The sequence below is a fragment of the Hemitrygon akajei genome, chromosome 23 (assembly GCF_048418815.1).
Source record: "Hemitrygon akajei chromosome 23, sHemAka1.3, whole genome shotgun sequence".
Lineage (NCBI taxonomy): Eukaryota > Metazoa > Chordata > Chondrichthyes > Myliobatiformes > Dasyatidae > Hemitrygon > Hemitrygon akajei.
The window spans coordinates 51,078,702-51,367,059 of record NC_133146.1 but is presented as its reverse complement, the minus strand read 5'-3'; the positions used below and the strand labels follow the sequence as shown (position 1 = coordinate 51,367,059).

Genomic DNA, 288,358 nt, shown 5'->3' with positions numbered 1-288,358 from the left:
GGAAGGCAACCGCCTGCAACTCTTTAGCGGTTTATTAGTGATCTACAATGTATACAGTCTATCAATCAAGCAGAAATACTGAAGTATGAAACGTATGCTCAGATTTTCTTTTTTGAAAATCCTTCCATGCGTAATATCTCGAGAGACTTAGTGTTTGTTTAAATCCATCTAAATAAAAATTCCTTGATGGCTTATTTGCTGCTTATTTGGTACTGTTCACAGGTAGCTCTAAAGCAGTTCATGTTACAGCGAGATCATGCGATTAGAAAGTTGATCTATCCTAGTGAACCTCCTTCATTCAATGTACAAGTAGCCTATGGAGTTCCAGGGCGACTTGCTTTTGCTCCAGAGTGGAAGCTGCAGACTTTGCCGTAGTTGGGGAAATGGGTGTTTGGGGAGGAGTAGTGGGGGTGGGGGGTTTAGTTTTCGTAGGTAGTGCATTTCTTCCACCATTTATGCTCTGTTTCTAACTGTTCCTGATACATAGATTTGCACTGGGCCACCAGTATGCATCATTGACCATACAATTTCCTAATGGAAACTAAAAAGTAAGTAAACAAACCTGTATACAATTCAGTAAACTCTTGAAATAAAACGCCACAAGAGTGTAGTTATGAGAAGTCATAATATCAGTGACTTCTCATTGAGTCATCATTGTAATGACTTCTCATAGCTAGTCATATGGCAACTATAGGTACTCAAGGGGTGATGACTGCAGTGGTGACTTGTGAACAATCAGGTTAAATATGGATTATTTCCCAAATATCTGGAGTAGGTCATGAGGCCACAATATCCTGAACCAGTCAGCTTTGCAGCTGGTGAGTCTTAGCTGACACACCTTCAAAAGTATTATTGTGGAGAAATTCAAATTGGGTTTTATTTCCTTCATTTTGTATTGAGAATTCACTTTGATTAATTAGAAAATAAAAATAAAGAGAAAGAGAACAAGTAATTTTAAATTCAAATCTATTAATAATGAATAGAAAACTAATAAACTATGGATATAAGTTGGTTATCCACTGAGCATCAGTCCAAATGGTAACTTCTGAAAATGCATCAGTGTATAGCCAGAAGTTTAATATGTCATGAAAAATTTGTTGAGTATTAGAACAGCTTCTTAATTCTATCCATCAGTATTGTTCATCTATTTTGAATGGTTTTGAACAAACTTCTGTTGTAACAAAAAAAAATGCTGCAAGAACTCAGGCAGGTGGCATCTTTGAAAAGAGAAACTAGTCAACTTCTGGGGCCAGTGACCCTTCATCAGAAGGGAGTGTAATTGTTTTCAATTCCAGCATCTTTTATTTGTTTTCAAACTTTTTGTTGTGTTTTACATTTATTGCCTTATTCCACAAGCACCCCCCCCCCCCCAAACAACACTCATGTTGCCTGTCTAGTCCCTCTGGTAAAATTGGTACATACAATGCCTATAAAAAGTATTCAACCCCTTTGGAAGTTAACATGTTTTATTCTTTTACAACAGTGGATTTAATTTGGCTTTTTTGACACTGATCAACAGAAAAAGACTCGTGTCAAAGTGAAAACAGATCTCCACAAAGTACTTTAAATTAAATGCAAATATAAAACACAAAATAATTGATTGAATTATTAATATTCACCCCCTTTAATATCTCACAGCAAATCATCACTGGTGCAACCAATTGGTTGTAGAAGTCACATAATTAGTTAAATAGAGATCACAGTGTGCAGTCAAGGTGTTTCAATTGATTGTTGTAAAATACACCTGTATCTGGAAGGTCCAACTGCTACTGAGTTAATATCCTAGCAAAACCTACACCATGAAGACAAACGAACACTAAGCAACTCTGCGAAAAGTTCTTGAAAAGGCCAAGTCAGAAGATGGATATAAGAAAATTTCCATGTCACTGAATAGCCGTTGGAGTACAGTTAAATCAATCATCAAGAAATGGAAAGAATATGGCACAGCTGTAAATCTACCTGGAGCAGGCTGTCCTCAAAAACTGAGTGACCGTGCAAGAAGGGGACTAGCGTAGGAGGCCACCAAGAGACTTCTGACAACTCTGGAGAAGTTACAAGCTTTAGTGGCTGAAATGGGAGAGACTATGCATACAACTGTTGCCTGGGTGATTCACCAGTCACAGCTTTGTGGGAGAATAGCAAAGAGAAAGCCACTGTTCAGAAAAAAACTCACATGAAATCTTGGCTAGAGTTTTCCGGAAGGCACATGGGAGACTCTGAAGCCAGCTGGAAGAAGGTTCCGTGATCTGATGAAACCAAAATAGAGCTTTTTGGCTATCAGACTAAAACATAATGCTTAGTGTAAGCCATATACCACACATCATCAAAAACACACCATCCCTACTGTGAAGCATAGTGGTGGCTGTGGGAATGCTTCACTGCAGCAGGCCCTGGAAGCCTTATGAAGGTAGAGGGTAAAATGAATGCAGCAAAGTACAGAGAAGTCCTGGAGGAAAACCTGATGCAGCCTGCAAGAGAACTGCAACTTGTGAGAAGATTTGTTTCCATCAGGATAATGACCCCAAGCATAAAGCCAAAGCTACACAGGAATGGCTTTAAAACAACAAAGATAATATCCTGGAGTGGCCAAGTCAGTGTTCAGACCTCAATCCAATTGAGAATTTGTGGCTGGACTTGGAAAGGGCTGTTCACTCACAATCCCCATTCAATCTGACAGAGCCTGAGCAGTTTTGTAAAGAAGAATGGGGAAAAAATTGCAGTGTGCAGATGTGTAAAGCTGATGGAGATCTATCCACACAGACTCAAGGCTGTAATTGCTGCCAAAGGTGCATCTACTAAATACTGACTTGAAGGGGGTGAATACTTAATGTAATCAATTACTTTGTGTTTTATATTTGTAGTTAATTTAGATCACATTGTGGAGATCTGTTTTCACTTTGACACAGAAAGTGTCTTTCTGTTGATCAGTGTCAAAAAAACACAAATTAAATCCACTGTGATTCAATGTTGTAAAATAATAAAACATGAAAACTTCTGGGGGGGTGAATACTTTTTATAGACACTGTATAAATAAATGAAAGATGTCATTTGTAAGGAAAAAGCTGAGTTAAGATCTGTTTGGAGTTAGATGTTACTTCAATTTTTCAATGTATGCTTTTTGATCTTTCAACTTTACAATTGTTTTAAATCTTATTTTTACTATTATTTTTGATGTGGACGAGGTGAGTATCACTTTGACAGCTATTGAATTTGTGGATGGGACAGTTGTCAAAGCAATTCTGTGAGTGCTGTGTTGCATTCTATCATGTTGGAGTTCACGAAGCTGGTTAGAGGACTGATGACACACGAGAAGAAACAGAGTGTTTATGATATTGGTCGGCAGTCTCAAGGCAAGGAAAAATATGCCCCTTTGCTTCAATGATTGTAAGGTACTTTGACAATTCCACTGAGCGTTAAAAAAAATCTAGAAGCACAGAATATTTCATGTTTCTAATGTCACTGGTATATATTGTGTTTTTTTTTGTTTTACAGCAGCAGTACACAGCAATACATAATAATAGAAACTATAAATCACAGTAAGAAATATATATACACACACAAAATAAGTAGTACAAAAAGAGGAAAAAGATAGTGTGGTAATGTACACAGGTTCATTGTCTATTCGGAAATCTGATGGCAGAGAGGAAGAAACTGTTCCTAAAACATTGAGTGTGTGTCTTCACCATCTCCTCCTCGATAGTAACAACGAGAAGAGGGCATATCCTGCATGTTGGGGTCCTTAATGATGGATGCCACCTTTTCGAGGCATCACCTTTTGAAGGTGTCCTTGATGCTGGGGAGGCTAGTGTCCATGATGGAGCTGGCTGAGTTTACAACTTTCTGCAGCTTTCTTTTTGATCTTATGCGGTGGCCCCTCCATACCAGATGGTGATGCTGTCAGATAGAATGCTCTTCATGGTAGATCTGTAGAAATTTGCGAGTGTCTTTTGGTAGCATACCAATTCTCTTCAAACTCCCAATGAAATATAGCTGCTGTCATGCATGTTTGTAATTGTATCAGTATGTTGGCCTAGGAGAGATGTTGACACCCAGGAACTTGAAACTGCTCGTCCTTTCCACTTCTGATCCCTTGATGAAGACAGTTGTGTATGCCCTCACTTTTCGCTTCCTGAAGTCCACAGTCAATTCTTTGGTCTTACTGATGTTGAGTGCAAGGTTGTTGTTGTGACATGATCCAACCAACGGTTCTGTCTCACTCCTGTACACTTCCTCATCACCATCTGAAATTCTGCCAACTTTCTTATTTCATAATAGTCATTTATGTCCAAAAATAATATACTTTTCAGTTGATGCAATGTCAAATACTTTATCTTTTAGTGAACACTCCCTCCATCTAGTTGTCACCATCCTGTGCCATGTCCTTAAGAGCAGCACACAGTCTGCTGGAGGAACTCAGCGGGTTGAGTAGTATTGGTGGGAGGAAAGAAATTGAAGACGTTTTGGGTTGATCCAAAGCACTAACAAGTTCTTTGCTCCCACTGGTGCTGGTTGACCCACTGAGTTCCTCCAGCAGATTGTGCCTTGCTCCAGATTCCAGCATGTGCAGTCTCTTGTGTCTCCAGTGTGCCTAAGCAGCCTTGATAAGCTTGTGTTGAGTTGTCTTCTAGAATGTCTGCCGTCTTAACTTGAAAGGATTCCCAGTTAACTAGTACTTTCCCTGATTCTTACCCCGTGACAATAAAGAAGTAGTGATGAATTTCCACATCAGAGCATCAAAGAAAGTGAAGGTGGTGGTGTTTCCATTGTGCCTGCTCAATGTGCCCTTGTATCTGATAGCATTAGGGAATTACTGCGGTGCATTATATTGATGAGCCTTGTTATCTCCAGGAGTGAGCCTTTATGATGGTTAATGAATGGACTGACAATGAGTAAGTTGGTTTTTTTTTCTTGAATAGTGTCAAGTGATTTGAGTTTAGTGCAATTCCAGTTATCTATGCAAGCAGAGACATGGCATAATCCATATAGTGAAAAGGGTGGGGAGTCAGGTAGTGACTCACTTGCCACAGAGTGTTAAGCTTTTGCCTGTACTATTTAAATGATACACAAGTGACTGCAGATGCTGGAAGCTGGAGCAGAAAGCCTGATACAGGGCTCTGACACAAAACGCTGTCTATCCCTTTCCTTCCATAGATGCTACCTGATCTGCTAAAATCCTCCAACAGTGTGGGTTGTTTTGTTTTTTGCTGATCAGTGATGGTGTTCCAAACACCTCCTACGCCACACTGGAGTGTGTAGGTGGAGTATTCTGTCAGATGCCAGGAAATGATGATTAGGTGGTTGTTTGCTGGACGTTGTCATTGTATTGTACCACCGCTTGCACAGTATGAATGTTAACGTGCTTCTTATCAGCTCAGCCTGATTGCTGCCCACGTTACGCTGTGTATAGGCATGGACTGCTTGCATTTCATCAGAATTGCAAATAGAACAGAACACTGCTTTATCAACAAATATTCTGACTTCTGACCTTTTTTGTTGGAAGAAAACTCATAGCTGAAGCTATCAAAAGGGATTGAACTTAGGGACACCAGTACCATTGTCCTGGGGCTGAGATAAGTGACCTCCAATAACCATTAAGGGACATATGACTACAAGTCACCCCAACCACAATCTATTTCAGCTGCTACCATCCAGGAAATGGTACCGCAGCATAAAAGCCAGGACCAGCAGGCTCCAGGACAGCTTTGTCCACCAAGACTGATTAACTCACACTGATTTGAGTGTATTTCTATGTTACGTTGACTTCTGTTTATTATAAATTACTATGATTACACATTGCACATTTAGACAGAGACATAACATAAATATTTTTACTCCTCATGTATGTGAAGGATGTAAGAAATAAAGTCAATTCAATTCAATTGACTTAAATTTCACAGTAACTTTAAAGGTTCTTAATGTCGTACCTGGTCAAGTACTTTTTGTTGTCAAGGGCAGCCACCTCATCTGCAGAATGCAGCTTTTTTGCCTGTGTTTAAATCATAGCCATAACAAGATCTCAAATCAAGACCTCCTAGAAGAATCCAAACAGGAGAGTGGTTAGTAGATTAAGTAGCTTCTTAATGATATTGTCATTGTAGTCATGATTGAGAAGAGGTTGATGGAGCATTGATTGAAAGGTATAATACTTTGTCAGGTTGTTGCATGAAATTTCCCCAGTTTCGACACTGATCTAGAGACATTGATGACCCTTATTATATAGGGTCAGCAGGGCGGTATGTGTCTGAATCTGATACCTTGGTCAATATTGTGAGGGCCATCTGGTATTATTCCTCAGTACATGTAGTTTTGATACAGCTGAGAGGGTTTCTTGTCATTTCCCTCTAAGTGTCCATTAAATCCAGATGATGGAGACATCACAGTTTTTAAGAATGATTGGTACAGCTTTGAGCTCTGATATATGTGTGGCGATTCATGTTTTTAGATACTCAACCTAACGCAGGAATTTTTGACTGTACTAATGAGGATTGAAGCCAGAAGTGTCTGGACCAGTTTTGCTGGCAGCATGATTCCATTCAAATAAAATTAACTTTTTTTTATTGTATAATGGTGAATGAAACAGATGTACACAATCCAGTTTCTAGACCAGACTTATTCCTTGTCTGTCGAGCTTTTGCTGTTTTGTTCTCTCAAAAATACTTCTCTTTGAGATATATTTCAACAAATAGAATGCTCTAAAGAAATATTGAGCATATTGTAGTTCTGCCATTTGTCGTGCCAAGATGAGGCCACCCTTAGGCTGGAGGAACAACACCTTATACTCTCTCTGGGTACCATCCAACCTGATGGCATGAGTATCAATTTCTCCTTCTGGTAAACAGATTCTCTCTCCCTTCCTCTATTCCTCACTCTTGACTTTCTCCTTCTTCTCACCTGTCTGTTACTTCCCCCAGGTCCGTTCTTCCTTCCTTTTCTCCCATGGTCCACTATCCTCTCCTATTAGGTTCTTGCTTCTCCAGCCCTTGACTTTTCCCACCCATCTGGCTTTACTAATCATCTTCCAGCTAGTCTCTTTCCCCTCTTCATACCTTTTTGTTCTGGCATCTTCCTCCTTTCTTCTCAGTCCTGAAGAAGGGTCTCTGCCTGAAACTTTGACTGTTTATTCTTTTCCATTAGATGTTGCATGACCTGCTTTGTTTTTTCCAGTGCTTTGTGTGTGTTGCTGTAGTTCTTAATGTTACTTCCAAGTTTCTCAACATGTATTAACTGACTCTTTTAAAGCGTAACCTATTACAGCACCAGCAGCGACCCAGGTTCAATTCTGCTGCTGTCTGTAAGGAGTTTGTACGTTCTCCCTGTAACTGTGTGGGTTTCCTCTGGGTAGTCTGATTTCCTCCCATATTTCAACGATTTAACTTAATTGATTACAGGGGTGTAATTGGGTGCCGTGGGCTCATTGGGCTGGGAGGGCCTGTTACCGTGTTGTAAAATATAAATGAAAAATAAGTAAATTTAAACAGTATTAGGTGGTTGGATTGATGTTTCCTTTTTGCCAGAGTAATCAAAAACTACTCCCATTTCCCACTTTCTTCTTCTACTTCAAATATTTACTTTATTTACCATTGAAATGTGGTGGTCTTTACCACAACCACTTAATATACATAATATAGTCTGCAGTTTAATGTTTGGAACAGAGCATTTAACAATAGTACAATTGTGGATTTAGTCATAGGAAGCATACATTTTACATTAACAGCAGGGTACTGTAGTGAGTTATGACGTTGTTGAAGGTGACATGTCTGAAATCTCTATTCATTCTTAGCTCTGTTTACCCGTACTTTACATTTGTATCCTCATCGCCTGCCCATTGAGAGCAGTTCCATATGAAAAGCAAAGAAATGTAGGAGTTTTACGACATCCTGTTGTTGATTTGGTATAGTGCATCTGTTAGCAGAACTTTAAACAAGGAACATGGGATATTAACAAAGGACCAGCAAGTCCTATCCACAAGAAGGCAGCAGGAGCAGCTGGCCAATATGTGGCCAGACAAAACCCCGTAGAGCCATAATAGTGCCAAGATCACAGGAAAACCAGCAAGGGGTTTGTTGGTTCTACAAATACACCCATAAAACAATCTACCACCAGGGAGCCCCACATTTGTTAATTATCTGCAAAGTCGAAAACATTCTTACTGGTAAGAAAAGATGACTGAATCTTCTTCAGCTCCTTTTTAACCTAAGCTGACCCTAAACCATAGGATTCAGCAGATGATATTTCTTTCCTGTAAGCCTCTCCAGAAATAGGTACAAACATACCTATGACAAATCATTTTTTTGTTTGATCAAAAGAACATAATTCTGATTAGCATAATTTCACTAGTTTATATGGAAAATTCACTAATTTAATGGTGAACTTTGGCATTAAAATCTCAAATGGCAGATGTTTCTACTGTGCTGTATGATAAGCAATACATCTTAAAGGATAAATGTAAAGTTTATCTTAATGGAATAATACTGTATGATTCAATAGATTTTGTCCTTTTTCTGTAGAATGAGAGTTTAATCAATGTAAATGAACTTTTTATAACATGCTTTAAAGTTATTTCCTGCAGAAAGCCTTTCTTTAGGATTAGATGCTCAAACTGCCATCTTCCTAATGTTTTTAAAATCCATCTTCAGCCAATATGTCCTTTCCTCAAATATATGTTCCCCTTTACTTTGATTATCAAGGTTCTCAACCATGTCTGTCCCATTCTCTGTACTAATGCTCTCTCTCTCCCTCATCACTCACCCACAGTGAAAGGAACACGTTCCTACCACCTCATCAACTTTCACATTCAGTAAATCCTTCTCTAGAATTTCTGTCAGTTCCAAAATAATACCAGCACCAGAAACATCTTTCCTCCCTTATAGCAATCCACAGAGACTATTCTCTCTGCAACTTCATGGTCTATTATTCATGTCCGCTAACACCAACTTCCTTTTTTTGTGTACCATTCCATGCAACTGTTGGAGAAATAAAATGTCCTTTTACTCCTTTTTCCATGATTATGGGCACAAACGCTACTTCCAGGTGAATCAGCAATTAATTCTATTTGGTATTCGCAATGTGACTCCATTGGAAAACCAAGTACTTATGGATGATTCACACAAAATGCTGGAGGAACTCAGCAGGTCAGGCAGCATCTATGGAAAAGAGTAAACAGTCGACATTTTGGGCCAAGACCCTTCTCAGTCCTGAAGAAGTGTCTTGGCCCAAATCATCATCTGTTTATTTTTTTCCATAGATGCTGCCTGGCCTGCTGAGTTCCTCTGGCATTTTGTGTGTGTTGCTTCAGATCATTAATATCTGCAGATTTTTTATCCTTATGGATGATTACTTAGCAGAATATTTCTGTTCATTTCTGGAAATGCAGGGTCACCTTTGAGGAGTGAAATGAGTTTGATGTTGTTTGTTGGTGTGGGCGAGATATCCAATCCTGGGATTAATTGAAGATTCGGAATGGGAATGCTACTGGCTGTTAACAACCAGCTGAGAGCCATAATAGGCAACAGTAGAAACCATTGGGTGGATGAGGGAAAAAATTCCTTGGAATGTCATCAGCTTCTCTGACTTCTCTATCCTCACACTCCCCCTAGTTGACTAGTTCTGTGCCATAGAATCTGTATGTGTTAATGGTTAGAAAGAATAACTGTGTACTTGTACTTCCTGAGTTTCTTGTACATCCACCTCTCTTCAAAAACAATGATGTCAGCAGATCTAAGAACTGATAAATGTGCCCCCTTGGGCATCTGCCTGTTTTGGCAATTGTCTGTTCAAGCTTGTTGAAGCTGTTAGCTAGTTTAAACTCTATGGCCAATTTTCCCTCAAGCTCTACACATTATTAATGCTAACTGTAGAGGCAAAGGAGCCTTTGGCAATATCAGGTCAGGGAAGAATGTTTCTGAAAGTATTCACGCAAGCTACTGGGAGCACCTACCCATTAGGGGTTTCCATAAGTCAGGTATGTTTTTTTAATTGGGATGCTGTTCCTGAGTTAAAATTACCTGACATAATGGACATCCTTTCATAGAATGAGCTTCCATAATATTATCTAATTCAGAAGTTTGACAATTTTTTTTCTTTCTTCCCCTTACTCCTTCTCCCTTCACTCCCCCCACTTCCCTTCACAACCACCCACTCTCCCCCTCCTCCCCCCTCTTCTTATCAGTCGTAAGTGTTTTTGATGTCATTAGTGGAGGTGTGGTTTCATATTGAGTGACTGAGTATTTTCTGATTTTATAGTCAAAATTGATGAACTTGTTACCCGGGAATGGTCTGCACAAATTATACAATAATTCCTTCCTTCTCATTCCACACCATCTGTTCTGTGTTAGAGTGTGGACTGTATCAGTTCTATGTAGTTCATACACTTCTGATAAATTTCAGTTGACCAGTTATTTTATTTCACCATGTCTCCGAATTCTATTGCATTTCCCTCCCTTAGAAACCACATTTGTATCTTAACTTGGTACTTATTTTTTAATCTAAAAATTATAATCCATCCCTTTGTCTCATTATAATTCAGGAGTCCATTCTTTTCACTAAAGATCTTCTATGTTTTATCACTTTAATTAGCTGAATATTTTTTTCCAAATGTGGGCATCCTGAATGCTTTTGGTACTTCCATATGGCTCAGATGCTCAGTTGCTGTTTGTCAGCTGATCTCTTTTTTTGTGCACTCTTTAGGTGGTCAAATTGCTGCTCCCTAGGTATGCATCACAGGGCCATGTACAACAAAGCAGTGAGAATTGTACAGACCAACTACGACTTGCCATTTTCTTTGAGTTGTATATCCAAAGATTTTGTTTGCCTTCTATGTTATTGCTGCATATTTTGATAATCTAATGTCTTTACAACTAAAATTTCCATTCCTCTACTTACTCTTTTGTGAAACTGCAGTTTTATGACTTTGCATTTCAGTAGAATTGTTTTCTCCTTTTAGTTCAAGCTCCTCACTTCTCAGAAAATGCTGCATTTGATCCAAGTACAGTTAATTGGGACACATCAGGACCAGTACATTAAGTGGCTGCCCAATTAACTGAAGTTTCATGGAAAAAATTAAAAAGGTATATTAAAAAAATGAACTACAGTTTAACTGAGTGACAAATTAAGTATTTAAATAAAATATAGAACAAATTAGAACACTACCACTACCGATGCCGAGTAAACTCTTCTCGGGCTTCTAGCTGAGTACAGCTATCAATTATAACCAACGTTTCAATAACAAACTCTGCCATCTTCATCAGGGATGATGCTTGGGTTTATCTAGTCCAGGGTTCTTCATCCGTGGTGAAGGTAGCAGAGTTTGTCATCGAAACGTTGGTTATAATCGATACCTTTACCTGCTGGAAGCCCAAGAAGAGTTTATTCGTCTTAGACGCCGGGAAAGCATTAGATCCTTTTCCTCTACCAAACCACTTGCTCACTGCCTGTTCCGCTGCTGGTGCTTAGAACAGCAATGAAGGTTTTCTATCTCTGTCCTTACCATCTTCTCTATTGTGGTTCAGGAGCCTCATCTTTGCCTCTATGGTATGGCTCCAAGTTATCTTTGGTCTCCCACAGTTCCTCTGCCCTTCAGGGATCCAGTGAAGAGCTGTTTTGATGATGGAGTTGGCCTCTCTTCTCAACATGTGTCAAATCTATCTCCAGTGGTTCCTCATGATGATTGTGGCCATGTCCTCTTGATGACTCTGAAGGAGCAGGGCATGGTTGGAGATCTTTCTTGGCCAGAAGATGCAGAGCATCTTCTGGAGGCTCGTGGCGTGAAATGGTGACAGCTTGGCAAGGTCACTCTCTATCATGCACCAGCATTCTGGCCTGTACAAGAGTGTGGACAGAACACAGCTCTGGTACTTGTCTGATCTCCATATGTTGCTTATTGATCTGAAGACATTTTTAGCTTTGCTGAATCTGCACTGTATGTCGTCCTTGGTCCCACCATTGTGCTGAGTGATGCTGACCAGGTAGGTGAATTTGCCGCTGCTGGGTAAGTTGATACCTATGTCTTGACAGGAGGAGAAGACTCTATAATATCACTATAGTACTATAAAACTCTGTATTAATTCCTAATAATTAGCAATGGAGCAATTCATCAGTGTACGCTGCCATGTTGTTTTGATTAACTGTAAATGAACAAAATCACCACAGACAGCTAGTGCAGAGTGTGGACTGCCTTCATACAATGCTTTTGATTATTGCATCCTCCAAGTTTTCATTTTCATTGTAACATTCAAAATGATTGTCTGTACCTTCAAATTCTTCATAGTTCCTAATTTGTTGAAGTTCTGAAATTATTTTAGTTTCACTCCGGGCTGTTTCTGGCATCTCCAGTCCAAAATGTTTAAAACTGCAGTGAGCACAACAGTTCTGAATAGTCCACTGCTTTTTGCTTGCCAACGACCAGAGACAAAAATCACTGCTTTTTGAACGGAAACACATGCAACTGATGCTTTTTAAATACTGTTCACTCTAAGCATGGTGTAGTGTCTTATGGCCACACAAGTGTACATGACTGATGCTAGTTAGAAACTGTTCAGCAACAATCTTCTGTCCTGCTTAAGTGGCATAGTGTCCCAAATAAATTAAGATGATCCTGGCTATTTTCTCAATTAGTTTTTGTTCTTTAAGAATTGTTCTAGATAAACAACTTCCCTGAATAACTGATGGCCCAATTAACCAGAATCCACTATATATTAAATTCTCATTATGTTAATTTTCAACATTTACACACAGTTTTCAACCTTGGAGACCTTTGTGACTACCCAGTTACCCTACTCACACGCCTTACCTTACCCAACTTACCTTGCACCTCAATTATGAAATTGGGTCAAAACACTAATGGCCCTAGACTGACAGGGAATGTACAGATTGAATGTCATGCTTCGCAAAGGTGTACAAGTATTTTTGTTTTATGTGTGTGGAATGCCAGCAATTAGAAAGTGGAAACATTTACACTTTGTGACATCAGCTACCATGAGTCAGACATACAATGCCCCATAAGCCACTAATGTTTCTGGGTACCATTTTGCAAAAAAAGTTACATTTTACTTTGGATAGAAAAATGTTTTCTCACATTAAAACTGCATAATTCAATGGCATATAGTTTATTTATCATGCTTTGTATTGTGAATGACATTTGTTGCCTTAGGGTGATATAGTGTTGCTATTACATCTAACATTTTATAGTACCTTGAAGAAGTATTCAGCCCCACAACTACTTTCACATTTTACTGTCTCATTTTCTAAATTTAAAATATATTGAAGTAGGTTTTTTTGAGCTAATCTACAAAATGTTGTACATCATGTCAAATAAAAAGAGGAATTCCAAACCCTGTGAATAATTTGCTAAAAATTAAAAACTAAAATTGTGAAGCTGAAAAAGAATTCATCCCCTTTGTAATTACTATGCTAACTTTCCTTGGGTGTAATACTGTATATTACCTTTCCAACTCTCCCAATATGTTGATGTAGAAAATTGGAGGATCATCTGTTTTCAATGAATTCATAAGAATAAATAACTCTTCTCTCTGTAAGGTCCAACAGTATGGTAGATTTTCAACAGACCAAACCAAAATGAAGACAAAAGAGCATTTAAAGCAAGTCAGGGAAATGGTTTTAGAGAAGTGTAAAACTGGGGAATGGTACAAGACCATCTCAAAAGCACTGAACATGCCTTTGAGCTCAGTGCTGTCCATCATGAAACATTGTGGAAAAAAAACAGGAAACCACAGCCACACTATTTAGGTCAAGCCACCCTCTGAACTTTGTTGCCAGAGAAGAATGGCACTTGTAAGAGAGGCTATTATGGCGCCAACAATCACTCTGCAGAAATCAGTGGCTGCAACTGAAGTTCATGGCTCCACAAGGCTTTGAACAAAAAGGGTATTTATGGAAGAGTGCGAGGAAGAAGCCCTGGCTTTAAAAATAAGCATATCCTTGCCTGTAAAGACTTTGCAAAGCATCACTTAGAAAATACTGTAAAAATGTGGAAGGTTTTGTGGCCAGATGAGGTTAAAGTGGAACTTCTTAGCCTCGACACTAAGTGATACTTGTGGCATAAATCTAATACTACTCATCAGCCAGATAACTCCATCCCTACTGTAAAGTATGGTGGAGGTAGTGTAATGCTATGGGGATCTTAGTCAGTAACAGGGACTGGAAATCTGGGCAAGATTGATGGAAAGATGAATGCTGCTTAAATTCAGAGAGATCCTGGATAAAAACCTGCTTGTCTCTGCCAGAAATCTTAAATGGGGGGGGAAGAGTTCATCTTTCACTAGAACAATGACCCAATGTATCTTGCCAAAGCAACCACAGAGTGCCTTCAAATGAAGAAAAGTGATGTTTCTTGAGTGCCCCAGAGTCCTACCTTTGACCCGATCAAACATATCTGAAAAGACCTCCAGATTGCTGTCCACCGCTGCTCCCCAACTAACCTGGCACAACTTCAGCAATTTTGCAAGGAGAAATGGGCAAATCTTCCTCCATCACATTGTGCAAAGCTAATAGGGACTTATCCAAAAAGACTATTGGCTGTAATAACGGCGAGAGATGGTTCATCTGAGCAAAGGGGAATGAATAATTTTGAACTGCTGACATTTATAGTTTTTGGATTTTTTTTGTTTTTCATGCATTAAAATTTTCCCTGTTGTTGGAAAAAAGGAGCATGTGATTCACAAATAAAAATTCTCAGTTAAATTGATTAAAATCTCTGGTTATAATACACGTTTATGTGAACAAAGGGTTAGGGACTGGATGCTTTTACAAGGCATTGTAGCAAAAATTGGTGACACCTGAATGTCCAGTGGTTCACTGGGCAACAAAATTACCTTGGACCAAAAGAATGAGGGATGTTCTTTGGCTGACTTCCAATGTTTTAAAATCAAAGTAATACCGTATTTGCCATCAAGCTAGAAATCTTCACTGGAATGACCCTAACATCCCTCTTCAGGATTCTAAAACAATGCTCTCACCGTTGACAAATTTCTTACATGTCTAGTGCCTCAGGAATAATAGGGCCTCAGCCATTCAGTGTTATTTTAATGGTATAGATGAAAACACAAAGTGTAACACATCCAAGTTTGCTAATGTTAGAGAAACAACTACAAAAGTGAACCATGAGGGAAGTAGAAAAAGCCTGCAATAGATATCATCAAATGGGTAACGAGAAGGAAACTGAAGGAGTATATCAGTACAAAAACTGATGGTGACGCAGTAGCGTAGTGGTTGGCACAACGCTTTGCAGTAGAGGTGACCCAGGTTCAATTCCCGCCACTGCCTGTAAGTCATTTGCATGTTCTCCCCATAACTACATGGGTTTCCTCTGAGTGCTTTGGTTTCTTCCCACAGTCCAAAGACGTACTGTTTGGTAGGTTAGTTGGTCATTGTAAATTGTCCCGTGATTAGGCTCGGATTAAGTTGGGGTTGCTGGTTGACACGACTCAAAGGGCGGAAGGACCTATGCTGTGCTGAGTCTCAATAGATAACTAACTATAAATAAATAAGTTTGGTTGGAAAAGGAGAATCTGTAATCTACATAACCTAAAGCTCGTTTGTGTTATGAGGTGTGGAGGAGATAGATTTGAAAATTAAGTGTAGAAATGTAATTCATCCACTTTTCACCCATTAAGCACAAACCTGATTTTTAATTGAAAATTGATTTCATTAGTTGATATCAAATTAAATTTCAAAATCCAGACTGTTGTGCTTTGGATCTGTGCCAGAGCAAAGGACATTTCACTGGGCATGGATGACAGTCCTCTTGCAGGTCAGCCTAGAGATTGGCTCTTCTGTTGTGCTTAGTCTTCAAGGTCAGAAAGAATTTACTATACAAATTATTGTGGAAGCCCCAGTTTCCTACAATAGTGCCAAGGAAAACTAGATTTAATATGCTGGCTTTTATAACAAGAGGAATTGAGTATAGGAGTAAAGAGGTCCTTCTGCAGCTGTACAGGGCCCTGGTGAGACCCCACCTGGAGTATTGTGTGCAGTTTTGGTCTCCAAATTTGAGGAAGGACATTCTTGCTATTGAGGGAGTGCAGCGTAGGTTCACAAGGTTAATTCCCGGAATGGCGGGACTGTCATATGTTGAAAGATTGGAGCGACTAGGCTTGTATACACTGGAATTTAGAAGGATGAGAGGGGATCTGATTGAAACATATAAGATTATTAAGGGATTGGACACACTGGAGGCAGGAAGCATGTTCCCGCTGATGGGTGAGTCCAGAACTAGAGGCCACAGTTTAAGAATAAGGGGTAGGCTATTTAGAACAGAGATGCAGAAAAACTTTTTCACCCAGAGAGTGGTGGATATGTGGAATGCTGTGCCCCAGAAGGCAGTGGAGGCCAAGTCACTGGATGCATTCAAGAGAGAGTTAGATAGAGCTCTTATAGATAGCGGGGTCAAGGGATATAGGGAGAGGGCAGGAATGGGGTACTGATTGTGTATGATCAGCCATGATGGCAGTGAATGGCGGTGCTGGCTAGAAGGGCCGAATGGCCTACTCCTGCACCTATTGTCCAATATGATGTATAACCTGATTGTAAATCATCTTGTGGTTCGAATTTGTGGCACTCTGGATCAGCATCCTACACAATTTCCTGTGCCACCACATAAGATTTTTACCTCTATCTTAGCCCATATCAACATGAAGTTTGTGTTCATTCATCTCACCCTGTGCTACCTTGTCTATACTGACTCTTACTTTAGCAACAGATTAATTAAAAAATACTTATGTCAAATTCCCTTCCCTATATCTGGAGTACCCTTAAGACTTTAAAAATTTCTACATCTATTCTTGTAGAATTTTGCTTTCTAAATTTATTCATTTCAACTTTTACAATTGTCCTTGCAGCTGGAATTCTGGAATCCTCCTATCCCCAGACCTTTGAGCCTCTTTATTGTTCTTGAGGAAACTTTTTAAACCCTGTTTAAGTTCTAAGTCATCTGCCCTGATGTGGCTCAGTCTTAAATTTGGATTGACGTTACTCCAGTGACGTGTCTGGGGATATTCTCAGATATAGATGCAAGCTTGCTTTGTTGTTGCTGCTGAAAGCATGTGGAGATGAAAATCAAAAATGCTCAATTTGAAAAGCAATCTTTGAGTTGGTTTTGTTTTACAAAATAGGAAATGTTAGCTGAGATCTTTAAAGGAATTTTATACATTTTCCTCTATCTGAACTGTGTTTTTGAATTAAATATTGCCAAAAGAGACATAACTGAAGGCACCTCCCTGTAGTCTACCTCTTTATTGAATCTGTCTTTGCTGTGACTTGTTCCCATTTCTACCCAATTACTCTGCAAAATTATTGAATTAGATTGGCAAATTGGGTATAAGTTTATCCTAAACCAATAATGAACTGATTTCAGCAAGATCCTTGTAGGCAAAGGAAAAATTTCAAGCCTGCAGTATGAACTTAACCCACCCTTTTCACTCTTCCCACTGTGAATGTTTTGTGCTTGTCTTTAATATAGTAAAAGTTTCTGACCTATCCACTAGCAGAAAGTAGTGTCCCAATTCGAGTTGGTCTTGATATTTTTAAGCAATTTTATTCTGAAATTTATGCTAAGCACAGTGCTGGTGAGATAAATATTTCAATTTTTGGTTGCTGTTTTTACATCAAGTAAAACTCTGAATATCTTTTCTTTTTTCAGCTTGCATTTGAAAGGTGAATGAATGAATTTCAAACCTCATTCACTGATGTAGATCACTTTCAACATCCACATATCCGTGGCTTAAAGGGGTCATTGGAATTTAGATTTATACAAGGTCACTTGGGATGTACATTAATTGTCATAATGCTTACCTGTTCTGGGGCAATAACAAATGCTTTTCATTATTTGCACATGACTGAGCCTGGCAGATGCTGACAGCCAGCAGATGTGTAGAATTCTGGGTGATTTGTAAGGAGTTGCACATCTGACACTCAGTAATTGCATTGTGGGACATCATCAGACCGTTGACCTGTTAGGCCGAGGTAAAGGTCAGTTCAAAGCAGCCCTGTAGTGGCTAAGCTCCTGATCCTCAACCAACTTTTAACTCCTCTGACAGTTCAGAATTTCATCTTGTAATGACGAGGATCTGTGTAAGCATGTTTTACAGCATTTCAGTAGATTAGCACGCTGCATCAAATATGATTTCAGAAAGACTAGGTCACTTTGTGCTTGCTTACTCTCTTAAATCTGAGTCAGCCTTGGGGAGATGAGGACAGCTAGTCAACACTGAATGCATATTTGCACATTGTCCATCGATTATTTCTAGAATTTTCTTATTTATAGAGTAACATGGTTGGGCCATGGCAGCAGGATTCTCAGTTATCCCTTCTGCCAGGATAAGAAATCATCATAAGTTATCCTATCAGCTAGGATAAGAAATCAATTCTGTATAGAAAACCCAAAGGAAAGGAAAATTATCCATTAAGGTAAATGTTCTTCATAACCAAATTAGTTCTCAAACCATTTGCACTTTGAAATTTTATGAAGGTTGCAATGCAAATGTAGTAGTGCAATCACTCAAGTCAAGTATGATATTCTTCTAAGGGGCTGTCTGTTGGTGGGTTACTTAATCTGGGATGTTGGGTGGATTCTCTTAATGTAGAACTCCTGTGTGTGACTTTGTTTAACAGGGGGAGGCTGATGCATAGCAGTCACCACACAGTCATTGACAGATCAGGCTAAGGACACAGTGGTATGGAAGGCAAGATAACTAGAGATCTTTCACTGTTGCAGCTGTCCTCAACCTTCACTGCTATTGTGATGTGTCATCATCACCTTCCACCAGCTCTACTGTTGAGGTCTTGGTTGGATTGCTCTTTGTCAGGAACCTTCCCTTGACCTTGCCATTATGGGTGATCCTACCAGGACCCAAGCTCCAGATGCCTTTGATTTTGGGATGTCAGGAACAAAGTGACGATCCTGGGAGAAAATTACAAATATGCACACTATCTAGGAACTATAGGTGACATCACGATGGCATTCTTTCACCTTACCTTCCCTCCAACCACCTCAACTCCCAAAATAAAATGCTGATCTAAATGTCAACTCTCCAAAGAACTACACAAGTCCATGGGGTTCCATTGTAAATCATAATGACTATATTTTTAAGTCATTGAAAAGCAATAAATTAATGCAAGCCAATGGGCCAGCTTTCATTTCAAGTACAATACATCATGATTAAGATCTGTGATCCCTAGGTCAGGTCTAACACAGCCAATCTTACAAAACTCCTACTATGTGCCAGTAGTGTGTCTTAGTTCCTATCAAAAATGCACACCTTTTGTACCAGTGAAAATGAATTATTCAACTTTCAACCCATTGTGACTCAGTGTGATTTCCACCAAGGCAACGTTTGAGCACTGGATATGAATTCTCTGAAGCAGGGATTTTCCAACCTTTCTTATGCCATGGACTTCTACCATTAGCTGAGGCATCCGTGGACCCCAGGTTGGGAAACCCTACTATAGAGAAATTCCTGTTTGTGCTCAGCACGTCGTAGAGTATGTTTCCATCCCAACAATATGGTTGAATGTCATTCTGGGACCTAGAGCTAAAATGTGAATAACTGAACTGCTGTTACATTACTCTCATACTTCAGTGTTAAAACACAATCCAACACTTCTTAGTGGCTTGAGATGCTTTGGAAAACATTAGAGACCAGAAGTCCCCTCATTCCCCACCTTCTAGTGCATATGATATGCTTATACCTGGAGTTGCTGAGAAATGGAGGACAAACTATGGCATACAATGCACATCAGGAAGTTGCTTTCTTTAATTGGTGCATGTATGCCCTGTGGATGATACAGAAGCAGGCCTTCTGGTCTCCCAGCCTGTTGAATTCAATACTAGGAACTTTGTTTAGGTTGGCTCACTTTAAATAAAGCAATTCCCACTCTCATTTGTTGTTCCTCAAGCTCCAGAACTGTTCCTTACCCTCACCCTCCAGCTTGTTACAATGACCAACATCCCACTGGTACCAATCGACTCTCTGCTACCGATTAAAACCTTGCTTCACATAAATACTTCAAACAGCCCCACAAGGTGATCTGCATCCTTTCCCTGGTTCACTCTGTCCCATGACCTGCAACCTGCCATTTTATTTCACCTGTTCTATTGTGTATACTAAAGATAGGAGGCATGAATATAATCCACTCCTTGCTCATGACAGTCATGGTTTATTGAAAAATATATTATTTTTCCCTACTACGTATTTCAAACTTAACCTGCCATTACAGCCTGAAGTAGCTCTAGGTCTGGGTTTTCCACTGTGGCCTGTAGAAACCAAAAGATGGGGAACGAATCTGAACCCACATTTAATAAAATTAATTGCAAAGAGAGCTTCCTCAAATTTCCAAAATTACCTTCTCCCACTAAATTTTAAAGTAATTTTATTATCAAAGTACTTATAAGTCACCATATACAATCCTGAGATTCATTTTCTTGTGGACAAACTCAATAAATCCATAATAGAATAATAGCCATAATAGAATCAATGAAAGTCTGCACTAACTTGGGCATTTATCCAATGTGCAAAAGACAGCAAACTATGCAAATACAAAAAGAAAGAATAATAAACGAGCAATAAATAATGAAAACATGAAACGAAGAGTCCTTAAATCTTTGATATCAATCTCATAGTTGATATTTTTTCTGTTAGTAAGATTTCTTTCTTAAATGGGTTAGGGGACAACTTTAAATTATAATTTGTAATTCTTGAGATTACAAATTCATGAGGCTTAAATGCCCATGACCTGGTGGATCATTCCAGGTTTCAAATTAACAACTTGGCAAGTAAATACAAATTAAACTTCAATCTGCTCGTTACTTTTTGCTGTATTATTCAAACAACAAAATCTATTATTTGCACTTTGTTCCATGGCTAATCTTTTAGCATTTTGCAAGTTGTAGCAAAATTTGCCTTGCATGACGAGAAAAGGTCATCTGCGTTCAAAGGCCAGTGATGACGTGGACAAAGGACATGGATGGATGCCAAGCTGGTAAGTATTGTGGATAAAGACTAGCAAGGATGATGATCCCCTGCTGGATCAGCAGGATCAGAGATCTGTGCAGGCAGGAGGCTTGAGAACCTGGTGACCCTTAGATATGCAAGCTGGTGAGTGTAGAGTTCAAGGCCTGTAGTCTGGCGCCCTGTCATCGTCAAGTCATGGCAATACCGAAGCTTAAAGCCTGAATGTCAGTCGGAAGTTTGGATGTTGAGGTCCAGTGGCTGAAGCTCTGGGAAAGTTGGAGGCTCAATGTCCGTGAGTCCAGTGGAGGCTGGAGGCACAGAGGAGGCCTGTCCTGACGTTGGAGGACTGTGTGTGTGTGTGTGGTGATGGATGGATGGGAGGGAGGAAAGGATTCTGCTGCTGTTCTGGTGAACATTGTGGCCATGCTATACTGGTGGCATTTGGAGCTGCCTCCAGCAGATCCTTGTGTTGATTGTTGATGTAAATGGCCCATTTCACTGTATGTGATAAATAAATCTGAATCCCAATCTTGAAAATTTTGTGTTCGCTTGGTTCTTGCCATACTGTTTGAACTTCCTTGAGCTGTGGTCTCTGTCCATAAACATGCCTCAGATTTTGCAGTTTTTTATTGTAATAATTAGGAGGAGGGGAAAAAACCCAAACCAGTCTTACAACAAAACTCTGAGTTACCAAAACATTGCATAATTTCGGCTATACATATTGCTTTAAAATGCAGCTTTTTAAAGGTGACTGACCAGTTGTTTATGGACACTTAGTAGAGTATTTCAATCATTGACATAACTGGGGAAGAAATGTCAGATTCATATATACTGTGATTTAGTTGTAGCTATTATTGAAACTAAAAATTAATTCAAATGCCTACTTGCTTTTTAATTTGTGAGATTGATAGAAGCAAACTGGTACAGTTCCAACTTGAATATGAACCATGCTAAAAGCTGGAAATAGCATTCATAATTTCTTAAACTACTCGAATGCTTAATATACAAGTATTTTGCAATTAATACAAGTAATGTAAATGATTACATTGCTTCATGATTAATGTAACATATATACAGCATTGTAAAATTAATTGTTTTCTAATTTAAAAGTAATTATTACCTTTTGTCCCGCATCAAGGTATCACACAACTCAAGCAATCCAGTTCAATTCTGAACTCTGGTGCTGTCTGCATGGATTTTGTAGACTCTGTTTATGACTACATGAATTTCTCCCAGATGCTCGGTTTTCTTCCACGTCCCAATGGTCTCTGTTATATGGAAATATTTTCTTTCAGAGCCTCATGACCTGCAGTGCAGAAGGTTGGCATGTTTGCACTGTAGGGTTTGTATTGATGGAAAATATTTTAAACTAGCCTGCAGCCCAGGGAGAAATTAGTTGAATGTTGGGTTTCACCTGATGGGCCAACCTGTCCTTTCAAATCTCTCAGCAGTAAAAATACAGATTATCTTTTTAATTTTATGCTGAATCAGATATTTTGTTCTTTTACCAATTTGATGAAAAGAGGGAAAATATCCTGCCATAAGTCCGGTAGAATGTTATACTATATATTTGAAATATTTAGCTGCCTTTAATTCCCTATTTGAACACAAACTTTACTGAAGTCAAAGTTGCAGCAGATGTCATCTCTAGTTATCTGAAGAGAGCATGTGTTGTGCATTACCTTTACAAGGTCAAATGATAATTCATTATCACTGATTAGCCCCATGGCAGTCTCTCTACTTATTCAGTCAATTGCATCAGTAAATTATGAGAGGCTCTCCTGTGAAAAATGAAATTACTTTACAATTTAGAACAATGGAGATATATTGGTAATGTAAATGTGACCGTTAATTGTAGCATTACATTAATGGCCCTGAATGAACTAAAAAAGCTTTCTGTATGAAGGGCAATTACCTCTAACTGTAATTGATAATTCACACTAACCACAATTAGTAAAGATAAATAGTGCTAAAGAAACTGCTCATCATTCTCATTAAGAAGACTTGTCAAGTCATACACTTTCGTTTGCTGCCCTGAATGGAGTCTGTTGTGTTTTCCAGCACGGACATCGATTAAGCTCAATGGCTTCATTATCTTTTGGAGGCGTGGTGTTATTTTTGCAACCAACAATTTGCTTGTAATGAAACAGTTTATTGCAACTGGTAATGTTTAACAAGAGTTCAGTCCATTAGAAATCTCTTGGTAAACAAAGCTATCTTTCTTTCACATTTGTGCTTAATAATGACATAGGAACCCTTGTGGTACACTTTACCATTCCCAAACAATCATACATATTGAGTTTTAGCTGTGAATTAGAATTATTATTTTTTATTTGTAGTGATCTTCTTGTCAAAAATTGCAGTCCAATTAGGGATATGAGTGGCACAAATCTCTTGTCAGCCTCTCTGTTGTGGTGGATGTGCTAGTAAGGATGCCCAACAAGTGCGCCGCTCTGTTTTGGAACATCTTTCAGACTTGATATAAGTGCTTGGAGGATCCATGCAGCAGCCGCATAATCAGAATAGTGATTGCAGCAAGTATAAGCTGAGCTGTTGGTCAACTTCAATACAATTGAACTATGTATTAGGACTCTATTTGACAGAAATAAAAACAATGGGAAAGAGAGATGAAAATGGTAATTAACTTATGAATGTTGAATATTATATTGGAAGAATTCTCAGTTCACATATTCACATGGTCCGTCTCTTCGTTCTGGATCTTTCGGTCACTCAGAGGAAAGACCAGCCACGAACATCCATACAAGCCTATAGGCTGCCATATCGTTCTTCAATATAGTTCTTCCCATGCTACATTTAGGAAGGAGTCAATTCTGCAAGTTTGTCCATCTCTGTTTTATTTGTTCTAATGGTGACATCTTTCATACATGCCTTCTTCCTGAAATGTACCTTCACCTCAACCATAAAGACAGAGCCCTTGACTGTATCTCATCTATTTCCAACACCTCCTCTCAACCTTGCTTCTTCCTAGACAGGACAAATTACAGCCTGACCTGCTGGGCATAATCTACAGCCTTGCTATTTGTTACACGTAACACAAAAAGGAAAATCACGCTCTTTCCCCCATCAAATCAATTGGTCTGATCTTATCATATCACAGGTATTTTCTTACTGCAATCTGCCTGTCCTTGCCAACTTCTCTGCAACAGAAAATTATATTCTTATTCTTTCCCTTTTGATTATTGATTATAAGTAATCAATAACCAGATAATAACCAAAGGGTTAATTATTAACTTCAGAAAGAAGAAACCGGAGGTCCATGAGCCAATCTTCGTTAGGCGATCAGAGGTGGAGAGGGTCAGTAACTATAGATTAGTCGGCATTATCGTTTCCTTGCCATTACAAGGAAGGCACCGCAGTAACTCTATTTTCTTAGAAGCTTGCAAAGATTCGACATGTTATCTAAAACTTTGACAAACTTCTATAGATGCACGGTTGTTGCATCATAGCCTGGTATGAAAACACCAATGCTCTTGAACAGAAAAACCTAGAAAAAGAAATGGACACAGTCCACTCCATCACAGGTAAGACTCTCCCCACTATTGTGTACATCTACAAGATGCTATGTTTTTGTAATAGTGCTCCCATCATCAAGGATCCCACCATCCAGCTATGCTTTCTTCTTGTTTTTGCCATTGGGAAGGAGGTTCAAGAGCTTAAGGTCCCACACCACCAAGTTTAGGAAGAGTTTTGCTCTGCAACCATCAGGTTCCTGAATCAGAGTGAATAACTTCATTCACTCCAACACTGAATTGATTCCACTACCTATAGGTCCAGTTTTAAAAACTCTACACTAATGTTTTTATTATTTACTTGTGTCACCCTCTCACCAAGCTTGTATATAGACTTGGCTCGTTAGCTAACCCTGCTAACAGCTTGTGACTCAGTGGTGAGATGACCACCTGTCATAAATGATGTACATGTAGGGTTGGTATGATTTGGGGTTCAACCAAACAGAAACATCATGATGTTCTGATTAAAGAAACTTTGATTTGACCGAATGATGTGTAAATAACTGTCTGCACATAGTTATCGGTCGCCTAGAAATGGCAGATTGTACAACAGCATAATATAAAGAAAATACATTTACCAAATTTTCAACTTTAGCAAACAGTTACAGGACAAGAAAAGAAAAGTAAAAGGGCCATTCCAGTTAAATCGGTATACTGGAGTATTCAGGGGTGTATTTCTTACTCACACCCTGGACCCACGGTCTGTGTGAAAGCACCTGACACATTCTGAACTCCCTTCAAAGACCATCTCAAACAATCTGGCTCTCCTCTCAGGGGTATTGACCCTTCCTCATTGGATCCATTCATCTGCACAAAGCACTTATTGCAATGAGGCCTCTCCTTCCAACGACATTCTGCAGCATCCTCCCTTGTGCCCCGCTCTCTCTCCCTCTCCCCCTCTCCCCCTCTCCCCCTCTCCCCCTCTCCCCCTCTCCCCCTCTCCCCCTCTCCCCCTCTCTCCCCCTCTCCCCCTCTCCCCCTCTCCCCCCTCTCTCCCTCTCTCTCCCTCTCTCTCCCTCTCTCTCCCTCTCTCTCCCCCTCTCTCCCTCTCACTCACTCATATTATGGACAACATGGCTCCTTATCTTTAGCTGAAGCCAAAACACTTTTCCAGCAAGACACATTGCTTCTACAGAAGATTGCTGAAATAGAATACTTCACACCTCATAACATAGCAGTACAAATCTTAACCAGAGCAATACATTTATGATGATGATTATTTTGTTTTTCTTTTGTATTTGCACAATTTGGAATCTTTTGTACATTAGTTGTTTGTCCGTCTTTGTGTGTACTTTTCATTGATTCTACTGTGTTTCTTTGTATTTACTGCATGCCCACAAGATATTGAATCCCAGGCTAGTACATAGTGACGTATATGTACTTTGATTATAAGTTTGAAATTTGAAGGAACTCTGACCTCTTTGACACCTGGTCAGTACTTCTAGCACTTCTTTTGGTTTTTAGGTTAGAGTTCCAAACATCTTCAAGGTTTATAATTAGCAGCTCTCTGAAGTTATGTCCTCATTTATTTTCACTAAAATTCAAGTCAGTTTTTCATGGCCACTCGGCACTATAAATTCTTTTGATCTTGTCAATAATATTTCAAGTAGTTATCATAGATTCCAAAAAGGAAGCTAAGCATATTTGCTTTTTAACTTACTAATATTTAATGAAAAAGGAAAATAAAGATTCAGACATATACAAGGGATGAGGTAAAATGACAAAATTAATTATTTTGTAGTATATTATTTCTACCACTTTGAAAGTGTTACTTGAGAGAATGAAAATTCACATGCATTATGGCAAATTTTCAGAGTCAGTGGGTTGTTCAAGAGTAGTTAATGCCATTTTTAATTTAATTTAGTATGCACATTGTTTGCAATAGCAGTTGCACTGAAAATAGTTCCTGATTCTTGATCCGCATCAAATCAGTGTATGTACAGATACACAAGTCGTGTAGTTTTTCAGAGTAATGATCGTGACTGGTAACAATTTGCTGTCATTACTTGTGGCAACTATAGTACATCGGATTGTTTTGGATATTTTATTACAACTTTAAAGAATGAGCATGCTTTCAATTTTCTACTGTTGGTAATATAAATTTAGTTTTGAATTACTGCTGTGGAGCTTCTGACGCTATTAAAGCCTTATGCTGCTTAATTTTTGGAAATAATGTAATGGCCAACATCTCAGTGTGTATAATGCTGATATATTATACTATGGTACGAAGAGTTCTCCCAAGTTGCTAATGGGAAGAAATTTATTAATTATTTTGATCTCTTTCATTCTTTTAAAGACTTAACTTTTAAGGTTTGCTTTCTATCTGGTGCAGACTCAAAGAAGCCAATTTAAAAGTACGTTTCTGTACTAATGAAACACAAGCTACCCGGGAAAAGTTTGTGAAAAAGTTGCAGAATCTGGGGTTTGATATCACTGTGGATGAAGTCTTTGCTCCTGCCCCTGCTGTTTGTCGAGTGTTGAAGGAACGAGGACTTAGACCTCATCTTCTTGTACACGATGGTTAGTATTCAAAATAGATCCTTTTTCAGTATTCAAACAGTTTGTTGCTGTTGAATTTACAAAAGCTTCATTGGATAAATAATACTTTTTCATGTACAGCACAATACTGCTTTGCAAAAAATTACATTTCTAGGTTTTTGTGGGGTGGGAATGATAAAGTATCCACTGCAACTTCTGCCATCTCCAAAAAGATCCTACCACTTAAACATATCTCTACCTCCACACCCCCCTGCTTTCCACAGGGATTTCTCCCTCTATGATACCCTTATCCATTCATCCCTCTCCACTAATCTCCCTCCCAGCACATTCCTACAAGCATCCCAAGTGCTACACCTGTCCATAAACCACCTACCTCACCTCCATTACGGGCCCTAGGCAGCCCTTCCAGGTGATTCAGCAGTGATTCTGCTGGGGTTGTTTACTGCAGCCGGTGCTAACTTGATGCAGCCTCCTCTACATCGGCGAGATCCGCTGTAAATTGGGGGGCTGCTTTGCCGAGCTCCTGGACGTGGGACCTTCTGGTGACCAAACATTTTAATTCCCATTCCCATTCAGATGTGTTGGTCCAAGGCCATCTCTTCTGCCAAGCTGAGGCCACCCTCAGGATGGAGGAACAACACTTTATTCTCCCTCTGGGTAGCCTCCAACCTGATGGTACATTACTGATATCTCCTTCTGGGTAAACAAATTCTACCCCACCCACATTCCCTGCTTTGATCTTTTACCTCTTCTCAGCTGCTTATCACTTGCCCCTGGGTCCCCTCTTTTTCCTATGATAAACTCTCCTCTTATATCAGATCCTTTCTTCTCCAGCCCTTGATCTGTCTTCTCCCACCAACCTAGCTTCATCTATCACCTAACATCTTGCCTCTTTCGCCAACCCCCCCCCCCCCACCACTCTTTTATTCTGTCACCTTCCCATTTATTTTTCAGTCCTGAAGAAGGGTCTCGGCCTGGAATGCCGACTGTTTACTCATTTCCATAGACGCAGCCTGACCTGCTGAGTTCCTCCAGCATGTGTGTACATTGCTTATGATCTAATTGAACCTGCTTGTGTAGTCTGGCCTGCTCCCATTCTTAAGTTTCTCAGAACGTGTCTCATAATTTTGCTGGGTCTTTATTGGAAAGACAAAATTATATGGTGCAAAAGTGAAGCAGTGTTTAGTTACCATTAACAGATTTTTCATTAGCTAAATTGTTATCATAAGCCAGATAATGTGACTTGATGAACTGGGAATATAGTTTATGTATGGTTAATGGGAGAAAGGTTGTGAAAGCCAGATCTTTATGCAATACTCTGTGACAAAATTGCAAAAGGCATATTTAAAGACATTCTGTGATGGTTAATTCCAGGAGTCCATCACCATTGAGAAGTAAAATGTGTAGATCATAGGATTGTGCAGGATCTGAAAAGAAAAACCCAGTAGGTAGTTCAGTGCCTCTCTAGCTCATTGCTGTTCATAGAACTTTTAAAATAGTTTAAGTTGCTTCAGTAATTTGATCAACGAGAGGGTATTTTCAGCTGTTAAGCTCAGGCAGTCTGAGTTACAGAAGCATTCCATTCCTGAGAGCTGTCTGTAGGCTGATTTCACCATTAGTCAGAAACGTCTATCTTCATTTATTGGATATTCATCCTAAATATTATTATTATTACTATTGTTTTTAACAAATGGAAAAATGCCAAATAAAGGAAGTCCCTAACATAGGAGGTACCTAATAAATTGGCCACTGACGGTACATTGCAAGGGAAACGAGCTGCTTTGTCCCAGCTGAAATTACTGAATGCTGCAGCTGCACCAGCCTGTTGTGAGCTCTGCACCGACCACAGGAAGATCAGCGAGCAGTATTGCAGCTCTGTGCATGCTGGTTTATTGACATTGCTGTGAGATACTAACATTGAGGAACTGGACTACTCTTCAAAGTCAGTAGGAGGTGTTGGACATTTTAACGTTGCGGAATAGATTATCTATTCTTTATCAACCAAAACATTCAACTTTAACCATTCTATTGCAAAATACATAGAAACATAGAAAACCTACAGCACAATACAGGCCCTTCGGCCCACAATGTTGTGCTGAACATGTACTTACTTTAGAAATTACCTAGGGTTACCCATAGCCCTCTATTTTACTAAGCTCCATGTACCTATCCAAGACTGCCTTAAAAGACCCTATCGTATCCGCCTCAACCACCATCGCCGGCAGCCCATTCTGCACACTCACCACTCTCTGCATAAAAAAAACTTACCCCTGACATCTCCTCTGTACCTACTTCCAAGCACCTTAAAACTGTGCCCTCTTGTGTTAGCCATTTCAGCCTTGGGAAAAAGCCTCTGACTATCCACACGATCAATGCCTCTCATCATCTTATACATCTCTATCAGGTCACCTCTCATCCTCCGCCGTTCCAAGGAGAAAAGGCTGAGTTCACTCAACCTATTCCTATAAGGCATGCTCCCCAATCCAGGCAACATCCTTGTAAATCTCCTCTGCACACTTTCTATAGTTTCCATATCCTTCCTGTAGTGAGGTGACCAGAACTGAGCATAGTACTCCAAGTGAGGTCTGACCAGGGTCCTATATAGCTGTAACATTACCTCTTGGCTCTTAAACTCAATCCCGCGATTGATGAAGGCCAATGCACCGTATGCCTTCTTAACCACAGAGTTAACCTGCACAGCAGCTTTGAGTGTCCTGTGGACTCGGACCCCAAGATCCCTCTGATCCTCTACACTGCCAAGAGTCTTACCATTAATATTATATTCTGCCATCATATTTGACCTACCAGAATGAACCACTTCACACTTATTTGGGTTGAACTCCATCTGCCACTTCTCAGCCCAGTTTTGCATCCTATCGATGTTCCCCTGTAACTTCTGACAGCCCTCCACACTATCCACAACACCCTCATCCTTTGTGTCATCAAAATTATACCATTTAAAATGAGCAAATTTTGCACTTTCTATTTTTTCTTCTGTGCGTGTTCAAGTTCAAGTTTATTGACATCTAACTGTATATATTTTCAACCAAATGAAACAACAATCCTCTGGATCACACCAGAAACAAAATATATATCACACATCATGCATAAAACAGAATATTACTACAAATAAATTAATAAAATATAATTCAAAATACACTTTGAAACACAGGTAAACGGTAAACAGCTGGTTGTCCTCGTGACAAGACCTCGGTGGTGGCTGGGTATTCATTAGTCTCACAACCTAAGGGAAGAAGCTGTTACCTAGTCTGACATTCATAGCCCTGTGGAGCCAGTTTAGATCGTCCATTATCTGCACACCAAGGAACTTTGTCTCTTAACACTCTTCATGGTCGAGCCATTGATGAGCAATGGAGATTGGTTAACCTGCATCTTCCCTGAAGTCCACAGTTATCTCTTTTGTCTTGTCCACTTTGAGACTCAGGTTGTTGTTCTCACACCATCTGAAAGCCTCTCTACCTCCTCTCTGTATGCCAGCTCATCACTGTTGCTGATGAGGCCAACCACCGTTGTATCATCAGTGAACGTGATGATGTGGTTTGAGCTGAATCCCACAGTGCAGTGTGAACAGCAGCAGGCTGAGCACTCAGCTCTGGGAGGTACCAGCGGTCAGTGTGATGGAGCTTGAGCTGTTGCTACCAACTCAGACCTACCTGAGTCTTTCTGTCAGAAAGGCCAAGATCCAATTACAAAGAGGGGTGTTGAGTCCCAATGAGGACAGTTTACCCAACAGCCTCTGAGGGATCTTAGTGTTAAACACTAAGCTGAAGTTGATGAACAACATCCTGCTGTATGAGGTATTATTTTGTAGAGGAGGGACAAGACAGAGCGGAGGACCAAGGCTATGGCATCATCAATGAACTGGTTTGAGCGTTAGACGACCTGGAAACAGTCCAATATAACAGGAAGGTGGGTTTTTATATGATCCATTACCAGATGCTCAAAGCATTTCATGATTGTTGAGGTCGGTGCTACTGGCTAGTAATCTTTTTGAAGACTGTCTTGGGTTTGGAATGATATTGGCTGCAGGGAGCCAAGCACAGAGCCCGTGGAGCACCTGTGCCAGTGGAAACTGTGGAGCAGGTGTTGTTGCCAATCTAAACTGACTGGGAGAAAATCAAGGATCCAGTTGCCCAAGGAGAAGTGTGCAGCAGTACCTCATCTCCCACTGGTTCAAATGTAGACACAAGCAGTCCAGTTTATTTTCTGGTGATGGAACGTTAGCGAGTAGAGTAGTTGAGAGCGAGTTCCTGCATGGAACCGTTTTAGGTCTCGCTCAAATACAGGTGAGCTTACCGCGCTTTTGCATCCTCTCACACCGCTTCCGACATCCGCTTCCCCTAGCAGTTGTAATAGGCCGCAGCATGGAGCAGGGGTCCACTTCACATGTTAGTCTATAACTGTACAGCACCCCTGTTATCCTGCTCACTAGCGAGGTAGATTCTGTGTGTATATGTTGCCATCCTCTATCTGTACCATATTCTTTGTAGCCAGAGTTATTTTTTTCCTATCACTATTGAAACCTTGCTAGAAAAGAGAAAGTGGCTTGCATGTTGCTAATTCATCTTTACAGCTGAACTATTGAGATATTTTGCAAGTTCTTCCTTTTTCCTTAGGGTGTTGTGGATTCTTCCCACATCACAAAGGCATATAAGATAGTAGACTAATTGGTTGCTGTAAATTTTGAATATTTTGTAGGTGAGTGGTAGAATTTGGGAGGAATTGATGGGATTAGTGTAAATATGTGGTTGATGGCTAGCACAGACTTGGGTGCTGAGGGGCCTGTTTCAATGCTGTATGATCCCAAAAATATTCACAAAGTTAATCAGATGAAATAATAGAACTGGCAACACAGTACGTAATGTGTCGCTATTGTTCAATTTAATTGTAGATCTTCGACCAGAGTTTAATCAGATTGACCAGTCCAACCCCACCTGCGTTGTGATTGGAGATGCTGCAGAGTATTTTACGTACCAAAACATGAATGAAGCTTTTCAAGTTCTGATGGGGCTAGAGAAGCCCATCTTGATTTCTCTTGGCAAAGGGTAAGAAGCTTTCTTTGTTGAAGATGAATGGCTTAAAGCTTAAAGCTTGCAAGTCTTTTTGCTATGTGCATGATTCCGTTTTAAATTATGTAGATGGAGGAAAAAACAGATTCCCTTCATGAAATCTCTGAGAAATTAATAAACAACAAGACTGTTAGTCCGGAAGAAGCATCTCTACCTGAAATGTCTGACTGTTTACTCATTTTCATAGATGCTGCCTGACCTGCTGAGTTCCTCCAGCATTTTGTGTGTGTTGCTTTGGATAATAATGTCAAAGTAACTTTAAAATGGAAATACCAAACAGATATAATTTTGTGTGCTGCACAAGGGTTTTACTGATAATCTCAAAGGCATAAAGCTTTAACAAAGTGTCAGAGAGTAATGGTGGATGCAGCTTGAAAGTATAATGTGCTCTGTTATTGATCAAGCAAGCGAGCCACTACTGGGTTAGGTCAGAACTCCCTTCATTGTTAAGAATGGGAAGAATAACATCCACGTGCAGCTTGGCACCTTCTAGTGGCAAGCTGCTATTAGAACAGCAGTAACAACCTGGAAATCTCCATCAATCATTAAGCTTTGAATTAAATCAAGGAAAGTAAGCCCTAGGATAGGACTGTATTCCTTAGAATGTAAAAGATTGAGAGTAGATTTGATCAAGGTATACAAAATTATGAGGGGTACTGACAGGGTAAATACAAGCAGGCTTTTTCCACTGAGGTTGGGTGGGACTACAGCCAGAGGTCATGGGATAAGGATGAAAAGTAAGAAGTTTAAGTGGAGCATGAGGGGAAACTTCTTCACTCAGAGGGTTGTGACAGTGTGGAATGAGCTGCCAGCACAAGTGGTGCATTGGGTAGGTACATGGATTGTAGGAATTTGGAGGACAATGGTCCCAGTGCAGCTTGATGGGAGTAGGCAGTTTAAATAGCTTCAGCATGGACTAGATGGCTCAGAGGGCCTGTATCTGTGTTGTACTTCTCTGTGATTCTAAACAAGCAAAAATCATGCAAAAGCAGATAGGCAGGACCAGATGGTTGCTCACAAACTACACAACTGAAACAATGTAGAATTTTATTATAAAGTAAGTAAGATTTATAATTCTATTCTCATATTCAGAAACGCAATTGCAATGTTTAAAACGCAGTGCATTGAGAAGGATTTGTGCAGCTATGAATATGAGATAGATCTAGATTGATAAGAATACAGTGAGACTCCAGAGCAAACTCAGAATTGTCAAGGTGGATCTGAATTTTCATCAGAACATGGGAAGTTAAAAAGTTATGCCAGAGTGACGAAATCACTCAGAGACTAGAATAAATATATTGATTTACATTCAGCATCTATTTTAGGTGAGAAAATGGAACTGGTAGTGTAATGTTTCCGGTCACGTCAGTGTAAGCTTGCACTAGGCGATGGAAGGTTAATGGCTGCTCAAGCAAAGGTCAAGTGGTCATTTGAAAGAGAGGCTTTGGTGTATAATTGAAAATGGCAGAAAGATAAGCTATAAAACCATGTCCAACCATGTTGCGCATTTCTCATCTGCTGTCGGGGACCTTAATGCAGTCCATCTGGCATGGAGCAAAAATAGTTCAGAAAAAATTATTTGCTCAATAATTCTGTCACTCAGCTGACATTATCTGCTTGAGTGAAAGTGAATTATATTTAAGAGAGAAGAGAAAATGAATTTCTTTACAACTTTATTGTAATTTCAACTGAGAGACATTTTAAATTTTATCCTTCAACTTTCTTGATTTTTTTTGCCTCTAATGCAGGCTTATTTTGAAAAAACTTTACTGAACAATATGCGATTTGTTCTTAATGGGCTTGATCACCTTTAGTTGATATTAGTGTTCTGGGGAAAGCCATTTGGCCTGTTCTCTTTTAGTTTTAGCTCTAATATGTAGCTTATTTGTGCCAGCAGAAGATATTAACTGCTATTCAAAAAAATTTAAAGAGAGGTCCTCAAGAATAAGCCGCATCCATGTCTATTTTTGTCGTACTATCTGATTATTGATTGATTGACTGATTGAGAGACAGTATGGAATAGGTCCTTCTAGCCCTTTGAGCCACAGTGCCCAGCAATTTCCCAATTTAATCCTAGCCTAATCACGGGACAATTTACAATGACCAATTATCCTGCCACGCAGTATGTCTTTGGACTGTGGAAGGAAATCGGAGCACCCGTAAGAAACCCATGTGACCACGGGGCGATTGCACAGACTCCTTACAGGCAATGGCGGGAATTGAACCCTATTCACCTGCACAGTAAAATGTTGTGCTAACCACTGTACTACTATTGTGGTTGTCATCAATTATTTGGTTCTTCATTAAAGGAGGAATTATAAAAAATGCTATGTTAAATATGCAAGATGCTGTGACCAAGCTTTCTATATGCCTTCTATTTTTATATATACTTATCTCTATACTTTACTTTAGGCGCTATTATAAAGAAACAGATGGTTTGAAACTTGATGTTGGAGCTTACATGAAGGCCTTGGAGGTATGAGTAATTTCTACACCAAATCTTCCTTTCTCTTCCTAGACTATTACTGTATTGCTAATATAATGTTACATGAGAAATATTACAACAATGTGGTGCAATTGATACTATGTTTCTATAAATAGATGTCAGTAATTGTGCACATTCCTGGAGATAAATTTAATTAGCTGACTTTTGTGCCAGGGTCAGGAAGTCTATGAGTGGGCACAGGACATTCTGAAAGAGGATGGGGAGCAGCCAGAGGTCGTGGTCCATATTGACATAAGCAGGAAAAGAGATGAGGTTCTACAGAGAGAATTTAGGGAGAAGGTTAGAAAATTTAGGAAAATGGAATTCTATTATTGTAATCTCAAGATTACTGACTGTGCCACATGCAAGTGTGGTAAGACATGGAAAGATGGTACAGTTGAATACAAGGCATAGGAGTTGGAGCAGAGGGGCAGGACTTCAGATACCTGGATTATTGGGATCTATATGAGAAAGGCAGAATGCATTTAAACCACAGGTCACCAATACTTTGGAGGACTTAAGTAACATGTTGGAAGGAGATGGCAACCAAAGCAGTAGATCAGCAATTGGACGGATTGAAGAGATAAGGTGGAGGTTAGGTCAAGTAACTCTGAGAGGAAGGACAGGTAGGACCAAGTTAATGAGCACCGATTATTATAGGTAAGGTAGATGTACTTAGGGCCTGGATTAATGCATAGAACTACAATGTTTACCCATGCTGGAGACATGGTTGAGATAAAGGAAGGACTTCCAGAATTTAGATGTTCCATGGTGATGGGAAGGGATGTAGAGGATGTAGGTAGAGGATACAGTACCTGAACAGGAAGAATGACACAGCTGCTCTTAAAGAGGATGTTCCAGAGGCTTCATCCAGCAAGGCCCCATGGTTAGAACTCTGGTTTATCCCTGAAGAAGTCGGCAAGACGCTAATTGAGTACTTAGCATTGCTGTTCACCATGGAGACAGACATGAAGGCTAGTGAGAGAAGGAGGAATCTGCCAATATTCTATTGCATGTTAATATCAAGAAGGAGGGGGTATTGGATCCATTGAAGAACAATTAATGTGGCTCTGTTCCCCAGGTCCCAATGGAATCTATCCCAGCTTATTGCTTCAGGAGATTGCTGGGGCCTTCATTGAGATTCTTGTACCCCCCCCCCCCCTTTTCCACAGGGCTGTGGGGAAGATCCCAGAGTACTGGAGAATAACCAATATCGTTCCTTTGTTTAAGAAGTGCATTAGTGACAAACAAGGAAATTATAGGCCAGTGAGCCTTGCGTCACTGGTAGAGAAATTATTGCTGAAGGTTCTCAAGGATAGGATTTACTGATAAAGCCTGGAGTCAGAAACTAAAGCAGAGTCAGGTTTATTATCACCGACATACGCAGTGAAATTGGTTATTTTTGTGGCAGCTGTACTGTGAAAAGACATAAAACAATACAATTGTTACAATAAAAAATAATACAGAAGAGGAATAGTTCAAAAATCTGATGGCAGAGGAGAAGAAGCTGTTCCTAAAATGCTGAGTGTGATTCTTCAGGCATCGCTAATGAGAAGAGGGCATGTCCCTGGTGCGATGGTCCTGAATGATGAATGCTGTGCCTTTTCATTATTAGGGATAGCTTTGTGGAGGGTGGTCATATCTTACAAACTTGGTTGAGTTTTTTGAGGAGTTAACAAACGTGATTGAGGATAGAGCAGTGGATGTTGTCTGCATGGAAAAGTTTCCCTAGTGGTAGGCTGATCCAGACAATTAAAGTACGTGTGGTCCATGGAGATTTGGTAGACTGGGTTCAAAATTGGCTTAGCCATAGAAGACAGAAGGTAGTAGAGGAGGGACGTTATTCTGACTGAATATCCGCAACATCGATGTTCTTCAGGGATCAGTGCTGTGATCTATTGGGACAAAATGTATATAGTAGGCTTGCAGATGTGGGGACTTTGGAGAGCTGTTACCTGGAATAAAGTGTATTAGTTGTAAGGAGGGTTGGAACAGATTTGGATTGTTTTCTGTGGATGTTGAAGGCTGAAGAGCAACCTGAGGGAAGTATATAAAATTATGGAAGCCATAGATAGGGTAGAAATAGCAAATGGGTGGAAATGGCAAATATTAGAGTAATTTAAGGTAAGGAGATGAGAAGCTCCTTCGCTCCTCTATGGTAAGGTAGACGATCAAAGTTTTTTTTTCCCTAGAATAGAAATGTCGAATATTCAAAGGCAGAGCCTGAATGTTAACAGAGATGTTTAAAAGAGAATTATGAGCCCAGTGTTTTTTTACACAGTGATGGCTGCCGGGAACCGGTCTGTCTGTTGGCGAAGGTAGTGTAAGCATATATAAGAGCAATATTTAAGAGGCACTTGAACAGGCACATGGGCAGACAGGGGATGGAGGGACCTAGACCACATGCAAACACATTGGGTTACTTTATATTGGCATCATGACCAACACAGACATATTCCTGTGGTGTACTGTCCTATGTTCTATGTTAATTCAGTAATGAGGTTATGATATATGTGAACTAGATTTGTTTTGAATATTGGAGAAGCCAATGCTTTTACAAGATTTGTATGTTTATTCATTTCAGCTGCACGTTATCCAACTAGTACAGAAAGTGGTGGAAGTACTCAATGGGCTAGTCAGTATCAGTGGACAGAAGGACAGGGTTAATGTTAAAGCTAGTGATCCTTCATTTGACCATCATTGCTGGCCACCTGCCCTCAGAGCCTACTTTTTCTATCATTGTGCCCAGTTTTCTACTGGGAAATTGGTTCCCCACTGATGGGAAACTGCCCGCTTAATGCAAATGCACATACACCATCAAAGCTGTATGAGCTGTGCAAAACTAGAAGCATGATTTAAATTACCTTCTAATACCAAATTAAAACTATATACAACACATGTAATTAAAAGCAAGTGAATGTATTTAAATCAAATGAATTGTATCAAATAAAAGGGAAATTAACTTCTACTTATCACTCTGTCCACAAGCATTTCTTCCCATAGGGTGCAAAGTGCTGCTGGACTTGCATGAAGGAGGATCTGATGCAAGCTCGTTGAGTTGATTCCCTGGGCTATGTGCAGGCAAATCTAGTGATGTCTGTACTGTTGGAATCGACTGAAAGCAGAGCTCTTGTGTGAGCAGCCCTCAGCTGAAGCAGGCGGCTGGGCATTACACACAGGGTTCTTGGTTAAGTGGATAAAAGATGGGAGATCCTTGCTTTTAAGTGTAGGAGCAGGCATATCGCCTTCCTTGCCATTCCAGTGCATCTTAGCCAAGCTTGTAAAATCTCCCTCCCTCTGCTGGGTGCACACTGTATTACACAGCACAGTGCTGAGCATTCCACTGAGCTTTTAAGCACAAGGAATTCTGCAGATGCTGGAAATCCAGAACAAAGCACACAAAATGCTGGAGGAACTCAGCAGGTCAGGTAGCATCTATTGAGAGAAATAAACGGTTGATATTTTGGGGTGAGACCCTTCATTAGGAGTGTGTGTGGGTGTTGAGCTTTTTAAGTGTACTTGACATACAACTTATAAGGTGATGGATATAGTATAATATAACACATTTGAATGTCAGTACGAAAGTGTAAACACTTGAAGGCTGCTTTTCTGTACTCTGTGATGCATGAGATGTGATGGCACAGATTTGGCAGGGAACTATTCCACACATTGAGTGCAGCATTTCCTCTCTTAACTAACAGCAACTTTAAGATCTCTGTGAAAAGACAGAAGTCTCAAAGTTACTGATAGTTATTTGTGGGAATTTCCATATATGCATCTCTGATCCCTATCAGATACAATGGGAGATCTAAGGATCCAGACTTGGCCCAGAATGTCAGTGAATAAAGGAGTGAGGTGACTATTAACATATTTGAATGCTTATTTTTATTTTATTATTTTCATTTTTCTACATTTTAGTGAGTTTTTGAATATTTTTAGAAGTCAGTTTTGACACCTAAATGAGCCAAGGGGCATGGCTTAGCCAGCTGTCAATTTTTGCACAGCGGGTTTGGTCTGATTCTGAAGCATCCAGACCACAGGCCAGCTTCTCATAATAAGTTCCTGCTACTTGAGGGAGGTAAGAACATTTCTCATGGATTAATGAAAAGTGCAGTCAGACTGCCATTGATTGCAAAATCAGGGCCAATGGCATTTGCTTTTGCCATGCACAATATCTAAAGTGGGTGCTTGTTATTTTAATAATTTTTGTCCAGAAATACTATTAGTGGGTCAGCATAGCTTCTTCCCAAAAAGGCAAACTCCTTATGAAAAATGCATCAAATTAGTCTGAAGAGTGAATAATTATTAATTTAGTTGTTGCACAAGCTACTTATTAGAATTGACACATCTTAACAAATAAATACATAAATAATGTGCAACCGTATAACTTCTCTTTGTTTTCCTTGTCTCTTATTTATTTTAATGCAATTCTAAACTTCAACTTTGCTTTTAAAGTTTTCTAACAATAAGCATGTAAATCTGATATTCTTTCTATTGCTTCCACCAGTACGCCTGTGATATTGAAGCTGAAGTTGTTGGCAAACCAGCAAAAATGTTCTTCTTGTCTGCTTTATCAGATATGGGATTGGAATCAGATCAGGTAGGGCTTAATCTTTAATACAAGGTATTGGTATCGTCAGTTGTATGAAAAAAAAAACCTTGTTTGGACTGTTTCCGGTGGTTTTCACTCATTCAGACTTACAAATGGTTACTGATTTTTCTTTGAGTAGTTTTACTATATTACAGTGACAGTTTTCTTGTATAATTTTGTATAATTCATGTTTTCCTTGCAAAAGTTGTGTATCTGATGCTATGTTACTATGTTGCTGCTGTTGGTAAGTTTTTAATTTCACCCTTCAATTCATTTACTCATGCATGTGACAATAGACTGGTTTTGAACTGAATTGTCTGGTAATTGGAGAAATATTAATGACAATTTAAATGTGTTGTACAGAAGAAGTTTAGAACAAATGGACATTATTTTTGATTTGCAAAGGAGAGGTTACAGAACCAGCCTATATAATTATAGAAGAGAATTTTAACAGCAGAAATCATGTTTTTTTTTAAAGAACAGTATTTTGCTGCTTTGAGGACTGCAGCCAAAAGAGTGGTAGGCAATTGCATATCCTGAGTGCTTTTAGATACTTGTATGACCTGGTACTCCAAAGGTGGATTGGTTGAGCGTTGACCGTGGTCTGAAATTTACAACTTTTTACCTTACTCTGCGTAAAGGTATATTTTTCTTATTTGAAAATATAGTGACTCAATAAATATTGGGACTTCCCTTTAGTTTACTTATGGAGTTTCCTAGATTAATTTCTCAGTTAACAGACGTAACCAGCTATAAAACAATAGACTAAAAACCACTCAGCAGGTCTGGCAGCACCTGTGGAAGGAGAACTGGGGTTTGAGACTGTTCACGCTCCACCCTCCATGGGGAAAAAAAGTTCGGTTTTTGGAGCTTTTCAGATTTCAGAATTTTGGATAAGGGATTGTGGACCTGCATTTTTTTGAAGTTTATGAGGATACAAGTCACTCCAATTTTATATTAGGGAGAGAGGTATCCATTATCAGTACCTAACAGAATAATAGGTGACCTTCCACGTGTCTCCATCCTTCAGAGCTGGGGTTCCCAACCTAGGGTCCACAGACCCCTCGGTTAATGGTAAGGGTCCATGGCATTAAAAAAAAAGGTTGGGAACCCCTGCCTTAGGGTATTTGGAATATTGGTTGTGAACAGTAATTCTTAGTTTAAGACAGTCTGCCCTTTAAGTATTTTGTTAGTGGCCACCTGGCTTTCTAGGTTGTAACAGTGTTTTGTCAAAGATTCCAGAGGAAGGAGATAAAGAAATTTTAAATAAATAACACTCTGAACTCGTGTATCAATCTATGTACTCTACACTGAGCTTCACTGGAGTTTAAGAATCCACTCAATGCACTTATTTTAAATGCACTGCAACTGAAATGCAGCTGATATTTCACTTCATGTGATAAAATGCCTCTCCACGTCCTAGATAACATGCCATGCAACTTACGTGTGCTGTAAAAGATGAGGTATGTAAATCATTTTAGGAATCATTTAATGTCAAGCTTTTGATATAGCATTATTACTGTGCTGAGCATGTTAAAATGTCCTCTTTCAACTTAGAGTTTCTGCCCACATATTCAGGAATGGAGAGCAGAATTTGGACTTCTGCATTTCTGGGACTGTGTTTTAGGAACTAAAAATCTAAAAACATATCATTATTTCCTGTGCTGACTGTTCCAAGTAAGGTTAATTACATAATACTTCCCTGCTCATTACCATCAAGTACAATTCTTTGCCCTTCTCGTTCTTTTGCTTCTGTTCGACAGAACTGTTCTGCTATAGATTATGCAATTTTGTTAAGCTGCTTAGAGTAACGGGTTTTGAGAAGAGAATGAAAAATCATGTTAACAGTGTACTTTACATTCTAAGGGCACAAAAATTAGAAGCTGTGTTAAAAATAAGGTGGCATGGTTTACAGCGCCAGTGACTCGGGTTCAATTCCTGCCACTGTCGGTAAAGAGTTTGTACATTTTCCCCATGACGCTGTGGGGTTCCTCCAGAATGAAAGAGTTAATGTTTTTATGCTCTAAGCATGCTATGTTGGTGCTGGAAACATGGCAATACTCAAGGGCTGCCCCCAACACATCCTTGGACTGTGTTGGTCATTGAAACAAATGAATGACTTATTTCACTGTATGTTTTCATGGATCTGTGACGTATAAAGCTAATCTTATCTTATAAAAGTCACTTTCTGATCTTGGTTGGAAGCATTGTCAACATTCTTATTTTAATTGTAGGGGATTTGTTCTTGGATGAATGATCTCTAATTTGTGTGTAACTCATTTGGAAATTGGAAATTGCATATTGCTTTCGAGCAAAAGGCCAAGTGGTGATCTCCCATGATCAAAACGAAACCCTGAGCCTCGTGCACCACTCACCCTCAGCACCCACTCAATTGTCAGCAGGGAAGTTTAGAGAAATGCTGACTTCTCTGCTTTGAAAGAAGATAAATAAGTACAGAATTTATTACAGGAATATCTAGAAGTATTTGCATGAAACTATTAATCCTGAGCACAATATGAGTCATATGAGTATGAATTGTATTTTTATTTTTAAAAAACTCAAGTTCAGGCCTAATGCAAAAGATAGGATACAAAAACTGATTATCTGGAGAACAACTCCTGCTATTAGTGGTAAGGTCTCTTGAATATTTATTAGAAAGATACACACATTGGGGATAAAAGAATGCAATAGGGTTGGAGAGGGCCTATTCATCTTCTCCTTTAGTGTAACATCCAAAGAGTGAAATAGAAATGGAAAAGTTTATGAAGAAATAGATTTCCTATTGTTTCATACTGAAATCCTACCACACTAGTTTCTTTTTGCCATTTATCTTTAATAATTGTTGAAGCTATACAGTAGTTTTTGTTGATGAGAATGACCACTTGAGATTTCAAAACCACAGGTTTCCAACAATAGCAGACGTTCTGCACATGAGATAATGAAAGCAGAGTTTTTGCTGGAAATTGGTTCCTATTTTTCTGTTTTGTCAAATGTTGTGAATCCCCTGACTGAGATTGTGATTGTGAGATTAATAGTCACTGGTACAATGACAACATGAGTGATATGGTGGTGTAGCACCATGCATTATACTTTATATCACCAGCAATGGGGGTTCAATTCACGCTGCTGTCTGTAAAAAGTTAGTACACCTTTCCTGTGACTGCTTGGGTTTTCTCTCACTGCTCTGATTTCCTTCCACGTTCCAAAGACATATGGGTTAGTAGGGTTAGTAATTTGTGAGCATGTAAATTCGGTGCCAGAGGCATGGCTACTTCTTGTGGGCTGCTCCCAGCACACCCTCAGAATGTGCTAGCCATTGACACAATCAACACCTTTCACTGTATGTTTCGATGTACATGTGACAAATAAAGCTAATCTTATCATAAAATCCACTGAAAACTATTGACCTTATTTGTTCCTCACAATTTAAACTAATGTAGAATTGCGATGTTTGGTTGATTTGTGGTGTATATATGTCAAAGTCTGATCCGTAACTCTACCCATATAAGCAAAAGCAGTGGAGGAGTCTAAATAGCAAGTTAGCTATCTTCAATGGAGTGGCATAATAAAAAAGATTTTTCCTGATTTTAATTAATTCTTGTGTCTGCATTTTTGATTGCTGGCTTATTTATCAACCGCGTACTTTTTGCCAGTGAAGGGAATAAACATCATTTTAGCAGAAAGTAATAACAAAAAGCTGAAAAATATCAACCATTATTTCTATGATTTGTGAATTGCCCTGCAGAAAATATTGTAATATTAGAAATCATGTTTTTTGTTTGATATGGTTTATTTCAGCACAAGCCGTCACTTTACTGGGAGATAATTCACACTTATCTCTACAACACAATAACAATCACACATAGGAATTATCATTTAATGGGCAACAGCGTTTGTGTTGGAACCTGAAATGTTTGAAAGTCTCTCAGGAGACATGCACATAGAATAACCCAAATACCTAATCAGAGACTGGGGATTCTTGGTGCTCCTTCCTGAGTGCATGAGATTGCTGCAGTTTAGACATGGCTGCATCAAGCTTGAACATGGATTTTTGTAGACTATTTAACTAGCTGCTGTAGCATTTTTCACAGGTAACATATACAAGAAAATGTGGAAATTTATCTTGGAATATTGGCTCTTGGAGAATATTTGTGACTGAAGTACTATTTACTTTTTAACTGTTATTTTATTCTGAAATGTGATTGATTTTTTTATGCACTTAGTTTGCTATGTATTTCTAGGTGACTAAATTTACGGAGGATGGCTGTCATATTTCTGACATCAACTACTTGTCACAGAGCACTAATTCTTAACTCCTGCAGTGGCTATTTCTGCTTCCTATTAATCAAAATAACTGCAGTTTACTTTTCTCATTTACTACTTTTATTATAGGCTGGTCACACTGCCTGTCACAGATGCTCATCCCCTTAGATATTCCCACCTACCCTGTCAGCCTGAAAAAAAAGTATTTTATACCTTGGGTTTGATGACCAGAGCTTTTTATTTCCCCTGACATGAGACCTTTTAACCTCTATCTTCTCACCAATGATTTTTTAAATCCTAAATGATTTGGGGATAATTGCAGTGCCTTTAGTGATTATTACCCTTCACTGATAGTAAATCACTAAATTCCCTAGAGGCCAGAGTCCATTTTTACACGCGTCTGCCACTGCCTGCTTCTGCAAGCACCACTGCTCACATGCAGTTGTATTTTAAGCAGCATCTGCATGTATTTGTCCTTCCTTTCTGAGGTTGGTGCAAGAAAATAATGCCTAATTTTCTCAGTTGAGCACCATTGCTCCTGTTCAGAAATTATTGGTGGTACTGGTAAAATGAGTTTGAAAATGTAGCTAAGCATCAATGATTTATACTTCATTTGAAAACTATTTCAAATCAGAAGAGTAGAATTTCTGAGAGATTTCTTGTGATTTTTCAACAGATGACAAAGACAAAGATTGAGGTATAAGTGATTATACCCATCTGCAATGTCTCTGGAGTTTCTTCTCAAAGCATTGCAGGGAATCGGGAAACTCCACGGAAATTCTTCCCCAGTAATTTCATTGAATAATCTTTATCTTCGGCTTTTGCAGTGCTTACTGTTGACTACATATCATATTTTTCTGGAGAGATTCGTCTTACAATAACTAACTGTCTTATTGATTTATGTGAGGAGAGTGTAGGTGCTTATTCAACTGCAGAAGGCATTATAGCTGCATCAGTTAGATTATAGAGTCATTGGAAAGTACAGCACAGAAACAGGGTCTTCAGCCCATCTAGACCATGCCGAATCAATCTAAACTGCCTATTCCCATCAGCAAGCACAAGGACCATAGCCCTTCTTACCCGACTATCAGTGTACCTATACAAACTTCATTGAAATCAAGCTTGCAAGCACACTTTTGCAAGCAGGTCATTCCATACTCTCATAACCCTCTGAGTGAAGAAGTTTCCCCACAGGTTCACCTTAAACTTTTCACTTTCCACCATTACCCCTGGTTGTTTGCATTTGCCCTATCTATACCTCTCAATCTTGTATACCTCAATCAAATCTCCTCATAATCTTATATATTCTACATTTCCTTATAACTCAGGGCTTCCAGACCCGGCAACATCCTTGTAAATTTTCTCTCTACTCATTCAATTTTATTTACGCAACACACACAAAATGCTGGTGGAGCGCAGCAGGCCAGGTAGCATCTATAGGAAGAAGTACAATCGACGTTTCGGGCCGAGACCCTTCGTCAGGACTAACTGAAAGAAAAGTTCAATTTTCTTTCAGAGAGGGGGAGGGGGAAATCCGAAATGATAGGAGAAGACAGGAGGGGCAGGGATAAAGCTAAGAGCTGGAAAGGTGATTGGCAAAAGGGATACACAGCTGGAGAAGGGAAAGGATCATGGGACGGGAGGCCTAGGGAGAAAGAAAGGGGGAGGGGAGCACCAGAGGGAGATGGACAGCAGGCAAGGAATGATTGTGAGAGGGGCAGAGAGAGAAAGGGGGGTGGTGGTGGGGATAAATAAACAAATAAACAAGGCTAGAGGTAAGAAGGGGAGAAGGGGCATTAACGGAAGTTAGAGAAATCAATGTTCATGCCGTAAGGTTGGAGGCTACCCAGACGGAATATAAGGTGTTGTTCCTCCAACCTGTGTGTGGCTTCATCTTGACAGTAGAGGAGGCCATGGATAGACATATCAGAATGGGAATGGGACGTGGAATTAAAATGTGTGGCCACTGGGAGATCCTGCTTTCTCTGGCAGACAGAGCGTAGGTGTTCAGCGAAATGGTGAATAAAGCGAAACTTTATTTCCATCTGCTTAAGCTGCTGATCAAAAGCAGAGATTTCCAGTAAGGATACTTAACAGTGGTTGGAAAGGAAAAGCTCCATTCAAAAGTACGTCCTTGATCCATAAGGACTAATAGCATTTACATCCTTATACAGCTTCAGCTTCTTCCCCAACCTGCTAATAGCTGATAGTGTAGACCACAGACTGCACCTTAAGAGCGCTTTAAGGGAAATTGATAACGTGACTATCTGTAGTGGTGTGTTGTTGTTTTCTTTTCGAGTGGAATTCAATGTAAATATGCTTGAAGAAGTAATGGTACATTAATTTGTTACTGATTTTCTCGTAACTCATCCAAGTTGTCAGTCCACATCTCAGCGTTGACTTGCCTTTTACTGTCAGGTGATCTTTGACCTTACTTGGGCGTATGTGATCAAGAGGAGAAACCCTATTTGGTAGTGGCTTTCTTGTTAATTTCGCTGTTTTCTCAGACTCATAGGAATTAGGTCATCCAAACATCCCCACCCTATTTCTAGCTCTGTATTTAAGTCAGCAGTAGAAAAATCACACATACCAGTCTGACTGCAAACTAATCACAAAGGAAATCAGAACTATTTGCAATCACCCGCCCTCCATTCCACACCAGTTCTAAAGTGCCTGAAGAGTCCTATGTGAGATACACTGCCATTCCCACCAGTGGAACAACTGCTGCTTGAGTGCCTTTCTTACTTCTGACAACATTGCATTTTATTTTCCATGAAACCAATTTAAAGCTTCCATATATCCCAAATAAACGTATTTCAATACACATCAAAGCAGAGCTGACATATTTAGCAAATCAAGATATAAAGCCACATATTATTTTTTGAGAAACTATTTGCTATTTTTCATATTGGTTTGCGATTTATATATTTCTCAAATACGTCATTCTTGACTTGCTGCAGTAAACAAATTGACAGCAATTTTGCAACATTCTGGGCTGGCATAGGGTACAAAATAACACAGTTGAACAAGGGTATACAGAAGTTATTTCATCTAGGTTTAAGGTTTCTTTATAATCTTCAGATCTCTTTATAATTAAACATTAAAGATCCAACTCTGTTGTGGGCATCATATTGTCCTCTCTCTAAGGCATGTACTCTCTAGTTTATTGCACCCAGTTTTAAGTACTGCACATGAATTTAATCTGATAACATTGGCATAAAGCTTGCAATACTGATGGAAACCTAAAAATAATTTTGACCCATAATTTCTCTCCATAATGACTGATTTGGATATGAGTAGATATGCTTCTTTAGACGACTGGTGGTGTAGTGGGATCCACACCGGACTTCAAGGTGAGTGGTCCCAGGTTCGAGTCCAGCTGGCTCTTTGCACACTTTTCATCTCTGCTGGGTTGAGCGTCAAGCTAGCAACTCGGCCTTGTAATAAAAACAGGCAAATGCTATAGAAACAGCAAGGTTGCCACTCAGTGTGCCACAAGGTCTGGAAAGGACCAACAATAAGATATTAAGTTAAATCAGTGGTTCCCAACCCTTTTTTGGCCATGCCCCACCTAATCACCTCTAAAATCCTGATGCCCCCTGTGGTGATATATAATTCTTATTATTCAAAAAGTGAACTCCTATTCACCTGGAGGAAGCCTAAAAGACCATTAACTTGGTTTAAACAAGCTTCCAAAGAACATGGCATTCATGAAAGAGAAAAATAAAAGAACCAAAGGACTGTTAAAGTTCTGAGGAAGAAATTACTAAGAAATTGTAAAAAAAAAAGAACATTAAGTGATATTAAAATAATAATAATAAATAAATAAAACAATGCCGATTCGTTTCTACAGCATACAAAGACAGATACACCGTATAAAAGAGATGACGCAATGTACACACCTTCACACCACCAAGAACCGAAAGCTACTGCAAAAAGCAGCATTGGTGCGACCTCGTACGAGTTTCTTACGCGTTTGGACTTGTTCATTCGTTCCTTCCTACATCAGTCAATTCATTAATTTAATTATGAAAGCCATTTGATGGTTGTAATGATGGTGATACACTATATATACAGTACATACGCAATTACACATGTACGTACATGCACAAGTATTTTTATTTATGCATACTGTATATACACATATGTATTAACTCGCACACACACACACACTCATACTCACACAGACTTACTAGAAAAAATTCACTGTTAATAACTCATTCTCGAATTGCCCCCCTTAAAAATCAAATTACCCTCCTGTGGGAACCACATTTGGGAACCACTGGGTTAAATGAACAACTTTTATTGTTACCACTGTTCCCAGCCTATGAGATTTTACCTCAGGGTTAAAAGGGAGAGACCTGCCCATTACGCTACCAGCATTTAGGGCTGCAATGAAGGTCCTCTATCTACGGCAGTGCTCAGGGATTCCTTTTGGTTTTCACTCCTGTCAGTCACACAAGTCGCAGGTGGAGATACAGGAATACCATCGTACACAGATGTGTAGAAAGATTCTTCGTTGCTGTTTCTCTAACAGTTTTGTTTTACCGGTCAGAGTTGTAGCCATGAGCTGAATCCCCAAACCTGGAGGACTGTGTTTAAAAAAAAAAGCATGTTTGGAAGTATGAGTCACCTCTGCTAGACTTCGATAATGTAGCAGGCAGATACTAACTGCAGTAAGACAGTATTGTTTTGAGATGGTAGTTTTCTAATAAAGAGTTGAATCACTCTAATCTTTAAATTTTTCCCCCATGTTTTATCTGGAGCTCATGCATGCTCCGGTGAAACACTGATGTGATTGAACCAGAGGTTGATGTGATCATTTAAAGTTGCGATTGCCCAGTTAGTTTTGTTAATAGCTGATGTCTTGCTTCCACCCAACAAACATTTGACAAGACAATTCTGGTAAATTGGGAGCTTTCTTAGTCTTTAAGATTCTTTGAAACTGGCAGTTCCAGGATGGGTGAATATTAAATGCCTCAGAACATTGTTCACCGCAGCAGTGAGTGGAATTGATGAGTTTTAACAAGAGAAGCACAAAGGAGCATTACCAGCAAGGTTCCAAGAAGAACTACCATTGTAACTGGGTGTGCAAGGGTACAGTTACCTCATTTCTTAGGAGAACAGTTTCAAGTAGGACAATGCTATCATGTCAGATGATCATCTGGAACCTATTATAAAATGATTTGGTAGTCACATAGTGCCAAAGACTTTGAAAGAAATTCTTCAGTGTCTAGTTTGTACTTGATATTTCAGTTGTAGGGAATTTTCTGGATTCCTTCTTGGAATACTTTTAAGCTAATCTTATTCTATTTCCATTTGATTTTTTTTGTAAAGTTGATGTTTGATATGTACACAGAATGTGTTTTTGGACTGAAAGCTTAAGAATGTTGAATCCATGCCATTTTAGATTAGGTCCACCTCTCTGTTAGTACTTGTGCCAATTCATGCAAAGAAAAGTAGCGTAGATTTTTTACAGATGCTTCTTCTTAAAATAATTAAGTTTTCCATCAAATATGTACACATAGAAAGTAATTACGGCTCCTTGGAGAATCAGCATTGTAAACTAGGCAGATCCAGTTTGTCTGCATAAAGTCTGTACCCAGGTCCCAATATAAACAATGACTATAGTCTTGTTTCCAACTCAAGGATAGAAAAAAAATTTACACTGCTATACTGGTATACTCACTGATTTTAAAAAGTACCACACAGTGCAGATATTGTTAGAAGTTATTATGCTACACAGTTTGAAAATAGAACGACTTCCTCTAAATTCAATTGAGTAAACAACATGGGGATCTTTGAAAGCACAGGAACTTTTTTAAAGGTTTAAAATGACTTGTGTTGATGACCTGCCTTATTTTAGAGTATAGATGCGGGAATACCCTGTTGAACCACTTGAGCCTGTTCTGCAACTCCATGCAATCGTACATCATCTGTGACCTAACACAATACATTCAGCTTTCTCCCACATTGCTCAATATCTGTTAATATAATTCATTCTCAGATTTAAAATTAACATGTGTTCAGGTGTCTTGGAGTAGATATCAGCTACAAATTTAAGCTCATTATTGCTATTTGATTTTCAAGTGGTTTGTTAGTCTATGCTTAATCGTATCTTCGATTAATTTTTAGAGGGATTAATTAAAGCTTTTAAAATTAAATTGAGTATGCATCAGAGAGGGAGTCATTTGCAGGGCTCTGGGGAAAAGAGACTGAACAGGTTGCTCTGTCGGCAGTTGGCATACACTTAATGGGCCAAATAGTCACTTCCTGTGCTGAACAGATACATATTTCTACAATTCTTCCCAGAATGCATCAGAGCAGTGACGTTCTTCCCAAAGTGCATTAGACCAAAAGACCACAAGATATAGGAGCAGAATTCGGCCATTTGGCCCATTGAGTCTGCTCCACCATTTCATCATGGCTGATCCATTTTTCCCTCTCAGCTCCAATCTCCTACCTTCCCCTCAACCTCCTGTATCCCTTCATAACCTGACCATTGAAGAGTCTATCAACATCTGTCTTAAATATACATAAAGACTTGGTCTCCACAGCTGCCTGTGGCAACGAACTCCACAGATTCAACACTTCCTGGCTGTAGAAATTCCTCCTCATCTCCATTCTAAAAGGATACCCCTCTATTCTAAGGCTGTGTCCTTTGGTCTTAGACTCTCCCACTATAGAAAGCATCCTTTCCACATCCACTCTATCAAGGCCTTTCACTATTCAATAGGTTTCACTGAGGTCATCCCTTGTTCTTCTGATTTCTAGTAAATACAGGCCCAGAGCATGAGATGTTCTTCATATGACAAGCCGTTCAACCCTGGAATAATTTCGTAAACCTCCTTTGAACCCTCTCCAGTTTCAGCACATCCTTTCTAAGATAAGGGCCCAGAACTGCTCACAATACTCAAAGCGAGGCCTCACCAGTGCTTTGTAAAGACTCAACGTTACATCTTTCTTTTATATTCTAGTCCTTCTTGAAATGAATGCTAACATTGCATTTGCCTTCCTCACCACATACTGAGCCTGCAAATTAACCTTTAGGGAATCCTGCATAAGGACTCCCTAGTCCCAGTTTTTTGTATTTTCTCTCCATTTAGAAAATAGTTAACCCTTTCATTTCTTCTATCAAAGTGCATGACCATTGATGCACCATCAATAACTCACGCTGAGACTTAGGAAGTGAGATATCGGCTTTTATTGACTGAAGAACAACACTACATCCTGGGAAAATGAGGGAGAGCAGCAGACCACAGTCGCCTTTATACAGGGGTCTGTGGGAGGAGCCACAGGAGCAGTCAGCAGGGTCTGTGGGAGGAGCCACAGGAGCAGTCAGACAGGTATATCTAGTTCACCACAACCATACACTTCCCGACCCTATATTCCATCTGCCACTTCTTGGTCCATTCTCTTAATCTGTCTAAGACCTTCTGTACCTTCTCTACTTCCTCAGAACTACCTGCCCTTCCACTTATCTTTGTATCATTTACAAACTTTCCAACAAAGCCATCAATTCCATCATCCAAATCATTGACATATAATGTAAAAATAATTGGTCACAATACCAACTCATGAGGAACACTACTACTTACTGGCAGCCAACCAACCAGAAAAGGTTCCCTTTATTCAACTCTTTGTTTCCTACCAGTCAGATTCTCCTTTATCCATACTATAATCTTTCTTGTAATACTATGAGCTTGAAATGTGTTAAGCAGCTTTTCAAAAGCCTTCTGAAATTTGAAGTAAAACCCTGGTGGTTGCGTAAGTCTAGGCAAGACTCACTCAGGTCCCACCAAACTGATGAGATTGAGACGGCTCTCCCACCCCAAACCCCGGTTTGTGTCGATGCTGTTTTATTTTTCTCTGTTACAAATTAGTGCCACAAAATAATAGACCGCTCACTGCATATGATTAAAGGAATTATATTTATAAATCTTAATTTAACTAAAGGGTTAGTAAAGAAAAGAAAAAAAACAAAAAAGGTCCCATTTTAATTAAATGGTCAAATGTGCACAAGTTGGAGCTCAACACTTCACTGATATTCACCGATCCTCAGTCAATCTCAGCACCTGGCTTAATCGAATCACGGTCCCCCACTGGGTCGAATTATGTGACAGATTCTCTCCAGTGTCTTCTCTCTTCATCTCCTGCTGAACCAAAAACAACCAAGACCTACCTTGGTGTCCCTCACAAAACCTCCCTCAAGTGTTCTCTCGAAGCTTCTCCCAGTTCCACCATACTGATTGGATGACTCACATTCCTCAGCATCCCTTATCTTCAACAATAACTCATACTGGCTGAAAGCAGAACAGACTGCTCTATCCGAACTGCTAAAATGAAATACCTACAGCATTGCAGTAAAAATGTGAACCAGGGCCTTACAGAAGTACACAACATCAACCGACTCTCCTTTGTTTATCCTGCTTGTTATTTCTTAAAAGAATTCCAATAGGCGAGATCAACTCCAATATCTTCCCAACTACTGAGATCAGACTAACTTGCCTATAATTTCCTTTCTTCTGCCTCTCTCCCTTCTTGAAGACCGGAGTGATATTTGCAATTTTCCGGTCTTCCAGTACTATTCTGTAATCTAGTGATTCTTGAAAGGTCATTAATAATACCTCCACAATCTCTTGAGCCACCTCTTTCAGAACCCTGAGGTGTACACCATCCCAAGAATGCCCCTAGTACTAGTAACTTCACTCACTTCATGACCCCAATACCTGGATCTTCCACCATATTGCTAGTGCCTTACACAGTGAAGGTGGATGCAATATACTTATTCAGTTCATTTGCCATTTCTTTGTCCTCTTTTACTGCCTCTTCAGCTTCGCTTTTCAGTAGTTTGATATCGATTCTCGCCTCTCTTTTACACTTTGTATCTGTAGAAATGTTTGGTTTGTTCTTTAGTATTATTAGCTAGCGTACTTTCATATTCCATCTTTACCTTCTTATTGACTTTTTTAGTTGCCTTCTGTTATTTTTTGAAAGCTTCCCAATCCTCTAACTTCTCACTAATGTTTGCTCTATTATATGCCTTCTCTTTGGCTTTTATGTTGGCTTTGACTTCTCTTGTTATACATAGTTGTGCCATCTTCTCATTAGAATATCTCTTCCTCTTTACAATGTGTACATCCTATGCATTCCGAATTTCTTCCAGAAGTTCCAGTCATTGCTACGCTGCCGTCCTACCTGCCAGTGTTCTTTTCCAATCAGTTCTGGTCAGCTCTTCTCTTACATCTCTGTATTTCCCTTTACTCCACTGTAATACGATACATCTGACTTTAACTTCTCCTCGAATTTCAGAATGAATTTGATCATATTATGATTGTTTTTCCCTAAAGGTTCTTTTACTTGAGATCAATTCTGTTATTGCCCAACACCCAATCCAGAATAGCTGATGCCCTAGTGGGCTCAACCACAAACTGCTCTTAAAAAGCCATCCTGTAGGCATTCTAGAAACTCCCCCACCTGTAATCCCTTACCAACCTGATTTTCCCCAATCTACCCGCATATTGAAGTCCCCCATGACTATTGTAACATTGACCTTCTGGCATGATTCTTCTATCTCTCTTTGTACTTTGTAGACAACATCCTTAACTGCTGTTTCGGGGTCTGTATACAACTCCCATCAGGGTCTTTTAACCCTCGCAGTGCCTTAGCTCTATCCACAATGATTCAACGCCTTCTGACCTTATGTTATCTCTTTCTAATGATTTGATTTCATTTTTTTACCAATGGAGCAATGTCGCTCCCTCTGCCTTCCTGCCTGTTCTTTCGGTACAATGTGTTTCCTTGGATGTTAAGCTCCAGGCTATAATCTTACAGCCATGATTCAGTGATGCCTACAGCTTTATACATGCCAATCCGTTTTATTCATCTACATCTACCTTATTCTGCAGACAGCACACATTTAAATATAACACCTTCAGTCCTGTATTCACCCTTTTCGATTTTGCTCATCTTTAACATTGCAGCTCATCCTGTTGACTGCAATTTTGCCCCATCCAAGGTTCAAAGATCAAATTTAATGTCAGAGAAATGTATACAATATAAATCCTGAAATGCTTTTTCTTCGCAAACATACACAAAAACAGAGAAGTGCCCTAAAGAATGAACGACAGTTAAACGTGAGAACCCCAAAGTCCCCCTCGCAGCTCCCCTCTCACGCGTAAGCGGCAGCGAGCAACGATCCCCCCTCCCCCACCAGCAAAAAAAAACGCGCATTGGTACCATCACTGAACCCAAGCGTGTGCTTAGCAATAGCAAAGACACAGACCAAAGTTACCCCAAAGGATTCGCATTTCATCCGAAATTCAACAAACCACGAGATCTCTTTCTCTCTCACCCTGGCAAGGGAGAGGGAGGTGCCCCCCATTTTCACAGTGAGCAGGAGACATAACAACAACCCACTGGTTTATGATGTTAAAAGTCTGTTTCGTCACTTTTTTCGAGCTCTGTGTCCAAAGATCGCAAAGACCTCAGGTCAGAATATAGCATTAATGATAAGACTGTTGGCAATGTGAGGATTAGAGGGATCTTGGGGTCCAAGTCCATAGAACACTCAAAGCTACTATGCAGGTTGACTCTGTGGTTAAGAAGGCATACGGTGCATTGGCCTTCATCAATCGCGGGATTGAGTTTAAGAGCCGAGAGGTAATGTTGCAGCGATATAGGACCCTGGTCAGACCCCACTTGGAGTACTGTGCTCAATTCTGGTCTCCTCACTACAGGAAGGGTGTAGAGGAGATTTACAAGGACGTTGCCTGGATTGGGGAGCATGCCTTATGAGAAGAGGTTGAGTGAACTCGGCCTTTTCTTGCGACAGAGGATGAGAGGTGACCAGATAAAAGTACATAAGATAATGAGAGGCATTGATCGTACGGATAGTCAGAGGCTTCTCTCCAGGGCTGAAACGGCTAGCACAAGAGGGCGTAGTTTTATGGTGCTTGGAAGAAGGTGCAGAGGAGATGTCAGGGGTAAGTTTTTTTTGCAGAGAGCGTGAGTGCGTGTATTGGGCTGCTGGTGAAGCCGGAAACGATAGGGTCTTTTAAGAGACTCCTGGATGGCTACATGGAGCTTAGAAAAATAGAGAGCTATGGGTAAAGCCTAGGTGGTTCTCAGGTAGGGACATGTTCGGCACAGCTTTGTGGGCCAAAGGGCCTGTATTGTGCTATATGTTTTCTATGTTTCTTCGGGCCCACAGCAAAAGATTTTCCGGCCTCCCTGACAACACACGAGTCTCCTGTGACACTGACCCTGGATCTGCCCGTCTCCAGAGCCCCGAGATCTTAGGCTTATGAACACGATTGAGATTCTCAGGTCAAACCCTTGGCATGTCAAATAATGGCCAGTCATGGAACCCTGAGCACTGGTCCCATTCTTGTGAAGAACCGAAGCCTGCGTGTAACTCCAGGTCAGGATCTTCAAAAGAACCCTGAAAGGAAAAGATCAAGATATTAAAGATGGAAATAGAGCTGTTTCCGAAGATGCAAGCAAAGGAGTTGCCGTTAGATGCCATCGTCCTCCTAGGCTCCATCATCAGCCTCTCCTTGCTAGAAGTCACACTACACATTGCCTTTGTTTATAAACTAACTACCTCATCCTCAGCACTATCACTCCAGTTCCCATCCCCCTGCCAAATTAGTTTAAATATTCTGCAGTGATATTCTTCTCAAAGTGCATTAGAGCAGTGATGCTCAATTTTTTGTTCATGGAAGACATTCAAATTGACAATTGATATTGAGGCCCAATCTTCAAACAGGTTCTGACATTTTTTGACGTGTATATAAAGAAACAAATTCCAAAGTTTATTAACAGCCTGGTTTATGTTCAGTTTCCGACCAAACAACAAGAAGCCAATAATGGATTCCCTATTTAAAATGCTGTGAACTATGACTCGTGATTTGTGTTTGACAGCCTAATTTCCTGAAAATCCTGGAAAGTCAATAACAGCCTTTGTTTTTGATCCTGCCATCATCTCATAATAAATTTTTAAATTAACTGCTGTTTTGCAACTTATTAGGTTAGTATTGTTTACTTTCACTTTTTAGGGCGGTGCGGTTGCGTAGTCATTAGCACAATGCCCTACAGTACAGGTGAGTTGGGTTCAATTACTGCTGCTGCCTGTAAGGAGTTTGTATGTTTTCTCCGTGACTGCGTGGGTTTCCTCCAGGTGCTCTAGTTTCTTCCCACAGTCTAAAGACGTATCGGTTGGTAGGTTAAATGGTCATTGTAAATTGTCCTGTGATTAGGCTGGGACTAAATTGGGAGATTGCTGGGTGCTATGGTTTAAAGGACTGACTCCGCGCTGCATCTCAATAAATAATAAATAAGCTAAAACGATAATCCCATTTTCTTACCACCTTTAGAATTAAACTTAAGCAGCCGTATCAGTGTTTACTCTTCACTGGTAGTTATCTAACTATTCATTTAAAAAGGAGTAACTTCCTTTCATGAATGCCTTTTCCCAATATTTTTAATTCTATTATTTACCAGAAGATTGGAAGGTGAAATTGTTATTCCTTTGTTCAACAAAGGTAGTAGGGATAATCCTGGGATTTATCGACCAGTGAGTCTTGCATCTATTGAAGAGGAAAGGATTTATGAGCATTTGGAGAAACATAATCTGATTAGGGATAGCCAGCGTGGCTTTGTGAGAGGCAGGTCATACATCACGAGCCTGATTGAATTCTTTGTGGATGCGACAAAGCACATTGATGAAAGTAGTGGATGTGGTGACTATGAATTTTAGGATAGCATTTGACAAGGTTCCCCATGGTAGACTCATTTAGAAAGTTAGGAGGCATGGAATCCAGAGAAACTTGGCTGTGTGGATTCAGTATTGGCTTGCCTACGGAAGGTAGAGGATGGTAGTAGATTCTACCTGGAGGTCAGTGACCAGTGGTCTGTTTTGGTTCCCTTCTCTTTGTAATTTTAAAAAAATTAATGACTTGGGTGATTAAGTGAAAGGGTATAATACATTTGCAGGTCACACAAAATTTGTTGGTGTTGTGGATAGTCTGTAAGGTTGTGGTAGGTTTGAATAGGTTATTGATAGGGTGCAGAGCTGACTGAGAAGAGGCAGATGGAGTTTAATTGGAAAAGTGTGGAGTATTGTGTTCAGTTCTAGTCCCCTCGTTAGAGGAAGGATGTGGAAGTCTTAGAGGGTACAGAGGAGATTTACCTGTATGCTGCCAAGATGAGGAAAGACTGGGTGAGCTAAGTCTTTTCTGTTTAGAGCGAAGGAGGCTGAGAAGTGATTTGATAGAGGAATGTAAGATCTTAAGAGTCATTGATGGAGTGGACAGCCAGTGCCTTTTTCTCAGGGAGGAAGTGGCTAATGCAAGAGGGCATAATTTTAAGGTTACAGGAGCAAAGTATAGATGGGGAGGATGTCAGAGGTAGGTTTTTTGCACAGATTGATGGGTGCATAGTACACACTGCCAGGTGTGGTGGTAGAAGCAAATACATTAGGGACATTCAAAAGACTCTTAGATAGGCATATGGATGGAAACAGAATGAAGGGCAAAAGAAAAGGTTAGATAGATAAAGGGCCAGTACAACATCATGGGCTAAAAGGCCTGTATTGTGCTGTACTGCTCTACATTCTATGTTCTAATTTTTCTAGTTCTTGCAAACCATAAAATTTGTATTGATGAATTTCTCTCTTCTATCTTTTGCTTTCAAGACGAATCTTCAGATTAGTTTATCAAATAGAAAAAGGGTTCTGAGTTAATATGAGTTTTATGATTTCAGGCAGCATTAATAGAGATGAATGTGTATTAAGGTTCTGAAATGAAAATTTAAGCTTCCAACTTGCTCATGGTCCTCAACATCAATATATGTTCGGTTTTATTCTTCCTGGCCAAGCAGAACCACTCTGTCATTTTAAGATTCTTCAAATTAAACTATTTAGAAAATCTGAACTGGTGAATTTCTGTTTAACAGATTTGCTTTACACAAATTGTCCCCACATGCCTTGGTCCTATCATCTCTGCAGTATCTTAGAAAAACAAAATACTACAGAGATGCAGGAAATGTGTAATGAAAACGAAAAATGCTGGCAACATTCTTCAAAATTAGACCAGGATCTATGGAGAGAAGAACAAAGTTAACAGGTCAGATCAACAACCCTCTAATGCAAGTTTGTAATCTTTTCACAGATGCTTCCTGACCTACTAAGTATTTCCAGGGTTTCCCATTGCAATTATAGATAAGTTTTATTAGTGTAGTCCAGCAAGATTATGTATAGCCTGAAAGAGGAGTTGAAGATTTCCATCCATGGGCAGTCTCCAAGTAGTGTTCAACTATCTACAGCTGAACAGAAAACCACAGTAGAAACTTCTTTCCCCTCATGTTAGTGGCTCTGTGGAGAACTAGAAAGAATTAAGAAACAGGCTAAATATAGCTTGGGGATGCATATCATAAAGCCTTTCCTTACAACCAGTGAGGTATCAGCTGGACTTTTAGGACTTGCTTTGCGTGTTCTCAGAACAGCCTCCCATCAGATTGTTTGCCTCTTGTTCACTCTCACCAGGTAAAAATGGTCCATCAGACTAACACTGGAGATTAATAGAAATTCCAAAGTTTTCAGATCCCCATTCTGGGCAAAACTGTAACTAGTTTCCAACTAGTTAACAGTTGTCCTCTCAATTCTGCTTATTGTGGCATTGTTGCTGAGACCGGCTACTTAAATAAAACTCAAACAAGGGAAAATCTGCAGATGCTGGAAATCAAAGTAATACACAGAAAATTCTGGAGGTTAGAATAGGTAATGGTTAAAGATCTTGCCACTCTTCTTAGCAGATAGGAGTTTGAAGAAAAGAATTGATAAGTCAAGGCATTTCAGAACAAGAAATGGAAAATAAAAAGTATTATTTAGGAGGGATGAGTGAAGATAAAAGGTGGACTAGAAAGAGCCAATATAGTGAGCTGTTTCAGTCCTGATGAAGAGTCTCGGCCCAAAATGTCGACTGTTTACCCTTTTCCAAAGATGTTGACTGGCCTGCTGAGTTCCTTCAGCATTTTGTGTGTATTACTTTAAATAAAATTGCTAACATTGAAATCAAATCTCACTGACGCAGAACTGATGCAGTAGAAATTGTTCTGACTTTGTACATTTGCTTTTTCAAAATTTAACATTTTTTGTTGCTTGTTAAGAAGAGGAAGTTTCCAAAGCCATTCTGAAAGCAATTCCATAAAGAAACATTTTTTAGTTCTTGAAATGTAAAGAATTTCCTTTATTCTTTCCAAGTAAGTACTCAAACCTAAAGATCTTATTTCTTCATAGGGTAAGCTGCTCTGATGAGAACTTGTGTCACAACTTTTTGATGTACATTTTAACCATAACCATATAACAATTACAGCATGGAAACAGGCCATCTCGGCCCTTCTAGTCTGTGCCGAACGCTTACTCTCACCTAGTCCCACCGACCTGCACTCAGCCCATAACCCTCCATTCCTTTCCTGTCCATATACCCATCCAATCTTCTTTTTAAATGACAATATTGAACCTGCCTCTACCACTTCTACTGGACACTCGTACCACACAGCTACCACTCTCTGAGTAAAGAAGTTCCCCCTCGTGTTACCCCTAAACTTTTGCCTCCTCTCAACTCATGTCCTCTTGTTTGAATCTCCCCTACTCTCAATGGAAAAAGCCTATCCACTTCAACTCTATCTATCCCCCTCATAATTTTAAATACCTCTATCAAATCCCCCCCCTCAACCTTCTACACTCCAAAGAATAAAGACCTAACTTGTTCAACCTTTCTCTGTAACTAAGGTGCTGAAACCCAGGTAAAATTCTAGTAAATCTTCTCTGTCCTCTCTCTATTTTGTTGACATCTTTCCTATAATTCAGTGACCAGAACTGTACACAATACTCCAAATTTGGCCTCACCAGTGTCTTGTACAATTTTAACATTACATCCCAACTCCTATACTCTGATTTATAAAGGCTAGCATACCAAAAGCTTTCTTCACCACCCTATCCACATGAGATTCCACCTTCAGGGAACTATGCACCGTTATTCCTAGATCACTCTGTTCTACTGCATTCCTCAATGCCCTACCATTTACCACGTATGTCCTATTTTGATTAGTCCTATCAAAATGTAGCACCTCACACTTATCAGCATTAAACTCCATCTGCCATCTTTCAGCCCACTCTTCTAACTGGACTAAATCTCTCTGCAAATCTCTGTAAAGCTCTCAGTATTTTGTTGCTGCATTTGCTTCTGTTGCCAAATCAAGTAGCCCTCAAAGTCTTCGATTTGGCCAAGAAGCTACATGCACAAATACATAGAAACGTTGAGGATAAACTCAGCCAGAGGAAGGGCAGTAGTAATCAGAATCAGAATTTCATGAGAAGTTGGAGGAGAATTGGTATGTCACCAAAGATGCTCACAGATTTCCATAGATGTACTTTGGAGAGCATCACCGTCTGATATGGAGGGGCCACTGCAAAAATTCAGAAATAGTTGTAGGAAGTTGTAAACACTGCCAGCTCTATCGTGGACACTAGCCTCCCTAGCATCCAGGACATCTTCAAAAAACGATGCCTCAAAAAGGTGGCATTCATCAGTAAAGACCCGCATCACCTGGGAAATGTCATCTTCTCATTGCTACCATTAAGGAGGAGGTACAGAAGTCCAAAGTGTTTCAGGAACAGCTTCCCCTCCACTGTCAGATTTCTGAATGGACAATGAACCCATGTACACTACATCAAACATGAGGAAATCTGCAGATGCTGGAAATTCAAACAACACACACAAAATGCTGGTGGAACACAGCAGGCCAGGCAGCATCTATAGGGAGAAGCACTGTTGACGTTTTGGGCCAAGACCCTTCAGGACGAAGGCGTCGACAGTGCTTCTTATAGATGCTGCCTGGCCTGCTGTGTTCCAACAGCATTTTGTGTGTGTTGTTTACACTACATTAATATTTTTCCTCTGTTTTTGCACTTCTTTAATTTAATTTTCTTTATTCATATATACTTATTGTAATTTAGTTATTATGTATTGCAATGTACTACTGCTGCTAAGTTAACGAATTTCACAACACATGCCAGTGAAATTAAACCTTATTCTGCTTCTGACCTCTCCTCACTGTGCTATTGCCATTTCACTCTGTCCATCTGTCCAGCATCCCACCTAGGTACCGAGAGCATGATAGAATGATTAAATCTGCTCCCGTTCCTTATTCTCCTACATTTGGGTTAAAGGAAGCAAGGAATGGGAAAGAGTCCTCTCAAATGCAATGGCTGACCAACAACGGGTTGGAGATGTGCTCCTCCATACCAGGCGGTGATGCTCTCCACAGTACATCAGTAAATATTTGTGAGTGCCTTTGGTAACATACCAATTCTCCTCCACCTTCTAATGAAATTCTGATTTGGATTACTACTGCCTCTCTTCATGGGCAGAGAGGTTACCTAGGTGCAACTCCGTGGTCGAGGAGAGTGGCTATCAGTGTTTGTCAACAATATTTCATCTACTCCATCATTTTTTGTGCAGTATTCATTGCCACCTGCAGTGTTTTGGTGCAGCTTAGAAGTGCATTTCACTTCATCTTTGCCTTTGTAGGTTGGGGAAGGAAGTAGAGGTCCCCTCTTTACCCCTTCCTAGAAGTGCAGGAGGTATATAATAGGAGGAGAAAGATAGCTGACACTACACCACACCAGTTCAGAAAATGCTATCATTAGTGAAATGCAAAATAATTCAGAGCACTATTTCTCAATATTTACAAGAAACAGTGCTCCAATAAATGCCTGATGATGTGGTTGGCTGTCCTGGAGATTTCCATGGATTGCTAGGTGTGCATGGGGTGAGGGTACATTGGCAACGATGAGTGTATTTTTTTGGGGGGAAATCTCTAACTACCTCACCAGAACTTCACAGACCAACTTACTCTTTGCAGTTCCCCCTCTCCATTTTGGATAATGCACACTAGCTTTGGATCCACTGAGTTAGAGAGATATATTTTGGGCAAGGTGCACCAGGCACTAGGACAATGTTGCCTGGCACAAGGTGCAGGAATCTGATGCAGACAATCACTATGGTCTGGTACCACACGAAAATCACAAACACGAGAAAATCTACAGTTGCTGGAAGTCCAAAACAACACACACAAAATGCTGGAGGAACTCGGGCAGCATCTGTGGAAAAAAGTAAACAGTCAACGTTTTGGGCCGAGACCTGATGATGTCCTGATGAAGAGTCTCAGCCCAAAGCGTCGACTGTTTACTCTTTTCCATGGATGCTGCCTGCCCTGCTGAGTTCCTTCGGCATTTTACATGTGTCGCCTGGGACCACACGTCCACGCTGCTTTTGAGGACTCTTAACGAGGAACACAATTGGAATGCCATCTTTGCATGTCTGATACACTCTTGATACATTGTCAGCCCTGTCTGATGAAACGCAGGAGATTAATAGGAGCATGGGGGAAATCCATCTTTATGTTCAGGGAGGAGGTACAAGAGCCTGAAGATACGCGTTCAATGTTTTAGGAACAGGTTCTTCTCAGATTTCTGAACAGGCCATGAACACCACCTCATTAATCTTCTTTCACACAAGTTATTTATTTATTATTGTAACTAAATAGTGATTTTTTTCTGCCTTACACTGAGCTGCTACGACAAGGCAACAAGGTTCACAATGTATATCAATGATAATACACCACATCCTGATTCTGCTGCTCTTATAGCAGGTTTAAGCAAGCTGAGGAACTTTGACTTCCAGAATGGAAGTCTTTGTATTTCTTGGGAAGAGTCTGGCAACAGTTGCATCACACAACATCAGCTGGTGTAGAGGCACTTCCCAAGGCCACTCTGATTGTGCTGAGATTCAGTGTCTGCCAAAGAGAGCAGCTTGAAATTCCTTGGGAACAGTGCCATGCCATCAGGGACCAACCTAACATCCTGATGGAGCAGAAGGATGCTACCTATAAGCTGCTGGCTGTTCTCCATGAAAGAGAAATGCCACACATGAGCAGATTGGTGTCCTCAATTAGAACTAGGATGCACTCTATAAGCGTTCTCTTTATTCTCCGAGATGTGGCCTGGATAGCAGGAACAGCGGTATGCCACCTCCCCATGACTGCCACACCACTTTATCAGGAGCAGAGAGTCCTGTTCATGTTATGCTGACAGATGGCATGGAAGAGAATAATGACAGCTTGGTCCAGGTATCTATAATCCAGCTGAGTGGTTGAAATAGAGGTGTTATGAAAATTCGAGCGACAAGAGATCATTGTGGCACCTACCGACTGTCTTAAATTTTGTCAATGTCCAGAACCTGCTGTGCATAAATGTGTCCCTTCATAAGGTCATCAGTTCACCTATTGTAACAGCCCATGCGCAACACCCAGGCACGCTGCCAGCCGTTCCAGAGTGTGCCGTCAATTGGCTAGGTGGGGTCTGAGAAAGGGATTTCATCAAGAGCCTGAAGAATTTAAACAAAGTTTCATGATAGGATGAAATGTTTGCTTGATGCTGCTGTTTCCTAGGAGCCTTCCATTATAGAGGGATGAAAATGTTCAAGAATTCTGAGCCTCCATGAGCACAGTACCTATTGTGAAACCTTTTGAAGAAAATTGGAGTTAAGCAGTCTAAACTTGTAGCTATGATATGAAATGCTGATGACTTGTCTGTACAAATTACATACACAAAAATTACATTGGTGGTTTTAAATTTTTATAAATATAGAAAGTAGAGGTATAACTCTTGGTCAATTTGCAAACTGGTATCTAATCACACTGGAGCCAAGAGTTCTCCGATTGTTCCAGCAAGTCATCTCTTAACTTGCGGCATTTAATTCCAGTCTGGCAAATATCTGGAAAAACATTAAACTTTCTCAAACTGCTATACTCTGTGGTGTTAAAAACTATTTTGAATTTGTATGTTTGTTTTAAACATTAGGTTAATTTACTGCAAAAATAATGCTTTTAGCCTTTACTTTTTTGACTTGATGGTTTTTTATTCTTTCAAAACAGCTGTGATTTAATTTCTGAAGAGAGGATGACATTTGGCTGATTTGATAGTCGCCCATTTGCAGCCCACCTTTTGCAACCTGCCGTTTTCTGGGTTTTATAAATTCCAGTGTGCTCTTATACAATGACAGTGTTCAATGTCAGCCCATTCATCTTGGTGACAGTTCATATTTAATATTTTGAGGAATGCAAATGCATCAAAATAATCGTAGCTGATATCATTTACTTCATTTCTTTTCTCTGACAGGTCATCATGATAGGAGATGATATTCTGCATGATGTAGGTGGAGCCCAGAAGTGTGGTATGAAGGCTGTCCAAGTGAGGACAGGCAAGTACAGGTAAGTAAATTTACAAATCTGTCGTTCACTGTGTTTTAATAAGAGCAGCTGTTGTCTCATACTAGCAGAGAACCACTGCAGTGTCACCCACATAGGCCACTCCAATGGTTGGAATCTGTTTAAAGCAGGAAAGAACAATGGTGCATTCCATAAAGATTACAGCACATCATAAAAGTGAATCTGTGACACCATCATAGATGTGGGCCAACCAAATGAAATAACATTTTATTAATATTTATTCCCATGTAATCATCTGTCAACATATTATAAGGTTGGCAGTCTTTCTTACACTGAAGTCTCATTATGTGGATTAGAAGAATGATAACACTGTTCTGTGCTTGTCAGTTTTTCTAGTGATTATTATTGTCCATTGTGAACTGCACACAGACAATAGATGGTTTATGCTTTCCAAAGGTCATGTAGATAACGGACACCATTCACCCAGCTAGCGTATTCTCCAATAAAACCTACAATTTATGGCCCCACTATCATCACTACATTTAACTGCTTCTTGAATAACTGCAGAATATTCTTCCAACTCACAATGCAGGAGGCTGTCATGACCATTATTTATTTATTGTGGAGGAGCATTCTAACCGTCTGTTACGTGGGGGTTTGCTTCTGCACAGGATCAAAATACCGCTGCAGAGGCTTGTAAACTTAGTTGGCTCCATCATGGACACTCGCCTCTGTAGTATCCAGGACATCTTCAAGGAACAACACCTCAAAAATGTGCCGTCCATTATTAAAGACCCCCATCACCTAGGACATACCCTGCTCAAGTGGGGTACACAGGAGCCTGAAGGCACACACTTAACGATTCAGGAACAGCTTCTTCCTCTACCATCCGATTTGTGAATGGACATTGAACCCATGAGCACTACCTCACTACCTTATATGTAAACTTACTGTAATTCACAGTTTTTCCTTTTCTATTATTATGTATTGCAATGTACAGCTGCCGCAAAGACAACAAATTTCACAACATATGCTGGTGATAATAAATCTGATTCTGATTCTGAATTTTCTCATACCCAGTTTGTCGTTTGCTAGTTTGTGGTTTATTCCCTTGTCTTTCAGTGTGGCTTGGACCGAAATAGCTGTCTATATTGGCACTTCCTCATCCACCTTTTACCTTTACTCATCTCTCCTAAATGCCACTTTTTATTTTCCATTTCTTGTTCTAATGTGCCTTGGCTTGTCAATCCTCTTCTTCAAACTCCCATCTGCTGAGAAGAGTGGCAAGATCTTTAACCACCTTCTGTTCTGTTCTAACCTGGAAGTGTTTGATAATGCTATAGGATCAGTACACAGTGGTGACTGGATGTACAGTGTCTTTACGCATGTGGCCTTTTTATAAACCAGGAGGCCAATCGTATTAAAATGAGTTTATTTTGCAGCTGAACAAGCCGTTCAGCACATTTTGCATGAGCTGCAGCATGAAATTATAGTCCTCCAATAGCCACATTTGGTGTTCTAGCATCTTTCCCCTTTCTTCTCAGTCCTGGTGAAGGGTCTTGGCTCAAAACATCAACTGTTTACTCTTTTTCCATAGATGCTGCTTGGCTTGCTGAGTTCCTCCAGCAACTTGTGTGTGTTATATTTGTAATTTTTTAAAAATTTGCATGTAAGCATACCATCAGTTTAAATGTAGAGTTAATTCAAAGAAAGTATGCAGCATGATTTACCAGACATTCTGAAGAATGATCCTTTTGCATACCTTGACTTTAACACTAAAGAAAAATGTGACGAGATTGAACAGTATAATTAAGACCCATTAAAATCGAATAATGATCACTTGGGTGTACCTTCTATTCATATTAATTGAATCATTTAAAATTGAATAAATATCTAATTATGTAATAAGTTGAATGAAACAAATTAAATAAAGAAAATAATAGAATAGATTTCACAAAATTTCAGTTTAATTTTGTGATCATTCAAACAGAGTTACTTTGAATTAAGTCTGCGGAATTTCCAGTTCTTCAATCAGTCACATTTGCAGCAATTAATATCATGGTAAGCTATTGAACTTTTGTATAATGGCATTGCTTCTTAAAAGCCATGCGACATAAACTTGGCTTTTGCTCCACTGATTTCCTGATGCCAGGCTACAATCTAGCAGCATTTTAATTCTTTGGTCCTATTGAAATGGAATTTCTATAATGGAACTGTGAAATTTATACTGCTTCTACTGTTGTCAAGTATCTTGAGAATTATGTTAGAGAACAATAGAAGTTAAAGAAAACAGGAACCAGTGCAATAAACCAGGATCCCATGGAAAAGAGAGAATGCATGTTTTTAAGTTTGAGAAGTCAATCCATCAAAACGTTAGTTAAGTTTAATTAATGTTAGCTTAATAATCACAGCATGTTTAAGAAAATGAAATTTTGGAAGATTTTGATATTTTAATTCCTTATCCTGATGCATGTTCAAAATGTTCAGTGACACTATAACTAATGGAGGAAATGCGAACATACTTTTTAAAATCGCTCTAATATTTCTCAGTCTTTTATGCTGTAAATCTGCATTATGCCAAACGTGGGCTATTGCTTTTACAGCTTTTGAGGGCGTTTGGGTCCAATAGACATATATTTCAAACCATGTGATATGACTTCTGTTTTTCAGATTAATCATTTTGTTGGGTCTTGACCTGAAGCATTTCCCTTTCTTTATTATTATGTTCCTGGGTTACTTTTCAGCTGCCCAGAGACATTAGAATGCCTCTAGGTGGTGCTATGAACTGCATTTATGCTCTTGTGAAACTTCCCTAAATAATTATAAAAATGGATAAAGCCTTGACATTTTACATAATTAAACTGTCACCTTTTATTTATGTCCTAAACTGTCAGTGCTGTATTAACTTCTACATTTTAACCATATCAGTCATCGGAGTAATTTGAAAGATGATGCATGTGTGGTACTCGAGTAATCCTTCAAACTTGTATCTTGACAGCTAAGATTTTTAGAATTCAATGAAGTAATGGCATTAACATGGCATTTAGTATTTAAAGAGAAAAATACACTCTCTGTAGATGCTGGATTGAATTCATAGCCAGCTAAAGTAAAATCAGCATTCTTGTTTACTGCTTCAGTTTAACAAAGTCATTATCCCGAGTTGTTACTAAAGTTCTTTTTTCTGAAGTGGCAATGTCATTGAACCAAGCTCCACAAAGCTATGCAAAGGATCTGCAGGAATCTGGTCCATTTTCTTAGGTCAGGCAAGCCCATAAGGCAGGTACTAATGCTGATGTGTATCCTTTGATTATAGTTTGGTTTGAACACTGCAACCTATCAGTCCAAAAACACCAATAAGCTACCTACTGCTTTTCCAGCTAGTATAATCTGATTCATCCACTCTTTCCCATTACGGCATGGGATTGGAAGGCTTTACAGAAAAATCCCTGCCTGAGGGGCAGTTTCTGTTAGTGATTCAGTCAGGATGTCGAATATGAAATGCTGTCCTGGAGTCCAGTGAATTTGGTGATTTGAATTAGTTACAGGTATTTTTAAAGACAATTTTGAAAAATATGCTGCTGGATTGTTTTGAACACACTGAAGGGAAAGTAAACCATTAGTGCTATTTTCTTTCAAAGATGCAGGTAACTGTTGAGATAAGCTTCACTCCCAGAAAGTTGAGTACATTAGGAAGTGCCAGGAGAAGTGGTTTTCATTCATGGTATTTAAAAGCCATCCTTTTACTGATATATTAATTTCTGTTTGACCTTGTCTCCATTTTTGTCACTGTTCCATATTTAATAATAGTGGCCATCTGGTTGTCACTGAGGTATTGAGCTGAAACTACACTCACTAGATGGCTCTCTTGGCTTGTTTTACATTAATCAATTACACAGTAACTATGGAGAGTTCCTGCCGAAGTAAACATTAAAAAAGGTTATTTAACATCTTTACTAATACCCTTTCCTAATCTGATAAATCCTTCTTTTTCCACAACTCTTATGGCATGGCTCAGGCTTCCTGTGTACACCTTAGGCAATGCCCACTGGATTGAGGGATAAATTGCTTCCACTCCAGTCCAATGGATTTGAGGTGATGGAAGCATTTGACACAGATTCCATGTGTCTTTGACACAGGTTGGGCAGCTGGTTTGCCGGATTGGTTGATTTTGTACGCTTCCTCTAGTGTTTGTGTCTGACCTCCATTGCTGAAACTCGAGATTCCCCACACTTTCCCATATGCTGCTTCTTGTTTTTGCTGGTCACAGGCCGGGGATTCCCCTGAGTCGGTGATGATTTTCGGAGAAACTTTGAGAACATCCGGTATTTTCTCTGTTGGTCTTGTGATGGAGTAGAATGTTTGCTTTGTGTGCCTTGTGTCAGGTCACACATTGATGTAACCCATACATTGAAGTTGGTTGAACATGCTCAGAGCTTCTGAAGGTTTCTGGTCTTTGGTGCATCTATTGTACTAATGGATTGGGGGATTTAGCAGGGGCAAAGTTGATGGTGCTTATCCAAGACTTTGAATTATGTGCCTCAGCCTTCCATCACTTTCTGAGAACATCAGTGAAAGAGGTACTTTTACTGTATTACACATTACACTGTAGGACTCTGTGATACCTTATTCTCCAGCACTGTGCCTGATTCTTTTCGTTAACACTGGCATCTGCTCCAAGTTTGTGAGTGGGCCAGTCTACAGCAAGTGATGTGAATCATATGTTTTCATATTATATGCAGATTTTACGTCCTACAGTAATGGAAATCTCCGTGCACAATGGAATAATTAGAGTATCTCAACATTTTAATGACCCAACAGAAAAGTACAACAAATAACTGGTTCTGTGCTGTAAAGCATTTTCTCTTTTTTATTTGTTAAAGGAACGTGCAGAATGTCTCATTTAATTAGTTTTGGCCTTTTTGTTGATTAGCTGTTGATTTTAATAACGAGTGCATTAGCTGTCATTCAGTTAGGTTGTCTAATGTAACTCCATTGACATTAATCAAGATTACTATCCATCGCAGAGAAAATAAAATGAGCATCATATTTTTTTGCATAGAAAATAAATAATTGGAGCAGCCAGGAAGGATACTGATGATGTTTGCATTATCTGTGGAGAACGAGGTGGGAGTCATGCCTAAATTATCCCAACATGCAATGCTTTTGACATTTCGCTTACCCAAACTAATAAAATCAATTCAATTGCTTTGTGATACTTGGTAGAACTTCAGTCAACTTTGCACACAAAGGTTAGTCTGCAAGGAGGTATGAATCTGAATTTGCAACATTAAGGGCAAACATTAAAACATTTTAGCTCATAGCGTAGCCAATTTGAGAGAGAGAAAATGAATCAAATATGAAAGCATAATTTAAACAGAATCCTTAATTTCAAATCTGTAGCTCCTTATGTAAGTAATTTCCTTTAACCTTTGCGGCTTCCCCAAAGAGGAAAAGACAAAATAGCAGTTGATACAGAAATAAGGTTTGATTTTATTTTACTTGATTTATTTTTATTTAATGTTGATTTGTCTTTTGTTCAGGTGTTTGAGAATTAATGGAAGTGAGATTTTATAATTCTTGCAGTGATGATGGATCTAATGTTCGTTAAGAAAAATGGTTATTATGCATAATTTTAACTTCAATTTTAAACCCTGCACAGATTATATAACCAAATGATCATATTGCAGTCATTTCCCTTTCTCTCACAATTGCCTCCCCTCCCCCAGCCCCCAGTCCACCTCCCAGTTCAGGAAAACGTAGGGTAATTTTGTAGTTCCAATCTTGCCCGGAATGAAATTGCCTAATTTGACGTAAGAACGGAAATCAAACTCTGAAATCAGGTGGTCTTTGCAGTTCTGAAGCACGATATGTTTCAATGTTCTATCGATGGTGGTCCAGGAGGGGAGGGGACAAGGACCATTATCTATTAGATTGTGCTTATGCTGTTTAAGCTGAATGATGGTGATGATGAATTTTCTTTTGATGTCTGCTTGCCATCAGTACATGCATCAAGTGACATTCATTAGGCATAGTTTATGAAGCTTACTTTATAAAGTTATAAAGTTACCCAAAAAAAATACATAGATCAAAAGCAACACGAGTGAATCTGCAAATGCTGGAAATAAATGAAAACACAAAATGCTGGCAGAGCTCAGCAGGCCAGACAGCATCTATGGGAGGAGGTAGTGACGATGTTTCACTCCTGATGAGGGGTTTCGGCCCGAAATGTCGTCACTACCTCCTCCCACAGATGCTGTCTGGCCTGCTGAGTGCTGCCAGCATTTTGTGTTTTCATAGATCAAAAGAACGCCCCTTGGTTGAAATAACGAAAGTAGTGTTCCTTTGCTGTTCCATTTGATTGTAGAAACTGGGTCATAATCTTTTCTCAGGACTGTATCTCCAGTGTCAATTTAGAAAATGAACAGCTAATTCTCAAATAGTTCAGCTATGCTGTTGCACTGAAAAATCAGGCTATGAAATAATTACTTTCTGTCACTTTCATGTAATGTTAGTTCTGGTGAAAATGTTTTTCTGTTGAAATCTGTCCCTTAATTGTTAATGCTCAAGCCATCATGGGTCATAGCTGTTTTTATTCTTTAGCTGATTAATTTAGTTAATTTATAGTTATGAAAAATAGCCAGACTTATATAGTAAGAGTTGGGTTAAAATGTGATAGTCAAAGTTATAAGCCTAATAAAAGTCTAATTAAATAATTGAATAAACCTTTTTCCTAATTTTCCTATTCTTGTGTATTTGCCTTTGCAATCATGTTTAAAATCACTCTTCCGTTACTAAATAGGGAAACCCAGTCAGTGAATTGGGAAAAGTGGTTTGAAGTTTGTATTCATTCTTCTCTTGGCTTGTTCAGTCCGGGCAGTTAGATGAGAAATTATTAGTTTGGTGACATGCTTAATGAGTTCATTTGGAGTATTGACCTTTGCTGGAACCATAGGACTACAAAGCTGGCCCCATAATTGCTGCACTTCCTGCCAGTGCTACGTTAGTCTATAGTTGTTCTAAGTACAAGTTGCCTTCTGAAAGCAAGAACTAAATATGCATGGAAATTGTTTGTTTTGCTTCAAGTATCTCTATTGAGTCCAGGTATTTCAAGTGTGTACTGACATAGTTAAGTGTGTGGTCGTTAGTCAGTGGTCCATTACAAAGGTTCTGGCTGTTTGGATCTCATTTTATGTTTTGATCTGAAAACACTGAAAGATTACATACATCATTGACTTTATTTGTTCTTCTGACATCCATTTGTTATGCACAGTATTGAAGTCGCCCAGTGATTTAAGTATCTTTTTTCTACTATAACGTCCAGATAAATTACAGCAGATAATGGCAAAACTGAAAAATTCTATTTTTTTTTCCAAATGATTATTTTGGCACAGAAGATTCATTGTTGTAACTGATGTGAATACAAATAGGTGAAAGAGCTTCCAGATTTGAAATGTGGGTATGATTTTTATAACCAAATTCAGAAAATATTGTTCTATTTAAAATGCCTGCCGCAAACTTCCACATTGTATTTTGTGGTTTCTGTAAGGATCCTTTATAATAGATCTTCATTGTCATTATTGCTGCTTTCCATGAACTGAAGGCAAATAGATTGGTTACTGAGTGGACTCTCATAGTGCAGTAGGAGCATCTGGCTTCACTTTACACCAGCAGTAATGTTTTGTAGTGTAAATCAGAGCTGTAGTTTTGCCTTATTCTGCAGTAAAAATAAATGAGACTCTCTCCTAAAGTTGGACACTGACCCAGCTTTTACAGTAGAACTTCAGCTTCAGTAAATAGAAGAGCTTTATGATAATATAACTTAATTGTTCTGTTGCAATGTGAAGTCATGAAAAAATCTTAGATCTCCCTTGATCTGTAGCTATTATAAAATATTCATTACGTTCATTACATAAACACCAAATAGTTATCTGCCATGCAGTCATTGACCTAAGTTCTATTTCTATTTTGAGGTCAAGTTCCTGTTCGAAACAATAGAATCTATGTCTGTAACTTCTTTCAAGTCATTTGTTTTGTAGTTTCTCTGACACATATTTTTTACCTGAAAAAATATGGGAACTTGTTTGTACTTCCGTATCGGTTTTATAATTGTACTTAGAGCAAGTAGTGTCAGCGCCCTTAAAGTATATAAGTCATAGATTTATAGATTCAGACTCTTATTCTGACTCTATGGCCAGAAGATTAATGGCCTCTGCAGAAAATTATTCTTAGAAATTTTAATATAATGCCTTTCCAATAGACTGATTTGAAATGGTTTACGATGAATATTTTGAGTGAAATCATTAAAAGTTGAATGTAATATTTTCTGGTTAGCTTTCCCAAATTCTGTTTTAATTTCAAATATAAATAAATTTAATTTACAAAATGAAATGAATTTGTAAAATATAAGTTGCTTCATTTAATAACCCATGTTTTCCATTCTGTTTCCTCTCTCCACTTTCTGAAGTTGATCACAATTACAGCCCAACCTCTGTAGGGACTCTTGGGCTTTAATATACAAATGGCAGCAGGCAAAGCACTAATCCTTTTCCTTAATGGCAAGCATACTAAAAGGAATTCTCCAATCTATTCCAATTTTTGGATAGTGGGGCAAAACTTCGATCTCCACAATTAAAGTGCAAATAAAATGGGGAAAAAAAGAATGATTAGAAATGCAGATACTTAAGTGTTTCCCTCTTAGAAACTCTAGCCTACATATAATCCATTGCTTAGCATTAAGCTAGCAATTTGGCCTTGTTTTAAAAAAAAAGATAAATGCTAAAGAAATAGCCTGATGCACCACAAAGCACTGAGAGGAACAACTCCATTGCTTATGTATGCTTTGTGATACAAATCAATCATTACGTTTGGTCAGGATTCAATGTTCACTCCACAATTTTCCTTTGGGGTCTTGATGCCTCAGATGCACTAATGGTTAGAGGTACTTGGATTTAGAGGTGTTGGCGCGTGGCCTAGTGGGCAAGGCATCAGACGAATAACCTGAAGGTCACTGGTTCGAGCCTCAGCTGAGGCAGCATGTTTGTGTCCTTGAGCAAGGCACTTAACAACACATTGCTCTGCGACGTCACCGGTGCCAAGCTGCATGGGTTCTAGTGCCCTTCCCTTGGGCAACATCGGTGGCGTGGAGAGGGGAAGGCTTGCAGCTTGGGCAACTGCCGGTCTCCCATACAACCCTGCCCAGGCCTGCGTCCTGGAAACTCCAGACGCAGATCCATGGTCTCTCGAGACCGACGGATGCCACCACCACTTGGATTTAAACAACAGCATTGTGTTGCATGCATTTTACTCTTGGAGACCACTTCCATGACTTTCAAGCCCGATCACATAGAAGTTCAAGTTCAAAGTAAATTTATTATCAAAGTACATAAGTATATGTCACTATATACAACCCTGAGAATAAATAAATCCAATACCCATTGTTGAGTGAATAAAAGACTACACCAAAAGTCAAGTTAAGTCACTTTTTATTGTTATTTCGACCATGACTGCTGGTACAGTACACAGTAAAAACAAGACGACGTTTTTCAGGACCATGGTGCTACATGAAACAATACAAAAACTACACTGAAACTACGTAAAACAACACAAAAACTACACTAGACTACAGACCTTCACAGGACTACATAAAGTGCACGAAATAGTGCAGGCAGTACAATAAATAATAGGCAGTGCAATAAAGACAATAGGCACAGTAGAGGGCAGTAGGCTGGTGTCAGTCTAGGCTCTGGGTATTGAGGAGTCTGATGACTTACACAGTCTGGTCATGAGAGCCCGAGTGCTTTGGTGCCTTTTGCCAGATGGCAGGAGGGAGAGGAGTTTGTATGAGGGGTGCGTGGGGTCCTTCATAATGTTGTTTGCTTCACGGATGCAGCGTGTGGTGTAAATGTTTGTAATAGCGGGAAGAGAGACCCTGATGATCTTCTCAGCTGACCTCGCTGTCCGCTGCAGGGTCTTGCGATCCGAGATGGTGCAATTTCCGAACCAGGCAGTGGTGCAGCTGCTCTGGATGCTCTCAATACAACCTCTGTAGAATGTGGTGAGGATGGGGTGTGGGAGATGGACTTTTCTCAGCCTTCGCAGAAAGTAGAGACGCTGCTGGGCTTTCTTTGCTATGGAGCTGGTGTTGAGGGACCAGACGAGATTCTCCGCTAGGTGAACACCAAGAAATTTGGTGCTCTTAACGATCTCTATGGAGGAGCCGTCAATGTTCAGCAGAGAGTGGTTGCTTCATGCCCTCCTGAAGTCAACAACCATCTCTTTTGGTTTGTTCACATTCAGAGACAGGTTGTTGGCTCTGCACCAGTCCATTAGCTGCTGCACCTCCTCTCTGTAAGCTGACTCGTCGTTCTTGCTGATGAGACCCACCATGGTATTGTCATCGGCGAAATTGATGATGTGATTCGAGCTGTGTATTGCTGCACAGTCGTGGGTCAGCAGAGTGAACAGCAGTGGACTGAGCACACGGCCCTGGGGGGCCCCCATGCTCAGTGTGATGGTGTTGGAGATGCTGCTCCCGATCTGGACTGACTGAGGTCTCCCAGTCAGGAAGTCTAGTATCCAGTTGCAGAGGGAGCTGTTCAGGCCCAGTAGGCTCAGCTTTCCAATCAGTTTCTGAGGAATGATGGTGTTGAATGCTGAACTGAAGTCTGTGAACAGCATTTGAACATACATGTCTTTTTTGTCCAGGTGGGTTAGGTCCAGGTGGAGGGTAATGGCAATGGCATTGTCTGTTGAACGGTTGGGACGGTACGTGAACTGCAGTGGGTCCAGTGAGGGGGATGGTAGGGTCTTGATATGCTTCATGACGAGCCTCTTGAAACACTTCATGATGATGGATGTGAGTGCAACGGGGCAGTAGTCATTGAGGCAGGACACTGAAGACTTCTTCAGCACGGAGACGATGATGGAGACCTTGAAGCATGTTGGAAAGAGCAGACAACTAGTGTGCAAAAGACAACAAACTGCAAATACAAAAAGAAAAAAAAAGAAATAATAATAAATAAATAAGCAGTAAGTATCAACAGTATAAGATGAAGAGTCCTTGAAACGGAGCCCAAGGTTGTGGGGACAGTTCACTGATGGGACAAGTGAAGCCTAATGAAGTTATCCCCTCTGGGTCAAGAGCCTGATGGTTGAGGGGTAATAACTTCCTCAACCTGGTGGTGTGAGTCCTGAGTCTCCTGAACTTTCTTCCTGATGGCAGCAGTGAGAAGAAACCATGACCTGGGTGGTGGGAGTGCCTGATGATGGATGCTGCTTTCCTGCGACAGAGTTCTGTGTAAATGTGCTCAATAGTAGGGATGGCTTTATGCATGATGGACTGGGCCGTATCGACAACTTTTTGTAGGAGTTTCCATTCAAGGGCACTAGTTTTTCTATTCCAGGCTGTGAAGCAGCCTGTCTGTATACTCTCCATCACACATCTATAGAAGTTAATCGAAGTTATAGATGTCAAGCGCGAATCTTTGCAAACTCCTAAGGAAGTAGAAGCACTGCCATGCTTTCTTCGTAATTGTACTTAAGTACTGGGCCCAGGGCAGGTCCTCTGAAATGATAATTCAGAGGAATTTAAATTTGCTGACCCCCTCCATTTCTGATCCTCTGACGAAGGCTGGCTCGTGGACTTCTGGTTTCCTCCTTGGTCTTGCTGTAATTGGATAAGAGGTTGTTGAAGTGTGCATAAAAGCCCACTTCAAATAGATCTGGTTTGTTCTAAAAGGCAGTAGCTTTTCTTTGAAGCCACTGACCTTCCCATTGGTCACAATCATAGTTCCTTGCCAATGGCATGTATCAGATTTTCAGAACCATCTCACCACCGATGTTCAATCCCTACTTCACACCCTTCCCCAACCAGAAGCTATGCTTTTATGATCTACTTCAAATCTACATTTGAATATATTGATGCCTTTTCAATTATGCTCAGTGCCTTTTGCCTCTCGTGCGATAGAACTTTACGGCAACGTGCCCTTTAGGATTGCTATAAACCTACTTGATGTGCCCTTCCTGGTGTTGAAGTTTTTCAGCCTCTTCATATCGCAACACTAAGTGAATCTGAGTGCCAAATTAGAATTTTTATAGGCTGAATTAAATATCAGTGTATATGCCAGGAATAGAAATAGTATGTAGCATTAGGAAAAGTGCCACATTGTGGTTCATGATGCCTAAAACAATTAACAAAGTACCCCTTGCTTTCTTCTCACACCATCTCCTCCTGCTCCTCCATCATTGTATTACTTTTGATGTAGAATCCTTTTACCTAAAGAAATGTGAAGATTCCAGAAGAAGATCTCAGCTTGAAACGTCGACTTTTTTTCATTCCCATAGATGCAGCCTGATCTGTTGAGCTTTTCCAGCACTTTGTCTGTGTGTTGCTCTGGGTTTCCAGCATCTGCAGAATCTAATGTGTTTCACAAAAGAAATGTTACTTCTTTCTGAAGAAGCATCCACCTCCTCTGTTTAATATGCAGTAATAAACTGGTGTAGGAATATGTGGAAAAAATATATTGAAAGTCATTAGAGTCAAAAGTTAGCAAGTGAAGAGAAGGTCAATTGTTATCAAGTATAATGAACAAAGGACCCTAATGTTAGGGCATATTTTGGAGATGCAGTATAGCAAATATTAAACTTCAGCAACCAACCTTCAGATCTGAATATGGATTACAATTAAAGTGCGGGTGTGGTGGGAAATGCAGCTCGGAACAAGAGATAGCCAATTAACTTGAGAAGTCTGCATCAACACCACATTGCGTGACTGACTCAGAGATCACAGTAATTAATCCTCATTTCGGCTGTGTTGGTGAGAAGATCCAGGCGTTTGAAAAGTTACATGTAGCGCAAAAGAAGCATTATGATGGCATTGTAGCTCTAGAGATTGTCCTGTTACCTTTGTTCTTTAACAGATGAAAATGTGCTGCAATGTTGGGACTTGGAGTGTTCCCCTCCTCCCCCCCCCCCCCCCCCACCAGAGGCCGCCAGCTTGTGTATCTCCCAAATAAAGACTTTTACAACTTTTATATCTGCCAGCTGTGTCTCTCTAGTGACTACCTTACCTCAGTTTTTTATATATATATGCAATGTCTAACTAAATCAGTGGTCAAGGTACAATGTCACAGAAATATAGAAATCTATGGATGCATTACTTGATGCAAACTGATGTTTCCATTCAGATATTGACTTTAGGCACAAACTTTAGATATTTTTCATTATTAAAAATGTTGAATTTGTTTTAACACACATATGACTTTGACTTATTCACACTATGCTGTCTAGGACAAATACAGAGAGATCTTGGCACCCAAGTAAGCAAGCTCATCATCGTCTTTATGTGCTGTGTTATATGACATGGGTGATCATGGTCTTCACCGTGATTGTTCTTGGCAAATTTTTCTACAGGCCATTGCCTTCCTCTGGGAAGTGTCTTTTCAAGACTCCCCAGCCATTATCAATACTCTCAGAGATTGTCTGCCTGGTGTCAGTGGTCACATAACCAGCTGCTCATGTGACCATCCCCCACCTGCTCCCATTGCTTCATGTGACCCTGATCAGGGGCGGGGGGGGGGGGGGGGGGGAGGACTGAGCAAGTGCTACACCATGTGAAAGGGTGACCTGCAGACTAGTGGGAGGGTGCACTGTACACCTCTTTGAGTAGAGATGTATTTCCACACTGCCACCCAGAACTAGTTAGTCAGCTTTAAATTTTAGGTGCTACTAATCCAACCCGCATGGATTTCTTACAGGAATCTAGTGTTCGGAGAGTGTTTTCCTGCAAAGGATCCATGGTCGGTTCTGGTTGGTGTCATGTCATTTGGATTCATCAGGGGAAATGTCTATTAGTCTCAAACATGAGAAAAAAGTAAAATCACTGTAGGTCTTTGCTCCCTTGTGGATTTTCCTGTTAAGAGATCATAAAAGGAAAAAAGAAAATGCTTTACTGTGATGTTGTCTGTTGTACAATAATCTGCTAAGGTTTATGCATTTCAGATGGACTAAAGTGCAAGATTATGGTGGTAGTATTGAGAGTAAGGACACATCTTTATGATCAGCATTTATCATCAATAAATATTCTGCAAGTTATCACAGAAGCTGGGTTCAATGACTAATTTTAAAGGTCTGCAACTGTAAGGACTGATTCTCAAAACATTAATGTTGTTAAGCCTCAAGGGAACTGAGGGTTGAAAACAAAATTTAACGTGGACAGCTGGTAGTATTTAAAAAGAGCTTGTGGTATTTCAGAAATGGAAGTAGCTACAGCACCATACTCTAACCTTTGGATGAAAAAAAATGGAAGAGCAACTTCAGACTTTTAAAAACATAAGTTAAAGAGGGAACAAACTGTGTAGAGGCTTTGTGAAAGTGTCCCAGTACTTTCAAATACACCAAACAAAAGGGGATAGGTAGAGATACAACACTTAAAAGCAAACATACACAATGTTGTCCTTCACGGTGACACCCAGTGAAGCTGGTTAAGGTATGGATGGTTTGCTCCTTTATTAAATAGATTACAATCTTTAAGGTACCTGCTGTACATAATAAAGTGGTCACTGAGTGTATGTTCATGATCTTCCACTGCTATAGCTCATCCACTTCAAAGTTCGACATATTGTGCATTCAGAGATGCTCTTGTGCACAGCACTGTTGTAATGCATGGTTACTGTTGTCTTCCTGTCAGTTTGAACCAGTCTCCACTGACCTCTCGCATTAACGCGCCATTTTCACCCACAGAACTGCTGGTCGCTGGTTGTGTTTTTTACTTGGGTTTTTTTTTGCACCATTCTCTGTAATCTCTAGAGATTGTAATGTGTAAAAATCCCAGGAGATCAGCAGTTTTCTGAGATAATCGAGCCACCCCGACTAGCACCAATAATCATTCCACAGCCAAAGGTCACATTAGATCACATTTCTTCCTCATTCTGACATTTGGTCTGAGTAACAACTGAACCTCTTGAGCATGTTTGCAAGCTTTTATGCATTGAGTTGCTGCAAAGTGATTGGCTGATTAAATAATTGTATTAATGAGCAGGTGTACAGCTGCACCTAATTAAGTGGCCACTGAGTGTAGTATTTTAAGGAAATAACTTCAAGGGTACATAAAGGTAACCTTGATCTAAAATTTAAAGGCAAAAGAGCAACTCATACTTTTATCACCATAATCACCCAACAAGCTTCACATCAATGAATTACTTTCCATCAGGAATGTTTTTATATTGGATGAGGCTTATATGCAGATAGATAACAGAAGCAGCAAATAGCATGGATGGAGATTATATTTGTTCTGTTGCCAGTTGGGGAGTGAGATTGCTTGTGTCTTAAGGATATTTTTTCAAGCATCTGAGTCAATAAAAAAGGAAAATGGAGCTTTTGATCAGTATCTCATTGGAAGGGTAGTACCTCTGTCAGTGCAGTATTCCATCAATATTTAGTGAAGTAGCAGCCCAATCTATTGGTAAACTATAATATCACTTAATTATGCAAGTTCTATTTTTAGTAAATATTAATATATCTATAATGGAAGGAACATTCCCAACAGAATCACCTGAAGCACTTATTGTTGTCATTAATGCAATGTACTTGTTTTTAACCTAAAGCGGAATTGTTGTGTGGTTCCCTGCAGCATTGCTGTAGATTCAGACAGGTGGGTAAGATGCTCTATAATGTTCCATATGCCTTCTACTCATAAAGCTTTTTAAGTGCATGAGTTTGTGGAAAAATGCTGACAGGAAAATCAGTACATTCAGAAAATCAGACTAAACATGCATTATAAGCATAATGATGTCTGTCATTGCATCATCAAAGCAGATTTTATGGTCCATCACTGAAGATCTCTCCACCCAGGCCATGCTCTTTTCCATCATCAAAGATCTCTCCACCCAGGCCATGCTCTTCTCCATCATCAAAGATCTCTCCACCCAGGCCATGCTCTTTTCTCATTGCCCCCTTCAGGTAGAAAGTGCAAGAGCCTCAGGTCTTGTACCACTAGTTTCATGAACAGCCACTACCCCTCAACCATCAGGCTCCTGAACAAAAGGGGATAGCTACATTCATCTATTGAGATGTTCTCCCAACCAGTAATTTCACTTTAAGGACTCTTTATCTTGTTATTTCATGTTCTCGTTATTTATTGCTATTTATTTATATTTCCATTTGTAGAGGTTGTTATCTTCTATGCCCTACTTGATATTTCATTGATCCTGTTATGGTTACTAAGTATGCCCACAGGAAGAAAGAATCTCAGAGTTGTATGTGGTGACGTATATGTACTCTGATATTAAAATTTACTTTGACTTTGACTTGAGTCATTATTATGTTCCTGTAGGTGGGAGCTTTCAGCATCCAAATTAGCTGTCACATTTCCTAAATTACAATAATGAGCCCATTTCAAAATACTCTTGACCACATGGATCAGTTTTTTTTAAGGAACAGTATTTGTGTCGCTGCTCCAGTGATGTTTCTCTGGATGATTACTCTCAAGAAGCTGACAGTAGAGACATCAATGGCAATCCGGTTAAATGTCCAAAAGAGGTGGTTTGACTCTGTTTTGGAGACACTTATTGCTGGCACTTGAATGGTGTGAAAGGAATTTGCTTTTTACCAGCTCATGTCTGAAGGTTATCATGGTCTTCGTGCATACAAGCACAGATCGTTTCTTCATCTGAGCAGTTGTGAACAGAATAGAATCCTGTGCATTTATGAACAAGCAAGCCCACAATCCTAAAGAGCTACTGTAGTGATATCCTGAGGCTAAGATCATGGACCTCCAAAATATGACACGTGTGATGTCAACTGCTGGAGAGACCTCTTTGAACCCCACATATTGCAGTCTTACTCAGGACACCTGGTACTAACATTAAGAACAGTTACCTCTGGAGCTGAGCTCTTGTCAGACCAAGGTTGTAATGAGCTCAAAGGCTAAGTGGATCTGGAGGAACTCACTCAGAATCATCGGTAAATGACAAAAGAGAATTCTGGATGATACTTCCACCATTTCGCTGAAGGTTGAGGGAAGACTAGTGCAGGAGAGATTAAGCAGTTTGGTTCTTTTTCCAGAGCATGCTATTCACACGCACCATCAGTAAATATGAGACCTAAATTTTCCCTTTTATCAAGGAAATGATTGATCTTGACAAATGGGAAAGATAAAATAAACATTTTTTTTCAATCATTTACTTCACAACATCTCTGGAATGTAAATGTTGCATGATGCTGTAGCAGTTAGCATTCAATCCTGACCTCAGATATAGAATGGAGTCTACAGTTTCCCATATGATCATATAAGTTTCCCCTGAATGCTTGGGTTTTCTTGTGATATGATAGTATAAATGATATATAAGAATAAGTTATTGTTTCTAATTACTAAAAGACTACAACTCCTAATACTCAAAATTTACTGAGACAAATTGAAATTTGTTCTGTATCACGCTTTCAAAATAGATTTTGAAGCAGGGTTTCATCAGTAAACCTCCATACTACTCCATGTTACCTCTTGTGTGACATAATACAGCTATCAATGTGATTAAAAATGAAAGTGGCCTTTTGCAGTGGAGGAGGAACTAAGGTTATATTCTGATCTCAAATGATATTTCACGGTTTTTGAGAGTAAGAGATTGATGCTTTTATGTGGAATAATTTACTAACTAGAATTATCTCCTTTCACCAAATAGTTTGGAAACCTTCCTAGGTAAAATTTTTTTTTTCTAGATTTAAATTTACTTTTCCATATTTCAAATTTTGTTCTCTATTTTATTATGTAAACCACTTCTATTTTTCTCAGCATTTTCTTTTGACTTTCAAAAACCTCAGGTTAGATTATGATTGTTATGATTTTTAAAAAAGGAAAATATTAAAGTAAACTTGTGCAGTTAGTTTAGTCAGCTAGCATTGGTTATACATATTTCTCATATATTAAGCCTATGAGAAATACTAGCCTTTACAAAATATTGAAAAGTACAGATGTGAATCATATTCATATTCTTCAATCATTTCCAATTCATGTATTCAATGTTTCTTTATAATTTTAATCTTCATTTTTTTCTATGAGCTGTTGTGACTTGAGAAATGAGTGTTGTGAGATTTAATTTATGATAACACTGAAACCCAAAGTATTATGATACCCTTACATGGGAAGATTCCAGATGTTACAAATACATTGAGAGCTAGTCTTGGTCTTTAAAATTTAACAATTCTTTGAAGTATTATGTGCCATTTGTTCTGTCGGAATGTTTGAAAAATGCCATGCATTTCTGTGATCTTGTGAATATGGGCTTCATTACATAGCACAAGTATATAGCAGAATAAATCTGTTGTAATGAGTTATTCTCAAAATTACAAGGTTAGTTGTCATATATATCCAACAGTAAATTTTATAAAACAAGGTCACACTTTCAATGTTCCCAGGTATTTTCAAATGGAATGCATTAACAGCAGTTCGATGGGGATAAATTACTTGCTGATGTCATGTTCCAGTGCTTTCCTAAGCAAATATTAGCCAGGTCATAACTTATCATACTTTATTTGCTTGAGGCATCTTTGATTAGCAAGTGTAGATGTTACAGTCTCATAAAGATACTCCAATAGAAAGAATAATCATTAAGGAATTGACTACTTTCCATAAAATGGTGTAATTCTGGTTCAATCCCTGCACCACTTAATTACCTTTGAATTACAAACCTCATTCCCTTTTAAAAGGGGTTGGGACTAGGGAACAGAAAATAGACATAGACAAATACAGAATAAAACAGGATAAATGAGAAAAAAACATTTAGGGAAATTGTCAAGATCTGTGGCAGAGAAAGAGACTATTCTGCCCATTGTATTTATGCTGGACAATAAAAACTGCTTATCCCATTTTCTAATTCTCAGTCCAGAGACTTGGAGGCTATAGCACTTAATGACGAATATTTCTGCCCCATCCAGCCTTTCAAGTAGTGAGTTCCAGAGCACTATTACTCTTTGGTGATTTTTTTAATATCTCAGCCATGCTGGTCTTCTGCTGTAACCTTAAATGTCTATTGCCTAATTATCAACCGCTCTAAAAGTAGGTTCTCAACTCTCCTGTTAGCTTCATGTACTACAAGCGATATTAACACCAACTGAGCCATACTTCCCTTGTAACTAAACTTGGCAACATGCTGATAAATCCTTTGGTGCCATCAGATCGTTCCAATAATATGATGGCTAGAGCAGCAAACTGTGGTCTAAATAGTGTTTTATACAGTTTCAGCATGACCATCCTGTGCTAGTATTCTGTTCTCTAGCCAGTATATACCACCTTAAGCATTGCAATGTGTCTACCTGCCCTGCTGTCTACAAACATCTGGGGACATACAATCCACATAATGTCTGTCCCTCTATACTGCTTAACTTCATGTCTTGCATGAACTATGTATAGATAATGGGGAGAATTATATAAGATACTTTCAATAAAATCATAATGAACAGAGATAATAATGTAATAGAAAACTGTTTTGGTTACTGGGAATCCCATAGAATAAGATATTTCTATATGTTGCACTCTCCCATTAACTTACAGTAATTCTGCAATTGTGCTTAAACTTTGCCAGTACTTTCACTTAACCAACTTGTAATGTGAGGCATTGTGTAATATGTGAAACATCTGTTATTCACTCAACATTAATAGCAAAAGCAGTAACTTTCCAATGCATTTTAGATGTTTCGAGATTGTAGGCATTAAATCTCTGAAAGTTCCCTCCCATAATTGTCAAATAAGAAGCCACTACATTTCTTTTCCTTTCCTTTCATTGTTCTTCCCTACCCATACTCCTGATTTGTAAAAACATGTGTAATCAACACCAAAGCACTGATCTGGGGTCATGTGCCACTTAATTTAATAAAGGATGATTTTAACCCTGAGGCTGTGCAGCTACCCTTAGTCTGATTGGCTGCTCATACAAAGGCTTACAGTGTTAAACATATGGATTACCATCAATAAGTTAACAAACTAAGCAGCAGCTTTGTTCTGAACTCTGACATTTGGGAACCTAGAATTGGTCTCTCTATTTTGAATCATATGCAGATAGTTTGCGTTTGTTTTATAACCAAGCTCGTACTTTTGTTTCCATCAATGCTTTTTTTTTAAAGATATTGCATGTTTAATTAAAGTGAGAATAACATTTGAAAGTTTAGTGTCTAGTTCAAATGCTTATTTCTGTTCCCTAAATCTTAGTGTTGAATGAGTTACAGGGATATACAGCTTTGTTTTTCAGAAATACATCATAAATTGTCAGTGCTGATTCAAATTGCCAATGCAAATGAGCTTGGAAAGTTATAGAATTTTATTGGGATTATTTCAATGGGAGGTCGTATTGCATAAAGTAAGTTAACAAACTGTCTTACTTCTGTGGTAATAAGCGAATAGAGGAAGCTGGTGTGGGGTGCTTGCCACATCCTGAACACCTTTTGCACCTTTTTTGTGTAATGTATATTAGCACAACTGCAAAAGACTTCACGTAACTGCGATCTTGATATTAGCCTTTGCACCGCAGGCAGAAAAGGATTGGAATCAAAAGCTTTTAAATGGAAATATTTCCCCAATCCACCTATTTATTGCCAGCCAGTGAGAAGAGCGTCAGTTCATTAACTTATTTCACACAGATTCATACAGTGAAACTGTGAGCCTAACGTAAATTAAACAGTTACTACATGGCTGCCCTTGGAACTTCAGAATTTGCTGGTTGAGTGAGGTCAGTCAGTAAGGTCAGAACACAGAGCCAGCAGTAGCATTCCCTCTGGAGCCTTAAGGAAGCCTTTGGTCTCTCCTCTGCCATGGACACATCTTCCCCACCTCCACTAACCAAATTCCACTGTGTACTGAAGGTATTCCTGGTTTCCCACCACCCCACCACCAAACTCCATTCTCCTACATATAATTTCTTACCAGTGCTTGGGATTAGCCATACAAGTGCAGTGCTCGACAGTAATTCGGGCAACACCAATGGAGGGAAATTTTGAGTTGACATTTTGAGCCGACTGGCTTTGACTGGAAAGATAGAGGGCAAAATTCAGAGTGAAAAGATGGAGAGGGGGGGAGGAGTGTGAGCTGGTGGGTGAATCCAAGTGAAGGTAAGAGAGGGGGCTAAGTGTGTGAGGGGATAGCTGGGTGGGAGGGCGGCAAACGAACTTGTTTCGCTCTTGGTCTTGTTTCGTTCTGTTGTTGCTGTTACTGCTGCTTGTATTGTTCTGCTGAACATCGTCAGCATGCAGTGTTAGTGCTGGAATGTGTGGTGACACCGCAGGCTGCCTCCAGCACATATTGGTTGTTAATGCAAGCAAAGCTTTTCACTCCATGTTTTGATGTACATGTGATAAATACATTTGAAATGTAAATGGGTCTTGTGTTGGGCACTGAGTTTCCCAGAGAACAGTGTTATCGTGTTGCCACTGGAGAAGTGGGGGTACTCTAACAGTGACTTACCAGATTTCATGTTTAAATTCACATGTGCAAATAAAATACTTTCTGTCCAATTTACCCTGTTATAAATGTGTGCAACATAAGCCACATTGTTACTCTATACCAATATCCAGCCAAATAAATTTAGAGGAAAGACCTTTTAAAGCATTCAGTATAACAGCTAATAAAATCTCACTACATAAAAAAACAGCAGCAGAAAGTGTGGTCCTAGAAGTAGTTTTTCTTTCTGTGTTAGTTATTGCAGTGCACATGGTTTGCTTCAACAAGATGATGTTATCAAACTTATTCTATGTGAGATGGATCATTTTCCCCAAAATAATTTCATCAGTCTTCATTTTTCTTTTATTGAGTCGTTAAAGTTATTTGTTGCTCCCAGAAGTGCAGGGTTGATAGAACATTTAAACTGTCGCTTGCTACAGAAGTACAAACTATTTGCAGTTCCTCTTTTTTGAAAGAAGCCTTAAGTTGATGTGGTTTGGAAAGTAAACTTAAGCTGCTGAGTTCTGGAAATACCGTTTATGTCTGCAGGCAACAGGTCTGTTTATTGCCTGTACTGTACATATTTTCATGAATCACTCCACACTATAGATTGTATACATTATATTTTGGAAACCATTACACACATCACATCAAGTCAAGTTTATTGTCATTTAATTATATACATATATACTGTCAAACGAGACAACTTATCTCTGAACCAGGTTGTAAAGCACTGTAGTATACATAACACACAATAACTTATGAAAGTAAGGATAAAATCTACAGATGGATTACACACAAAAAAAACAAACTGCATTAATATCAAATATTATAAGGTACAGAACAGATTAACCAGTGACACTTTGAATGTGATGTGGCAGGGAGTTCAAAAGCCTATCGACCTGAGGGAAGAAACCGTTTCCTATCCTAGCCGTTCTTGTTTTTATGTGTTGGAGTCTCCTGCCTGATGGTACCAATGGTGGAATGAGTCTCCAATTAACTGAGTTTGGTTATACTGCTTTAGTAGCTGCTCATGGTTGACATTAATTATGAGGTTGAAATTAAAATTGAAGCATATTTTCAGAAATGAAAACGGTGCAGCTGATGACGTTAACAAGGAGTCAACATGTGTTCATCTATCAGTTGATATATTAACACAGTACATACTTGCACAATCTTCTTTTCATAAGACAATACTATAAATTCATTCTAGGTTGAGTTCAAGTTCTGACATGCTGAGTCTTATTAACTTGCTTCAGCTTCTTATAACCAGCTCAATGGACTTACTTCCTTCTATATATACAGAAATGCCGGAACAGAGATGAGAAGGAATATCTTTTGCCGGAGAGTGGTGAATCTGTGGAATTCATTGCCACAGGCGGCTGTAGAGGCCAGGTCATTGGGCATATTTAAGGCGGAGATTGATAGCTTCTTGATCAGTTGTGGTGTAAAATGTTATGGGGGAAGGCAGGAGAATGGAGTTGAGAGGGAAAATGGATCAGCCACAATGAAATGGCAGAGCAGACTCGATGGGCCAAATGGCCTAATTCTGCTTCTATATTTTCTAGTCTTATGGTGAATTGCCTTTTAATTTACTCTGTTCTTTCTTAAACATTAGCTCAGTGTGCATTTATGTTGTCCGTTTATTTGAGCTAAAATTGTAAAAATAATAATTTCAACAAAACAGGGGAATTATAAATTCTCCTTATAATTTCATAGCAATGAATTTGTAACATCTTTGTAAAGCAGTTTTAACCTTTATTCAGAATCTGTCAGTGAGTGAATCCAATTTGTTTGAAATGTTTTCGCTTGTCCTGATACCTAGGTGAAAACCATAGTATGTCTGGAAAATGAGTACCGTAATAATCCCCGTTTTAACATTTTCGTAGCTACTGATTCTGCCCTTTTCCTTTCAAGGGTCTGTTTGTTTTGAATAGCATATGGTGTGGTTTTGAATAGCATGTAGTGGGTTCCTCTATCATCTAGCAATTAATCTGCAATAGAGCAATTGAATAATAACAGAACACAATATTTCTGTGGCAGTTAATAATCTTCACTTTCTGTTCATGAAATAGAAAGTAATCATTTCACACTTCTGCACCAAAACTATGGCAAAAAATAATTTTCTAACGAGGTGGTTTTTTCAGTTTTCATCTTCACTCTTTGCCCTTGAGTCTGAATACAGAATTACTGCAGCCAATGCCCAAGTTCCAGTCTAGACAGGTAGACTCACTAATGTTTCAGATCTTCCCAGTAAGCCTTCTACTAGAAGCTTCTGGATTTAAATAAGAAACACAGAATATTGATATTGTAGCATATATCTGAGAAATTACAGAGAATACAATGTATTCTGGTTAATTGGGACATATCAGGACCAGTACATTATGGCCCAATTAAGCGGATACCCCAATTAACTGATGGTCCAATTAACCAGAATCCTCTGTGTATGTATTTGTTTGAACTGAGTAACTCCTGTCACTCTATTGCTTATACAAACACCAGTTCCATATCCAAGTGTGCCACCTTTTTTCCTTTGTGTGCCAATTTGGCTTTGAACCTCTCACGTACAATACAGAAGGACACAAGAGATTGCAGATGCTGTAATCAGGAGCAAAAATTAGATTGTTGGAGAACTCAGCTGGTTAAGTAACATTGGTAGAAACAGAAAATCGAAAAGGCTACTGCAGACAGAGAGCTCCTGTGCTCTGTCCACAATGGCCTTCTCGAGCTTCTGAATTCATGTCATTTCAGTTCCCCTTCCCATTCCCACACCAACCCATCTGTCCTTGGTCTCTCCACTGCCACAGCCAGGCCAAATGCAAAAATAGAAGAACAACACCTTGTACTCCACATGGTCAGTCAATACTCAAGGGGTATGAACATAGAATTTCCCAATCTCACGTAACATTCACCTTTTCTTGTGCTTTCCCACTTCCACCAATCCATCCAGATTTTCTATCCTGTTTGTTTTACCTTTTGCATCCCACCCACCACACTCGTTACCAAGTCCTTCTCCCACTTGGTTCTGTCTGTCTATCATCCCTCATTTGTAGGTTCCACCTATCACCTAACAGTCTCTTTCTCTGCTCTCCCCTCACCACGCAATTTCATCTGCTTAATCTCCACCAGCCCCCATCTTTTTCCGTCTCTCACCTACTAGCCTCTGCCTCAATATGCCCCCCCCCCACTTGATTCTATCTGCCCACCATTCTTTGGTCCAACCAGTCTCCATCTCCAGCCACTCCCTCTCTCCCTCTCCCCTCTTTACACAGTTCCATTTGTCTAACCTATCTGCCTTACCCCTCCCATTATTTGTTTCCACCTGTCTCCTTCAAGTCATTGCATCAACACTCTTCCGATCCACCTCCCAGCTCATCAGGTTCCACCTATCGTCTATCAACCTCTGTCTCATCCACCCATCCCCCTCTCATTTCTCTATACTGACCGCCTTACCACTATACTTTCAATCCTTTTGCAGGATCTCGAATATCCCTTTACCTTCACAGATACTGCTTAACCCACTAAATTCTTCCATTATGTACCAGATGGAATTCAACAACACAATACCAAATTGAATCTTCATCAAAAATGCCTCATTTTTGCCTGCAGAGGCACTAATTCTCCAGAGTTTTTCTTTTGGTAAACAAGAACAATAATAAAAAAAGAAGAGGTCCATGGTGGGTCATTCAACAACTTAAAAAATAATAACAGCTGATGTTTCAGGTGTGCCTCTTCATATACTAAATGGTCGTTACTGAAACTTTTGTATAAACCCAGTTGCAGCTGTTTTCCATAACTGTTTCAGGTAAATTTTGCTGTAAAATCCCTATGGTGTTGTTGGGATAACGGAGACATGGCTGCAGGGAGATCAGACCTGGGAAATGAATGTACAAGGGTATACGTGCTATCATTGGGACAGAAATGTGGGCAGAGGGGGTGGGGTGGCCCTGTTGGTGAGGAATGAGATTCAGTCCTTTGCAAGGGGGGACATAGGGTCAGGAGAAGTAGAGTCTGTGTGGATAGAACTGAGGAACAGTAAGGGCAAAAGGACCCGAATGGGTGTTGTCTACAGGCCACCAAACAGTAGCATGGATATTGGGTGCAAGTTGAATAGGGAGTTAACATTGGCATGTGGCAAAGGTAATGTCGCAGTAGTTATGGGGGATTTCAACATGCAGGTGAACTGGGGGAATCAGGTTGGTGCTGGACCACAGGATAAGGAGTTCATAGAGTGCCTACAGGATGCATTCTTGGAACAGCTTGTACGAGAGCCGACCAGGGACAAGACCATTCTGGATTTAGTGTTATGTAATGAACAGGATTTGATAAGCGATCTTGCAGTAAAGGAGCCATTAGGAGGTAGTGATCATAATATGATAAGTTTTTATCTGCAATTTGAGAAGGATAAGGGCAGCTCGGAGATGTCAGTGTTGCAGTTGAACAGGGGAAACTATGGAGCCATGAGGGAGGAGCTGGCCAAAGTTGACTGGATGGATAGCCTCGCAGAAAAGACAGTGGAACAGCAATGGCAGGTATTCTTGGGAATAATGTACAAGGTGCAAAATCAGTTCATTCCCCAGAGAAGGAAGGATTCAAAGGGGGGAAAGGGGCCACAGTGGTTGACAAAGGAAGTCAGAGATTGCATAGCATTAAAAAAAAGGAAGTATGACAGAGCTAAGGTGAGTGGGAGGACAGATGATTGGGAAGTTTTTAAGGACAACAGAACTTAACTAAAAAGACAATATGGGGAGAAAAAAATGAGGTACGAACGCAAGCTAGCCAGGAATATAAAGGAAGATAGCAAAAGCTTTTTTAGGTATGTGAAGAGAAAGAAGATAGTTAAGAACAATGTTGGGCCCTTAAAGAATGAATTGGGTGAAATTGTTATGGGAACCAGAGAAATGGCAGAAGAATTTAATGAGTACTTTAGATCTGTTTTCACTAAGGAAGACACAAGCAATCTCCCAGATGTTTGGATGGGCCAAGGACATAGGGTAACAGAAGAAATGAAACAGATTGGCATTAGGAAGGAAACGGTGATGAGAAGACTGATGGAACTGAAGGCTGACAAATCCCCAGGTCCAGATGGTCTGCATCCTAGGGTACTAAAGGAGGTGGCTCTGGAAATTGCGGATGCATTGGTAATCATTTTCCAATGTTCCTTAGGTTCAGGATCAGTTCCTGAGGATTGGAGAATGGCTAATGTTATCCCACTTTTTAAGAAAGGAGGGAGGGAGAAAACAGAGAACTACCGACCTGTCAGCCTGACATCAGTGGTGGGGAAGATGCTAGAGTCCATTATTAAGGATGAAATAGTGGCATATCTAGATAGCAGTGATAGAATTGGGCCGAGCCAGCATGGATTTACCAAGGGTAAATCATGCTTGACTAATCTGTTGGAGTTTTTCGAGGATGTAACCAGGAAGTTAGACAGGGGAGATCCAGTGGATGTAGTGTACCTCGATTTTCAGAAGGCATTTGATAAGGTCCCACATAGGAGATTGATGGGTAAAATCAAAGCTCAGGGCATCGGGGGGAAGACATTGACATGGATAGAAAACTGGTTGGCAGATAGAAAGCAAAGGGTAGCGGTGAATGGGTGTTTCTCGGAATGGCAGGTGGTGACTAGTGGGGTGCCACAGGGCTCAGTATTGGGACCACTGCTGTTTACAATTTACGTCAACGATTTGGATGAAGGCATTGAAAATAACATCAGCAAATTTGATGATGATACTAAGCTGGGTGGCAGTGTGACATGTGACGAGGATGTTAGGAGAATTCAGGGTGACTTGGATAGGCTGGGTGAGTGGGCAGATACTTGGCAGATGGCGTTTAATGTGAATAAGTGTGAGGTTATCCACTTTGGGAGTAAGAACAGGAAGGCAGATTATTATCTGAACAATGTAGAGTTAGGTAAGGGAGAAATACAAAGAGATCTAGGAGTCCTTGTTCATCAGTCACTGAAGGTGAATGAGCAAATGCACCAGGCAGTGAAGAAAGCTAATGGAATGTTGGCCTTTATTACAAAGGGAATTGAGTACAAGAGCAAGGAAATCCTCTTGCATTTGTACAGAGCCCTGGTGAGACCACACCTGGAGTACTGTGTACAGTTTTGGTCTCCAGGGTTAAGGAAGGACATCCTGGCTGTAGAGGAAGTGCAGCGTAGATTCACGAGGTTAATTCCTGGGATGTCTGGACTGTCTTACGCAGAGAGGTTAGAGAGACTGGGCTTGTATACGCTGGAATTAAGGAGATTGAGAGGGGATCTGATTGAAACATATAAGATTATTAAGGGATTGGACAAGATAGAGGCAGGAAATATGTTCCAGATGCTGGGAGAGTCCAGTACCAGAGGGCATGGTTTGAGAATAAGGGGTAGGTCATTTAGGACAGAGTTAAGGAAAAACTACTTCTCCCAGAGAGTTGTGGGGGTCTGGAATGCACTGCCTCTGAAGGTAGTGGAGACCAATTCTCTGGATGCTTTCAAGAAGGAGCTAGATAGGTATCTTATGGATAGGGGAATCAAGGGATATGGGGACAATGCAGGAACTGGGTATTGATAGTAGTTGATCAGCCATGATCTCAAAATGGCGGTGCAGGCTCGAAGGGCCGAATGGTCTACTTCTGCACCTATTGTCTATTGTCTAAATTCCTCTCTTGTCAGTTACTGTCTGTTTATAATTTTTCATCTTTTTCTTTAAACTGCCTTCTCCTAATCTGACTGAACTGAGTCTCATTCTGTTCTGGGCTGCAAGAACAGTAATCACCAAAGGAGTTAATTGTTAGGAACCAAACAATGATGTATTGTGTAGAATAGCCAGAGATGCAGGTATGTTAATTATATATATCTTTTGTGACTCAGCAGTGGCGGTGGGAGGGAGAAGTAAGGCACTAGGTTGGGGATTGGGTGTGGGAGAATTGGGTTTTGGCTTATTGAAAGAGTAAAGAATTACATTGTGTTCAAAGTTGTCAGCAAAATTGCCAATATGTCAATAATAACAGTTTGTACTTTTAGTACAGAAAAATGCCTCAAGGTGTTCCACATCATTAGGTAAGAATGAACAGTGAAGAGGCAAATGCAGCATGCAACTGGTGAAAGTGACACTTGGCCCTACTCCTGTTAGTCGTGCTACAGCAGTGCTGGGCATTAGGAAACTAGTTTGTGCATGCTGACTAGAATCTCTTATGACAGGCAGGGCTATCATTTTCAATGTTCTAATCCCAGAAATTACTTGTTACAGCTGGCTACAACTGTTTTGCTGTTTTTTTCTCGTCAGAAAGAATCTAGCACTTTGTGGCACAATTTAAACATGGTTTTGAGATTACCACAGCTGATCTAGAGCAGGACAGAGTTCTGTTGTTAGGAATCTCTATGTATTTTAAGCAAAATCCAACAGTTGCTTCCTTTTCTAAGGAGTTTTTTGCAAGGACTCATCAACAAGAAAATTATAGAAGCTGCTCTGATAGTTTAAATCTTGTCCAGAAATGGTTCAAAGCAGCTGTTTTGTAATGTGGATATCCAGTGGTTTCAGTTTGGGGCATACTTCCATATTTTGTAAATGATGACATGTTTCAGTCCCAGTACTGGGAAGTATTGTATACTGTTTATTTTTATAATGCTCTGCATCTGTGTTCTCTCCTACTTTGTGGCTGTCAAGTCAAACTAAATGACTGTGTAGCAGTATAATATACAGACACTTGTCGTTGTTTTACTAGAAACTGACTCTTCATTTGTGGCCGTAATATATTTGCAAATCAGATTTTTAATTGGTAGAGCAAGGATGGCCGTAATTGGTCACAACAATAGATTTGAGTATGTGGCTTGGGACAAGCAAAGTGCATGTATTATTTACAGTCTTAAGGTAGAGATATGTATGAGATTGTGCATGAATTACTGGCTGTTGAGATGTTGTAGTCTATCTGCTGCCTCAGAGATCTATTGTCTTTTTCTAGTTCAACATTAAGAAAGCAATGTGTCATCAGCTTCCATAATAACCCATCCTTTCCTCGACTGCTGTCTCAAACTCTGTGCAAATCTTTGACACCAATGCATTTCAAAACTGAGTTTCCAAACTCAACTGTGACAAACATTTCCTTTTTTGTTGCAGAACCTTCATTTAAGCCTTTTTAATAACTATCCAAAAGTGATCTTGGATAACTTTTCATCTATAGCTTTGTAGTTTATCCAAAATCTCTGAGTTATTTTTGCCCTTTATCTTTGGCCTCCTGCGAAAGCAAAGTCATAGGCACACATATATAAGTAGGGCACCTAAGAATTTTGCACAGTACTGTATTTGTCAATGTGGAGCGGAGGGCAAGTTTGTAAATCTGACAGGAATGGCGAGGTTGGTGTGCCACAGTGGGGTGTGGGACAGAGAATGAGTGTTGGGGCAGGGAGGGGGTAGTGCAGATTCAGACACTCCCAGCCCGGAGTCACCAGGTAAGGTAATCTGATCCTTACAGAATGTCCTCTGGTGCTTCTCGCTCCCTCCCCTCTCCCTTCCCCTTTTCCCAACCATGATTCCTATCTCCCTGCCCCCTTCCTACTCTCAGTCCACAATAGAGACCCATATGAGAATCAGATTTATCATCACTCATATGCATCGTGAACTACATATACTACAGTACTGTGCAAAGTCTTAGGCATCCTAGCTATCTACAGTATATGTGCCTAAGACTATTGCACAGTACTGTATTCCTGAATTCAGCCATTTGTGCAAACCCAGCCTCTCTGTCCCAACACATGAACAACCCCAGCCTCACCTTGAAAATTGCCTCTCCCTCCTCTAAAATCCTCCCATTGTTCTCTAAATTAGCTTTTACTGTATTACTCCAAAGGAGCTCATATCTTTTCAGTGTGAGCTGTAATACAAAGTCAACATTTTGACGGAGAGGACGCAGAATAACAAATAGGAAATTTTTATCGTAGTACAGCCAGGCATTTCCTGACGCTTAAATATCCAGCAAATTATCACTGTTAACTACTAAAAACTAAACTTGCTGACAATCAGCTCTTGTTTAAGTAATGGATGAAATGAAATGGGTGTTGTAAAGATTCTCATTTTTCATTGGCAACTTCTGGCCATTGGCAGCTAGGTGTGGATCCAAAACCTGCCAGCTCTTTCAGATAATGCATGAAAGAGACCAGAGAAGCCATGACATTGCCAAGCTTGTGATTTTGCTTGAACCTGCTGTTATCCTGTATTTTCAGTATATAATTTCCACTTGAACCCATACCAGGAATGTTCATTCAGCTAGAATTTAAGCAACTTATTTTGTTCATTTATTTTGCTTCTGACCCTGAAATTTTATTTTCGTATTAAGCTGCACTAATATTACGTTTTATTCCCATGGGTGATAATGAATCTAGAGAAATCTCTGGACAAATTGGTTTAGATGTGAGTTTTTTTAGTAAGCAAGCATTTACAGTGATTTGATGGTGTAAGTCAGATGAGCAATAATAACCTTAAGGAAAAGACTTGTACACTGAACACAATTTAGGCAATCTTTAAACGCTGGGTCTGATATGTCTTTCATTATTCCAGCCCAGTCTATTTACAATTAACCTCATATAAGGGGGGAGAAACTTCTTTCCACCATTTGAACTTATAGAAGTTAGATTTTCCATGGCTTAGTGCCAGTTATAAAGGCTGTGACTCCAGTGAAAAGAGTGTTCAAATTTGCCAAGCAAATTTAAAAAGCATCATGCTGCTTTCATGCATTAACACAGAAAGCAGTCTGCCAAATGCATGGAACCTGATATTGCACACGATTATTAGTAACTTATTCTGGACAGAGATTGTCCTCGATTAATAAAGGGAGGCTAACAATCATACCATTAATTTAGTTCAGTATATCTTGGATATAAATGGAAATAAAGATTTGTATGTGAAGATCTTCTTTAGGTGTCTGAGGTATTTCAATACATCTCAAATATAAATTCTCTGAATTTTCTAACCTTTAATTCCTTGTTCTATCAAAGATTTATCTCTGACTACCTTAAATATAACTAATCCTTGACATACAGAGACATTTAAAAACTGCTTGGACTGCTGGAATTGATACACTGTAAGTGAAATATAAAGACACACTGAAACTGTAAGGACCTAGCTGAAAACATAAGGTAAAATAAGTAAAAGATAACAATTTTATCTCATGCTTTCAAGCTCTGATTGGTGCAGAATCACAGTAGTGGATTCCACAGAATAATGCAAAGGAATCGAAGCTGGGTTAGGCTTTGCCACTTGACTCCAGGAAGAGTCCAAAAACAGATCGAGAATTAGATGCACTGACATCTACTACTCAGTGTCTTAACAGATTTACAGCAGTTCCATGCAAGTCCATTGCATGCTGAATGCTGATGGCTTCCCCAAACCTCAAATCTTGCACAAAAGTTTCAGCTAGTTTGCAAACTGTTCACCTAACCTAAAACATTCAACAAACATGGTTTTTCTTTTTAGCTCAGGAGGGAAAATGTTGTCAAGTGTGAGCATTTTGCCACGTTTCCTCTTTTAATTTCCATTTTTTTAAAAAATGGTCCGGTTTTCCATCTGTTTGTATTGGAGTAATAGCCAAGTTTAGATGAAAAGCTCCTGTTCTAGTTTTGAAAAGCTTGTCATCTTCTTTCCATCTGATAACTTGGTTCTTGGTGTAACCTGACTTCTGTGAAGCTCGCCTCCATGATTGGACTGGTTGGTCTGTTAACAGTTATGTCACTCCATGATTGAGTACAGGCACAAATACCTTACACTCTGCTGACAAAGCTGGGCATTGTGCCACTCTCTTATGTATACAGAATGGAAGGTGCTAGTCAAGATGGAAAACACTACAGTCGTATATTGAAATTTGTTTTTCTTGAACAACTGGGACGTAAAGTAAATCTATCTAAAGGTTGGTCAAATGATTAAGCTTTCAAAGGATCAGAATCAGGTTTAATATCTCCTGCATATGTTGTGAAATGTGTTAACTTTGAAGTAGCAGTACATGATAATATAGAAAAATATCCTGTGAATTACAGTAAGCATATATGTATATTAAATAGTTAAATAAGTAGTTCAAAAACAGAAATAAAAAGTAGTGAGGTATTGCTCATGAGCTTAAATCAGGTGGCAGAGGACAAGAACCTGTTCCTGAATCGCTGAGTGTATGCCTTCAGGCTTCTGTACCTCCTTCTTGACTGGTAGCAATGAGAAGTGGGTGGTGGTGGGGTCCTTAATGATGGACACTGCTTTTTTGAGGTACTGCTGCTTGAAGATGCCTCAAAATGAAAAGTATTGACATCCAGCTTTGAACAAAAGCCATTGGAAAGCTTACTTTGGGCTTGGAATGAAACTGACAGAAGCTGCACACTCCTGTGGATATGGCTATGATCTCAGTTCCATTTGCAGTGCCTCGTGTACCTGGCATTGCTCGGTAGAAACAAGCTCTCTGCGTTGAAAAGCATTGCTATTTTGTTGTCTCATGGTTGTGATTTAGGAGGCAATAGATATTACATCTCCCAATAGCTGATTTGGCTATCTGCAGGTTGGGTGCAAATCCACATCAGTCCCAAAATTAATCGTCTTGGTCACAAAAGTAAAGGAATGTGTGCTCACCAGTAAATTTATCTCCACACAGCCTATAATCATTTATAATCCCAGTGAGTAGGTTTGTAATTCCAGTGGGTCGCATAAGCAAATTCTTGTGATTACCACAGGGTTGGATTGTTATCTTTGCAGTTCTGAGACCTGAATTCACAATTTTTGAAATGAAGAGATTAAAGTCTTTCTCATTTGCAGGAGCTGAGCCTTGCAATCAAAGCCTTCCCTTCTATCAAGAAAGGCCCATTTATTTTTTTGTCTCCTCCATCCTCCCTCTTCAATTAAACTTTTTAGCTGAAGGGAAGGTAGAAGCTGCCAGGTGAACGAAGTCACATACTGTTGCCTTTTTTTGCTCTTTAAGGTTCTCCCCAGATCTCTACTAAGCCTCTTCAGCCATGAGAAACCAAGAGGTGCCTAATAAAATTATATGAAAGTTGGTGTTTGGAGTCTGGTTCTTTAAAGGGTTAACCATTTGCCATGGAGACATATATTCAATCAATCTTGTCTAGTTATAGAGGTTAACAACCACCCATACAGAGCAAATTAGGATTTTCAAATGTAGAGGTAGGTTTGCCATCTGTCTTGGTCACAGTTGAAGCCTGAAGTTTTGTTAGGAGCTCAGCCGACTTTGAGGTTCTCTCACGTAATGTTGAGTAGTTCTAACTTGCCTTAAAGGTAGCTAAAAACATGTTGGCATATTTCTGCAAAAATGAAAATCTCACGCTGCTGTTTTGTTACTGGAACCAAATGTGTTGTTAATGAATCTTAAAGATACCATGCAACTGGCCTATATAGCTGAGGATGCTACTCTGAAAAAAGTTTAACTACCCTTAACTTTGAAATTTCGGAGATGGCCCCACATGCATGTTCTCAGCAACCTATCTCTACAATTCTGTTCCAGAGTACTGAAGCAACTGCCTTTCAGAATCTCAAAACCTTTGTGGGATCCCTTCATTCTGTGTTCCAAAAGTGCACGATGATCTCATTTCCTCAAGTCTTCACTCTGCTATAATTGATTTTTCCACTAACCCTGTATTTTTAGATCATTATCTCCTCAATGCTTTTTGTGTTCTGTGATGTATATTAGCTGAACCTAGTGCCTTTTCTCTTTTCCACTTGATTTTGTACGGTATCACAATCAGGTTAGTATCACTGGCATATGTCGTGAAGTTTTTTGTTTGGCAACAGCAGTACAGTGCAATACACAAAATTACTATGTTAAAATAAGAAGTGCGAAGGAAGTATAATGAAGTAATTTTAATGGGTTCATGTACCATTCAGAAATCTAATGGCAGAGGGGAAGAAGTTGTTCTTAAAACATTGAACGTGGGTCTTCGTGCTCCTAAACCTCCTACCTGCTGGTAGTAATGAAAAGAGTTCATGTCCTGGATGGTGAGGGTTCTTTATAATGGACACTGTCTTCTTGAGGCACAGTCTCTTGAAAATGTCCTCGGTAGCAGGGAGGCTTGTGGCCACGATGAAAGTGATTGAGTCTACAGCCCTTTGCACCTCTTGTGGTTCTCTGCATTGGAGGCTCCCTCTGTACAATGCAACCAGTCAGAATGCGCTCCACAGTACCTCTGCAGAAATTTGCAAGAGACTTTAGTGACGTACCATATGTCTTCAAACTCCTAATGAAGTAGAGCTGCAGGTGTGCCTTTGTGAATGCATTGATGTGTTGGGCCCAGGATACATCATCTGAGATGCTGGTGTGCAGGAACTTGAAGCGGCTCACCCTTTCCAACACGGACACCTAAACGAGGACTGTGTTGCTCGCAAAATCCCCTTCCTGAAGCCCACAATCAATTGCTTGGTCTTGCTGACATTGAGTGTGAGATTGTTGTTGCACCACCGCTCAACCAGTCAATCTATCTCACTCCTATACACCTCCTCATCATCATCTGAGATTCTGCCAACAACAGTCGAGTCATCAGTGAATTTATAGATGGTCATTGATCTGTGCCCAGCCATATAGTCATGAGTGTGAGCAGTGGGCTAAACATGTGTCCTTGAGATGCCTCTTGTTGATTGCCAGTGAGGAGGAAATGTTATTAATAATCCACACTGACTGTTCTCCCAATAAATTTCAAAGTCCTTTTATTATTAAAATATGTATGCCATAGGCAACCTGAAGAGCCGTCTTCTTGCAAGCAGCCAAAAAACAAAGAAACACCGTAGAATTGATGAAAACCCCCACAGCCGAAAGAGTCAAGTATTCAATTGACAAAAAAAGGAAACAAAAAAACGGTGAAAAAAAGAATAGTTAACAAGTAATACACAGAACATGAACCACAGGGTCACCGAAAGTGAGTTCACAGCCACGGGGCCAGTTCAGTGCTGCAGCCGGTCCAGGAGCCCAATGGCTGCAGGCCATAGCTGCAGAGTTGATTCAGCAAGTGAGCTGAATGCCAGTCAGTCTTTCGCCCTCGGCCTTGACGCCTTAATCTTTTTAGTCTGGCTCAGTATTTTAATTGCCTAAACATTGATTTGTTTTTCATTCTCGGGCCTGGACCACGCCCCATCAATCTGGCCAAAGGTTTAAATCCGGCCTGGAGTCCACTCCAGCAATGGCCACTGCAGCTGTACCTGCATTCTTGAGAGTCCCGTTTGCAAATATTTCAGGATACCACAAAAACGCCAAGTCGTACAGACGGTTCAAAGGCACAACTTCCAAAGGGAGATTACAGGATTCAGATTGCAGTGATTGTAGACCAGAATAAATATATTTTGTTTAATTGTTAGTAGTTTGATTAGTTGTCCGAAAAATGTCACTGTGTCTCACCAGCGCCATCTTGGTAGAAGAGCCAAAGGAAGTCAAGTATTCAGTTGTATGGAGATATTTGTCTCCACTACAGGCTTTTGTGCATTCACCTTAGTTACCCTAATAATGTAAAATCTTACAGTTGGATTCCTTTGTGAGTGCTGATTGAATGTTTTTGCCATTCACACATCCACAAATACCAAAAGGCACCATTTGCTATTGTGGTCTACCTTTCTCTGTCCATTCTTATTCCTTAAATTATAAAGTCCCTTTAATGCTTAATGCAAGTCACCTTTACCACTCACTTTATGTTTATCCGTTTTTCTGCTTTGCTTTCGTATCTTATGTTATCATTCCATATTTGTGTCCAATTTAAAAACACAATCTCCCTTTTTGCTCCAGTCTCTATTCTCAGAGGATTTACTGTTGTATTCCCTCATATTGAATGGAGTGACATTGCAGTATTGATGTGCTAGATATGCACTATAACTCATAACAGAAAGTTATGGAAACTGGTATCAGTTCTAAGTATCCTTTGTGATAAAAGTACATTACATTCAATCCACCTTGGTTGCATTGGGGATTTTGTTGAGCAGAAAATAAAAGGTTAGGTTGAATTAAATGAAATGGGCTGTATAAAGAAGACTGCTATAGGTACCTTGCAAATAGATTAAGTGCAATTTTCCAATTGTTGGGTGTGGGATAAGAGGAAGGAGAAGTGTGTTAATAAGATTTGTTAGTTATTTACACATCAGGGGTGACTAACTTTGTTTTACTGCCTAAGTGGTATGATTTTTATATCATTAAATTTACTCGCCAAATTTGAAACCAGGTCTGTCTTTCTTGGAGACAGCTAGATTCCAGGGAGTGCAAACTTGACAGTGGGTCTGGAGCTTCACCAGGACGCCGATGAATGTGAGAGACAGATGATCCCAGTGAGGTGTGACATACGATCTATGCAATTAACATGAACGAAGTTTATGATCTCTGATCCTCTTTTAACACCAATCCCAACACCCCACCACCCCACCCCACTCCCACCAATTACCGGGCCATAACACTGAATTATGCTGAGGGTCTGCCAACATTACAAGATTGCCTTGGAGTCTCTGGTGATTAACAATAAATTTCTTGGACACTTTTGGCACGAGCATTCCAAAAACCTTGTCAAACGCTGACACCATCATGCGTTTGATTACAGGTCTGCCCTGTTAGTTAAAAAACTACAGTTCAGCAAGAGATGATACAGAACTGGAGCAGCAATTGTTTTCCAAATGGAATCGGATATATCAGTGTTTAGTATGAAAGCAATGTAACATTAATTATTGGGACACATAAAACTAGTTCAGTTCTTCCAATGCATTGATCATGGATAATTCATACTGGACGTGCTCATCTGATATTTAGTTGTGTGAGATGGTGCTGCTTGGAAGATGATGTTAATCTAAGATTTAACTGTTTAAGAGGTATAAAGGAGTACGTATATGCTCTTAGATAATATCATTTTGCGGTTTCCTTTACCATCTGGTTGGTTTTCTTGAAACTGTCACCTACTCCAATTTTTTTTTTGTTGTTGTCGAAACAAGCTGAAGCTCTTTACCACTCACTGTAGTTGCACAGTGCTAGTGCATCAGAGAGGAGGAAGTATGTCAGCAGTCTGTTCAAAGCAGTCAGCGTTTACTGTGCCGCCCGCCGACTGGCGATTCAGAGAGAGAAAATGGTTTGTTTGGATTGATTTCTATACTAAGGGCTTAATTCCATATAACAAGTTGTGTATCCATGATATTTTTAATTGTCTTTGCTGACAATTCTGCTCCTTAGTTAGGGATAGATTTTCTATTATTTTACTGCAAATGGGTGTGATCATGCTTTGATTTTAAGATGATAGGTAGTGAAACATCCAATACAGTTCCCTGTGCATTCTTCAGAAACCTCAAAGTTCAAAGTAGACTTTATTATCGAAGTGCATACGTGTCATCACATGCAAGCCTGAGATTCTTTTTCCTGCAGGCATACTCAGCAAATCTGTAGAACAGTAACTGTAAATAGGATCAATGAAAGAGCATAGAAGACAACAAACTGTGCAAATGCAGACATAAGTAAACAAAAAGTGCATGAAATAGCAGGATAAAGAGTCCTCAAAATGAGGTCATTGGTTGTGGGAACACCAAAAATAGAATGAGTGTAATTATCCTCTTTTGGCAAGAGCGGGATGGATGAGAGGTAGTAACTGTTGCTGAACCTGGTGATGCAAGTCCTGAGACACATGTACCTTCTTCCTGATGGCAGCAGCAAGAAAAGAGCATGACCCGGGTGGTGAGGATCTCCCTTGAACTCGTGTTACGTGCCACAGTTACAGATGTGCCGAGTTCTTCAACATGGACATCAGTTATACCAAGAACTGATATTTATTCATATTCTTTGTACAACTTATACTCTTTCAAGAAATAGATATCTAGGACTGTACAAAATCAGTCAGGTCATCAATGTGTTGCTGCTGGGTAATGCATTCTGTGTAGTTCTCTTGCTTTCAGCCATTTCAATCCATAATTGTGTATGAAAAGTAGGAACAGGTTCTTTAGAAATAAGTGCACCATTATCAATACTAAATGTGTGAAAGTATGTAAGTATTGGTTCTTTAATACTGAGCAAGGATACTCCATACATCAATAAAGGGGCAAAATTAATCTGGGTGGCAATGGTTCAATCTCAGTTCTCATTGCATATTCATGGTTGAACAGTACAATGTCACCGAGAACTGCTTCACAGTGACAGGAATGGGGATCAAGTGATGGTGTTGCTGTGAATGCTTTTGTAAGCCACAAGCCAGTTTTGCCTCTGTTGACATTTCTGATAAAGTTTTTAAAAATCTTGCCTTTTATAAGAGAGTTTTACCACAAAACTCCTATCATAATGTTCAGCTTGAAAGTTAATTTTGTTCATGTTCTTTGATGTTGTCTACACTCATCCACTTGTAGGTTCCTCAGTTCAACTACCAACTCGGACTAATGGACATACAAGACAAATTGTCTAGACTTGTGCTAATACTGAGAATGTACTCATTTTGTAAAAGCCTGTTTAGAGAAAAGGGCCCCTTGGCCTACTGAATGCCTTCTGACCTTTTGCTGATCTATATGAATCCCATTTTCCCACATTAGGACCACGTTCTTGTATGCCTTACTATTTTAGGTGTCTATCTAATACCTCTTAAATGTAGCTATTGTATTTGGTTCCACCATCAGCATGGCAGCATGTTCTACAAATCAATCACTCAATCACATATCAATCGGTCCTTCCTCTGACCCTCAGTGTTATGCCCTCTATTTTTAATATCATAAGGATAAAACTATCTACCTTATTTATCCTCTCCTGACCTCAGTGGTTGGGAAGATGTTGGAGTCAATTGTTAAGGTTAAGTTTATGGAGTGCTTGGTGACACAGGACAAGATAGGACAGAGTGAGCATGGTTTCCTTAAGGGGATGTAGTAGATGTTGTATATTTGGACTTTCATAAGGCCTTTGACAATGTGCCACACATGAGGCTGCTTACCAAGTTAAGAGCCCATGCTATTACAGGAAAGTTACTGGCATGGTTAGACCAATGGCTGATTGGCAGGAGGCAGCGAGTGGGAATAGAAGGATCCTTTTCTGGTTGTCTGCCAGTGACTACTGGTGTTCTGCAGGGGTTGATGAAGGTCCAGACAAGGAACGGTTGACAGCTCTAGGTCTGTGCTCGCTGGAATTTAGACAAATGAGGGGGGAATCTTATTTAAACCTTTCAAATGTTGAAAGACCTAGACAGAGAAGATGTGGAAATGATGTTTCCCATGGTGGGAAAGTCTAGGACAAGAGGGCACACCCTCAGGATAGAGAGGCACCCATTTAAAACAGAGATGTGAACAAATTACTTTAGCCAGATAGTGGTGATTTTGTGAAATTTATTATCTCAGGCAGCTGAGGGGGCCAGGTCATTGGATGCATTTAAGGCAGAGTTTGATAGGTTCTTGATTGGACACAGCATCAAAGATTATGGGGAGAAGGCCAGAGAGTGGGGCTAAGGAGGGGAGAAAAGGATCCACCATGATTGAATGGTGGAGTAAATGTATGAACCAAATGGTATAATTCTGCTCCTATGTCTTATGGTCTCTCCTAATTTTATATACTTATATCAGGTCAACTTCTCAGACTCCTTAACTCCAAGAAAATCAAGCCTACTCTATCCAGTCTCTCCCCATAACTAAACTCATCTAGTCCAGCAAAATCTCCTCTGCACTCCCTCCAATATAATCACATCAGTTCTATATTGTGTGACAAATAGGCTAAGTACAGCCTAACAAGTGTTTTGTATCTTAACATCTCAACTCTGTTTTCAATGCCTGATTTATGAAGGCAAACGTGCCATGCGCCTTCACCACCTTATCAATCAGTGTTGCCACTCTCAGGAAACTAACGACTTGGATCCCCCGTTCAGCATTCCTTAGTGACCTACAATTTACTGTATATTTGACTTCCCAAAATATGTCACATTACCCTTGAAGATATTAAATTCCATTTGGCAATGCACAACCCATTGTCATACAGAACCAAAGCAGGCTTTTCCCAGGCTGAAAATCAAGCACCCATGACACTAATCCTACACTAATCTCATTTTATTCTGGCAAAATTCCTATTAACTTCATCGACCTACATGGTAGGGGTATTTTGGCTTCCCTTGTCCAAACTGACTCTGATGTCTATCTATGCTAATCGTGCATTAGGCTGTATCCCTCTGTATCTTTCTCATATAAATCCCTGTCTAAGTGTCTTTAAAACATTGTAATCTTTACTGCCTCTACCACAGCCTCTAGCAGCTCATTCCAGATATTCACCACCTTTGCATGAAAAACCAACACCTCAGAACTTCTTTTAATTTTTCTCCCTCTCACTTTAAACCATGCCCTATAGTTCCAAATAGAGGTGCCCTAGGGAAAAAAAAGACTCTGACTATCAGTCTTATCTCTACCCCTGATAATTATTAAATCTTTAGAATATTAATTCAACATACAATTTTCATGACTAGTATCAAAGAGGGGGAAAAAGCTTTCCCATTTAACCGAATTTTATAGTGGGGCGGCAGGGTAGCGTAGTGGTTAGCACTACACTTTACAGTGCCAGCAACCCTGGTTTGATCCCCGCCGCTGCCTGTAAGCAGATTGTACATTCTCCCCGTGACTGAATGGGTTTCCTCCCACAGTCCAAAGACGTACCGGTTGGTAGGTTAATTGGTTATTGTAAGTTGTCCCGTGATTAGGCTAGGGTTAAATTGAGAGATTGCTGGGTGGCATGGCTCGAAGGGCCGGAAGGACCTACTCTGCATTGTATTTCAATCACTCAATAACCAACTAACAAGACAGATAGAAAGAACGGACCACTCAGTTAACGGTTGGGATCCGTGGCATAAAAAAGATTGTGAACCCCTGCTCTAGAATCTCAGCCCTCGGTGTACTAAATTCCAATGATAGCTATCCCGTCTCTATAACTTCAGCCCTCTATTTCAGGCAGGATCCTGTTGAATCTCTTCTGCACTCTCTCTGTTTCTACCACATTCCTCTTGTACTGTGGCTACCAAAATTGCACACAATATCCCAATATTGTTTGGAGAAAGTTATAGATCATTTATAGAATCGTCTGAAATTATGAGAAGCCTAGATAAGGAGGATGGTACCAGTCTTCTCCCCACAGTTAGTTAGTTACTGCCCATTGTGCCACTGGTGTTTAGGGCAGCAATGAAGGTCCTCTGTCTCTGTCTGTCCTTGGCCACTCAAATGTAGAAAGACTCTTCATTGCTGTTTCAGTAATAGTTTTATTTTACCAGCCAAAGTTCTTAGCCCTGAGCTGAACTCACAGAACTGGAGGACTGATGGACCACTCTTAGTCTGGCCTCTTCCCTTTTGCGTGTTTGGCATAAGTGGCCCTATCAAGAGCCAAAGTATAAAGCCCTGATTCCAGCCAACGTAGCTGCTGGGTCACTGAACCACACAAGTGACCAAACCCAATGGCGAGATTGTGGTCCTCTTGGAGTTTACTCTAGGGTAGAGGAGTCCAAGAGTAAGCAGATAGGTATAAGGTGAGAGTGGAAAGATTTAAAAGGGACCTGAGAGGTAACCTTGTCATGAAGAGTGGTAAGCATATGAAATGAGCTCCCAATGTAAGTGGTTGAGGCAGTATATAGTACCATTTAATAAGCACTTGGATTAGTACATGGAGGGCTGGGGCTTGGAGGGATATAGGGCCAAATGCAATAAATTGGGACTAGCTGGGTGGGCACCATAATCAACATGGTTGCCTGTATCCTTGCTGTATGACTCTATGACTGTTTGCTGTATAGCCCAGGGATCAAAGTGTTGCATAAATACAAATTGATATCCTCAGAAGCAAACAAAGAAAAATAGTATTTACATAGAACATAGAACAGTACAGCAGATTACAGGCCCTTCGGCCCACAATGTTGTGCCGACCCTCAAACCCTGCCTCCCATATAACCCCCCACCTTAAATTCCTCCATATACCTGTCTAGTAGTCTCTTAAACTTCACTAGTCTGTCTGCCTCCACCACTGACTCAGGCAGTACATTCCACGCACCAACCACTCTCTGAGTGGAAAAACCTTCCTCTAATATCCCCCTTAAACTTCCCTCCCCTTCCCTTAAAGCCATGTCCTCTTGTACTGGGCAGTGGTGCCCTGGGGAAGAGGTGCTGGCTGTCCACTCTGTCTATTCCTCTTAATATCTTGTACACCTCTATCATGTCTCCTCTCATCCTCCTTCTCTCCAAAGAGTAAAGCCCTAGCTCCCTTAATCTCTGATCATAATCCATACTCTCTAAACCAGGCAGCATCCTGGTAAATCTCCTCTGTACCCTTTCCAATGCTTCCACATCCTTCCTATACTGAGGCGACCAGAACTGGACACAGTACTCCAAGTGTGGCCTAACTAGGGTTTTATAGAGCTGCATCATTACATCGCGTCTCTTAAACTCTATCCCTTGACTTATGAAAGCTAACACCCCATAAGCTTTCTTAACTACCCTATCTACCTGTGAGGCAACTTTCAGGGATCTGTGGACATGTACCCCCAGATCCCTCTGCTCCTCCACACTACCAAGTATCCTGCTATTTACTTTGTACTCTGCCTTGGAGTTTGTCCTTCCAAAGTGTACAACCTCACACTTCTCTGGGTTGAACTCCATCTGCCACTTCTCAGCCCACTTCTGCATCCTATCAATGTCTCTCTGCAATCTTCAACCATCCTCTACACTATCTACAACACCACCAACCTTTGTGTCGTCTGCAAACTTGCCAACCCACCCTTCTACCCCCACATCCAGGTCATTAATAAAAATCACAGAAAGTAGAGGTCCCATAACAGATCCTTGTGGGACACCACTAGTCACAACCCTCCAATCTGAATGTACTCCCTCCACCACGACCCTCTGCCGTCTGCAGGCAAGCCAATTCTGAATCCACCTGGCCAAACTTCCCTGGATCCCATGCCTTCTGACTTTCTGAATAATTTGAAGAAGAACTGGCTGAAATTGTGTCTTAACTGTGATCTATCTTTATCAACAATTACAACCTATTTTGCATGCTGAATATATGATAAACTCAGGCTTGATGGATTATTTTTAATGAATTGTTTTACTATGTCTAGGTACCAAATTATTTTTTTGTGTGATTTAATTTGCAGGCCATGTGATGAACAGCACCCAACAGTGAAGGCAGATGGGTACGTAGACAACTTAGCACAAGCAGTCACAATCCTTCTCAAACACCTACAACAGTAATTTGAATCTGATTTCAAAGAATCATCTGGCAAAGAGTTGGGAAGTCATTAGAAATGGACAAATTCATCTACTGTCTGGTGCTGAAATGAACATTAACTGTTGAGGTTTCATGACCTTACAGAATTAGCTCTACTCTGTGGCATTTACTGTGAATACCGTATTAACTTATGAAATAATACATATGTTTGTTAATAAGCAATGAATACTTGAATTAAAATAGTGTACAAATTGGTTTAGTGTTTACACAGTACATAATGATGTACAGTGTACAGTCAAGTAGATGGCTAAAATCAAGACATCTGTAAATTTTACTGCAATATTCGATAAATATAATTTGAATCTGAGTTTCAGGTTTATCACTTCAATCAAATTCTCTCACACCGAGTGTTAACTAGAGCTTACCGTGATCAGGTCAAATGCTCAAGTAATGAGAACGTATTAATTTATTTTGAAGATATCTATTATGTGGTGGTACTGTGAGCTAATTGATAATGTATAACCCAGAATAAGATAATTTCATTTGTAGATCTGAGTTTGAATTGTGCCTAATGCTAATAATCACTCCTGATGGAGAAAATAATCGTTTCTCAGTCTGTTAAAATCTAATCCCCAAGGAGCATGAACTCAGAAATCACTGGAGCAAATTTGGCACAAAAATCCACACAGTGAGCCATATCCCTGGGCTAGAGTAAGTAATTTAGTACAGCTTGGATTCATTTTCATATATTTAGCTTAAAAAATACAAGGTAAAACTACAACATGGTAATTTTATCTGGTGTGATCTTAAAAGCTAATAGTTGCAGAATTAACTGGCATTGTTCAGAGTAACTCTACAATACAAACTTTAGTGCTATTAAGTTCACATGCAGAATTGATGATTTAAAGTTCTGTAGAGGAAAATAAATGTATTGAGAACATTTGCTTGAAATTTTGTGAGTGATTTTTAATTAGTTTAGTGTGGACAAGGCATCAGCAAATTCTGATAAATTGGTTTCTTGACACCTCCTGTGTTCACAGCTAACTTCGATAATCAAACCCCATGATGTGAAACTTAAGCACTCTCATTTACTTCACATTCAAGATTGCAAACTTTGGATTAAAATTACTTTAGTACTGATTCAGTCACTCTGGAACTTGTATGGGATTTTCACCATTTACTTTGATCGCCAAACAGGAAGTTAAGCATATTTACAGATTAAACCCATAATAAAATGTATTTTCAAATATTCCGTGATTACAATGGTGCAAAATTAACAACAGACTGATGTTAAGCATAATTGTATTTAGAAAATAACAAAGAATGAGGTATTTTTCTTGGACCCATTTCCTTTTTACACTCTACGATAAACAACAAAACTTCTTCATTTGGTTGTGTCTGGCAGATCCGCTACTCTTTCCTCACTTCGTTGAAATTAATTTTTTGGGGGGAGGGGTGAAGTCAGAAGTGAAGAAATCACTAACAGGTTTCCATTTGTGGTGTAAATAGAACAATCCAAGTGGTGAAGAAGTAATGGAGGCTTGCCTTTATTACTGGAGCCACTGAATTCAAGAGTTGAGAAGTTATGCTGCAGTTTTATGGAACTCAAGTTAGGCTGCATCTAGAGTTTTGTATACATTTCTGGTCACTACGTTGTAGGATAGACGTTGAGATGTTGAGGAGAGAGCGTAGAAGAGATTTTCCATGATACGGTTGAGGTTAGAAGGCATTACCTAGTGGATTAGCTTGTAAAGCACACAAAATGTTGAGGAATTCAGCAGGCTCGGCAGCATCTGTGGAAAAGAGTACAGTCAAAGTTTCATGCTGAGATCTTTCAGCAGGACTGTTGCCCATCCAGCATCTTGTGTGTGTTGCTTGGATCCCCAGCATCTGCAGATTTTCTCTTGTTTGTGATTGGACAAACTTGTGTTGTTTTTTCTGAATTGGCAGAGGTTGAGGGGAGAACTGATGGATGTTCATAAGGTTACGAGAGGCATTAGATGGAGGAGACAACCAATATCTTTTTCCCAAGGTTGAAATGTACTAGAGGGAAAGAGAATAAGTACAACCGGTAAGTGTGGGACAAGATTTTTTTACACAGAGGAGTGGTAGGTTTCTGGGACACGCTGCTAGGGGTGGTAGTGCAGGTAAAAATTTTTAAAACTAAAGAACTGATTATTGACTGTAGGAGGAAGAAACCAGAGGTCCATGAGCCAGTCCTCATTAGGGGATTGGAGATGGAGAGGGTCAGTAATTCCCTTGTCAGCATCATATAAAATGATCTTGCGCTGAATGAGACTGGTTGCATTACAGATTGGTATGGAAACTTCAATGCCCATAAATGAAAAAGTGTCCAGAAAGTGGAGGAGACAGCCCTGTCCATCATGGGCAAAGCCCTTCTCACTATCCCACCACTGAGCACATCTACAAAGAATGCTGCCACAAGAAAGAAGCAATCATCATCAAAGACCCCCAACATTCTTCTCACTGCGGCCATCGTGAAGGAGGTACTGGAGCCTGAGGTCCCACACCACTTGGTTCAGGAACAGTTATTACACTTTAACTATCAGGCTCCTAAACCAGCATGGATAATTTCACTCACCTCAACTCTGAACTGATTCCACAATCTATGGACTTACTTTCAAGGACGCTACAACTCTTGTTCTCAGAATTATTTACTTACTTATTATTTTTTGTTTGCAGTTTGTCTTTTGCATATTGGTTGTTTGTCAGTCCTTATAGTTTTTCATTGATTCTATTTCTCTGTTCTACTGTGACTACCTGCAAGAAAATGTATACAGTAACATATTTGTACTTTGATAATAAACTTTGAACTTTGAGATTGTCAGAATGAGGTTTAATATCACCAGCACATGTCATGAAACTTGATATTATGTGGCACCAGTACATTGCTACACATGATAATAAAAACTGTGAAATATAAATTAAATTAAATGAGTAGTGTAAAAGAAGTAGTGAGGTGGTGTTCATGGGTTCAATGTCAATTCAGAAATCTGGTGGCAGAGGGAAAAAAGCTGTTCATGTACCTCCTCCCTGATGTTAGCAATAAGAAGAGTACATGTCCTGGGTGATCGGGGTCCTTAATGATGAATGCCACTTCTTTGAAGCATCGCTCCTTTCTTTTTTCTTTTTAAATCTTTTTATTAATTTTAAACAAACATAAATGAAACATCAATACAGAGAGTTTGAAAGCACATAATTAATAGGTTAAGTATACATTCATACAGATGATAATCCATATATAGTAACCTCCCAAACTCATAGTAATTGCGAAAAAGGGAGTAAATAAAAAGAAAAAATCCCCAAAAAAGAAGAGAGAAGAAAAACAAAACCTAACCAACATGAGCCATTGCATTATGTCAAATATACACAGTAGCATCAATAACTCTGCACCTCCATCCAAATAATTAAGGATAATAGAAGCAAGGTTTAGGAAAAGTCAGTTTAACTGATATGACAATGTTGGATAAATGGTCTCCAAGTTTCTTCAAATTTAGCTGAAGAATCAAAGACAACACTTCTAATTTTTTCTAAACTCAAACAAGAGATAGTTTGAGAAAACCACTGAAATATAGTTGGAGGATTAATTTTTTTCCAATTCAATAGGATAGATCTTCTAGCCATTAATGTAACAAATGCAATCATCCGTCAAGCTGAGGGGGATAAACAAATATTATCCACCATTGGTAAACCGAAAATTGCAGTAATAGGATGTGGTTGCAATTTGATATTCAGAACTGTTGAAATAGTACTGAAAATATCTTTCCAATAATTTTGCAAACAAGGGCAAGACCAAAACATGTGGGTCAATGAAGCTACTTCAGAATGACATCTGTCACAGGTTGGATTAACATGAGAGTAAAATCGAGCAAGTTTATCCTTGGACATGTGATCCCTATGTACAACCTTAAATTGATTTAGGGCATGTTTATCACAAATAGAAGAGGAATTGACTAATTGTAAAATTTTCTCCCACTGCTCAGTGGGTATAAGACAATGAAGTTCTTTTTCCCATTCCTTCTTAATTTTTTCTGATACCTCTGGCTGTATTTTCATGATCATATTATAAATGGTGGCTACTAAACCCTTCTGGCAAGGATTCAGAGCTAAAAAAATTTCGGCATTGCTCCTTGAAGAGGTCCTGGATTCTGGGGGGGAGGGGGAGTGGCTAGTCCCCATGATAAAGCTGACCGAGTTTATAATTTTCAATTTCAATTCAACAATCAATTCTTTGTTCTTACTGACAATTAGTGCAAGGTTGTTGCAGCAACACCACTCAACTAGCTACTTCCATTAAGAAAGCAACTCATATGAGAAGTTCCGATGGATTGTGAATAGCATCTTCATCTTTTTTGGAGCTGATTTCTAGTTTAGGCACCAAACGTAAGTGCCCTCCAATTCATAGAACATCTTATAGCAATAGCAGTTATATAAAGAACAATTCCCTCAATGTGATGAATGTGAATGCATTGCTTTCTACAGTCATCCTTAACATTTGGGTTGAATAATCCCATAGTAGGTCCTGCCCATTTTCCCCAAAGTTAGCAGGATTTTTAGTTTCACACAGAAAAGAGATCTGTAATACGTAATTCAACTAAAATTCACATGAAAATTGCAATGGAGGGCAAAACAACACTGCTAACAAATGAAGCTCTTAAAGTCATAACTAATTTTCCATTTAAATTTAGGCATCTTTTAAGAGAAATTAATTACTTGCTTTGTTCCCTGGTGTTTGACGCCTCGCATTGGCATACTCGAGTTTGTATTGGATGAACTTTGAACTGATTCCATTACAATTGTAATTTTCTCTTCCCCAAACCTAGTCTAAGTTTCCATACTTGGGTGAGCTACAGTAAAGTGTAAGGTAGTATAAATAGTTTCCCAAAGGAAGAAACTAGCAGAGAACCACATCCATGCAAATTAATTCTTTGTCGATTTCTGATAATCATTTTATTTTGATTTAATTTTTTTTGGGTAATAGTTATGCAGGACAAGAGCTGAATTTTTGTACCTGAATTATAGGCTTGGTGTCAAATTAGTGGACAACAGGTTAATTTTCTATTACATATATTGTTTACAACGTAGCACTATAACGAAAGACAAACATGAAAACATTTGTGTAACAGTGTGTACTGAGGGGAAATCATTGGTTTGAGGTTTGATGTGTGAACTTTTAACATGTTTTCTGTCTGAAGACTTACTTGACTCTCGTTTCTATTATTTATTTACTGAGATACAGCGCAGAATAGGTCCTCCAGCCCTTCGAGCGGCACGGCCCAGCAATTCCCCGATTTAACCCTCACCTAATCACACGACAAGTTACCCACCAACCAGTATGCTTTGATGTATCTCAGATCAATCTTCTAATCATCTAAAAGCAAAATACTGCACAAGCCAGAAATCTAAAATAAAAACAGAAAATGCGAAATTTGAATCAGGATCAGTTTTATTATACATGTTGTGAAATTTGTTATTTTGCACCAACTTCTGAGTGTTTAATGCATATATCCAGTTATATTTGTCTGAAAACTACAATGATCCTTACTATTGATTATTTTGTTGTTAATGGAATCTAAAACAAAAAAATAGATAAATCGTATTAATTGGAGGTACCACAGAATGATGCTTGTAGGTCATTAAAATTGTTATTAATGTTAAACAGGCAATTTACAAATGTGAGTGAAAGGCCAATTATTTCCCTTGCAGTCATTTGTAAAATTATGAAACATTCACCTGACAGCATCTTTACCATATCCCATATATCATGCGTGGTTTCACTTACTATCCCTGTCCCATTAGCTCCTCCCTTTCTCAGATTCAGTTTTAACTATCACATGTACAGTGAAACATACAGTGAAATGCAGCACTTGTGTTACCAACAGAGCCTGAGGATGTGCTGGGGGCAGCCCGCAAGGATCACCACACATTTCAGCATCAATGTTCAACAGCAGCAACAACAAAACAATAATTCAAACCAACACAACAGCATGACAAGCCCTTTTCACATTGTTTGTCAGTGATTTGGATAATGGAATTGATGACTTTGTGGCAAAGTTGGCGGATGACAAAGGTAGGTGGAGGGGTAGATGGTGTTGAGGAAGCAATGTGATTGCAGCTGGACTTAGACAAATTGGAAGAATGGGCAGAAACGTGGCAGATGGAATACAGTGTTGGGAAATGTATGATAATGTATTTTGCTGAAAGGAACAATAGCGCAGACTATTATTTAAATTGGGATAAGGTGCAAACTTCAAAAGTGCAGAGGAACTTAGCAATCCTCGTACAAGACTCCCAGAATGTTAATTTACAGGTTGAGTCTGTGGTTAAGATGGTAAATGCAATTTTGTTATTAATTTTAAGGGAAATAGAATATAAAAGCCTTTATAAGACACTAGTCAGGCCTCACCTGGAGTATTGTCAACAGTTTTGGGCCCTGTATCTCAGAAAGGATCCGTTGTCATTGGAGAGGGTCCAGAGGAGGTTCACAAGGGTGATTCTGGGAATGAAGGGGTTAACATATGAGGAGCATTTGGCAGGTTTTTGCCTGTACTCACTGGAATTTAGAAGAATGCGGAGGATCTCATTGAAACCTACCGAATGTTGAAAGGATTAGATAGGGTGGATGCGGAGGGGATGTTTCCTTTGGTGGGGGTATCTGGAAGCAGAGGGCACAGCCTCAAAATTGAGGGGCGACCTTTTAGAACAGAGGAATGGAGGAATTGTTTTAACCAGAGAGTAGTGAATCTGTGGAATGCTCTGCCACAGACTGTGGTGGAAGCCAATCCCGTGGGTATATTTAAAGCAGAAGTTGATTGTTTCCTGATCAGTCAGTGTTTCAAAGGATATGGTGAGAGGGCTGGTGTATGGGGTTGAGTGGGATGCAGGATCAGCCATTATGGAATGGCAGAACAGACTTGATGGGCTGAATGGCCTATTTCTGCTCTGACATCTTATGGTCTCAGCCCCTCCTCTCCCTCTCTCTCTCTCTCCCTGTCCCTCTCCCTCTCTCTCTCTCTCCCTGTCCCTCTCCCTCTCTCCCGCTCTCTCTCTCTCTCTCTCCCTCTCTCTCGCTCTCTCTCTCTCCCTGTCCCTCTCCCTCTCTCCTGCTCCCTCTCTCTCTCCCGCTCCCCCTCTCTCTCTCTCTCCCCCTCTCCCTGTCCCTCTCCCGCTCCCTCTCTCTCCCTCTCCAGTCTTTGGCCTCAGACTGGCAGACATTGGGCCTCAAACCTCCAACCCTGGCCCGATGACTCGTAGACATTAATTCTGACCTCCTCTTAACCCAACCCAGGGGCTTCAACCTTCGAGCCTCTACCACTGGATTCCTCAAATCCAGCCTTCGATCTTCAGGCCTCTACTTCCAGGCTTGTCGACCTCTGGACATCTATCTGGAACTTCAGGGCCACCGCAATAATTTTATCCATGCTGGATGGTGGCCATTAATTTTCTAAGCCTACTGTTAAGATGGATTCCTAAAAGAATTTAACCGAAAGACTAAATTTAACCATTGCCCTTATGTGTTCCATCTGTTAAATGGCTTTAATGTTTTTTAAAGTTATCTAGTTTAAAGTATCTAAAATTTAGATTAAGTTAATAAAGCTAGAAATCTAGAAAGTGAAATTCCCAGAACTGCATTCAAAGATTAAATGTCAAAGTAACCACAGTGAATTTTCTTGCCAGTGCTGAAAATGTCAGTGTCCCCTTGGGAACATGTGGATGGGTACTTGCATTGCATGTTACTGTAACAATAAACAAATATTTTTGGGAAAGGTAATACAATTGTAATGGTTAAACCACAGCTTTTATTTGTGCTTTCAAACCCAAACTCTGTCTCTGAGTTAGTGAGCAATGAGAAACATGATCAAGGGTTTCTGTAAATTCCAATCAACAATGACCTTTCACCACATTAGACACTCCATGCTGGGAATATTCAGGGGAAAACATCCGCATCTACACTGACATGGTAACATTATGTTTGTGTGTGGTTTTATTCTTGTCCTATGGTCTTTTTCCAAATTTGGCATGTTCTGATGTTTTAAGCTTCATCTGTCCAGTGTACTCACTCTTACAGGAATCAAGAGCTGTGTTACAGTAGAGAGACTGCTGTGTCTGTTTTAATTTGTTTTCTTTATACAAGGACCATTGAAGATCCAGACTGGAAACATATACTGAGTTTAAAAAAGAGGATCTAGTGCTTTCCCGATGTATATGACAAATAAACTCTTCTTGGGCTTCCAGCTGGGTACAGGTATTGATTTAAACCAACAGTTCAATGACAAACTTTGCCACCTTCATCAGCCATCATCCCTAATGAAGGTGGCAGAGTCTGTCATTAAAACATCAGTTAAAATCGATATCTGTACCCAGCTGGAAGCCCGAGAAGAGTTTATTTGATAGCCTGAGCTTATAACTGTCCTTGGGTTGCTAAAGTGACATCAGTTTAAAATAGGTGGAAGAGCAAAATTGATTAAGTAATTTAGAATCAATCCTAATGCTCATTTAGTATTATTAACTTGTTACTATTTTAGTTTTATTAACTTTGTACAACATCATCCCAAATCATTCACTTATTCAAGCAAGGCCACCCCTAAAGAAGCGGGTAGGAGGTAATGAGGTGGATGCGGTGATTTTTCTTTCAAAAGTGTGAAAGATTGTAGCTCCTTGATTACTAATTGTTTTTCTCTTTAAAAAAAAGTGTGCTAGGGAATTGTTCCTGAATGACTTTTGTGGTTGATGGCTTCAATTAGCCTTCACGATTCGGTGCCAACAAAATTACCTGAAGCAAAGCATGCGGAATGTAAATGCACAGGATTTACATTAGGAGCTATAACAGCAATCCCTGTGGATGGAAGTTAATAGGCCATAAGTCACCTAATTATTTTTGTACTTATTCTCCTGTGTTTGGCGATCTGTGCCTAGTGCTGGACCCTGGACTCTTAAATCTCTCTGCTTCTCTGTAGTTCTTAGCCTCTCAGCAACTCAACATGCTCCTCAATCTATTTCAGGTCAAAAGAGAATGCACTTTGAATTTTGGTCTGCTCACCCACTTAACTTATCAATGTATATTAGCAACTTCCTGCACTTGGGAGATACCAGTAACTACAAGGTGCCAATGGAGTCTGTGCTCTCGGTCTGCTACCCTCCTATTTCCTCACCTATGTCAAAAGGTTGCCTTTAGTTCATTATTTTTCCATTGATTAAACCATAAGACATAAGAGCAGAATAAGGCTATTCAGCCCATCAAGTCTGCTCTGCCAATTCATTGTAGCTGATCCCGGAATCCATTCAACTCTATACACCTGCCTTCTTGCCATATCCTTTGATGCCCTGACCAATAAGGGAACTATCAACTTCTGCCTTAAATATACCCACGGACTTGGCCTCCACTGCAGTCTGTGGCAGCGCATTCCACAGATTCACTACACTCTGGCTAAAAAAATTTCCTCCTTACCTCTGTTCTAAAAATTCACCCCTCAATTTTGAGGCTGTGCCCTCTAGTTCCGGATACGCCCAACATCCTCTCCACATTCATCCCATCTAGTCCTTACAACATTCGGTAGGTTTCAATGAGATCGCCCTGCATTCTTCTAAATTCCACTGAGTACAGGCCCAAAGCTGCCAAATGCTCCTCATATGTTAACCCCTTCATTCCTGAAATCATCCTCGTGAACCTTCTCTGGACTCTGTCCAATGACAACACATCCTTTCTGAGATATGGGGCCCAAAGCTGTTGACAATACTCCAAGTGCAGCCTGACTAGTGTCTTATAAAGGCTCAGCATTATCTCCCTACTTTTATTTTCTATTCCACTTGAAATAAATGCCAAGCTGAATTTGCCTTCTTAACCTCAGAATCAACCTGTAAATTAACCTTCTGGGAGTCTTGCACGAGGTTTCTTAAGTCCCCCTACATCTCTGATGTTTGAACCTTCTCCCCATTTAGATAATAGTCCACACTATTGTTCCCTTTACCAAAATATATTATTGAACATTTCTCAACACTGTATTCCATCTTGTTACTTTTTTGTCCGTTCTTCCAATTTGTCTAATTCCAGCTGCAATCACATTGCTTCCTCAGCACTACCTACCCCTCCACCTATCTTTGTATCATCTGCAAACTTTGCCACAAAGCTTCTAACAGTCCCCTGTGTGAAATTGTTTCTGAAAATCCAATAAATATTGTCCAATGAGATTAGAGGTTTGATTGGGTTTAAAATTATACTTAACCCTAACCGAAGCCAACCCATGGAGTTGATACCCGTCTGGACCATTGCCAAGAATCCTGTCTTGGTGTAGGGCCAAAGCACATCCCAGCCATTCAGTCGAGCAGTGCTCCCATATTTGTACAACTTTCACAACTTGGCCACTACGCAGAACCCTTCAACATGAGCTTGTTAATTTTACCCCCCGTTCTCTTCCAGTCAGGGTCATCAGCTCCTCATCCCAGTGTCCTCATGGGTCTGAGCCAGGTGCCTTCTCCCTTTCAGCAACATCTTTCCCCCTGATTAGATATTTAATCTGTGTCTGGAGTACTACTTACTTACTGCCTGTTACACCGCTGGCGTTAAGGGCAGCAATGAACGTCCTCCACTTCTGGTGGTGTTCAGGGCTTCCTTCATCGTGTCAGTAGTTCCCTCTCTGTTTACACAACTGTCAGTCATGCAAGACCATGGCAGAGACTCAGGAATGCCATTGGATTCAGATAGAGAAAGATTCTTCATTGCTGTTTCTGTAATGATTTTGTTTTACCAGTCAGGGTTGTTAGCCCTGAGATGAACCCATAAACCAGGAGGACCCATGGAACATTCTTAGTCTAACCTCTACCCTTTGACTTATTTGGCATGGGTGACCCTACCAAGAGCCAAAGCATAAAACCCTGACTCCAGCCAATACAGTTCTCTGGGTCATTGAGGCTCGCAAGCCTCCAAACCATGATGAGGTTGTGGTCCTCTAGGAGGTGTGGCTGGAGTAGAGGTACATTATCCTGAGGGACTGCCTCATGCTGTCCATACCAAACCCTCTCAAAGCATCACCATGATATAACTTTATGTAATGTAAAAGACTTGGCTTTGAAGCAAAAACACGAGAAAATCTGCAGATGCTGGAAATCCAAAGCAACACACAAATGGTGCAGGAGGAACGCAGGAGGTCAGGTGGCATCTATGGAAAAGGGTAAACAGTCCTGATGCTGCCTGGCCTGCCTAGTTCCTCCAGCATTGGCTTTCGTACAATGAGATGTTTGGAGAAAGCAACAGTACATCCATTTATAAAATAAACATTTACTGTCCTGCATTGATCCAAGCCCAAAGACCTACAATACAATGGTTGGGTCCTGTAGGCTTGAAATTCATAACCTGACTTTAATTCTCAAAAAAAAAACTCAGATTGGGTTAGTTGGGCAGAACTTAACCTTTACAAATCTCAGTCAGCATTCCCAGGTCACTTCTGACTTAAAGCTCAGTATTCTGTGCCTAATAATACCTTTTAGACATAGTCTTGCAGCAATTCTTATAGCAATTATCTTTCACATCCTTCTTAAATACTGACAGATTTCCAATTGATTGTCATTAGGTACTATGGAGTTTAGAGGTTCTGACAGACCTCAAACTGATCACTAGGGAGAGCATATTATTTGTAAGTTGATAACTGATGATCAACTAATTGATAATTGATGGTTGATAATTTTCAATCTAACTTGAAACTACAGTACTGTGCAAAAGTCTTTGGCACATATACCTAGGCTATAAGGATGTTGGGAATGGTGCGGGTGGAGTGCCGCAGGAGGGGTATGGGACAGGTGGCAGAGAAGGAGTGCCGGGGAGAGGGGTGGCACAGGTGCAGACACACCCAGCCCTGAGGCACCAGGCAAGGTCTTTTGATTCCAATCAATTGGTTTATTGATCATTACAGTATGTCGCTCTGGTGCTTCCCACTCCCTTCCCTCTTTCCCAATCATGATTCTCTTCTCCCTTTTTTCTTCCCACTGTCACTCCACAATATCCATATCAGACTCAGGTTTATCAAACACTCACATCATGAATTTTTTTTGTGGCAACAGTCCAGTGCAATACATAAAATTACTACAGTACTGAGCAAAATTCTGAGGCACCTTACCTATATATATAGATAGATATATATATATATATATATGTCCCTAAGACATTTGCACAGCACTGTATTTCCAATTATTTAATATTGTAGTTGGTAGGAAATTATTTTTTAAAGTGTTTAATATCATTACCTTCCCACTTCCAGGGCATGTTGTAAGAAGAACTGGAAGAGAAGTTTGCAAATATTGGGAACCAAGGACCTATAGGCTGAGCTCCTGAGAATGAGGATTGCCGTGGCAGAAATAGGAAAAGTTTGACAGAGCATTATGGAAGAAGGTAGCTACATCCCAGAAGATAGCTCACCAACACGTCATATCAAGGACTCAAAAAAGATACAATAGTTAGAACAAGGTAGACAAGGTGAGAAACTCAGAATGCTCCAGAAAAATATAATAAGGAAAAAAAAATGGGGAACAGTAGTCTTTCCATCTTGACAGTTGCTTCTTGGTTTTCAGCAGGATGTTCTGCTATACATATTACTTAAGAATATCAAGTTTCTTTAATCCAGTGCTATAAAGTTAGTTCCAAAAATATAGGAAGGTAGCTGCTTTCAGGCAGCATGTTGGTTCAAACTAAGTATTGGCAAACCTTTTGAGTGAGAGAAGCAACAACTAATGGTACTTCTGAATAACCTGCTCGCTGATACGCAGCTTAAGTTCTGTCAGCAGCTCTAAGTTCCACACCACATAATGGCTTCTGTTCATACATGCACAAGAGTGGAGGTGAAAGTGATTCCCTTTGTGGGCAAGCCAGTCGTTCATTCAGCGTCTTACCAAAGAAACCAAAATAAACCACTAAAGTACAGCATATGTATGAATTCTAAGGGAATAATTATAACTATAAGAAGCTGTAGCACACACAAAATGCTGTGCAATGCACTCTAAATCACCAGGCAGGGCATCAAACCATAACTTCTTTCTGTTGCTTTTGATTTCTAGGTTTCAGGCCAGGTCCCTTCAGTCCTAATGAAGTGTCTTGGCCCAAAACATTGACACTTTATCCCTCTCTGTAGCTGCTCCCTGACCTACTGAGTTCCTCCAGCATTTTGTGTTTGCTTTGCTCTGAATTTCCAGTATTTGCATCATCCCTTGTGTCTCTTCTAACCTGCGCTTTCTAATCAACTGGTCCAATGGAAGTGAAGGAAGGGGGAATGAAACAATCCTAGAGGGAACTGGGGGAGAAGTATGTTCTCGCCCGAGATTCTCTGTGTTGGGGTTTATAAAGGTCTTGCAAAAGGTCTTATCTGCCCCTGTGCAGGCCAGCCAGGTCCAAAAGGGTATTGCAGACTAAATGACAGGTCAGTGGTTGACAAAAGAAGGGTGTTGAGTAAAGCCCAAACGTCCATTATTACTTTCAACATTTTCCTTCTCATTATTACAACTTTTGATTCACAGGAGAGATTCAGAGGAGCTGATCTACAACTAACAAATTAAATGCATTAAGAGTCTACTAATTCATGCATTCAAATTCAACATCACATGAGCCTCATAGTCAACTTTCGTTCTAGACACACTGGCTCATCCCATCCTAGGGAACTGAGTGAGCTCAAGTGGTATTGTTGGTGTGATGACTTGATTGAATCTGGCTCTTCTGGGAGCAGAGAGAAATAAAATGACTTAGGTGTCCTCGGGTTATCACTGTGACAGGGTCAGCAGCCTTTAAGACTATTAATTTGAAGTATTTGTGACCCTGAGACATATCATTTGCCTTTTATTCCGTTAGTGGTGATGCCAGATGGCACAGACCTGCTGACTTTCCGTTCAGAGCTTCTCTTACCTCCCTCACTGCCCTTTATGTTCACTGACTGATTATGTTCCCGTAATTTTATTCCATTCTCAGTCCTGCCCACTGCTGTGCTTCCCGCCTACATCAATAGTTGGAGCGAGGTGCAACATGTTCACTCCTTGAGAAGTCAAGTGGAACCTCTGGGAACTGTGAGCCCCTGTACAGTGTACAGTACCTTTTTACTCATAGTTATCACCTCATTCTTGATGGACATTGAACCCATGAACACTACCTCACTACTTCTTTATTTCCTATTTTTGGCACTACTTATTTAAATTAACTCTGTGTATATTTACTTACTGTAATTCAAAGTTTTCTTTTCTGTCTCGATTACCATATATTGCTGCTACAAAGTTAACAAATTTCACAACATATGCCAGTGATATTAAATCTGATTCTGATTCTGATTACAATCGTGGTTTAAAAGCCAGAGTGATAGATCACCTGTGATGACAAACAGTGCGTCCACAGGGATCCAAAATCAGTAGACCTTGTTGCAATCGTTTAAAAACAAATATCCTTCATGGAGCATGACCAAAGAATGTACAAAAGCAGCGGAAATGCTACCCATGTGTCAACAGAAACTATGCTCCTCTACTTGCGAGAGGGTTAGGGTTGCTTCTAACCACAGAACCACTTGTTGGGTTGGAAATTTCAGGTGATAACGATCTAAACTGAGTACTGTAAGTACTTCTATCTTCAGGCAACATCCAGTACAAAATCTGAACAGCTGTGTGAGTGTATTTTTTCAGTTCTGCTCATGAACTTTTTCCTCTCCTGAAGATGTTGACTCTTAGATTTGTGAGTGGCAATGCTATTCCACAACAAACGAATGACATTTCAACCTGAACCTCTCATCCTATAAGACTGACCTGAGGATATTTCCAGAGTGAGTTAACTGATAAGAAACACAAGCAGAACCTATGGCCACTTTTCCCTTTGCTAAACTTAGAAATGCTGGAATCATTTTTATTGCCCTTACTTCTGCACTGGCTGAAATCGATTGACAAGAACCCTTCTAATCTGCACAGCCTAACTACACACGAAGTAATTTCTCTGAGCTACATAAAGAGCGATTTCTGAAGCATGTTTAGCAAGTAAATCAGAAAATTGAACATCTCCATATTTCCAGTGTCTGGACACGAAGCTTGAGAAATGGCCTTCCAATATTGTTCCAGAAATTGATTTACATTAGAACATAGAACACTGGAGCTTAGTACAAGCCCTTCAGCACATGAATGTTGTGCCCACCTTTTAACCTAAGATCCAAGGGTTTGATCAATCTAACCCTTTCTTCCTACACTGTCCTCCATTTTCTATCATCCATGTATATATCATAGAGTTTCTCATATCTCCCTAATGTATCTACTTCTACCACCACCTGCAGCAGGGCATTCCATGCACTCATTCTCTGTGTAAAAGGTGAACTTGCCTGTTTTGGTGGGCAAAGTGGTTTCAGAATATTATTTAAATGGTGAGAGATTGCAGAGTCTCGAGATCTGGGTGCATGAATCACAAATTTTCCAGAGCAATAGACAAGCTGCAGGAGGAACTCAGTGGGTTGAGCAGCTTCTGCAGGCTACTATGAAGCTGCACCAAACAGAATGGTTATCATTTATTGCTAGACAAGTTATGCATCAGTTAAATAGAGTATATCTGCATCAGTGTGTATATCATTAAATTTATGTAAGGTTAGTATTTTCAAAGGTTCATTTATTAGCAACGTATACAACTCTGAAATTCTTCTCCAGATAGCCACAAAACCAAGAAAGAAAAAGAACGGCAACATGATCATCAACTTCCAAGTCCCTCCTCCCCACATAAAAAATGAACAAAAATGGAACAGGTGCATCGACCCCCAAATCCCCCTCCGCAACACACAAAAAACGAGAAAGATGTGGCAAAAAAAACAGAATATTTAAAAAAAACTGAAAAAAAGTTCATAGTCCAAGTCCATGATCTAAAATGCAGAAAACCTGGGGAACATTCCCTGAGGACAGTGGCAGAACTTTCCCTCTCCGGCAGGGGGTGATTCCTCCAGCGATCGAAAGGCAGTCTGCCCTCTCTGGTAGCTGAGCGATTCCCCAGCAATCAAAATGCATTACTGCATTGAGAGTAGCTCAGAGAGGGTTTACTAGATAAATACCACAAACAGGTTGGTTGTCGTACCAGGAAAGATTAAACAGACTACACTTATATATGGCTAAGTTTAGAAGCTGGGAGTGACCCGAGTAATAAGACTCAGAGGATGGACAGGGGAGGATGATTGTTTTGTGGGAAAATCTGGAATTAGGTGCTTTAAAAGACAAGGTATCACCAATCTGCTACTGAGCTGGTGGCATCTTTGTTTTTTCTCAGACGACTGTGAGTCTTTGTGCAGAAGGTGCTCAGTCTTTGAATATTTCAAAGATGTAACGGATAGTTAACTGTTAGCAAAAAAGAGAAAGATTACAGTGGGTAAATGGGAATGTGACATTGTGGTTAAAGTTCAAAGGTGCAAAGTAAAATTTATTATCAGATTCTATACATGTCACCACATACCACCGAGATTCTTTTTTCTGCAGGCATACTTAGCAAATCTATAGAACAGTAACTGTAAACATCAGGAACAGTTACAGTAAGAACAGCCATTAAAGACCTGATCAAGCCTGAGGAACTGAAATTCCCACTCCTAATTTGTATGTTTGTTTTTACGTTATTCCCCCTTGATTCCACTTTGGCTCAGATATCTGTGGATGAATTTGATATCTTAGTTTTTATTATGCATTTAAAAATAATTCTCATTGAAATTCCCTATGCTGGATGTTCCAAGTCCAATTCTACAGCTATTGTAAAAGAAATATTTCTACTCCAGCTCTCTCAGCATGGAGAGGCCGAGTTGTCATGGACACACCTAGATCAGCTGCCAAACAGCTGACATTTAAGAGCTGTATTTTTGAATGCAATTCAATGAAAATCTATTTGCATCAAAACCACATGATTTGAATATGATTTTAATCATACTTTTCACACACTTAGAATGGAAGGTAGATGACCTTTATTACAGAAGAATATAGCAAGGGTATTAACAACTCTTAATAAATGACAGATAGAAATTAATACTAATGCAGGTTTTTCGCCAGTTCTTTTCGGTTAAATGTCAATAATTGTAAAAATAACAGACCAGCGTTTGTTGACAATTTGCAGCAGAAATGCTATTCCGTGCTGCCCTGTACCACAGAATAACAGGATGAAGGCTTGAACTTAAGATTCTACACTGAGTGAATTAATCATTCAGCCTGCCTGCTATGGAAATGCCCAAAGGAGCCAAGATATATCAAGCATTTGTGCTGAAGTGTGAAGTAGCTATTGGCACACTGGTGCTCACCCAGTGATCCCTACGAGTGTTAGAAAAGTCCCATGGACTGGGAAGGCAACACCTGCCCACTTCCTGACAAGAGTTGGCATTATCTTAGGGCTTTGTTGTCAGTTGGATAACTTCCCCATAGGGGAAGAATAAGTTAACCAAATACATAGGATGTTACTACGATCACAGAATTTCCATTGCTTGGAATGTAATAATATTGAGCTTCCCTTTCACAAATCTGATTGTGAAACTAGAGATCACTTCCGTCTTTTTAAAAATCCAAATCTTTAGCCCGGTAACTCCAGAGGCATCTTTTCTTCCATTAATCTCCGTACCATTTCTACTGTGCACTTCTTTTTCTGGTAAGTAGGTTATTTGACTAAATCACATATTGCCAAAGAAATTGGTATCATTGATCTTTTGTTTCCTAAAACATTTAAAAAAATCATTAAAAAGGAACTCGAACATGGGCATTGTTACTGATTTTAAAACACAATTCTTTTCTGAAACTTTGCAAATTTTTCTTTTCTTTCCAGGATAGGTGAAATAAATACAAACCCCTCCAAAGCCAGGGTAAGGTCAGGAAAACTCAATAAACTTCAAATTCAGAATTTAGTCATTTGTAACTTGTTTTACAGCCAAATATAATCCAACAATTTATCTGTGGAAATGTATCCAATATGATTCATCAATAAAGAAAATGCAAGGTTATATGGTTGTAAAGGGCTAAATGGATCTTGGGGTAGATTAAAAGGTCAGCACAGCGTCATGGGCAAAAGGCTCAATGTGCTGTAATGTTCTTGGATTTAAAATATTCCAAAAAAATCAGAAATTTACCTTTTTAATGATAACAGTACTTTGTCCTTTTGTTGTACAGAATCAAGTTGGTCTTGTTCACACTTGGTACTATTAAACACCAACTATATTCAACCTGTTAACACTGGATCTTTAGAGACTTAATATAATAGCCACAATATGCAATCATAGGAATTCAACAGCTATTAAAATAATTTGGAGTTATTTTTTCTAGTCTTTGTCGTTAGGGATAATCAATTCACTGGGTAACAGTAGAGTATAAAATGGGAAGGCTCACTTGCATTGGCTCACCTACAGTGCCTTAAAGTGTTCATTGCATCGCCTGAGGTACAGCACTGTGCAAAACTCTTAGGCACATATCTATAGCTAGGGTGCCCAAGCCTTTTGCACAGTGCTGTAGTAATTTTATGTATTGCATTATACTGCTGCCACAACAAAAAACAAATTTCATGACATGTGTGGGTGATGATAAATCTGATTCTGATACGAGTTTCTATTGTTGACTGAGAGTGGGAAGGGGACTACAAGAGGGGAATCATAGTTCAGAAAAGGGGAAGCAGGAAGCACCAGACAGACATTCTGCAATGATTAATAAACCAATTGTTTGGAATCAAATGACCTTGCCTGGTGCCTCAGGACTGGGTGTGTCTGCACCTGCGCCAACTTCCCCACCCCCAGCACTCCTTCTCTACCACCTGTCCCATGATGCTCCACCCTTGCCATTCCCAACATCCTTTGCTCCTTCCAGATTTACAAACTCACTCTCTGCTCCGTGCTGACAAATACAGTACTGTGCAAAAATCTTAGGCACCCTAGCCATATATACGTGCCTAAGACTTTTGCACAGTACTGTACATTGTATCCGTCCAAGTTCCAAGGCAGGGAGCATCATGAGAGTCAGCCCCTGTAATTCCCAGGTGATCCCATGCTGCCAAGGATCAAAGGCCTGCAGAAGAATAGGTTTTTCTTACAACCAACAAAAGACTTGTTTTGTGCCTATGCATCTCCACTACATGAACTTTAACAAAAAATGCATTTAGGCAGGATGGCATGAAAGCAAGATTTACTTTTGTAATAGAATCAGAAAATTCTGGAAATGCTCATTTGGGTCAAGCAGCAAGTGTGGAAAGAGAAGCAGATAGAATGCTTTAGGTCCAAGACTCTGTCTTCAAAGAGTTACCGTTAACTCCTTGGATGCAAGCAGGAAGAGACTGGAGAGGGAAGAATTATTGCAGGAAGTTATCGATGGGGAGAACCAGGAATGTGATGTTCATTGAGATTCAGCCGGGAAGTGTTGAGGATTACTGCAAAGCAGAGAAACCTGGCCTGAGGTGAGAGAATAATAAAAGTGGAAAGAAAAATCAAAATAGACACTCACAGTAGAGAAAAACACCTAACTGAGCTTATAGAAATAGGCAAGGAAAACAGAAGATAACTGTATGCAATCTGAAATAGAAGGAGAATTTGAAAATGTAACAGCCGCAGATAGAGTATTATACCTGGGGAAAATCTACTTGTTACAAATAGACTGTTATGATTTTGTTTCACAAGCAAGACAAAGTGTGTTTTGTAAGTATCTTTTCCCAGATTACACAGTAGAGTAGAATATAATAATCTAACATGCAGTTGTTCAAACATTCTGGTGATAGGCAGTCTGGCTCCCTCATTAGTACAGCTTGTGGGCTGGGATCCAGAGTACAGGGGAGGTGCAGTTGGGGCTGGGATCTAGACTCTGGCTATGAGTTGGAGTCAGGGTCAGGGTCTGAATCGGGATCATCGTGGATTAGGCTGCTCCAGGAGCTGGGGTCAAGGGTGCCTGTCTATTACCCGCTCTATTCAAACTCACTGCCTTCCCACGAAGTATACTGTACTGAGGTGTAAAATGTTAAAAAGAGAAATAAAAATGTTTTGTGTATCAATAGCCACAGTATCCCATGGTCCAGAAAATCAGCTCACTTGGCACCACCAAAGTCCCAAATTATCAGAATGTTACTGTGCACAGGCTTGTTTCTGCAAGAATTCAGGTTGATGTTAGTGTTAATGCTAATCTGTTCCATCATTCAGTGGGATATCTTAGCTTTGTCCACCACTCTTAATTATATAATGCAGTCAGAATCTGTGGAGTGACTCTCAAACTTCTAATGATGTTGACCTACTGCAAAATAATCACTGAGCGAAATCTTAAACAGACACTTTTGCTCAAAGGGAAGGCTTTATAAGATTCAGGAATGCCTGCTAGCCAAGACTATCCACCCCTTCCTCTGAAGAGATAACATTCTCTTCTGTTTGCTTTCCTTCCCAATAGAGAAACTTATTGTGTGAGGGCCAATCCATACATGCACACTTCCTCCCATTTTACAATGAATGGTTCCAGTAGTTTTGTCCACTTGAAGCCAGATATCGGAAAATAAATCTTTGCTCAGGTGGCACCAGTTCAGAACGTTTCTTTGCTTTTAATGGGTTCTTTTGGGCTTTCTCTGTTTCGTGGCTGCCTGTAGGTAGACAAATCTCTAGGTTGTGTAACAAACATACTTTCAAATTTGTTTTCTTTGAAACAAACTTAAGCACAGCTGTGAATGAAAATAAATTAATTATTTACATTCTTACTTTACTAATTAATGTAAGACCAAAAGACACAGGCCATTTGGCCCATTGAGTCTGCTCTGCAAGGTAAAATAAGAATTTTTAAAAATAAGCTCTGCAGTAGCATATACAGTGATCACAAGGTATGAAGTCCAGCAATACAATTAGCATACAGTTCTTCAGTTCACTACGGTAGTAATTCAATAGGATTTTGAACAGGTTATATTCTATTGAAGTTACACAATCACTTTGCTTCACAATGTACACTGCTGTACAAAAGTCTTAGGCACAGTACTGTAGTAATTTTATGTATTGCACTGTATTGCTGCATCAAAAAGAACAAACTTCATTACATTTGTGAGTGATGATAAACCTGATTCTGATATTCTCTATTGTGAACGGAGAGTGGGAAAGGGGCAGGGAGAGGGGAATCATGGTTGTGAAAAGGGGAAAGGAGAGGGGAGGGAGTGGGAAGCAACAGAAAGACTTTTCTAATGATCAGTAAACCAACTGTTTGGAATCAAGTGACATTGCCTGGTGTCTCAGGGCTGGGTGTGTCTGCACCTGTGCTACCCGCCCCCTCACCATGACACTCCTTCTCTGCCACCTGTCCCACATCCCTCCTGGGCACTCCACCCTCGCCATTCCCAACATCAATTGTTCCCACCACATTTACAAAATCACTCTCCGCTCCACATTGATAAATATAGTACTGTGCAAAAGTCTTAGGCACCCTATATGTATTTGTATTTCTAAGACTTCTGCACTGTTCTGTAAAAGGGTCATTTATAAATTTACTGAAGCCAGAAATAAAAAATAAAATTCAGACAACCCAATCACTTTGCTTTCCAGCTCAGTTTTAAGTTACTGTAGCACCAAAATAATAGTTTCTACTTGGCATAAGACAGAGCTGTAAAACTAGAGAGTTGAGTTCCAGTTTGTAGTTTCAAAAAAGAGACCACGAAGCTGTTGACTGGTATGTAGTTTCTATAAACACAGCTCCTTCCATTTCAGTTTCCATTATAGGTCTTCAAAGTCCCCAATAAAGTTAGGTTATCTTGCAGGTTTGATCTCCCAGTTACACCACATAACAAATTCCCAACCTTAGCTGAACCACTGGGAGTAGTCTCTGTCATGAACCTCTTTAGTGGAAAAAACCTACAAGACACTAAATCAAATTGAGAACCACCAAAGAGATACACAAGTATAGCAAGCAAGAAAACCAGCGAGAGCCCATTTCATGTTAAGAATATTTACCTCGTTTTCTAAAAGAATCTTCTTTTCTAGAAGATCTTTGATTTCCTTCAGCTGCAACTTACTTGGTGACACCACTCACCTTAGGGCCAGTAGCTCATGTGTTCTATTGCCGTTCCAAAGACACAAACGCAGTCAGTACAACTCAGAGCGATACCATACTGTTAAAATCCCATTTTAATTCCATTTGATTTATTCTCCCGACATTCCTATCATCTCTTTGAAGATTCTTTCAGATGTGAGCAGGAACAGGAGAACCTGGAGAAAATTCACACGACCATTGGGAGAATGAGCAAACTTCACATGGCTCTTGAGGTCACGATTGAATCCAGGCCTCTGGCACTTCAAGGTTGTGGCCCTCATCCAGACAATAAGTTAATACAATGTGGAAAGAGAAAAGCTAAAGGCTATGAAATTAAGTTAATTGGACAGTGGTTTTACTCTCTGACTAATCCATCAACTGTATGATCTCTACAACTTGTCTGCATCACGATTCTGCTCTTACCCCTTCAACAAAATTTCCTTCTCTACAACTTTATTTACAACTGACAAAGCATACAATATACACAGCACTTTGCAAAAGTCTTATGTATATATATAGAGCTAGGGTGTCTAAGACTTTTGCACAATTTTGTAATCATTTTATGTATTGCACTTTACTGCTGCCACAAAAAAAATCATGACATACCCGGTACTTGAGTGAGGATGAACCTGATTCTGATAAGAATCTCTATTCTAGACTGAGAGTGGGAAGGGAGCAGGGAAAGGGGAATCATCGTTGAGAAAAAGGGGAGGGAGAGGGGAGGAAGCGGGAAGCACTGGAGAAACATCCTGTAATGATCAATAAACCAATTGTTTGGAACCAAATGATCTTGCCTGATGTCTCAGGGCTGGGTGTGTCTGCATCTGCGCCACCGCCCCCACCCCCGGTCCCTGGCACTCCTTCTCTCACAAGTGTCCCACACCCCTCCCATGGTGCTCCACTCTCACCATTCCCAACATCCTTTGCTCCTGCCAGATTTACAAACTCACCCTTCACTCCACTTTGACAAATATGGTACTGTGCAAAAGTCTTAAGCAATTTAGCTATATATATATATATATATATGTGCCTACGACTTTTGCACAGTACTGTATTTAACCAGAAATGTTAACTCCATTTCTCTTTCCACAGATGCTGCCTGACCCGCTGCGTGTTTGCACCTTTTCCTGTTTTTGTACCATGTGATTGAACTTCTTGTCTTACGATAGAGTCCCCCACAACTTAGCTGGTCGTTGTCACAACATCATAATCTGATTCTTTGCTCCTAAAATCAAATAAAACACATGAAGGGAATTCAGGGAATTGAACTCCCTGAAAAACAATTCAAAGACATTTAGCTATTTTAGTCAGTCTTGAGGATTTTTTTAATTTGCTGGGATGGAGCTAGTAAACCTGACTGGATATCATCAAATGTATCAAATGGGGAGTAATGGCAAATAAATTTCTATGAGAATTGATAAATAAATATCTGATAAAGCCCAGCTCCACACTGATCGTAGCTTGGTAAATAATTATGATACTAAGAATAGAAACAGAGAGGCCTAAACATTACCTCCTTCCTCTTATTTTCAGAGAGGGCAACGGGAAATGATGGACAGATATGATAGCAGTAAAATAAGAAGGGACGAGTTGTCTTTTTTTAACTTCAGTTTTTTTATTGAAAGTTGAGAACAGCCTTTGTAAAACAGGAAGTGATACAGTTTTGCTGAAGACACTTTATAGCAATCAGATTTACTGATTCAGAACATGTCCTGCATCTTGAAAAAAATCTTGCGTCTAGATAAAAACCATGTTACAAGCAGTAATGTTCTCCAAATCATTTCAGCAACTGTAGCCCATGTTTTCACTGCATGTAAGCAGTCTTTTTATACAGAATATGCACCCAGATTTGCTAGCATAAATTCCATTATGTTTAAAATGCCCAGATTCGCCACATATAACTGTAGCGTTTATTGTATAAGCTTTTGAAGTAAGGCAAACAGGTTACGCCATGTTGCATTATTGCTGCTACTAATGGTCTGAAAAATGCATTTGACCACTGCATTTCGTGGCGCTGCTCGTGTACTTGACAGCATTTCATGAGTTGCTAGGTCTTAACATAAAACAATTGATTGTGCTCCCATCAGATTCCTTTGCACATGCAGGTAGTACTGTATAGGGATAAATATTGCTTGGTCTACATTTGGAAAAAAAAGTTTAAAATACTTTCAAGTTCTTTTTCTTGGAATTCCTGTAATTCCAGAAAATGCAATATCCTAACAAAGAATGTCACACTCACAAAAGTGCAGGCTCTCCATAACCTTGCCTCATTTATTGTTATCTATTCCCTCCAGGTCCACTTGATATCAAAAGCACTGGTTTTACCTTTAATGTCCAATAGAACTAATTTTCATTTAAGCTGATTGTGAAGGATGAGACTGAAACACTTAGTTAAATGTCAGTGATAGAAAATAACCCTTGCACTGTGTTGAACAATTTTAATATAAACTAACAATGCCGAGTGGGTTTTCTTTAAAATGGTCATAATACAAGTCCGTTATGGACACCCTGAGTCTACAGTAGACACAACCAGAAATCTGGTGGCATCCAAAGTTAATGATGCCAACTCTCCTGATTTTGGCAGGATTTCAGGTAACTTCCATAAGTAGTACATTTTCAACCTGTATATATTTATATAAGAACTCCTCTTACTTATCATTCCAAGCCAGTATAATATTTTTGAATTACACTGATAATATTAATTAATCTATCTCTCTTCTCTCCTTATTGTCAAAATCTGGAGCAACTCCCATTTAAGATTGTTAATGACATTTGGCTGGGAGCCTATCGATAAGCCTTGTAAAGATACCAGCCGCTCTGTGGAAACTTGCAGCACAGAAGGCAGCTGCTGTGCCTGTGTTCATTCTGAAAGACAATACCACCACGTCTCTGTGCCAGCAAGTGCAAACATAATACAGACCCAGGTTGGGCTCCTCTCTTTCTTTTCCACTCCCTGGAAGTGGGAGGAAGGAATATCTGTAGTACTGTACAGGCATCAGTGGTACAAACATGCTGGAGAGTGTTGCCAACAGTCAAAACCAGAGCAGCCCGTTTTCACGCACTGCGCCCGAGGAAAGGATAGCAAAAAGGTTCACTTGCACGAAAGAAAATGAAAAGACGCACAAAATAAACGTCAATAAGGCCTTAAAAAAAAGTGGGTGTAGATGAAGAAAATGCATCTCAAACGAGAAGAATGCAAGTATGTAGCATGTGACAGATTGAATTTGTGGCATGAATCCACCGAGATCACAGTTTGGGGTGTAAAGTTGGCATTTGTTAGACTTTCATTTACTGGATTTGGTGGGGTGTGAGTGATGAAGGGACACCTACTAAACAAAAATTAGAAATGTCATTAACATTGTATTGAATATTTTTAAAAACTATGATTAGGCTTGTATTGAAAATGTGCAGTGTGACCCTGTTGAGCTTTCCACCTCCAGGACATGGACAATTTTAACTGCGGTACCACAAACAGGTTAAAAACTAATAATTACCAATTGATTGCCCCATTAAACCATGACTTTCTGACCCTCTGCTGGCAAGTTCATCTTTTAGGTATGGGCATGTTAGATATGAAGCTTTTCACAAAGTGCCTTGAAGCACTATTCAAAACACTAAAAAATGCAACAAACTGCAGAGTTTTATAGATCACTTCTGCTCATGCACTCTAGAACCTGAAAACCTAGTTGTTTTCTATTTGCTCAATGTCTAGTTCACCATCCAGCTGAAATATGTCCTGTATTTCATTTCCACTCCTCCATGAATCTTTGTCGTTCTTGCCTCTTTGACAGCTTTGCTTCACAGTTCCAAACACTTTTGTTTCCTCCCTGCTGGATTCCCCTTTGCCGGTGGAGGGCTTCTCCAAGTCCACGTGATACTGTGGTTCAGGACTGCAGGTGGGTGTTGCGCCCGGATGGGGAGAAGAGTCATAAAGGCGGGACGTCCACGCCTTTCCTGTCGATGCATTCAGTTCCCACTGGCAGCCATCGTTCCCAGTGCTGCCCGCGGAGTTGGGGCTGTGAAAGTTCCTGAGGTTCTAGAAAGAGGAATCAAAGAAAATACAGTGAAAATCTATTTTTTCACAATTCAAAGGGGGTCTGAAGACAAAAAGAATGTTTTACATTAAAAAGATGTGCCTAATTCCTTCATTGTAATACAAATGACAGTATATTAACTGGCTGCATCATGGCCTGGTAGGGAAAAATCAATACCTTTGAACAGAAAATCCTACAGAAGGTAGTGGATTCAGCCCAGTATAACATGGGTAAAGTTCTCCCAACAAGTGAGCACATCTACATGAAACTGTCATGGGAAAGCAACGTCCATCATCAGAGATCTCCACCACCCAGCTCATGCTCTCTTCAAGTTCAAGAACAGTTATTACCCCTCAACCACCACTCTCTTGAATAAAAGGGGATAACCACACTCACTTGCCCCATCATTGAAACGTTCCTACACCACTGCTTTTACTTTAAGGACTCTTTATCTCATTATCTTGTGTTCTCATTATTTATTGCTATTAATTAGATTTGCATTTGCACAGCTACTTGTTATCTGCACTCTGGTTGATCTTTCATTGATTCTATAGCTTTGCTGAGTATGCCCACAAGAAAATGAATCTCAGCATTGTATATGGTGACGTATATGTACTTTGATAATAAAATTTACTTTGAACTTTGAAATTAAGACTATAATTCTGCTATTTGTTCCCAGACTTATGAAGTTTAACATAAAGTGTTCTGATGGACCACATGGATATAATTTTTTTTAAACTTCACAGAATTGTTTTAAGAAGAGTTAGCACATCTTGTTCTTGGCGAAGGTAAATCCAGCGATGTTTACTGATCTGATTCCAAAACGATTAATGATTAATGCTGAGGAAGTGACTGATTGCCTTTCTCTTCCAAACAAAGTAAACTTGCTTTAGACAGAGTGGGAGAGAATGCACAAGTGAAGCTGAGGAGCAAAATTTCCATTCCATCTGTACAATCTGAATTCTTATTCCAAGTGGACTTCAGTTCAGCATTTACATGAATCTCCAGCCAAGAAAGCCATAGGGTTAACACATGAAGCACCCTCTGTAAATATTAATACAGTTGCTGCCTTTGGTAAAACATCTCTGATGTAGTAATATCATTAGCAGAAGTGCTCTTTGACTGTCTGCAGAAAACAATGAGACAAGAAATCCCACTTTACAAAGTATACTTTTGTAAAAATAACTAAGTCCTACTATTGGATTTTCCTAAAGAAACTGAGCAGGAATCAAGCAAAAATATCAGCACACCAGATGGATGGTTTCCTGAGATTTTTGGCAAAGTGCTTAAAAACTGAATTCCAAACACAATACAAAGTGTAAATATACAGAATGCAATCAAGAAATGTGAAAATTTTAGAACAGGTCAACAGGAAACAAAATGTATTGGTCAGAATCGCTTGCTAGAACCTAGCATCAAAGTTTTTGTTTTAGTTACTGTTTCCATGAGGCATGATTTTTCTTCTTGTTTATATAAAGGTGGGATTCATCTGGAATGAACATTGAAAATGTCTGTCTCGTGTATGCCCTCGCTCAATTTTATAGGACTCTTCCATGGAAAATAGCAAAAGAAAATTCCATTAATTAAGATACCCCAAGTACAAGCATGAATTTGTCTTAGGCAACATGAATTTAATATTCACTTGTGATCCACACTTTTCTTTAATTCATTAAATGTAAAGTGCATGCTTTGATGTTTGAAAATATTACAGACACTGCTGGAATATCAAATTCAGCCTTTCAGCTTCAGCTGGAAAAGAACGCAAGAGAGTTACAATACTGTTACAGAGATACTTGGCCATCCTGAAATGCACTCAAAATCTAGAACCTTCCAACACTCACATCATCACTAATAGTCTACATCCACACACGATGTCAAGCTAATGATAAGGTCCCTGAAGCAGGAAGACTTGTGGATAAAAAGTGAATTAGGAAGGATTTGAGTTGCATTTTCTGAGTTAAGGATCACAGAAAAAATTGAGAAGAGTTTGGTCTCCATTCCTCTTTTCACTTCTTTGCCCAAGTAAGTATTGCTTCTATGGAAAATCAAACCTGTCAACAAGATGCTCCAGGGTAAAGTGAAGTGCAAGGACATCAATCATATTGGACATGAAAACCTTCAGCCTTTCTTGTTACTTAAGCACAATTCTATCCAAACAACCACAATTCACTCCAGCGAGCACCAAAGATAATAACCATGTTACAGATGAGGGCAAGATTTCAAAAATCTCATCCCAGATCTAAAACACTTGCATTGTCCTTTTGTTAATTGGACCTTCTACATGAACCAAGTGGCACAGGTGGAGACATCGAATGACAGCAGAGAAACAGGCTCCTCACCCCAGTCTGATCTCATCAGGATCAGCAGTGGGCACCTTCATAAAGACAGGCTGCACTGGCAAATATTCACAAGAACAAAACAGTAATCACTGAAGAAATGTTTCCAGAACCAGATTTCTCTCTTTATCCCCCTCCCCAACCTACTCACCTACCAACCCCTACCCACGAGTTGAGGGACTCCAAGGCCTGTTAATGAATCCCGGTTGCTCCATTGGCTCAGAACGGATAACTCAACCAAAGCTGTAGATCAAGTCTACATGCAGCATCCTCTTCCGCAGGGCCCACTGGTAACGAAACTAGTGTTTGACAAGCCTTCACCACCTTGTAGTTCAATCTACTTAAAACTTAGTCAAACAGCAACTTCGCAGAAGTAAACGTTAAATATTCAAGGTAGGATATTACGACTTACAACACCAGAGAGAGAGGAGAAATCTCATGCAGTAACTCCCAAACAGCTGGCACTTCCACCTCAACCACCTCTCACGTTGTGTTTGCAGCTCTCATAGTGATTTGAAAAGAGAAAGCCGCATCTTCACCTTGCCAGCACCAGCATTTTAAAAGAAGAGGTTTATCCTTTGTTAATGTGATCTGTCCGAAATCTCACCTCTCTCTGCTGCCGGCAATCACTTTTTAAACAACAGGACACTGCAGATTAGTTTGCTGTAGTTGCAGTGCTCTGATTTGACAGACTTTCTGTAAACACACACTAACCTGGATTGAAAGTATCGCAAACACGTTAGGTCAGGATGAATTTACGTATTAGCACTTTGGTCTGAATGATAAAACCATAAGACCAGGATTAGGTTATTTGACCCATTGAGTTTGCTCTGCCATTCAATCAAGGCTGATTCACTACTCCTTTCAACCCCATTCTCCTGCCTACTCCCCATAACCTTTTATGCCCCTACTAATCAAGCACCTGTCAACGGAGGTGAAAAGACTTGGCCTCCACAGCCATCTATGGCAATGAATTTCACAGATTCACCACACTCCGGCTAAAGAAATTCCTCCTCATTTCTGTTTTAAAATGATGTCCTTCTCTACTGACACTTTGCTCTTGAGTCCTAGCCTCCCCCACTGTTGGAATTATCGACTTTATCAAGGCCTTTCAATATTCCATAGATTTCAATGAGTTCCCTCCTCATACTTCTGAACATCAAGTACAAGACCGGAGCAAGATTCAAGGTACTGATAATAGTTTGTGTCCTTGGTATTTGTCTAGTGTCATAAATTATGCATAAAGGAAAAAGTCCATATCCGTGTTCAATGCAGATCCAAAACTCTCTTCAAATGAATTGGATTGAACGAGAGGGCCAAAAACAAACTTTATTCAGATCCTCAGCACAGGTCATCAGGGGATGCTCCGGACTGAACGGCAAGCTCAGGGCAAAGGGAGAGATCCAATGCATTTTGTTCTACTGTATTGCAACGTGTACGAATTCTGAACGGGCTGACATGTACACTGAGGTCAGCTGTTGGTTCTCTGTAATCCCTTCCACAAGCAGTCCACGCCATTATTTTTAGTCCTGCCTACAAAACTGTTCACGGTTGCTTTGCCTGCTAATAATCCTGCTGCTATCTGCAAGGAGTTTCTCTGTTCTCCCTGTGACTGTGTGGGTTTCCTCCGGGTGTTCCGGTTTCCTCCCGCGTTCCAAAGACGTACCGGTTGATAGGTTAATTGGCCATTGTAAACTGTTCCGTGACTGGGCTAGGGTTAAATCAGGGGTGCTGGGCGGTGTGTCTCAAAGGGCTGGCAGGGCCTACTCCACACTATTTTATTTAGTTATTTATTGAGATACAGCATGGAATTGGCCTTTCCGGCCTTTTGAGCCATACTGCCCAGCCATCCCTTAACCCTAGCCCAATCACAGAAACATAGAAAACCTACAGCACAATACAGGCCCCTCGGCCCACAAAGTTGAGCCAAACATGTCCCAACCTTAGAAATTACTAGGCTTGCCTATAGCCCTCTATTTTTCTAAGCTCCATGTACCTATCCAAAAGTCTCTTAAAAGATCCTATCGTATCCGCCTCCACCACCGTTGCCGGCAGCCCATTCACGCACACACCACTCTCTGAGTAAAAAACTTACCCCTGACATCTCCTCTGTATCTACTCCCCAGCACCTTAAACCTGTGTCCTCTTGTGGCAACCATTTCAGCCCTGGTAAAAAGCCTCTGACTATCCAAACGATCAACGCCTCTCATCATCTTGTACACTTCTATCAGGTCACCTCCCATCCTCCTTTACTCTAAGGAGAAAAGGCCGAGTTCACTCAACCTATTCTCATAAGGCCTGCTCCCCAATCCAGGCAACATCCTTGTAAATCTCCTCTGCACCATTTCTATGGCTTCCACATCCTTCCTGTAGTGAGGTGACCAAAACTGAGCACAGTACTCCAAGCGGGGTCTGACCAGGGTCCTATATAGCTGCAACATTACCTCTCGGCTCCTAAATTCAATTCCACGATTGATGAAGGTGATATAATGGCCAATTAACCTACCAACTGGTACGTCTTTGGAACGTGGGAGGAAACCCACACAGCCACGAGGAGAACCATATAAACTCCTTACAGGCGATGGCAGGAATTGAACCCGGGTCACTGGTACTGTAAAGCGTTGTGCTAACCACTATGCTACTGTGCCACAATAAATAAATAAATAACTCGATTTATTTCCATACAATTTATGCAACAATTAACTACAATGGATTCTGAAAAGACAATCTTCAGTTATAGAATCATAGAACAGTACAGTACAGAAACAGGTCATTCAGCCCATCTAGTCTGTGCTGAACCATTTAAACTGCCCACTCCCATCGACCTGCACTGGGACCATAGCCCTCCACATCCCCACCATCCATTATCAAGACTAACTTATGTAAATGACAGCCTGCATCGATAGAACAAAAGCATTTTCTCTTCGTGTTTTCTGACATCATAATTAATAAGTGTTCGGAACCTAACAGTGTCATTTTGCTCAGCTTTTCATCTTATTAAAAAGTGGAATCAGCCTTGCAGGGTGAACTGAAAATAGCAACATCTCCGACCATGCAGATCTCTCTGTACTAATGCTATATTTAGTGCAAAAAAACAAACAGATATGTAAGGAACCAAAGGCTCTTACCCAATGCATATTCTCATTGGAAATTCAATGAAAGGTATATAGGAAGAGTTATACAACAGCAGGACAATCTGCTCCGCTCACCACATTAAATGTAAATTGATTCAAAATTATATTCAGAAAAATATTTAAAATGATGTTAATCTAGAGTGTGCAACAGCTATTCCAACAAAAGAAACTGGAGAGGAAAGTACTAAAATGGCATTTCAAAGAGAGTATGGCAAGGTATCTGTGAGGAAATGGTGAACAGCAAGATTTCCAGATGCATCGGGACAGCGTGGCAAAGGTTGCCGGATCTCAATTTGCACAAGCTGTTTTCTAAATGTACTCATTCATGAGATGCAGGCTAGTGGGCTGAGGCAGCACTTACTTGCCAAGTTATGGAGAGCTAGCAAACAGCAAGTATTTCTTCACACAGGAGATCAGCAGTTGGGACAGGGAGGGTGATTGAGATCAACAGGTTGAGTTCAGTTAAGATAGCTAGATGCTGTAATGTTGTGGCTTTCAACCTGGGAGCCCAAAGGCTATTTATAAAGAATCCATGAGGGCAGTCTATAATGTAAATAGACTGTTTGAGTCAGGACATTTGACAGAGCGTCAAACTCAAGGTGAAGCCTTACCTTTCTATACCATTCAACAATTAACTTGGCTTGAAGCCACCTCAATGTCTTCTTCAATGAAGTTAAAGTTGATGATGTATTTATTGTGTGAATAATGAGACCAGGCCAGATCCTTCAGAAAAATAGGAAAGAAGAGTGGAAGACAGTGACTGAAAGAGGGTTAGTTTGACACTAACTCTAGTGGATTGGTTACCCTGGTAATTCACAATATTACCATGGGACCGTGCTGATTTTCACTGTAAAGTGTCAATACATGTGAAACACGTCTAATTCTAAGTTATACCCGCATTTCTTCGGATTTTGACAGTGATTCTGCCAAATTCCTTTCCTTCTCCTTAACATAGACCTACCTTCATGAAAGATCAGCTCAGACAAACTTCTTGAAATTATGGCAGTTTGCAAAGTTGTACCTCCAGTGCTTTATTGAAATTTTTTCCTGTCATTTTCTTGAATAACTTTTTGGATTGACATTATGTAACTAAAACATTAGTAGATTTTTAAATAATCTGCAGTTGACAGACTTTACATATAGATTGATGGCTTTAAAATGTATTTACATGCAGAGACAGAATTATGATCACAAACAAGATAGAATCTGCAGATGCTGGAAATCCAAGCAACACACACAATATGCTGGAGGAACTCAGCAGGCCAGGCAGCATCGATGGGAAAAAGTACAGATGGGGTTTTGGGCCAGTCCCGCTGAAGGGTCTCGGCCAGAAACACTGACTGCACTTTTTACCATAGACACTGCCTGGCCTGCTGAGTTCATATTTATGGTGTTCAAAACAGACATCATAATTCTGTGCATTTTGTGTGGGTTGCACAGAATTATGATGTCTGTTTTGAACACTTGGCTAATGCCTCAACTGTTGATGCTGGTTTGTGATTATTGTACAGGCTTCTAGACCTCTCACTCAAACAGTAGTGCAAGTGGTGTCTTTGAATATTTTTAACACCCAGTTAGCACAGGGGTGAAAGGTTTGCACAGGTTAAGGATGATTTTCCAGAGTGGCTCAGCAAGCTTGAAGGGTCAAAGGTCCTCATCCTGTTTTTTGTCTGCATATTTATATCTATGTTAGTGAGACGCTTATGAAATTTCAGTAGGGTAATTGGGATGGAGTTACATACAAGAAAATCCAGGCAATGACCGATGCTCTCCAATAAAGGAGAGTACAAGTTCCTTCCCTTGATATACTACGTAGCGTTATGATTAGCTGATACCCTACAGCTGGCCACATCCTGAGAGTGGAGATAGGCTCTTAAATTAGTACAGGTGTCAAAGGATATGAGGAGAAAGCAGAAGAATGGGGTTGAGTGGGATAACTCGATGGGACAAATGACCTAATTCTGCTCCTAAGTCTTGTGAATTCAAAAGAGAATTCACAAGGAAGGATACCATCACAGTCTTGAATTGTGCCTTGCAGATGGTTTGTGAAGCAAGGAAGTGAACCGCTTGTCACAGAATACAGAGGATTTACCTCTCGAGTCCACAGAATCTTTCCAACACACATAGGGCACAAATCAAAAATACTCTCCCACAATGAACTTCAATATTCAGGTAACTCTGCATCACTCAAGACTCACCAGCCTGTTCGATTGCCTGCCAATCCATGAGCCTAACATAAGATTCATGCACCAGGACAGATCAATGTTTCGCGCTTGGCTGTTTCCCTAAACTCATTTCTCTAAATGAGTTTCCTGTTTCAGATTTCAGTTTCAAAGAACATTTTTTATCAAAGCAGGTGTCTGAGATTGGTCCTCCGGCAGGCAGCCACAAAACAAAGAAACACCATGGAACCCGTTCAGGAAAACATCAAACACCCAACACGTGAGGAAAAAAGAACAGATTGTGCAAACAGCAAACAAACAACGCAGAGAACATCAAACATTAAAGCAGCAGTATTCAGTTTAGTTCAGATCAGCACCACTCCGCTGGCCAATGAAGGCCAGACGGCCATTCCTGGCCGAAGCACCCCAGTCCACATCAATGACCCCGACCAAACTGGTCAAAAGCAGCAAAAATAACGAGTAACCAGTGTTACGAATGTGCCACAACTCTGAGGGGCCGAAGGGTACAAAGTCGCCCCCCCCCCCCCCTCCTTTTTGAGAATCGCAAGATCGCTATTAATTCGGGTATGGGACCCAGGAAATGAGAGAGAATCCACAAGGTTTTGGAATGTGTCCTGGCCTCAGTGAAACAAAGCCACGGATAACGGCTATTGTCTCTTGGAGACGGAATTGTGTATTGAGTACTGTACTATTCATTGAAGCCCTCAGGGGACGACCAGAGTGGGCTGGTTGAGGGATCGCATCATCCCAACCTAATTGACATCTGAGACCCCGTGAGTATGGATAAAAGAGGGTCTGGGGAACAACCCCTTTAGACGCACCAGGAGAAACGCTAGAAATCCCGTGACAGCGTTTAATAGCGACAGCCGGTGGGGGCTCGTGTGCGTCCTTTACCTTGCCTGGGATTGGCGGCCTCACCACGGAAGAACGGCTTAGCTCATTAGTGTGGCCGTTCACTTGTGGCCTCCAACGGATCGAAATCATAAAAAGGAAAGCTGGCAAGTTTCTAAAAATCTCTCTCTCTCCAACAAAAGGCTGCAGCCTGAATGAACTGAGTGACTTTTATATTTCCATCGGACAATACATTCATCCCCTAGACAACGATAGAGCTATTTCTTATTGATTATTATTATACCCGCACTTTTAGATTTAGTATTGACGACGTATATTATCTGTATGTTTGCATTGATATTACTTTTGTGTATTTTTACTAATAAATACTGTTAAAAATAGTACCATCAGACTTCAACGGACCTCTCTATCTTTGCTGGTAAGTGACCCAGTTATGGGGTTCGTAACAAAGTGGGGGCTCGTCTGGGATTTGATACCAAATTGGAGGGCCAGTGAATCAGAAACAGCAAAAATAACGAATAACCAGAATCCAGGAACATGGGCACAGTAACCACAAAGTCCCCCAAAAGCCTCAGTGATTAATCCTGGCAATGTGGATCTCAAGACTCCTGCACTTTCCACCAATGGCAGCTAGTGTGAGGGGAAGGAAGACCAATCAAAAACAGGCGGGCAGTGCTACACCCCCGCCCATCCTCCGGTCTCGGCCTCATTGATCTCAACCTTAGAGCGTATTCCCAGTGCAGCTCGTTATATAATCTTTCCACAGATTATCACTTAGACACACACTTGGTAAAACTATATAATACCATCACTGCTGTACGCCGCAATGTCCATGTTGAAATGGCTTAGAGCAATGGAACAGCTATCTAGACAACAAAATAAACTCAGGAACTGCTTTCTCCCTCCTTTTAATGTAGATAATGTATGCAAATACTGCTAAATACAGTCCTGTAGCAAACTTTCTGTACTCTTGGGACCTGGGATGAGAGGTAAAATATACTCCAATCACAAACCAAATCAACACGTTGATTCATTCCCCTATTCTTACGTCTTGGAACCACTATGCAAACAGTGTCAATCTGTGTAATGTTTCTCGACTGAACAGTAGTTGGGTTATTGTGTCTGATAAAGCTGCCTCTAGATTACAAGCCATCTCCTGAAGGGAATTTCAGAGCTATTTGGCATTGAGTCATCAAACCACCCGAGTGAAAATAGAAAATGGATGAAAATATTTAAAAGGCTGCGGACAAAAACAGTGATACTTAAAATTTATGTGTGATTTTTTTTCCTCACTTGGTCTGCTCAGTAGTGTGAATTACAGTACAGGGAATGAGAGAGAGCAGAGGATTTTGAGTAACTGCAAAGTTTGCCTATGTATTTTGAAGCACTTCAAACAACACAACACAATGGTACTTTTTCGTAACATGGGAATCATAGCATACTACAGTATAGAAAGAGGCCCTTCGACCCATCTAGTCCATGCCAATTTATTATTCTGCCTTGACCCATCCACCTGCACCTGGTCAATATCTCTCCATACCCCTCCCATCCATGTACTTATTTATCCAAACCAATGTTGAAAGTGAACCCACATTCACCACTTCAGCTGGCAGCTCATTCCACACTCTCACCACCCTCAGAGTGAAGAAGCTCCCCCATGTTCCACTTAAACATTTCACCTTTCACCCTTAACCTATGACTTCCAGCTGTAGTCTCACCCAACCTCAGTGGAAAAGGCCTGCTTGCATTCACCCTGTTTATCTCCCTCATAGGAGTGGAAAGACCAGGTGGTCGAGTGTGCAACGGTCAGAATAATCCTAATACTGAAGCTAAGTAAATAACAGCTACAGGTAACTCAGCAACATCCACAATCAATTTATTACTAATCACAGTTTTTTTTAAAAAAGTGACAACAGCAAAGAACAAGAAATGTTTTTGTCGTTCACTTAAGACAAGTCTATTAAATGTGGTTCCCTTTAGTGGATCACAGCACCACTCAAGCACAAGGAGCCTTGCTTTCTTCAGCATTTACAAAGTAACAGTAGCAACAGTTACAGGGAGCTTTATATCTGACTGTGCGGTACCTGACTATGGAACGATTCATGGCCATCTAGCGTGGGAAATGTGTTCTCTTCCTCGCCAATGCGATTCCCCGTTTTGTTGAGCAGAAAATGTACAAAAAGCAAATGAACATGCAGAGATCGGGCCTAGAGATTACAGACAGCAATTTAAACACAGAAATATTGACCAAATGCCAAGCTTCATCAACAAAACAGGCTGTGTCAGTGCCATGAACTGCTAATTAAAATGTAAGCTCAACTCTTTTTTTTAAACCAGCCATATTTCTTCACTTAATAACCCAGGAACATTCCCCTTTGACCAAACTCAGATGCAGTTTAGTCCCCTACTGGACCTCTTTATACCAACAGCTGCATGAGGTTTTAGGATGTCTCAGGTAATCTGTCTATGTAATTGATAACATCACATGATCAGATAGGTTGCCCACATAAACTAGACCATTCAAAAGGCAGACTTACTTGAGTTCAAATCGAACAATACTGTCGTCTAACTTCAGGTGATATAATTAATTCTATTACATAAATAAGTGATAGGGAAGGTATCAGAAAAATTATCTCCAAGTACTTCTGGGAAAAACCTTCAGCACCTTTTCCCACCAGCAGGAGAACACAACTGAGGCCTAATACAAACACAGCTCAGTTATACTGTTTTGACTTGGGTTATAAAAGTAAATTGGAAACTTGTGTTGAATTTTATCCTGGGATTTAAGCCTCAGAGGAGAAGTCCTGTTCTAACACTACTGCAGTTTACTTAAATCCACCAACCCCCTCCCCCCACTGTGTTTCTTTTGGCCAAAACCTTGACTTCTTTTCAGCAATAACCATCAAGCCCAGATACTGTATACACACAAACTTGTAACTCTTTCAACACTGTAGTTCTGTGACCAACCCAGAAATAGAGCAAATGGGAGATGAATGCAAGCCTTCAAAATCACTTGCTTCTCTCTTTACAGCTTGGTGATGCTCCCACAGCCGGTGAGGCAAGGAGACGCACCATCAACACTTTCAATACTCTCACATCTTGGGCTTCACGCCAAGGAAAGGTTACTCAGAGGAGCACAAAGTCAAGTTAATAAAATACCTCTTTCTATCTCACCTTAATTATTTTTTATAACTGCACGGACCAACCATTGCTCTGAGCAGGAAATTTCTACATGGCCTGAAAACTGCACGGCACTTGAATAAAAATATATATATAAAAGAAAATTTCAGCTGCGTGGCATCAAAGCCGATGTGCGCAGGTGTCTTTCAGTGACCACACAGCTTAGAGGGAACAGTGCTCAAAACTGTCTTCCTTTCCCCTTATTTCTCTCCCAGCTATTCACCCTCCAAGATCCTGCACAATTGGGAAGATCAATCCTTCCTAAATTGATACACAAACCCCCACACGTCACTAGATGTCACTGGGTGGCAACTTGACAAGAACAGAGGTTAATTTTTGGTCTCAGTAGGTTATACAAGGTGCCACCAATTGTTTCCCAGCAGAGAACGTTTCTTTTTAAACACACCGTGCAGAAACAGCACCCAGGACCTCCTTGCCTATACATCACACTGCATAAAGTCACTCAGCCAGTGAGGATGAGGATCAATCCCTGTCCCAGTTTTCCAGGTAGGGTGATGGAGGGAGGGTGTAATAAGATACTAAATGAGAAACAGAGGCCTTGGTAAGGAAAATGAATGCTTCCCTACAACTGAATTCAAGCTCTCCATTCTGTTCCCTAGCAGGTCCTTGTTGCTCTTCTAAAACAGTGGAGTAACATTTGCTACCTTCCAGAATGAACAGGACCTCCTAATCTGGTATCATCAAAGACAAGATCTAGCTTCACTTGGATAGTCAAGGCGTAATCTGGAACAGTCAATGTGGTTTTGTGCATAGGAGATTGTGTTTGACATATCTTTTGGAAGCTTTCAAAAATGAACATAGGGCAGTGGCCTTCATCAGTCAGAGCATCTAGTTTAGGAGTATGGATATTATATTGTAGTTACATTAGTCATTGGGGAGGCCACACTTGAAGTACTGTGTACAATTTTCGCCAGCCTGTTATAGGAAGGAGATTGCCAGGCTGTAGAGGGTGGAAAAGAGACTTACAAAGATGCTGCCTGGATTAAAGGGCCTAAGTTATATGGAGAGGTTGGCCAAACTGGATCTTTGTTCCCTGGAATGCAGGAGAATGACAGATTATAATGACCTCTTCCAGCCAGTGCAGGGAGCTGGAAAGCATTGGGCTCCGAGGGTTTTAGAGCACCTGAATTGGTTAATTGTTGTTTAACGAGTCATTATCGTTTAGATTTCTTCGTGTTTTCTTGAGCGATTCGCTCATTGTAATGCGGTGCTTTCTGCATAAATTTGTTAAGTTTATTTTGATAGGCTCAGGAATGCTATGTAATTTGTACTATTAAAGCAAAGGTCCAGTTAGCACTAATCATGGGGTCCTTGTTTTGAGAACATTGTCTCATGGTGTCACTCAGCCGAGCCACTCATGTTCTGTTGAAATTCTGAAGAACAAATGTTGGTTTCTGTCTCTACATCGGAGTTTGTCCTTCCTCTGCACTTGGGTTCCGACATCACCAGTGCACATCATGGCAGAGATGACCAAATAGAAATTAATAAAGTCCTGCGGGGTATAGACAAGATGGACAGTCATCACCATTTCCCCAGCGTTGGGACACAGATACTAGATAAGAAAGAAGAGATTTATAAGAAGCAGGGAAGTTTTTTTGGGAACCTGCAACAAGCTGCCACAGGAGATGGTCAGGGCAGATACAACTGTACCACTTCAGAGGAATTTGTATAGATACATATAGGGGAAGGGTTTGGAGATTTATTGGCCAAATGTGGGACTATAAGAAGGATGCTGTCATCAGCATGAACCAGTGGGCTAAAGGGCCTGTTTCCATGTTGTATGACTCCATGACTAACAAATTCACAAGAAACAACAGAACACACCGGTGGGATCCCTCAACCATCAGACTCTTGAACAAAGTGGATAACTTCACTTGCTCCATCATTGAAATGCTCCCACAACCAATAGACTCACTTTTCTTCCAAGGATTTTTCATCTCATTCTCAATATTTATTGCTTATTTATTTATATTACTGTTTCTTCTTTCTGTTTGCACAGTTTGTTGTCTTCTGCGCTCTGGTTGCAAGGTCTAGTTTGACAGTTGTTCATTGATCCTGTTACAGTTACTAATCTATAGATTTGTTAAATATGCCCACAAGAAAATGAATCTCAGGGTTGAAATTGGCAACATAAATGTACTTTGATAATAAAATTTACTTTGCACTTTGAACAATAATAACTGCAGCTTAGCAACCTAACATAAGACCAAAAGCTCTTTAGAAACTATCTGCTTTTGATATTCAAAAAAACAGGCTTACTAGACCCTAAAATAAACTCAGTTTGCAGCAGACAAGACTTGCTTTGATAAGATTAGAGATGCCTTTTTTCTCTCTACAGGCTGTTATACGTGTTCTCAACCGGGCAGAAAGTAAATGCCGAACATTTGCCAATTTCAAAAACAAAGCTCGCAAAAGCAGCAAGATGAATCATTTGCAAACAGCTTGGAGGATAAAAAATTAAAAAATAAATAAAGAGCAAAAATAAGGTTTCTTATCCAGACCAGCTGACATAGAGAATCATATCTGCAGCCATCCAAATGCAGAGTAGCTTAGCTTTTGAAACTTAGTAAAATAATAACTCATGAAAGAAATATTAGACAGTTCCACGATTAATTTTAAAAAAAACAGCCTTGCTAGCTAATGCATAGGCAGATAGATTATCTAAATGCGCAATACGTCTCTGGAAAGAGTGTTGCTGCAGCCAAGTTTTCTCAGATCTCAACAGCTTTTTGTAAATGGAAGTCTATGCACAGTTATTATTTGCTCATCAATGAGTCCAACTTTAGAGGAGCAGAGGGACGCAGTACATGGAGGGTGGTTCATAATCAGTTGCTTTCCTGGTCCCAGTCTGCAATAAGCAGCATGATCCCTTTAAGTAGAACGCATTCTAAACAGAATCATTCACGTAGCAGCATGGACAAGACAGGAGGCCAAGAGGACCAATGGTCCTGAGTGAAACAACTGGGTTATTCAGCATTGTGTGGAGTTTACCAATTGTCCCCTTGTTATACACTGCATGGAGTATACATGAGTAATTTACATGACATTTTGGCCCCTTCAGATTCTAAATCAAATAATGAAGACTGTGCTCTTGTCAAGTGTCCGCTGTAATAACTAAGAATCAGTTGGAATGTGTACAGTAACCAGAGCAGCTGCTTTGGCCCTGAGGAGCTGAGGCATGGGCAGACTGGCCTTGAATCTGGGGCAATCTGCAGGGTCAGGTGGTCTATTCCAGCTCATGTTTTCTTGTGTTCATCTCACTTGTAGCTTTGGGCCAAGTTTCTACAACACAGAGACTGCACAGTCTAGACCAGGAGTTCCCAACCATTTTTACGTCATGGACCCCTACCATTAACCGAGGGGTCCGTAAATCCCAGGTTGGGAACCCCCTGGTCTAGATCGTGACTGCACTAAACCTAAAGGAAGTCTACCCACCAACCTAGTGCCTTTGGAACACTGGGAGCAAACCAGAGGACCCAGGTGAAACCTACTTGGACACAGGGAGCACGTGCACACTCCAAACCAACAGCTCTGGAGGTCAGGGCTGAATCCAGGTCACTGGAACTGCAACAATGGCATTTGCAATTTTGTTTTCTTTACTTCAGGTTTGCTCTGCACGGTTCCTCCATGATAAAGAAGGTTTTTAATTTTGTATCATAACCTTTCCATTGTGAGAGGTCCAGTTCCCGCACAGGACACTGCCATGCCAGTCATCATGTGCCGTGTTGTATGAAGTGGGTAATCATAGTCTTTCCATGACGGGTGATTGTTATCGGCAAATTTTTCTACAGAAGTGGTTTGCCACTGCCTTCCTCAGGACAGTGTCGACAGATATCATTATCAGTACTCTTCAGAGATTGTCTGCCTGGTGTCACTATAACCAGGACTTGTGATGTGCACCAGTTCCTCATTCGACCATCCACCGCCTGCTCCAATGGCTTCACGTGACCCTGATCGGGGAGATACACTGGTGCTACACCTTGCCCAAGAGTCACCTGCAGGCTACCGGAGGGGAGAAGCTCCTAAACTTCCATTGGTAGATACATAATTCCACCCTGCCACCCAGCTATGCCACGATACCTGAGTCAATAACTTGACAGTTTCAGAAATTACAGTAGCATCTGCCACTGATTTTCCCTGTAACCTATTCCTTCTGATGAAAGGTTCTGGATGTTTGCCTTTCCACAGATGTCACCTGAACCGCCGGAGTACTTCAGAGTTCAAAGTAAATTTATTATCAAAGTGCATACATGTCATCATCACTTACAACCTTGAGATTCATCATATTGCGGGCATACTCAATAAATCTATTGAATAATAACCACAATAGAATCAATGAAAGATTGCATCAACTTGGGCGTTCAACCAGAGTGCAAAACACTACAAACTGTGCAAATACGAAAAACATTAAGAATAAATAAACAAACAATATCAAGAATATAAGATGAAGAGTCCTTGAAAGTGAACCCATTGGTTGTGGGAACATTTCAATGATGACGCAAGTGAAGTTAACCCCATTGGTTCAAGGGCCTGATGGTTATGGGATAATAACTGTTCCTGAACCTGGTAGTGTGAGTCCTGAAGCTCCTGTATCTTCTTCCTGGTGGCAGCAGTGAGACAAGAACATGACCAGGATGATGGGGGTCCCTGACGATGGATGCTTCTTTCCTGCCACAGCATTCCATGTTGACATGCTCAATGGTCAATTTCCAGCACATTCAGTATTTATTTCAGATTTTCAGCATCTGCAGTCATTTGATGTTCAATTACTGGACATGAAAGCCCTGTGCTGCATGAACAGACTGAAATTTCTCAATATAGGTTAACAGATTGAGCACCATATCTTTAAATCTAGCCATAGTAATTATATTTTTAAAACTTTTATGATCAACAAAAAAATAGGAAATTAATTTTGGTGTCCAAAATCTTCTTAGAATTTAAGTCTGCTGCTTGGAAGATCTGCCAACATATCTCAACATGGCTGAAATCTATTTGTCGGACTCATTTGATTTCAGTGTTTTATTAGTTGGCATTTGAATCTCTAACTTTAGCAGCAATACAACTTGCATTAAAGCAATCTAGATTTGCATATCAAAAAATTGTTCTTTTACTTCTGTTAAACTGTACAAGTACCATTCTAGATGTATACAGAAGGCACATATACCCATTTAGTCTGAATGCTTGGTCATAAGAAATGAGGACTAACGAACCGTTAAGCACTTATTAGAAGCAGCCAATTAAATGCCTCATTCCCATTAATATGTAAACTCCTTGACAGATCTAGACTTGTGATCTTTTATTTCCAGTCATTTAACATATTTTAGTGTTAGTATAATTGACGTGAACTAATTTGAAGGAATTTTCATTTAAAAGAAGCTTGTTATAACCAGCACCAACAATGACAGCACCCAGCATAACAGCATTCATCCATCATGATCTGTCCAAAATATTAACAGTGAAATGAGTAATCAGCACAATCTGAAGATAATAGTGTCTACTTAAAGGGTATGATGTAAAATTGCCTCTGAAAGCTGGAAGGTCATTGTAATGTTCAGTCTGTTCTCTCCTCACAGATGCTACCTGACCCAATGATTACTTCCAGCATTTTCTGTTTTTGCTTATAATTGCCTTCAATTGAGTGCTGTCATGACCAATTCAGCTGCTTGCTCTCCATCTGGTCTAAACATGCTCTAAAGTCTTTTGCCTTTGTTGAAAAGGCCATAATTATTAAAATATTCTTGACAAACCTCTCATTGTTAGACAGGCACAAGGGCAAATCAATTTTCCATCAGCAATTTCACACACAGTGACATGTTGGAACACTTCTTCCACAGTCCCAGATTGTATTTCAACACCAGCTCCCGGTAAAACTGATCAACATCAAATTGGATTTATTTTGTAGTAGGAAAGATTGTGAATGGTCAACAAGACTGACAAACTGATTGTGGACTTCAGGAAGGGGAATGAAGGCCAAAGTGTAAGGAACAATAAAACCACAGACCTGTCCATATCTTTTCCAAAAAGGGTGTATTCACAAATATTCTTGTGAGTACGCTGACTCGTGTGCAAGTCAGTTTACTCACACACAAGAGCTGCTGTTGAAGCAGAATTCTTGAAACTCCACGAGAACTTCAGGAGAAGGCGAATTATGTATTATTGGAAGGAATATCAAATTTTTAATGGTTCAATGGTTCCACTTATTATCAGAGAATGTGTACAATATACAACCTGCAATTCTTATTCTTCTCAGACAACAGCCAAACAGAAGAAAAACCCCAAAGAATGAATGACAGAAAAACATCAATACCCCAAAGTCACCCTCCCCCTCCGATGCACAAGCAGCAGCAAAGCTTCACCCCGCCCCCAGTACAACTGAATCCTGCACATAATAGTTGATATTTTACAAATTCCATTGTGCCTTTCTGCTACTCAGCTGAATTACTTTCTCAAAAAGTGAATTTATCCCATGTTGTCACAATATAAACATGGCATAATGCAGGCATTATTTGTCCACTGCTGCTTGTAATGCCCATGCTGCCAGTGTACAGTCACTACGGTTCCCAACTGGCACAAACCCTGCAGAAATTGCTATTCACACTGACCTTGAGACAATTCCAACATTATGACATATAAATAGCTGAAAACCCTGCCTGAATGCCATTCAGTTTGCCCAGAAATGCCAAAATGATTTTGTTCTTGTATTTCCAGCCAAGATCATAATTCTATCATGAATCCTGGAAGCCTGCCAGACCAAGAGCACCGATATCAGAAACCCACGTAGAGTCAAATGCAGAAACATTATGTGGATTTTCTGGTGTAGTCTGTTTTGTCATATGCTTTTGTGACATCATTCTGGAGAAACGTTGTCTCATTTTTTAACTCCATTGCATTTGTGGTTTCTAAATGACAAATAAACTGAATCTGAATCTGAATTATTGTGGCGTTTTGTACAATAACTGTGGGAAGCACAGTGCAAATGCAGGTGGTGAAGTCTGACATCAGGCGCTGTCTTGTATGGAATTGGTACCTTCTCCCAGTGCCTAGGGTGCTCCATTGCCTTCCCATGTGCTGGTTGAAGGGTTAACGCTCCACTGACAATCACTCTGAGTGATGAGTGGCAGCATATCGGGAGTGTGTTTTGGTCAAAGTTACTGAGTCATATAGTAAAGACAGAGGTCCTTCAGCTTTCATGCTCGTCAACCACTGATGCCACTGTATTTCAGTAATATTTGAGCAATCTTGTAAATACATGTCTTGATTAAGCATTCTTGTTCATTTAAATAATTCACTACGGGTTATATGTAAAAATATGTGACTTCCATACGTCATCATGTACCACATGATATGCGCGCACCTCGTTTAAAGTAAACACCAAGATAGACTCACGTTTCAAACTCCCATATCTTCTTTTGAATTAGTTTAATGCTGAGGTTCCCAATCTTTTTTATACCATGGACTAATACCATTAAGCAAGGGGTCTGTGGACCCCAGGTTAGGAACCTCTGGTTTAATGTTTTGAAGTTACGGAACATAACAGGTACCTATCAATGTTAACCCTAGTTTCTAGTATTTGACTCATGGCCTTCTGTGCCTTGATGATTCAAATGCTCACCTAGTCACTCGCTAAATTTTGTGAGAATCTCTGCCTCCACCACCATCTCACGTGGTTTCACATTCCAACCCCACCTTCTGAGTCAAAAACCTGTCCTACACTTTATCTTAAAACAGGGATTCCCAACCTGGGGTCGATGGACTCCTCAGTTGATGATAGTCAGATATGCAATCAGATGGTATAAAATAGGTTGGGAACCCCTATCTTAAAGCAATCCCCTCTGCTTTCATATACATACTTCTGCTATGTGAAAAAGTTTCTATGATATCCATGAACCTCAACATTTTGTGTATCTTAATCACGTTCCACCAAGCAGCAACTAGCTCCACTACCCCCAGCCTCCTCCCCCTGTAAGGAAACCCAGCTACTCTAGTCTCTCATAAATGATATTCTCCATTCTGATGACATTCCTCTGCCTCCTCTCCAGTGCAATCATGATCTTCCTGCAAGTGTGGAGAATCAAACTGCACATGGCATTCCGGCTACTGTCTAACTATCAATGCATAGAAGGCTCAGGGCCAGGTGCTGCAAAGTAGGGTTAGGTTAGGATTCATGGGTTCCCCCAACTTGGGCTCCATGGACCTCTTGCTTAATGGTATTGGCCCATGGCATAAAAAAGGGTGGGTACGCCTGTATAATGGCCTCAGCAGACAAGGCAGGCCAAAGTTGAGAAAATCTGCAGATGTTGGAAATCCAAAGCAACACACACACGATGCTGGAGGAATTCATGGTCAGGCAGCATCTATGGAAAAGAGTAAACAGTTGATGCTTTGGGCCAAGACTCTTCCTCAGTCCAGTTTAGAATTAGAATTGGAATTTATTTCTTGCATCCATCTCACAACATGAGGAAGAAAAATCTTTATGTTGCATCTCCATCGCTATGTACAAGCAATAAGGGAATCGTGGGGGGATATTGCCCAAACACTAAGATTGTATGCATAATTGTTTTGTATACATGAATGTACAATCAGATATGCAATCAGATCAATGTGTATTGATAAATCTGATGGCCTGGTGAAAGAAGCTGTCCCAGAGCCTGTTGGTCCTGGCCTTACTGCAGCAATACCATTTGCCAGACAGAAGCTGAAGCAGTTTGTAGTTGGGGTGGCTGGAGTCCCTGATGAACCTGCAGGCACTTTTTACACATCTGCTACTGTAAATGTTCTGAATAGAGGAAAGTTCACATCCACAGATGAACTAGGCTGTTTACACCACTCTCTGCAGTACGCTGTAATAGTACAGTTCCCGTACAGGCAGTGACACAGCCAGTCAGGATGCTCTCGAAGATACCCCTGTAGAAAGTCCCAAGGATTTGGGGACCCATGCCAAACTTCAGCCGACTGAGGTGAAAGAGTACAGTCCAGGTGAGATCCTCAGTGATGTGTACACTAAGGAACTTGAAACTACTTTCACCTCTCATCTACAGTCCCATTGGTGTCAACAGGGCCTGTCTCCATTTACTCTTTTCCATAGATGTTGCTCAACCTGCTGAGTTCCTCCAGCATATCGTGTGTGTTGCCGTGGTATGCCAAAGGACTGTTTCCATAGAGTGAAGGTCACAACAACAACCTGGTCTTCCATTCAGTGTCAGCAAGACGAAGGAGCTGATTATAGACTTAAAGAAGGGAAAGTCAGGCGAACACACACCAGTCTTCATTGAGGGGTAAGTGGTGGTAAGGATGAGCATCTTTAAGTTCCTGGGCATCGACATCTCTGAGGACCCAGCTCAATAATGCAATCAAGAAGAAGGCATGCCAGTGGCTCTACTTTGTTAGGACTCTGAGGAGATTTAGTACGTCACCAAAGGCTCTTGCAAGTTTCTCTAGATGACAGTGGAGAGCATTCTGGCGGGTTACATCACAGCCTGGTATGGAGGCTCCAACTCACAGGATCACAAGAGGTTACAGAGGGCTACACAGTCATCCAGATACAACCCGCCCCACCATCGAGGACATCTTCAAGGGGCAGTGCCTCAAGAGGGTGTCATCCATCACTAAGGACCACTACCATCCAGGACCTGCCTTCTTCTCATTACTATCGTTAGGGAGAGGTACAGGAGGCCTGAAGACCCACACTCAGCAGCTTATTAATAGCTTCCTCCCCGCTGCCATATGATTTCTGAATAGCCCGTGACCATTACTTAGCTATTCCTCTCTCTTGCACGACTTCTTTTGTAATTCATTGAAAAATTTTGTCTCGCACCATTCTGCTGCCACAAAACAAAAATGTCACGACATATGACATTGATAATGCACCTGGTTCTTATTCTGACCTATTGTACAGTGTGTTCATTTAGCTTCAAATTGCAGCGTGAGAGGTGGATCTTGCAGAGCAGGTTTCAGACAGAATAAGGTCTGCGTATTATAAACACAAGAAATTCTGCAGAAGCTGGAAATCCAAAGCAACACACACACAAAATGCTGGAGGAACTCAGCTGGTCATGTAGTGTCTGTGGAAATGAATAAACGGTTGACATTTTGGCCCAAGACCCTTCCTCGGGGCTGGAAAGGAAGGGAGAAGATGCCAGAATAAAAAGGTGGGGGGGGGGGAGGAGAAGGAGGCTAGCTAGAAGGTGATCTACAAGGTGATAGGTGAAGCCAGATGGGTAGGAAGGCGAAGGGCTGGAGAAGGAGGATGGACCATAGGAGAAAGGAAAGGAGGGGACTGAGGAGGAGGTGATAGGCAGGTGAGAAGGGGTAAGAGGCCAGAGTGGGGGACAGAAGTAGATGGTTGGGGAGGATTTTTTTTAACCGGAAGGAGAAATCAATATTCATGCCACAAGCTTTGAGACTACCCAGACGGAATATAAGGTGTTACTCCTCCACCGAGGGTGGCCTCATCTTGGCACAAGTGGAGGCCATGGACGGACACATCAGAACAAGAATGGGAATGGGAATCAGAATTAAAATGTTTGGGGAATCGGATGGTTCCACTTTTGGAAGATGGAGCAGAGGTACTCAACAAAGCAGCCCCCCCTAGTTACAAGGGGTCTCACCAACGTAGGCCGTATCAGCAGCACCAGACAAAATTGACGAGCCCAGCAGATTTGCAGGTGAAGCGTTGCCTCACCTGGAAGGACTGTTTGGGACCCTGAATGAAGGTGAGGGAGGAGGTGAATGGGCAGGTGTAGCACTTGGGTCACCTGCAGGGATAATAGCTGGGAGGGAGATTAGTGGGGATGGACGAATAATGAATGGACAAGGGAATCACGGAGGGTACGATCTCTGCTGAAAGCAGAGAAAGGGGGCAGGTAAAGATTTATTTGGTGGTAGGATCCCTTTGGTGATAGTTGAAGTTGCAGAGAATGATGTGCTGGATGCGGAGGCTCATGGTAAGGGCAAGAGGAATTCTATCACTGTTAAGATGGAGTAAGTGCAGATGTTCGGGAAATGGAGGAGATGCAGGTGAGGGCGGCATCAATGATGGAGGAAGGGAAACCCCATATTTTTGAAGAAGGAGGACATCTCTTCTGTCCTGGAATATATACATCTGCATATTACTAACTTACACCATTGGTGTCCATGTACTGACCAGACTCTGGCTGTGACAAAACGTAAGCCATGTGGCCAAGCCCAATGACTTGTAACTTATTTAGTTCAGTGGTGTAGATAGAGAAAGTGTACAGCGATTCAGAATCAGAAACAGGTTTAATATCACCGGCATTTGTTAACTTTGCAGCTACAGTACAATGCAATACATAATAGAGAAAAAAATCTATCACAGTAAGCATATATTAAATAGTTAATAAGTAGTGCAAAATTAAAAATAGTGAGGTAGTGTTCATGGGTTCAATGTCCATTCAGAAATAGGATGGCAGAGGGGAAGATGCTGTTCCTGAGTTGTTGAATGACCATAAGACCCATAAGATATAGGTGCAGAATTAGGCCATTTGGCCCATCGAGTCTGTTCCACCATTTCATCGTGGTTGATCCATGTTTCAGCCGCAATCTCCTGCCTTCCCCCAGTATCCCTTCATACCCTGACCATTCAAGAATGCGTCCAGAATTTGGCAAACTTAATGACTTGTCAACAAATGACGCATGTTGCAAACAACACTGATCTTGTTATTAACTGTAAAGTGTTTGTGGCACTTTACAGCGTTATGAAATAGCAAATTCATTTCCTTTGGTCAAAGACAAAGGCCATTCTCATAATATTGGCCTGTTTCTTTTCTCTTAAAGCACTGAAGAACAGCTCAGGAATTAATTGTGTCCCAAAGGAGAATCAGCTCTGAGTGCTGTTGGGGGAAAGCAGGTGCAAAACTCTGAGATTCATTTGCATCTAGACTTGTATTGTTGCACAGTCTCCAGCCACAGTCAGGTGCAGACACCGAAAGAACCACAGAGGATGTGTGGCTGCAATGGTGTTAAAGAGCCACATTCAAGTAACAGATTAACACCAGGGTGCAATGTTAGGTACAATGTGTGTCGGTGGGGGTGGGAGGTGCACCAACCATCATCTCAAGTTGTCTAACACAAAGTTAAGGGTACACACCTGCATGTGTTCGCTCGATGGGTCAGAAACTGTAAAAACTGCCACGCACCCCCTTTTTAGACTGTTTGGGAGAGTTTAGAAGAACCTGGTCTGTGAGTTTCTGAGCACGTGTAAACTGTTTATGCCACTGAATCTTGCGTGGGTCAATGGTAAATAAGACTATAAGACATAGGAGCAGAATCAGGCTATTAGGCACAATGAATCTGCTCCACCATTCCATCAGCTGACTTATTCTCCTTCCCAACCACATTCTCCTGCCTTCTCCCCACAAACGTCTGTCCTTACCAATCAAAATTTCTGCTTTTACTATACCCAATGACTTGGCCTCCACAGCGGTCTGTGGCAATGAATTCTACAGAATCACCATGCACTGGCTAAAGAAATTCCTCATCATCTCTGTTCTAAATGGATTCCCTCTACTCTGAGGTTGTGCCCTCTGGTTCGAGATTCACGCACTACAGGAAACATCCTGTCCACATCCACTCTGTTTAGGCTTTCCAGTATTCAGTAATGAGATCTCCACTCATTCTCCTAAACTCCAGCAAGAACAGGCCCAGAGCCATCAAGCACTCATATACATTAACCCTTTCATTCCCCAAATCATTCTCATGAGCCTCATCTGGATTCTCTAAAATCCCATCATATCCTTTCTTATATAATGGACCCAAACTGCTCACAATATTCCAAGTGCAGTCTGACCAATGCCTTAAAAGCCTCTGCATCATATTCTTGCTTTCTTAGTCTAGACCTTTTGAAATGATGCTAACATTCCATTTGCCTTCCTTAATACTGACTGAACCTGCAAGCTAACGTTTAAGGAATCCTGCACAAGGACATCCACGTCCCTTTGCACTTCTGATTTATGAAACTGCTCCCCTTTTAGAAAATAGCCAATGCCTTTACTCCTTCTACCCAAGTGCATGACCATACACTTCCCTACACCGTATTCCATCTGCCAGTTCTTTGCCCATTCTCTTGATCTGTTTAAGTCCTTCTGCAGACTCCCTGCTTCCTTAACACCACCTGCCCCTCCACCTATCTTTGTATTGACTGCAAATTTAGCCGCAAAGCTAGCAATGCAGTCATTGACATATAATAAGAAAGATAGCCGTACCAGCCCTGACATCTGTAGAACACCACTATTCACTGGTAGCTAATCAGAAAATTTATTCCCCTTTATTCCCATTCTCTGCCTCCTACCAGTCAGTCAATCCTTGATCCATGATAGTACCAAACATGTAAAATTGTAGCCTTAACAATGTGTTAAGATACCTGATAATATTAAAACATCTACTTTTCACTAATAGTAGAGCATAAGGCAAAGGTAGGCAATTTTATGAAGCACCCAGTACTAACAGGTTTGCAGGAACTAAACTTTTGTATCCAGGCAGAGGAATATTGTGAGGGAGGATGTCACTTTAAGAAGAATCTGGTTAGTGAGTTTCTGAATTAGGCTCATTACAACTTAAGCCAATTCAAAAGGCAAAATTCACACGTTGGCAGACTTTCACTCTCCCATAGTTTTGTATAGTCTGGTTATTTGGACTCATCTTGAAGCTAACCCCAGCATATATGTTCAGTGGCAGAATGACATCCACATGTTCTGTTTATTAATGCTATAAAATGGCTTATATAACAAATTAAATAAACCTGTGACCATATTTAAAAAGGTCGCAAGAAAAGTAGGCTGATTATGCACTCAACCTCATGGGAACCACAAACACTAAGCTATGCAAAGTCAAATCAGTATACTTCCTCACAAGGAGTTCTGAGTTCAAAGTACATATAATTTTCACAACCGTGAGATTCATCTCCTTACAGGCAGCCACAAAACAAAGAAACACAATAGACCGTCAAACGTGCAGAGAGAGAGAAAAAAAATCGTGCCGACCATACAAGTAAGCAAATAACATTCAGAACTGAAGTGTGTGAAAGTGAGTCAACAGCCAGGCATCACCACACTATTCAGGAGCAATATTACACACAGTATTGAAAAACTAAGTGCATTTCTCCGATGTGAAAAGCAGTTGTTGGCATCCTCAACACAAAGTGAAAATGGTCTCAATTCAAATCCAACTTTAATGATGCAAGCACAACAAAACCCAGCACCATTCCTTCATCATCACTGGCTCTAAATTCTGGTAGTCTCAATCCATTGCCGTAGCCAGAAAAACTGTGAGGTGGTGGTGTGCCATCAAGGCTAACAAGGTCACGGGCAGTAAATCACGGCCCTTCCAGTGAGGGCAACATTCTCAATATGAATAAAGTTTAGAAAAGAGAACCCAGGGAATGCTGTAGCATTGCAAGTCTGCTTCTCCCCTTGAGAGACTAAACCAAAGCCCCAATTATGCTGTCCAATGGATGGGAAGAATCAAAAAAAAATTATATGTCACTATTTCAAAGAACAAGGAATTATCCCCCCACAACCTGGCCAACATTCGTTCCTCAGGCAACATCCCAAAACTGTCAACAGATCGTTATCATTTTGTTGCGGACACATCGGTTGCTATGACATCTGCAGTAGAACAGTGAATTCATTGCAAACGCACAGTATTTCTTGATCAGTTGAGTGCTTTGGTATGTCCTGAAAGGGATTCCATAAGGTACCCTGCAAACATACCTTTCTTTGTATAATTTATTGCTGTGTGTGAGCTATTGATCATCTCATCTGGCACTATTATAATTCATGAAGATAAAGTGCATAAGTGTTGTTTCATCCATCATTTACCTATCAAAAATAATTAAAGCACATTCTTTTTCCTCAGGAACCATCTTTTTCTGTAAACTTAAGTCAGCTCCATCATGGGCACTAGCCTCCATAGTATCCAGGACAACTTCAAGGAGCAATGCCTCAAAAAGGCAGCGTCCATCATTAAGGACCCCCTCACCCAGGTCCTGCTGTGTTCTCATTGCTATCATCAGGACGGAGATACATGAGCCTGAAGACACACACTCAATGATTCAGGAACAGCTTCTTCCCCTCTGCCATCCAATTCCTAAATGGACATTGAACTCTTGAACACTACCTCACTACTTTTATTTCTATTTTTGCACTACATATTTAACTATTTAATATATGCTGTATATACTCACTGTAAATCAGTTTTTTTTCTTTTCTCTCATTATGTGTTGCATTGTACTGCTGTCGCTAAGTTAAGTTACATGACATATGCCAGTGATATTAAGAAGATAAACTGGCTTTACCATATTAAGCTGTACTATTTCAGGACAAAAGGTCTGGGTGTTGAGTGACTGTCCATGTTACAGCCATGGCACTTCAAAGTCCTATTTTCTTAGCAGGCTATCTTCAAAAGATCGTCACAGGTTTCCAAGCACTGGAGTGAAGAAAAGGATTCTGGAGATGTAATAAAGCTGTCCTGTTAAAGGTCCTTGTCAACGATGGGAAAGGTCAGTCATATCAGGTCACTGTCGTTGTGAAGTATCGGTGGCTCTCTCCAGCAACATGCGGTGTTGATGTGCACGTCAGTACTCCGACCCTGTCACTCGCTTCGTCATTTCTGTTAAAAAGGGGTTTGTTTCCGAGAGAAGCTGTGCTGTGGAATTCATGAGAGGGCAAAATCTAGTTGATACTTGACAGGATGAACTAAGAGATAAAGGCAAGCAGCAAATTTAATGGTCACAAGTACTACAAAGGCTGGAGGAAGAAAGAGCAGTTGGAGGTGACGATGGAGAGGAGGACCTTATTTTAGACACCCTGGAAATTTTAAAGTTTATCCCTTTTGTTAAGCTGACTGATCAGTACCTAAGTGGTTTGAATAAAAACCCTCAGTTGCACAAAATCTAACACTGAAGCACGTAGAAGATGGAGGGGAGATAGCGGTATATAAAAATTATGAGGGCTATAGACAGGGTAAATGCAAGCAGGCTTTCTCCACTGAGGGTGGGTGGGACTACAACCAAAGGTGGTGGGTTAAGGGTGAAAGGTGAGAAGTTTAAAGGGAACATCAGAGGAAACTTCTTCACTCAGAGGGTTGTGAGGGTGAGGAACAAGCTGCCAGCACAAGTGGCGGATACAAGCGCAACTTCAACATTCAAGATAAGTTTGGATCGGTACTTGGATGGGTATAGTCTGGATGCAGGTCAATGGGACTAGGCAGTTTAAATGGTTTGGCAAGGACTAGATGGGCTGAAGGGCCTGTTTTTGTGTTGTACTCTTCTATGACCCTACCTAGGTTTAAGCAATTCTGATGAAGGGTTTTAGGCATGAGACGTTAACTCTGTTTCGTTTTCCACAGATTGCCTGATCTCTTCCGTTTATATTTCAGACTTCCAGCATCTGCGTTTTTATCAGTTTTCATGTAGTTGAAGCTCGTTCGGATTTTCTTATTGTTTTTCAATTCTCACATCAAATAATAAAAGGACACACACAGATCACAGAAAGCAACAAATTCACTTACGGGAAGCCCATATCAGAGCACGCAATAAAGTGGCCTTCACATTGCAGTCCTTAGCTGTGACACAGAGAGCTTTCTGAAAATACACACTGGGTCGATGAAGGGTGAAATGCCTTCACAACATTGCATTCAGTGTGGTGTGTACATACTGGTACACACTGGAATTATCACTTTTGGAGCACAGCAACAATAAAAGAGATCACTGGTTCATTCAAGTTCAATTGAACCAGATTGAATACCCATGAAAACAACCAAACGAAAAGTGTTCCTCCGAGGCCAGGGTGCAAAGCACAGTACCAACTGTTATTCACAGCACAAGGCACGTATAAGACAGCAGGAAGCATAAAGTCCTTAAGGTTATAGATCTGGGAGATGTTGGGGACAAGCTCCCACTACGTATTAAATGCTCCCAATGGTGTATGCCCTAAATAGCCTCTGATGACCAAGTTCAGCTACTGAACTTCACGTGTGGCTTAGCTACTAAGCCAAGTGGAACCATTTCTACTGACAGGAGAAGGGGCAAAGGTGGGTTACTGGCACCTTAAAGCCAGTCGCTTTGGGCAGAAGCTCATCAGCCATGGTTGGCAGCTCATCTATGAGAAGGAAAACTCTGATCTCAAACCTCCAATGCCTTGCGCTATACCCACTCATGGGGAAGGCTTCGGGAGTAAACCCTGAGGGAAAATCCAGAGCTGGACTAAGACAGTCCTACATTGAATACAATGCTAACTGACAACTCCTGCAATGCCTCTGGTACCAAACTGTCTCGGTCTCTGCCGCTCCTTTGGGTTCATCAGTTGCATGGAGAGGAGGAGCTTGCTACATGGGCAACAGCTTGCCCTCCGTATCATACTGCCCAGGCTTGGGTATCTGGACAGCTAGGACACAATATCCATGGTCAACTCTGACTGACAGAAACATGTAGTCACAAAAAATATATATAATACAAAACCCAAGTCCCTGTGACCGTACGTGTTGTCAGCAAGAACAAGCCTGCAGTAATCTGCAGATGAATGCAACCTGGCTTATCTTCCTTGAGCAAATACAGGAAGGCAGCACCAACTAGAGTGGGCAGCCCCCAATCAAGCAAGGGCAACGTGCTATACTGCCTCTGGTGCCATCTCTCCTGGGCGGCTGCAATAGGTGACACCATGGCATGAGGCCTAGTCCATTCTACAGCCAAGGCCACGCAATTCCCCTGCCCCCGGTTTTTTCCACTAAACCAGCAAACCAGGCTTGCAATTTTCTACATTACCAATGTTCAACAGGGTCCAACTAATCAAGAAATCAGATCCAGCTCAAACAAGAACCCTTCTAACGCCCACAATATCGTTCAGCTTCCATTGTCTTGAAGATCATGAGGAATGCGACTCTGCTTGGTGCTACTTGTTCAAAATTCAGTTGTACAGTGGCCGTTAGGAAACTTGAAACTTTTTGAAATAAAAGTTGTTTACTGCTCCAAGCAGATGTTGCTGGCAATCAAAAGCTCTGAAAGAATCTGGATTAGAGACTTTCCACATAGGAACATTTGGCAATTGTCAGAAACTTGTATTTTAAATCCTGTTAACTTCAACCATGAGCTCAGCCATAAAATGCACCTGCAGGCTCCAAAAGCTTCTGTGTGCTGGAAGTCAAAGTCTCAACCTTGACTTCACAGTGCCTCTCTGTCTCTTCAACTTTACCTAAAGACATAGGAGCACAATTAGGCCATTTGGCCCACTGAGCCTGCTCCACCATTCCAACGTGGCCCATTTATTTTCCCTCTCAAACCCATTCTCCTGCCTTTTCCCCATAACCTTTAATGCCCTTATTAATCAGGAACCTATCAACCTCTGCTTTAAATATAGCCAATAGTTTTGTTCGACAGCATTCTATGGCAATAAATTCCACAGGCTCACTACCAAACAGCTAAGAAAATTTCACCTCATAACTGTTCTAAAGATGCGTTCTTTTCTGAGACCGTGACCTCTGGTCCTAGACTCTCCCGCTATTGAACTCATTCTCTTCCCATCCACTCTATCCAAGCCTTTTAAAATTTGGTAGGTTTCAGTGAGATAACCCCCCCCCCATTCTTCTAAACTCCACCAAGTACAGTCCCAGAGCCATCTTATTCCTGGGATCATACTTCTAAACTTCATCTGGACCCCCTTCAATACAGCTCAACCTTCCTGTGTTCTGGGACCTAAAATTGTCCATAATTACTCCAAATGTGGTCTGACCACCACCTTATAAAGCCTTGCCATTACATCCTTGCTTTTATATACTAATCCTTTCAAAATGAATGCTAACATTACATTTGTCTTCCTTACTACAGATTCAACCTGGAAGCTAACCTTTAAGGAGTCCTACACCAGACTCCCAAAAATCACTTTACACCTCTGATTTTTGGTTTAGAAAATAGTCTATACATTTATTCCTTCTATCAAAGTGCATGACCATACATTCCCCTACACTGCATTCTGTTTGCCACTTCTTTGTCTGTTTTCCTAATCTGTTCAAACCCCACTGCAGTCTCCCTGCTTCCTCAACACTACCAGCTTCTCCACCTATTTTTGTGTCATTTGCAAATTTGGTCACAAAGCCATCAATTGCACAATCCAGGTAATTGACATATAATGTGAAAAGTAAAGGACCCAACACTGACCCATGCAGAACACCATGAGTCACCAGCAGCCAACCAGAAAAACTCCCCCTTTATTCCTACTCAATCTTCGATCCACGTGAATATCTTTTCTGTAATATCATGGGATCCCACCTTGTTTTGCAGCCTCATGTGCAGTTCCTTATAAAAGACCTTTTGAAAATCCAAGCAAACAACTTCTACCGACTCTTTTGTCTATCCTGCTTGTTATTTCCTTTAAAAGTTCCAACAGATTTTTCAGGCAGATTTTCTCTTGAGGAAACCATGTTAACTGGCCTATTTGATCACATGCCTGCAAGTACCCTGAAACACTTAATAACCTTATCTTGCCAACCACTGAAGTTGGGCTAACTGGCCTATGATTTCCTTTCTTCTGCCTCCCTCTCTTTTCAAAGAGTGGGGTGACGTCTGTGATTTTCCAGCCCTCTGGAACCATTACAGAATCACTACGAAGATCATTACTAACACTTCCACAATCTCTTCAGCTAACTCTTTCAAGACCCTGGGTGTAGTCCATCTGGTCCAGGTGACTTATCTTCCTACAGATCTGTCAGCTTCCCAAGCACCTTCTCCTTTGTAATGGCATCTACACTTAACTTCTGCCCCATCTCTCTTGAATTTCTGGCACTTTGCTGGTGAATTCCACAGTGAAGACTAACGACAAATTCAGTTCCTCGGCCATTTCTTTGTTCTCCGTTGCTGACTCTGCAGTGTCATTTTTCAGCATGTCTTATGTCTACTCTTGGACCCATGTGCTGCTGTATTCACAGGACTTGTGGTTCCAAGTTGTTCCCAAATCCTGCTCCCAGTTCAAGGTCAGACACTAATTATTTTGTCCTATTATCCAACTAAAATCATTGTAAAGCACAATGGATAATAAGCAGAAATCCCTATTTATTACCTGTAAACTGCTGGAATTATCCAATACCACCACATTCTTAGCAGGCAATAAAACTGCAGAGTCTGTGGTTACATTATTTCCACAAATAATGAATAGACCAAGTCTTGCAGTTAAGTGTCAGCAGTTCCATGTTCTTTATCGTCCTAATTACTAGCAAGCTTGGGATTTGAATTTATTTCTATCCAAATGTGGAATCCCAAACACGATGATAGATCCCCACTGGCAAAATCTGCCTGCATGCCCTGCCACCAGGCCACAACATGAAGTCCAAAACAGAAAACAGATTGATGAGAGTCTCCGGTACTTACACTGGGAATCTGCACATGGATCCTGTGCCAGTGTAGATTTGGCACAGAGTCCGAAAGCCCATTCATTGCCTTGGAGATCTTACAGCTGTGTGGGTGATAAGCAAAGAATAAGGCAAGAATTTATTGAATTTTAATCTCAGCAGTGTTGCTTTAATTAAAATGTTTTTAAATCTTGCTAATCATTTTTGCATTTAATTATTTATTGAATTATTTAATAGATTTTGAAGGGAATCAAAAGCTTGACGATTTGACAGATGGTTAATCAGAGTGGGCATGCTTAGCAATCTGTTAGAAGTTTCTCCAGCATTTTTTTCCAGTCTGGCCGAACAGTTTCGGCCTGAAACGTCGACTGTACTCTTTTCCATAGATGCTACCTGGCTTGCTGAGTTCCTCCAGCATTTTGAGTGTGTTGCTAGTCACTGCTACAGCATTTTTACTCGTGTGGTTTATAATTATGGAATTCCAAATAACCTTGGCAATCATGTTGAGGAGATTAACAGAATTGCTTCAGAAATGCTGAATCATATGGATGGAAGAGAACTTACTGGACTAGCTAATCCCTGTTAGCAATAAAGGATTCAAAATGAGTCAGAATCAGAATTAATATAACCAGCACTTGCCATGAAATTTGTGGAGCAGTACAATGCAATATATAATAATAGAGAAAATAATGTGAATTACAATATACACACACACACACACACACACACACTCACACAGACACACACACACACACACACACACACACACACACACACACACACACACACACACACACACACACACACACACACACACACACACACACACACACACACACACACACACACACACATATATATATATATATATATATATATATTTGTGGCCCAAGGTAGAAGGAGTCAATTTTAGAAAACCTAGCACATTTATTTTTCAACATAGTCCCCTCCTACATTTACACACTTAGTCCAGCGGTCGTGGAGCATACGGATCTTGGACCTCCAGGAAGTGTCCACAGCAGAGGTGGTTAATACGTTCATGGCCTAAGGTAGAAGGAGGTGAGTTATACAGCTCTTGTTACATGCACATGCAGGTCAACTCTGAGTGATTATGCAGAAAGTTTAATACTCATCACTCATCTCCTTCTACCTTAGGCCACAAACTTATCAATCAGCCCTTATGAGTTATTAACTGATGAGTTATTAACTTCAAAATTTTTGCATAATCTAGTCACTGTGTAAACAATAACAGGCCTCTCTCTAGACCCCTACTGCACTCTGTGTGAAAGTTCCTTCTCCCTTCATGTTCACTGATCTTGCTCCCTCTGACATCAAGTCCCTTCAGTTATCTCCACTGAGTCTGATTTGCTTCAAAGAAAATAATACCAGTTTATTCGTCCATTCCCCAAAGCAACAATTACCCAAATCTATTAATACCCACGGAGACCTCCTCTGCATCCTCTTTCATGCTTAAATGTTTTTTTCTCTAATGAGATGTTCTGAAAATTATGTAGCTGGCATTGTTAACATTCACTCATTATGTGCCATGTCATATGACAGGTGATCATGGTCTTTCCAAGATCACGATTGCTCTTGGCAAATTATTCTACAGAAGTGGTTTGCCATTGTCTCCTTCTGGGCAGAGTCTTTACAAGACGGGTGACCTTATCCATTATCAATACTCTTCACAGATTGTCTGCCTGGCGTCAGTGGTCACATAACCAGGACTTGTGATGAGCACCAGCTGATCCCATGGCTTCACATGACCCTGATGGTGGGGTGGGGTGAGGGAGGGGGGCTAAGCAGGTGCTTCACCTTGCCCAAGGGTGACCTGCAGACTAGTGGAGAGAAGGAGTGCTTTCTACCTCCTTTGGTAGAGACATATCTCCACCCACCTCCCGAATTGTTAACAACTCTTACATAATCTCCCTGCAGTTATTTTCTGTGTCACACAATAAAGGAAATCATGCAATTTGCCTTTTTAAACTATCTTATTACCCCTTCCAGCCCCTTTAACATTCTATGGACATAAACTCCATACTGCTTAATCTCTCTTTACTTTCCATCTGTTACTTTTCTGTCCAACGATTCTTCAACATCAACCACACAGCCAATTTTTGTACAACCTACAAATTCCTTTAATACATGCGACATGCTTAAGCTTAAAATGTTTATCTCAAAGCTTTTACAATATTGCTGCAAAAATGTTGCTCTTACAAAGTCCACAGAGCAGGGAAAACCAGTTTGAGCTTTTAAAATGATGCACAAAACTGTTTAACACAGACAAGTGTGAGGTGTTGCATTTCGGCTGGACCAACCAGGGTAGGTCTTACACAGTGAACAGTAGGGCACTGGGGATTATGGTAGAACAAAGGAATCTGCGAACACAGGTCCAAAATTCATTGAAAGTAGTGTCACAGGAAGATACAGTCGGAAAGAAAGCTTTTGGCATAGTAGCCTTCATAAATCAATGTATTGAGTACAGGAGTTGAAATGTTATGTTGTAATTGTAGAAGTTGGTGAGGCCTAACTTGGAGTATTGTGTGCAGTTTTTGTCATCCATCTACAGGAAAGATGTATAGTGCCTATAAAAAAATTTTAATCCCCCCCCCCAAGTTTTCATGTTTTATTGTTTTACAACACTGAATCACAGTGGATTTAATGTGGCTTTTTTGACAGTAATCAACAGAAAAAAAGATTCTATCATGTCAAAATTAAAACAGATCTCCACAAAGTGATCTAAATGAAATAAAAATATAAAATACAAAATAACTGATGGGCTGGATAGGTTGAAGGGCTTGTTTCTGTGCTGTGATTACCCTTAATCCTGCGATTCTACTGAAAGCAGTGTAAAAGAATGACTTCCTATTGCTTGGGTTCCCAACCTGGGGATCACTGACCCCCTCGGTTAATGATAGAGGCCCATGGCATAAAAAAGGTTGTGAACCCCTGCCCTAAAGTTTCAAGTGGAATCCAAAATGCCTGAACTCCTGATCTTGACACTCGGAACATTCCTGGCTCTATCCGGATGATTTCTGGTGGTAACAGAGAAGATTAAGGTAGTCCTCTGCTCGTAAAGGTAACAAGCAACAGCACCTCCTTTGTTCCTAACGATAAAGCGGCATTAGCTGAGGCGTCCTGACAGCAGGCTGTCTGCCCACACATCTGACGTGTGACATAACAAGGGAGCAAGAAGTTGAAATATGCAAATAGAGAGGCTCAGGATGGAAAATGTAAATTCTTACCAAGTCCCAACTGTTTCAAATACAGAAGAGCTCTCAAATTTTAAAAAAACACAAAAATGTTCTCTGGGTAAGCTCAAAATCATAAATTATTAAGAGACAAAGAGACTCTTCACAATCTTGTCTGCAGCCCGACCATCCACGTTCTGAATTATTTCAATTCTGAGCTATCATCTTTGCCAAATGCAAAGAACTGCACGTCAAAAAAGAAAAAAAAATGTAAACTTCATTTTTGAACCAGAAGAACATAAAGAAACATAATCTGCTAATAAAAGATGATTGATGGGGAGACAGCAGAAGTTTTCCAAGTGTTGGAAAACAAAGTTGAGATCTTCCTTGTAGCAGTGCAATATTCCAACCCTGTATGCATAGAGAATGTGAGATGGGTGTAGGATTCAAACAGTTATAATACACTCAGAGTTACAACCAGCATCGCACAACAGAGGCAAGAGAGATTTGCAGCTGTCATTGTGCTGGATATAGGTATCTTAGACGGGAGGTGAACGATAGGCTTTTATTAGCTGCAAGAGACCACGATTAGTAGCAAGAGACCACCACACAACATCCTGGAGACTGAGGGAGGAGCAGTGCCTCCAACCGCCTTTATACAGGGGTCTGTGGGAGGAGCCACAGGAGCAGTCAGCAGAGGGGCGTGTCCAGACAGGTATATGTAGTTCACCACAAGTAGTTTGACCTGCTCAGTACCCCTGACCAGCTTTGGTGGTGGTTTGCAGAAATAATAGAGTGGGTACGTGAATGAGGTTGGATAATATCTGCAGGAAGATAGCTTCATTTATAAATGCAACAGTAATCTATTTCAATTTTAGTAACAGAAAGGAAAATTAATAGCATAGCACAGTGTGTGTGTGTGTGTGTGTGTGTGTGTGTGTGCGTGCGTGCGTGCGTGCGTGCGTGCGAGTGTGTGTGTGTGTGTGTGCGTGCGTGCGTGCGTGTGCGTGAGTGTGCGTGTGTGTGCGCGTGTGTGTGCGTGTGTGCGTGTGTGTGTGTGTGTGTGTGTGGTCGGTCAAAGACCGAAGGTTAAGAAGCAGTGAGCATTGGTTGCCAATGCTTGTGACTGTCCCTTCTGCTCCTACCCTCACTATTGAGCCCGAGTGGAGCGATGCTGAAGAGACGCTCTGCATTCAGCTGCTCACCCCTAGGCCAGAGGGCTGGCACAAAATGCCAGAGGGCAACACACACAAAATGCCGGAGGAACTCAGCAATTATGGAGGATAATAAACAGTCCTCCACACCACCTTCTCATTCTGGATTCTGCCCCCTTCCTTCCCTGTTCTGATGTAGAGCCTTGGCCCGAAACATTGACTGTTTATTCCCCTCCATAGACGCTGCCTGACTTGCAGAGTTCATCCAGCATTTTGTGTGTGTTGTTCAAGATGTTCAGCATCTACAGAATCTCAAAGTAAATGTGTTATCAAAGTTCATACATGTCACCATATACCACCCTGAGATTCGTTTTCTTGTGGACATACTCACAAAAATATTGTTCATAAAATCATGTTTATTAAAACCATGGCCCTGCCTGCTGCTACAGGGTCATCAACCCTGCAGAAAAAAAGTTAAGTATTTGAATTATTTTAGTTCTTTTTGTTGTCTTTTAATGTGCTCAATTATTCATTTTTAATGTTTTTTATTTTTACAAACCACTTAAATCATTTTGGACTGGATTTAGCATGTCAATAACAAGCAGCGTTTAAAACATTACCACCAGTTAACAAAGGGAAGAGTCGAGCCTTCCCCACCATGATAGACACTTGTTGGGTGCAAACGCCCCCACATATGGCAAACCTGCGAGTGGATCTGGTGTGTGGGTGGGCAGTAGATGTGATCCAGCCCACTGAGGGATCAGTGACTTTTCATCATTTCTGATAGAATGGTACTTTGTTTCTATCTCCGCAGATGCCCTCTGATCTACTGTGTCGCCACAATTAGTAAGGATTTTTAAAGTTTCATGATGGCAATTTAAAACAATCGACAAAAATAGTGAATTTTGTGAAAGATAATTGTTGTGTTTACATTTAGCCATTACGTGCTAAAACCAGTCGCTTCGGGCAGATGGGGCTTGTCAGCCATGGTTGACAGCTCGTCTAGGAGAAGAAAAACTCTGATCTCAAACCTCCACTGCCTTGCGGCTATATTCACTCATGGGGAAGGCTTTGTGAGTAAACCCCGAGGAAAAATCAGGAGCTGGAATCCCAAAGCTGTCCCGTGTTGAGTTCAATGCCGACTGGCAACTCCTGCAACGCTGCTGGTACCAAACTGTATCGGCCTCTGCCATTCCTTTGGGTTCATCAGCTGCACGGAGAGGGGGAGCCCGTTACCTGGGCAACAGCTTGCTCTCCATATTGTACCACCCTGGCTTGTGCATCTCATAGACCAATGAGACACAACATCTAACGGAGGGCCTCACTACATGTTATAATTTAGAAGTGAGATATGTAATGCTGGAGTTGAATTTTATACCCTCAGGAATGGCTTGGACAAGACACTTAAAATATACTATCAAATGAACCACAGCTAATTTCTGTGGAAATAGTTCAGTGGGGCCTAGCAGTCAACCTGCTGCTAAGAGCCAGGAGCATTTTGGGGAATATCAATGTTTTGAGGTTGTGTGCCTCACTATTTTTAACGAATTAACATGAGTCCAAAGGTTAGGATACCCAGCTAAAAGGCCGCTGTACCCAGGAGGCAAATGTCTTTCCACTTAACTGCTTTCTGCTTAATGGCTTTCTTGACCTTACAACCTCCACCTATGTACCAGCCTCTGAACTTCCCTCTGTCAACCTCCAACCTCTCCACCCTATCCGTCTGCTGCATCACTTCTTTCCTTAGTTCCAGCTTGGCACTGATACCTGCCACCTTACCATGCTTGCATCAGCTCTCTCTATCCACCACACCCCTAACCAGTTCCTCTCTTCTCCACGTGAGTTTTAGCCTGTGTTTGTTCCTTGCCACTGGTGACAGGCTTTGGGAATTTTTCTTTTGATTTGATATGACACAAAATGTTTTGTAGATTAGCTCAAAAAATCTGAGTTCAATGTGTTTTAAATTTAGAAAATGAGACAGTAAAATGTGAAAATAACTATGAAGCTGAATACTTCTTCAGGGCAGAGGATATTTCATCATCTCCACTCTCAAACACTCCCACGGATTTGATAAACAAGATTTCTCTTCCATAAATCAAGCAGAATTTGCCTAATACTCTTGAGAGGGATGGGAAATGGGGATTGGCAATAAATCAGCCATGACGGAATGGCAGAGCAGACTCGATGGGCTGAATGGCCTATTTCTGCTCCAATGTCTAATGGTCCTATGGTCTAATAGGCCCGCCACAGTCACCAACTAAATGAACTGGTTGAGGCAGGTAAAATAAAAACTTTTTAAAGGCATTTGGACAGTAGCATAGATTGGAAAGGTTGAGAAGACCTATGGGTCAAACACTGGCGTGTAGGACTAGCTTAGATAGCGGATCATGGTCGGCAAGGGCCAGAGGGCCAGTTGGGCCTCTAACATTGTTTCAATGTCCCAAAACTCTACAAGCAGTGAAGAGAACGCTAATTAGACCTTGAGACCCAATTAGATCCTGAGGACCCACAAGAAACCCATTTTGCCAGGATTACTAATCATAAACCTGCCTGAGCTAGTGCACAACAGCACTTAAATCACAAATTTAATATGGCTCCACTGCTGCCCTCTGATAAAAACATCGTCACCTTTATTATGAAGCACCAATTACAGAAGAGAAAAAAATCATTTAGCAATCCCCTTTCTGTACTTGTTCAAGTTCCCTCAGTCACCATTGCAAACTGCTAAGTATTCAAAACTGCAGGAAAGGTCAGCAGACAATTGATAACGTAACAATACTGCCTGTTTCTGTTTTTTTGTGATAAGGAGAGCTTTTTTCCCTCTCTGAATGGTTCCTAAGTACTTTTCACTAGCAATACTTTTGAAAAGCTCCGATTTGGTGTGTGCCTTAACATCCTTTGTAGAACTAACACTGAGTCAATGAAATACATCAGTGTGGAAACACAGGTATAAGATTGACAGGCAGAAACTGTATCGTTTCCTGTAAAATCCATTATTACTGAATAGTCCATAATTCATTTCTTTACTTTGAACTTTAATTTCTATTAATTGTTTCAAAGTTCAAGCTATTTCTATCCAGAGAATTTTAGCTCATTATGAAACTTCGGACATTTCTAAGGGATACTCTTCTAATTAAAGGAATTCCGTGACTGCTCTGGTATAATAAGCTGCAGTGAAACTACTGCGGAGATCGCCGGAAAAATTTAGTAAATAATTTCACTAAACAGATTTAGAGGGTGCAAAGCTTCATCCTTTGCTAATTGTGTTAACTGAACTCCAACAATTAGCCTCAGCTTTATTTTAGAACATAGAACATAGAATAGTACAACACAGGAACACGCCCTTCGGACCACAACATTGTGCCAAACCAGCAAAAAAGTAAATCAAACCCCTCCCCCGCCAAAACAAATCCCTCCTACCTACACAATGTCCATACCTCTGCATCTTTCTCACATCCATGTGCCTATCCAAACATCTTTTAAAAGCCTTTAATGTATCTGCTTCTACCGCCATAGCAGGCGTCCTCCACTCTCTGAGTAAACAAAACTTACCCTTCACATTCCCTTTGAACTACCCCCTCTCACCTTCATTGTATGCCCTTTGGTATTAGAGATTTCTACACTGGGGAAAAGATACTCCCTGTTTACTCTACTTATGCCTCTCAATATCTTATAAACCTCCATCAAATCTCCTGTCAGCCTCCAGTACTCCAAAGAAAACCCATTTGCTCCAGTCCCTTTTCTCACAGAATCTGTGTGCCATTGGCAGGGCTGCAATTTATTGCCCTTGGGAAGATGGTGCTGGCTCATCATAAAAGTACTTCAACAATGCTGTCAGATAAATGGTCTCAGCAGCTAGGTTCAACTGAGTAATCTGTTCGCCTGTTTCAGAAGACAGTTGACTAAATTACTGTTGGGCCCTACGAGGTAATTTTTGAAAAAAAATTATTTTATTGAGATGTAGTGTGGAATAGCCCTCCCAGCCCTTCGAGCCACGCCGCCCAGCTATCCCCCAATTTAATCTTAACCTAATCATGCGACAATTTACTAAGTCCAATGGGTACATCTTCGGACTGTGGGACGAAGCTGGAGCACGCGGAGGAAACGCACGCGGTCACAGGGAGAACGTACAAACTCATTACAGGCGGCGACAGGAATTGAGCCAAGGTTGCCTGTACTGTAAAGCGTTGTGCTAACCACTACGCTACCATGCTACCCCAATGAAGGCAAATGAAGACAGTAATGAACCAAATGGGTTTTATGACATTCCAATAGGTTCCTCATCATCAACAATAGACCAAATTTTATTACCGTAAATTCTACAAACTCACGCAAGTTCCTCACCTGGTTCGGTGAAGCAAGAACGTCAAGACTCACATGTTGGATGGGAGACACACAATCATGCTCTGAGATTAACTCGTGCATTTTCAGGCCAGCACACATTGGCAAACATCGACAGAACAGATGTTACAGAAGCATGACTTCTATTGTTGAATGACGGCAGGCTGCAGGACAGGCAAGGGTGCTCTGCCGCTGCAGCTCGTTCCCATGAACTTTAGACAGCTGGGAATTAATTTCTGGAGACCTTCAAGAGATCCGATAAATTTCCTTTCATTTTGGTAAGCTAAATTCTGGCACAAGTCCACAACCACATTTTGCATTTGTTTTTAAATTATTACTAAGCTTGTCTACAGTCTGAGACCAGGGGAGCAACTTCGATAGTTTTAATCTGGTCTTTGTCCTGCAATCATTCCTGCAGTGTTGTAGCAAATTTTTTTCCCTGAAACGTGGAACTTTAAAAAAAAGTTGAAGTCTCTCTCTGGAGGAAAAGGGCAAAAGTTCAATATTCCGAGTTTCTCACTGCCTGGCTACCAGGCCTTGCTCAAGATTCAGATTACTTATCTATAGTATGTCCATATCAACAACACTTGTAATTGTACAAACCAGGGGTACCCAACCTGGTATCCATGGACCCCTCGCTTAATGGTACTCATCCATGGCATAAAAAAGGCTGGGAACCCCTTGAATAAACAGATTGGCAGCAGTGGCAAATTACCTGCAACCAGAATCAGCTGATTATAAATTTGTTGATAACAATGCTCCCAGTTTTTCAATGTCGGAGCATATATCCATTTTAAAAAGGGTTCCTTTATAGTGATATGGCAAATACCTCTTAGATGCTGCCTGATCTGCTGAGTTCCTTCAGCATTTTGTGTGAGTTGCTCAAGATTTCCAGCATCTGCAGAATCTCTTGCGGGAAACAACAAGTTCTGACAGCTTGCAGAGACTGCTGTTGTGATACTTTCCAGTCAACTTTATATTACATTCCAGAATATCTACCTTTCAATCAAATTGCTAAGGCTAAGTTTCACCTGTTTTAATTATATTCCCTAAAGAAATTGAGAGAAATAAAACTTAATACTGTAGTTCGAATCATTTCTTTTTAATTAGAATTAAAATTAAATGGAACCAAAGTGACTATAAAATTGTTTATAAAAATGTAATTCCTGTTCATGAGAATCTATAGAAAATGGAGATCATGTTTAAAGAATAGTGACATGGATGAATATTTCTACCATGTAGGTAGCAATTTAATATACCGGTAAATGCAATCTTATCTTTTTAAAATCAATATCTAGAATGTTAAATCAACACCTATATCTGTCTGTCAAGTGAAATGCTGAGGGAAAACAGTGGCTACTGGGATTATTGTTATATACTCACAGTGAAAAATCAAGGATAGTTTAATCTTAGAGTGATCCAGCAATCAAATTATAATTGAAGCTATGAAAACAATAAAGGCAAATGCATAGCAACATAAGAATACTTAGTAATAAGATGAGAATCAAATTCGATAATAAAATAAATGTGGAATTCAATATCTGACTTTAATAAGTTCAAATTAATTAAATTGCTTTATTTTTACATTCATTTTAGGCAGTTTGGTTGTATTTTGCTTAGATAATTTTAATTGATCGCATTTCTGTTCATTTATTTTGGTTTCAATTAGTTTTAGTTTAACAAAAATGTAAAATGAACAAACTGAATAACATTTGTTAAAAGTTTTTCAAACACATTTGATGACCGCTATGACAAGGTCATTTCCAAAGTAAACAGAATTGAATTGATAAGCCATTTTTAACCATGTGTCAAACATTTTGATATGTATACATATCACTTGTTCTGTTCACTGACTGTGTACCTAAACCAGAGGTTATTAACTCTGGTCCTTGAGGGATTTCCGAAGCCTATAGGTTTTCATTCCAATCAGCAAATAATTGTTTTTGATAAAATCCAACTGTTTGCATTCTCACTACCATCTTGGCCACGTATGAAACATACTACTGCCACAAAACAGCAAATATCACCACGTAAGCGAATGGTATTAAACCTCTTTCTGAAACTGATTCTGAATTAGAGCATTTATCAATAGGGTGTTTGTAGTGCCCGTAGCAAAACCAACTGCAATGTGTGTTGGGTTTTTTTTTAAAATGGACTATAGAACTTCACATTGTTCCAAAGAGAATCTGGCCTACAAATATGCCTAGGCAACTGTCAGAAAATTGGTGTTCTACAGTAGAAAATCAGGGCAATGCAGCAATAACCAACTTTATTCACGCTTCTAAGTGAAATAGCACCAGTGGTTAATGAGGATATAGATTTTCAATGCAAATAAACTTTGTGTGCCAAGCATGTTTTATGATGGCTAGTTTACCCAAATACACATGCAATGTCCATTATCAGTTACTGGCCAAAATCCTAACCACATTGCTCTAAATCACAGTGCTCTGCCCTCACAGAAGAACCAGCTTTTTATAACGCTGGAGGCTCAGGCTGAATGCTATTTAAAGTCTCAGGAGTATCTTGCCAGCCTGATGGCAGGCTTCTGCATAAATCCCTGCCAAATTAGCTTAATCTAGGCTGACCTAAACTGACATCCCAGTTACCTCGGCTTCAACTGCCATCAGATGGTTAAGTCTCTAATATAAGCATGTAGAAATGCCAGAAAAAGGACAGCAAAAAGACAAATAGTTTGAATAAAACCTGGAGCAAGACATCTGAAAAAATGGCACTCAAAGGAGAATATTGCCAAGGAGGTGCCTGTCAGATCGCAAGAGCCCTTTATTTATGCTTGCGACCAAAGCCCTTTCCGGTGAATGCAAAATTCACGTTCACCAAATGGAAAGGTTTCCCCTCTTGCCAGGTTTTCTTGCCTTCCGCAATGCACCAGTGAGCAATGTGCAAGATGAGGCATTTCTCCGCAGCGAGGCCTGCGAAGATCCACTGGCGAGGACTGTGAGACGGAGGGCAAATCTGAGTTTAAGAGCAAGGAAGGCATGTGTTTATTCGCTGCTTGTGGTCTGCTTGCTATTTCCTGTCAGAGCTGTGTGGAAAGCTGGTATTTACACACTCTGTCCCTGAAATGTCACATGAGGAAGCTTGCCGGTGCTGTCTGGAGCTGACGCTAATTAATCTCTTTAAAAAGTTTTAAACTGCTTCAAGAAAGATTGCTCGTGAATTTTAAGGTAAGAAAAAATGACAGAAACAAAAGTCTGGGTCCCCATATCTTAAGTAAAGACACAGGTAACACAATACCTTCAAAGCTACACTCATTACCCATGATGCTAACCAATTTTTGGCATCTCTGTGGAAAAGACACAGATTTCCCTGCAACACCTTTCAACTTTCACCTACCTCTCCCACACTCATCCCCATTGTTAATTAGCCTCCAACACTAACTAAACATAAGCATTAACTGATCCAGAATTGGCTTGCCAACAGAAGGCAAAGGGTGGTTGTAGATGGTTTGTATTCTGCATGGAGGCTGGTGACTGGTAGTGTTCCACAGGGATCTGTTCTGGGACCCCTCCTCTTTGTAATTTTTATAATTGATCTGGGTGAAGAAGAAGGGTGGGTTAGTGAGTTTGCTGATGACACAAAGGTTGTGTGTGTTGTGGATAGTCTGGAGGGCGGTCCGAGGTTATGGTGGGACATCAATAGGATGCAGAACTGGGCTGAGAAGTGGCAGATGGACTTCAACACGGATAACTATGAAGTGGTTCATTTTGGTAGGTCCAATATGAAGACAATATAATATAATTTGTAAGACTCTTGACAGTGTGGAGGATCTGAGAGATCTTGGGATCTGTGTCAATAGGGCACTCAAAGCTGCTGTGCAGGTTGACAGTGTTGTTAAGAAGGCCTATGGTATGTTGACATTCATCAACCATGGGATTGACTTCAAGAGCCATGAGGTAATGTTACAGCTGTACAAGACCTTGGTCAGACCCCACTTGGAGTACTGTGTTCAGTTCCAGTTACCTCACTACAGGAAGGATGTGAATACTATAGAGAGAGTGCAGAGGAGATTAACAAGAATGTTGCATCCATGCGTTATGAGAATAGGTTGAGTGAACTCAGCCTTTTCTCCTTGGAGCGGCGGAGGATGAGAGGTGACCTGATAGAGGTGTATAAGATGATGAAGGGCATCGATCGTGTGGATAGCCAGAGGCTTCATCCCAGGGCTGAAGTGGCTAACATGAGGGGGCATAGTTTGAAGATGCTTGGAAACAGGTACAGAGGGGATGTCAGGGGTAAGTTTTTCACAGAAAGAGTGGTGGGTGCATGGAATGCACTGCCAGTGGCGGTGGTGGAAGCAGGTACAATAGGGTCTTTCAGAGCCTCTTAGATAGGTACTTGGAGCTGAGGAAAATAGAGGTCTATGTGGTAGGGAAATTCTAGGCAATTTCTAGAGTAGGTTACATGGTTGGCACAACACTGTAGGCCAAAGGGCCTGTAATGTGCCGTAGATTTCTATGTTCTATGTTACATTCTCATGATCCATTTCCCTTAAAACAGACACAAACAAACGTGAAGAAAAGTTACATGACTGACTTTTCCATTTCTAACCCAAAAGATTAAAGAACTTAACATTGGTTTGTGAGTAACACAATGAAAGAGACTCCCTGTAAATACTCAGCAGGTGAGGAAGAATCTGTGGGAAAGCAGATGTGTCACAGGTAGAGGGGGTTGTAAAGAAAGCTTCTGGCACAGTGGCCTTCATAGATCAAAGTATTGAGTACAGGAGTTAGGATGTTATGTTGAAGTACTATAAGATGTTGGTGAGGCCTAATTTGGAGTATTGTGTGCAGTTTTGGTCACCTATCCACAGGAAAGATGTAAATAAGTTTGAAAGAACACAGAGAAAATTTACAAGGATTTTGCCAGGACTGGAGGACCTGAGTTATAAGGAAAAATTGAATAGGTTAGAACTTTATTCCTTGGAATGTGGAATACGGAGAGGAGATTTGATAGAGGTGTACAAAATTGAGAGGTATAGATAGGGTAAATGCAAGCAAGCTTTTTCCACTGAGGTTGAGTGAGATTACAAGTAGAGGTCAGGGATTAAGGGTGAAAGATGAACAGTTTAAGGGGAACATGAGGGGAAACTTCTTCATTCAGAGAGAAGTGAGAGTATAAAACGATTTGCCAATGCAAGTGGTGGAAGTGATTTTGATTTTGATGGTTAAGCAACTATCGCTGCTTAAAACCGAGGGAAACAACTCTGACCGTGGACGGAAGTGCCCACGGAAGAAGCATGGCTGTAGATAGAGGATACAAGTGTGTTTAAGGAAATGGGGTTTTAAACTCCCAGTACCGACTATCTTGCTGGCAAGCGTGCAGTCTCTAGTCAGTAAAATCAATAATCTCAGAGCCAGGGTGCTGAATCTGAGGGACATTAAAACCGCGTGTGTCCTTTGTTTCACGGAATCTTGGTTAACCCCTTCCGTACCGGATGCAGCGATCCAGATCGATGGGTTTACTACACACCGTCAGGATAGATCTACAGAGTCTCTCAAAGGCAGAAATGGAGGAGTATGCCTCATGATCAACTCTTCTTGGTACACGAATATATCAGTGCTGTCCCAATTCTGCTCACCAGACCTGGAATATCTAGCAGTAAAGTGCCGTCCTCTTTACCTACCACGGGAGTTCGCGGGGTCATTTTGGTAGCAGTATACGTTCCACCTCAAGCCAATGTCAAGCAGGCTTTAGATGATCTGAGCAATGTGATCAACATGCACAAAACAACACATCCTAACGCCTTCACCATCGTTTTGGGAGATTTTAACCAGGCCAGTCTGAAAAAAAAATCACTAAACACTTGCAATACCAGAGGAAACAACACCCTGGACCATTGGTACACCACCATCAAGAATGCCTACCGTGCTATTCCACGCCCTCACTTCGGGAAGTCTGATCACCTGACTATACTTCTACTCCAAGTATAGGCAGAGACTGAAGACAACAGCACCCGCAGTGAGGACCAAGAAGGTTTGGACAAGGGAAGCACAAGAGCGCCTACAGGACTGCTTTGAATCGGTGAACTGAACTGTATTCAGGGAGTCATCTTCAAGCTTTGATGAGTGTGCAGCAGTTGTTACCGACTTCATTAAAACCTGTGTGGATGAGTGTGTGCCCACAAAGACTTACTGTACATTCCCAAACCAAAAGCCGTGGATGAACCAGGAGGTACGTCATCTGCTGAAGGCTGGATCTGTGGCTTTCAAGTCTGACGACCCAGGCCTGTACCAGAAAACCAGGTATGATCTGCGGAAGACTATTTCAAGGCCGAGGAGACAATTTCAAACGAGGTTGGAGGCAACATCAGATGCACGACCACTTTGGCAGGGCTTGCAAGACATTACTTCCTACAAAGTGAAATCCAATAGCATGAATGGTAGCGATGCTTCACTACCAGATGAACTCAATGCCTTCCATATCCACTTTGAAAGGGAGAACACAACTACAGCTGTTTAGATCCCTGCTGCACCTGATGACCCTGTGATCTCTGTCTCAGACGCCGATGTTAGGCTGTCTTTAAAGAGAGTGAACCCTCGCAAGGCAGAAGGTCCCGATGGAGTACCTGGTAAGGCTCTGGAACCTGTGTCAACTAACTAGTATGAGTATTCAAGGACAATCTCAGGTGGTGACGAGAGGGCATACAGGAGTGAGATATGCCAACTAGTGGAATGGTGCCGCAGCAACAACCTGGCACTTAATATCAGTAAGACGAAAGAGCTGATTGTGGACTTCCGGAAGGGTAAGATGAAGAAACACATACCAATCCTCATAGAGGGATTGGAAGTGGAGAGAGTGAGCAGTTTCAAATTCTTGGGTGTCAAGATCTCTGAGGATCTAACCTGGTCCCAACATATTGATGCAGTTATAAAGTAGGGAAGACAGCGGCTATACTTGATTAGGAGTTTGAAGAGATTTGGTATATCAGCAAATACACTCAAAAACTTCTAGAGATCTATCGTGAAGAGCATTCTGATAGGTTGCGTCACTGTCTGGTATGGGGGGGGGGGGGGCTACTGCAGAAGACCAAAAGAAGCTGCGGAGGGTTGTAAATTTAGTCAGCTCCATCTTGGATACTAGCCTACAAAGTACCCAGGACATCTTTAGGGAGCAGTGTCTCAGAAAGGCAGTGTCCATTATTAAGGACCTCCAGCACCAAGGACATGCCCTTTTCTCACTGTTACCATCAGGTAGGAGGTACAGAGGCCTGAAGGCCCACACTCAGTGATTCAGGAAGTTATCTATCTATCTATCTATTTATTTTTTATTATTATTATTATTTTTTTTTTCTTCTATATTATGTATTGCATTGAACTGCTGCGACTAAGTTAACAAATTTCATGTCACATGCCCTGATGAAGGGTTTTGGCCCGAAACGTCGTCACTACCTCCTCCCATAGATGCTGTCTGGCCTGCTGAGTTCTGCCAGCATTTTGTGTTTTTATTTACTTCCAGCATCTGCAGATTCACTCGTGTTGCTGGTGATAATAAACCTGATTCTGTTTCTGAGAGAAGTTTGGATAGGTACGTGGATGGGAGAGGAACGGAGGGCTATGGTTTGGGTGCAGGTCAATGGGAGTAGGCACGGACTAGATAGACCAAAGAGCCTGTTTCAATGCTATAATTTTCTATGACTCTAAAAAATCCAGTTTAACATACAAACTAATAATCAGATAATGTTTTTACTGTTTCCATTTACATCTACTCTAGACCAGCATCTGCAGTTTCTCGAGTCCTACCTTTTATTCCTGCACACTTATCCATTGTCAATCTTCCTTCAACTTTGTTTTCATCAAACATCTTTCCTTCCTTTCATCTTCTCATGAACAAATTCTTCCATTTATTTCAAATTTCAATTGGTCTCATCATTTACTATGGAAGCTTGAGAATCTTCTACTGTTCCTTTCAACAGGTCCAAGTTGTCCCTATCACCCCTTGGCTAACTTTGCAGTTGGGCTGAATAAGTTTTTATTTGATTGCCAGGCTCCTGAGTGCTGTCATTCCTCTTAGCACCCTGAGGCGCATCGGGTGGCAACCTTGCCATTTCTTTAGCATTTTGTCTGTTTCTTTTTACAGAGCCAAGCTGCTAGCTCGATGCTCAACCTGGTATGGATGGACAGCCTGCAAGAAGCTGGCCAGATTTGAACCCGGGACCACTCGTCTCATTGTCCCGTGCTGATGCCACACCAGCAGCCCACACCAAGTTCCTGACACTCCTTTAGATGAAAGAGGAGACTGGTAGCTCGGGTTGGCTGCTTGCTTGTAGGGTTGTTCGCCCAGCCTGGAGGTTAGGTGGCAAACATTTTATCACTAGTCAAGGTGATATCATTTGTGCGCAATTGCAATGTAACCTCCAGGCTCAGTGAACAACCCTACAAACAAACTACCTTTAAAGTTAATATTATACAAATGTAGTTATGCCTTTCTTTTTCGCAAAATGTGTGCATATCCTTTGTTTCAATCCTATTTAGGCCCCATCCCACACCTGACCCTTCAACATTTACACTGGTCACAAGCTGGAAAACGTAATCAATTTTGCTTATGTTTGATGTTTTCACCTTCAATCCATTTCAGGTACTTTTGCTATTCACTTTCCCTCTTACTCAAATTTTAAATCTTATCTGAGATCCATCATGTGCTCTCCCTTCACAAATGGAATAATTTGTGTCACTTTTCCTCATATTTAATCTAATAATTTAGAATCCTCTTTTTCCCCAGGAGTGAATAAATAAACAAACCAATTCCAACAACATCAAGATGGGAGTAAATGTTAAAGATAAATACCGTGAATGCTAGAAAACCAGGAAAGAAAAGCAACTAATGCTGGAAATAATCCTTAGGACAGCCAGCGCATGTGGTGAGAGATAACGTTTCAGTTTGATGATCTTGGATTACGCTGAGAAAAGATCAGAGATAAAAGGGTGTCAAGATGGATGTAAAGAGGGAGAACAGAATAGACAATCTGTGATAAGATAAAAGCATAAGAGATCACAGAGGAGAAGTGAATGATATTTAAAATGAGCAGGTACTGGTAAAAGGATTAACATAAATATATGACCTCAGCAAAGTGATATGGGAAGTTTCTGCTGGGACATATAGTGAGTACTGCAAACCTGAAATTTGAAGAGGTTGGATATACAGACTATCTAATGTTTCTTAAGTCAATATTGAGTCCAGAAGGATATTTTGTGACCTGTTTGGAAGATGCAGAACTATTTCTTCTGCTTCACTGAAATAGTGCAGATAGTGAAGGGCAGAAAAGTCAGTGTGGCTGATATATATAAGAGATAGAGATAGAGAGATAGAGAGAGAGAAATATAGAGATAATATATATTGAGAGAGAGATAGAGAGAGAGAGAAAATTAAAGTTGCAGGGAACTGGGATTTCATGCTTGTGGACTGAAGTATGGCAAAGGCAGATCTAGTTTAAAAAAACACCTTAAGTTCTTTGCTGTTGTAGAATATCAAGTTTCAGAAATGATTAACAAAGATCAGAATCTAGTTATGTACAAAGATGTTCCCAAATGATCTCAAATTCTAGGTTGTCAAAACATTAGTTAATCATTAGTTAGTCTTGGACTCATTACTACACACCAAGTCCTAAGATATTTAGGCAGATACAAAAAAAAAGTGTGGGCAATAGTACAAAAATGATGGAAATTTAGAAGGTTGTGATTGTTCAGTCAATCACTTCAACCCAGGGAGGACATTGCTGTAAGAATTCATCAGGACTGCGTCCTGCCCAAACATCTTCAGCTGCTTCAGCAATGATCATCCTGTCATTATGAAATTATAAGTGATGATGTTTATTGATGAATGCTCAATATTCAGTTCCATTTGCAACTGTTCAGCAATTGATGCAATCTGTGCCTGCGACAAGAATGTTCAAGCATGGTCCGTTAAATCGCAGGTAACATCTGTGCTCCAAAATCTTCACAATCTCCAACTGTGGGCCCAACTACCTACCAGAGATCTTCAATGGAATTACCATTATCAAGTTCTCCACCATCTAACTCATGGGCGTGACCATTGGCCACAGATTTAAAATGACCGGCTACGTGAATAATGTGGCCATTAAAAGTCAGAATCTGAGAATTCTGTAAGAAATACTCTCTGTTCAACACCAAAAGCTTTGCAACATCTGCAAGGCACAGCTTACAAAGGCAATGGAACAGCCACCCTCACTTGCCTGGACAAGCAAAGTTCCAATAAAACTCAAGAACCCTGCACCATCCTGGATAAAAAAGCCTGCATGATACACCCCCCATCACCACCCTAAATGCTCATATCCTCTACTAGCAGGCCACTGCAGTCTCAGTCTATGCCATCAACAGCAAAATTCACAAGAGTTACCCACCTGAACTACTTCAAGCCTCCCAGCCCATGAGTCTTTGGAGAAAGGAGAAGGGCGGTTGGCTTCTGGAAATGCCAGCACATGCAGTTTCTTCTACTAGTTACACTGCATCCTGACTTGGAAATGCATCGCCATTAGTTTATTAATGATGGGCCTAAATCCCAGAACTTCCAACCCAAGAGCATTATGGGGCAATTTTAGCACCACCTTCTCAAGATCAATCAGGGATGGCCTTTCAGCTAACATGGGACCTGGCGGGCAGAGGAGCCTCAGAAAGTGGGATGCAAGAAGGGAAAGGGTAGGAGAGAGGAGAGAAAGGATAAGGCTGAAGACACAAGGACAGGGAGCTAGTTACAGTATGGTTTACTGTTTTATCTGTATTATGCACTTCACATGCATTTTGAAGTATATTTTATTAACCTATTTGTCATAATATTTTATGTGTTGTGTGTGATATATGTACTGTGGGTGCACTGTGGTCTGAAGGAAAATCTTGTTGTTTGGTTGAATACATGTATGGCCAGATGACAATAAACTTGAACTTGAAGAGCAAATGGTGAGGAAGGGTCATAACAACGGAGGAAGGAGAGGCAGAATAGAGAGTGGGGAGACAGCTCAAAAGATAGAGCGGGGTAAAAGAGGTGATCAGTCATGATTAACTTATACAAATAGTCCACAGCTTACAACTGGGTTCCAGTCCTGAGAACTGTCCGTCACCTGAAATGTTTGCAAGTGGGAAATGAACAAAACAGTGTGTGGGAGAAGATCACAGGGACAACTGTGACAGGTGAGCGAGCAGGGGCAAGAACAGCAGCTGCCGGCCAGCCTCAGTGAAATCAGTGAGCAAGCAAATCTGCTCAGTATTTCCATCTCTGCTCAACTCAGCCCAACCCCTGGCCGCCACGACTCAGGGGAGGGAGGGGGGCTGGGGAGCAAAGGCACATGGAAATGCTCCGTCCCCATCTGAGAGGATACAAAAAGAAAATTGGTCAACAGCCTAAGTGCAAAAGGAAAACATTTTATGGATTAGTGCACTTGTGCTGAGTTTGGTATATTATTACTCAAAAGAGAGGCCATTAAATCATCTCCTAATGTTCTTAATAAAGATGACAGATTTCTAAGGCAGTCCACTCCTAGTTGAAACATTTTATGGCTCCCCAAATTTAACAGACTGCAAACCATTTCAGAATCATATCACTGGCATGTCGCGGAATTTGTTGCTTTGTTGCAGCAGTACATTGCAATATGTAATATTTTAAAACCTACAAATTACCAAAGAAAAATGTGTTTAATTAATTAATTTTAAAAGTAGTGCAAAAAACTGAAAAAACAGTGAGGTGATTTACATGGGTTCATTGTGATTCAGGAATCTAATGGTGAAGGGGAAGATGTTCCTAATACAGTGAGTGTGTTTCTTCAGGCCTCAGTGAGATTTCAGTAAAATAAACTGAAATGAAACTGAACTATTCATTTATAAATGATAAGATCAGTATAATATAATGTTGATTTTAACTTAGGAATTGGTTTGGGGTTGACTGGGGCAATGAATTGATTCCCCCGTTTAAATAAAAATGGCTGCTTTGCAGTTTTTGACTTTGAATGATAATTTTTTTACTGCCCCGGTCTTTGATGGTTTTTGGGCTGAATTTTAGAAACTCAAACCACTCCAGTAATGTAGATCAACTTTCACTTAGCTGAATAGCAAAGAAGCTCCAAAGCTGAATTAAAAATTTAAAACACTGCAGCATGAGATGAGGAAGATTGATTGTGAACAAAGAGAGACTTTATTTATGATTCGGAGAGAACACAAAGCTAAGGACATTTCTTTGAATGTACATGCACTCCTGCCAGAAAGTGGCCAAGCAACCTATATGGTGTTTGAGGTAAAAATCTGTTAATGGCTGAAAATAATTCTGTCACAACTTAGAAACTTAACTCTAAATGAAAATGTGGAAGTCTTGCAAATTATTAATACTTCCAGGAGAGTATTTTTTCAACTCTATTCCAGTCCTACATTGGTGCTCAAACAAAAAAAGTTTAATTCCCACACAGTTTCTCTTCAATCAGCTTTTGCTCTCCTGTCAAAATGTAATTGTGCACACAGATGAATGACAATCCCTTGTAAATTTAAAGTAATCTTAGCAAAAGGTTGAGTAATTTCTGTATCTGTCTTACACATTATAAAATTTAAATGCACAAATCACTCCTAATGTGCTAATGTGGTGTGTATCTCGAGGGCTGCAGTGGACATATCTTTGTAAGTTATAATTCAATAATAAATTGAATAATATTAAAATGACATTTTGTGCGCCAGAGTTCCCAAGGAGACATTGGATTGCGCATAATTAGGCACTTGGCAAGGTCCAATCAAAAGAAGTGAGGTTTAAGCAGAGTGGCCATTGTGTGAGTGGGCCAGTAGTAAGAGTGGTGAATTGAGGCTTTGGCTCATTATGGCTTCAGTGATGAGAGACACAAGCTGTAAGAGTCCTCAGCATTCTTAAGTGGGAGGGTGAGCAGCCAGAGGTCGTGGTCCATATAGCTACCAATGACCTAGGTAGGAAGAGTGATGAGGTCCTGTAAAGTGAATTCAGGCAGTTAGGTACTAGGTTAAATGACAGGACCTCCAGGGCTGTAATCTCAGTGCAAGTCAGGCAAAAAATAGGAAGATCATACAGTTTGTGCGTGGTTAAGGAGATGGTGCTAGAAGAAGTGCTTCAGATCTTTGGATCATTGGGTTTACTTCCAGGGAATGTGTGACTTGTACCAAAGAGTCAGCTTGCACCTGAACTGGAGGGGAACTAATATCTTAGCAGGAAGGCTTGCTAGTACTGCACAGGGGAGGTTTAAACTAGAGTTGCAGGGGGATGGGATCCAGAGTGCTAGAACGGGTAGTGGAGAGGTTGTGGAGACAGAGTTGTTAAGACCTCAGGCAAAGTCAGAAATCAAAAGGTTGAACATGGTGGGACTAATGTTCTGAGCTGCATATGATTCAATGCAAGGAGTATTATAGGAAAGGCGGATGGGCTCAGGCCATGGACCTGCATGTGGAATTGTGGCACTTTAGCCATTCATGGGAAATGACTGCAGGAGGAGCAGAGCTGGCAGCTCAATGTTCCAGGGTTCCTTTGTTTTAGATGTGATAGAGTGGGAGGGATTAAGGGGAGTGGGAAATGACATTACTTCGCGAAAAATGTGGCAGTGCTCAGTCAGGACAGACTGGAGAGCTCGGCCAGTAAGCCTTTCTGGATAGAACTGAAGAATAAGAAAGGTATGAGCATGTTAAAGGGTTATATTACAGATCACCCAACAGTCTGCGGGGTTTAGAGGAGCAATACGTAGAGAGGTCACAGACAGTCCAAAGAAACACACGGCTGTGATAGTCGGTGATTTTAACTTTCCTCATATCTATTGGGATTGCCATACTGTAAAAGTACTGAATGGGAAAGAATGTCCTAGCAGAGATATTTAAAACATCCTTAGCTATAGGTGAGGCGCTAGAGGATTAGAGTATAGCTAATGCTGTTCAGTTGCTTAAGAAAAGTTCTAAGAATAAGCTAAGAAATTATAAGCCAGTGAGTTTGATATCAGCAATGGGAAAGTTATTTGAAAGTATATGTGGGTATTTTGTCAAATGTGTTCAGGACTGTTTCCTTAATCATTACATAAAACTCCCAATTAGAGAGATCTCCCATTACGGAATGAGACAGAGCAGGTGACAGAAGTTTGTGAAAGGGGAATACTTTGCATCTAGTGATCACGATGCCATTTGTTTCAAGTTAATTATTGAAAAGGACAGGTCTGGTCCTCAGGTTGAGGTCCTAATTTGGACAGCAATTGGATCTGGCAAGGGTGACTTTGGAACAGTTTGTTTTCTGGCAAAGGTGTACTTGAATAGTGGAAGGCCTTCAGAGAAGAAAGCCTTAGAAGTACAGTTTGTATGTTCAAGTAAATGAAGTACGTGAGGAATATAGGAAATGCAAGAGAACTCTTTTAAGAATGAAATCAGGAGGCCTAAGAAAGTCATGAGGTTGCTTTAGCAGACTAGATGAAGGAGAATCCTACCCAAGGGCTTCTACAGATACAGGATATTAATAGATAAAGGACAGAATGGGACAAAATTGGTCCTCTGGAAGATCAGAGTGGTAAAAGAGATGGGTGAGATCTTAAATGGATTTTTTGTATCTGTATTTACTCTCAAGATAGACACAGAGTCTACAGAAGTGAGGCATAGCAGCAGTGAGGTGATGGACCCTATGCAGATTACAAAGGAGGAGGTGTTTGCAGTCTTGAGGCAAATTAGGGTGGATAAAGCCCCAGGGCCTGACAAGGTGTCCCCTTGGACCCTGTGGGAGTCAGGTGCAGAAATTGCAGGGGTCCTAGCAAAGATATTTAAAACATCCTTAGCCATGGGTGAGGTGCTGGAGAATAGATAATGTTGTTCCTTTGCTTAGGAAAGATTCTAAGAATAAGCCAAAAAATTATAGGCCAGTGAGCCACACATCAGTAGCGGGAAAGTTACTAGAAGGTATTCTAAGCAACTGGATATATGAGTATTTGGATAGACTGGGGCTGATTAGTGATAGTCAGCATGGCTTTGTGTGTGGTAGGTCGTGTCTGACCAATCCTATAGGGGTTTCGGAGGAATTTACTTGGAAAGTTGATGAAGGTAAGGCAGAGGGTGTTGTCTACATGGACTTTAGCAAGATCTTTGACAGGGTCCCCCTTGGGAGGGTGGTCAGGAAGGTTCAGTTGCTTGGCATTCAAGATGAGGTAGTAAACTGTATTAGCTATTGGCTTCATGGGAAATGGTTGCCTCTCTGACTGGAGATCTGTGACTAGCAGTGTGCCACAGCAATCAGTGCTGTGTCCATTGCTGTTTGTCATCTATATCAACAACCTGGATAATAACGTGGTTAACTGGATCAGCAAACTTACAGATGACACCAAGATTGGCAGTGTAGTGGACAGCGAGGAGACTATCAAAGCTTGCAACAGGATCTGCATCCGCTGGAAAAACGGACTGAGAAAGGGCAGATGGAATTCAATGCAGACAACTGTGAGATGTTGCACTTTGGGAGGACCAACTGGGGTAAGTCTATCACTGTGAGCACCACAGCATCGAAGAGTGTGGTAAAACAGAGGGATCAGGGAATGCAGATCCATAATTCCTTGAAAGTGGCATCAGAGGTAGATAGGGTCATAAAGAAAGCTTTTGGCATAGTGGTATTCATAAATCAATGTATTGAGTACAGGAGCTGGGATGCTATGTTGAAGTTATACAAGACATTGGTGAAGCCTAATTTGGTGTATTGTGTGCAGTTATGGTCTCCTACCTACAGGAAAGATGTCAATAAAATTTAAATAGTTGAGAGAAAATCTACGAGGATGTTACTGGAACCCAAGTTATAAGGAAAGGTTGAACAGATTAGTACCTTGTTCTCTAGAATGAGGGGAAATTTGATAGGAGATATAAAAAGATTATGAAAGGTATATGCAAGCAGGTTTTTTCCACTGAGGTTGGCTGAGACTACAACGAGAGGTCATGGATTTAGGCTGAAATGTTTAAGTGGAACATGACGGGGAAATTCTTCACTCTGAGGGTGGAACAAGCTGCCAGTGGAAGTGGTGGATGTAGGTTCAAATTCAATATTTAAGAGAAATTTGGAAAGGGACATAGGTGGGAGGAATATGAAGGGCAATGGTCTGGGTGTAGGTCAATGGGACTAGGCAGATTAATGGGTTGGCATGGACTAAATGGGCTGAAGGGCCAGTTTCTGTGTTGCACAGCTCTATGGCTTTAGAATACTGCGGACTGGGGAGGTGGGGGAGGGGTTGAATATGTCAGCCTAAACCTGCAGTCCATCACATACCTGAGTCATCTTGGCAAGGTCAAGGGACGGCCTCTGCTCTTCTGGTCGCCGGCGTTTCATCCCAATCTTCTGATCGTTGTGGACGCACGGCTGGGACCTGCATCGGAGCAGGCGGCTGGTCTGCGAGGGGTCTGGCGCTGTCGCAGACGCTGCGCTCGTGGATGGCTTGCTCAGCTCCAGCACAGATATCTGCTCATGAGACGCAGAAAGGGGTCGGAGCAGATCGACCTTGGAGGCGATCCCCGAACTGGAATCAGGGTGCAAATCATCTTCAAACCTTCCGCAAGTGGCTGAGTTGCAGAAGCCCTGGGCCCGAGGGCACGCAGACCGGTTGCTGGGAGCCAAGGGATCACACGGAAAAGAAAAGACATTGGATCTTGAAGGCAGACTAAAACTTGAACTCCTCTGCATTGTAGACACCCCGTTCGAACAATGTTGCACGCTACTCCCACTGTGGCAGCGTCTTTTATCTACTGGAGTCCACACCTTTGACCCACTTGGTTTCCACGGAGACCGACAGCTCGAGAGTTCGTCCGAAAATGAGAGCGACCTACACTGTCGCTTGCTGGGAGGTGCTGTCGGGTTGCTGCTTCGGTCAGTGATGCTGAGGTCCTTGATCAAACTGGTCACAGCAGACGTTGTAGTTGCATCACTTGGCCAGACTGCATTCTCCTGATACTCATCTGAGCCAGTCAAACAAGGCCAAGGTTGATCCAGATTACTGGTGGTTTGCTCAAGGTCAATTTGACACTTCCTGTTGAGGTCTTTCCACCGATCACCCTCTTTTTATTCCAAACAAACAAAACAAAAAGCTTTTATTAGACTGTACCCTGAAGCTACTGTATGGATTAGTTCTTAAGGAAAGAAACATTATAAGCGGAACGCTACATCATAACTTCAATCTACCAAGTAAACATTAGTATGACAGATTTTCTGACTCTATCAGGGGAGGTGGTGTATGGGAGCACAGGTATCTGGGCAAGATGGATATACATTCTGTAACGAGGCCAAACATTTCAAAAGTTGCTCATGGCGAGTGTGCAGGTAATTGCTAGATCATCTTACATCAGGCACCACTGATAAATAGTTCAATAATATAGTTCAGTCTTGCTAGCACCCACATCGTACGGTGCCTAATGCAAGCAGGCACCGGTACTGAATGTGCCATTTGAAAAACCCATGTTTACTTTGGTTTCATGTGTCTCCTTCTGAACTTGCATCTGCATCACTCCCTCTGAGGTCCTAGCTAACATCATGTGGAACCCCAATCTATCTCCGTGCTCTGTGCTCTTTTGCCAAAGATTATCCCTGATTTTACTCCTATCCCTTCATTTTCCTCTTCCTGTCCAATCAGCAACAAGTCCCTGCCTCTCCCCATGACCAATCCCCCTTTTCCTCCTTCACTCTAGATTTCCCTCCTGCACTGGAGACCGCACTTTTGCAACTGATTCAGAGTTTTGTGCACGTCTTTTTTTTTGGGGGGGGGGGGGAATCTACATTAGCAAAGCTGCTGTCTTCAGATGAAATGCTAAACAGGGGTTTCATGTGCTCTCCCAGAGAAATCCCATGGCCCCATATCATATGGGAACCCGCCACCCCGCCACCCAGGATATGCTTTCTTCTCACTGATGCCATCAGGAAGAAGGTACAGGAGCCTCAGGACTCACACCACCAGGTTCAGGAACAGTCATTACCTTTCAACCATCAGGCTCTTGAACCAAAGGGAATAACTTCACTCAACTTCACTGAACTGTTCCTACTATCTATGGACTCACTTTCAGAAGTCCATAGGTAGTGGGAACTATCTTGAAGAGATAGTTCATCTCATGCTCTCGATATTTAATGTGTATTTTGCTCAGTGGTTCTCTGTCTGTCCTCTGGGTGTGGTCTTTCATTGGTTCCATTATGATTCTTGGATTTGCCGAGAATGCTCACAAGAAAACAATGCTCAGGTTTGTACGTGCTCTGCACTTTGATAATAAGTTTACTTCAAACTTTGAAGGAGGGCAGCAGAGTTGTCTCCACCTTGCAAGTTATCTCAAGTGACCTGGCCATCACTTTATCCCTTGGTGAACATTGATATAAAAAGATCATCCCTTCGTTATTGCTCAGCTGCTTCGAGAGCTTACCATGCGCTACCGATGACATTATTTCCAAATGATTACAGTTCCTAGATTTCAAAATTACTGCAGAGGTGATTCTTGGGATGTGAAATACTTCACAATATTCCAAAGGGGACATACAAACTGATGGAAGTGAAAGTATGTCTGTCCCAAAGCCCCTCCAATTGTTTGTCCAAGTCCTATTCTACTCCTAGTCTCGGTCTTCCTGCCCTTCTGTTCCTCTGCCCAATTATTCAATTAAATGTTCTGGAAAAGGATCCAACTAACTACATACCTACAGCAGCTGATGGGGTGCCCACAATGAGGAGTCTATACAGAGCCTACGGAGAAGGCCAAGTCATGGAGTGTATCGAAAGGAGAGTTCTTGATGAGTAAGGGTGTCAAAGGTTACGGGGAGAAGGCATGAGAATGTGGCTCAGAGGGATAATAAATCAGTCATGATTGAATGGCAGAACAAACTCGATGGGCCGAATGGTCTAATTCTGCTCCTATGTCATGCTGATGAATGGGATCAGCTGAAGGCCTCTCCCATTTCTGCCCAAAATAAATTACCTCAGCTTGACTTTGCTGACATTAGATATCATGGCTATTGCTCCTGAAAAAAGATTAAACTGATTATTTTCCCTCACCACAAAATCCTAGAGGTAGCAGTTCCCCTACCAGGTAACTATGCAGCAATTCTATTGCTCTTTAGAATGAGATTAAGTCAATAATCTGGCAACAGACCCTTCAAGTAAAGTAAAAGAGTCAATGACATTTAAGAGTTAACTGTGATGAGGGATGTCAGCATCTCTCAAATACTCCAATGATACATCCTGCAAATTTCCAAATATGTCCTCTTTACTGCTTTAACTAAAAAGTCTCACTGTACTGGAACAATAAGGTCAGTGTAGTTCATCGGCAGGATGCTTCACTGCCAAATACCCATGAATTTGAACATATAATTGAGGGTAACACAATAAAATTATGGGAGCTCTCTTTTGCTGGAGGTGCTGGTATCAGTAAACAAAGGCTTCTTTGATTTCTGCAGGTGGAGGTAAAAGACCCCATGGGCAATCCTCATCTAATATTGCTAAAAAAACAAATTTCCCATAACAGTGACTACACTGGCATAGCTGTGAATTACTTTACGGTTTCCTGGGGATATGAAAGGTGCTGAATTAAGTATGTCTTTCTCCCATTTCAATTACAAATCTCGGGCTAACTGTGCTGACAGGATCAGAATGGCAGAGGTCTCATTGGGAAGAAAGACTGGAGGAATTAGGCTTTTCGTCCTTCAATGGAAATCTTCATGAGGTGATTTCAAAAGTTATTTGGAACAGAAATAGTATCATAATCATCATAAATCAATCATTCAATACAGCCGTGTTAAATAATTCCCAATCAAATAAATGAGCGGCTGAACACTGTCAGTGAGCATGGTGCTTGCCGTGTTCTTGACCTATTTTGTTACAATGGTAAGAAGAACAGCAAGAATTTATTCATTAAATCTTCTAACTATAAATAAGAAGACATCTTTCTCCATTTGGTACAACTCATTTCACAGCTTGCAGTTTTTAGACATTATTTAAATGAATCAAGGGTTTTATTCTTTTCCAGGGGTGTCATTAGGGTACCCAATGATCTCCCTGATGACTACTTGGGAAGTGCAGCTAGCTCCAACTCCAGTTCCTTCACCTTGTCAGTTGGGAGCCGGAGCTGGACGTACACAGACCATCAAGGAGGCTGAAAGCCTCACAGATGTGACTTTTACTGATATGGTTATACCCAGAGTGCAGGCTTCAGATAGTAGATGGGTGACTACCAGAAGTGAGGGGAGCTAGCAGGCAGTACAGGGCTCCCCCCTGGCCATTCCCCCCAGCAACAAGTATACCCCTTATGATACTGCTGGGACCATCAGGGCACAAAAGCAGCAGCCAGGCCAGTGGCACTGAGGCTCGGCAGGGAAGGGTAAAATCAGGAAGCGTGTTAGTGATAGGAAACTTGATAGTTAGGAGGATGGACAGCAGTTCCTAAGAGAGAAGCCAGGATGGTGTGTGGCCTCTCAGGTGCTAGGGTCCAGGATGTCTCAAAGCAGCTACAGAAGATTCTCAAGGGGGAAGGTGAGCAGCCAGAGGTCATGGTGTATATTGGCACCAAAGACACAAGTAGAAAGGGGCAGAAAGGTCTTGTGCAGTGAGTACAGGGAGTCAGGGAAAAGACTTAAGAGCAGGAACTCCAAAATAATCATCTGCAGATTATTCCCAGTGCCACATGCCAGTCAGGGCAGGAACAGGATGATGGTACAGAAGAATGACTCAGGATGAGGAAGTAGGGCAAGGTGGGGGGCAGGATTTCAGATTTCTGGATCACTGGGATCTCTTCTCGGGAAGGTAGGTCCTGTACAAAAAGGACGGGTTGTATCTGAACCTGAGGGGGATCAATATCCTTGAGGGCAGCTCTGCTAGAGCTGTTGAGGTGGGTTTGGCAGGGGGATGGGAACCGGAGTGATAGGGCTGAGGATGGAATACAGGTCGATGCAGTGTGTAGTGAGACTGTGAGGAAGGACAGGCAGATGACAGGGCCAACTTGCAGTCAGTGAGATGAACTGAAGTGTAACATGGTGGCAAAACTGAAAAAGGTGATGAAAACAGGACAGAAGGTGTTACATTTGAATGCATGCAGTACACTGAATAAGGTAGGTGATTTTGTAGTGCAGCTGGAGACTGGCAGGTATAACGTTGTGGGCAACACTGAGTTGTGGCTGAAAGACCATCATAGTTGAAGGCTTAACATCCAACGATACACATTGGTAGGCAGGTAGGCAGAAGGGGTGGGGTGGCTCTATCGGTAGCATATGAAATCAAATCCTTGGAAAGAGGTGGCGTAGGATTGGAAGATGTAGAATCCTTGAGGGTAGAGCTAGAAACTGCAAGGGTAAAAAGACCCTGAAGGGAGGTATATACATGACCCCAAATAGTAGCCAGGACGTGGGATATAAATTTCAATGGGAAATAGAAAATAAGTGTAAAAAGGGCAATGTTATGATAGTCATGGGGGGATTTCAATATGCAGGTAGATTAGGATAATCTGTTAGCACTGGATCACAAGAGGGGGGGATATGTAAAACATCTATGAGATGGCTTTTCAGAACAGCTTGTGGTTGAGTCCACTAAGAGAAAGACAATTCTGGATTGAGTGTTGTGTAATGATCCAGATTTGATTAGGGAGCTTAAGCTGAAGGAACCCTTGGGAGGCAGTGACCATAACACGATAGAACTCACCCTGCTGTTTGAGAAGGAGAAGCTAAAGTCAGATAAAATCAAACGTATCAGGAGAAGGCAATTGTGGCTGACAAGGGAAGTAACGACAACACAAAAGCAAAAGAGAGGGTACATAATATAGTAAAAATTCATCAGAAGTTAGAGGATTGGGAAGCTTTTAAAAAGCAAAGGAAGACAATTAACAAAAACATAAGGAGTGAAAAGATGAATTATGAAGGTAAGCTGGCCAATAATATCAAAGAGGATACCAAATGTTTTTCAGATATATAAAGATTAAAAGAGAGGTGAGAGTGGATATTGGACAGCTGAAAAATGACAGGGGAGAGGTGGTAAAGGGAGACAAGAAAATGGTGGAGAAACTTAATAAATATTTTGTATCACTCTTCACTGTGGAAGACATAGTCAGTATGCTGGAAAATCAAGTGTGTTGGGGGCACAAGTGAGTGCAGTTGCTATTACTAAGGAAAAGGTGCTTGGAAAGCTGAACGATCTGATAAGTCACCAGGGTTCTGGAAGAGGTGGCTGAAGAAATTGGAGGCATTAGTAATGATCCTTCAAGAATCATGAGATTCTCAACTGCTTCCACAGGACTGAAAAATTACAAATGTCACACCACTATTTAAGAAAAGAAGAGAGGCAAAAGACAGGAAATTAAAGGCCGGTTATCCTGACTTCAATGGTTGGGAAGATGTTGGAGTCCAATAGTAAGGGTGAGGTTTCTGGGTACTTAGGAGTACATGATTAAGTAGGCTAAAGTCAGCATGGTTTCTTTAAGGGGAAATCATGCCTGAAATCTGTTAGAATTCTTTGACAATTTAACAGGGAGGATAGACAAAGGAGAGTCAATGGATGTTGTCTACTTGAATTTTGAGAAGGGCTTTGACAAGGTGCCTCACATGAGATGGCTTAACAAGAGCCCATGGTATTGCAAGAAAGACACTAGCGTAGATAGGTGACTGGCAGGAGGCAAAGGCTTGGAATAAAGGGAGCCTATTCTGGTTGGCTATCTGTGACTAGTGGTGTTCCACAGAGGTTGGTGTTGGGACTGATTCTTTTCATGTTCTATGTCAACAATTTGCAGATGATAAGAGGGTAAGTAGAGGGGCAGATAGTGTTGAGGAAGCAGGGAGTCTGCAGAAGGATTTGGACAGATTGAGAGAATGGTCAGGTGGAATATAGTGTAGGGAAGTGTATAGTCAAGCAATTTGGTAGAAGGAATAAAGGCACAGACTATTTCTAAATGGGGAGTAAACACAAAAATCAGAGGTGTAAATGGACCTGGGAGTCCTTGTGCAGGATTCCCTAAAGGTTAACTTGCAGATTGAGTCTGTGGAGAGGAAGGCAAATGCAATGTTATCATTCACTTTGAGAGGACTAGAATATAAGAGCAAAGATGTGATGCTGAAGCTTTATAAAGCATTGTTCAGAGTGCTCTTGGTGTATTGTGAGCAGTTTAGGCCCCCTTATCTAAGAAGAAATGCGCTGGCATTGGAGAAGGTCCAGAGGAGGTTCACAAGAATTATTCTGGGAATCGAAGGGTTAACTTGTGAGGAGCATTTGCTGGCTCTGGGCCTGTACTCACTGGAATTTAGATGAATGAGGGGGAATATCACTAAAACCTATCAAATATTGAAATCCTAGACAGAGTGGATGTGGAAAGGATGTTTCCTACAGTGGGTGTGTCTAGGACTAGAGGGCACAGCTTCCAAATAGAGGGACGTCATATAGAACCGAGATGAGGACGAAATTTTTTGGCCAGAGGGTGGTGCATCTGTGGAATTCATTGCCACAGATGGCCATGGATGCCAAGTCACAGGGTATATCTAAAGTAGAGGTTGATAGGCCTCCATTTTAAGAACACCAAAGGTTATAGGGAGAAGGGCAGGAAAATGGGGTTGAGAGGGATAATAAATCAGCCACGATGGAATGGCAGAGCAAACTCAATAGGCCAAGTGGCCTTATTGTGATTCGATGTCTTGTATTGCCACAAGAAAATTAAGTAGTTAAAATCAATGCCTACTTTATTGCTCAACTGAAATTACATGTGAGACAAATATTGCAACTGACCTTGTCCAACCTGTTCTTTAATAAGGTTTAATAAGGTTAAAGTTGTAACTATTGAGCCAAAATGGATTTCCTCACAAAATATATGGAACATAACCCTGGAACTATCCAAGAGTGAGCTTGGTTGGTACATCCGATTATTTAGAACTTATCCAGATAGATGGGCTGAATAGACTCTCATGCCCATAATTCCTCAGAGGTTTTATGAGCTGGTTATTGTTCTCGTTACCATGGCAATATAGCAAGTCAGGCTGCTGACAACAGTGTAATCACCTGCAAGGCTCTGCTTCGGATTCATCCAAATTGGAATTACATTGTTTAAACAGTTTCATAGATGATTGATATGACACAAAGATTATTTCCATCAATACGTAGGCAATTCATCACAAACTATTTTAAGCCAAAGGCATGTTCAGCCTACGAGAATATATTTATATCACAGTGATTCATTATTTTGTTAACACAGTAGGCTTCAGCTTTAAACTATTATTAATGATAAATGCCGAGTTTGAATATAGATTTTCATGAAGATTCAGGAGGACTTTTATGTGCCCTCTATCAGACACCCTCCAAACAAAGATTAAATATTCAACTCAGAAAGCTGTCTTCCAACCCTAAACACAATTCAGTGTAGGAGTCAAATAGAATTATTTTAAATTTCCAGAATATTCCCACAATATAGATTGTTAAATGGCAACGTAACAAGTTGAGTCTTGGTAAAATTGAATGCAACCATTTACAGTATCAATCAAATAAATCAAATTGACATCATATTAACCAGAGAAACAAACAGCATTTTTTCAATATCTCATATGTTTAAAAAACCATTCAGAAAGTTGATCACTGAGCCAGCAGAGCACAGTCCTTTCATGTCACAACACATCACAAGCCTGCAACTCAGTCATGATGAGGCAAACTGATAGGCCCTGGTTAAGTTACGAGAAAGAGTACTCAGTGAAAGCCAAGAGGAATTGAGTTTGGTCCCCTCACGCTGGAACATTAACACAGCTTGCATTTGAAGAAAACAGCCCATGGAATGCAGATGGAAGGGAACAGAAAACAGATTATTCCCCCTGCCAAGTAAACCAGAGACTATTTCACAAGAAATTATTGAAGTGATGACAAGGAGTGATGGGAATAATGCACGGGGGCATAATGAGAGGAGCTGCCTGCCAATCAACACACACACACACACACACACACACACACACACACACACACACACACACACACACACACACACACACACACACACACACACACACACACACACACACACACACACACACACACACACACACACACACACACACACACCAAGATGAAAATGAAACGACTAAGAGTGAGATCAGTACATGCCCACCTGACATTCTGAAATAAAAAGGAGTAATTTATCCTTCAGCAAAACTGAGCTAATATTCCTATAGTACCTTTATTCCTGGAATTTTAAGGATTTGGTTTGATGTCCACGAGGATGGTCGGAGGGGGCACTAATGCTAAATTTTAATAGATTTATACCGGGATCCATCAAGTTGCTCAGCAGTGACAAATAATGACTTTGCGATAAAGATGATTTTGTTCAGTCGGTATTGTGTTTGATGTGCAATAATACGTTGGCCATGGCACATACTGTGTTGTCAAAATCTGTTTCTCTTCTGCACTTGAGTTTTCAAAATGGAATACAATACATAGCCAGTACCAAGTGCAAATGTATTTGAAGTGAGCATGATGAATTTCTGCCCTTTACAAAAACTGATCATCTGGCTACACTACTGTGTACACTCAATGGTCACTTTATTCCTGGTCTTCTGCTGCTGTAGCCCATCCACTTTCAAGGTTCAACGTGATGAGCATTCAGAGATACTCTTCTGCACATTGCTGTTGTAATACGTGATTGTTTCAGGTACTGTCAGCTTGAACCAGTCTGGCCATCCCCCTCTGACTTCTCTCATTAACAAGGCATTTTCACCCACAGAACTGCCTGCGCTAACTGGACTTTTTTTTTTGCTTTTCACACTGTTCTCTATAAACTCCAGTGACTGTCGTGCGTGACAATCCCAGATGATCGGCTGTATCTGAGGTGCTCAAATCACCCCATCTGGCACTGACAATCATTCCATGGTCAGAGTCACTTAGATTATATTTCTTCCCCTTACTGGCGTTTAGTCAGAACGACAACTGAGCTTTTTGACCATGTCTATATGCTTTTATGCATTGAGATGCTGCCATGTGATTGACTGATGAGATAGCTGCACCTAATAAAGTGGCCACTGAGTGTACATATATCATACTTGCAGAAAGGGGTATTTTAACATATTTTAACATGACTTCATCAGATAATCAACGTAAAGGATGACCATTGGTAATCCACTACGGGATAACTCCCTCTAAACTGCATTACTGTTGCTATGGAGAGGCAGAATGTTACCTGGTCTTCAATCCGTTAAAGCCATTCTGCATATCGAAGCTGAGCAAATACAAACAATGCACTGTAAAAGCAAACTAAACCCTCTTCCTCATTAACCAGAGCTCTCCCTCCTACAGCTCTTATTCTAGACTGACATCTGGTCCTTAGTTATTGTCATCCAGGTGTTCTGATATTGGCAATGGTCTGTACAGAGCTGCACAATCAAGCGCAGCTCTCAACCCACCCAACAGTAACACAGGCAGATTTCTAGTGGAGGTCGGCGCACAGTAAACCAGGACAGGAATGTCCAGATGATCTCCTACTCAACTGAGACGCTAGGGAAAATAATGAGAACCCTCCTGCTCTTCAGGGTATCGGTCAACTGAGCAAAAACTAGGAATCTTCCAGGGGTTTGCAACTCACCAAAAAAAAAGCACATCTGGAATCAACAGGGGATGGGGCCACACAACAATTTCGTACCTTGCAATCAATGGTAGAGCTCTATTTGTTTAAAAATTCATTTTCAGGATCCGGATGTCACTGGCAAGGGCAAAATTTGTCAACCAAGCCAAAGCACCCTCAAAGTTGTAGCCAATTGACTTTGTGACCCCACTATAGTCCTTCCTGTGCAAATGCTCTCACAATGCAATCGGGCACCAGTTCCTAGATTCAGACCAAGTGACTATGAAGGAATAGTGATATACTTCCGTCTGAATGACATGTGATGAGGAGGGAGACCTGCAGGTGAACATGTTCCAAGGCACCTACAGCCTTTCCCCTTCTTTGCAGGTTTGGAAGATGCAGCCCAAGTGAAGCTCTTCAATCCTCCTCCTCCACCCATTCACTGTTTAGCTCCCAGTGGTGGGAGCAGAGCTTCAGTCTGATCTGCTAAATGTGAGATCACTTATCCTGGTCTGTTGCAAGTGGTTCTCACTACAACTTCATTAAACTGGTGCCGCATGATTTTGTGGCATCCCAAAAAGCCCTTCTGCATTCATTGCAGTAGAGCTGATCTCCTGCCTTGTAATGTTAGAGTGAGGAAAATATTGGACCATTAGGCTTATACAGTTGGTGCTGATAAACATTTCTGCCATTGCAGATAGTTACAGTGTCTCATGGTCACCAGCAGTGAGATGCCAGATTTGTTCTGAATCCAACCCATTGAGCACATTGGGAGCATCCTGGATGTGAAGATGGGCATTTGCCATCACAAAGACTTTGCAGAGAATATATTTTTAAATATTGCATTCAGCTGTTTCCTGAACTGTGTAAAGCGATATTTCAATGTTAGCACATGGAATAAAAGACTACTTCTCAGAACGAAGGCATGTTGCAAAAGAGCTCAGTCAGAGCGCAGCTCACAGATTCACACTGTTTACCTTATCCATGCAAGTCTGCTGCTTGGTTTTTAAAAAAAGAGCCAAATTTTCAACAAGCACGAAAATAATAAATGCCAAAACTATAATTGATTTTGCAGGCCTGTTGAGTTACAAAGGTAGCAAATTATAGCAGAATGGGCAAAGCCATTTACTGTAGAGATCACCCAAAGCAGAGGAGCAAATGACTATGTTTGCATAATAATCATGTTAAGTGTTTCTCCACTGATCTCAGTTACAGAAATTTCTAATCCCCAACCTCTTCTTGAGGTCAATAATCAGCTCTTTGGTTAGCAAAAGGAAACCAGAGATCCATAAGCCAGTCCTCATCAGGGGGAATCAGAAGTGGAGAGGCTCAGCAACTTTGAATTCCTCAGTAAAACAGTTCACAGTGGCAGCATGGCAATTCTACAAGGAAGGACCCCAGTCAGTTCAGATTGGCAACAACATCTTCACAATCTCCATCAGCACAGGTGCACCACAGGGATGTGTGCTTAGCCCCCTGCTCTACTTACTTTACACTTATGACTAAGTGGCTAAGCCAGATTCCAATGCCATGTTTAAGTTTGCTGTCAACACCAAATCAAAGGTGGTGATGAATCAGCATATAGGAGGGAGACTGAAAATCTGCCTCAGTGGTGTCATAACAACAACCTCTCACTCAATGTCAGCAAGACCAAGGAGCTGATTATTGACTTCAGGAGGAGGAAACCAGAAGTTCATGAGCCAAGCCCTCATCGGAGAGTTGGAAACTCAGAGGTAGAGAGGGTCAGCAACTTTAAATTCCTATATGTTTCTATATTATATTTCTAATGTTTCTATGTTTAAGAGGGAGTTAGATATGGCCCTTGTGGCTAAAGGGATCGGGGGTATGGAGAGAAAGCAAGTACAGGGTTCTGAGTTGGATGATCAGCCATGATCATACTGAATGGCGGTGCAGGCTCGAAGGGCTGAATGGCCTACTCCTGCACCTATTTTCTATGTTTCCTCAGTATTATCATTTTGGAGGGCCTGTCCTGAGCCAAGCACACAAATGAAATTACGAAGAAAGCATGTGATGCCTCTACTTCTGTAGGAGTTTGCGTAGATATGGCATAACATCTAAAGCTTTGACAAACTTCTATAGATTTGTGGTGGATATTGACTGGCTGAATAACACCAGGCGCAGAAACAACAGTGCAAAACAGAAAATCCTGTAAAAGGTAGTGGATATAGCCCAATCCTTCGTGGGTGAAGCCCACCCCACCACTGAGCATATCTGCACGGAGCATTGTCACAGGAAAGCAAAATCCATCATCAGGGATTCTGACTGGTAAGGTCATATTCTCTTCTTGCTGTTGCCATCATAAAGAAGGTATACGAGCCTCTGGGCTCAAATCACCCAGCTCAGGAACAGTTATTACCCCTCAACCATCAGGATCTTGAACCAAAGGGAATAACTTCACCCAGACTCACTCACCCTATCATTGAAACTTTCCCACAGCCTATGGACTTGATACTTATTGCTTAAATATTTATAATTTCTTTCTCTTTGTATTTACACAGTTTGTTGTCTTTTTCACACTGGTTGTACACCCAGTTGGTGTGACCTTTCATTGATTCTGTTATGGTTATTAGATTTATTGAGTATGCCCACAAGAAAGCGAATCTCAGGGCTGTATATGGTGACAAAAATGTACTTTGAGAATAAAATTTACTTTAGACTTTGAACTGTGATATCTCATTCATAGGAATTGAGAGACAAATGAGCTGACTGATTTGGCTTTGCTAATCCAACAAAAATATACTTGTCAAAAGGTCACATTTCTTGTGATTTTGAAAGCCCAAAAAAATACAAAGGAAGTGGGTTGTGGGGCAGGAGGGTGGCTTAAACATCTTTCTGAAGATGTGGAAGAATTCTGTTTAAATGAGAACAAGGTCTAAAGGCAAAGCTCGCAGCTGACTGTTTAGAGCCTCCTCTAATTACATACATGCAACCAAAGTGCCTTCTAAGCGATCTCCTTTGGGAGTGACTCCTGAGAGGCAAGTATGAAAATGTCCTTCCTCGCCCCCACTAAACTACAGAAGTGACTCTTCAAGAAAACAAGTTCAGTGTTGCAGACAAAAACATGAAAAGCAGCTCCAGGCAGGTGTCACAGGAGACACCTTGTTTGTAACTGAGTCAGAAGCAGGAAAGTTTCATGCAGCAAATGGTTACAGGCAGTTCATTCATTGGAGAAGAAAATTACTGAAACCTGTCTGGAGATCATCATTAAAGGCACATTATAACTAACGATGTGCACACCACAGCAAATACCATCAACACCCACACACCCTACAACTCGAGGCTGGAAGACAGTTGTTCCAACCATATTTACATTATTAACAATAAGAGCTTAAGTCAAAGGAGCAGAAATAGGCCACTTGGCCCATCAAGTCTGTTCCACCATTACATCTTGGCTGATTTTTTATCCCTCTTAATCCCATTCTCCTGCCGTTTCCCCATAACCTTTGATGTCCTTACATATCAAGGACCTATCAACCTCCACTTTAAAGATACGCAATGTTTTGGCCGCCACTGCCACCTGTGACAATTAATTCCACAACTTCACCACCCTCTGACTAAAGAAATTCCTCGTCATCTCTGTTCCCTATGGGTATCCTTCAATTCTGAGGCTCCCCCCACTGTCGGAAACATCCTCTCCATAGCCACTCTATCTACACCTTTCAATATTTGTTAGGTTTCAATGAGATCCCCCCAACATTCTTCTGAATTCCAGTGAGTACAAGCCCAGGGCCATCAAACACTCCTCATACATTAACCCTTTCACTCCCAGGATCATTCTCATAAACCTCCTCTGGACCCTCTCCAGTGTCAGCACATCAATTAGCATTGGCCCTAGGACTGAATTGGGAAGGTAGCTATATAGTTGTCAGAACAGTTGCCCCAGCAAAAGAAGAAACTCTACCACTCACCCTTCTGGATCCAGTCAGAAAATTAGCCCAACACCATCACTATTCTCACACTCTCCTTCCCCCATGCCTGGCATTAATGGAGTGCGTCAGTGGGTTGGAAACAAAAAAGCAACGCACCTACAGCATGACTCCTCACGCCACCCCCACGATCCACCCCCCCCCCCCCCCCCGGCTGATTAGCAAGTACTATTGCCCTCTCATTAGTCCGTGATGGCTCAGTGGCCAAGTACACTGCCTGGTGGAGAACGCAGACACATGGTCCAACCTTGCCTGTTGCTGCAATGTTGATTCATTGTGTTAGGGCTTTATAACTGCCACAACACACCTCCACCAACCTTCAAGCACCTGTCTACACTAACCTCATTTTTCCTCCTTCCTCACCATTAGCTCCCTCCACCCAAATCCCCCCTCATTTAAATGAGAGGCAATTCACAGCATTCAATTAGCTTTCCAAACTTCTTTCAATTATTTTTGTCCTTGATGCCCTGAGCAAGGTATGGAAGTGAGGGTGGGGGTGGTGAGTCAGTACTCTGCCCTCTGCTGGACAGACTGGGAAACAACAGGTTAAATGGGATTGGACTCAACAAGAGTTTTGTTGCTGATTAAGTCACAGACATCATGGAGGGTTTGGACAAAATCAGGGTGTTTATTGGACAGCTTGGCTGCCTGGGGAACTACAGTGTTGGAGGGGAAAACACTTTGAGGCAAAAGTAGTTGAAATAAGCTTGTAAGGTTAATTAGATTGCCCCTCATTTAAAAGACTGGCAGGGGATTTGGGTGAGGGATGCTAATGGCTGTGCAAGAAGATGAATGTGATGAGTGTAGATGGGTGCTTGACAGCTGTGGAGAGGCACTGGACTTTATAACTCTATGAAAAGAAAGTGGCAAGCAGAATATTAAATATTTGTTTAACGTTGCTGCACAGTTAATTCTCTTAATCGTGTGGTTTTAAATTCCACTGATATAAAGTGGTAAGCAAGCAGCTTGCCAAGTAATTGGGTCACTGGAGTCATGTGACCTGAGAGCACTGGTACCTGAGAAATTAAGTCTGCAGACCAGGCATCCAAGGTTTGGGCTTGACTGTAGTTAGATGTGATTAATAGATCGACTAAAATGAAGTATTTTAGGACAGACATGGCAGGGCTGATCATGCACAACAATCATAGTTAATTGAAATCAATGGAATCTATGGCAATCACGTCTGCAGTAGATTAGAGTGGAAGAAATGGGTTTCACTTCACGGGTAACTGGCACTACTACAGATAAAGGAGGAAACTGCCATTGGAACAGCTTTAACTTTTAATCAGGCCAGAGTTAGTGCCCTAGCAAATCAAATAACTACATCTGTAGATAAGGCTTTAAGCTAATTGGTAGGGCGAGGTGGGGTACATTCTGGCGAGGGAAATTTATAAAGCTGAAGCTTAAGGACAAAGCTGCAAAGCAAGGTTTAAAGTTCAAAGTTCAAAGTAAATTTATTAGCAAAGTATGTGCAGTACTGTGCAAAAGACTTTGGCATTGATATTTATAGCTAGGATGTCTCAGACTTTTGAACAGTACTGTAGTAATTTTATGTGCTGTCCTGTACTACTACCACAAAAAAAAAACAAATTTCATGATACATGCGAGTGATGATAAGCCTGATTCTGATATGGACATCTTATCATGGACTGAGAGTGGGAAAGTGGCAGGAAAAGGGGAATCAAGATTGGGAAAAGAGGAATGGAGAGTGGAGGGAGTGTGAAGCACCAAAAGGACATTCTGTAATGGTCATTAAACCCATTGCTTAAAATCAAATTACCTTGCCTGGTAACGCAGGGATGGGTGTGTCTGCACCCGCACCATCGCCTGCCCAAGGCGCTCCTTCTCTGTCACCTATCCCACACCCGCTCCACCTCACCATTCCCGTCATCCTTTGCTCCTGCCAGATTTACCACCTCTCTCTCAGCTCCAAGTAATATAGATGTGCTTAAGAATTGTGCACAGCACTGCTGATGTCACTACATACAGCATATACTAGTAAAATAGGTCAGGATAACCAGCGTGTGTGAGGACTAACAGTGCATATGAGCATATGAGTGCAGCTCCAGTTAGAGCAAGGAGATGTGGTAAAGAGACAAATTTAAAACAACTTTGTTTGAAAGCACATTGCATTCATAACAGACTTGAGGAAAAACAATGGCATAATTGGAAAAAAAGTGGACGTAATCCAAGAGCCAAGCTGAAAAGTGACTCAACACTGAGAATTCCAGAACGCTTTATATTTTAGAGGAGACAGGCAAAATGGAAAAAAAGTGTCAGGATGGCCCTAAAACGGGGCAAAGACGGCAGTGAGGACAGATTCAGCCTCCAAAAATGAAGTAGAAAACGTCTGCCTGTGGCAAGACAGAGCAAAGGGGGGAAAACCTTAAATAGGCCTTCAAACCAGTAAAATAATCACCAGGATCTTAATCAACATGGAGCTGGCAAATTAAATTAGCGGTAAAAATGAAAAGAATGGATTCATGGAGTACATAAGAGATAGCTTTCTAGATCAAAATTAAATGTAGTTACAGACTACAGCAGATCTGCTTTTGTGTATGAACAGTTAATTAACCTATTAAATCTGACAAACTATGAAGGCATATGATGTGAACTAGCCACAATAAACTGGAAACCACGTTAACAGGTACGAAAGTAAAGAAGCAGCAGCTCACTTTCTAAGGATTAATATACAGTTACATGATATATATATATTCCTTAAGGAAAAAAACACAAGTGACCTAGCTAAAGCTGTCAAAAGAGGTTAAAGAGAGTATTAGATCAAAGGAAAAGGATTACAAAGTTGCCAAGAAAGGCAGTAATTTGAGAATTGGGAACATTTTGAAATTCAGCAAAGAAGGAGCAAAGGGGGAAATCAAAAATAAGAGTAAATTAGTGTGGAATAAAAACATAACTCCAAAATAAAATGAATGAATAGGGAAAGATAGCTGGAGTTAATATGGGTTCCTTAGAAAGCAACAAGACAGATTACCTCAGAGGAGTAAGGAATTGGCTGAGATATTAAACAAACATTTGAATCGGTCATCATGGAAGAACAAAGTGAAGAACAACAGTCTAGATTAGGGGTTCCCAACCTTTTATATGCCATGGACCAATACCATTAAGCAAGGTGTCACTGGGACAGGACAAGATGTACCCCAGGCTACTGTGGGAGGTGAGGGAGGAGATTGCTGAGCCTCTAACGATGATCCTGCATCATCAGTGGGACAGGAAAGGTTCCAGAGGATTGGAGGGCTGCGGATGGTGTTCCATTATTCAAGAAAGGGAGTGGAGATAGCCCAGGAAATTATAGACCAGTGAGTCTTACCTCAGTGCTTGGTAAGTTGATGGAGAAGATCCTGAGAGGCAGGGCTTATGAATGTTTATAATATGATTGGGAATAGTCAGCATGGCTTTGTCAAGGGCAGGTCGTGCCTTATGAGCCTGATTGATTTTTTTGAGGATATGACTAAACATATTGATGAAGGTAGAGCAGTAGATGTAGTGTATATGGATTTTAGCAAGGCATTTGACAAGGTACCCCATGCAAGGCTTATAGAGAAAGTAAAGAGGCATGGGATCCAAGGGGACATTGCTTTGTGGATCCAGAACTGGCTTGCCCACAGAAGGCAAAGAGTGATTATAGACAGGTCATATTCTGCATGGAGGTCAGTCACCAGTGGAGTGCCTTGGGGATCTGTTCTGGGACCCTTACTCTTCCTGATTTTTATAAATGACCTGGATGAAGAAGTGGAGGGATGGGTTAGTAAATTTGCTGATGACACAAAGGTGGGGTGTTATGGATAGTGTGGAGGGCTGTCAGAGATTACAGCAGGACATTGATAGGATGCAAAAATGGGCTGAGTTGTGGCAGATGGAGTTCGACCCAGATAAGTGTGAGGTGGTTCATTTTGGTAGGTCAAATATGATGGCGGAATATAGCATTAATGGTAAGACTCTTGGCAGTATGGAGGATCAGAGGGATCTTGAGGTCCAAGTCCACAGGACACTTAAAGCTGCTGCATAGGTTGACTCTGTGGTTAAGAAAGCGTACGGTGCATTGACCTTCATCAATCATGGGACTGAGTTTAAGAGCCAAGAGGTAATGTTGCAGCGATACAGGACCCTGGTCAGGCCCCACTTGGAGTACTCTGCTCAGTTCTGGTTGCCTCACTACAGGAAGGATGTGGAAGCCATAGAAAGGGTGCAGAGGAGATTTACAAGGATGTTGCCTGGATTGGGGAGCATGTCTTATGACAATAGGTTGAGAGATCTCAGCCTTTATTCCTTGGAGCGACAGAGGATGAGAGGTGACCTGATAGAGAGGTATAAGATGATAAGAGGTATCGATCGTGTGGATAGTCAGAGGCTTTTCCCCAGGGCTGAAATGGCTAACACAAGAGGGCACAGTTTTAAGGTGCTTGGAAGCAGATACAGAGGAGATGTCAGGGTAAGTTCTTTTACACAGAGAGTGGTGAGTGCATGGAATGGGCTGCCGGTGACGGTGGTGGAAGGGGATACAATAAAGTCTTTTAAGAGACTCCTAGACAGATATATGGAGCTCAGAAAAATAGAGGGCTATGGGTAACTCTAAGTAATTTCTCAGGTAAGGACATGTTCAGCACAACTTTTTGGGCCGAAGGGCCTGCAAAGTGCTGTAGGTTTTCTATGTCTACGTGTCCGTGGACCCAGATGGGAAGTCTTGATCTAGACTCATGGGTTCCCAGCCTGAGGTCCACTGTCTCCTCAGTTAATGGTATTGGTCCATGGCATAACAACGTTGGGAACCCCTCGTGCGAAGGTGGATCTCAAAGAAATTAACATCAGTGAAAAGAAATAATACTGGATAATGTAATAAACATTTCCCCAGAATTTAATGACCTGACATTTTGAGGCTGATAAGAGTGACTAAAGAGAATATTCATATAGGATCGCCTTTGAAATTCTACAATCATTGCCACAGTCTGCAGAGCATGAAGTACAACCCCACTGGTCAAGAAAAGTAGGGAAATAGGGAGCTAGAAACAGCAAGATGGATTACAACAGTAGAAACCTAGAAACATAGAAAATAGGTGCAGGAGTAGGCCATTCGGCCCTTCAAGCCTGCACCGCCATTCAGTATGATCATGGCTGATCATCCAACTCAGAACCCTGTACCTGCTTTCTCTCCATAACCCCTGATCCCTTTAGCCACAAGGGCCATATCTAACTTCCTCTTAAATATAGCCTATGAACCGGCCTCAACTGTTTCTTGTGGCAGAGAATTCCACAGATTCACCACTCTCTCTGTGAAGAAGTTTTCCCTCATCTTGGTCCTAAAAGGCTTCCCCATTATCCTTAAACTGTGACCCCTCATTCTGGACTTCCCCAACATCGGAAACAATCTTCCTGCATCTAGCCTGTCCAATCCCTTTAGAATTTTATACGTTTCAATAAGATCCCCCCTCAATCTTCTAAATTCCAGTAAGTATAAGCCTAGTCGATCCAGTCTTTCTTCATATGAAAGTCCTGCCATCCCAGGAATCAATCTGGTGAACCTTCTCTGTACTCCCTCTATGGCAAGAATGTCTTTCCTCAGATTAGGGGACCAAAACTGCACACAATATTCTAGGTGCGGTATCACCAAGGGCTTGTACAACTGCAGTAGAACCTCCCTGCTCCTGTACTCAAATCCTTTTGCTATGAATGCCAACATACCATTTGCCTTTTTCACCGCCTGCTGTACCTGCATGCCCACCTTCAATGACTGGTGTACAATGACACCCAGGTCTTGTTGTACCTCCCCTTTTCCTAATCGGCCACCGTTCAGATAATAATCTGTTTTCCTGTTCTTGCAACCAAAGTGGATAACCTCACATTTATCCACATTAAATTGCATCTGCCATGAATTTGCCCACTCACCTAACCTATCCAAGTCACCCTGCATCCTTTTAGCATCCTCCTCACAGCTAACACCGCCGCCCAGCTTCGTGTCATCCACAAACTTGGAGATGCTGCATTTAATTCCCTCGTCTAAATCATTAATATATACTGTAAACAACTGGGGTCCCAGCACTGAGCCTTGTGGTACCCCACTAGTCACTGCCTGCCTTTCTGAACAGGTCCCCTTTACTCCCACTCTTTGCTTCCTGTCTGCCAACCAATTCTCTATCCACCTCAATACCATACCCCCAATACCGTGTGCTTTAAGTTTGCACACTAATCTCCTGTGTGGGACCTTGTCAAAAGCCTTTTGAAAATACCACATCCACTGGCTCTCCCCTATCCACTCTACATCTTCAAAAAATTCTATAAGATTCGTCAGACATGATTTTCCTTTCACAAATCCATGCTGACTTTGTCCGATGATTTCACCTCTTTCCAAATGTGCTGTTATCACATCTTTGATAACCGACTCTAGCATTTTCCCCACCACCGATGTCAGACTAACCGGTCTATAATTCCCCGGTTTCTCTCTCCCTCCTTTTTTAAGGAGAGTAGTGAAGCTTTGGAATTCCCTGCACTGCTGCGATTCACACATCATAACCAAGTGGAAAGATTGAAAAGGAATATATTATTTCTGCACTGTGTTGGGGACTGAGCCAAACTCCTCAAAATATGGTTCAGATTTTCCTTCATCAGTTTAGCCTTCAGGAGCTGCTAAAACAGTTTCAGAGCTGCTGTTGAAGTCAGGAGGAGGAGGGACAATGAGGACTAAAAGCAAAACAAAAGACTGATGACTTAAAATACCGGAGCACTATTTCATTCCATGTTCTGCAAAACATCTGTAGCATTATTTTACAGGGAATGATTGGCCAATCATAGAACTGACAAACTTTGGAGAAATGAAATACTTGTTGGCTTTGGTAATGCAGGGTTAGAACTACAGTGTTTGCTCTCTCCTGATTTTTTACATCATTAGTGTTTTAATCATATATCAATAAAATCTGTGTGATTCAATACTTTCTCTGTTTAAATATGTGGGTTCAACTCCAAGACAACAACCTCCTGCTGGTAACATTACCAGCAACTTTCCCAATAAAATCTGGGAAACAACCGACTCCAATCGACATCTATAGGCTCCTGTCTCATCTCATCAAAACTTGTTTCGCTCTAATTTAGAAATTGAACCTGTGGACCAGCTCTGTTCCATTCCATAACTATCTTAAAACTTACAGAACTATTCTCAAACTGCTCCCCACTGCCACTGTCGTCTCAGTCACTTTCCCTACCTTATTACTCAAGAGTAGGTCAACCTGTACCCTCTCCTGGTAGTGTCTTCTAAGTGCTGTCTGAAGAAAAACTTTTCTAACCATACAAATTCTACCCCATCTAAGCTCTTAACTTTATGGCAGCTACGCCTGCTAGATACAAAAATATATTCAATTATATAGATACTAAATATATTCTGCCATAGTTTTCCACAGAAGAGTATAACTTGAAATGGTTTGAAAGGATGAAACAGTGTATTTATTTGGACATAAAATAAGTGTGGTACACAAGTTAGGAAACTCATTGTCATGAGCATTTGCTCGTGACAGAATACAGAGAGAATAGAAAGATGAAGGTAACAACAATCCTTTACTAACCTCATTTATGGTCATTGCGCCAGAGGAAGGGACAACACTGAAAAAGCTTGCTTGGAAAAGAAAGTGAGGAAACCTGCAAATATTACATAAGGCCAGACCAGACAGGGATGACAGATTTCCTCCCCTGAACAACATCAGCGAACCAGATGCAATTTTAAGATAGAATTCCAGCTTGGTACCAAAAAAAGTTCCACAGCTGCCATGTTAAGATTGAACTTTGGTGACTTGGCTTTCAGCTGAGGCCGCCTGCATCACCATATTAGTCAAGGAGCATGGTTTATATAAACCGTGATGTAGCTCGTTAAGGAAATAAATGAATCGCATTGATATGGAAATACAGTAAATGTTTTGCATGTACATTTTCAAATTGGATATCTATTATGCCTTGTAATTGTCTTTAATAATATGAAACAGCAAAGAAAGCTGGTGAGAATACAGAAAACAGACATTATTTATCTGATGTTTTTGATATTTTGGCAATATGATCAGTGGGGTTAATTAAAAGTCCACATTGAGGCCATTCTGTTTTTTAAAAATATATACACATAGGGTGGTGGAGGTGGAGATACGTCTCTACCAGAGGAGATGCAAGCTGCTCCTTCCCTTCTTTAGCCTGCAGGTCACCCTTGGGCAAGGTGTAGCACCTGGTTAGATCCCTGATCAGAGTCACCTGAAGCCATGGGAGCAGGTGGGGGATGGTCATATGAGCAGCTGGTGCAGATGCAACCATTGGCAGACAATCTCTGAAGTGTATTGATAATGGCTGGGGTCACCTGTCTTGAAAAGACACTGCCCAGAAAAATAAAATGGCAAACCACTTCTGCAGAAAAATTTGCCAAGAGCAATCATGGTCATCAAGACCATGATTGCCCACAACTTAATGACATGGCACATAATGATGATGTCATACAACATGGCACATAACGATGATATCATATGACATGGCACATGACAATGACGATGGAACATAGGACTCTGTCACAAAATTTGAACAAAACAAGGCCTAGGGATAGACATCTAGGGGAGCATGTTAAAGGATGAAGGGAATTTAGTGAATGGGATTAGAACTATCCTGTTCAGGGTGAAGAGACCAGCCCTGAGGCACTGGCTCGATGCCCTACAGGAGGCAGGAGTGTGAAAGGGTGAGTAGCGTTGATGTCTAAAGAAATGGTGGTGTATAAAACTAAAGAAAGGTCCAGTGGGAAGCGGCAATTAGGGGATTGAAGGGCCGAAATGGAGGGCACAGATCAGAGAAGTACACAGTCTACAAGATGTCAATAAATTCTCCTACTAAGCCATGAAGCTCAGAGGATGTACGTCAGCCTCAAATGCAGAGAAATGTGGAAGCGGGTAGAACAGTGTGAGTCAGTAACAGCCCTTTCTGATGAGGCAGCAATCTGATCAGCCTCCTTCTCGTCATTCAGTACCGAGTTTCTGTGTCCGATTCCACCTGCCTTCACCTCCAGCCACACTTTAATAATAAGTTCAAATGCAGCTAGCCACCAGTTTCACAGCATCTAATTATTGAGTTAGTCAATCTTTTGCATTTACGACTCTTAATGTTGTTGTTGTTGTTGTTGCCATAGTAACCAAAGCCAAGGGCAGACTCACTGAATCAGCAATTTACTTTAGATTTCCGCCATGTTTAACTCATACGAGGTAGAGCAACTCCACCTGCTTCCACCCTTATTAATACAATAATAAATAGAAAGCTGAGATTCCACAAGGTATTCCCATGTGGGAACGATAAAACACCAAATCCATTCCAGGAAATCTCTGCTGTTTCACCTCTGCAGTTAGTGCCATTCGTTGTGTGGAAGCACACAGCCCATTTTAGAAGTAGAGTACTACCACTATGTGTAAAAAGCAGCTGATTGGAGAAAAGACAGCCTTGGCACAAACCTTAAAGTTGGCTTCTAATTTTCAGACAGGATGAACTCAATGTACAAAGAAGGTATCGTTAAAACAGCTAAAGCGAGTCATAAAGCCTAACCGAAAGCAGACTCTCTTTCTGATGCTCCTCCAATTCACTTGTCACTATGGAAATAGTTGTTACCATTATGGCACTGTTTCCTCAGTGCATAAAAGTGTATGTTGGCAAAAGCTTCTCAGTTTTCCAGTAAGGAATGCTTTAATGCGGGGCAGTCGAGTAACTTTCAGATGGAAGGGAATGTGAACCGATTACTATTTACATTGATGAAAAGAAACTAACCAAATAAGGAGGTGTACAAAATTCTTGGCCACTTTTGGTGATAACAGTCGGTTATATAATAGCATCAAAGGCATAGATGGAGAAAATCACAGCAACAGCCCATCAGTTTACTAATATATATCAAAATTTTAAAGGCCTTTTGTCAATGACATTACTCTAGAGCAGGGGTTCCCAACATTTTTTATGCCATGGACCAATACCATTAAGCAAGGTGTCCACGGACCTCAGGTTGGGAGCCCTGATTTAAGCCAAGAGGATGGTAAAATGCTCTCTGTGTTATCGCTGCCCCAAAGATCTTAACGAGATGAGCTGCAATCCACATGCAGTACTGTGCAAAAGTCTTTGGCGCACATGTATAACTAAGGCGCCTAAGATTTTTGCACAGTATGGTAATTTTACGTAATGCACTGTACTGCTGCCACACAAAAAGACAAATTTCATGACCTATGTGAGTGATGATAAACCTGATTCAGATATTGTGGTCTGAGAGTGGGAAGGGAGCATGGTTGGGAAAAGGGGACGGGACAAGGGAGGAAGTGGGAAGCACCAGAGAGACATTCTATAATGATCAATAAACCAGTTGTTTGGAATCAAATGACCTTGCCCCTGTCTCAGGGCTGGGTGTGTCTCCACCTGTGCCAACCCCTGCCCCTGGCACTCTTTCTCTGCCACCTGTTCCACATCCCTCCTACAGCACTCCACCCCTGACCTACCCAACATGCTTTGTACCTGGCAGAACTCTCCATTCCACGTCGACAAATACAGCACTGTGCAAAAATCTTAGGCATCCTAACTATATTTTATATAAGATTTTTGCACAGTGCTGCAACACCACCCCATGACTGGCAAGTCAAAATACACAGTAGCTTGGCGCTATGCCATACATCACCCAAGTTATTTCCAGCACTTCCATTGCAAATTTAACAACTGTGTGTCTCAGCTGGACTTTGTTCTTCACATAAACACACGAACAATGCAAGGTTTTGCTTTCACCAATATATGGAGTTTGTAGACATTTTAATTTATTGGCCCTTATTGCATGGGGAATGTCTTGCCTTATGTACCAGTTGTTGGTGAAAACATATTGTGTATGACTTTGTTCTCCTATTTGGAAATGCAATGGAGGTGGTGCAGAGGAGGCTTGTTAGGTGGTTCCTGGAGTGAAGGTATGGTCAGATGAGGGGAAATTGAACTGGCTGGGCCTTTGCTTGACATGGTTTAGAAGAATCAGTGGTGATCATACTGAAACACATCAGATTCAGTTTGGGAGGGGGCTGATTATAGGGTAGATTTTGAGAGGGTATTTTCCTCTAGAAATAGGAGACAATGTTTCAGGACAATTGGTCATCCATGTAAGGTGGAGAATGGAGGAAAAATCTCTTCACCAGTGGGTTGTAAACTTTGTAAGTTCTCAACCTGAGAGAGTGCTAGAGGCGAGTATGATATGTCAAGGGTTCCGATGTATGGATTTTTAAACAGGATAATGATAACGTGCAGCAAATTAGAGTTGAGATCAAAATCAAATCGACCGTGACGTTATTGAACAGCAGAGCAGACTTGAGGTCCCCTATATTGTTATGTTCTTAATTATTCAATAGTTGCACTGCAATCAGTCGTCATTACTTTGCAAATTAACATTCAAAATCACCCATTTGTAGTAATGATAAAAAAGTCATTCAAAACCTATGCAATACAAATAACCTTATCAGAAACATCAAACTGTCATATATTAAATACAATTGAAAAGGGCTTTCAGCAATTTTAACAGTGAGCTATTTTCAGTTTTTGGATTTGTCATTTGCAGTGTTTCTGATAGGCAGATAAGTTAGGACATGATCAGTATATTGCACATTTACTGTCCACTGGTTTATGTAATGTGGATGTACACAGACTATCGGGCCATCAGTTCATGCCTGAAGCAATCCTATGGCTCTTGAGCTATTGAGGATGGAAATTCCTTTACTCATTCAATTAAGGGTTTCAAAGGATACACCCTTTGTCCCTTTCAACAGATTGCTGTCTCAATTACCACCTTGAAAATGGATGAAGTACAATGTGTTCCTTTCCTACTTTTATACCTGGACTACAAAAACAGTCTTTAAAAATATTAGGCTCTGATTTTTATACAGGACTTTGAAAAAACAAAGCACACACAACCAGCTCCCTCAGTTTACATTACGAGTATCAGATTCCCTACTTTATACGCAGAATTATAAATCCCATATATTAATCAAAGTATAATGTAATTGGGGTACTGTAGGGAAAGGGAGGAGGGGTTGACATCATAGACTCGTTCTCCATCTGAATCCTGTGCTCATGGAAAAGTAAATAACCTTATCCGGTGCTCCCTAAGGGACATTTCTTCTGAAGGAAGCATGCCAGTGTAGTTTCTTTAATACTATAGCACAGATTCCGATCCAGATTCCCTTTAAACATAGCCCACGATGGGAATGCAAGATTGGTTAAGTTAATCTATAGTTTAAAATTCCCCTATATTTTTCACATTATCTTATGAGCTGCCTAAATTATGCATTGCAAACCAAACATTGTACTCCTCACAATGTATTTGTGCTATTAAAGCACATGACCTGTTCTATGACTTTCTTTTATTTAGGGACACAGTGTGGAACAGGCCCTTCTGACCCTTCGAGGTGCACCACCAGCAACCCACCAATTTAACCCTTGTCTAATCATGGAACCTTTTGCAATGACCAATTAGCCTACTAACCGGTACTTCTTTGGACTGCGGGAGGAAACTGCAGCACATGGAGGAAACCCACGCATTCACAGAGAGGATGCACAAACTCCCTACAGATGACATTGGAATTGAACTCGGAATTCTAACTCCTGAAGCTGTAACAGTGCCGCGCTATTGTGGCTAAAGAGGAGTCTAATTAATTCAATTCGGATCTAGAATTCCGAGCACCCAGAAACTCTTCCAAGAACAGTAAGTATGAAGGCAGCTTCACACTCCACAGAAAGCATCCTCTACACTGTGTTTAGCCAATTAAATTAACCTCCTCAATCATTTTATTCTTTAAAGCTCGTCCCACCTTATTAGTGGATCCTATAAGTTAAAATTAACGCAGACAGATACTGGTAAATTAATTTCTAAACTTACCCATAATTCCACACGAAAGGAGAGTGGGTCCTTTACTCATCTTCTTTGGACTGTGCTGAAATTATTAAAAAAAGTAGTTAAGCCAAAATTATAAAAGAAAATCTACTAGGTCAAAGTGGAAACATTTAAAAAAATGAAAATGCGGGCAGCAAACAAAATGAGTGCAAGCAAAAATATAAAATACAGTGTCATGTAATTAGCCAATCACATCTCAGGGAAAAGGAAATGTAATTGACAAAATTACTGATATAGCTTGACAACCTACAGCAAGAAAAGTTACCCAATCACAACAAAAGAATTGTGTCACATGACCATGTCATATTATGACACAACTAACTGACTAATTTTGAATAACACCAACATAAGAACTTCAAACAAATACATCTTTTTCACTTGACCTTTGTGGAAAAAAACTAACAATATATATTGAAAGAAATACAGATTCAATTCTAAACAGAGCTGAAGAATTTGAATAATTTTTGTTTCCTTAATAACTGCCAGAAATGTCAATTAATGTCAACATGCTGTGTATTTCCTGCTGTATTTTTATGGACATGCACTGTTCCCTCATTCTACAAGCCTGAACATTTCTGCATTTCAAACCTCTGCCACTAAAAGAAATCCATCCTAAAGTCAAATGTTTAAAATAAGAAAACCAGTAACAAATTGTCCTTCATACAATCTGGTTTAAAGAGTTACAAAATAGCTTCTGGCTCCAGCGTTTCCAATTTAAGTCAACAATGACACTGCAGGAATTCATGGGCTTTTCCAAGCTCCTTGCTCAATGTGGATTGGGAGGCAAAGCTAGCGTGTCTGTATTCCAGAGATTAAGCTAGCAAAGCCCTAAACTAGAATCTGGTGTCTGCATTGAATCACTCCCCACCCCACACAGCTTTCCAGCTAGGACTTCCTTCTTTAGCATAAGAATTCTCTGGTCTTCATGATCTGGTGGCTATTTTTAATTTAAAGAAAAATAAGGATGATTCACCCTTTCTTACTTACTTAGGATCTTGAAGATTCTGAAGATAGCAGTTTATTTATAGCTATGGGCCAATCACTTAAGATTATCATAACATGGACTTCCCTATCCCAAGGGTGCTTGAAATAAGAAAGAGTTCCTTCCAAACCCTCCAAAAAACCAATTGCAGCAGTGACTCTTCCTGTGGAAGCTCCTCAGATTACATCTGTAAGACCACGGAGCTTGTTCAGAAGGGCATCATAGCAATTATTCCACAGGACTGTGAATTGTGGGCAGATGCAGATTATATTTCATTTTCTTTTTTCTGTATTTCTCCCCCCTCTGGCCATCTTCTGCAAGAAGATCTTGAGCTGGATTTTCACAGCTGCCTGTCTTCATTCACTCCTCATTTGTAATGTCTTCAAGTTTGTGACCATGGCATAGTCAGATTGGAGACAACTCAGTTTTCATTGGGTCTCCACGTAGGTTCATGTTCTGCAAGCCATTTTGAGTGGACATCTGGAGGAGGTACTGCAATGGAAATTCCCTCAATAAATCCAGAGATAATCTGCTAATTCTCATGGTCTTGACCAAATGCGCACGAACTGCTAACCAATACTGGACATTTCCTGGACTGCTTGACTAACCAGCTACTCTCCAATTTCACAAAATGATCCGATTAGAGTACAAAAACTTGCAAATGTCAATTATCTTTACCAACCACACACCATATAGAAAACCTACAGCATAATACAACATTCAGCCCACAATGCTGTGTCGAACATGTACTTACTTTAGAAATTACCTAGGGTAATAAAATATAATCGTATTTGATAAATTTTATACAGATCTATTTATTGTTTGTTCACAAGTCTGTACCCAGCTCTCTCCATTCTAGAAGGGTCTTTCTATTATCTTAGAAAATCACTCAAGTAAAAGATTAAAAGCTAATTTCAAGCTATTATGCTCAACAGGATATAGCAACATTAGAGTGAAAATTTGACGCTCCCTCTGGAAAGTATAAAAGCATTGGTTAAATCTAATCAAATAATGTGTCAAAGTAAAACAATTGCAAATTCTCTTCAGTCATGTAATACAGCAGTGAACCAGTAAAGTTCCACAACAGCCAATACTGGAATCCTCTGGGGTTCTGCATGGGATTATTTACTTACCGTAATTTAAATGAGTTTCAGTCGCTTTTTCACAAATGACAATGCCAGATCCCATCAAATCTCAAGAATTAGCCTGTTCTACCATTCAAACTCCCAAAAAACAGATATACATAGTTGAAGCTGTAATCAGCATTCAGAGTACAGGAATTTGACATATGTCTCTTAGTGTCTGTAGGGAAATTGGTCTCTTACTTTTCTATGGGAGGCTCTTACTGGAACTCCCTCCCAATGTAAGATTTCTCCCAACTACAACAATAGTTGCCACATTTATAGCCCAGCCCGGAATGCAAATTAGTCCTTAGTTACTCAGAACAAAACATTTCCCATTATTCCAGTTTCCCTAAAACGAAGGCTGCATCATACACCTCACTTAGATCTGTGATCCCTTTGAAACTCAAAGATAGGCCCATATGTGACTCCACTACTTTGCCAAGGAGGTTGGGAATGCACAGCCACGTTCTGGAATGGATTTCGCCTCAGGTTCATTCTAGAACACTACTGGTGATTCATACTATGTATCATTTCCTGGCCACCTCTGCATTTAGGAGGTCACTGGCCTCCATGGTTAGAGTCACAGAGCCATACTGCATAGAAACAGGCCCTTCCAGCCCAACTCGTCCATGCTGATTGAGATTTCCATCTATGCAAGTCCCATAAGCCTGCATTTGGCCCATGTCCCTCTAAACCAGGGGTTCCCAACCTTTTTAAGGTAAGGCCCTGTACCTTTAACTGAGGGGTCCATGTTACCCAGGTTGGAAGCCCCTGCTCAAAACCTTTCCTGTCCATGCTTAAAAGACTTTTAAATGTTGTTAATGCACCTGACTCAACCACCTCTCCTGGCAGGTCATTCCATATATTGACCATCTTCTGGGTTAAAAAGTGGCCCCACAAGTTCCTATTAAATCTCTTCTCTCTCAACATAAATCTAAGCCATCCAGTTCTTGATTCCCCATAAAGACTGAGCATTGACACAGTCCAACATGATTTTTACACCTCTGAAAGCTCACAGTTGATTCTCCGATGCTCCAAAGAATAAAGGCACAACCTTCTCAACCTCTCTCCATATCTCAACTCCTCAAGCGCTCACAGCATCCTCATAAATCTCCTTCACTAACTTTCCAAAATAATGCCATCTTTACTACAGCAGGGCGACCAAAGCTGAGCACAATATTCCACACGTGGCCTCATCAACATCTTGTGCTACTGCAATGTAACAGCCCAACTTCTCTACTAAATGTTTGACTGACGGAGGTCAGCATTGCCAAAACCCTTCCCAACTACCATGTCTATCTGAGAAGCCACTTTCAGGAAACCATATACCTGAACTGCCAGGTCCCTAGATTGATCAGAAGAGGCCAGATAATTTTCCTTCAGCACACAGGAGCAGACAGAGAAGGCTGAAGTATTTACCTGTGTTGCAAGCAACCCTGAAGCACAAGCATTCATAAAGTGCACTCATGTCCTTGATTGCTTCCCATCGGCCTCCTGATAGGAGACCCTGGCTGTAGTCTTCTCAGGGTCCTATGTAAGAACACCATGCCTCCTCTGGGCAACATTCTTTAGGAGTCTTTCTGACTTTCTGACCATCTTGGAATTTTCTGACTACACCCCCCCCCCCCCCCCCATTACTGTAGTATCCACTTAGTCAGTGACAGCATTCCTGCATCTGGAAGGTTGTCACATGTATGTGACCTGTTCATTCTGTAGCTAGCTGTGAAGATCACACTTGCTGGGATACATGCTGACAGCTGAAAGAACTTGCAACCTCAACTGCTTCACATACAGAAACACAACAATGCTGTTTAGTGAACATTGAAGTTAAACTTTTGCTCTAAATTTGACTTCCACAGACTATGCCAGTGTAACCTGCAATGGTGTTTCACTGTCAAAGTTTGAAGCAAAAATTTCAACAGAGATCTTGTGAAAACTGATGTAATTTTCAGAGTAATCATTTTATGAATGGTAACATTTCAAAGCACAGAAATTCTAATTCAAAGATTCAAAGTACCTTTATTATCAAAGTCTGTATGCAGTATACAACCCTGAGATTCGTCTTCCCACAGACAGCCATGGAACAAATAAAGTTAAACCATGGAATCTGTCCAAAGAAAAACATCAAACCCCCAAAGCACAAAAAAATTGTGCAAACAGCAAAAAAGTGAGCAAAACACATAGATTAAGAACCACCGAACCAACAAATCATCCAACCAGTCCAGTTCAATGTAGCTCTGTGTCGTCTCTGAACTTCAGGTCACAGAATCAGTCATGCACACACACACTTCTTTGCCTCTTTAACTGGAGTAACTAGGTAGATTCATGCTTCAATTAACTTTCGAAACGAAGAGATGTTAACAAAGGGATCTCAGGTTTTGGTCTGTTCTTATTATTAAGCATCACTTTTTAGGCTTGAGCACCTGTACTAAAATTAAAAAGACTTTTTACCTCATTCTGTTTGTTCTACCAATCATGTCCAGCATCCATTTCAAAAAAAAATTAGGGAAGAACTTTACCCTTCGATGTTACGGTACAAGAGGCTGGCAGCCAAAAAATGCATACTGGAAGCTCAGACACAAGCAGCTGTTGATTTAATGAATGAAGAAAATCATAACAACTTGTGCCCAAATTTGTGATAAATGTTTCTGCCTTGCCAAGCTCTTATGCCCAAGCATTGAAAAGGAAAATCTGCCCTTGAAATGACCATCAATTGGATTTTCCACACTGCTGCATTCATGCACATAAGTGCTGCACCTGTCTGCATAAGGCATGGCAACTCTGTTAAAAACATTCAGTCGTCTTTACAAATCAACAAGTTCAAGTGCTCATGGTAAGAAACAGGAATATCGCTGTCCAGGATACCTCGTCACAGGTGAGTGATGTTGAAGGCCTGGCAGAAATAAGGAGCAAAAACCAAGGCAATAACATCTCATACACCAAGCGCAAATGTGTTGACTTTAAAATGCTGGATATAAATAGAGCTAAAATTAGCACTAATGGCAAAGCTTACAGTTTATATCATGTATTGATTTTAAAAAGATCCTCCCCAGAAATCTAACTGAAAAACCTGTGCTTAAATATTAGTTATAGTTCCTAATGCATGACCAACTCCAAAAAATGTGAAAATTAATATTAACTAACTTTCCTAAACTATTGTATATTATTTCAGCAGCTGCTCCAATTACCAGGGTAACAGCTGCAATTATTGTATGACTGCTGTACTGGCTTTGGGAATGATGTAGGCCTCCATGTATTATTGCAGGGTCAAATAAAAGACTTCAACCATCACAGTGAAATCAAAATAAATTACACCAACAAAACAAGTTGATATTAAATTTACATATTAAGCACTGGATCTTCAAAAGTACGGTACTGAAAGTTGATAGAAACTATACTTTAACCCTGAAGCTGTATAATGCAAATATCTGTGGAAGTTCTGTGGAAATATCTATTTATATTTTAAAATTAAATGGTTAAAAATCCATACATATGGCTTAATTAATAAGCTTACCAGTTCTCTGGTGAAAATGTGAATACCATAATCCAAGCTGCTGTTTTCCAGATCTTTCATTAAAAGAGTCACCATGGTATCACAGTCAGCTCTCTGAGTTCATTAGACTGAGGGCCGTAGTGAGTAGTCACCATGCTAAGCCACATCTTCCACTTCAAGGGAGACTGAGATCTAGCTGGGCGGGTACTACAGCAGGCTCTTCACAACTGTCCAATACCATGGAGAGAAAGAGAGAGACAGGTCAGGCTTTTTTTTTGTTCAATAAATCCAAGACTGAATACTTGAAACAATAAACAAAGTGCTGGCAAAGTGTCAGGCAGCATCGACGGAGGGAAATGGACAATTCATGCTGTTTGGGTCATGATCCTTCATTGGGGCTGAAAGTTAGAGGGAAGATAAGTTAACAAACAGGGTACAGGTGGAAATGAATACATAGCATCTTTCAATGTTCTCATGAAAAACACTGGAAGTCAATAGTTAAAGATTTGAGAAGAAATATTAATAAAATTTCCATCTATTTTTATAACTATTATCCTAAAATGCCCTTATATTGTTGGATAAAATTCAGATTCAAATCATTTATTCCTTGAAACATACAGTGAAATATGCTTTTTGCATTAACACTAGCCAACCAAAGGATTGAAGTCACAATGGTCTTTCATTAAAAAGTGCATTTTTAACCACATGTGTTAGTACTTCTACATTGACATAACATTTGCAGAAGTTTTTATTTTATTTTAAATGAAGTCCCATAATTTCTTCAGGCACCATTTTTTCTTCCTGCAATAACAAAGTCTGATTGTTTTGATCACTGATTTGAGATGATGATTAGCTCAAATGTTCTCCCTCATTGTTAAATAAAAATAACTTTGAGCCTTGTTCAACTGACATCGCTGTTCTTAAATGTAACATTGAAAATGGCCTCAGAGGAAAACCATCATTTGTTCAAACTATGGATGAATCCAACTGATAAACTTTACAACTGCTATCGTGTACAAACTTAACAACCAGATGCCAAATGATTTACTTGTTAAAGCTGAATGCATCAAGGCTCATACTTTTCTCATTAGGAAACTTGGAATTAAGGATGACTTCATTCCACTCCATTTATGCTCAGAGGGAGTTGAAGAGTCTTGGAAGGGCATGGTAGTTGGAGGAATTTCATTCCACTGTTTGTACTAGATTTCCATATATTCTGAAGAGACTCAGGGTGCTCTGAGTTTCCGGATACCCCTTCTCTATTGAAGGTCACTGGTTCGAGCCTCAGCTGAGGCAGCGTGTTTGTGTCCTTGAGCAAGGCACTTAACAACACATTGCTCTGCGACGTCACCAGTGCCAGGCTGCATGGGTCCTAGTGCCCTTCCCTTGGACAACATCGGTGGCGTGGAGAGGGTAAGGCCTACAGCTTGGGCAACTGCCGGTCTCCCATACAACCCTGCCCAGGCCTGCGCCCTGGAAACTCCAGGCGCAGATCCATGGTCTCTCGAGACCAACGGATGCCACCACATTGTTCACTTACAGAGCGAGTTATTCCAATACATCCGCAAAAATGTCTACATTGCTCCAAGGGGACTTTGATAAGATCCTTAAAATATTCTCCCTGCCCTCCAGGAAATCTCTTGTTGTGATAGAGCTAGGAGCCAAGTGTTCATTTCCGAGGTCCAGCATGAGGCACATGGACAACAAAGACCTCGTCAGAGCTGCGTGAAGGTGATTAGAGACTTCCTGCTGAGCATCCCGGCCTGGGAAAGAAATATTCGAAGGAGTTTGTGGATTCGCTGTTGATGGTAATTCTCCAGTGCCTTGGAGGTCCAACTGTAGGTCAGCCATCTCTATAAAGCGTGCAGGGACTGCAGATTTTGGCTGGAAATTGACCATGAGCTTTTATTGAGTATGAAGAGTCATGAAAGGGCACAGTGGTTGGAGGAATTTTGTTCCTCCAACCACTTTGAAGGCTCTTTATCTAGGTTGGCAAGGAACTGTGTTGCACAGTGTGCAATGTCATGATCAGTGTCTGCCCTCACTGATTCATGCCTGAGGAAGAATGCATCATCATCCATCGGGACATACTGCAGTCTTCCAGATTCAATATCAAATTATGCAACTTAAAGTAACTTGATCTTTCTTTCAGTCTGTATAATATCTGACCATTTCTTCAGTCTTCCATCTGTGACTTTGGCTGAGATTTCCCCTCTTTCCTGCGGCCAAGCTATTCGCAGCACACAACACAGACCAAAACAAACTTAAATGTTCTTCTGAGTGCCATATAAACACATTTTGTCTCAGTCTCAGAGACAATATTCCCCAGTCTTCTCTGCTACTGAACTCCAAAAATGTTTTCTCTCTTTCTCTGTTCTGGTGGAGTCTTGGAACCAAAGCATTAAATCTGCATTTCTTTCCACAGATGCTGTCCGGCATGCTAAGTGTTCCCAGCATTTTCTGATTTTATTTCAGCTTTCCAGCATCTGCAGTTTATTTCCATTTGCCTTCAGTGAAGTGGCTCTTTCGTCATGGAAAAGCCAAAGTTTGCCGAGGCTTCATCATGAATTTTGATCATTGGGAGTCAATACTGGGCCATGGGGGCGGCAGCAGAGAAGATCACTGAGTGCACTGCATTAACACAAGCTTCAATTCAGTGAAGGAGTTAGCAATAACTTGAAACTTGGTCTCAAAGCACATGTATATATGAAAGCCGTCTGTACAATTGAGTTTGAAGTGGACCAATCTTGATTCTGCAGTGGAGGTAACACAGATTAAACAGTTTCTATACATCCTATAGCTTATCTGAGAAAATGTTGGACTGTGAAGTGTAATATTGCAGCAAGGAATATTGAAGAGAATGGTGTAATGATACAGCCACGTAGAAGGAAGGTTGCTTTTACCCGTCCCGGCTGCAGGCTGTGACAGATCCAGGAGGTGGGATGAACTTTGTCTGTTAGACTGGCCAGGACCATGACTTGCAGGCATCATATGGCAGACAGGGAATGGCTATCAATTACCGAGGGCAACCAAATTTTGAAGACTCTCCATGATCCTGAGTGCTTGCTGACATCAAAGGCCTTTGTGAGGTCGAAAATGGCTAAGTACAGTGGTTGGTGCTGTGCTTACATTTTTCATGAAGCGTGCTGCAGATGACGTCCATTGCACTTGAACGATGGAATCCTCATTGCAATGCCCCACGAAGCTCTTCAGCCATTGGGAGGAGGCAGACAATGGGGATCCTCATCATGATTCCTGTGAAGGTCAGAATGGAGACCCTATCCAGGCATCTAAGAGAGATGGTTATGATTACAGTATCCCCATGGTCCTTTAGCACACTCTGCTCTTCCTAGAATGGAGAGATGGGCATATGTGAATTCCTGCTAGTGTTTCTCCATCATGTTTCACAACCTCAGCAAGATTCAACCTGCTGCGGAATCCTTGAAGTTGCTTCTCCATCATTGGATACCATTTTGTTTAACCTCTTGCTTGTCCAAGATAGTGCTGAGAACATGATGGATAATGTGCTGCGCATTGGAAGCCAAGGACGCTCGCAACATGGGTAAAACTCCTTAACAAAGGCTTCTATATGCCTTTCAACAAATATTGACTGTTTTTCTGTCCTTAAAGAATGGTTCTTGACCCTAAGTGACATGGGACCTAGAGGTGGCTTTGACAGCAATAAAGAATCCTCACATGCATGACTTTCAGATAGTTGCTGGATGTCCTGCACTCCTATCTGTCTACTTTTGTCAAGTCATTAGTATTACTGCTAGCACTCTACCTACAAACACTTGTAGATCTTTTCTTTCCCCCTGAAATGTAATGTCATTTCCATTAAAGAATAATTTACATTCACAATTACTTAGCATCTGGACCTCCTGGGCACTCTCATCTCTTCTGTCTCTGTCCCAAGCATCCCACTGTGAAAACTCTATCCTCTCAGCACCTCAGAAAAAAAATTGGCTGACTCCCAACCAAGAAAGTCTTAGAAAGTCCACAATGCCCTGTCCACCATAACTAACAACTGTGTAGAGACTCTTGGATTCTCTGCAAAAAAAAATCACTGCATATACGATTTTAAGACAAGTAAGCAGAAGACATTAAATTGTTAAAATTCAGAGTGATGCTTATTACATCAATGCTCCACTATTCAGATTCAGATTCAGTTTATTGTCATTGAGAAACCACAAATGCAATGCAGTTAAAAAATGAGACCACGTTCCTCCAGAATGATATCACAAAAGCATATGACAAAACAGACTACACCAGAAAATCCACATAACGTTTGGCAATCCCCAATCCAGAGTCAGGAGAGGCTGCTGCGTATTAATATCGCGCTACCGTCTTAGCGCGTTCCCCGGAAAGGAGCTCCAAATCCACCAGACAAACAAGACCAAAAACTAAAGCTACAAGACCTGCACAAAACCACATAGTTACAACATATAGTTACAACAGTGCAAACAATAGCATAATTGATTTAAAAAAAACAGACCATGGGCACAATAAAAATAGTCCAAAGATGTTAAAGGACTATAAGTTCAAAAGAAATCATCACACAGTTTCCACAAATCCCCAAGGTCCCGATAGACTCGTCATCCCACACTGACGGCAGAAGGGAATACCCCTGCTATGGACTTCCACGGCGCCGCCCGAGTCAGCCTCGCAGACACAGCAGACAATAAAAGCTCTGTCAAAACCAGCCTCGCAGACGCAGCACACACCGCCAGCGACCTGACCGCAGCAGACTCCGAGTCCGTCGAACCTCCGAGCCGACGACCATCCCCTCCGGCACAGCTTCTCCGAGCACCATCCTCTGCCGAGCGTATTTAGACGGCCCCACCAACGGCCATCGGCAACGTGACCCCGAGGACTGGGGGCCTGTTCTTCCCAGCAGATTCTAGATCATTAAAAGGTAGCTTTTCTTCTCAAAGTTTAAGTTATCTTTCTAAATTTACATAAATAAATTAAGGAGTGGTGTTACCTTCACCATAAAGTCTGCCTTTTTGATTTGGCTTCTGAAAAAAAACTTGGGACGTTATTAACATAAATATTCTACTTGCCACTGAACTGGTCTTTTGGATTTGAAAACACACAGCACAGTTTATTAACTAACTGCAGAGTAATAGAAAAACTCAAAAAGCGGTAGTTTAAGAATTCCTTCCACTATCATAGCAAAGCACTCAGGTTTCCACTTGACACTGGAGGTTCTATTAGCATCTATTATAAATCAGTGAATGATATATTTGAAAAATGTCAAATGAAAGCGTGCTGCTAGAAGCCCAAATGGGAATTTGTCCTGTACCAGGAAAAAAAATATTTTCCACTTGATAAAGAGTACGTTTTCCAGGACTTAGATTAACTGGATATAGAAATTCAACTCAACAGACAACACCTTTCAACTGATTCAGAAGCCTGTTGTGTCAAATCCAATAAAAAGCACAAAAACACCTCCATACAGTGTTGACCTGTTGGATGTAGACATATTGCTTCAGGCATTAAACTTAGAGCTCATCTGTTTTCTCAGTTGGAGATCTTTGGAGCACCACTGCAGTATTCTGAAGGGGGCTAAGAGCTTTAACATTAATGTTGCGGCCTACATTTTACCCTCAAACTGCACCTTAAAAATAGATTTACTGGTCCTTAGCTCAGTGTACTTGTGGGAACTTGCTGGGCCCAAACAAAATATTTTACCTGCCTTTTACCAGAGATTACAGTTTGCTATACAATGCATTCTGATTTCTAAGAAAATCTATTACTGCAGGCCTTTCTTTCCTCCTTAGAACTAAAGAACTTGTGCATTCCAGTCTTGAAACAGTGCAGCATTTATCAACTTCACTTCAAGTAAGGTTAACTTACATGAAGGAAGGAAGCCCTGAACAATGCAAAGACCAAAAGCAAAATAAATAATAAATAAAAGATGAAACAATTCATTCTGAGACAGTTTTATTTGAAATTTCACACCTGGTTGTGACAAATTCAAATTGGTTTCAATAACCACTCTACTCAAAAATTTCTCTCCTTGATTTGCTTTCATCCTGCACCCAGCTAAAGGTAATGCTTGCAGGATTTTCTCTTTTAGTCACGATGTAGGACATCATATACATGTAAAATAACATTGTAGGAGCCACGTATCTTTTCTCTGTTTGCTTTGTATTCTGTGTTGCACATTTATTATGTTGATTATGGTAACAAGTCACATGGGTTAGGGCGCGGTTAAAACGAAGGGAATAAGTTACATATTCATGCTTTGTTCTGGGCAGTTTGGTTCTGGGGACTGCTGGTTGTCATATCTTTTGATGAACACTTAATTACGTTTAAGTTGCATGCATGTCTGCTAGCTACTAATAAAGGATTGAACACATTTCTTTGACTTTGTGGAACAACATTACTGGATTGACTGGAGGGCACGTCATACAAGGATAACAACGGGTGCTAGGTTGCCAGCAGTGGCAATTGGTTTGCCAGAATTGGACAGCTGGGAAATATTCTAGTGCCTCATCACTAGGTAGGACCATGCACAGAAACAAGACCTCTGGCCCACCAAGTCTACACAGATTATCAATCGTAGGATTACTGTGGAGTAGGCTACCACCCAGCTCATTTTGTCTTTGCCAGGGTTAGCATATCCTGTTCTCATTTGTTTTACTTAGTCCTTCGATATTGGTCAATTCTTTGCCAAATCTGAAATGTCCATGAATTCAGTAGTTCCCTGTGGTAATGCTCCAGTATCTAAACATTCCCTTTCCACTTATACCTTCCATTTTAACATATAGTTCTTAATAATAAGCCCAAACTCACACATCCATCACGAGCTGAGAGGATTAACAGTAGGGGTAAAAACACCAAAATCTTTCCCACATCTGCTGACCACTTTAAAAGGTACAATTCAGGGCTGCTTGCAATAAACACAAGCCATCCAAAATTGTAGCCAATTGATGCAATCAATACCACAAATTATATTCAACGAAATGTGATTCATTTTGAAAGACTCCTAGATGAACTGAGGTAACAGTACAACTCAGTAGGAAACTCTTTCACTAAAGGAGTTCTCATCTAATCTACCTCAAGAAGCCTAAGACCTCCCTCCTCCCGTAGGGACTTGCTTGTGAACACCAATAGCCCACTAGCTCCTCACCCAAATGAACTAGAAGATGCCTCTTTACAATGCTGTGAGAACTATAATAATTTATATTAGAAACATAGCTAAATATTTTGGTGGAAAACAAAAGATGAGCTACTTGGTGGGTCAGGCAGCGTCTGTAGAAGGAAATGGACAACAAAGTGATGGTCCCTTCATCCAGACCAGGGCTTCCCAGCCTGAGTCTACCCACCCCTCGGTTAATGGCAAAACTCCACAGCATAAAAGAAGGTTGGGAACCCCTTCATCTAGACTGAGGGGTGGTCACCAGTATAAAGAGACGATAGGAAGGGCAAAACGAGAGCTGTCAGGTGGATGCAGAGAAGAGTGGGGATGGCGATAGATAGGAGGTGATTGAGAATTTATTGTTCATGTTGTTCAATCTCATACAACCCAAGAGGAATATGAGATGCTGATCATCTAGCTTGTTCATGGCTTCACGTTTGCAGCAGGGAAAGCCGAGGATAGAAGGGTCAGGGCCTTGTTTATTCCTTGCTGCCTATAACTACAATGCACCTCCTTCTCCTTCTTAACTGAGGCCACAGTATCCCCCAAAAACTAAGGTTCCCTAAACTTGTTTCCCTTGCCTTTTATTATGACAGGAACATACAAAACTTTGCACTCTCAATATTTCACTTTTGAAGGCATCGCACATACCCAGGAACCCTTTGCCAGAAAACTATCTATCCCTCTCCACAGCTGCCAGATCCTTTCTCGTGCCATCAAAATTGGCCGTTCTCCAATTTAGAATCTCAACCCGTGGATCAGTCCCATCCTTCTCCGTAGTTATCTTGAAGCCAATGGAATTATGATCACAAGATTGTCACGTTCTGTCTTGTGTAAATTCGAAGTCCCCTTTGCAGACAGTGCCAAGCTCCCTTCTTGCTCTCTGAAATGCTTATGGAGATGTTTCATAAATCTGTGATTAAGCACAATTTTATGTTCTATGAGAGTAAGAAACCACTCTGTTATGCCTACTTCTGACACTGGCTGCTCTGTTTGTATTAGCAATCTGTATTAGATTGAATTTGTGTGTGTGTGTGGGGGGAGTGGAAATCAGCATTTTTAGAAACACTCTTCTGACTATCTACTGATCACAGCCTTGGAAGGGGGTGTGTGGAAGCAGGTGAGAACTGATGAAGAAAAGCTGTTGCTAAAATATCTTAATAACGAAGCACTTGTCAACAGCTTGCAGTCTTCAACAACAGCACATCTTGCAGACACTGATTTAAAAGCGAACTCTGGAGAGTAGTCAAGAATTTACTGTAATCTTTCGTTTTATTTGTATTAGATGTATCATCAGTATATCCATGATGTTTGTGGTTATTAACGTATCACTGTTTCAATCTTCACACAGTATCAGTAGAAGGTTCTGATGTACAGCTGGAGACTAATTGTAAAATATTGTTGAGTTATACTTGCAGTTTAGAATCATACTGTTATCAGTCCACATGCTGGATGTTGTGATCTCAGCTCAACTGGATGTTATTAAGAAAAATATTTATATAACTCAGAAATTTAGCAGTTTATCACAGTTGGCCATTTTTTCTCCTCAAGCCACACCATAATAATGTTAAGTAAACATGCAATGTTTTAATATCCTAAAACAAATTCTCCTTCAAGAGGGCCACAACCTTGTCATTGTGATTGGAGGCTTGCATGCCTCAATGACCCGGAGAGCTATGTTGACTGGAGTCAAGGCTTTGGCTCTTGGTGGGGTCATAGGTCAAAGGGTAGAGGACATACTAAGAGTGGTCCACCAGTCACTCAGGTCCGGGAGTTCAGCTCAGGACTAATAACCCTGACTGGTAAAACAAAATTGTTTTCCCACATGGAAGGAAACAGCAATGAACAATCCTTCTACATCTGAGTGTGACAGTATTCCAGACTCTTCACCTGGGACTTGCATGATTGACGGTAGTGAAAACCTAGTGGAAACTACTGACATGATAAAGAAAACCTTGAACACCACCAGAGATGGAAGACTTTTACCGCTGCCCTAAATACCAACGGTGTAAAACTAGTTCTGCTGATCAACCCTGTGTACGTTGTCGACAAATTTGATCACATAAGGCTAATTTGTTTGAAAACGGAGAATGAAATGCAAGAACTTACATTTTGGACTCACTTTACGTCAGTCTGAAATTTTTACCCAACAGTTCCAGGAACGATTTAAGTTTGCACAGATGAAATATTTCCAGCACCAGACAGACATGGACATATTTACAATAATGCATGGTGAAAGTCAGCCACATATTTCCATTGTTCCTCCAATCCCATTCACACACAAACCAACTAGGTGTTTATATTGCAGTTTGCAACTGAGTTACTTGAAAGTTTTACTCACTCACAACTCCTGCTCAATGCTTGAAACCACACTGGAGACTGACTGCTCATGCCAAAATGTGTTGTCAATCATCACTGAAGCTCCTTCTGACCTCCACTGCTGTTTCAGAACATTCCTTACCATTAGTGTATATGCCATGCCTCCACAGACATTGTTGCAATGTGGACAGAGGCTCACGTGGAAGAAAGAGGCATGGAAAGGTCTGTAGGAATGCCAGGCTTCACAGCTCACTGCTGCGTGAGGTTTCCTTGTCTTTGCACTGAACTGACGCTGTGGCCTTCAACTAACAGGCAACTGGACCACTGCAGCGTTGACCGACTCCTCGGCTGCGGTCTCACTTTTGCAAACTTCAATCCAAAGCTTGTTTTTGTTGTTTGCACAGTTTTTTTTCCCTACACATTGGCTATTCAATGGTCTTTTTTTTAAATGGGTTCTATTGGGTTCCTTTGTGTTATGGTTGTCTGTAAGGAGATGAATCTCAAGGTTGTATATAATATACATACTTTGATAATAAATGTACTTTGAACTTTGACTGATTCTCACTCAGAGCAGAAAAAGTGTTCACAAAAGGCTTATCAACACCAAGGCAGTCAGCACAGAGAGTGTTCAAAGATTCAAAGGTACAATTTAACATCAGAGAAATGTATACAATATACATCCTGAAATGCTTTTTCTTCGCAAAACATCCACGAAAACAGAGGAGTGTCCCAAAGAATGAACGACAGTTAAACGTCAGAACCCCAAAGCTCCTCCCTCCCGCACATAAGCGGCAACGAGCAACAATCCCCCCCCCCCCACCAGCAAAAAAAAGCATCAGCACTGCCACCAAACACTCAAGCGTGAGCAAAGCAGCAGCAAAGACACTGACTTGTAGTACCTAAAGACCTCACGTTTCACCTGGTATTCGACATGCCATAGATTTTCTCTCTCTCCCTAATAAGGGAGAAAGAGGTGTCTCCAATTTCCCAGCGAGTGTGTCCACTACAGTCCACGCACTCGGTTTGTAACCATGCTTGGAAAGTTCCAGGTCATGGTAACAGTCACAGTTACCTTCCTAAGCTCAGGATGGTTCCAACTGGACGAAGCTAATACATGCCAGACTTCACAGCTTGCTGTTCTCCACAGCACTGAGGTCACTGGCATCTTCTCTAGTTTTGATTTGGAACAGATGACGTGTGTGAGCTTTTCTGCTTTCCTTTAAGTTCAGCCCATTCTAAACGATACCTCTCTGATACTCTGTGCTCCCATTCGGACCCCAGAGCTCTTCATGAACCTTCCGTTCACGTTAAAATTCAGGTCACGATGGACCCTGAGAAGAACCTCCTGGCAGTTTTAAGGCAAGAGATCATGGATGCTCGCAGGTCTCCATTAAGAGACAGTGGCAGTATCATCTTCACACCAGACTCTATCAAAAGCTGGATACTGGGCATTAGGATTATCTTCTTCTTCCATGGGTCCCACACTTTGACTTCTCTAACTATTCTAGTTAAGTGCCACGGTAATGAACGCCACAGCAGCAAAAGAAATCCAAGGGAGATTGTTGCTGCCCATCTGAAATAAGATGTTGTTACAATCAAAATTCAAAGAAATTTTATTCTCTAAGTACATAAATGTCAGCATATACAATCCTGAGATTCATTTTTTGTGGGCATACTCAAGAAAACTATAGGACAATAACCATATCAGAATTAATGACTGCCTAACTGGGTGTTCAATCAGATCAGTTGATTAAATGGATGTGGTTGAAAGATTAAAATCCAACTCTGAACTCTCAAGTATCAGCACTTCATTGGAACCTTCCGGTACTCACTATACACAGATCTCCCTCTTCTCAGCAGTCTGTTCACCTGAGGATGGAAGAAAGCCGAATCCCTCCTGAGGAAAGTCAGCAAGAGGAGCAGAAATATAACAGAACGAGGAGGATTTGGGCCTTTTCAATAGCATGCAGCAGTTGCACAGGAAGAACTGAACGGCAGGAGACACAGGCAGGAAATTCTATCTGGGTCAACAAACAAAGTGCTGGAGCCATCAGCAGGTTGTGCAGCATCTAGGGGAAGAAAGAAATTATTGACATTTCTGGTCAAAGCTCTGCATCAGTGCCTGCACATTGAATGTTGCTCCAGATGCCAGCATTTTCACGTCTTTTGTGACTCAGTCCTATCTGGTTGTCTCTTAGGAACAGTCAAGTAGATTATAGATTGTCCACATCTACAGTACTGCACAAAAGTCTTATATATTAGCACCTAAGACTTTTGCACAGTATTGTAGTAATTTTGTGTACTGCACTGTACTGTTGCTGGAAATAAACAAAGACATATGTAAGTGATGATAAACCTGATTCTGATATGGCTCTCTTCTGGACTGAGAGTGGGAAGGGGACAGGGAGAGGGGAATCATAGTTGGGAAAAGGGGAAGGCACCAGAGAGACATTCTGTAATGTCTCCTTCTCTGCCACCTGTCCCGCAACCCTCCCGCAACGTTCCAGCCTCACCATTCCCAATATCTTTTGCTGCCACCAGACCCACAAACTCGCTTTCTGCTCCACGTTGACAAATACAGTACTGTGCAAAATCCAAAAGCAACCAATATGTGCCTGAGACTTTTGCACAGAAGTGTCCAAAGCACAAAAGAATCCAGCAACATCTACCACTTATTAACACACGCATGTTAATAACAGCGGCTTTGACGTTATCTCCACAACCAACTACATTTTTCCATTCTCCGGCAGCAGGTCATTCTGGGACAAGCAAATGAAAGATATTCTCAAAATAGTGCAGTGTTCATTACTGTTCCCAGCACGTATTCTCTGGCTAGGCACTGTGTAAAATAAATTATTGCACCCAGTATACAGTGCTAGGTCCAAACATCATAAAAATATACTGAGCTAAAACACCAGAACTCAGCAGGTCAGGCAGCATCTATGGAGGTGAATAAACAGTCAACGTTTTGGCTGAATATATTGAGACTGTTATTTGGCTCAATGATATGGAATAACAATGGTTACTGTCTCTGTAATGGCCTCTCAGAATATCAGGGAAAATTCAAATCAGCCTGGGTGGATCACAACTATTACTTCTAATGTCACTCTCCACACAGGTCAAATTACTCGTAACAAGCGGTTCCAACCATCAATCAGCCAATCCTGATGGAGGGTCTCAGCCCAAAGGGTCAACTGTTCCATACATGCAGCCCAGCCTGCTGAGTCCCTCCAGCATTTTGTATGTGTTGCTTTGGATTTCCAGCATCTGCAGATTTTCTCCTCATTAGTCAGCCCGCCAGACTGCAATCCAAGATAATTCAAGAGTCTTCCAAGAGATATGTTGCCAGGGCCAACTTCACCGGTAAACGAGCAGCCAGAAAGATGCCACGTTATGTATCAGCCAATCGTCTGGTCGATGAAAAGGCACTTTGAAGCAAAGCGAGAAAATCCTGTCGCTTTCCCCAGTAACTCAAAAACTGCATGGGATCATTTATATGTAGAGGCCAGTGCCTAGAATAGTGGAATATTGGCTTTCTGTTCAGATCAAGCAAGAGAGGCAGCCACAGGTGTGTGTGGTCCTACCAAAAATGAGAGCCAAATGACAAGCTCATCAGAATGGAGGCACTGCCAACAGTGACATCTGAATGCCTGGCCATTTCTGAAGAAGGAAGAACCTATTCATAGCATTGTGTTGGCAGCAAAGACTTGCAATGACTCAATGATTCTGATGGGTTGATTCCTATAGCCATTTTGTTCCAATGGTAAAAGACTCTGCAACTGAGACGTGCAATGCCAGGATATCCCATGAAAACTATGGAATAGGCCATGCAGTGCAATGCATCGGTCTATCCCAAACAGATTCTTCACTCACTCTTCATAGGTTTGTCCCTTTCAAATTAAACACAGTACTGTGAGGCACATATACTGTATATAGCTAGGATGCCTAAGACTTCACACTATACTGTATTAGTCAATGTGAAGCAAAGGATGTTGGAAACAGCGAGGGTGGAGTGCCGCATGAGGGGTATGGGACAGGTGCCAGAGGAGGAGTGCCAGTGGCGGAGGGTGGTGCAGGTGCAGACCCCGGAAAGGCCATTTGCTTCCAAACAATTGGTTTATTGATCATTACAGAATGTCTCTCTGGTGCTTCCCGCTCCTTTCCCCCTTTCCCAACCAATGATTCCCCTCTCCCTACTCCTTTCCCACACTCAGTCCACAATAGAGACCGTATCAGAATCAGATTTACCATCACTCACACATCGTGCAGTTTGTTTTCTTCTTCGCAGCAACATTACAATGCAATATTTAAAATTATTAAGGTACTGTGCAAAAGTCTTAGCTATATATGTGTACCTAAGACCTTTGCACAGTACCATATTATTGTAGAGGATCAAATGTTTTATCTACAATGTAAAAACAGAAAGAAATTTATTAATATCTGAACATAAAAAGAACTCTGTCAACACATGTTGTTGCCTTGGGAAACCAGCCAACATAATCAAAGACTCCTCCTACCCCTCTCATTCTCTCTTCGCTCATCCCGCACCCTCCCCCCACTCTCTCCACCTTCCATCAGGCAGATGATACAAGAGTTTGAAAAGACGTACGACCAGCCTCAATGACAGCTTCTATGCCATTATTTCAGACTCTTCAATGGACCTCTCGTACAGTAAAGGTGAACTCTTGATCCGTCAATTGATCCCATTGTGGCCCTTGTACCCTATTAGTCTGTCTGTCTGCACTGCAGATTCCCTGGAACCATATGGCTATATTCTGCACTTTGTTCTTGCTTTTCCCTTTGTACCACCTCAGAGTGCTTATGTTTAGAATGATCTGCATTTATGACATGGAAAATTGATGTTTCACTTTATCTCAGAATGTGTGACAATAATAAACAAATTGCCAACTACCAAGAAAAAAGCCAATAATCTCGAACAAAATAAATTGAAATATAAACAGAAAACATACTGCACAATTTATAAGCTATTTTAAAAGCCCTTGTGCTTCATCATTCTCCCTGTATTGGTAGGCTGCTGTGCTCCTTTTGGGCTGCTGGAAGGCGCTAACTTTCTAGTGGGAAAAGCTCAAGTCCATGATGAACGGTTACTTTGGAAAGTCTGCTACCACTGTTCCACTAGGGTTGCAATTTGGGGAAACAAAATGAGGCACAGGTGACGGTCTATAATGGGAGAAGAAATCCAAACATCCTGATCGGAGGAGAGTGCTTCAAGCTACGCAATTCTCGTTTTTCAGATAGACACAGCACAGAAGTCTTTCAGCCCACCAAATGCTTGCTACACATCAGCCACGTATTTAAATTCTCTACTTTACTGGCATTTAGAGATGCAATGACGGTCCTCCATCTCAACCCATGATCAGGGCTTCCTTCATTGTGTCAGCAGCTCAGTTTTCACTACTGTCAGTCATGAAAGTTCCAGATGGAGTCTCAGGAATACCGTCACACTCAGATGTAGAAGGATTCTTCATTGCTGTTTCCATAACTGTTTTGTTTTACCAATCAGGATTGTTAGCCGTGAACTCGGAGGATCTAATTAAACTAACCCTACATTAAACCTATTTTTCTTTTATTCTCTCCATATTCTAAAGAATGCCCGGAATTCTATTATTCATCTGCACACCAGAGGCAATTTGCAGTGGCCAGTTAACCTATGGCACGTGTGAGGAAACCCACGTGGCCACTGCCAAGAACGTGATAACTCCACAAGACAGCACGCCATTGAACCAAGCATCTGGTGCTGTGCGGCAGTGGCTCCTCGAGACGCATAACTGTACTGCCATTTTTTCTTTTCATCACCTTTTCAAGCCAGTGGATATTTAGTGATGAGACTCTAAAGAGATCAAGAAACCATGGTGACCCAGAGACCCAGATCACACTACTGTTAACAGCAAACCATGATGAAATGGTGGAGCAGACTCAATGGGCCAAATGGCCTGGTCTGCTTCTATACCTCATGGCTTTATGGACCCAGAGACCCAAATCACGCCACCTTTAACAGAACATCCAGAGCCCTGCTAGCCACAGAAGCCAGTTGTTCAGTTCCTGACAGATGAAGAGCCCCAATAAGGAAAAAAAAAATCTCTCTCTGCTCCTAAACACAAGAAATGCTGGAAATCCAGAGCAACACACACAAAATGCTGGATGAACTCAGCAGGTCAGGCAGCATCTATGGAAATGATGACGGGTCTCAGCCTGAGGTGTCAACTTTTTATTCATTCTCTCTGCTCCTACTCAGAGAAACCTCCTCACAGTGGTGACAGGCATAGAACAGCTCTGATTGGCTGAGAACATCACCTCCATTGAGGAAGTCATGCTCCCTGGGCTCCATACTATCTTGTCCAAGATATGAGGGTTGGGCGCACTTGTCCGAGTCACCTTGTACATTTAGTCTTACAGGAGAAGCGACGTGCCAAGCATTTCACTGTGCATTGCCAGTAGCCCCCTCCTCTTCTTGAACACTTCTCTCTCAGGGCATGGTAGCTGTGTGAAGTCACACTGCATAAGAGAGGAATTACGGGGTATGGGAAAAAGGCAGGTAGGTGGAGATGAGTCCATGCCCAGTTCAGCCATGATCTTTTTGAATGGCAGAGCAGGCTCAATGGGCCCGATGGCCTACTCCTGCTCCAATTTCTTAGGTTCTTATGTTCACCCTCTGCCAAGGTTTAGTCGAGGTTTCCTTTGCTTCCTCCAATGCCAAGTGCCTCCCTTCATGAGTCAAAACACTGGAACTGATGCTTAGCAGACATGGTGCAGCATGCCCTCCAGCCACAGCCTCTTCACCTTGGTGATCCCTACCTGAACCTCCTTCACTACCACTGCCTTGGCAGAAACACCTAGAGGTCGTGATGGGTTTTCCCCTGTTGAACCAGCAGTGACAGACAGAAACAGCAGCAGGCCATTACTGCACTCAGGAGGGCCCCTTCCTGGAAAATGCCAGGCACACATATTCATTTCAATGAGGGAGAAGATTCTCCAAACCTGTTCTGTTGTCCGGGAAAATTCCAGTCCCCTTCCAGTGATGAGGGGTGGGAGCAGGGAGAGAAGTGTGTGCATGTGCACATGTGTAATGAACATATAGACCTGCTACCCTGCAGCACCAGCCCGCTAGGTTTCGATCCTGATCTCCTTTGTTGTCCGTATAGAGTTCCCATTCACACCATGACCACACAGATTTCCTCAGGGCTCTCAGGCATTCTCCCACCTCCCTAAGATGTCCAACTGTCTCGGTTGATTGGTCACTGCAAATTTTCTCAACTGCGTGTATAAGCAGTAGAATCTGGAGTCTATTAACTAAGATTAGTGTAAACGGGTGCTTGATGGCTGGCTTGCACTTGGTGGGCCAAATGGCCTGTTTCTGTGCTGTATGACTACGACTGCCTTTAAAGACTGGAACTCAAGGTGATAGCTTCACCCCAAAAATTCAGCGGGTACACCAATTTCCATTTGCTGAATTAAGTGAGCCTGTGCAATTATTTGAGGATTGCAATTGAAGACCACAATTCTTTGACAAGTTTTAAAACAACTGCTTTAACATTTTGACGAATTTTAAAACTATTGGTTTAACATTTCAAATACTGCAATGTTGGAACGAATGAATTCCCATACTTTAAAATAAAACACGTAATTGCCCCAGTTTCCTTGAAGGAAAAGCCAAGATTTTAAATGAATTATGATTAATTTCACATGGCGTCGAGAAAGTCAAAAATAAAATTTTCAAACCAGTATTTGATTTCTTATTAAACATTGCTGACGAAAACAGTAAATAGTGTTTATCTGCGTTTTCAGGATTACTGGCATTCTGATGCCAAACTGGAAAGCAAGGAGGAAATTAAATATGTGAAAAAGAAAGATAAAATTATAGTCACTAGGTTATGGATGATATGGCAGACCTTCTCTTGTGACCTTTGTGGTGGCAGTCTACCCAGAATGGGGATAGGTTTCAGCAAAAGAAAATCTGGAACTTTAACCAGGCCATAATGCAGGAATGGTGTCATGTACCCAGCTCAGGATAGCTCGTCTTGCAGAAGGGAAGGTGGGGATAGTACTGTCTCCATAAATCAATGGATATTGGCCTATCAATTTTCACCTATCTGCTATGAAGTGGAGCAAACTGATCCATAATTGTAATGCTCAGTTCTTGCTTGTCATAAAAGTAATTGCAGCGAATAGCATCATGGGTACATTCGTAATCCAGAGCTCCAGAGAGTCTGCAGATGCTGGAAATCCAAAAGGTCAAAGTTCAAAGTAAATTTTCTTATCAAAATACTTGTATATCACCATGTACAACCCTAAGATTCGTTTTCATGTGGGCATGCTGAATAGATCTACAGAGTAATAACCATAACAGAATCATGTTATATAACAGAATCAGCCCCAAACAGGGCAATAAACCAAAGTGCAGAAGACAACAGACTGCAAATACAAAATGTAGAAATAATAACAAATAAGCAATAAACATCAAGAACATGAGAGGAAGAGTCCTTGAAAGGGAATCTATTGATTTATAGAGAAGTACAGCACAGAAACAGGCCCTTCAGCCCATCTATTCCATGCCAAAACCAATTAAACTGCCGACTCTCATAAACCTGCACAGATCCATAGCTCTCCACACCCCCTACCATCCATGTACCTATCCAAACTTTTCTTAAATATTGAAATCAAGCTCGCATGTACCACTTGTGCTGGCAGCTCATTCCACACTCTGAGTGAAGAAGCACTCACTGATATTCCCCTTAAACTTTTCAACTTTCTCTCTTAGCCCATGACCCCTGGTTGTAGTCCCATCCAACCTCAGTGGAAAAAGCCTGCTTGCATTTACCCTATATCCCTCGTTATTTTGTACACCTCTATCAATCTTCTATGTTCTAAGAACTAACCTGTTCAACCTTTCCTTTTAACTCAGATCCTGCAGACCTGGCAACATCCTTGTAAATTTTCTCTGTACTCTTTCAACCTTGTTTACATAGTTTCCTGTAGGTAGCTGACCAAAACTGAACAGAATACTCCAAATAAGGCCTCATCAATCTCTTATACAACTTCAACACAATGTCCCATTTCCCTTTTATTCAATACTTTGATTTATGAAGGCCAACGTGCCAAAAGCTTTAATTACAACCCTATCTACCTGTGACACCACTTTGAATGAATTATGGACCTGTATTCCCAGATCCCTTTGTTCTACTTCACTCCTTAGTGTTCTACTGTGTAAGCTCTACCAAAGTGCAAAATCTCAAGACTTATCTGAATTAAATTTCATCTGCCATTTTTCAGCCCATTTTTACAGATGATGCAGATCCCCCTGTAAGCCATGATAGCCTTCCTCACTGTCCACTGCACCCCCAATCTTGGTGTCATCCAGATTGTTGATATACTGTAGATGATAAACAACAACAGACCCAGCACCAATCCCTGTGCCACACTACCTCTAATTGGAGGCAACCATCTACTACCACTCTCTGGCTTTTCCCACAAAGCCAATGGCTAATCCAATTTACTACCTCATCTCGAATGCCAGGCGACTGAACCTTCTTGGCCAAACTCCCATGTGGGACCTTGTCAAATGCTTCGCTATAGTCAACGTCGTGGGAACATTTCAGCGGAGGGGCAAGTTAAGTTTAGTGAAGTTATCCCCTTTGGTTCAAGAGCCTGATGGTTAAGGGGTAATAACTGTTACAGAGTAACACATACCAGATGCTGGAGGAACTCAGAGAGTCAGGCAGCATCTATGGAAAGGAATAAATAGTCGACGTTTCTCATGAAGGGTCTCAACCCGAAACACTGACCTTATTCCTTTCAATAGATGCTGCCTGAGATGCTGAGTTCCTCCTGCATTTTATATGTGTTACTTAATAATCCATAGAGTTGGAGATAATCTAGACATTTTATGATGCCAATAAGGGCATCTGAATTCAGCAAAGTTAAAAAAACAAACAAGAATAAGAAGCAAGTATTGGTAGAAGTCAAAACGAACCCAGCAAATTGCCACACAAGCCAAATAACCATCAGGCAAACAAATCTAACGCCACTGTGGCTCTGAAAGCAATACTCTGCACTCTGATATGGGGTGGCACGGTAGCCTAGTGGTTAGACTGGCTTCATGGCTATCGACTCACTTTCATGAACTTCAGTTCTGAATGTAATTTGCTTACTTTTATTGTTTGCGCAATTTGGGTTTTTTTTCTGCACACTGAGTGTTCGACAGTCTTTTTTTTAAAAATGGGTTCTATTGGCTTTCTTTGTTTTGTGACTGCCTGTAAGGAGATGAGTCTCAAGGTTGTATACAGTATAGATACTTTGATAATAAATACAGTTTGAACTTTGAACTTTAAACTTTGATAACAGAAGGGAAGAAGCTGGCTCCTAAAACATTGTAGTGTGCACTTCTATGTAAACAGGATAAAACCATACGGGAACGATCTAGCTGTTAGACATAGCCCGCCCAGTCAATCTTCTCGCTAAGACCAGAAGACGTGCCAAAATTGTGGGAACTGTCCCACGAGAAGCCATTTCTGCCACAGTCACGCTTGCAGTAATCTGCCAGACAACGCCCCTGATTGCTCCACGGTGGGTGTTTCTTTTCCCCCTCAGAGGCAGAAGGACATGCCCTTCCATAGCAACCGATTACCACACCCAACACCACATACTGATTGATGGCAGGGCTAGTCAAGAGGTTCATTCAGTGACACTTGTTTAGCAATAGCTTGTTTACTGAAGGTCAGGATGAGTTCAGCCAGAACTGTAGTGGTGTAGACTTCATCCAAAACACGAAAAAAACACCTTCATTCCAGAGATACGGCAGTATGAGCAGCTCATTATTTTACATATGAATGTTTATATCACATTCAATTCCTTTGTGAATTCCAGGATTACTTCCTTTTTAAATATTTGTTCATAAATAGTTAAAAACTAAACAGCACTTGAGCAACACACACAAAAAAATGCTGGAGGAACTATATAAACGGTCAATGTTTTGGGCTGAGACCCTTCGTCAGGACTGGAAGGAGCGGGGAAGGTGCCAGAATAAGGTGGGGGGGTGTGGGTAACGAAGACGCTAGAAGGTGACAGATGAAGCCAAGTGGGTGGAGTATGGAGTATGAAGCTGGGAGGTGCCAAGGCAAAGGGCTAGAGAAGAAGGAATCTGATAGGAGAGGAGAGTGGATCATGGGAGAAAGGGAAGGAGGTGGGACACCAGGGGGAGGTGGTAGGCGGGTGAGGAGAAAAGATAAGAGGCCTGAATGGGGAGGTAAAGAAGAGGGAAGGGAGAGGGAAAATACTACTGGAAGCTGGAGACATCGATGTTCATGCCGTCAAGTTGGAGGCCACCTCGACAGAATACAAGGTGTTTCTCCTCCTACCTAAGAGTAGCCTCATCACAGCAGACGAGGAGGCCACGGACGACATGTTGAAATGGGAATGGGAACAGGAACTGAAATAGATGGCCACCAGGAAGAGCTGAGGTGCTTGACAAAGCAGTCCCCCAATCTAAGTCGGGTCTCATCAATATAGAGGAGGCCGCTTTGGAAGCACCAGATAGATCCAACAGATTTCCCCGACAGATTCACAGATTGTCTGTATTCAGTGCTCCTGATGCAGCTTCCTGTACATTATCATGCCTGTGAGTGGGGATATTCATTACAGTTCTCCATTTAACATGAAAGATTCTTTATACATATTGTATTTGTAACAGCTTCTCCTTGCTAAGAGAACAGTCATGAAGATCAGCTGCCGCAATGATCTTCGGTTAATCTGCTCTGGTCAGTCACTCACCTCAGAGAAAGCAATGCAACAAGTCCGGCACCAAACTGGCATGTCAACCAGGCACCTTTTCCACAACTTACACTCAGCCACCCTCTACATAACAGGCAAGGCAAGCAACTTACTCCAAGGTTGTTCTTGTCCCTGCCATCACAAGGTGCAAAGTTCCAGCACTTTTCCTTAGGGTAAAGGAAAACAGTTCTTACTATGCCAAAGTCAATGGTACTTTCGATATTTCAATGTTGTGTGGCAACTTACTTCATCGGAGGAACGTACACCTATCTTCCCCCTCACCTGGCTTCACCTATCACCTTCCAGCGTGTACTCCTACCACTCCCCCCACCTTCTTCCCTCTTCCTTTCCAGTGCTGCTGAAGGGGCTCAGCCTGAAACATTGACTGCTTATTCCCCACCACAGATGCTGCCTGACCTGCTGAGTTTCTCCAGCAGTTTGTGTTGCTCTATGTTTCCAGAGTCTGCAGAGTTTCTTGTGCTTAAGATATTTAATTGGAATGGCTCGGCAAATTCAAAAATGTTAAGAAGCCTCCTCCAACTTTTTTTGTTCTCGTATCCTCGCAGGAAAATGGGATAACCAACAAGGGAGCCTAACCACCTCCAAATGACAATGGGCAGCACTAGCGTAAAATCAAGTCCAGGACAATCAGCGTTCTCTGGGATGTCATCAATCACAAAAAATAACTGGGCCAGTCACATAAATGCTGTACTTACAACAACAGGTCAGAAGCTGGGCACACTGCAACAATTGGCTCATCTCCTGCCTGTCCACCATTTACAAGATAGACATGGCAAAGAATAGTCACCATTCATCTGGATGAGTGCAGCTATAACTGTATTGATGACACTTGACATTATCCCCAGATGACCCAGTCAGCTTCTCTGGCACCAGTTCCACCATCCTAAACGTTCACTTCATTCACCATGGCTACAGCGATTACCAGGCTCAAGAAGCACGCAGTGCCTCATCAACAGCAGCTCTCAAACCAGAGATCTCTCCCATGGATAAAGGCAACAGGAGCATGGGAACGCCATCACCTACAAACCGTACACCATTCCGACTTGGAAATACATTGCTACTTCTTCACTGTCACTTGGTCTAAATCAGTTGTGCATGTTTTACAATCCAAACCACTTCCAAGAGGAAGAGGAATGCAATTTTTTGTACCCAAACTATTCAGAAAAGCACATAAAACCTAAGTATTTCCTTTTTAAACAAAAGCCAGCTTTTCACACACCGCCTGAGGGAAAACATTCCCACTCTCCAAATCAGAAAACTGTACATACTTTCTCTCTATCCATCCTTTCTCCCTCAGTGTCCATTGTCTTTCGAGTTCAAGTTCATTGTCCTTCTTTCAGAAGGCCTTGGGCAAGGTGCCACACGTGAGGCTGCTTAACAAGGTAACAGCCCATGACAGGTATTACAGGGAAGTTACCAACATGGATAGAAGATTGGCTGATGGGCAGGAGGCAAAGTGTGGGAATAAAGGGAGACTAGTGGTGTTCCACAGGGTTCAGTGTCAGAATCACATCTTTTCACGTTGTATGTCAATGATTTGGATGATGTAATTACTGGCTTTATGGCCAAGTTTATGGATGATAAGAAGATAGGTGTAGGGCAGTAAACACAAAGTACACTGCAGATGCTGTGGTCAAATCAACACGTACAAACAAGCTGGATGAACTCAGCAGGTCGGGCAGCATCCATTGAAGTCTGGTTTCAATGGATGCTGCCCGACCTGCTGAGTTCATCCAGCTTGTTCGTAATAGGTGTAGGGCAGGTAGTGTTAAGAAAGCAGTGAGTCTGCAGAAGGACTTGGACAGATTGGGAGAATGGGCAAAGAAGTGGCAGAACACAGTGCAGGGAAGTGTATGGCCATGCACTTTGGAAAAATGAATAAAGGTGATGACTATTTTCCAAATGGGGAGAAAATTCAAAAATTCGAGGTGCAAAGGGAATTAGGAGTCCTCGTGCAGGAGTCCCTGAAGGTGAACTTGCAGACTGAGTCCGTGTGTAAGGAAGGCAAATACAATGTTAGCCATTTATTTTGAGAGGACCAGAATATAAAGACAAGGAGGTGATACTGAGGATGTACAAGACATTGGTCAGACTGCACTTGGAGTATTGTGAGCAGTTTTGGGCCCCTTATCTAAGAAAGGATGTCCTGGTATTGGAGAGGGTCCAGAGGAAGTTCACAAGAATTATTCTGGGAATCAAAGGGTTAATGAGGAGTGCTTGATGGCTCTGGGCCCATACTCACTGGAGTTTAGAAGAATCAGGGGAAATCTCATTGAAACCTATTGAATATTGTAAAGTCTGGATAGAGTGAATGTGGGGAGGATGTTTCCTATACTGGGACACAGCCTCAGATTAGAGGAATGTCCGTGTAAAATAGAGAAGAGGAGGAACTTCTTTAGCCAAAGAGTAATGAATCTGTGGAATTCATTGTCACACATGGATGTGGAGGCCAGGTCATTGGGTATATTTAAAGCAGTGGTTGATAGCTTCTTGATTAGTCAGGGCATCAAAGGTCATGGGGGAAGGCAGGAGCATGGGATTGAGAGGGATCATAAATCAGCCATGATGGAATGGCAGAGGAGCAGACTTAATGGGCCAAGTGGCCTAATTCTATTCATATATCTTATGAACACATTTGTGTCTCCACAGATAAGAAGGCCTGGAAAGAATGCCCAGGCATGGAAGGCAGTTCAAAGAATCTTACAGCCCATTATGTCTATACCACTGTGCAGACGTGGTCACCGAAATTTGGGTTAGTTCTAACAAGAAACCTTTGCTCATTAGTATATGCTTGGTATTACAGTAACACAGATGTGCTGCTGGTAACATATCCCTGTATAACAGTGACAGTTCAGTCCTCACCAGGAAAAGACCTGTGACCTGTGACCTTCACCCTAGCCTACTGTCACTCGGTGAGAGACCTGTATCCACTGTAATTGTTTGCTTTATGGTAACAGACTTGAGCCTGCCAATACTGAACCCTGAATTGGCCCAAGATCATCAGTGACAAACAGTGAGAGATCAGTGTGCATCAGCAATGTACCTCAATGTCACCCAATGACAGACCAGTGCCCATTCATACTGTACATAGTGTTATCCAGGAACTGAGCTGTGGCCACCCGTACTGTATGCCAGAGTTACACGGTAACAACACGTGGTCAGCAACGTACCTCAGTCGTTACCTTGTGAAAGACCCACTATACCTTGAAGTCACACAGTGACAGATCTGTACTCAGGTTATACAGGAGTAATGCACATAAAATACTTGAGGAACTCAGCAGATCTGGCAGCATCTACAGAGAGGAATAAAGAGTCGACATTTTGGGCCGGGACCCTTCATCATGACCCATGCTGAGTTCTTCAAGCGCCTTGTGCATGTTACTCTGGATTTTCAAAGCATCTCTTGTGTTCACAGTGAAAAAGCTCTGCCCATCAGGGCTGTACCCTAGTGTTATATGACAGATCGATGCCCAACCATACCATACTCCAGAGTTACCAAAAACCATATCTTTGGCCAACAGTATTGTTCACAGTGTTACATGATAGACATGAGTACTATACCTTTGTTACAAGAGAGATCAATTCTCACAAATACCATACCAATATTACATAGTGAGAGCCCATTGCCCATTAAACATTGACAGTGAGACAAATAGTCATTTGTGCCTCTGGGCTTGATCCAGCATTCAATACAATCATGTCTGATCAGTATCGCATTCCCGGTTTTATCCTTGATCTCCTTAGCTTCAGAATAACATCTAACTCCTTCTTGAGCACATGTAATGATTTGGCTGCAACATCTTTCTGTGTAGACAATTCTAAAGGTTCACCAGAGAAGAAATGTCTCCACATCTCAATCTCAAACGGCTTATTCCTTATCCTCAATGGTGTGACGCTTGGAAATTAACCTCCCCAATGTCTTTCCTCCATCAGAAGATCCTTCCTCTTGTTGCCACCAGTATCAGGGGTTCCCAAGCTCGGGTCCACACACCCTTCAGCTAATGGTAGGGTTCCAGGGCATAAAAGAGGTTGGGAACCCCTTGCCTATACGGATAATCTCACACTTATCAAGACTGTACTGCACTTCTTGTCTTGGCCCATTTACTCAACCCTTCATTATCACACTGGAGCCTCTTCAGAGCTCACGTTCTCACCCAGCTTTGTGCTGTTGGTGAACCAGGAGATACTATATTGGATTTGCTCAGCCAAATCATTAATACATCAATAGCTTGGTCCCAGCTCTGATCTCCTTGGTCCCCCCATAATCACTGCCTGCCACTCAAAAAAGGTCTCACTCAATCCTTCTGTTTGTCCACCAGTTCTCTGTCACGTCAGTACCTCACCCACAAATATCCAACTCAACTTTTACTTCCCACACTAGCCTTTCAAGAACAACTTTACTAAAAAAAACCTTGTTACTGAAAAACTACACCCACGGTTTCTCCCTCATCCATTCTGCCTCAAGCATTCCAAAAGATTTGTCAAGATTTAGGAATCTACATTTGCTTTGTCCAATTTTTTTGCTCTTCCCTCTCACCAACATCAGGATAATAAGTTTATAACTTCATTTTTTTTTCTTTATCTCCTTTTCTCATTAGTGTGGTTACATAAGCTGACCTCTACCCTATTGAAACTACTCCAGAGTTCAAACAATGTTGGAAGTTACTTCATTCTGGGCCACTTCCATAATTGCTCTGGGATACAGACTAATGGCGCCTGTGAATAAATCCGTCAGCAGGAGTGGCGATGTTGAACCTTATTGGTATTTTATTGGTTAAGATGACATACGGCGTGCTTACCTTCATTAGATCGGGCATTAATTTCAAGAGTTAGAAAGTTATGCTGCAGCTTTATGAAACTTGGGCTAGGCCACATCTGGAGTACTGCACTCAGTCCACTGATGCGAGTGGCCTGGGAGGGTGTCAAGGTTTTTGAGAGGGTGCAGAGGAAGTTTACTGGGATGCTGCCTGGATTAGAGGGTATCTCTTAAAAGGAGAGGTTGACCAAACAAGGGCTGTTTACTCTGCTACATTACATCACTGGTGATGTGTCCCAGCGCGTCCTAGGATGTAGTTCATGGAATAGGAGAGATTGAGAGGAGACCTGAATTAAGTTTCTAAGATCATGAGATGAATAGAGAGCTATTTCCCTGGGTCAAAATGTCTAATACTAGAGGGCATGCGTTTAAATGAACGGGTGAAACTCAAAGGAAGTGTGTCGGGCAAGCTTTTCTTTCTACAGTTCGCTGTGGGTGCTTGGAATGCATGGCCAGGGATGTAGGTGGAGGAAGATATGATAGGAGGTATTTAAGAGGTTCTTCAATGGGTACACGAATTTGCAGAGATTGGAGGGATATGGGTCATTTGCAGGCCGAAAGGTTTAGTGTGATTAGGTGTTATTACCTCAATTAGCTTGGCACAACATTGTGGGCCGAGGGGCTTGTTCCTGCCGCATTGTTCTACGTTCTAGTGCTTCTCCTGGTCCCCATGTGCTTCCTCCATCCCTTTCAAGGTGATGAGTCTTCATGGGGATTCCCAGAAAGTGGACAGCAGAAGATCACATAGAGTTGCTGGGATGGCAATTGCCAATGAGTGGAATGGAGACATCCCAAGCTCCCAACTTGATCCACGGACCATAAATCTAAATACAAGGGATCCTTGGGAAATCTGCAAAAAAAAAAAAAAATGCTGGAGGAACTCAGCACATCAGGCAGCATTTAAGGAGGGGAATACACAGGTGATGTTTCGAGCTTAAGTCCTTCATCTGGAGACTGTGTCTGCAGGAGATACTTAATGTCAATAAACACTGCTGAGTTTCAAAATGGCAACTTCCCAGCATCTACACAGAGCTGATTAAGGATGAGCAATAAATGCCCCCCTTACAGTAGCTCTTCAAGAAAAAGTACTATTTTTATTAATCCATTACGCTTTGAGTTCTCAATAACTGATAAATAACACACTTTGAAAGAAAAGCATGTTCAGTACTTCAGTGATTCAGAGGTTTGAGCAACCCACTCCTTCTGCTCTTGACCTTGATAATTCCTTAAATGTTCTTTCGTCAAAGGAATGACATTATACATCAGACCGACTCAGTCCCAGGACCTTGTAGAAAACTCAGCACAACTATGCTGGCTACTGGTTGGATTTTAGTATTGCCATGAAATCTTACAACTATCGTTTTAGGAATATTACATTTTATTGAAATCAAAATTATTGAAAGTAATTCTGTAGTGCGCTCTGTGATATCATGCTATTCATCACAATGAGCTCTGAAAGGGAACAGACAGCGAGTCTTCTGAGACAGTTCACAATGGATGTTACTGATCCTTTAGAAGACTGGCACATTAAAAATCTTTGCAACGTGACATTGTCAACCCCAATAAAATGTGGCCTTTATATTTTTTCCCAGTGAACTTATCACAAGGCAATTCAGTTTAAATATTTTTCACAAGGAAAACAGCATTATATGAGACTAAAGGCCGTTTACTATTGCTTTTCTTCAGCTCTTATCTTTTGGTAGCTGGCAAACTAAAAAGTGGCAATATAAAACTCTCCATTGTGCTCTCTGCATCAGCTCCTTGCTAATTGTTTTAATCTCAGGGCCACTTTGCTCTGAAATAAATTTCTCACTGGCAGACCGTTGTGAATTGATGACCAGCAAGTCATGTTATTACAGCGTAAAAAACGCAGATACTACCAAATAGCAAATCTCAAATTACCGCTTCAATCAACCATGGACTCTCAGAGAATAAACACAACTCTCACCCCTGTTCCACCTGACTGCATGGGAAACGGAGATTATACTTCACAATAAACCCCACTACGGAAACCATTCTGAAGCTTGGGGAAAAAATAAACATTTTCCATTAGTAATCTGTGACAGAACTTAAAATGCTTTCTGTATACAAGATCCATACCACACAGATTTATAAAATGTGTTCCGTGTTGACTTTGTGGTAAATCAACTATAGAACATTTCTCAGTACTAATTGCATATCCAATCAATAATCCCTCTTTCTGAACATCACGCATTGACCGGACAAAAAGTAGCACAAATTTTCATTTTACTGGCAGACTAGAAACAAACTGAGAAAGCACATCAATGCCATTAAGTTAGTTGGTATTACTGATTGATTATTGCTCCTCCAGATTTATGACATCGAATAAGATGGTGGATTAATAACCACCTTTTGGAACTTCATAGTTTCTATTTAATTACAAAATGTGTTTCATACTTGTGCATCTATTGTGGGAGATGGCCAGAGATTGATTTTTGATGATCAGGGTGAAAACAAAAGGTGGGGGTGGACTATGGGACTGCAATTCAGTCTGAGAGTGGTTCTTACAGCCTTTCGAACCATGCCGCCCTGCAATCCCCCGATTTAATCATAGCCTCATCACAGAACAAATTACAATGTCCACTTAACCCACCAACTGGCATGTCTTTGAACTCTGGGGGGCTTTGGACTCTGCCTCGTGTGGTGACCCTCTCTTTCAATGAATGTTGGTGATATCGCAGGATGGTATTGTAATTCTGCATTTATGGATTGGGCTATTCTGTTTAAGGACCGTGGACTTTCTCAGAGTTATGGTTTTATATTCTGTGTTTCCATCACCTCTTCCTTATCCATTTTGTTATGCAAGGGGACGGTGTTTGGGGGTTGGTGTTCTCTTAGCTTTTTGTTCTTGGGGGTTGATGTTCCTGTCCTTTTGTGTGTGTGTGTGTGTGGGGGGGGGGAATTATGTTTCTCTCTGAATGACTTTTATGTTCTTTCTTTATTTCATGGCCATCTGGAGAAGACGAGTTTCAGAGCTGTATGTGGATAATAAATGGGCCTTTGAACCTTTGGAGGGAAACCACAGAGTCACGGGGAGTACATACAGACTCCTTACAGGTGGTGGTGGGAATTGAACCCGAGCCACCTGTACTGTAAAGGGTTGTGCAAACCATTATGCTACTGCACCGACCTATAATCTCATAAAATACCAGAAACAAAAATCAGTAAAACAAATGAGAGATTACAAAGTTTTAAAAAAAATCAAGAGAATAAGAGTTGCTAACAATTCTGACGACGTGCCATGATTGAAATCTTGTTATCATGCACCACTTTTGCACATCAATATGTGGGACTTAGCAGTTGTGTGGGAAGACATTAGGTATGTGTTAAAAGCAAATCCATCAAAAATTAAGTTATCCAGTCTTATTAGTGTTCCCACAAATGTTTTAAACTTCTATTAATAACCTGAAACTAATCCAAATTTAATGCTTACTATTGTTGCCATCAACTTACTGTATGTCACTGCCTGGTAAGAAATTCCAAAATAACACTGTGACCACAATAACTATTATGTTTCAATTCTACCTTTTTTAAGTAACACTACAATCAGTAATACATGTAGCCTTCATACAAATCATCTTTGAAGTAGTTGCATTTGGAAACTCATGATAATTAAACACCACGCATGGACGAATAATTTGAATCTGCAACATTTTTATATTTCTTTTACATGTAATGCCAATGGGATTAAAACTGCTCTTCCTGTCATTCTCCATCCTAAGGAAATAAACACTCTTAAATATAATCTTCATAAAAAATGAAACATTGCCACTAACTTACATGAGACAATGAACTTTTGAACAATGATATCCTTGCTGATTGGCAATAGTTGCTTTGGTTTTTATATCTGGGTTTTTCCACTGAAGCTCAACTTTGAAATCTGATTCTATTGCTCCAAATTCTGTGAAATGATCTTTTTCTTTTTGTTTTTATTTGCCTTTCTTCTGTTAACAATCTTTTCTGAAGTATGCAGATTACTTTTGTTCTTATGGAAATTGCAATTCAGCTCACGTCCAATCAACAATTCCAAAAGACAAAATGACATCACCAATTCATTTCAATTTCACCAGCACCGGGGGTATATTGGCTATATAGTTATAGCTAATGGGCTGAGGAAAAATTTATTTTATAAAGCATCTTCTCCAGGATCAGATCAAAAGTACCATGTAAAATTCTTAGGCATATAGAGTTAGGGAGCGCAAGACCTTTGCATAGTACTGTATTTGCTATCATGGAGCAGAGAGCAAGATTGTAAATCTGGCAGCAGCAAAGGATATTGGGAATGGTGAGGATGGTGGAGTGTGGGACAAGTGGCAGGGAAGTAGGGCCTGGTCTGGTGCAGGGTGGTGTGGGTAGACACACCCAGCCCTGAGATACCAGGCAAGGTTTCCAAACAATTGGTTTATTGATCATTACAAAATGTCTCCCTGCTCCCTCCTCTCTCCCTTCCCCTTTTCCCAACCATGATTCCCCTCTTCCTACCCACTTCCCATTCTCAGTCCACAATAGAGACCTACATCAAAATTAGGTTTATCGTCACTCACATATGTTATGAAATTTGTTTTTTTGCAGCAGCAACAGTACAATATAATACATAAAATTACTACAGTACTATGCAAAATTCCTAGGCAATCTAGCTATATACATGTGCCTAAGGCTTTTACCTGTACAGTTCTGAACATCTGTATTTCACTTATTTGTAATGCAAATGAAAATTTTAAAAACTGGATAATGTCAGAAACACTCAGCAGTTCAGGCAGCACTTGAGAAGATAGAAAGAGAATTGATGTTTCAGGTCAAAAAACCATTAAACTGTTTGCCCTGCCAAGTTGTTCCAGAATTTTCTGTTTCAACATTTGCAAGTTAACACAATTGCAATGTTTAAAGTTATTGCAAGTACTTTAAAATTAATACTTAGAATTTTTTATTTGTTTCATTTTATTTTGCTGGGAGTAAAATGTGCACTCATAACTCAACAGTAATCACCAAGCCAGATGAAGAACTGGCCTAAATAGTGCATACCAAATACTTTAGAGCCCTTATAAAATAGATGCTAACCTTGCCCTTTATAGAGCACAGCCATCTACAGCAAGGTCAGCTCTGTGGGTGGCACATACCAACTTTGATCAAACTACTGAGTATCTGTTTACTTCGGGCTGTCATTGGCAAAGGTACAGCAAAAACATTGTTAATGCCTATCAAGAACTAAAAGTGTGCACAACAGTCACAATACCTTCAGGCGGAGTGCTTATTTCTGTGTTCCATAATGTGATTGCCATCAATAATATTTTAATATTACTAGTTTGAAAATATTTTTAAAGAATAGAAACTATATTTCCTGAGTGATTTGAAAGATATTATAGTGGTGTAAGTTTTTCCTTCTTAATGCTAATTTCTCCAATGTTGTTCCACAGCATTGGGACTACACTTATACGAGTGAATTTAAAAACATAAAAGTTGTTCTGCTGTGCATTTCACACATAATGTTACTGGAGAAATCATTAATGGATAACTGTAAAACTATAAAGACTTAAAGAGCACAATTAGGTCATTCGGCCCATCGAGTCTGCTCTACCATTTCATCATGGCTGACGCATTTCCCTCTCAGCACCATTCTCCTGCCTTCCCCCCATAACTTTCACACCCTGTCTGCTCAGGAATCTATAAACCTTCACTTTAAATACACCTAAAGGCCCAGCCTCCACAGCCGCCTGTGGCAACAAATTCCACAGACTCACCACTCTCTGTCCACTTCATTAGATTAATGTCCAGATAGATTGGCCTTACTATATCAAAAGGTAAAAAATAATCGGTGCTTCTCCCAAGTTAAAGCTATTCACTGCTCCAAAAGAAAAGTCAAATTGAGCCTGATCTACAAGATGCTAGTACTGATTTGATCCCTCAATATGACAGGGAAACTAAGATATCATCTCCCCATAGAAGATTTCTCTTAAAGTATAGGGTTGTCCCAATAAACTAATCAATATTTATCCATTTTCAAAATAGGGGATCATTGATATCTGTATGCTTTCCCATATGAGAACTGACTGCGTTATCACAGCAAGCATCTTTGACAAATATTTCACATTGCCTGAATAAGTGAGGTATGCCAAGTTTATAAACGCATTGCACACATGAGAGTTCTTTCACTCTCATCAATGTTTCATGAATCACTTGAGGAAAGGTTTTGCTGCTTCAAAGGTTGCTAATATTAAGATTGTTGCCACCATAAGACAATGTTTCAAATCACTCAGTTGGAAGCAATTTTTTGTCTAACATCAGGGGCTTTGAGTACCAACTAGAAGAAAATTGGGCAAATAATCTGGTAACATTTCCAGGTGGTGCTGAGGGAGTAATGGATGTAACTTAATACCATTTCCCCTCACCTAATGCAAGAAGTTAGTCGCGGCAAGCATTCCTCTTTCAAGCACAGCAACATTAATTTTTATCGTCAAAATTGTTTTTAATTTATTGGGATACAATAAATAGGTCCTTTCTGCATTCCGAACTGCGGCAATCAGCAGTCCCCTGATTTCACCCTGGCCTAATCATGGGGCAATCTACAGTGACTAAGTAACCTACCAGCTGGTGGGTCTTTGGACTGTGGGAGGAAACTAGAACATTGTGACCATACTTTAAAAATGAACTACAGTATTATGAAGATGTGAAAGATGTCACATGGAGGTAATGAGGAGTACTGCTGGGAAAACACACACTAAATGCTGGAGGAACTCAGAAGGCCAGGCAGTATCTATGGAAAAGAGTAAACCGTCAACTGTATGGGCTGAGACACTTCAGGACGAGGGTGGGGGGGGGGGGGAGAGGTCGGAATAAGAAGGCAGGGTGAGGGGAAGAAGTGCGAGGTGGTAGGGGATAGGTAATACTGTTGGACAGAAGTGCTTACACGTGAGTGGAAGGACATCTTGGATGATGACAATCTAATGCTCCGTATCCTCTAGCCCACCCTCGTAAAGTTGTAGTTTTTCAACAGCATGTTCAATTAAATGTGTCAGTTAACTTAAAATGCATTTGAAACATGCAGACACTTGCATCATCTTACAAAGTGGAAAACTATGTGTGGTCCATGGGCCAAGGCAATTCTGTGGAAAACATTAGACCTTAAAAACATCGCAGTGGGCAAAATAAAATCTTTAGATACGCGCGGTCAGTGGAAAGTGTCAACAAAGGAAACCAATGAATCAAGTGTTTATTCGAAACACCACCATGTGTTACAATGTTACAACTCCAGCTGTCTGCATTAAGGTACTTCCTGCACAATGTGACATCAATCTCAAAATACCTTACACATTCCATCGTCCCAACTAGAAACAGTTCTGCACGGTGGCACTAGCAATATCCTACAGTATCTGATCTTGGCAGCGAGTCACACCTTATTTCATTTCTCAACACGGTTACACGGAGCATAATCTATATTTTATCTCATGGTATCAACGCTTAAATGATCCCAGAAGCATTTGAGAGCATCAGTACAAACAGCGGAGTCTGCTTTTTATGGTCTTACAACTATTAAAAAGAAATAGTACCTGATTTATTGTTCTATCAAAACTGCAAGTACCAGCCATACTAAAGATAAGCGACAGAAAAGAGCACATTCACGATTACTCCAAATGTCATCTTTAGTAATGATGATCTGTGCACCCAGACAGGGGAGGTAGGGACCAGTTCTGTACTCAGATGCTACGACGATCTAACACACATTACTTTTGCTCCCACAGATTTAACCACCACAAGATTTTTTTTCCCCGCAAAATAAAAGAAAATATACAAAACTTCTAAGGGAGTGCGCTACACTCGCGGCTGGAATGAAAAATGTACAAACATTGGGAAGAAAGCGCCTGGGGGATTAGCTGGCGTTCTGCGAGTCACCGAGTATTGCTGGGTACGCGGCTTTCCTGAAGGCAGAGCGGTGCACCGAGCGCTCGCCATGTGCAGCCCGGGAGCGGGCTGTCAATCTGCACGAAATGGACTGGAAAGATCCGACCGCCCTTCAAACCACACGGTCCAAGAAAAACTGAGGCTCGCACTAAAAGAAAACACATCAATACATCCGAACAATAAAGACTTACCCAAAAAATAAAATATCTCCTTTAAGAAAAAATCAAAGTAAAACTATCGAACAAAAGCCATTACGAAATGCAAATAAGCCTTGCATTCTTTACTCGGTCTCAGATGTATTTGTTTAAAATATTACTTTTGACACGGGTGGACTTGCAATTATGATATAATCACAGGAAAATAAATACCCACAGGATCAGCCATCCTTTCGGGATTGAGAGGATGCGAAGCGCTGGATCGGCTAATTGATGGGTGGTAATATATATATTATCTATATATAAAATAGATACGCATATTTTTCTCTCCAGCGCTATTTCTTCGGAGGAGGATGTCAACTGCGTTGGGCTGATCTCACAGTTGCCGTGCTGAGGACATGCTGAGCCCTTGGTGTAAGGCTTTCAGCTGTTGTGGAGCGCTGCTCCCACTCCGTCTCCTGCTGTCACAGACTGACTTTACACATTGTAACAATATCCGTGCTCAGCCTCTCCACGGGGGGAGGGAGGGAAGCCGCGGGCTCTTGCCCCAGCCCCTTCCCGGTACCCGCCTCGCCCGTTCTGATAACATCACCTACCCGGAGAAAGGCAGCGCGCACTCGGCAGGCTCCGGGCTCCGCCGACTCCTCTCCAGCTCCGGCTGAGCCTCGTCTGCCCCGTCCCCTTCCACAACCCCTCTCCCTGTTGTGGAGCTGTCCACTCATTACTGCCAATCGGCTGAAATGAAAGGGAAGTGGGTTTGTCACTTCCTGGACAGACTGCTCCTCTGATGCTGTGCGTGCGTTTGCTTTTTCTACGGGCGGGGAAATAAAGTTGTTCCCTGTTGCGCGATGCACGCAACACCTAACGCTTTTATTTTTAAGCGACGTGCAGTGTCAGCTTAATATCTTTAAAAAAAAGTCGTTTAGCGATGGAAACTACCCCCTCCCCGATACTGTCGCGATTATCGTGCGATAGGTGGCGCCGTGATCCAAGCCTCCCGACTCCGTAATAAACAGGGGATTAAGCTGCCGGATAATATCAGCAGCTAAATGAAACAACTACCTCTACATAGGCAATTACCATATCTTTTGCACCGGAGAATGCCCGTGCATAGGTGCAGTCTGGCCCTGGCCATTTTTCAGCAACAATCACAGATGGCAAGTGCAATAAATACTGTAGTCTTAAGATGTCAAATGTACAATGAGGGCGGTGTGCAGCAAACGCGTAGCGCACGTGTTAGCTCTGTGTTTCACGCTGGGGGTTTTAATTAAATTCCAGGCAGACCGAGATTCCGCTTCACGTTTGCTGAGTGTGGAGACCTCTGCTGGAACACATTGGAAGTGCCGCCCTAACTACTTCAAAAGGCGTTGGACGTCGAGACCTCGCTGGACACGGGAGCAGATCTCAAAAACGGGAATAGACACGTATCGCTTAAGGTAAATGAGGCAACCTATTCATCGGACTCAAAAGTGGACAGGCAGCGTTGGAAGGAAGGAAATCGGAGTGAGTTGCAATGAGGACGGTGGGCTGCTGCTGGTTCATCATCAGAAGTGGAGGAATGGGAGAGATGTTGGGACGGACGGAAAGATGCAAGGAAAAGCTGGACAGGAAAGAGAAGAGGTAATGGAAAAGGGGAACGGAGAACTCTGTGAAAAAAGGACTGCCCAAACTACTGTCCAGCTTCTGAAGTGTTGTCAGTGCTTCCAGGCGGGAAACGCTGTCGCCAATTGTGCACACAGCAAGCTCCCGCACGGAGTGGGAGAGGTTAAACCCGGAGGAGTTAGTGGATTAGCTGGGTTTGTTTTCTCTGGAGAGCTGTAGAATGAGGGATGGCCTGATAAGAATATTTAAGATTATGAGGGACACAGAGTAAATCGCCATATTTTTCTCCAATGGTAGGCCGACGTTCAAAGTGAAAGAGCTTTAAAGGGAGTTTGGGAGGGGGCGTAATTTGTTTTATACTGAGGCAGAGGAGGTGATGAAAACCAATACAATCACTACGTGTAAGAAACGTTCAGTAAAGCAAGGCATAAAGGGTACAGACCTAATACAGGCGGATGTCATCAGTGTAGACAGGTAAAAATGGCCGCGCGGGCATAGTGGGCCGAAGGGTCTATTTCCGTACGATAAAACTCTGACTCTATGACGAGGACACAGTTGTCATTGCAGAGTGTAATCTATGAAGAGTATCTGCAGATCCTTCAGAACGACTGTTGAGATCTCATTTATTTCAGTCAATATTTCCCAAAACAGCAACTTTAACAAAATTCCACTTCCCCCTCTTTATAATTAGTCTTACTGAGATATATTTCCACAGACTTCAGAAGCTCTTATGGACCTTGAAATAAAAACAGAAAATGAGGAAATATTCAGCAGGTCAAGCAGCATCTGTGGAGAGCAAAACAGGGCGAAAGATTTTGTTCAGTGGTAGTTGCCCATCTAGTCTTCAAGTGCAAGCCTATACTATTTCAACAAGGCATTCAGTTGAATTTATTCTTCTCCATTTTAACTAGTATGCATTCAGTGTCCTCTTCATTAAGTGCACCTGTACATCTACTTGTTAAGACCACAAAACATAGGAGCAGAATTAGGCCATCTGGCCCATCAAGGCGGATCTTTTTTTTTCCTCATCAACCCCAGTTTCCAGCCCTCTCCCTGTAATCTTTGATGCCATGTCCAATCAAGAACCAATCAATCTCTGCCTTAAAAACACCCAACAACCTGCCCTCCACAGCTGTATGTGGCAACAAATTCCACAAATTCACCACCCTTTGGCTAAAGAAATTTCTCCAGTTCTCTATTTTGAAAGGGCGCCCCTCTTTCCTGAGGCTGTGCCCTCATGTCCTAGATTCTCCCACCATGGGAAACATCCTTTCCACATCTACTCTGTCTAGACCTTTCAATATTCAAAAGGTTTCAATGAGATCCCCCCTCATCCTTCTGAATTCCAATGAGTACGGACTCCGAGCCATCAAATGTTCCTCGTATGATAACCTTTTCATTCCTGGAATCATCCTTCTGAACCTCCTCTGGACCCTCTCCAATGCCAGCACGTCTTTTCTAAGATGAGGGGCCCAAAACTGTCACAATCCTTAAGGTGAGGCCTGACCAGTGCCTTATAAAGCCTCAGTGTCACATCCTGGCTCTTGTATTCTAGACCTCTTGAAATGAATGCTAACATGGCATTTGCCTTCCTCATCACTGACTCAACCTGCAAGTTAACCTCCAAATACTTAATGCAAGTAGCTGATCAGCCAATTATGCGAAAGCAACTTAATGCATAACCGCCGCTCTCATCTACAATCCTTGTTCGCTCATCGAACCAGCCAGCTTCAACCCGTTGCTCCTTGCCATCAGGTGCCTTGTTGCCGTGTTGTGTTTAGTATCTTGTTTCATGGCCTCTCGTGGCTTATTACTTTGCAGCTGATTATTAAAGCTCGCCCACCGCTGCTCCGCCTTTGGGTTCAGCCTCCACACGTTTCCTGACAGGATGAGTGGATCATTGATCGACTCAGCAGAGGCTGCGCGCCTGAAGGAAGTTGTCCGTCAACATGGGCACACAATCCAGAAGCAGCAGGAAATCATTGACCATTTGCCGACCGCTCTCTTCCATTCCATCTCCTCCCTCTGAGCTCGAACACTTTGATGGGTTCCCAGCCCAATGCCCCATCTTCCTGTCCCGGTGCGTCTTACACTTCGAACTCCAGCCACCTCTGTATTCTATGGGCCGAGCCAAGATTTCCTTTGTCACCTCTCTCTCTTGGCCGGGTCTGACTTGGGCCTCGGCTGATGGGTCAATAAAACCACCATTTGCAGCGAACGTGAGGGATTCATCGCTGAGCTGCTCGGGGTTTCGAGCATCGAGGGAGTGAAAGGTGGGAAGCAGGTCGGGTACTTCAGCTGCGTCAAGACCCCAGCTCGTTACTGGATTACACCATGGAATTCTGCACCCTCACGACGGAGTGCAGCTAGAATGCTGCCCCATTACCATCACCGGCCTTTCGGAGTGCTCAGGAAATGAGTTGTCTACCCAGGAGATGCCCACCAACCTTGAAAGCCTCATCACTCAAGGTCTTCCACATCAAAGCTTTCAGAACCCATGTTTTTAGGGAGCAATCCCTTAACCAACCATCTCCCCCCCCCACCCCCCCATAAACGTGAGTGCCAGTTGAGAAACAACTTGTGCGCCTACTGCGGGGAACCCACCCACCAATGTATCAAATGTCCACTGTGTCTGGGAAAACAGTGCCTCCAGGTAGAAACGAGAGGCGTTCCAATCGGTGAGCTCTCCCCGGCTCCTTATTCCAGCACCCGACTCACTCTCTCTGCCCTCCTCCATACCCTGACTGGTCTACTCACACAAGAGGCTCTGGTGCATTTTGACGTAGCAGGCAGCTTTCTGGACTGGACTGGACGTGTGTGTGCGTGTGCGCAGCTTGGATGCCCTACTGAGCCTATCTCTCACCCCTTCTGCATCACGGCCATTAACAGACGTCCCTTGAGGTCCAGGATGGTCAGCCCATGAACACGGCCTGTGCGCATGAGCATCAGTGTAATGAACTCTTTGGGCTTATGTGGGAAGGAGTGGAGCATTGAGCTCTGAGGTTTCTAGAGCACCTGAATTGGTTAATTGTTGCTTAATGACAGTTGTTAATCGTTCAGAGTTCCTTGTGTTTTTCCTCAGGCAACTCGCTCTGTGTAATGCGGTCTCCTGCTGCTTTCTGTCTAAATATGTCAAGTTTATTTTGATCGGCTTGGGGATTTGGTGTTACTTGTATTATTTAAGTGGATGCCCAATTAGCACTAATTGTGGGGTCCTAGTTTTGTGAATGTTACGTCTCGCGGTGTCACTTCATCAAGCCACTGATGTTCAGCTGGAATCATTGTAAGTAAATTCTGGTCACCATCTCTACATTGGAGTCTGTATTTCCTCCACACGGGTTCCGACATTGCCAGCACACATTGTGACAATCGGAGAGCATCACGAGTCCATCCTATTCCTCCTGATCGGCTCCCCTCAATTTGAGTAACCCCTGTTCTCCACTCAGGGCTCTCACCTCACCTGGTCATCAGCTGCCGGACCATCAGCCTGCAACCTCAGTTGACTTCGCCCCATAAATCCATGGACACGGAGGAAGCCCTCAACCTCACCAAACTCCCACAAGAATACCGCAACTTAGCAATCATCTTTGGTAAAAGGGAGGCCAGCCCTGGCTGCCTCACAGACCACATAACTGCTGGAGCAACCTCCTCCTAGGCACCACACCGCCCGAAGTCATTTGCTCTCCCTCTCTGCTTCTGAGACATAAGCTGTGAGTGACTACAGTCCTGTCTATATAGCCAGGGTGCCTGAGACTTTTGCACAGTACTCTATACAACCCTGAGACTTGCCTTTCACACAGACGGCCACGAAACAAAGAAAACCATGGAACCCGTTCAAGGAAAAACAACATCACCCGCTCTCTCCCCCACTACAAATACACAAAGAAAAATTGCACGAACAGCAACAAAAAAAAACAGGCAAAAAGCACAGATTAGTTAAGCGTTTGTTATCTGCAGGCAGCCCTGATAAAAAAGAAATTGCCCAAAATAGCAACAGAAAAAGGAGTGGTCAGAAACCAGAAACTCATTCTAAAGTGAACCAGGGAGTCCAATCCACACACTGCGTCGATTAAACCTTGACCAGGATCTAGAGTTCTGGCACCACCCTCTGACAGCATTAATGGGGGGAGAGAGAGCGAGACCATTTGAACCAGGGTCCGTCCTTCAGGAGCAGCAAGTAAGAAGGAGAGTGAGAGAGACCATTACACTCAAACTCCTTCCTCTGACAGCAGCAAGTGAGGGGCTGCTAGACGCCACTGAGCACCCACCCACCTCGATGATTTCAATCTTCCTAGGTAGTTTAATCATTGAGAAATAGAGTCAATCATGGGCTTGTGTCCCATCTCCAGGTTTCTTGGCCTCGAGGTCACCCAGTTTACTCGAAGCCTCACGAAACCCTCTTGGAGACAGAAAAGTGCCAGGACGCTCAATCGGCTCAAAAACACACCACCAAAGTGAAGATTACAGGCGCCAACAGCAGCTGAATCACATTTGAAAGAGAAAGGAGATGTTAAAAAAGTAAAAGTTGTTTTGTGAACCACGTGGAGGACGCTGCCCTTGGTCCCGTTGTTTGTTGGCGCCATCTTCTCCCAGTATCCATCAGACACGTGCCACTACTGTTTGTTGAAGGTTTTGTGCAAAGTTAAATAGTTCTTGTGGATGTCTGCAGCTGATCCAAATTAACTTTTTTAGAAATTTTTTCTCTTCAGTTATAACTCAGAGCAAACTTTCATTTACACTTAGTTTTTACTGGTGCTATATCACACTGGAGCTGAAGGACCAGTGTGTTATAAAATGCCGATGGATTCTTCATTCTACTCTCTTGTTTGACTGAGTTTCTGTTGTCCTTAGTAGAAAGTCATTAGCAACCATTCTTAGATTACATCACTGAATGATCATTGTACTTGTTAGTAAATCATTTCAATGTTTCTTGATTAAATATAATTCTTTGATATGGGCTATTTACATAAAAATCTGTCCCATAATAACAGTGCAATCAGTTAAAATATGATCAAGCTGTGGTTTTGTGTTTCAATATAATATACATTCCTATTTACTATTTTACATTGAAAAAGTTAATCACAGATGGATGATTGTTGAAATCAGTTGATAAAATCAATTTATAGTATCCAGTGTTATTTTTCTAGCCATTATTTTTCTGCAAATTCTGTCTCATAACTGTTTTAGCAACAGCTACTCATGTTAGAAAATACAATTTCCATTTCTAATTTAGCTTTAAGTGCAGTATATTGAAAAATGGAAGGAGTTTTAGACAACAGTACCTGGGCAATTCTATTAGAATGTAAATTCACTTATTTTTATTCACCAGCATTTTATTATTACAATGTCAACCTTTAACCTGCACTTCAGAAAGATAAAGCATATACTGTACATCATCATCACTATGTCCCGTGTCGTGTGACATCGGTGATCGTGGTCTCATGACCATGATTGTTGTTGGCAAGCTTTTCTGCAGAAGTGGTTTGTCATTGCTTTCATTACAAGATGGGCGACCCCATTATCAATACTCTTCGGCGATTATCTGCCTGGCGTCAGTGGTCACATAACCAGGATTTGACATATGCACCAGCTGCTCATATGACCATCCACCGCCTTCACGTGACCCTGAACGGGGTGGGGGGGGAGGGTGCAGCTAAGCAGGGGTTACACTTTGCCCAAGTGTGACCTACAGGCTGGCGGAGGGAAGGAATTCCTTACATCTCCTTCGGTAGAGAGGTATCTCTGTCCCTGCCACCCACATGATTACTGTATAATCATGTGCAAAAGTTATAATACGTAAATAAGCCACAGTGACTTACTCCTGAGGTGTCGGCCACCAAAGTTGCCAGCCTTCAGCCAATTCATGTCATACCACACCACCTCAAGAAGACTAGTGTAAGAGAAAAGTTCCTGCCACCTCTGATTTAATGATGAAGTTGGATGCTCTGGAACCTGTCACATATCCAGCTGTACCAGTACATTGGAGCAACCAGCACAGTGCCCCTGATGAAGGATCTCAGCCTGAAGCGTTGACTGTTTACTCGTTTCCACAAATGTTGCTTGACCTACTGAGCTCCCCCAGCATTTGGTATGTGTGTCGCTCTGGATTTCCAGCATCTGCAGATTTTCTCCTGTACTCTTATTGTTTCATTGGTGTCAGATTATTCAGTATTAGATTAGTTTGTATGCATCAGGATGCAATGAAATTCTTCACTGGCATGGAACTCCCAGAGTAAACATAGAGATAGTAAGAATAAATACACTAAATACAGCAACAACGCCTCTCAAGGTCCAGCCCTACGTCTCCATCATGAGAGGTGAAAATGGGTAAGGCTGGCCAACAGGGCTCTGGTGAAGCTGTACAGGCCAATCCCCTGTAGAATGGATGCAACGGATTGCAGAAGCGTTGTCAACACCAACCAAACCATTGACTTCAGAAGACGGAAGGCCATCGATGGCCTCTGCTCCACTGGGAGCTAAGGGCCTGACAATAACAGCAACAACAACAAATACACTAAAATACAGCACAATCCAAGAGCAGAGGAAAGGAGGAAGAGCAGTCTGGAAAAAGTCCAGAAGGAAATGCTCGTAATAATAACAAAATAATGGAGATATACAGAATTAAAGGAAGAGCATGGGAAAGAGGAGACTAGTTTAGAAGTCTGATAGTGGTGGTCTGGTCAGTTGGCTTTCAAGCTCCTGTATCTTCTCCCAGAAGGGAGAAGAGGAAACCAATGGCCACGGTGGTCAAACATACTTCATACTGTTACCCCCTGAGGGTGCCTTTGGGGTTCTGATGTTTCTGTCATTCATTCTTTGGGGATTTTCTTCTGTTTTGTGGATGTTTGTGGAGAATAAGAATTTCAGGCTGTATACCGTATACATTCTCTGATATTAAACTGAACTATTGAAGAGACCAGAGATGCTGAACCAAATTAGATACAGCAATGGAATGTCCCGAGTGTGGGGAAAAATTCAGGCTTGTTCCTGTAGTACTTCCAAATGTAAACAGGCCGCTACACAGCACTGCATTTAACTGCAGCCTACGCTCTTCATTAATGCCCAGGCTCTATAAATGGAACCAAAGCAAGGAATCGTGACAATGGATACGGAAGCTGCCTTTCAAAAGAAGCAACTCAACCTGTTCTGGTTTTTTGATATATAAAAAAACGAGAATTTAAATCAGTTGAATATTCATCAGTTATAGAAAGGATTAAGTGTCTTTCTCTCTCATTGATGCTCCTGGAAGGAACCACGACAACACTATACAGACAATTAAAGGTAAAGAAAGGAGGCAATTCATGCAAGTCAAACAACTCCCAGCTGAGCACAAGGTGGTAAATTCTGCTCCTCATAAGCACCAGAAATTCTTCAGATGTTAAAAATACAAAGCAACATACACATAAAACGTCGGACGAACTCAGCAGGTCAGGCAGTATCTATGGAAATGAATAAATGGTCAATGATTCGGGCTGAGACCCTTCTTCAGGACTGGAACCCTGCTCTTGACCCTTTGCCCACCCAAGGAAGTATAGCATGGTTGCCTGGATTGTACCAGCTGATGCAATGTGTTTTCACTTACTGCTATTGAAACTTAGCACAATAATACCGAAAGTGGGGTACTATTACTTAGAAAGGAACCTTGGAGAGTGTAATTTTCTCTATCTGTGGAAGTATCTCTGTTTCATTTAATCAAAAAACTCTTTTCAAGTTCCTTGAGGTCTTCCGGAAGTTCATGTTTTGTTTTTGTAATCTCTTCCCTAGCTTCACTAATCCCTTGCCATTAGCTGTAAATAAAACGCTTCAAAGGTACTTATATTATCTTTAATTTCCTGTCCACAATCCAGTCTTGAATCAACTTCCCAACAGCAAGATTTCAAATGTAATGTAGTCTAAAGTTGTTTCAGCTGCTGCTTCAGCATACATCTTTCTGAAAATAAATGGGTTGAGGACTTGAGGTTTGTTCGCAAAATGTTTATCCTGCACTTAATTTGGTATCATCAGTGAGTGCATCGAGTTGTTTTCTCTCTTTTATGTTACCTATCAGTTAGAATTCCTGTGTGTTTATTTGCCGCAGTATTTGGGAGGCATTGGTCTGGTGTTGTTTCTCATTAGTAGTAGTTCTCAAAGCAGCATACCTCCAACCCTACACATATCAGACAAATAGCAAAGGTGCTGACAAATCCACATACAAGCGTGAGATTGAAAATCTGGCTGAGTGGTGTAATAACAACAGCCTCTCACTCAATGTCAATGAGACCAAGGAACTGATTGTAGACTTCGGGAGAAAGAAACCAGAGGTCCACGAGACAGTACTCATCGGAGGATCAGAGGTGGAGAGGGTCAGTAACTTTAAATCCCCGGGTGTGACTATCTCAGAGGACCTGTCCTGGACCATCATATAAATATTATTGCAAAGACAGCACACCAGCTCCTCTACTTCCGCAGGAGTCTGCGGAGGTTCGGAATGTCATCAAACACCTTGGCAAATTTCTATAGGTGTGTGGTGGAAAGTGTGCCGACTGGCCTGCTGTGGGCACACCAATGCCCTTGAGTGGAAAATCCTACAAAAAGTACTGGTTTTGCCTCGGTACATTATGGGTAAAACTCTCCTACCCACCGTGCATATCTACACGAAATGGTGTAGATAAGTAGCATCCATCATCAAAGATCCTCACCACCCAGGCCATGCTCTTTTCTCGCTGCTGCCATCAGGTAGAAGGTACAAGAGCCTCAGGACTCTCACCACCAGGTTCAAAACTAGTTACTGCCCCTCAACCATCAGGCTGTTGGTCAAAAGAGGATAACTACACTCATTCTTTTTCTGGTGATGGTCTCACTTTAAGGACTCTTGTTATTTCATACTCATTTATTTATTGCTATTTATTTATATTTGCATTTGCAGCTTGTTTTTCATTGATCCTGTTTATAGTTATGGTTCTATAGATTTGCTAAGTATGCCTGCAGGAACAAGAATCTCAGGGTTGTGTGTGCTGCCATGCATGGACTCTGATAATAAATTTTGCTTTCAACTTTGAACTTTAAGTAATGGACAGGTTCTGGTCTCTAGAAGGAGACCAGATACTGCTCATGCCACACTTATCTGATCCCTCTATAGTTTAAAAACCACCAGTGTATTTAATAAATCAACATCATAATTGCAAACATTTTAACAATTGTATACCCTTATGGTATATGTTTTTATATTCTACCAGCACTACCAGGGATGTAAAGATTAGCTATTAGATCTTTTCATGCTGCCAAAATATTCTAACTCCCATTTTTAACTTTAGCAAGATTAATTTTTGCTTATTCTGTGTATTAAAAGTTACAGGTCATTACTTTGCACTTATAGATTCAAAGTTCAAATTTCAAAGTAACTTTATTACCGAAGTACCTACATGTCACCATATATGACCCTGAGATTCATTTTCTTATGGGATACTCAATAAATCCAATTATTGTAATTGAATTTGTGCAAATACAAAAAGAAAGAAAAAAATCATCATAATAAGCAATAAGTATTGAGAATATGAGATGAGTCCTTGAAAGTGAGTTTATGGAAACAGTTCAGTGATGGGGCAAGTGAAGCTGAGTGATATTATCCCCTCTTGGTTCAGGAGCCTGATGGTTGAGGGGTGAAGCCCCCTCATCGAGCTTGTATGGAAACTTGGCTCATTAGCTGGCTCTGCTAACAGCCACTGAACACAGCAGTGAGAAGGCCACCTTTCTTAAACAGTATACGTCTCGGGTCAATATGATTTGGGTCCAACCAAACAGGAAATTTGGGTTGTTTCGATTAACGAACCCTGATTTGAGCGAATGCTGTAAAGACTGCCCAAACACAATTATCCATCATCAAGAAATAACAGATCATACACCACATACAATTATAAAGAAGGTGTATTTACTCAGTTCAGCTTTATCAACCAGTTATTAAGAGGAAACGAAAAGGGAAAAATATAGATAAAAGGGCCATTATAATTAAACCAGTCTAAATGTGCACATCATTGGAGGTCATATTGTCTAAAAGCTGGGTATGACCATTATTCATGGCTCTGAATTCTCATCACCAATCACTGGTAGAACTTACGGTCTTGGACTCTTTCAACTCCCGAAACACTACTTGCAATCGCATCTTCCTGTTGAATTGAATCCTACAGCATCTCTTCTGATCTTCTCCTCCTTCCATCTCCCACCAAAAAGACCACAAACCCCACCAGTGTCCATCACAAATATCTCTCCACCCAGCTTTCCCTGGAACCTTCTCCCGACTCCACCATCCTGATTGACTGACACAACATTCCTAAGTTGAACGTCAGAGCCCCTTATCTTTACCCGAAACCCAAACATGCTATCAGCAGGACACACTGCTTCTCCAGAAAGCTACTAAGTGAAATACCCTACAGCATTAGCAGTAGGAATCTAAAGCAGAGCATTACAGGAGTAATAACTGTTCCTGAACCTGGTGGTGTGAGTCGTGAGGCTCCTGTACCTTCTTCCTGATGGCAGCAGTGAGATGAGAGCATATTCTCAGTGGGGGGGGGGGGGGAAGAATCCCTGATGACGGATGCTGCTTTCCAGCGATAACATTTCATGTAGTTGTCCTTAATGGTGGGGAGGCCTTTCCATTCAAGTGCTTGGGTGTTTCCATACCAGGCTGTGATGTGGCCAGTCCATATATTCCCCGCCTGAGAAGCCAGCTGGCGGGTTAGAGAAGGAGAAGTCGGCCAGCTGGCCGATTGGAGAAGGAGAAGGAGCTGACCTGGCTGCAAACTCTGTTGTTGTTCACTACTCAGAAGCATCGAAGTTGCGGCAGTATAAATGTGGGAGATTGTCTCGGACATTTATTTGCGATTGCGAGACTCTTCAGGACGGTGATAATGTAAGATATATATATATATATACTTTTTTTTCAAGTGAATATGCTTCTTTGCTTGCTACTGTTAATAATGTACTTGCTTTTTCAAGTTCACTCACTATTTTCAAGTTGGCTTGCTACTTTTGTGTTGTGTCAGTGCACAACTACATATATATTAAAATAAAAGCACACACGCAAGAGATGGTTTTAACTGGCGTACTCACATTGCAGCAAGAGAGCAGGAGAGAGAGAGAGAGAGAGAGAACAATGTGCATACGCAGACAACAGATCAATGCGTAGTGCGAATGGGGGGGGGGGGTCATTGCTCTAAAAGAAATAGATCCATACATCACACTTCCTCCCCCTTTAGTTAATGCAACATAAAATTGTATATATACAAGACATTCAATTTCCCTTTCATAAACCCATATTCCAAATAGACATGCTTTCACAATAACAGTCCATAACTAACTTCACAGTTGTAAATGATCAGTCTTTTGGGTGTCACTCTGTTTCTTTCAGGATAACACCTCTGGACCTGTGGAGTGGCATCAGGTTTGGCAGGTGTCTTGCAAGACAATGTTCTTGGTTTCCGGTGTCATGTTGTCAGCAACATGATCATCACTGAGAGGTAAGTCCGGTACTTACTGGATGTGTCTGTCTTGTTGAATGCCTGATCCACATGATGTCTCCATGTCTAATCTCAGACATCCACTGTACATCAGTGGTCCAGTTCTTGTAGCAATCCTACCAGGTACCCACTTGTCTTCTTAGTAATCACACACTAGGACTTCCTGTCCAACTTCAAAGCTCCTTGCTGCTTCACTTGGGAGCTGGCTGAATTGTCTATTCTGTACTTCTCTCCATAGACCTGTTTTCAGGAGGTCTATGCGAGATCTCAGATTCCTGCTCATGAGCAGCATAGCAGGTGTTTGATTTGTTGTTGCATGAACAGAGTTCCGATACACAAAAAGGAAGTTGTCCACCTTGTGCTGTAGAGAAATGTCCTCCTTGTCAATCGCTTTAATGGACTTCTTCAGGGTTTGGATAAACTTTTCAGTTAATTCATTCATGCCGGGTGGTGAGGAGCTGACGTGGAATATCTGATGTAATTTTTCTTCATGAACAGTTGGAATTCTTCTGACGTGTATGTGGTTCATTGTTGTTCACGATTTGTATTGGTAAGCCGTTTCTGGTGAACGTCGTCCTCAGAGCAGAGGCAGTCTTTGCTGAGGTGGTTAACTTCATTGGTACAACCTCTGGCAACTTCGAATGAGCATCCACAACAATCAGAAACATGGAGTCCATGAATGGCCCAGCAAAGTTAAGATGTGCTCTTTTACCATGCTGCTGATGAGCACTCCCATGGGTGTAATAGTGCCAGTGGGGGGGGGGGGGGGTGCATTTTGAACTTATTGACATCCCAAACAGCTTTTGGTCAAGTCTTCAATCTGTTTATCTATTCCCATCCACCACACGTAGCTCTAGGCAAGACTTGTCATCTTGACTGTACCCAGGTGTCCTTCAAGCAGATTTTCTAACACTCTGGTGCATAGTTTAGAGGGAATCACAACACAAGATCCACACATCAGCTTTCTTTGACATACAGACAGTTGGTTCTGTCTCACTGAGAACTGTGGGAACATAAGGTTACCATGAGCTAGCCACCCTTGCATGGTGATGTCATAGACTTTTGGCAATGCCGGGTCATTCTTTGTTTCCCTTCGTTTTCGGAAGTTGTTACCGGCAACTAGTCCATCAATGTTGTGTGGAACACATCTGCTGGGTCACAGTATGAAGACTTTTCTTCTTCTGTTGCCAATAAAGTATAAGAAGATGTGACAAGCCATCTGCATTGCTGCATTGTTCTGTACCCTTAAATTCTATGACATAAGAGTGGTCTACTAAGAATAGTGCTCAACGTTGTAACCAGGTAACAGAAGTCTCTAGAATTCCCATGCTGGGATTGAAAAAGGACGCAAAGAGCCTGTGATATGTCACTTTGTCTGTAGAGGTAGTGGTGGAATTTCTTTATTTCATATACTAGACTAAGGGCTTGTATGTAATCTGTGCATTGTGTTCCGTGCTCATCAGTGATCTTGGAGTAAACACAATCGGGCATTCAGATCCATTTTTCATAGTGTGTGGCAAAATGGCTCCAAAAAGGGAATGCATCACACACTAGTCTGATGGGCAGAGATGGGTCACAATGGGTGACCCAGTTCATCGGATGTTATTAGTCTCTTTATTTCCTTGAATGCTCTTTCATATCTTTCTGACCATTCCCACTTTGCTCCTGTCTATAACAGTGCATTCAAAGGATGCAGCACTGTAGCAGTGTTTGGGAGAAGCTGGTGGTAGTAGTTTACACGGCTCAAGTATGACCTAAGTTTGACACATTTTCTGGTTTGGGAGTCTGTAGCACTGCGTCAGTCTCCTGTTACTTTTGTATACTGTGCTTGTCAATGACATGTCCACAATGAGATTTCATTCTTGAGAAACTCACATTTCTCTCTCTTTGCACGCAGACCATACTCACTCTTTACCAAGATTCTGGAGGTGCTCTTCATCATTTTTGCCAGTTGTGATGATGTCATCAAGATAACATTGTGTTCCTGGGATATCTTGGAGCACTTGGTCCATTGCTCTTTGCCAAATTGCTGGAGCTGATGCAAAATCAAAGATGAGACGATTACACTGGAACAGTCCCTTGTGAGTGTTGATTGTGAGGAACTTCCTGCTTGACTCCTCAATCTCCATTTGCAGAAAGGCTTGTGACAAGTCAATCTTTGAAAACCTCTCCCTGCCTGCCAAAGATGCAAAAATGTCTTCTATTTGTGGCAGGGGATACTGCACAGTACACGGCACAGGGTTGATGCTCACCTTGGAATCCCCACATAAGCGAATGGCTCTGGCCTTCCCTTTCTTGATCACTGGGACAATGGGCATGGCCCAATAACTCCGCTTGACCTTGGAGAGAATTCCAGGTGCCTCCAAGCTCTGCAGTTCTGCATCCACTTTAGGATGTAGTGCGTAAGGCACTGGGCACGCTTTATGGAATCTTGGTGGTGTTGTTTTGTCCAGTTCAGTTCTGGTCTTCATGCCTATGAACTTACCAATCCCCTTCTCAAACACCTTCTCATTAACATTAAGTAGCTGTGCCAGTCTCCGGTTAGTGCTACTACTTGGGCTGCCATTGTCTGTTGATATCACACTGAGAGCTTTGATTGAGTGCCAGTCTAGTTGGATTTTTCTCAAACATTCACATCTGAAAAGTGCTGGCCCACCACTTTACAGTACATAAAGCTCTAACCGTTGTGTTTGGCCTCCATACGTCACATTTACTTTGGGAGACACTTCTTCACCTGTGTAAGCCTTTGGCATCACGGAGGTCCTCTTTAATGGTATCTTAGAAGACAGTCTGTTGTAGTCAGCCTCTGGAATTATGGACAAAGCTGACCCTGTATCCAGCTCCCATTTTCAGCTTTACACCAGACACAACTATTGTGATCCAAATAATTTTGTGATCTGCTTCAGTTATACTATGCAGTTCTAGGCATGACAGTTCACCTTTGACAGACTTGATGTTGTCTGATTCCGTTTTACATTTGGTAACTGTCTGCACTTGCTTAATTTTGTGTTTGATGCTTTTCACTGGTTGAGCTTTTTGTCTGCCTTGTACATTCTCTCAGTGTGACCTTGTCTGTTACTCTTTCTGCAGACTTTTTCTTTGAACCAATAGCCGTTTCTTCATGGGAGGATTTGCTGCATCAATAACATTTTTGGCTTTTTGCATCATTCAGGGAGATTTTATGTATCTCACATTCTAGCCTGATTTTCTGTAGACTCCTTTGCTGCAGTCTCCAATGATATTATGGACTTAATATTACAATGCTTGTTCTAAGGTTAGGTCTCTTTCTGCCAGTAGCCTCATTTGAGTGCTTTGACTACACATGCCACATACAAGCCTGTCTCTTAATGCATGAGAAAGTCCATCTCTAAAGTCACAGTATTGTGAAAGTTTGCACAGTTCTACAATGTATTCAGAAAGGCTTTCATATTTTGACAGGTTCCTTTTGTAAAATCTAAATCTCTCAGCTATTACCAGCGGTTTACGGCTCAAGTGATTTTGTAAAACTATTTTGTTGAACGTCTTACTTGCTGGCTTTACAGGGGTTACTGAGTTGCGTAAGAGACTCTGTGTTCCTGGGCCCATTAAGCTGAGAAGTGTAGGGGCTTTCTTTTGCTCCTCCACACTGTTTCAGTTACAATACAGTTCAACACTCTCAATAATGACTCCCAGCCTTCATTAGCGCTATCAAATTCATCAACATTCCCAACTGAAGCCATTGCCACATTATTTTCATTTTAAGCTCAGCGAGTCTTTCACTTTTACCTAGCAGTACTCATGCCTTTGTTAGCGTCTGTGATGACCACCTTCTGTTTTGATCCATAACTGTCGGCGCAGTTCGTGATATTTTCTGACATCCAGGTTCGTTCTTGTCGCCAATTTGTTGTGTCTGTGCACAACTGCATATCAATTAAGAACAAAAGAACATAAGAAATAGGAGCAGGAGTCGGCCATCTGGCTCTTCGAGCCTGCTCCACCATTCAATAAGTTCATGGCTGATCTGGCCATGGACTCATCTCCACCTACCTGCCTTCTCTCCATAACCGTACTATGCAAAAATCTACCCAACCTTGTCTTAAATATATTTACTGAGGTAGCCTTCTCTGCTTCATTGGGCAGAGAATTCCACAGATTCACCACTCTTTGGGAAAAGCAGTTCCTCCTCATCTCCTAAATCTACTCTCCCAAATCTTGAGGCTATGTCCCCTTGTTCTAGTCTCACCTACCAGTGAAAACAACTTTCTTGCCTCTATCTTATCTATCTCTTTCATAATTTTATATGTCTATAAGATCTCCTCTCACTCTTTTGAATTCCAGTGAGTACAGTCCCAGGCCACTCAATCTCTCCTTTTAGTCTAACCCTCTGATCTCTGGGATCAACCTGGTGAACCTCCTCTGCACCACCTCCAAAGCCAGTATATCCTTCCTCAAGTAAGGAGACCAGAACTGCATGCAGTACTCCAGGTGCGTCCTCACCAGTACCCTGTTCAGTTGCAGCATAACCTTCCTGCTCTTAAATGCAATCCCTCTAGCAATGAAGGCCAACATTCAATTTGCCTACGATAGCCTGCTGCAAACCAACCTTTTGTGATTCATGCACAAGCACTCCCAAGTCCCTCTGCACAGCAGCATGCTGCAATTTTTTACCATTTAAATAATAATCTGCTCTTTCATTTTTCCTTCTAAAGTGAATGACCTGTTCACCATCTGCCAGGCCCTTGCCCCCACTCACTTAACCCATCAATATTCTCTCTGCAGACTCTCCATATCTCCTGCACAATTTGCCTTTCCACTCAATTTAGTATCGTCAGCAAACTTGTATACACTGCACTCGGTTCACTCTTCCAGATTGTTAATGTATATCGTGAACTGTTTCGGGCCCAGCACCGGCCTCTGTGGCTCACCACTCACCACTGATTGCCCACCAGAGTAACACTCAAGGATCCCAACTCTCCGCTTTCTGTTAGTTAACCAATCCTTTATCCATGCTAATATATCACCCTCGATTCTATACATCCTTATCTTATGGAAAAGTCTTTTATGCAGCACCTTATCAGATGCCTTCTGGAAATCCAAGTAAATAATGTCCACCTGTTCCCTTCTATCTACTGCGCTCATTATATCAATTATAATTAAATAAAAGCACGCACGTGGGAGACGGCTTTAACAGGTGTATTCATTTTGCAGCAAGAGCGAGAGAACAATGTACATGCATAGAGAACAGCACATGTTAGACAACAGATCAATACATAGTGCTGGGGTGCAGGGGTCATTGCTCTAAAAGGAGTAGATCCATACATTACATTTTGAACCTTGGCCCCAAAGGACTGCTGTCTTGTTCAGCTGAATCTAAGAATAGTTTGAATGATGATTTAACTTGATTTGATTAATGCAATTTTGCCCTTTTCTCCCGTGAATTGATTTTTTTTTGCAGGTTTGGTTACCTTTGAGGTGCAATTTCTCTTCAGCAGAAGCACCAGTTCAAATCATGGACAGAAAAAAAAAGACAAGTTTGAATGGTCTCCAATGCATGGTCACCTTGTCCTCACTTATTCTGTAGACAAATTTCATCTGCTCTCCCCCCTCTACATCTATCTCCAAAACTGTTCCGTCAGAAGAACCTCATAAATTAAGGATGTGCATTCCCTGCATCTCCTTCTACACAGAAATAAAATTAGCAGAGCATTTCCCCAGCCTGCAGTTTGAGAGAAGCTATTAAAAAGATGGTTATAGAGCTGACAGATTGTAGGTTTTTGATTAAGTAGTTTGGAGTCTCTCGTGACATGATTGGTCAAAGGAATTATTATTTTGTCAGTCATGCTTATGCAATGTTATGCTTCCACATGTTTTCAGAAGAAATTAGTTTTCTTTCCATCTCTTTACAATTTGATATTCCCTTGTTACAGAGCTACTGAAGATTATGCCGGCTGACAGAAAGTGTTGAAGTCAAATTGCCTCTGTCACTAAATCATCAGGCTTAAGGTTTGTAAATTTGTAAATACCAACTCATCATGAATGTTTCAAAAATAAAATTAAGTGCGACATTAAATAAAAATGCTTTTTCTTGATAATAAAAAAAGTTTACATTTAAATTAATAGGCCCTGTTATGAACAAAAACAGAAGTATGACTTAAAGTATTTCACGTGAATACAAGGAACCTATTGTTAGTTTTAAGGCCTTGTACCCTCTGTGGCAACTTAATTTGGTACCTCCTATACCTAGGAAAGTGGCCACTGAGTATATGTTCATGGACTTCTGCTACTGAAGTCCATCCACTTCTAGGTTCAACCTATCGTGCATTCAGAGATGCTCTTCTGCACACCACTGTTGCCTATTTGTGTTACTGTCGTCTTCCTGTCAGCTTGAACTAATATAGCCATTCTCCTCATTAGCAAGGCAGTTTTGCCCGCAGAACTGTGGCCCACTGGAATTTTTCTTTGTTTTTCACACCATTCTCTGTAAACTCGAGACTGTTGTGTGTGAAAATCCCAGGACATCAGCGGTTTCTGAGATACTCAAACCGCCCCGCCTGGCACCAATAATCAAATCATTGTCACATTTCTCAGATCCCATTTCTTCCGCAATTCTAATGTTTGCTCTGAACAACAACCAAACTCTTGACATGGCTGGATGCTTTTATGTAAAAAGCTGCTGTCACATGACTAGCTGAGTAGATATTTGCATTGACAAACATTGAAGTATACAGGTGTAGCTAATAAAGCGGCCAGTGGCTGTATTCATAACTAGTGACCAGAATCTGAAAAATTGAACCTACTTATAATAATTGTTACAGAATGGGATTGCCTTCCTGTTCTCAAGTCATTGACTTAAACCGATCAGTCAGGCAATACTGGCTCAGTGCAATAACGTATGGTTGTATATGTAACACAGAACAGAATTTTGTCTTTAAAAAAAACAATGCTGCGAAGCATCAAGCCTTGATACCAAACCTCTAATGTCCCTTGTCCTTTCTTTTCTCCCATGGTCCACTCTCCTCTCCTATTCAATTCCTTCCCCAGCCCTTTCTCTCCTCCACCTATCACCTAGCTTCTTATTTCATCCCCCTTCCCCCCCCCCCCCACACTCCACCTTCCCCTCCCCCCTTCATCTGGATTCACCCATCACCTACAACTTGTACTCCTTCATTTCCCCCAACACTTCTTATTCTGGGTTCTGCACCCTGCTTTTCCAATCCTGATGAAGGGACTCAGCTTGAAACGTCAACTGTTTATTCCTCTCCATAGACTGTGCCTGAGCTGCAGAGTTCCTCCAGGAATTTGTGTCTACAAACCTTGATACTGATGCTCAGCAGGCTGGGTTACCGGCCCATGAGGCAGTGAAATATCAGTCGTTATGGTTATATGTAAGAGGCACAAACTGAGGGTGTGCAGGAACATGACACAAGTGTGTGGCCATGGCCCAAGTGCAGAGGGAGAGACACTGAAGCAGATTGAACAGTTCACTGAATTCTAATAAGAAGCATACAGAACAAAAGAAAAAGCATTAAACACTAGGCCTACAGGGCCACTAACTAAAACTCTCAAACTGAAAGCTATCGCCAACATTACGGCTCAGAAGCAGTAACTTAATACTAAACAAATACCACTCCTTACAGCATCAATCTAAATGGTGAAGAAGAGAGCCCAACAGACTTGATAGGAGTTTAGTCCCTTGGTATCACGAATGTAGGACAGGTTCTTGTGATTTGTCCCTTCCATTAAGGGATGCCCTGCCCCCTCCAGCCAGGGTTACTATGTTTCCTGAGCCTCCAAAAAGAATCTCTCAGTTCCTGACATTGTAGTTACTGTATTCTCAGTAGGAGTCAATTGAAGGGGAAGAAAAGCACAGGAGTGAAGCCAGTTATCCATAGGAGAGCACTGGAAAGGGAGATTACAGCACCAATGCTGACATCTGATGAATGGATGGGATGGGTCTGGATGTTACAGCACTGGGACAGCTTCACTTGTTCATATGAATCCTGCCAAGGTCTTCCTGGCCAGTGCATTTATGGGAGCCATGATGGCAATGAAGTTTCTGATGAAGCCGCTGTAAAAGTTTGTAAACTTCATGAAGCACCTCACCTGTTTGACCATAGATGGTTTGGACCACTCTGCTACTGCCTGAACTTTACATAGATCCATTTGAACACTGGAATGAGTGAAGATACAGCCCAAGAATGTCACCTGCTCTTTGTGGAACTCACGCTTCTCTGGCTTGGTATAAATGTTGCTCTTGAGGAGCTGTCTGAGAACCCTACGGACATGCTGGATGTATTCCTGGCAAGAGCAGGAATAGGTGAGAATCTGATACAGCACAAAAACAATCTGATTCAACATGTCCCGGAGCATATCGTTGACCAGGGCCTGAAAAATAGTGCTGGCATTAGTCAGACGAAAAAGCATCCCAAGGTACTCATAATGGCCAGTGGAAGAGGGGATGAGAGGAAGACAGCAATCAACAGTGGAGATGTTGAAAGCTGTCTTCCACTTGTCTCCTCCTTGGATGCAAACCAGATTGTAAGCATTGTGCAGATCTATGTCAGAGAGTATGGCTGATGTTTGGAGATGTTCAAATGCAGAAGCAAGCAGGAGACGAGGGTAGTGGTTTTTCACCGTGACATTGTTGAGGGATCAATATCATTGCAGGGATGGAGCTTGCCATCTTTCTTGCTCACAAAAAAAAAAGAAGCTTCCCCTTCTGGACAAGTTATCGGATGGATATGGTTAGTACCTCCTTGATGTATTCATCCAGGGCCATCATTTCAGGATGAGCAAGGGAAAAGAGCTGCTCCTGGGGAGGACGAGAACCGGGTAAGAGGTCAATAGTGCAGTTGTATGATCAGTGTGGCCCTCTTCTTACTGAACGTCAGCACGTTCAGCTGGCACCCCAGACAGGTCTACACTAACAGTTGGCACAGGAGGGGATAGGCTGACAGTGGCTTGAGCTGAAACCAAACGGACAGCATAGCATGCCAGCCCTACTCTTGAAGCTCCTTTAGAGACCAATCAGTCCATGGGTTGTGTTGAGATAGCCAGGAAAGGTGAAGCACCGGCAGCAGTTCAGGTGGATCAGCAAGGAAGAAGGAGAGCTGTTCCCTATAGTTGCCTTCTAGTGCAGGATGGAGGGGTTCTGTGGAAAGGTGGATCTGGCTGGTGCTCAGATGCTGACCATCCAGAGCTGTGTCATCAATGTTCTCTTTCAAATGCAGAGTTGGAACACTCCAATCTTTGAGCCAGAGAGATATCCATGAGGTTCCCAGCTGCCCTGGAGTCAACAAATGCCTGGAACTCATGGGTCTGGGACCTCCATAGCAAGGGATCAGGGAGCAGAGACAATTAGGGAAAGATGCTTGCAGGGAGAATCGATCCTTCAGAACTCCCTTTCCTCCTGATGGGTATCCTATTATACTGGGTGCTTGAGAGATGATGCCCAGAAGTGTCCAGGATCACCACAGTAGAGGCAGGAACCTGTTCTCCTGCACCAATTCCATTCCTCCTGATGGGTGCACCCACCGGCATTGGCTCCTCCGCGGATTGTACACTGGGTGACAATGGTGGTCTAAAGAGTAAGATATTGTTTCTCTGCACTGTTCTGCTGCCCGGTTGTCAGTTAAAATGGCTGGAGTTATCAGGTCATCTAGGCTGTACTGCTCATTGCACACTGTGATCTCATGCCAAGCCCCTGCACTCACCCCACACTGGAAAGCAGTGATGAGGGATCTCTCGTTCCACCCCATCTCATCAGCAATCGTCGGAACTTTACTGTGTACTCCCTCACTGTCCCTTTCCCTTGGCACAGGTCCAGGAGTCAGATTGTAGCCTACCGACCCTATAGTAAAAGGGCAAACACTCTTTTTAACTCCACCACAAGTTGTTAGAAGAACTGGGCTGCAGGGGTGCTCTGTTCTCGTAGAGCGTGAAGCAGGCTGAGTCAGGGTCCATCTAAGAATCACCACGTAAGCCAGGTTACGTTTATCGTCACTGAACTGACCTGGCTGGACTCGGAGAGTCAGCTCACACCGGGTAATAAAGTTTCTGCAGCTTCTGGGGTCAGCGGAGTACCCGCCTGGTGGAGGAATACTTGGTTCTGACGCAGAAACTGCTAAGAAAATCAGGGCATTGGTGGCTGGGGCCGATGAGGCAGTTACCGCAGAAGGTGTGGGAGATGCTGACAGTGGGTCTGACCTGGCTGAAGGTTGCCGAGTTGCGGCAGCAAGAGTGGGAATGTGTGCTACCCGATTCTGGCTGTCAGGACTGAGCTGGTGAACCACAGCGGTGAGAGCAGTAATGGCTGCCACCTGGTTCTGGCTGCGTCTGGTTAGCTGATGAACCGTCGCTCTGAGTGCTGACTCCTGTTCTTCCTGTTTGGACCAGGCTTGCCGCTGTGAAAGCAATTGCTGCACTGTGTCAGCCATTTTTTGCCAACCCAGACTCCATTGTCTTCAACTTCTCCAACAAACTTCAGTTTGGACAGGGCTTGCTGCTTCGCATGAGACACTTCTGCTGACTCGGCCTCTACTGACTTTAGCTTCTCCCCTACCTGCCTCATGAAATTCTGGGCCTAGATCAGCTGTTCTCTCTCCACTGAGTTAATTTTAGTGGTTGAGTCTTGCTGACACAACTGTCCAGTTGTGGCCCAAGTGCAGAGGGAGAGACACTGAAGCGGATTGAACAGTTCACTGAATTCTAATAAGAACTGTGCAGAACTAAAGGATAAACCATAAACACTATGCCAACAGGGCCTTTAACTAAAACTCTCAAGCTGAAAGCTAACGCCAACAATGTGGCTCAGAAGCAATAACTTAATACTAAATAAATATTGCTCCATTACAGTGTCAGTCTAAATGGCAGTCTTCTTTCCCAGAAGAAAAACAAAAGTAAACAGGGAGCATTGGCATCGCTGTGCTGCGGTCAAGACTCAACAAGACTGGAATGAGAGGAAGGGAGTTAAATATAACAACAATGAAACACCATTTAGCTGGAACATGCATACACATGAGTATGATTGCTGAACCTATTCAGCAGTCCGCCTGTGAGGGGCTCAACGGTAGAATCTGTGGTTGTGACAGAACTGAGTTCTAATAAGAAATGAGCAGAAGTACTTGGCATTAGAAGTTGAATGTTAGGTTCTGCAATCCATTGAGGTGGTTAGGCAACAGGACTGCTCCTTGGAAAACAATCCCTGTAATTCAAGGCTGGTAAAAATACATTACTCCCTTATCTATTTTAGTTCATTCTGTCATGGCACTCTGTAAAGCAGGATATGCTTTTGCAATAATCATAGACTGAGCCAAAAAGAATATTAACTCTACAGGATTTTCATGATGGCCTGCATTTGCCAAAATATCTATGAATTTTTATTACCCAGGTACATCAGTACTCCTCTGTAAATCTTCTCCAATGTCATTACTCATTCTTATATAAACTAATTTAAGATTAGTGTTGCCGGGACTGGAGGACCTGAGTGATAAGGAAAGGTTGAATAGGTTAGGACTTTATTTCTTGGAACATAGAAGATTGAGGGGAGATTTGATAGAGGTATACAAAATTATGAGGGGTATAGATTGGGTAAATGCAAGCAGGCTTTTTCCATTGAGATTGGGTGGGACTGCAACCAGAGGTTATGGGTTAAGGGTGAAAGGTGAAATGTTTCAGGGAACCACAAGCAGAAACCCCTTCGCTCAGAGAGTTGTGAGAGTGTGGAATGAACTGCCAGTGCAAGTGGTGCATGCAAGCCAGACTTCAAAGTTGAAGAGAAGTTTGGATAAGTACATGGATGGTAGGGTAATGGAGGACTATGGTCCCGGTGCAGGTTGATGGGACTAGGCAGTTTGAATGGTTTGGCATGGACTAGATGGGCCAAAAGGCCTGTTTCTGTGGTGTACCTCTCTATGACTCTTAAGATAAATACACATTCCTCATTTCCAAATTACATACTACTACTTCTTCTTAAACCCATCACTCCTACTGGGGCATCCCCTGCCGACAGCAGTTCCCCAGAGTCTGCTTTCCTGGGCCTGGGCCAGACTTTCAAGGTGTAACCAATCGAAGATCCTTCCTCTGCCAGGAATGAGGTCTTTGGAGCTTTATTCTGGTGTTTCTGTAGCACTGAGATTTTACGGGATGTGGCTACTAGCCCCATACACTATCCTCCTCCTTTCGTAAACGGGTTTGAGGCTGTCCATGACAGAGATAAATTACACACTGGTCCCTGAGTATATTAGGACTACATTCAGTACATCTCAGACACGCACTATTTCAGCCAAATTTCTTAACAAAAAATAACATCCAGTAGTTCTTTGGTTCTGTTTTTTAAATGGGAACTTCTAGAATAGCAAAGCATAAAATACAATTAAAGGCAAATTCAATTTACCAATTACAGTTTCTTTCTCCATATACAAGTCACCAAATGTCTCTTTTTGCTGATAACTGCTTGAGGCATTTAATGACTACAAAGGAGTGCATTGACTGACGGAACAACAAGCTATCTGTTATTAACTTTATTTTTATTAGAAACTTATGGACTTCAGCAAAATAGTGCTTATCAGAAAGGTTCATCGCTTGTAAACATCTGTTGTTTTCCTCTTTCTGTAATAAAAGTTTGGCTGTGGTTTTCGATGCTTAGTGGTTCAATGCTCTTCAACTTACAATATTGCACAGAAACTGCCAAAAATCAAAAGGTACTAGTGAAAGCAATATTGTGAACAAATGAGTCACCAGCTCAGCCTCAGAAGATACTAAGAATGCAGACTACTTGCTGGCCTGGATGACATTTAATTTAAAAGTTGGTTTGGTGACAATGGCTATGGCACTGCACGTGAGAGATGGCTTTTCGAGTAGTAATGCCATGTACAGTGAAGGGTCGAATGAGACAGTGTCAGAGAGTCATGGAATCGTACAGCATGGAAGTAGGTCAATCAACCAAATCTTCCACACCAACCAGTAGGAACCCTCTGGTATTAATCCCATTTCCCCAGCACTTGGTGCATGGTCTTCCGCTCCTAAGTGATTCAAGTACTTATCTGGACATGGTTTAAACTCTGTCAGTGACCCTGTTTCAATCAGTCCGACAGGCAGTGTGTTACAGATACTTACATCCCCTGGTGGAAAAATCCCTTCCCCCTTACACTAAACCAGTGTCCTCTAATGTTATCTACCTCTGATAAAGGGAAAGCTTTCTTGCAATCTATGCTATCTATACCGTGCAAAATTTGATACATTTGTCACCCTTTAATCTCCTCTACTCCACCAAGGTTAGCACAACACTATTACAGCTCGAGGTGTTCTGGATATCAGAGTTCAATTCCGGCGCCATTCTGTCAGGAGTCTCTGTATGTCCTCTGGGCTTTCCCTGGGTGCTCTGGTTTCCTCCCACAGTCCAAAGACGTACCAGGTAGATTATTGGTCATTGTAAACTGTCCCATGATTAGGCTAGGGTTAATCAGGATTGTGGGGTTGCTAGGGTGGTGTGACTGGAAGGGCCAGCAGGGGCTACTCTGTGCAGTATCGCTAGATATGACAATGAAAGTTAAAAAAGAAATGCTCTGGCACCATGATACCTTAGCGGTTAGCGCAACGCTGTTACAGCTTGGGGCATTCAGGAGTTCAGAGTTCAATTCCTGCGCCGTTCTGTAAATTGTCTCTGTATGTCCTCCCTGTGGAATATGTGGATTTTCCCCTGGTGATCCAGTTTCCTCCCACAGTTCAAAGACAGACCAGGTAGGTTAATTGGTCATTGTAAATTATGTTAGGGTTAATTGGGGTTGTGGGGTTGCTAGGGTGACTCAAAGGACTGGTAAGGCCTACTCTGCACTGTATCACTAAATAAATATAAAAGACTAAAATAAATCTACCTGGTAAATTAACCTGGTACTTCACAATTGTTTGTCTCCACTGAAATGATTGGAGTTATTTTTTCTGCACCCAAGCTACGTTAGGTCAGGTTCACTGGTGTTAGTGCTGGAGACCAGCAGGAGGTTGTCACTTTGCCATTGGATTTATGAGGGGTATGGTGACAGAGCATAGTTGAAAAGACACAGGCAACAATCAGCAGTAAGGAAGTTCAGGATTATACAGTACTGTGCAAAAATCTCGAGCAAATAAAATGTACAATGCATGGGGAAACATAGGCAGCTCCAATCAGAATAGTTGGTGTTGATTTTGGAAATCTGAGCCAATTCATTCGCAGAATTCAAATGAAATAATTTTCAATAAAGTGTATCTTCCAGATAAAAAAGTACTATTCTTATGTTAATTACAACTTTCAACCACTAAACCAAGTGCCAATATTATCTGGGTGATTTATGACCTTTGGAATTTCTTAAAATTGAATGCTGTATCATCAATAATTAGCTCTTTCAGATTATTATGTTTTTATATTTTCTCTCTTCTATTGTGGAGATAATTTTTAAGAAACCTATGACCCACTGTATTTCCATGAAATGAACTCGTATTATGGTTTGTAATAGTGGGCACTTTACAAAGCTCAGCCAGCTTTTTCTTTGAATCTGCTTTTCTAGTGGTACAGATTTGATTTGAGCTGGGAACTAATTTCTCCAAATATAGTCAGTCACAATATCATTTACATATTTTGAATTTTGTACATCTCCTAAAATGGGTAACTCATAAGAGCAGAAGCAGAGTAGGGCACAATAGAGGAGATAAAGATTGAAAGGGGCATTCAGAAGAAGGTTCCAATGGAAGCAGGTAAGACAAAACAGGGAGGAGAAGAAAAGAAATAGAAGATTGTCTCTGGAACAACGAAAGTCGGGTTAAGTGCAAATAGTAGGCATATTATGTGGTTGCAGGTTTTGCATGGGGCTGAACACAAAAGAAAGTAATAGAATATAATATGACAAAAGAGACAGAAGCAACTGATTAGAAAACATGGGATGGAATTTAGGGTACAGCTGGAATTAAGGTACCATCAGTTTGCTGTCAGAGAGCAGAACAATTCACCTCCGAGCCAGCAGGATGGAGCGAAGGAACTCTCCTTGCCTCAACAACCACTCCAGGGCTATTCATTTCCACAAATCACCCTGTTTACAGCACTGAACAGAAATAATTGAAAACACATTACTTCACAAATCCCTGCTTTTAAATTGTCATTATAACCACTGTAGGAAACGAGGATGAAGAACAGACCCAAAAAATAACAAAGTGTTGAACAAGTTACCGGATCTGTTTTGGTACAACATTTTCTGGAAATATTGAAACCAAGAAGCTGCAATTAGAGTAGTGGCCTTCCTTACTTCAGAGCTAATCAACACCACAAAAAAAGGTTAAAAGGTTAGTAAAATTTATATCTGGGCAATCATCCTTACATCAATAACCAGCTTCATACTTTATATATTCTTGTTTAATGGATTCAGCCAAGTTGACTTAGTTTTTTTTTTACTGACTTTCCAATACTATGAAACTTGACTTTCCAGTTGTATTCTGCCAATGAGAGCAGTTTCCAGGGAAATTAAAATGATAATATTATAGGTGAGTGACAAGCAAAATTATTTTAGGGACAAAGAAAACAGTGTGGGAGGCAATTATTTAGCAGTACACTGGGGTGTGGTTGGTCGGCAAAACCTCAGAGCTCTCAGTTACACAGTAGTTAATGACACTGGTCTTTCTGGCATTCCAAGATGTCAGGTAAGCAATGCAATGTATTCTGTGGGATGTACCTCACTTTATGCAAACAAGTGTGTCAGGCTGTTTTGCTTCCACTGAAGACTCTTCGGGCTCCTGTGCTGGCTGGATTACTATTCTGATCTTTGTGTCGACTTTGCTTTAGACCTGATGTAGTTAACAGAGCAACGACGAGTTTCCTGACTGAAGGTGACTCCTGAGTGTCTGAATCACTTCCTGCTTCAGGAAATGCAGCTTTGACCAACCCTTATTTTTTAGTGTTTGCTGTTAGAGTTTAATGCCATTATTGCAAACTCTGTTTAATGTCCTGAATTTCCATTCTAACAACAGTCTCTCCATATGCCCTCCTCCCATTCATTATCCTTTTCCATTATTTACTTTCTCTAACCAAGAATGCACAGTTCACCATGCTGTCTTGATCTCACAGCCAGACAACTTTATTTGTATTATCTCCCTCTGCCAGTTTAAGTACAAAAACATAAGAAATGGGAGCATGAGTCAGCCATCTGGCCCATCAAGCCTGCTCCGCCATTCAATAGGATCATGGCTGATCTGGCCATGGACTCATCTCCACCTACCTGCCTTTTCCCTGTCACCCTTAATTCCCCTACTATGCAAAAGTATTCCCTTTAACAATGGCCATTGGCAGCTTTGTCCAAGCAGTTATTTAAAACAACAAGACTAATTTATTCCCTCTGTCAAATGTTTCTTCCAGAGTTTCCATCATTGATCTTTTCACAACCTAAACTTCGCTTCCACCTCAGAGGCTTGCCTGGGATCAGACACAACTCCATTTCAAAATTATGATGCATTGGCCAAGGGTACAGTAAATTTAATAACTTTGGTTATTAATGATGCAGTTGAAGTGTTCCTGTGCAACTCCATCAAAGAGCTTTAAAAAGCAGGAGGTTTTTTCAGCATGAGTCATTCCCGTGCAAGTCCGGTGAAGAACTTTTAACACCCAGTCTCCATAAAAGAGAATACTGTCTAGCAGGGTGGTCATCATGGGAGTGGTCTGAGTCAGAGTGGTAAGGCTTTGTCTCAACAGGGCTTCAGCGAGAACAGGCAGGGACAAGGTAAATAGGTAAGTTCATTCCTTATTTTTTATTTCTTTTTTATGTACTGTGTATGTTAATCAAAATGGCTTCTTTGTTTGTTAAAAGTAAAACTGCTTCTTTTGTTATGCTAACTGGTGAGGGAGTGCTTTCTTGCAGAGCATTCTCGAGGCTTCTCAAAGCTTGTATGGGTTAAAGTTGTTGATAACGGGGATTGTATTCATTTGTTGGATGTTATTTTCTCTTGTGGGTCTGGGAGCTGGGATTGTGCGGTCTTTTTGGGAGTCGGGAAGAAGACGGCGATGAAGGTGGACGGGTGCGGCACTGATGGTCAATCACCGAGGGTGGTCCCAGGTGCGCGGGTCGTGGAGGTCGACGAAGAGCGGTCGGAGGGTTTGATGATTGAGCTCCAACGATGTGCACTAATTGACTGAACTCTGATAAGTTTTGGTGCCTTTTCTTTATTTTCTTTTCCTTCATATATTGTTATTAATATATAATGTTATTATTCACTTAGTTCTAGTAAGATTTATAAAGTGTATTCTGTAAACGTACCTGGTGTGAGCTTGATATTGTGTGTGCGAGTTTGTATTAGCGTGTATTTCACAGCATCCACGTATACAGGAGGCGGGGTTTGGTGGGTGGACGAATTTTCCCCTAGACATACACCAGCTGGTCGTGTAAGCGTTACATTTGTGGGGTGCTTGTCCGGATTGAATTTTCAGTAGCTGTGGAAATCACGCATGTCCAGTAGTGCGGAGATGTAAGATTGTAAACTGGTGCGATTTAGAGGATGTACCAGTGAATTATGCGTGCGTGGTACGCGGGGTGGTTTCCACATTTCGGATGGTGCGTTAGTGTGGGGGTTGAGCTTGATCAAATGTATGGGGCCGATAGAACTGGTAGCACGGAGGTGCGGTAAAGAGATGGAGGGAAGCTGGGTGTTGGTTCATACGAGTGCTGACGTCAGGACGTTGGAACTGCCAGCGATGGTCAGCGTCCAGGGGAAGGGTGTGGGATCTCCACACCCTCCTGGAGGATGAGGGTGAGGAAACACCGGAGGAGGAGCTGGAGTTGACCCAGGGGAGGTGCCAGTAACCAGTAAGGGGGGGTCAATAGACAATAGACAGTAGGTGCAGGAGTAGGCCATTCAGCCCTTCTAGCCAGCACCGCCATTCACTGTGATCATGGCTGATCATGCACAATCAGTACCCCGTTCCTGCCCTCTCCCCATATCCCTTGACCTCACTATCTATAAGAGCTCTATCTAACTCTCTCTTGAATGCATCCAGAGACTTGGCCTCCACTGCCTTCTGGGGCAGAGCATTCCACATATCCACCACTCTCTGGGTGAAAATTTTTTTCTGCATCTCTGTTCTAAATGGCCTACCCCTTAT

General features: G+C 41.1%; 3 protein-coding genes and 1 long non-coding RNA gene across 9 annotated transcripts in view; 2 read left to right on the top strand and 2 right to left on the bottom strand.

The window, feature by feature from the left end:
- The window catches only part of nkx1.2la (NK1 transcription factor related 2-like,a), a 36,179-nt gene extending 13,824 nt beyond the window's left edge, over positions 1-22,355 (bottom strand). For both annotated transcript variants that reach the window (XR_012096135.1, XR_012096136.1), the window contains exons 1-2: positions 22,084-22,355; positions 5,925-6,031 (exon numbers count right to left, since the gene is read on the bottom strand). The gene's annotated coding sequence lies outside the window, so the exon portion shown is untranslated. The remainder of the gene's footprint in view (positions 1-5,924; positions 6,032-22,083) is intronic.
- lhpp (phospholysine phosphohistidine inorganic pyrophosphate phosphatase) overlaps positions 1-110,114 on the top strand; it is a 110,439-nt gene extending 325 nt beyond the window's left edge. Inside the window, exons 2-7 of one of the 2 annotated variants that reach the window (XM_073027626.1) lie at positions 26,826-27,013; positions 31,905-32,058; positions 34,495-34,558; positions 39,075-39,167; positions 63,667-63,758; positions 107,201-110,114. In XM_073027626.1, the coding sequence (XP_072883727.1) occupies positions 26,826-27,013; positions 31,905-32,058; positions 34,495-34,558; positions 39,075-39,167; positions 63,667-63,758; positions 107,201-107,297 (688 nt within the window). In that variant the 3' untranslated portion in view covers positions 107,298-110,114. Of the gene's footprint in view, positions 1-26,825; positions 27,014-31,904; positions 32,059-34,494; positions 34,559-39,074; positions 39,168-63,666; positions 63,759-64,387; positions 64,782-107,200 lie in introns of those variants that run through there. The other variant, XM_073027625.1, reaches the window with a different exon arrangement.
- Positions 110,115-130,868: 20,754 nt separating this feature from the next.
- Positions 130,869-258,269, bottom strand: fam53b (family with sequence similarity 53 member B). Of its 4 annotated transcripts, XM_073027621.1 has the most exons (6): positions 257,770-257,971; positions 249,688-249,951; positions 223,033-223,238; positions 217,398-217,452; positions 190,291-191,072; positions 130,869-133,303 (listed from the first exon to the last, which is right to left on the bottom strand). In XM_073027621.1, exons 3-6 carry the CDS (start codon positions 223,105-223,107, stop codon positions 132,950-132,952), a joined length of 1,266 nt encoding a protein of 421 aa, XP_072883722.1. In that variant the 5' UTR covers positions 223,108-223,238; positions 249,688-249,951; positions 257,770-257,971; the 3' UTR covers positions 130,869-132,949. The 4 variants fall into 4 exon arrangements, with proteins under 4 accessions (XP_072883722.1, XP_072883723.1, XP_072883720.1 ...); XM_073027622.1 differs by lacking the exons at positions 249,688-249,951; positions 257,770-257,971 and adding an exon at positions 258,254-258,269; XM_073027619.1 differs by lacking the exon at positions 249,688-249,951.
- Positions 258,270-258,462: 193 nt separating this feature from the next.
- Positions 258,463-287,419, top strand: LOC140715101 (uncharacterized). Its single transcript, XR_012096059.1, has 4 exons — positions 258,463-258,793; positions 276,174-276,249; positions 285,390-285,555; positions 286,622-287,419. It is a non-coding gene; the product is annotated as an uncharacterized lncRNA (long non-coding RNA).
- The last annotated feature ends 939 nt before the right edge of the window (positions 287,420-288,358 follow it).

Coding starts and splice junctions, on each gene's coding strand:
- fam53b (XM_073027622.1), bottom strand. CDS start 223,107: ATGGTGACTCTTTTAATGAAAGATCTGGAAAACAGCAGCTTGGATTAT. Junction 217,453..223,032: donor ACATTTTCACCAGAGAACTG/GTAAGCTTATTA, acceptor TAATAATTTCAG/CACAGTCCAAAGAAGATGAG. Junction 191,073..217,397: donor CCTTTCGTGTGGAATTATGG/GTAAGTTTAGAA, acceptor TGGAATAAAAAG/AGGGTGATCGGTGGAAAGAC.